This window comes from Myotis daubentonii, chromosome 1 (assembly GCF_963259705.1).
Source record: "Myotis daubentonii chromosome 1, mMyoDau2.1, whole genome shotgun sequence".
Taxonomy (NCBI): Eukaryota; Metazoa; Chordata; class Mammalia; order Chiroptera; family Vespertilionidae; genus Myotis; species Myotis daubentonii.
Window position 1 is genome coordinate 201,595,370 of NC_081840.1, and position 288,358 is coordinate 201,883,727.

The following is a 288,358-nucleotide window of genomic DNA, read 5'->3' on the forward strand; positions in this document are numbered from 1 at the left end:
ATCCTTCCAGATGACCTTCTGGATGAAGCCGGGCTGCGAGGGAAGCCCAGGTCCTGGGAGCTGAAGGGAAGCCCAGGTCCCGGGTGCCAGGGGGAAGCCAGTGCTGGCAGCTAGAGAAAGGAAGGCCTACTCTTGCAAGAATTTCATGCAGCGAGCCTCTAGTCCTATATAATAAAAGACTAATATGCTAAGTGTCCGGTCATCTGGTCGGCCATTCAACCAATCAAAGCATAATACGCTAATGCTATGCTAAGGCTGCTCAACTGCTCACTATGATGTGCACTGACCACCAGGGGGCCAATGCTCCGACCGGTAGGTTGGCTTGCTGCTGGGGTCTGGCCGATCAGGACTGAGTGAGACCGGCTAGACACACCCTGGAACCCTCCTGCAGTCCCTCCCTGGCTGGCCAAACTCCCAACTCCCTCCGTAGCCCTGATTGTGCACTGGTTGGGTCCCTCCTCCTGGACTGTACCCTCTCTCAACCTGAGACCCCTTGGGAGATGTTGGAGAGCCAGTTTTGGCCCGATCCCACAGACCTGGCCAAGGGACCCCACCGGTGCACAAATTCATGCACCAGGCCTATGGTACTTTTATAATACTTCTGTTTTAAAAGTTACAATTTTACCATTAAATATAACTGTCCTTTCTCTCAGAGATTTTGACTTCTCAGTTTTGATAAGAAAAATTTCCCTGCACCATATAGTATATATAATTCACTGGGTTTTCTTGCAAGAGTTTTACTATACTTTACCTTTTATATTTTTTGTGCATATATTTGTACTATATCCCTGGATGCACAATAACATTGGGATTCAACAGGATCCTGATTTGAATATATTAGCTTTAAAGAGGGTTCCAATAACTGGTGGGGAAGTCCCCTGCTCCCTCTCTATTTTTCCAAAATTAGTTACCTTTTCTTTGGTATTTATGTTTCTCTAGAAACTTTGAGATCACTTTATCCAAATGTCAAAAACAAACCAGAAATGTCCACCTTATGAGTGTTAGTAAAATGCACACAATTTGGGGGAATTTAATATTTTTATGGTATTAAGTCTTCTCATCCAAGAATATGATATGTCTTTCCATATCTTCATTTCTCCTTTTATATATTTTAGAAGGACTTAGTTGTTTATTCCCCCTCCCCCTTTTTTGCATTATATTTATTTCTAAGTCTTTCATAGGGGTTTCTTTTTCATTATTTTAAATGAATGTTTTTCATTCCTCCCCCCCCCTTTTTTTTCATTCCTATTCTTATTGGGAGGGTAGAAAAAAAGCTAATGATTTTTTGCTTTTTTTGCATATTTTTTAATCGATTTACTGTACCAACTCTAGGAGATTTTTCTTAAATCTTGGAGATTTTTACTAAATTCCTTTTGGTTTTCTAGATTTACGATCATATCATCTTAAGAAGCAGATCATTTTTCTTCCTCTTTATCAATGTTTTTTCCAGTTTTCAAATTTGTTGCCATAATGTTTCATATTATATCTCTTTTAATACCTTTAGTCATTTTAATGTCTGTTATTTCTGTTTCCTAAACTTTTTATAATTGTTTTCTACTTTTTATAATCAAACATGTTTATCAAATATATAGATTTTTAATGTAATAAGATGTTAAATCTACTTATATATTTTACTACTTGTTTTTCTTTCTACTTTATTAATTTAAGCTTTTAAAATTACCTCTACTAATCACTATTGTTCTTTTTATAATTTTTTAGGTAGTGGATTTAGTTTCTCATCATCTTCTCACAAGGAAGGCATTTTAGCTGTAAAATTTTTCTGACAATTTTCACACTCATAGAATATATTATAAAGTTCTCCTTTCCATAGCCTTCGAGATGGTCAGTAATTTCCCTTTTGATTTCTTTTTGAGCCAAATATTTTCTCTAAGTATTGCTTAATTTTTAACTAGTCACTTTTGAGGTCATCTTTTAATAATTCTTTTTATTTATTAAATTAGGATCTAATCATATAACCTATAAAATCTTACCCTTTGAATTTGCTGAAATTTTCTTTGCAGCCAATAATATGATCAGTCTTCATAAATATTCTGTAGACCCATGAAATATAATAAAAATTCTTTATATTAGGAATGTAGGGTTTTGTTCATTATTGTTTTGGGGAGCAGCATGCCACAAAAGTTAAAAGCAAAGACTTCAGAGGAAACATGTCTGCCTTAAAATCTTAATGTACCATGTGAATATTAAATTATTTAATACTCATAAAGTATTTAAAATAGAAATTAGCATATATGAATGCTATGTAATTAATTGTTATATCAGTTTGAAAGAAATTAGTCACTTCATCTGTCCTTATTCTTTCTACAGACTTGTCCAATATGTTCCAAAGAGATATATTGGATTAATATGTACATTTTTTCGTACTTTTGAGGCTGGCTTGTGGGTTAAAACATTATTCTGGTATGATTTTTAATTAGATTTTAAACTATTAAAGTGACAACATTTGAAATGAAGTACTTCCTTAGCTTTTCTTTTCTTTAGATTTTCAATGCTCATCTTACTTCCTTGAATTTTTCTTATCTTCATTGCTTATTTTTTACACATGACCACACAAAATTAAAAGTTCTCTGCCCTTAATAAACTTGGTCCCAACCTCATTCTTCCTTCACTAACTTGCCTTCTACACCAGGTAGTATATAAATAACCATTCTTGCTATACATGCTAGCTTCCTTCAGAGATGTTCGGGGAAGACAAGGTGGCCTGTGTAATCAGATTGGACTAGAGGCATGCTCCCAAATGGTGTTAAGTGTACTGAGTGCAACAGGCCATTCATTTTTACCATTTCCAGAGCTCTTCATTGTTTTTTGTAGATCCAAGTTTTTGTCTCATATCAGACTCCTTCTGCCTGAAGAAATTCCTTTGAGATTTCTTGTTGTCCAGGTCTGTTGGTCAATAAATGCTCTGAGTCTTTTTTTCTTAACTGAAAAAGTCTTAATTCCCTTTATATTTAAGAGAACTTTTCTCTGGGTTTAGAATTCTGGGTTGGTGGCTTTCCTCCCTTTTGGTGCTTTAAAGACGTGCCTCCATCGTGGTTTGGCTATTATGGTTTCTTGTGAGAATTCTGCTGTCATCTGCTGTTGTTCCTCTGGTCATAATGTGCCTTCTTTCATCTGTCTTCCTTCATAATTTTCTCTTTAGTTTTTGACATTTTAAATATGATGTATCTAAGAGGATATTGTTTTTTGTGGGATGGAGAGGGAGGAATTTATTCTGTCTGGTATTCTGTCAGCAGAAGGTTTGAGAACCATGAATGGATCTGTAGTTAGATGTCTTTTATTAATTTTGGAAAATCATAAAAAGTGTCTATTATGACAGAATGTTCTTTTTTATCCTGTTTAATCATTTTAAACTTAAATTCCATCTTTGCTGATGTTAATATTTTCCTTCAGACATTTTTACTTTTTACATCTGTCTCTTTTCCTTCTTTTATTTCATCACACTGGCATTTAGGTGAATTTTGTGTCTGGAAGTCCCTGCTATTTATATATTCAGCAAATATTGATTGAGCACCTACTCTGTCTGATACTCTGTTTTCAGCATTAGTGTATAAAATAAGATCCTAAACTCAGAAATTCTATAGGAGGAGACAATAAATAATGCACATCACAAGTAAGCAATTAATAGTATGTTAGAAGTGCTAAATGCTGCGGGGGGGGGGGGTTGTATAGTGAGATGTGTAGGATTGGGAGTGCAAGAGGGGGAGGTTGAGATTGTAAATAGGGTAGTCACAATAGGCCCCATTGGGAAGATGACATTTGAATTAAGATTAAAGAAGGGAGGGAGCTGGCCATGTGGACATCTGGAGGAAAAGTATTCCAGGCAAAAGGAACAGCCAATACCAAATCATATGGTGGAGGTATGCCTGGTGTGAGCAAGAAAAAGTAAGGCAGCCAGTGTGGCTGGAGTCTGGTGCTAAGGGGAAAGAAATAGATTAGGACTGAGAATCTTCATGGATTTGGCTACAGGGATGTCATTGTTAAATGAGCTGAGATACGCAGTTTTGACCGAGTGGAAGTGCCATTTTCCTCCCTTGGTATGACGGTGAATATACTTAATTCTCCTTTTTCTCTCTAATTTGTTTATCACTGGTTTGACTTTAGATTTTCCACTTCCTTTTTCCTCATTTTCACCAGTTCGATCATTCCTGAGGCAGGCTATCTTCAGGCTGAATTCCTTGAGTTTTCTGCTGTCCAGCCCTAATCTCATTTCCACCTTTGCCTGGCACACGAAGAGGCAGGTATTTTTAGCTCTTCTTTCCTGCAGGCCTTGGATGAAGAGGAAAGAAGAGAGCCCTGTGCGCTGTTGGCCAATGTGTCAGTCTGAACAGGAAACAGGTGCCGCTGTCCAATCAGGTCATTGGAAAGAGCTTACTAAAGAGGTTTTTCCCAAAAGTGAGCACAGGGATAGTACAATCCTTGGTTCTAGTGAGAGCGTGTGTTTGATGGGATGGATGGAGCCATTATCACGCAGGAGAAGAGAAGCAATGACGAGAACTCTGAAAGAGCATGTGCCCTATGTCAGGAAATTAACCTCTTCATTAATATGGAAGGGAATTTAAATGTGCACAGTAGACCATGTCACTTCCCCTAGAATCCTGTACTTCTCTAGAGCATTGGCTTGTCCAGTTCTGTGCGTGGCTGCCGTTCTTTCCTTGAAAGAAGTGACCTGTGACCGGCCATCCCCACCCAAGGGGCTCAGCTCCATCCCAGACATGAGGAAACACCCTTAATCTTAGAGAATTTACCTTCCAGTTTATTACATAAAAGACAAATTAGTCTGTCTCTGACTTTGGACTGGTGTTTATAATTCACTTTTGGTTGCAAGAAATAAACAAATCCAGCTCTGGCCCGTGTTCTCAGTATCGGAGTGTTGGCCTCACACCGAAGGGTCACAGGTTCAAGTCCCAGTCAAGGGCAGGGTTGCAGGTTTAATCCTGCCCTGGTTGGGGTACATGCAGGAGGCAACCAAACAATGTGTTTCTCTCACATCAGTGTTTCTCTCTCCCTCTCCCTCTCTCTCTCCCTCCCTCCCTCCCTTCATCCTTCTCTCCCTCTCTCCCTTCACTCTGTGTAAAAATCAATGGAGAAAATATCCTCTGGTGAGGATTAACAAAAATAAAGAAACAAACAAACAAATCTAGCTAGCCTAAGAACATCACAGATATATTACAGATATCAGGAATGCCCCCTTGCACACCCTTCGGAGATCTAGTTACACTTGGCCTGAAACCCCATACCCCTGCCCATGGGAATTCAGAGGCCTCAGTGCGACCTCTGGGAGTTCCTGGGTCACTTCCTCTGCTTCTCCTGCCTCCGCACTCCCACATCAGCATGGCCTCTGCCAGTTCCACTTCTTGTTCCCTTGGCTTTTATGCGGAGACATGTCAGCAGTCTTCCCAAACATCCCTTTGACTTCAAGCATTTTGTGAGTGTAAGGACTTTGGCCAAAGGTCACTTTTCATTTGGCCTCAGCTCACTTTTTCTCATTCTTCAGTTTAAGGAGTACGTACTGTGCTCAGGATGAGAGAACAAGTAAGGAGTGCACCAGCGTTAGTTGCTAGTGTGTTTTCAGTGGAGCCAGGGAAAAAGAGTGATATGAATTCTTTTCTAGGATGGGTAAAACAAAACTCAGCAGCTCATCAGCAACTCCAAATGGACAAACCATCAATTTGGTAAACCTCCCTCCATCAAATTCACAGAATAACAAGTGGGTTTTGTCAGCTCCCCTGTTTCTTGCACACCACCAGAGATCCTTAAGAACTGTGAGTATGAATGGTGGCCCTATGTTTCAGTGCAGTGGCCATCAGAAATAAGTTGTTGTCTATTTGTGAAACCATCATCAAAAATTCCAGGCAATATGACAATCTGTGTACTGGGGAGTGATTTTTAAAATATTTAATCATCATTATAGCACAGGCATCAACCAATCAGAATAGACCTGACCAATCAGAACAGATATCAGGAGTAGAGACCTGGTACAGTCCCAGCATGGACACCAGCTGAATAGCTACCCTGCCTATAACCCCATAGCAACTCTGCATTTGTACCCAAATTCGTCTCTTTCCCTTTCCAAACTGTACTTTGTTCACTCGTGCATTCATTCAACAAAGGCGTTATTAAGCTTCTTCAGGGGTTCTCCCAATCCTTCTCATTTCCTTTCCCATTGTCACTCACATAGGTATTTTCTCTGATAAAAGTCCTTGCATGTTTAATCCCATCTCAGCATCTGTTTCTGGTAGGATCCAGACTAACCCCTAGTGATGATGTCAAGATGATAGACAGCACAGCTTGCTTGTTACATTTGGATCCATCCCTGTATCACTACAGAGACTAACTTCATTGCTGTTACTTTGGGCATGTGCATTGACAGACCTTGATTTCTGTTTCTCACTCTGTCCCTCTTTCCATCATGCCAGTGGAATCCTAAGGTTTCCTGATGAGAATCCACTTTTGCTTTTTTCATGAAATCTCACGTAATCATTCCAGGGGTGGACCGTGGTGCTAACAGAAGATAGCCATTTAAGCAGGAATAAAGAGGGCAGGTGGTGTACTAGTATGGGCTCTGTAGAATGAAGAGATTTGTACGAGGGGGTTGAGGAACAGGGGGAAGTAATGGTAATCAGTGTGGAGAGTTTGCTTTGAGAGGACTTGCATTTGGGACTGGCCTGTTGGTTACCCCTGGCACCTGGTTCCTGGTTCCTTTATTCTAAAGAGATGCTACCTTGAGATGGGTTGAGGATAAACCAGGAACCTCACAGATCTTCCAACTTCAAGTTCAAAGGTGTGCGATGAGGAAGGAACATACCTAACACAACTGCTGCCCAAACCCACAGCTACAGGACATTGAAGAGGAAACACGGTGCAGCTGGCTTGCTGCCAACTCACACCACAGTTGTAGCTGCGGGTTTAGGGGTGGGTGGATCCAGGTGCAGCCGAATCACTTAGAAGAACTGGCTTCCTGGGAAGACACTTTAGTGGGAGTGACCAACATGGCAGTGTGAGCATGCCTGTGGCGGGACTTGACAAAGCTGCACTTCCAGTCCACTTCCAGGGGAGACTCAGGGAAAGTGGTAGAGGACCGGAAGGGCAGCCTCTTCTCTGGCCACGTGGACCGTGCCACTTTAGGGGTACAACCTGAACTGGAAGAACCAGCCTGGCCGCCCTGGGCTGATGGCTGGCACTGATATTGACAAAGCCCCATATTAAGACAAGACAAACAGGGAGCCTGGAGATCTGGGGCCTCTGTTCCCAGACCGGTAATAACACTGCTCTTAGCACTTCATAAAGGTTCATTGAATCGAGCTGACTAGATTGAAAATAAAATGCAGGCCTCTTCTCAGACCTGCTCCTATCCTGGGGGCATGAGTTCCTGCTGTCTCACCTGTCCCCAGGGCCCTTGGTTGCACTGAAATCAGCATCTCCAACTCAGGATTAGTCGAGCTACTCAGTGATGGGGACTCCAGGGAAGGCCATGATGATGGCAACCCCTTGGTCTCATAATTCACAAAGGGTAGCAGGGGGGGAAAGTACGTACTACTCTGTGATCCTCTAAACTGTGAACTGGAAGTACAGCTCCCATGCTGAGCTTGGGAGGAGATGGCTGCTCCTGGGGTTGGGGTTACCAGACCTGGACAGGAAGAAGCCCTCCCTCCACATCATCTGACCCATGTCCACTGCTCCACCTCGCTGGCCTCATGACCACCAGGAATTCTACCCTTGTTCACTTCAGGCACTTCATCATGGGTTAGCGGCAGGTGCTCATGCAGAATTCACCTCCAAGAAGGGCTGAAAAGGAAAGCACCCAATCGGATTCATTGTCCAACTTGAAAAGGAGCATCTTCCTCTGCTCATGATGTGAGAAAAATGAAATGAGCTTTCTTTTTAAAAAATACATGTTTTTTTAAATTGATTCCAGAGAGGAAAGGAAAAGGAGAGAGAGAGAGAGAGAGAGAGAGAGAGGAGAGAGAGAGAGAGAGAGAGAGAGAGAGAGAGAGAGAGAGAGAGAGAGAGAGGAGAGAGAGAGAGAGAAACATCAATGATGAGAGAGAATCATTGATTGGTTGCCTCTGGCACATCCCCACTGTGGGGATCGAGCCCGCAACCCAGGTATGTGCCCTGACTCAGAATCCGGGAAATGAACCGTGACCTTCTCTGGCTCACAGGTCGATGCTCAACCACTGAGCCATGCCGGCTGGGCAAATGAACTTCCTTTTGCTGAGACTCAGTTAGCCAGAATCTGACCAAGGGGCCGTCTCCCCATTAATGTGAGTGGTTTTCATGACATTCTTTCTTCAGTTCTCTTTGACTAAGGAGAACTCAAGGACGGCTCCTTGGCAGTATCCCTGTTGTTGAGGGCCTGCCCTTTCTTGGATGGAAGCGCAAGTTCCCCACCTAGAAAGTTGGCTTCTTTTGTGCTTCTCACACCGAGGAGGCCAGTAACATGATCCTCCTCTTCCTTTTGCCTTTTCCACTCTATCCCTTATTGGGACATTTTTTTTAGTCACTTTATGTTATTAGTTATTATAAATTTTCAACTCTCTCAGGAAAAGTTTGAAGAAGTTGGGCTCTTAGGCCTGGACACAATACTCTGCTAAACAGCAAGTATGTGGAGGGTTGTTGTGAGGAAAATGGTAATTCATCCTTATTCACTGAGGACTGGAGACACAAAATATAAAATTAAATGGGATTTAGATCACATACCACTTAAAAAGCTTATGAGGTGTACTGACATTGCCAACTCCAATTTAAAAGAATTTCAATTCATCTAAATACATATGTTACTGTCACCTGAGAGCACAGATGTTTTTCAAGTTGCTCTGTCAAGGTGCCAGCCAGTCCTGGTGTGGGCACAAAACTCTGGAAAGTAGTCTTTCTACCTGCTCAGAGAACCCGCCTCTACAATGTGAAAATTGTAGCACTGTAAGAGACCTCAGGTTCTCTGGGCTGACATGCACATAATCTAGAGCAGGTTAGGTCCTTGTTCCCATGGGCCTCCTTCTCTGCCTGGCCCCCGTGGCTGAGGACCAAGAAGAGGCTGTGACGGCCACTGGGAAGATTATAGGCTCTAAGTCAGGAACTACACTCCGGTGTTGGCTCCATCATTTACGAGCTGGCAAACCTGAGCAAGTACTTTTTTTTCTTTTTGCTTTTTTTCCAGAAAGAGGAATGGAGAGGGAGAGAGAGCTAGAAACATCAATGATGAGAGAGAAGCATTGATTGGCTGCCTCCTGCACACCCCACACTGGGGATGGAGCCTGCAACCTGGGCATGTGCCCTGACTGGAAATAGAACAGTAACCTCCTAATTCATAGGTTGACACTCAACCACTGGGCCATGCCAGCCTAGCAATCAAGTACTTTTTAACAAATTGGAACCTTTAAATGAGAAGGTACAAGCTCACTTCCTTCCTTCATGCAACTGCACTGCATCACTTCTTTTATGGGGATTTCCAGCCTGTGCTTTAATCGTTCGTCTTGACCTCTGCCTCTCTATTGACTATGAATGTCTGAAAACAGATTCTTCTCACCTTTTTCACTGACTAGGATATTAATGGTGCTTAATAAAATTGTAGAATAAGTGAGTGAATGAATGAATGAATGAATGAATGATGGATGTTTAGATAGTAGTATTATTGTGAAAACTGGGCCAGGTCCTGAGGATCTATGAAAAGCCATGTTCCCTGGCTGTCTGCAGAGGAGACAGTCTTTAAAAAAAAAAAAATACAGTCAATAAAGTAACTGCGAAGTACTGCGTGTGGAGAGCACAGGGCAGACACAGATACCTGTTTCAGAAAGTCAGGAAGGTTCTGTGAAGGAGATGGCATTTGAGCTGAGCCCTGAATATGGAGTAGGAGTTTCCAGGCTGCGGTAGTAATACCCGAGTCTCAGGTCTGGCTGTGACCAGCTGGTCATGTTGGACAAGTTACTTTACCTGTCAGTGACTCCGTTTCTCCATTTGTTAAGTAGAGTTTGCTCATGGGGTTTCTGCCAGGATTCTGTATGAGAACATAGACGAAATGCACAATACCAATCCAGGCAAAGGAAAATAATAAGTATTAGGATGGTGTTGCATGGGGAAGAGCCAGAAGGGAGAGGCCCTGATTGTTCTGGGAACCAAAAATAGTCAGGTTCTGGGGGTTACCCAAGGAGGGGTGCCAATAAACTGCACCTCTCTTTCCCACATGGGTTTGAAAGATTTTGAGAAAATTCAAAAGAATAATTCTGAAGGCCAAACTATCACTTTTAAATGGAAATGGCTAAGTTGGAGAACAAGGCCTAAAACAAGGAAAAGCAGAGCTTAAAGGCATAGACTGGGCAAATCTGGGCACAGCAGCTTCTCCCACAGAAGCCTGCCCAGCAAAGATTCAGCCTGGAGCAGCTTAGGGAAAGGCTGGCTCACTCTCAAGGCAGAAAAGGGAGGAGCAACTGTGAGCTTACCCAGTTGTACTTTCCCATTTTTCATCAGGGACTCTAGGGCAGAGTGAGTAAAGGGTGGGGCATGGTCAGACCTTGCTTTGGAAACCACTTTCCTGTGGAAGTGTGGGTGTGGAGAGTTCTCCCCTTTAACACAGCATTACTAGGGCTTGGGGGCTGGGGGTGGTATTGTGTCAATAGAAAGGATAAGGAGATGACCGTGGGGTTGGACAGGCAGGCAGGAGCAACACAAATGAACTGAAGGTGGGATGCCCACTGAGAGGAAAGGAAGAGACACTGGCTGGATTGCCAAGGAGGGTGGCAAGTGCAGCTGGCAATGCCAAGCAGCTCTAGTGACACTGGTTGTTGTGCCTATAGAAAGAGAGAGGGCCGGGCCATGGTTCCGCCAGGTCATTAGGAAGTTGAGGAAGCTGACGAAGAAGCGGGATCTGGGCCAGATAGGCCTGAAGTGACAAAAGCAGAGAATGGCTATTCTTGGGCCATCTCCAGGAGTCCAGGAGCCAGGGCTCACAATCAATTCGGAAAAGAAGGCAAAGTCTGAGTAAGGGAGTGAGAAACTTGAATAGTTGAGAGAATACAGCAGAGAGTAGCATTCTCAGATTCTTTTGAAATGGAAAATTTTGGGATGATAAAAAGATCCAAGAGGTGGCCCTGAGAATGGTCAGCTCAAGAGGAGTAGAGGTAAATGTCCTTGTAGTTGAGGAGGTGAAGGTTGCTGGATGGGTCATCTAGAAGGACATGGAAGCCCTCAAGATGGGGCCAGAGTTAACAAGGAGGATGGTATTAGGTCAATTATAATGGAGATTAGAGATAGAGATAGAGATAGAGATAGAGATAGAGATAGAGATAGAGATAGAGATAGATATATAGGAACCAATAAAGAAACAAAGATATGACAACCTCCAAAATAGCTACAACCATCACCAAAATATTGACTAACCTACCTGGTTTATATAAGAATGGAATTGTAGAAACATAAATATATTTACAGTTGTGGAATATAGACAATGATAGAGACAGCAACAATGAAGCCTTTTTTATTGCTATGATAGATAAGTGTGCTAGCCAAAAATGCATGTAGTAAACCTTCACATACTGTGAGCCATCTCTAATAACTGAGGTACTCCCTCTACCCACAAAAGTACACAAACCAGAGGAATATCTGCTCCTAAATCACATACCCAAAGACTATCCTAGAAGCTCACCTGCAAATCAGGCAACACACAGGCTGTGAGTTTGTGGGGGAAATGCAATCTCTTCCCCATACATAGAACCAGATGGCATCTATCACATCAGCTGATATTTGTGATTATTACTATTTTCCATAATTGCCCTTCAGGGATCTGCTTCTTTGCATCATGTTAAATACTTGTAATTAGCCAATGAAAGATTTGGAGCTAAGCTAGTTTTAAAAATAACAACACTGAGAAACTGAGTCCAATGTAATGGAATGTATACCGTAATTCTATTCTCATAATGCTAAATACTTTCAGCCAAAGATACTTCTAGAGATGCCTTTTATTAAAAGCATATGGCATATGTTCACTTTTGTGGCTTTCAGTCTTCTTAGACAACTCTGCAAATAAGGCATAGGAGGAGAGCGAACAGGGCTTCCAAAAAATGATTCTGACGAATCATGAGGCATGGGCTTAGCAATGTGTTCATTGCCAGGGGGAATCCTTGAGACCGCCAACCTTCATTGCGGTGATTTAGAAGGAAAGAGCTTTGAAAACAGACCTCCTTTCCCCCATTAGATTTCCCTGTCAAGACACATAAAAGAATTCAAACTAATCAAAAAAGTCCAAGTGAGCTAGCTGGGTAACTAGGACAGGCCCAACCTTGAGTTCAGAGAGCTTTCTAATGCATTCCACCTGTCCCTCCAAGAAACAAAGTTTACAGGGTACAGCGACTGCAAAGGAGGCTTACTTCTAAAGAGAAGATGCTTATATGGTAGCCGAAATGGCATATCATGGAATTTTAGCTTGACATTGAGAACTTTGTCACTCTTAATAAATCACCCCATGCCCAAGATACTGAATTTCTTTTCTTCTTACATGTTTTAAAATCTGTTTAATCATCATGAGAGAAGCAGCCAGCAGTACTATAAAGACCTAAGGCAGTCAGTCCTTGAGCCTCCTTATAATCTGGTCCCACCTTACCAACCAAATTTAGCATGCAACGGATCCTTTTCACCCCAGCAGGATGGACACTTTATTGTCTGGTCTCTCCCCTCTCCCCATACCACACAGCTTCCTCCCTTACAAGCAAAGGCTATGATCACCCCTGCCTCCACCTATAGTGCTTCCCTGCCTGGACTGTTTGCCCTTGTCACCACCTCTCCAAATCCCTCCGCGTCCCATTCATATTCCATGCTCTGTGAAGTCTTCTCTAATGGCACCAGCCAATACCAATCTTTTCCTTTCCTGATTATCCCTCCCGCTTCCTGTCAAACTAAGGATAGAAATTGCACTGTGCTTGGACTTACATCTTGAAGTTACCTCTGAGCTCAAGGGCACCATGCCCTTTCAGCAATAACAGTGAGAATGGTAGGGGAGGTGGGAATGGAGTAGTGTGTGTTTAGTATTTGCCAACCACCTTGGCAGTGGTTCATATTGGAACTTAAGGTTACGTTGTCTCATGTCATCCAGTTGTACAGAGTTCCATGTTCTATAAAAGATGTCAGAGAAAATTACAACTGATTATTCTGGAAGGGCCCCTCAGGCTGGCCCTCCCTTCCTGGGTTGGCTTGGTAGGCTTCAAAAAGATGATTTCAAATATGCTTCAGGGGTGATGGATTTCCTGGTGTTTTTTCTCATAAATATATATATATATATATATATATATATGTACCCATATGTCTATATGTTCTATACATATATACTCAATGCATAAACCAGATTACTAATTCAAATGGAGACATTTGGACAAGGAGTAGAGTTCCTTGGAGACATTTCTTCCCAGAAATTACACTCCCCAGGGCCACTTCTTCAAGGCACTTCCTTCTGAACAGAGGATAGGTAAGAAGCTTCAGAGTGTCCAGGAAGTTGCCCAAGGAGCATGACGTCAGAGCCTTCCTTCCCTTTCTTTCCAGAGGCTGAAACTGCTCTGGCCCTGCCACTCGCTGGTTGTGCTGTCACTAAGCACATTGTCAGCCTCTCTGTGCCTTGGTTTCCCCAGCTGTAAATGCAACTAGTAATAATACCTAACCTACAGGGTTGTTGTGAAGAGTGCTTAGAAAAGTCAGAAACACCTGCTAAGCACGTATTCAATGTTGGTTCTTTAGGATTTTTATTTATATCTTTTCACCAATACTTCAGAAATTCCCTTTCCATAAGAATGCAACAGCCCTAAGAGAATAACGAAGCCCTTATTGATTTTTTTTTTTTAAATCGTTGAAGAGTATTCTAAATCCAGGAGTACCAAGACCCATCTCACTTGGGATGGCTGATGTGTGAAAAACTTTTTTTTCTCCTCTTCTTTATACACAGTACCTGGGAGTGGACTCTACTCCTGGTTCAATTCTTGTTCTGAATTTTTATTCATAGACCATATGTGCAGATGTCTGTGTGGATGTGAATATCGGAGGTGAAGCCCCACAGCTCTGAGGCCCTTGGATGAGCATTATGCACTATCACTTCCAACACATTCTTTTCCTCTCCGATCCTCCCCGCTTCCAAAACAAAAAGCCTGTCTGTGATTCTCCTCTCTCAAGCAGGACCCGGGGCCCTTGGGAAGAGGTGAGGCATGACTGACGCACAGGGAAGGCAGGCTGTGGCGCAGGCTGCTGGAGGGTAATCTTCTAGATGATTCATCAGGTTGGCAGACTCCCCGCCCCTCCTCTGGTCCCTGGAAAAACCCTGCCAGAGAAGGAGGAGGCTTTGTTTTGCTGATGTTTCTTAATCCAGTATCAAACTGGAGGAATGGTACCTTTTCCTGAAAGACCTGCGTATAAAAGGTCTTGCTGCCTTCATCTTTGCTGTCATTGTTTCAAAAATAAAGGAGTAGCCCCACCTAACTTTCCACTGGATAAGACATGAATGGGGGATTTTTATTTTAAGCTTCCGACTCTCTGCAAAGCGCACCCAGCTCCCAGGTGGGGAAGGGAGCTTGCGCAGTCTGCAGAGGCTACATGGCTCGGAGAGGAGCCAGCTCTCCTGCAGGTGAGGCACCAGAGCCTGCCCCGCACCCCGCGACCTTGACTAGAATTTCCCTCTTTGCTCCCTGCTTGTTTTACAAGGTATCGAATGACTGCCCGCGTCTAGTCAATGTCAAGGCCAAGGGAACGAATCAAGACCTTTCGTCCTCCCCTCCCCTCCCCGCTCCTCTCCCCCTCCCCCTTCCCATTCACCCTCCCTCCAGCCCGCCTCCAAACCACAACACCGATCAACCAACCCACTGGTCTGAAACCCTCGGAAGTAGTACAATATTAGAAGCTGTGGAAACAACGCATTTCCAGTATCAGTAGGAGAGGGAAAAGGGACAGAAGGAGACAGAATTGGAGGGAAATGGGAATTCAACCTTTTTTTCTTTAAGGGTGGTGGGGTGGCGGGGTGGGGGGGGGGGTGACGTGGGGGCGGGGGGCTGCGCGAGAGAGAAGAATAAATATCTCTGGGCAAGCAGGCCTTCCTTGGGGGAAAGGAGAACCCACCATTTCCCCAGGTAACACATTCCAGAGAGGGAACAAATTGTCCGGAGATGCTGGACGGGGGCCACGGGAATACACAACGTTTAAATCCAACCATGGGAGTTGTTTACAATCCTCTAGAAGATGCCAAAGGGTTTACCAGGCGGGGTAATGGCTCGCAGCTGCGGTGCTGGCTGGGCGGTACCTCCCCGCCTTCCCTGCAGGAGAAGCTGAAGCAACACCGTGACTGGCCCAGGGTCACACTCCAAGCTCCAGACAGAAATAGTTCTTACTCCTCCCTCCTGGCTCGAAGCAGCAGACAACGCTGCCTTATTACTGTGCTATCATTCGAATCTGAATCATGTAAATGGCTCCTAATTGCAGGCCTATAGTGAACTGTAGCCCTGTGACTCTAACTGCCACGGAGCTGAGGTGGGGATGACAGACTCCTGAATATGGAATTAAAATGCAGGAAGGGGTGGGGGCTGGGAGAAGTGTTTGCAAACTCGACTTTGAAACTGCTGACTAGTACCATGTTTAGGCGTTGTTTTTTAATGAATTTCAAATGTCACCTCCAATTTGTTACAATGTTGAAACAGAGAAGCACTTGGGGTTCAAATGAATGCCATTCAAAAGGGCATATGGGGGTGAATCTCAGCTGTTTCCCAAGCACTCCATCTTCACACTCTTCCTTTTTAACGCCCACTAAATTACCGCCTCATTTTGGTGTTTAAACTTCCCCTTTAACTCTTCTGTAGGCAGCTATGGGGGAGGGATTGGTAGGAAGGGGCCAGGGGAGCAACCAGGTGTATAAATTCAGACCTGTCCACGGGGATGGTCACGTGCTGTGCTCAGGAAAGAAAGTACATTCCATGCAGCAAATTGCTCTAACTGATTCATTTGTCCAGGCAGAGACGCCACCTACCTGCTTGCAGGTATTCAGGTAAATGACAGGTGGGCGGGACCTACTGACTGTTTCAATAGCTCAGGTCGCAGCAATGTTTTATCTGTCGAGGCTCCCTGTGATGTCACACATTTCCTGCTCTCCACCGACCAATGCCCTCCTCCGTCCTCTAGGCACCTGTACGCGGAGGCTCAGGCTGGTCACAGCTCGGGCTGGGCTGCCCGGGGAGCTGCTGGATTCACCTGCACAGCATGAGAGCTGCGGGGCGGGCAGACACTTACAAAGGTGAGCTGAAACCCTCCATTTTCCTCTCTCAGCATTCAGACCCCTGGCCCCAAGGCATCTGAATGAGGCATTGGAATGAAAACTACAAGCCTCGGGTGTTTGTCCCAGAGGGAGAAGCCCTTTTGAGAGAGAAGCGCAGAGGGATGCCTTTGCCGTTTTGGTTGCACAGGCAAGTCCTCCCAGACCAGATATTTAATCCCTTTTGCTTCTCTTAATCATTAATCCAGCCTCTGCTTGTCTGGGAAGTTGATCTGATTTTTTTTTTTTTTAACCCTGGAATGGAATAGAGACTTTTGAAACTTAACTCAAAGGTACAGACCAATTCAGCCGGTCTATTGGGGGTGGGGAGGCCAGCGCCAGCTGAATTCAGAATGGCTGTATTTGCTTTATTTTGCCGTGCTTTCTGCATTCATCACACCAGAGGCAATTTCAACCGAAAGCTGCTCAACGTCCTTAATTGCTCCCCCCCTCGCTGAAGTTTTTTTCTCAAACAGGTAAATTCTGTTCCCCACTCAGACGCCCTCTACTCCAGTTGCCCTCCCTCTACAGTACTTCTCTTTTGAAAAGTCTACTGTTTTCTTTGTTCTTTGCTAAACACCCTTTTAAAAACCACTTTGCTATCTGGTTGGAATTGTTTACATTCACCTCTGGACTGGCTGCCCGTTGACCCTTCACTTCGGTTAAAGTAAAGACTATTTCCTCTTTGCTTACAAGAAGGTAACTGCCATTTAATTTTCTGGCACTCGTCCACTTTCTCTTTCTCTCTTTTAGTAGCAAATATACTGGGGAGATTGTTCTGCGGGGACCTGACATTTTTACAAGAAATTTTACCTCTAGGATCCATTTTGGTTTTCCTAGTCCTGAGCACGCAGCCGTTACTACTTCTGTTCTTGACAGTCCACTGGCCACACTCCACAGTGGTTAGAGCAGGAGAGCAACCATCTCCCAACACAGTTCCCTCCAGGGATGAGCTGGGAACTTGGGAGAGAAGTCCACCTGCTAGGGAGGCATTTCATTCATTGGTTGTTTTTCTGAGATTTCAGTTAGCAAATATGTTTGTAAAAGAATAACTGGTGCCCTGACCGGTGTGGCTCAGTGGATAGAGCGTCGGCCTGCCGACTGAAGGGTCCCAGGTTCGATTCCGGTCAAGGGCGTGTACCTTGGTTGCGGGCACATCCCCAGTAGGGGGCGTGCAGGAGGCAGCTGGTCGATGTTTCTCTCTCATCGTTGTTTCTAACTCTCTATCCCTGTCCCTTCCTCTCTGTAAAAAAATCAATAAAATATATTTTTTTTAAAAAAATAACTGGTGAGGAATTATGCTCCTCTTTACTCACCCAGGAACTCAAAGTGCACATCAGTTCTTCAAAAGTATAAATTGAAACAAGATGAGAAGTTTGTTTTGTTTTGTCTCAGTTGCTTCTCGACACTGAGAACCCATCCTGTGCTGGTTGCCAATTTCCCTCTTGCTCCTTGGAGTAAGGGCGTGTATTGTTCTTTCCCACCTTTGTGTCTGTTCTTTCCCCTGAGCCAGTGTGTTGGGTGGTGGCCTCTGCTTGTCCCTCGCTGGTGTTCTCACTTGCTCCAGAGTTTTGACAGTAGAGGAGAGAAAAAAATCTCTTGGGTCCTGAATCTTCTGGATAAAACATGTCTTTAAAGTCACAAACCTCTCCCACAAGATTACCATGGTTCTCGGTTCTATGCACAGTAATTAATTTATGATTGAACAAATCATTCCATCACTACATGTCAGTTTCTACAGCTACTAAAGGAACAGAACTATGACTACCAGGTCCCCAGGTATAAAAAGAAACAATGACAGAGACTAGGGTTAGGCAGGGTCAGGTTACTTAGAATGCAGTAGATCTCTTGGAGAATTGGCACATAAGTATTGCCCAGAGGGGTGGGAAGAGCCACCGTGGTTCCCTGCCTGTAGTGACTCCATCCCTTGGTTCAAGTGGCAATAGGGCCTGACCGAAAAAATGTACAGTCTCTTCCGTTCATATCCTTGAGCAAGTTACTTAACTTCTCTGACCTTCAGTTTCTTCTTCAGTAAAACGGGGATAATAATCCCTGTGATGATAATGTAGTCGTCAGAAGTAAATGAGACAACATGGAGCGCTGAGAGGCAAGGTCTGTGCTAGGTGGGGGCCAGATGAAGGCAGGCCCCTCCTCCTTGAAGGCACCTTCCGGGGTTGTTCGGAGGGGATTGTCTGACCCTATGGAGATAAAAGATCTCTTGTGTTTACAATTGTTAGGAACCCTGATCGTTCTTGTTATGGTTATTAATTGTAAGTAATTAACATCAATGTTAACAGATGAGAAAAAGAAAAACAGGGTTATGGTTATTAATTGTAAGTAATTAACGTCGATGTTAACAGATCAGAGAAAGAAAGCGGGCAGGAGAATGCTTAAACTGTGTCATTAAACAGCCAGGCAGATCGGTCTCTGCCAGCCTCGCAGGCCACTGCTGTCCCCCCACCTTCCCCAGCTCAGGGCTCTCATCCCACGACAGACCTATAAAATGTGGTCTCACACAGGTCTTCAGGGGATGTATCCTCTTGTGTTGGCTGTAGTGGGACTTGCAGGCTGCCCTTTCTGTTTTCAGCTGTGCTATTTCCAGGGCGGATGGGGTGGGTGCTTACTCTCCTCCAGACTTGTAGGCAAACACCCGTTGCTGCAGTCTGGGTGAGCTGCCTGCCGGGTCACTGGGAGAGGAGGCAGCTGGTTTGGAGCCTGCACTGTCCTGTGAAAGGGGAATTTGTGAATTCTTTGGACAGGATTGTCCCCCTCGTGGAATATCCTCTGCCTTTTGATGACCTTGAGTCATTGCATAAAAACAGGTGTGTTCCCAGGTCCCTGGGACCTTCTGTAAGTCTCACCCTATCCTGAAAAGATAAGGCAAGCTTTCATCATTCAAGAGCAAGGGAACAGCCTAGTTGATTGACGACAGGGTTTTATAACCCTGAGCCTCTACTAGCTTGCTTAGGGGACCCTGGAGAAGAACCTCAACCTCCCTGCCCATCAGTTTCCTTGTCTACCTTTTCCTAAAAGAGGGATGCTGAAATGGTATACTTCACAAACCACCACTGTCCTCTCACAGAAGCTACGTGGCTGCACACCTAGGGAGGGGAAGGGTAGTTCAGACTGACAGCTGAGGGGTGGGCAATGCCTCACTAGGGCATAATAATCTTATTTATTCCTTTCTGGGTGGAATAGTGCCACTGCTTTAGAATAGTGGTCTGGTGTCTGGCATCAGTCTGCCTGGGTTCAAAACCCAGCTCTATCACATACTAGCTATGTGACCTGGGATAGGTTATTGACCCCTCTTTATGCCAGCTATAAAACAGTTACTGTGCAGATGAAATGAGCTTAAATATGTGACGTTTTGGAGTAGGACCTGGCATACTGATAGCTATTACTAGTATAAATTTATTGAAAGGAAAGCGTAGTAGGTAGAATCAGACAAATCTGGATTTGAGGCTGGTTCTGCCATGTAAATTACTAAGCTAAATGAGTTTCTTAGTATCTCTTTGTCTCAGGTTCGCCATCTGGAAAATGGAATAGTTACCAAACCCAGTGCTGTTGTGAGGAATAGTTGAAACGATTTTATGTAAATGCCAAGTATATAGTAAGTGCTCAATGCATCTTAACTATTATTATATATTATAGAAAACATTTGTTCTATTGGTCAGAGTTAGGCATCTGAGGTCATGCCTAGTCTGGATATAATAGTGATACAAACGGTAGTACATTGAGGGCCAAAGACTCTGAGCAAAGCAGATTTCCCCAAAGGCCCCCAAAGGCCCAGAAGGAAAACCTGTTAATAAAGATTATCTTGTTTATGCTGGAGTTCCAGGGCAGGGGAGCTGCCAGTGCCATGCCTGGTCTGTGAAGAACTGAGAGCAGGAGGACTCTGCGATATAAACAAACAGTGGATTCTTCTGGGGTAGTGATTCCTGGCTTCCTGGCCCCTTTTTAGATTTGAATTCCTCTCCTAGAGTAGAGAAAATCGGGTCTGCAAAGATCCTGACCGCTTACAAAGCCATTCTGTAAGATGTGGCCAAGAGAGGACTATGAGGGAGGCTCCTCACTGCCATAGTATCACAGACTTCCGGTGGTTACAACTATTCCTGATATTTATGTGCCCGCATCACAGTCTCACTCTCATGTGGGTGGCAAGTTTATTGTCCTCTGACAGTGTGTCCAAAGTATTGAGGGCTTCTGAAAACTATTTGGTAGGAAGACTATGTCACTCTTCTAGGTCAATGGGATTTAACTATTTACTATCCCCAAAGAGTAAGAGTTAACTTGGAAGCCATGCAAGTTTCTAAGAACAAACACTTCACTGAACTGAAATCAGAAACAGCGAATGTTGGCTGCCTCCTGTAAACCTCTTACATTCACCATTTCCTCGTATCTCATTTTGAACCCGTGACTTATTGTTCAGTTACCCAGAGACACAGTTCAGATCAACAATAAGGAAGGATTTTCTAAGAATTAGAGTTGTCCCCAAATCCGTAGGTTGCCTTTGAGGAACTGCGTTCCCTGTCACTGAAGATGAGTGTTTTTGGTATATTTAACGCCTGGTATCTGTTTGCTGAATGAGTGAATGAATGAATGGATTTGTGTTTCTTTAGCAGCACATACACTCATCTGTAAATAAAGATTCTATCACTGATCTCATAGGATCATTTTACAAATTAAATGAGAAAATACATGTAAAATACCTAGCACAGTATCTGGTTCCTAGTGAACTGCTTATTAAATAGTAATGATTATTATTTTATTTTACATTATATTCTAAAAAGAAGGGGGAGAATAGACTCCAGCTTCAAGTAGAGGGTTGACAAGAAATTTGCCGTTTTTATTAGAGTCTCTTTATTCCAATTCTCTTCACCCCTACCCTTCATCCTCTGCTTTTCTAGAAAACCCACGCCCCCTGCTCTAGGGAGTCACCTGTCTTGACACGGTAGATGCCTAGTACTCTTCTACCAGTGGCAAGAATTCTGTCCCAATTAACCAGGGCAATTTTTTGTATATCGCTCATTTGTGACTTGGAATGCATGGACTTAAATTCCATCATTATTTTCCAGTGACTCTTATTTGCTTCTTGTGTTTGATGCATTTGTCACAGGGACACCAAAGAGTCCACCAACAGCAGAGTGGAAGCTCTCCAGGAATTCTCTTTAATGGCCTCTTGGCACCGTGCATGGCAACAGCACATGCATGATGGTGCAGTCCAAAAATGCCATTGCTATCTGTGGAGATGATTTGCATAACTTGCTGATGATGCTGGGTCAGTCACGTGGCCTTTGTTGAATAGAACGCTGCATGTTTAGGCTCCTGCACACTCCCATAATACATGAGTCACTCAGTGTTTTCATAGTCCTCATTAAGTACTATTGTTATGCTTGTAATAGGTCTTCAACAACACACACCCCCTCAGCCATTCTACCTGTGGCCTCTTTTCCGCTTGGGGCCCTTGCAAGTGTGGCTTAACAGTTATCCTTGAAGATATCTGTATTCTAACTTAGTAATGGATTCAAAGGAAATGACTACATTTTATACTAGGCCACAACTGCTATCCCTAAGTATGTAGCAGCCTAAGTAGCTGCCACCCCCAACATCTTCTGGATTCCTGAGCCGTGTGGAGAAGTGCTGGGGTGCCTCACTGGGAATGTTCACCCCACTTCTGGGGGATTCCCCTGGAAATACATAGCCCCTGTATTATTTTCCTAGGGATGCTGCAACAAATTACCATGAGCTCGGTGGCTTAAAACAACACAAATTTATTCTCACGCAGCCCTGGAGGCCAGAAATCAAGGTGTTGGCAGGGCCTTGCTTCCTCTGAAAGCTCCAGAAGAGAATCCTTCCTCGCCTTTTCCAGCTTCTGGTGCCTCCAGGTGCTCCCTCGCTGTGGCTGTATAACTCCAACCTGCCTTCACATCACCTTCTCCTCTCGCCTGTGTCTTTTCTTCTGTCTCTTAGGAAGACACTGGTCATTGGATTTAGGGTAAAACAGATAATCCAGGATGATCTCATCTCAAGATCCTTAATTACCTCTGAAAAGACGATTTTTCTAATAAGGTCACATTCACAGGTTCTGGGTTTTAGGACATGGATATAACTCTGGGGAGGGGGCCATCATTCTACATCCTACATACCTGGACTGACATGCATACGCACAGCCCCCTCCCACTACTTATAGAGAGTCCTTGTTCACTTGGACACTGAAATTTTGGAGAAAATATAGGCAGCCCTTGCTGTAAAAAGGAAGGAACTTCTACCATTTGCAACAGCATGGATGGGCCTAGAGAGCATTATGCTAGGTGAAATAAATCAGTTGGAAAAAGATAAATATCACATGATCTCACTCATTTGTGGCATATAATGAACATAAACTGATGAAGAAAAACAGAGACAGAGATCAAACCTCAAAGGGAAGGCAGGGGAGGGTGGGGGAAAGGGGGAGAGATCAACCAAAGGACTTGTATGCATGCATATAAGCATAACCAGTGGACACAGACACCAGGGGGGTGAGGGCATGAGCGGGGAGCTGGAAGGAGCAATGTGGGGATAAGGACACATATGTAATACCTTAACCAATAAAGAAAATAAAAAATATAGGCAGCCTTTGCCACTACCATTATTTATTTCTATGTTCAAGGCACAGTAGTACTTTATGTTCTAATGACCTACTGAGTATTGTAGTCAACAGTATGAGGCAGGGGTCCTCAAACTTTTTAAACAGGGGGCCAGTTCACTGTCCCTCAGACCATTGGAGGGCCGGACTATAGTTTAAAAAAAAAAAACTATGAACAAATCCCTATGCACACTGCACATATCTTATTTTGAAGTAAAAAAACAAAACGGGAACAAATACAATATTTGTACTTGCATGTGGCCCGCGGGCCGTAGTTTGAGGACCTCTGGTGTGAGGTATCTACAAAAGCAAATCAGTAAAGGCCACCTTAGGTTGCTTTAATAGAGTCCTGGTTAAGAACATGATTAGTGATTATTCCACAGAATCTTAATCCCATTAATCCACCACTAGATAAGTGTTCACTTCCAGGTGCCCTGTTTTAAAAGGACCACTTACTACCACCTGGAATACCCAGGAAGACAGGCAACTGGAACAACCAGAGACAAAAAGAAAAAACGAGAGAAACCACCACCAATGGTGTCCTTAATTTGTGGGAGGGGAGGCTGTCGTGTTTTGAGAAAGCAAATGTGATCTTTGTTACACTGAAAGGCAGGACAAGAGCCAAAGGTCATAGCTGTTGGCAAACTGATGAGCTCCCCATCACTGGAGGTGTTTCAAGCAGAAGCTGCTAGGTCATCCCTCAGGGATGCCACAAAGAGGATTCCTGCACTTGATGAGAATCTAAGATCCTTATCCAATTGAAACTCTTGTGACTTTAAATAAATCATTTTAAAATTTCAATTACAGACTATCATGTGGGAACAACAAACACCACTGTGTGTGTTCCTCTTCCTTGATTGAGAAATTTGCTCAGGCTCTTTCCTCAAACCTGGATTTCTTCCCACGTGTCCAAATCCCATTTATCTTTCTCGATCTTTTCAGAGGACCATCTAGTCCATGAACTTTCCTTGACTGTTCTGGGCCATACTCCACTGCTCTCTCGTCCCTTTCCCTCCAACTTTGTCTTTGGCTCTTATTTTAGAAGACCATACTCATTCCAGACTTACTTTGTATTCTCTTGCAATATTTTAACGTGTGTTTTTTCTATATGTATGCTCTATTTTCCTAATTAGACTTAAATTCATTGAAGATGAATTGAATTCATCACAGAATTTAAGACCAGTGCCGCCATGTAATAGGTGATCAATGGATACCTGTAGAATTGAAACACAGACGAAGACTGTTGACAGTGCAAATATCTTCCTTCATCTTGTTCTTCTCTCCATAAAAGATTATCTGTTTAAAAACAAACAAACACCATAAGCACTTCCTGAGGTCGTTCTTTTAGCTTTGGTGGAAGAACGCCCTGCTTCTCCTCTGACATTAGCCTTCCCAGGTTCCTGTGACAACTGTGTGCTGGGTCAGTGCAAAGGCCTTCATTTCAGTTGTCAGTAGAGGGCCAGCTCTATTTCACCATTCGATAGACCAGGAAATGGGAGGACATCTTTTCTGGGACAGAGTTCTTACAAGCAAACCCAAGTATGAAAGGTGTGCCATCATGCCCAGGGGAAAGTCAATAAAACCTGTCAGGAAAGGCAGAGCTCCTCTCTAACCAGCTGGTGAAGAGCTGCCCTGGCTCCTTCAACTTGCATCTAATTGACCAGCTACTTGGGACTCTTCTCACTAACTACTTCCCTTGTTTTTCCCCACTTTCTGAATATCTATGCTTTCAGTTATTGACTTCAGATGTATTACCTTGTCTTCTTTTAGTTCAGTTCTCCTCTAATTTTCTGGCCATATTTTGACCTCTATAAAGGCTGTTTATATGGGGTTTTTTCTGTCCTTTCTAGTGTTGGCAATGCTATGCAGGCCAGTGTCATTCACAGATTGCATGAATGAATTGCATACTCCCTCTTGGAGACCATAGATTTAGATCTTAATTAGGAGTAGAGCTAACCCTGACCTTTGTAACAGCCCATAAGCACCTGCCCTCCCTCTGCTCCCTCTCCTTTTCCTCTGCAACGTATATGGCAGCACCCCCATGTCACCCTACCCCCCGAACCCCTGCTTCCTACTCAGGCTCTTGGTTCAAGAACATTCTTTATCCCATGTATGACTGTTTTTTAAAAAAATATTTTATTGATTTTTCACAGAGAGGAAGGGAGAGGGATAGAGAGTTAGAAACATCGATGAGAGAGAAACATCGATCAGCTGCCTCCTGCACACCTCCGACTGGGGATGTGCCCGTAACCAAGGTACATGCCCTTGACCGGAATTGAACCCAGGACCTTTCAGTCCACAGGCTGACGCTCTATCCACTGAGCCAAACCGGTTAGGGCTGTATGACTGTTTTTATCCAGATCACTAAAGCCCCTAAGTCCTTCCTATTACAGATGTGTCTCTAAGCTAAGGAATAGTCCATTTGTCCAGCCTCTTATGTACTCACAACTGATACTTATTTTAGAAATTGATTGTACCAAGTTGATATTGACACGTTTATCCATAATCTAAAATGTAATTTATTTTGTTCAATAGAAGGTAGAGTTTGCCCTAATTTTGGCAGTTACTTCCCTCCCCGTAATCCAACTTAGGAGTTCTAGCCAGGGCCAGGGCAGTGGTTAGGCAGCCGTGCCTGCTGGGTACTTACTTTAGAAAGAGGCAAGGCCACCCAGGTAGTGGAACTGGTCCACTCTGTTCCTCCTTGGTGTGCTTCTGGTTTTCAGGATGGTGCTTCTGCCTGTGATTGTGATCTCTGCCCCGAGGGGTGGCCCCGTGACCAGCTTGAAACCAAACTGCAGCTATTCCCCCGCCCCCCCCCCCCCCCATGGCTTCATTCACGTTTTAAAGCATCGTCATCAACAACAAAAAACATCAAGTTCAGTTTCTTGCAGCAAATAGTTCCCTCGGAGATCGTCTGGTGCAGGGGTTCTTAGACTTTCTGTGTTTGAGACACGCTGTAAAACATTAGGTTTGGTTGAAGGGAGTAAAAGATTTCGAACAGCATTAAATAAGCCAGCAAAAGTTGTGAAGCAAACACAAATACTGTATGGTAGAGACCTACCCGCTGCTAAAATGTCACAGTCCACACAGTGTCCTTCCAGAGAGAACGTGCCCATCGCTTGACTGGACTTCTTTATATACTCACAAAACAGAGCTCTTCCAGAATCCAATCATTTGTGAACTTTGGGGGGACCTGTCTTTAGATTACACTTCTCATTTGAGGCAAGTTCTTTCTTTCTTCCTCTTGCCTCATGAATCCTTAAGCAAACCGCCTACTTGGTGTCCCTAATAAATATAATAACCAGCTGGAGCAACAATCAGACAAGACCTTGGTTAAAATTTAGTGACACACCTGTGACAAGGTTGTATCTCTCCGGTTTTGCATTGTGTGGCTGGGAACCAGGTTAGGTTTGAGGGATATATTGAGGCCCAGAGAGGTTTTTGGTAGCAGAGTCGCATTCAAACCACAGTATTGACAACCCCACTCTCTCTACTTGGGTTCCAAAAATAATAGCAGCAGGGTCATGATCAAGGTGAGGCCAATGAGGAACTCACCTTCCTGTGCAAAACTGAACGGCACCAAAAATCTCAGTAATCACAATAAGTAATATTTTAATGATTATTTTAAAAAATCAAAATTAGTGCAAAAAATCCATGATGAACAAAAGATCAAAATGTATTTAAATAAAAGACAGGATCAGTAAGCTAAAGTTATTTAAAAATTATTTAAGATTATCAGTCAGGAGAAATTGTCAAGTATGGTAATGTCCTCAATTCAAAATAAGGTAAGAAAAGAGGTAGTTTTTGAAAATATAGTTGAGATGACTTCCTTTAAAGCCTGGAAAGTGAAACCATTTCTTAAAATTCTGCTTTTGGTGTAAATAAAATATTTAAACTTAAAATGATGTGATTATTTAATATACTTACATTTCACTTTTCCAAATTTTTTCCACTCCCTTAATGATACCATGAAAAAATACACAAAAACCTATGTATCAGGAGACACACTTTTCCTTTTGCCTCAGGCCTCAACATGAATCAGCACAGCCCTAGTGGGGAAAATGTATCTGTTATTTAGAAATGTCTTCAGTGGATTTTTGTGAACATGCTTGTCGTAGGCCAAGTAGGAGTGGTCCAAAGGCATGGCTTTTGCGTAGATGCTTCTCCCTTGGATGAGAGGAGAAGTCCAAGGTGACTAGTCCCCTTGGAACACTTTGCTTCTCAGGCACTTGAGCATCTTCTTGAGGAGGGCAGGGACGGGGGGGGGGGGGGGGGAAGGAGCATCTGGAGCTGCAGGGCTTCCAGTTCATTCCATGGCCCCTTCATCAGCTGCCCTTGGCCTGCCACTAGTTTAACGTTTTCATGTATTTGTGAATTTCAGTGAACATTCATCAGTGTTTGTGCTCTGGGTAGGAGGAAGTATCTCTGACTTGCCATTTGTTTAAATGGTTTCCATTTCTCTTGTGTTATTTATTGTGTTGGTAAATTTGAGGACAACACGATTTATCAAAATAAAGGAGTGCTCACAAACAAATGGAAAGCCCCAGATTCCCCAAATACCATTTGTTCTGGGATCAGGTTGTTCACTAGGGATTCTAACATGGAACTGTTCGGCCAATGAGGATTTTCTTCTGTTCACATAAATCTACCCGAGGCCACTAAATATCGTTGCATTTTCTGAATGGTGTTCATAGCCCTTGGTTTTGCTTGTAAGAGCCCTACTGTTCTACTTCCTTAACCTTGATTTTCCTTTCCTCTCTGCAGCCAAGAATTGCTGATAGCTTTCCCTCAGGGCAGAGTCTTCTGCTCAGTCTGCCACCTCCCCCAAGAAAACAGATACAGTCTTAGGCTCTGGAGTGGTTAGTCCCACTTTACTCTGTCCTGGAGTTTTGGGGTTCATTCTCCCCACACATTGTAGGAGGGACACTGATAGATCAGGGAGCTTGCAGAGGAGAGTGGACGGGCTTCTAGAGGCTTGAAACCTGAAGGAATGCCAGGTGAACCTAAGGCTGCTGAACCTGGGAGAGAACGTGGGGTCTGTCTTCAAATAATTAGGGGGCTTAATGAGCGATGCACATTCTGAATAGCTCCTAGGATAATGCTGGCACCCATGGAGAGGGGTGAGTTCTAGAGAGATAAGATTTTTGCTCAATGTATGGACTCACCCTCCCTAATAGTTAATGCTTTCCAAAGGCAGAATGTTCTGTTTTATAAAGTAATAAAGGCCTATTGCATTTAAGGATCATCTCTCAAGGCCGCCGTTCAACCTGTAGGCCAATGGCTGCAAAGTTCCATCGAGGTTAAAGCAGCAATGCAGGACATGCTGCCCTTTGACTATAAGGATGGATTCTTTTTCCCCCCTTTTTTTTTCAATCACAGTTTACTTTTAATATTATTTTGTATTGCTTTCAGGTATAGAGCATAGTGGTTAGACGAGCACATACTTTACAAACTGACCCTCCGGATGGTGCCAGGACCCTCCTGGCACCACACACAGTTAACCGGAATATTGTTGACTATATTCCCGACGCTGCCCTTTCCATCCCCAGGACTCTATGACAACGACCAGCCTTACTTGTCAGTCCCTTAATCTCTTTCTGCCAGTCCCCCCACGCCCTCCCCTCAGACCATCAGCCTGTTTTCTGTGTTTATGAGTCTGTTTCTTATCGGTTTATTCATTTATTTTGTTCTTTAGATTCCATATGTAAGTAAAATAATATGGTATTTGTCTTTCTCTGTCTGACTTATTTCACTTAGCCTCATACATACTAGGTCCATCCCTACTGTCACAAAGGGTAAGATTTCATTCTTTTTTGTTTCCAAAGTAATATTCCTTTGTATATACATGCCACAGCTTTTTTATCCACTTGTCCATTGATGGGTACTTGGGTTGTTTAGGATGGATTCTTTTTCATAAAATGATATCCCATCAGTATTGTTGGGAAACCATGACTCATGCCGCTATTGAAAGGATGCTGTAGAGTTAAGTCTTATCCTGTTAGTGGAAGGAAATGTGGAATTGTGAGGGCAGCATGCCAAATGGTAAGTTTCTCCATAACCTTCCTAGTGGGTATATGGTTTACTCTGGTGGCTTCATCAGATAGCCATTGTCTGTAATGCTAGGGTGCATTTAAAGGAGAGGGACCATAGCACACAGGGACTCCATTGTTCTGGGAATTCATCTCATGAAAAAGTATTTCTACCTCCAAACAGGCTGTACTCCAAAGGCTATTTTATTTTTCCAACTGATGTTTAAAAATATTTTTTTTATTTATTTCAAAGAGGAAGAGAGAGGGAGAGAAAGATAGAAACATCAATGATGACAGAGAATCACTGATCAGCTGCCCCCTACTGGGGATGGAGCCTACAACCCAGGCATGTGCCCTGATCAGGAATCAAACCCTAACCTCCTGGTTCAACCACTGAGCCACACCTCTCTAAAAACCTCAGGCTTCTTGTCTACCCCAAATCAGAGGTGGAGGAGAAAAAAATGGTTCCTAAGCCACAGTAGGGTTGTACCTCTCCCAACCCCCATATGCACACCCAAGGAGGGAATCCACTTCTGTGCTCTTTCTCCAACTGTAAAAAAAAAATTTTTAAAAAATCCCTAACTGGTTTGGCTCAGTGGATAGAGCATCGGCCTGCGGACTGAAAGGTCCCAGGTTCGATTCCAGTCAAGGGCATGTACCTTGGTTGCGGGCACATCCCCAGTAGAAGGTGTGCACGAGGCAGCTGATCGATGTTTCTCTCTCATCAATGTTTCTAACGCTCTATCCCTCTCCCTTCCTCTCTGTAAAAAAAATAAAAAATAAAATAAAATAAAAATATTTTTAAAAAAGGCCATATCACAGCTTTCTCTCCTTCTGCCAGGGCCAGAAGTGCTGATGGCTGACACATAAAGGAGCCCAAAGCTGACAGGTCCTCTCGTTCATTTTGGGGGAAGGAAATAGTTTACTGTTTAAGCCTTATTGATTTTTGATCATTTCTTCTCAGTCCAGCAGCGAGGCACATCTCTGTCTAAAAGCATGATAGATTATACATGTTTATAACATGTAAACCGGAAATAAGAAATTTCAGGTAAATGTTCTTAATCATATTTTTTTAAAGTCTCACTAGTTCTTTCTTTAGAGCCAAAACTACTTGTTCAGTCAGTTCTCTCATAATCTGTGTTTATTCTTATAGGCTTTATTTAGTCTAAAGCAAAGTTAGAAAATATATACAGCAGTGTTTACATTAATATTATATGAAGAATCTGGTTTATGTACATGCTTAAGTGCCAGGGAATTCAAATTGCTCTCAGAGGGAGAATGAGAGGGAGAGAAAGAGGGAAAGAGAGAGGGAGGGCGGGCAGGGGGGGGGGGAAGGAAGGAAGGAAGGAAGGAAGGAAGGAAGGAAGGAAGGAAGGAAGGAAGGAAGGAAGGAAGGAAGGAAGATTGGAGTTGGATCTAAAACCTTCCATTTTTGCTTGCCCCACACCATTAATTCTATCTTAGGCATTTTAGCCCTCAATAAAGTCAAGTAAACTTTTGATTCAGAGAGCTTGGAGAAACCTACTTGCCATGGGACATAATGAGATGGTAAAACTTCTCATTTCCCATGGCTCTTGTATTTGGTTAGTTATGTTATTGGGATTCTGACTAGCCATAATCAGGAAAGACGCTGGGAGACAAGCCGCAGAATTGATGCAGAAACTGAAGTCAGCCGTCCCTTCTGGGTTTTGTTTCTCTTCCTGTGTGGCTAGCAAGTCACTTACACGTTACACTTCAGTTTCCTTATCTATTAAATGAAAAGCAAACAAAAGACTCTGGGGATTTGTGAGGGTTACATAGCATAACGTGTAAGGCCCCCAGCACAGTGCCTGGCACATGGCCAATGCTCAAAAAACTGCTAGAAAGCAAGAAAAAAAGGATTTTCCCAAAGAGCTAATCACTTAAAACAAAACACCTCCAATTTATCGGCACAGACTCACAGAACTCTACTTCTGGAAGGGACTTTTAGTACCTAGTCTGGTGGCTGTATGTTTGTTTGTTTGTTTGTTTTGAAGCCAGTGTTCTTCAAATAGAATATTATAAGGAAGCTGATGAGTCAAAGCAACAAAGCTGAGCTGAGACTGGGCGCGGTGAGGCGGCCACAGCTCCCTCTCCATCCCTCCTCCACTGGAAGACGCTGATGCGTCTGACACCTCCCAGAGCATAGTGTGAATCCAAAAGCCCGGCCTGCGGCCTGCCCCACCATCTCACCAAAGTGGGAATGGCCCACAGGTGAGGTTGTCTTTTCAGTGGTACAACCAGAGCGACATTCCTCTCGTTTTCTGGTACAGCCCATGAGAGAGAATAGATGGGCCAAAACATGTGAGAGAGTATTTTACCAAATTCTTACAGAGAAACTTTTAAAAGATCTAGAGCAAGCATGTCAAACTCTAGAGCTTTAGTTCAAAATATGTGAACCTTATTTTTTCTGTGGTAGAGGATAATCTTTTGGGTGGCCCGTTTCCATTTTTATGTTTATCTTTCAACTGTTTCTCATGCCATTTAAGTTTTTCCCTGTGTGGTTCTAGAACTTTCTAGCAGCCTTGATGACAAATTGCAGTTGAGTAGATTTCCGTAAAATTTGAGTAGAAACAACTTCATTTTCTCCTGTACCTTAGCCTTCTGTAGTCCTTCTGATGCTAAAGAAAATCCTATGGTTCCTAAATGTTTTCACATTCTGGGGTATTTTACTTCAACCTAACTAGAGTGTTCTTCCTGGCATATTAGCACAGCACAGGAATATAAACATGAAGCTGACCCAATGGAAGTTTGAAGTCAGTGTATTTTCTTTTTGAGATAAGGCGATGTTTGTACAAACAGCCTTGGACTTTATTTGGATAAGAAAAAAGATATAACACAATTTATGACTGCATGCTATTTCCAAATGTGGCTAATTTCCTGTTGGGTTATTCGTGTGTCTTTGCTGTTCTTGTGAAACGCTTTAAGTTTTCATTTACTTTCAGAAAAGAACAAAGTTGAGTTGGGGGACAGTGTGGGTTTGGGATTCCTAATCGTCTTGAGAGCTGACCCAGATTATCTGGCGTATACCTCTGTTTGCACTGCTTACCTGGGCTGCTAACAAGCTGTGCTCATGTCCACTCCCCTGGACTGGAGACTCCATGAGAGCAGGGGCATAGCCTTTAAAGACCTCTGCAAGGTCTCTATACCCAACTCACTCCCTAGATCAGAGCTGGTGCCAGAAATATTATTGATTGCCCTGGCTGGGTAGTTCCCTTGGTTAGAGCATCGTCCTGATAGGCCACGGTTGTAGGTTCCATCCCCTGTCAGGACACATACAAAAATTAACCCATGAATGCATAAATAAGTGGAACAACAAATCAATGCTTCTCTCTCTCTCTCTCTCTCTCTCTCTCTCTCTCTCTCTCTCTCTCTCTCCCCTTCCTCTCTCAATCTCGAAAATCAATAAATAAAAATAAAAAATAAATATTTATTGACTGATTTTCCAAGAGACTTCATAGATTTTAATAGGTACATTGATAAACTCCATTATTTTGGATTCCTATACCAAAGGAAAATACATAACATGATAGTATTCTATTGGTTTGAAATATATATATATATATTTACACACACACACACACACATATGTGTCTGTGTGTGTGTGTGTATGAATAAAAGAGTACTATTAGAACAAAGCCAAAAGATCCCTTGTAGGAGTGATAGATTTCAGTTTCTAGGTCAACTGAGCTAGACTGTAGACAAAATGAATTTGATAGCAATACATACAAGAATCCTAACAAATATTTATTGAGCACTTTCTACATACCATGCAGTAATGCCTCTTCTAGGCATTTCTCAGATAGTACCCAAATGATTTTTACCACACCACCATGAGAAGGTTAAAGGTAAGCATTATTTCCTCTGGAAAGATGGTTAAACTGAGGCATAATGAGGCAAAGTGGTTTCCCCCCGGTCCTGTCACTCAACGCTGGCCTTCTGCATCAGAGACCGGGTCCCTGTCTGCAGGCAGCATTGTCTCATGTCTGTAACACAGGGTCTTCCGTTTGCTGTGAAAACAAAGATGTCCTCTTGCTCTCTTTTAGGTTTGTGGATGGCTCCTAGAAGATCTTGATTGGCTCCCGAGGAAATATCGTTTTGCTGGATTGGTTTCCTGTCATCCTGTCCCCCCAGTCAACCATGAGCCAGTCAGACCCTGCTGATGACCCGGATCCCAGCCCTGAGCCCCTGTGTGTGGTGTGTGGCCAAGCCCACTCCCCCGAGGAAAACCACTTCTACACCTACACAGAAGACGTGGACGACGACCTCATATGCCACATCTGCCTGCAAGCCTTGCTGGACCCTCTGGACACTCCCTGTGGACACACCTACTGCACTGTCTGCCTCACCAACTTCCTGGTGAGTAAGGACTTCTGCCCCCTGGACCGCCAGCCCCTGGTCCTCCAGCACTGCAAGAAGTCCAGCATCCTGGTCCACAAGCTCCTCAACAAGCTCACGGTGACCTGCCCGTTCGCCGAGCACTGCGCCGAGGTGCTGCAGCGCTGTGATCTGGAGCATCACTTCCAAACCAGGTAGGGCCTCTTCCCCGCAGATCCTGAGCAGCCCCACCCTCCAGGGGCAGCTGGGACCCACCTGTTCCTGAGGGCGGGGCTGTCTCCCAGGCCCTGGTGGGTCGCTCTGTGCGAAGCTTTGTTTGTCTTCTTTTTTGCAACCAATGAGAGGACTCATTCAAAATAAGTAACATGTTAGGTGTTACGGTCAGGGTTCAGTGTAAGGAAATGGCACATGGTCGAGTTAGGTATGTGTTTACAGGGCTTTTTTTTTGGTGGTAAAATAGACATAAGATGTAAGTTATCATTTTAATGATTTTTAAGTGTACAGTTCAGTGCATTCACATTGTTGTGCATCATCCCTCACCGCCACCCATCCCCAGAACATTTTTCATCTTCCAGAACTGAAACTTTGTTCCTGTTCAACAAACACCCCCTCTCCCTTCCCTCCAGAATTGGTATCGTGATTCGACTTTCTGTGTCTGTGAACTTGACTATTCTAGGAAACTAGAAAAGAGGGATCATTAGGGGTTTGCCTTCTTGTGGCTGGCTACTTTCATATGCGTGCATTTTGAAATGTGAAAGATACCGGAAAGATCTGGGAGCAGCTTTCTCTGAGGTTCACGGTCCCCAATAAGATTTCCAGGTGGGCATTGCTTGTCTTTCATGTAAGAAAAAAAAAAAGAGTCTCCTAACGTGACCCACAATTATTAGAACTTCCTGTGTACGGGAATTGGCAAAGCCGGCTATTCTTTGAAGAGATATAAGATATTTTTCAACTAAGGATGAAAATGAGAAATTTAGAGAACTTTTGTCCTTTAAGCGAATTGTCCTATGAACTTTTCAGCCAAGGTGCACACACTGGCAGCAGGCCGATGGTGTGGCCGGCCCTGCTGGTGGGCTCTGTCCCCTGCGCCACCTGCCCGCCTCTGATTTTGTCCGCCTGCATTCTCATGATCTGGGCATTCCTCAGGGCGGCCCTGGGTCTTGTTCCACATGAGGTCCTCTCTTAGGACAGTTAAGGTGTTTAGCCAAGTGTAGACAGTAAGCCACAATTCTTTTGTAAGAGGAAATTTGGAAGCCGGTGTTTATCTTGGTTTCTGTCATGACCAGAAAAGCAGGTGCAGATATTTTTTCTAAAGGTCACATTCCTTAGGACATGAATCTGTCTTCGTCTTTGGGGACATGCCGATCCTCTAACATGAGGTTTGCCTCCAAAGCCATGGCCTGGGTGTAATGCTTCCCACATGGTTCCATACCAGTTATGTCAGTGAACTCGTTTTTCTCCCCACGATGGAGAACCAAATGCCTCAAACTCCGGTGCCTGGGTTGCCTCTGACCCTCTGTTATTGTTGGTATTTAAGCTAGGATTCTCCTCTTCTCTGATTGACTGGAAGGAGGTGTGGCTGGAGGAGAAGGAGATAGGGAATCTATCTGTGACCTTTGCTAAAAGTTTTACCCAGGTAGGGGAGGTATTGTCTGGAGGGAAGCAGGCCTGGGGCCAGAGGTGAGGTAGGAGCTGCAGATGCTGGTACAGAACCGGGGCCAACACTGGAGCTGAGAAGGCCCCGGTATTCCTATGTTCCTGGGTTGTTGCAATTTATACATTTGTGTTTGGGTTTCCATTTATTGCTGTAACAATTGATCACAAACTTAATGGCTTTAAAGCACAAAAATGTGTTATCTTACAGTTCTGAGGGTTCTAGGTCCAACCTGGGTCTCAAGGTGTTGAGAGGGCTGGTTTGTTTTGGCTGTTCGGGGAGAATTGCTTGACCTGCCTTTTCCAGGTTCTGGGGGCCATCTTCCTTCCTTGGCTTGTGGCCCCTTTCTCTATCTTCAGGGCCAGCAGCAGAGAATCTCTCTCTCTCTCTCTCTCTCTCCCTCTCTCTTTCTCTCCCTCCCTCCCTCCCTCTTTCTCTCTCTCATCGCATTTCCTTCTGTGACTCTGGCCCTCCTGCCTCCCTCTCATGAGGGCACGCATTACACCCACCTCTCCTCATCTCAAGGGCCTTACCTTGGCCACCCCTGCAAATCCCTTTGCCCCTGTAAGATAGCAGATTCACAGGTTCTGAGGATTAGCAGTTGGACATCTTGGGGTGCTCATTATTCTGCCCACCGCAGGAGTTTTTCAGGAAAAGGGGAAAAAAGAGAGAGAAGGAAATACATGGAGGTGCTCTCTGGAGAGAAAGTGAAAACCCAATAGGTCCCCCACACCCACTCACCTAGAGCTGATTTGGGGCCCAGAATATTCTTTTTAAAAAATCGAGATAAGATGGCACATGGACCTAGGGCAAGGCCAGAGCAGAAGTGGGGCAGGGGAAGGGCTGGGAAGAGGATGTTGAGGACTTGTGGGGTTTCCAGGAGGGAGATGCCACAAGCCCACCTAGCTGTCCCAAGTGAGAATTTCATTCACCGCCCATGCAGGTTGTGTGGCCCACACACCTCAAGGAACCCTGGGATAAAGGCTTGATGAACCCTCAGCTGAGAACGGCATGCACATTGGGAAAACAACAGTGGGGGGGGGGGGGGAATGCAAAACTAATTAAAATCACCTCTAAGAGCTGTGGCCTTGGAGCCCTTCACAGGTGCCCGTCAGCAGCTCTCTGGAGGGAAAACTCCCACGGGAGGAGGCGCGGTGCCTCAGCACGCGCTCTGGATCCTCTCCACACTTCAGCTTCCTAAGTAGGTTGAAACCAACATTTCCCAAAATATGGTGCATGTTAGTCATCAAATGCTTAATATAACACTTCCTCTCCTCCCAGCCCCTGGGCATTTTGTTGGCAAGGATGAAGAATTTGGAGCTAATCCAGAACCTGAGTCCAGAGCCCTCTTGGGCCTTAGGCCTGGGCCTGAGCCAGTAGACCGCCTCTTCCTCCCCTGAGAAGGGACATTAAGATTAAATAGTTATCCTCGGACTGGGAAAACTGAGAGGCAAGTGTTTCCTTACGTTTCTGTGTGAGGCCTCCAGGTTGGTGGCTGCCTGCAGGGGGGTGTTGTCATAGGTTTGTACTAGAAGATTGCTTTGTTTATCAATTTTGCATCTTGGTTTCAGGATTTAGTTGTAATGAGTTTAAAAAATGTTCTTTGGCCTCTGGCACTATAGGAATGTAAACTTTGCAGGCAGAATCTACCTACTATGGAGAACTCAGCATTAATTCTGGTTGAAAACCACTGTGCGACTCAGTGGAGCCCACACACTCCCTCCCAGTGTGTCCAGGAGAGCTCAGTCCTGAGCATCATGGGAAACTCCATACTTAGGTGTATCTACCTGTAAAATGAGAATTGGCTCCTTAATTACAAGATCTGGCAGAAATAACCACATCAGCAATGTTTTCATTCTCTAGAAAGGACCATCAGGTAGAGAGAAATATTTTCCCCGTCAGCCAAGGTCACGGTTTATGGGCTGTCCATAGGATTGTGCTAATAATAGCAGTCCACTTGAGTCAGGGATGCAGGCAGATGGCATCTCATCTGTAAACAAATGCTGCCTGTCCTCCCCAGAATTTGTGTCATTTCTAAACATTGTTATCTAAGCACTCCAGATCCTTCGTTGAATATAAACCCTTAAGGAAAACATTTAGGATGGACTGTGGGTGTGCATGACTGGCTGAGCCAGCAACTCCTTGGACCACTGTTTCTGACTTCAGACTAGAGAGCTCTTCTATGGGAGTGAATCTGGGCGTGTGAACTAATGTTTGAAATCCTCCGGCTAATTCTGTTGGCTTCTGCCCTCTTCGATGCTTGCAGACGCCCTCACATGGATGTTCTGCAAAGAATTACCACGAGGCTGATGGGCTTGTCAAATCAAACGGCAGCCTTCCTGACCAAGGGGCATTGCCAGCAGACATAGCCAGGGCGCCACAGAGGGCCAGTTCAATGCATCCCTCTTGGTCCAGACCATCGGGGGGTGTATGGAGGAGGCAAAGCTTTCATTTCCTTGATTCTGAGTGGGAGTGATCTTAGGCTCAAGACTACATCTTTATTCTGTAATATCATCATCTGCGTCTGTAATATTTATTAAGATCCATAATAGGCCAGGCCCTGAAAGAAGAAAGAAAAATCTATATGAGCCATGATATCTGCCTCTGAGGAAATGACATTTTAAAGGTAAAAGAGAGAAGTTGAACGCACATCCACACTGAATTGTTTCTTAGGACAAGTCACTTTGCCCTTTAGTTTCTCTCTTATGGAAGACTAGAGGCCTGGTGCACAAATTTGTGCATGCGTGGGGTCCCTCGAAGTGGCCTGCGGGGATTGAGCCCCAGCACACGCCCCCAGCCTCACAGCCCTGCAGCCCCACAGCCCCACCTGGCACCACGCCATAGCCTGGTGCTGCCCCCTCACCTGCTCCACCATCCCACCTATAGGGTGATCGGTCAGAGCCGGGGCCTCCTGCCCAGCTCCCTCAGAGCCTGGAAGCCAGGTGGCAGCCCCACCCTCTGCCACCAATGCTGGTCCCCATCTGTATGGCATTCGGGCCCCGCTCACACCTGCCTTGGCCTGGTGCCGCCCACTCACTTGCTCCATCATCCCTCTCTCATTGAGGCCCATCTGGGCCTGCAGCACCTCCACTGTCGCCCACTTCCAGTGCCACGCCACCAACGCCCACCATGTTCGGCGTACATCATAGCAAGCAGTCGAACTCCCAATCTCCCGGTCGAACTCCCAACCAAAAGACATCCCAAGGGGACAATTTGCATATTAGGCTTTTATTAAATAGGATAATAGAAATGAGCGATAATAAAGCTGTCCCTTCTTAAGTATTTACTAGCATGAATAAAGAGATCTTTGTTCACTGTTTTGAATTCAGCCCTGAATGAAAATCCGATACAATTGGCACAGCTAACTGAAGGTTCTCTGGTGTTATTTTGTTGATTGACTTTGCACCCAGTGTCCCGGAAGTTTCTTCTCCAAAGACCTACCCTGGAACCTCTCTTGACCTTTACTTCTATCAGAGGCCCTTTTCTGGAGTGCGTTCAGTCCCACACAAGCTCAGCTAGCTGTGTACAGTGAAGGGAAGATTTTACTGCTGGGCTGAGGTCTGGGGAGTGTTACCCTAGGGGAGGTAGGTAAGTTACAAGTCTGGTTGATCATTACTGCCTGGCTCAACATCTCCCTATAACCTTGACATTTATCCTTCATGTAACTTTTCTGCCCTGAACCCAAAGTTTTCCTGGCCTTACCTAGCTGAGAGCCACTAGTTTGACTTTCCTGGGCATGGAAGAAATGAGGCAATGTTTCTGCATTACCTTTGACAGAACCATTGAATCTCTATCAGACTGTGCTCCAAGCAATTCTTTAAAGAAATAACATTCTCTTGGGTACTCATTCCCAGAAACCTTCCTTACCTTTTTTTCTTTTTTCCTGGTCATTTATTATCCATCTATATAATGCTTAATGCCTGTCATGGCTCTTATAAGTTTGAAGTCCTGTTTTGTTAACTTGTCTCTGATCAAGAAAGCTAGTCCAAAAAATTGACTCTTTGAGCCAAATTCTTTTTGGTTCTACAAATATTTATTATCTACTGCGTTCTAGGTACTATGGTGAAGATATGATGAAGAACATGATCAGTAGAACTCCTTCTTCAAGGAGTACCCTATTTAATGAAGATAAAAGAGACCAAAAAATAGGAGATGGTAGGTGATACCTGAGATGACATTTAAAGGATAAATAGGATGTAGACAGTCAAGGATTAGGGTTAGAACTATTTATTGACAAGTAAGCCACAGAGAAATTCATGACCATTTAAAGGTGGAATTTTTATTCCCAAGGGATTGTATTAGTTAGGATTACATCTGATGGCAGGTAATGAAAATTCAAGTTATATTGGTTTAACTATTAAAAGTTTTCTTTTTCTGACCTAACACAAATTCTGGGGGTAGGAAGTCTATGATGTTGGCATGGTGCCACCAGAAATCTAGTATCCTGCTGCTTTCCAGATTAGCTTTTATTCTTGAGTTTGTTACCTCATGTTCTCAGTATGGCTGCTCAGACTCCAGTATCACATCCAAGTTCCAGGTAGGAAGAACCAGGCAGGAAGAACAAAACAGGAAGGGCAAAATACAATGTGCAGACTGAGACTCCATTCCGTAAAGAGCATTCTTAGATGCTTCACCCAGTAATTCATTTCTGCTTATACCTCATTGGCCAATATTGTATTACATGGCTACCTATCTGTGAGGTTAAGTGCATTGTCACCATGAACAAAACTTGGGTTCTGTTAAAAGGAAGAAGAGATTAGATATTGGATAGGCAAATGGCAGTTTTTGCCACAGTGACGTGAGAGCAACAAAAACCAATATCTTCACTTTTATATTGCATTCATATCCATTAGTGAATTTTATCCTCTTGAAATGCAAAGAATGAAAGGACAGGCATTCTTATTTTTTTCACAGAGACTTTGAGAGGCAACCTGACATGTCCAAGTTGATCAAAAATGCAATCCAGTATCCTCTGAAACCCACATGCTTTCTTATATACAATGCTGCTTATGGGTTCTGAGCTATACAGTAGAGCATGTCTCAGGACACTGTGAAACTCCACAGTCAGGAAAGCACTGTAACATGTCATGTTCCTCATGTACAGGAGGAAAGAAAGGACAGATGAGAATAACAAAGTCTTTTGGAAATAGGTGCTGAGCTGCCAGCTCGGCTCATTCACTATCATTAGTAATTATTATTAACAATCTTTATAACAATAGCTAACACTCATTGAGCCCTTTGTTCTTCATAGGCACTATCTCATTCTACCTTCATAACAATACTATGAGGAAGCCCTATTATTGTTGTCTTTCTTTCACTGAGGAGGAAATGGAGGTTCAGAGAGGTTAAACAACATGTTCAGTGTCACACAGCTAGTATGTTGTGGAGTTCAGGTTCAAACTCAAGCCTGTTTGGCTCCAGCATCTAAATACCAAACCTTACTTCCTTTTTGCTGCTCTTCACCAGCTCTGACTCACTCTTGCATACCAGACTTAAAGGAAATGGAATTCAAATTAGGGCCTCAACAACATTCATTCATGTCATGCTTTATCAAGGCTGCTTACCTTGGATTTAAACTGTAGAAATTAAATCTGCACATTCTAAGAGTCTACTGTATTTGATCTATTTTAGGCCCGCTTCAGGAAAATGCAGATCGCTGATTCCAAATTCCTACTTCCTACACAGTTTATTGCAGTTGGTCTCATCCTGTAGATTTTTCTCTGGTCTTCCCAGCAAGTGTAGTTTGCTGTGATTGCTTGGTTGTTATTAATTAAATTATCTCTTTTAGTCATTTCTATTAAGATTCAGGCCTGGAGTTGGCAAAATGGATGTTGATCTTCTTGAATATGGAGAAGGAGAGGACTCCTGGGGCTTCTGTGGCATTCTGGAGCGTAGGCCGGCTTAGATGTCCTACTGCCGAGTTGATAGGATAGTCTGGAAACACAGATCTGAAAGCTAGAAGAGATGATGTGGACCAAGCAAGTGAGGCATTATTAGTTCCATTTCAAAGCTGAGATGACTGAGGCTCAGGGGCTTAACTGAAGTGCCTGGGCCCTACAGCTAGTGCCAGAGCTTATTTCAGTCACTCAGCAGAGAGGGAGGAACGGAGGGCCGTCTTCCTCACAGAACAGCAGCCTGAACATTGTTTGGACAGAACTTCCTATCTATCAAGGCTCTTTGTTTTCCTCAAAGAGAATAATTTTCAAAAATTAGCAAGGAAGCCACCCCTTCGCTCATGTCTGTCAGGGCAGTCAGGGCAGTAGGCGGTAACACACCTTCAGTGCATGTTCTAAACATACATTTAGAGGCGGAGTCGGTTCGCATATCGTCCTTCTGTGTCGCAGTATCTGCAGGCTGACTGTGAACTCAGATCTCCAGCCTGTGTTCCCAAGCTGCTGGCTCCTCAGTGTCTTCCTCTGCAAGCTGGAGGACAGCCTTGGTTGTCTGCTCATTCACGCCGTGGGCCTGAACATGCCATGCTCCTGCCCTCTCCCAGCACAGTTCAGCTTCCAGCCCATCTGCTCCCGGCCAGTGATGTAAATGTACCAGCTGCTCCTCAAGAGCCAGTCGGCATCCTGCAGGAGGGGCAGGTCCCTTTCCCGGGCATCAGCCTGCTCACTCTCAGCCTAAGCCCTCTCGCCAACCATGGTGGGACCCTCCGTTCTCCTATTTCCCTGTCTGAGAAACACAGGGTGCAATCCTCTTACAGGCCCAGGATTTATTTATCGGCGGGGCTCGATTGAAGGGCTCTAAGACTCCTTATGGTCTACTGATTGTGAGGACATGGCAAGGTTTGTGTAAAGGGGCTGGGCTGGGCCGGGCCCCGGCAGCTGCCAGAGAAGGTGGCCAGGAAGAAAGCAGCACACTGCTCGGAAAATGAAGGCGCTTCTGTTGCTGGTCCTGCCTTGGCTCAGCCCTGCCAACTACATTGACAATGTGGGCAACCTGCACTTCCTGTACTCAGAACTGTGAGTCCCCCGGTAACTGTGCCTGCCCGGGTTGGTGTGTCGGGGATGTTGGGGATGGGACCTGAGTCAGTTCCCGGCTGGTATGTTTGTTTAGAGGAATAAATTCCACATGCGCTGGATGCACTTGGACAAATCGCCCTGCCAGCCGGGTAAAGCAATGCTCAGCTGTCTGTGACTTCACAGAAAAACACGTCTTTTTGATGCGGTGCTTTCCCAACGAGGCATTTCTTTCCTGCTTCTATGCCAACGCTGCTCTCTTTTGTACTCCGCTTTCTCTCAATAGATGTGTCTTCTGTTCCTTCCATAAATAGAACCTAAGAGCAGAGCTTGCACGCACAGATCTGCAGCCTCTCTCGAGCACTTCTCATCCCTTTCTGAGACTGTTGGTCTCCATACCCGAGACACACACAGTGTCAGCACAGGGGAAAGGTAGCCCTATATGTAGAAAATACATATCCATTCTGTTTTTATTTGGGGTAATCTGTAAACATATGGGAAAGCAGAAAGAACTGTGTAGGGAGCACCCATATTCCTCTCACCTAGATTTAATGATTAACATGTTGCCACCTTTACCTCATTTATTTATTCTTTACTGAAGTGGTTTGGAGTACTTTGCAATCATCATAACATTTCACCTCTAAATACTTCACTATGTGTCTCTAAGGAAGGAAGACATTCTTCTATGGCCCATGTCTGTTTTATAAGAGGAAGTGACTCATATACCCAACCTCTACAATGATATTTTTCTGGCTCCTCCTCTTAATAAGCTTGGAAAGAGGGTTGCAGAAGGATGTGAACAGCTTCTAGCAATCATATAAAAAGTGCTGCCGGGTGTGTCTCCGTGTTTGGAGCATTTGCAAAAATGTATTTCTTACTAATCAGACTGGTAAAAATAGGAAGGGTTGGCTTATGTGTAAATTAGAGTCAGTGGGCAAATGAACAGAGGGACTCTGACAAGGGTTCCTAGAGCCCAGACTAGAAAAGCATGGCTGATTATATTGAGATAGAGATGCCTCCATCCCCATGAATCTGTGGTGATCACCAGGCCTCTTTTGTAAGTAGCCAGACTCGCCAATTTGTTTAGCACAGTAGATGCTCAATAAATGCTTGCTAAGTGGAGGAAGGAGCAAATGACCTAGGACCTTGGAGAAAGGCCATCCATTCTGAGGGCTCTACATTTCAGGATTATCTGGTCCTTCCTCATGGGACTGTAACTCCACTCCACCTTAGATAAGAAGGTTCAAAGAGAAAGTACCTGGCGGAAGCCTGAATAGTGAGCACCTCTGGGGAAATAAGGACCTCGTGGAAGCTTTTCTAGAAAAATAGACAATGGCAGAACTAACTGGGACTGTGAAAGTCCCCTTCCTCTCTCTTGCTGAATGCTGAAGTTGGTGTCTCTGACAGCTAGGGCCAAAGCCTCCCCTCCCCCAACCCATTGCCCCTTCCCCACCTACGTCCTTGTTGGCTGCTGTAACAAAATACTCCACAGTTGGTGGCCTGAAACCACAGAAATCTGTTTCCTCACAGTTCAGGAGGCCAGAAGCTTGAAATTAAGATGTCAACAGGGCTCCTATGAAGGCTCCAGGGAGGGTCCCTACCCTGCCTCTTCACTTTCTGGTGGTTCCGGTCGCTCCTCCGTTTGTGGCCACGTAATTCCAATCTCTGCCCCCACATCACCTTCTTCTCCTATGTCTTCATCACCTATGTCTTCTCCAGTTCTGTCTATGTCCTCTCCTCTTCTTCTGAGGACACTTGTCATTGGGTTTAAGGCCCACCTGGATAATCCAGGACGATCTCATCTTGAGCTCTTTAGCTTAATTGTAAGGACCTTTTTCCAAATAAGGTCACATCACAGGTTCCGGGTGGGTAGACCTATCTTTTTCAGTTTTCAGTGGGGGTGACCATGCGACCCACTGCAGGTGCTACTGAGGAGCCTGTCCAATGAGGTCCTTTCAGTTTTATAGCCTCTTCTACAGGTTCGTGGGTCAAAGGCAGCGTTTCTCTTGAATAGTTGAGTGGACGCAAGCAGGCCGTTCTTTCCAAAATGTGAAGAGACCCAGGAAGCACGGTGCCAGGAAATCACCAGGACACTGTTCCCAAACTAATTTGATAGAACTTTCGGGGAGGCTTCTAGTTGCTGGGGATGCTTTATGAGAGAAGCATGTGGTGTTTTTACCTGATGCTACTGGTGACAGTGAACTAACTGGTGATAAGGACGCATTTCAGGTACTGTGGCAAGTGCACAGCAGTAAGAAATTAGGCACAGTACTCACCCGCAAGGAGCTGACAGTCTAATTGAAGAGATAAAATGTACACACACAAGTTATATACACAAAGTCTTTAAAAAGAAGGGTAGGTAATAGGTTGAGAAGAGGTGGAGATGGTCCACTTCAGTGAAATTAGTCATAGAATGCTTCTAGAGAAGTTGGGGGTTTGAGCTGGATCTTGATGTAAATAGGAAGTAGGCAAAATCAGGGATGGAAAGAGAGAGCATTCAGGCGAGGGAAATAGCGCAGGCAAACCTGTGAGGAGGTGGCTGGGGTTGGTACCAACGCTTTGGGAAATGGCAGTGGAGAGCAGTGAGTGGGGCTGCTGGGCCCGTTTGGCAGTCGCGGGAGAAGGCCACTGGGTGGGGGCTGCAGGGACCTGAAATGGAGACACTCTCTCACCATCGTGGGCTGCTGGGATCTCGGAGGCAGGGGACTGGGTGGAGGCTCTGGGAGGCTCTGGGAAGCTTGCCTTTCTCCTGCCACCGTCATCTGAGTGGGATTCTCTTGGTCTGTCCTGCCCCCTCAAGACCCAGCTGAAAATCTGGAGCTAATCCATTTAAGCATGTGGCCATGTGTGTTTGTGTGTGGGAGGGACGGGGGGGTTATTAAACTCAAATGCCTACAGCAAGCATGTCAAACTCAAAGGCTAACATGGGCCAAATAAAGGTTTAAGTTTATGGGGGCCACAAAAAACACACACAAAAGCTTCAATTTTCATAGAAACGTAGGTTTATTTCAATAGAGACATGCTGAATACAAAGGGCTGAAATAAATGAGTAACCATTAACAAAATCATAGAACATTTTAATAAAAATTGATATTTTTTCTTGAACATTAACTCACCAGACACTGAATAACTGCACATTTAATAAGCATAATGCAAATAAACCTATTTTTCTTGTTCTCCAAAAGCAAAACATTTCCTGTTGCACACACCAAACATGTCAGTCCAAGACTAATGACATGGCAATCGGCTGCTAAAATATTTGCTGCTCATATTAGTGGAGAGAAATGGTGCACCTGCGTGTAAGGGAAATGAATGCAACACGATTATAGTAATCAGTCATTAGCAAACATTGTAGTTAGTTATTAATAATTATGTATAACAGGATATTGTAAAAATTAAGTTATGAAATTTTTATTAAAATGTTTCTTACTTACCATTATATTGGCGGGGCCACAAAAATATTCGTAGTGGGCTGCATGCGGCCCTCGGGCCATGAATTTGACATGCTTGCTCTACAGCAGCAGTTCTCAACCTGTGGGTCGAGACCCCTTTGGGGGTCGAACGACCCTTTCACAGGGATCGCCTAAGACCATCGGAAAACACATATATAATTACATATTGTTTTTGTGATTAATCACTATGCTTTAATTATGTTCAATTTGTAACAATGAAAATACATCCTGCATATCAGATATTTACATTATGATTCATACCAGTAGCAACATTACAGTTATGAAGTAGCAACGAAAATGATTTTATGGTTGGGGGTCACCACCACATGAGGAACTGTATTAAAGGGCCGCGGCATCAGGAAGGTTGAGAACCACTGCTCTACAGGAACCAGGCAGGAACTATTAAACATGTGCATCATTTGAGCATAAAACAAAAGGAAGTGGTGGCCTCTCTGGTCAACTGCAGAGGACATAGTTGATACAGGGGTGGGCAAAAACAGTTGATAATAATAAATAATACAATAATTCATAAATAAACAATAATATAAGAATAAGCTGTGTTTTGAGTACTCACAACTGTAATCCTACTTTTGTCCATGCCTGTATATATAGAGTGTCCCAAAAACCTGTATAAACATGTACACACGCTTTAACGGCTGATAGCTGTTAAATGAAAAGGAAATGTATTTTAATAAGCACTGTCTTTATAGTTATATTCAAAATGTATACATTTTGGGGGACATCCTGTTTATAGTGTCTTAAGACATTCAAATTCAATTTAACACAGAATAAAAGAAAAACACCTTGTCCAATCCAACTTTGGCCTTGCGTGTATAACCCCAGGCAGCTCCTTCTCTAAACAGGCCATTGCCACCTGTGGCCATGACCCAGAGAAGAGTGACTTCCACAGGACAAGCCAAAAACCAGAATATTAGGTGTGCAGTCCAACCCACGGGTCAGGGAGCAGGAGTCTGGGGCTGCTCTCGGGAGCTGCAAAGAGCATGCCACGGGATAAAGGGCAGTGCTATCTTCCCTACAAACCCTCAAAGTCTTCCTCAATTTTCTGGACCCCAAAGCAAATTCAGTAAATAGGTTTTCACGCTTATGGGCACCAGCACAGATATCGCCTTCTCATCTTTCTGGGCCTATTTACAGCCGCACATATGATAAAACTTTTGGGTGAAGTCATTTGAGCAGCTTGGGCTCTGAGGAGAACCCAGATAAAAACTGAGGGCCAGGTTTGGTTTTTATTTTTTGAATATATATTTTTATCTCTATATATAAAAGGCTAATGTGCTAAATGTCCAACCGTCTGGGTAATGACATCGCATACCAACACTCAGCTTCCTCTCCCTAGCGACTAGCTTCCTTGCAGTTTCTTCATCCCAGGAACACCCAAGTAGAAACATTCTACACTTTAACCAAATGTCTGTGAAGCGTTTTCCTGTGCCTCATCTCATTTGATCCTCGCTGAAGTACTGGAGTAGGTAGATAGGAGACGCAATGGAATCCTATTTTCTTTTCATTAACCGGAAAACAGAGATTTAGAAAGCTTAGAAACTTGACCCAACTGAAAAGAAGTAAGAAATGGTGGACCTTGAAAATTATTTCAGGTTTTCTTACTGCGAAGAATATAGTCAAACACTGCTGCAGTTAAATATTTTACCCTTTGTTCTCCCTGCGTGATCTACAATAATAATCTGCTTCATGTTGATATTTACTGCTGTGTTGCTGACAATTACCTGAAAGAGAAGTTGGGGTGCTTCACTGGGCTGGAAAAAATTTAGCTAAATCAGAAAGCAGTTCGAATTAAGCAAGTTTGTTCTATATCTATAAAAGGCTAAGTTGACTCGCACATGCGCAATACATATAACACTCTCACTGGTCAATTGCATGCATGTGTTTCCATCTGTCATTGTCGATCTTGAATTTGGTTGACACTTCTATTATAAAGGGCGAATAGTGATATTAAAATATTTTTTCTAATTAATTTCCTTTCAATGTGCACAAATTCATGCACTGGGCCACTAGTGTTATATAGATTGATTTGAATATAGATTTCAGAGAGGAAGGGAAAGGGAGAGAAAATAGAAACATCAATGATGAGAGAGAATCATTGATTGACTGCCTCCTGCACATCCCCTACCAGGGATCAAGCCTGCAACCCAGGCATGTGACCTGGAATCAAACCCTGACCTCCTGGTTTATAAGTCAATGTTCAATCACTGAGCCTCACTGGCCCATCTGTATTTGGTTTTTGACTCGTAGGTGCTTGATCTCTAAATCAAAACAAAACAAAAACTTTGGTGGCGGCATCCATGTCTCAAGTTCCCCAGGTGATCCTTATGGGGCCCATCCCGTTTTCATTCTTAACAAGTGACCCCAGGTGATCCTCATGGGCACTGCAGCTTAAGAACCCTTAGCTGCAGCAGCTCGGCCGCCACTCACCCTGCCGACCCCTGTGGAGCGGCCACGCTCGCTCTCTGCGCCTCCTCTGCTGTGTCATCAGCAGCCTTCCTGCTTGTCTCTCCACCAGGTCAGTCCTTACGGGGAGAGCTTGGGAATGTTACCATCTGTACACCCGGCTCTGCACCGTTCAGATTTAAGTTGAACTGAGTGAAATGAATTTGCCTCATATCCTGGCCAATTCCTAAACGTTGCAAGCTTCAGTCAAGAGCACCCTGGTTGGGATTCTGTGGAAGGGATTGTTATCTTGGGGATAATGTGCAAGCCAGCCTCCTCTCAGGTGCTGGGGGAAAGCGGCACCGTGTTCAAGTACCTGAGATGGTTTCTCTGGCCAATGAGCTCTTTCAATCTTTTGTTTAGTAACAATTCCGGAGAAAACCTTAGAGTTTGGTGGGTGGTAAGCTGCATTTTATGGAACACACTCAACTCTCAAAAGACATAAAGGCTTTTCCTCTTTCCCCCACCTTTGAGGTTGCTAGCTCTGGCACCCTTGGAAATATTTCTTACTTTTGGGTCATATTCTGGTGGATACTGTGTTTATGCCCACAGCAGAAAGTCTGACTGAGTTTTGAGTGGGTGCATAGTAAGTGGGAGCCCTACCTTTCAAAGTAGATACCTGCCCTTTGTTTTAGGGACCCAGTTATCAACAAGACAGCCAGGCAGGGTCGCTGAAGCCAGTGCTGCTGCCATAGCTGTGCGGCTTCTCAGAAAGTCAGGAAATGCTGGCTGTCTTTCTAGCTTACAGGCAAATAGTTTTGGTCAGTAAATGTCATCACCAGGAGCAGTATCCGTGCCAGTATCTGGAGAGAAAAATTACACTAGTTCATCAGGGAAGGTTTATTCCCACTGGAGTTCTGTGCTGGGAAAATGAAGATGAGTGACTCTGATTTTGCAACTTGAATCAGTTAGGCCTGTGGAAGAACAAGGTCTCCTGGAGAAACTGCCGAGAGCACAGGAGATAAGAGGCAACCCTGTGTGCTCCTTCCTGGGTAGTGGCAGGGGGGAGGGGGTGCAGAAGTCAAAGACGCAGCCTTAGGCTCCCGAGTCCAACCACCCACCTCCCTGGCAGGACTCTCTCAGACCAACCTGCACAGCTCCCCTCTGACACACTGCACTGTCATGACACAGCAGGAACATTCACTCTGGGGCCCACAGGCCAGAGAGCGCCTCACCTCACCTCACACCGCAGGGCGTTCCGGACTTCAAGTGAGAGGACTGCTTGCCTTACTTTTATAGCTCACTCTTTAGGCCCTGGTCCAACGGCTCCATTTCCCTCCCCTAGGTCAAGGCCTAGCCTAAGAAACTTGGTTTTCCCCCTGCTGACTTCAGGCAGAGTTGGGCCAGGTGTTGGTCTAAAACAGGGGTCCTCAAACTTTTTAAACAGGGGGCCAGTTCACTGTCCCTCAGACCATTGGAGGGCCGGACTATAGTTTTAAAAAAAACCATGAACAAATTCCTATGCACACTGCACATATCTTATTTTGAAGTAAAAAAACAAAACGGGAACAAATACAATATTTGTATTTGCATGTGGCCCGCGGGCCGTAGTGTGAGGACTCCTGGTCTAGAAACTGCTTAAGCTGGGAAGCGTCGTTTTAAACAGCTTTGTACTAATAAGAGACCCACACAGGCACGTCCAGATTGTTTCCGTTGAATTCTTTCTCACGTGACTGAGGAGGGAGGGGGATGAGTGAGAGGACAGTGGGGCTACCTCCGCATCAGTTTTCTCCTCACTTCATTTTCACTGTGTTAACTACTCCCATTACTTTTGCCGACATAAGAAGTGTCCAACCCTGTAGAGAATTTTTATGAGTTTATTTGAGCCAAGCAGATGACCATTGCCGGGAAGCAACATTCAACAGATTGAGAAAATGCTCTGGAGAATGGCAGTTTTGCAGCATATTTTATAGATTAGAATCAAAAGATGAGACATAGGGAGGGTTACAGGAAATCCATTGGCAGTAGATTAAGATAGAAAGCAAGGAAGGGAAATCTCTGAGATTGGGTAAGAAATAAAATGGAGAAACACATACTTCTTTTACACTAGTGGGTGCATAGAGACGGTCTTCGGGGGACAAGATAACAATGCGGGGTTCTGTGGCTCCTGCTCTGGTGGGTGGGTGTGCCCTAAGGGGTCTGGAAAAGATCACTCTGAGATTCCAAGGGTATGTTATCTTAGATGCAAAAAGACAATAGACTCAATTAAGGCAAAGATTAACCTTTGTTAAGGGAGCCATAGGCCCAGGATGTAACTACCCTCTATGACTCGCTTTTAGTTTAGGAATTATGTTCTGACGGTCCTATGTGGTTACTTTTGGTCTCTGAGTTTGTAAGGCCGGCCATGCAGGCCTCCATTGAGCTTGTCAGGTTTAGTATGTGGCTCCTTCCTTTTTCATCCCTACTTTCCAAGTTTAAACCAACAGGGTTTATGGATTTGCCAGTAAGTGCTTTCTAAGTTGAGTCTCGAAGAATTTGTTTCTTTCTCATCAAAATTAAAAAGAAAAGAAATGTTGCTGATCTCTGGACATTTTTTTAGTCATATGTTTTGAGGACTTGAAGTAGAGTTTGGATTAGGCCCTGGAAGGAAGGAGGTAGAGTTTGCAGAGGAAATGGGGTGAGGTGGTAAAATCATATTCCAAAGGTCCAGTCTCAGGAGCAAAGCCAGGGCCCATTCGGGTTCAGTGATTCTCTTCCCGTCTTTCAAAGGATTGCAGTTCAGCACATGTTTAATCGGGCATTTTCCCTTAAATCGACAAATGTGTGTATTTGGAAGGAAATTGAAGCCGCATGTTCCTGATTCATTTATATTTAACTCATCACAATGTAGCTTTGTAATGATTCTTTGATGTTCAAAGAGCATAGTGGTCCTATTTAATAATCTTATTTTTTTTTCTCCTTTGGAATCAGCAAGTACTCTTTTACCTGACAGTAAAGCAACTTCAGTCCCAGACAGTTTGCTTTCTGGTCTAAAATGCAAAACCCAGGAGTTTCAAGATACCACTCCAGTGCTTGGCAAATTGTGTTGGCCTTTCTTTGGGTCACATGCCAAAAGAAATGTTGGTAGATAAAAGGCAAAATGGGGATTTCTTTAAGATATCACTGATTGCTTCGAGTTTGGTTGATTTATTTTATTTTATCTTTTTATAATGAAAATCTCAATTCAAAAGTAGAAGACTATAATGAATCTCCATGCACCTTATTACCCACCTTTAATAATTAACAATTCATGGATATCTTATTTCATCTATATCTTCCTTGAATTGTTTTGAAGCAAATCTCAAGCATCATATTTCACCTGCCATTGTTTCAGTATTTACCTGTAAAGGATAAAGATGGTTTAAGAAATATAACCAGAACACTAATATCACACCAAACATAAGTAAGCATATTTCCTTATTATCAAATATGAGGTCAGTTCATATTTTCCCTGTTATCTCATAACTTTTCTATTAACAGTTTGAATTGTGAACTAAATAAGGTCTATACCAGTGGTTCTCAACCTTGGCTGCACATTAGAATCACCTGGGAATCTTTTTAAAATCCTAATTTCTGGGCCTCATCCTCCGGAAATTCTGTTTCTTTGTTATGGGGTGAGGCCACAACATTAGTAACAAAGAAACAGAATTTCCGGAGGATGAGGCCCAGAAATCAGGATTTTAAAAAGATTCCAGGTGATTCTAATGTGTAGCCAAGGTTGAGAACCACTGGTCTATATCTTGCTATTGGTTGCCATATCTCTTAAGTCCCCATTCACACTCCATTGATACAAAGACATTCTTGAGGTAAATTTTGAAGAATATAGCTTAGGCAAACTCAAAATGCTGAGCTAGTAGCTGGAAAAGAGAAAAATAAAGCAATTACTTTGACTGACTGTGAGGGCAAGGGAAATGTAAAGGAGGCAAGATTCAAAGCATTCAACCAAGTTTAACCAAGGTGAGTGTGTTTGATGGCCTGGTCACCCAAAAGCTTTAAGAGGGGAACTTTAAGGCAATAAAGGAATATCTTCTCCCCAGGGCAGTAATCTCCCAACTTTTTTGATACAGACCTATATTAATAAAGAAATTTATCCACATGCCTATTATATGTATGGTTATCTATTTATGCATTATACACATGTAGTATGTCCATTATAAAACACAATGTTCTTAAAGGGGAAGAGGAAATTGTACATAAGAGTTTTATTAGAGTCTCCCCACCTTCCTTGTGGGTGTCGTCACTTTGGGGACCAACATGGAGAAACGGGCTCTCAGTACTCATTGGCATTAGAGCACAACCCCTTCAAAGCCAACAGAGGAGACTTCCCACTGCCAGTCCAGGACTGGCCTTGGAAGGAATAGGGCAGGAGATGACCCATTCCTGCAGGCCAATGAAAGCTCTCAGGCTAAAGAACCACACATCTTTTCTCATAGAACCAGACATCTTTTCTCATAGTCATGTTTCCTTTTTTTTTTTTTATCACCACCCCTCCCTTCGTGTGGCCCATGTGGACCCCACTCTCTTCCAGCTTCCTCCACCTTCAACCACACCTGCATTCATAAACACCAAGAGTGGTGCTAGGGAGGGTCCAGGGTTGTGAAACTGGAAGTATTTCAAATTTGAGGAGTCCTTAAAAAAAAAAAAAAAAAAAGACAGTCATAAATTCCTACTTGCTAAGTCCCTGGTCAGGCTCTTGGAAGGGCTCGTGCATGCCTTGAGGTACAGTCATCAGTCTTACGGTAACCCCCTTCCTGTGTGAGCATCTGGTACCACTGTGTGTCTGTGTCCCTTCCTTCCCTTCTCTTCCTTTCCTTCCTTCCCTTCCTTCCACTCTCCCTTCCTCCTTCCACGGAGAGCCAGGTTAGTGACTTACCTGAGCTGAAAATGGTGCAATGAGCAGCTTGGAGTGAAGTCTGAGTCCTTTGTTAGTGGACCGGACCACGCCTCCCACGCAGCTCCACTTCCAGCAGTGGGCACTTCTCTACCACATTCCCCTTCTCTCTCGACTCTCCATCTCCCATTCTTCATTCTTCAGCCACTTCCTTTCGTTCCTTGTTACCGTGACACTGCAGCTCCTATTCCTTTCTCTGCCCTACTCCTTGTCTCCCTTCCCCAACCTGAAGAGGAAGGCTGGGTCTGGCATGGCATTTGGCTAGTGGAGTCTGTGACCCAGAACCATATATTTTAGAGCCAAAGGAGGCCATAGAGATGATCTAGCCCAATCTTTCCATTTTATAGAAGAAGGAACTTAGGCATAGTAATTTACCCAAATGATTACCCTGACCGTAACAAGCTCTGTGACCCTGAATAAGATCATGACATTTTGGGGGGAAACGATGATAATGCATTCATTATTTTAATGTGTCCTCAGGAAATAATAAAACTGGAGTCAGTTGTTAAAATTTTAAACTAACAGCTTTGGGCAAAGCAAGAGCATAGATGGGATACAATAATGCATGTGACCGTGCATGTCACACATTAGGAACTTAATGTCCTCTCAGAGTGTCTGACCATCTGGGCATGCTCAAAGAATGCTATCACGGGACATCCTTGCCCAATTTTGTACGCATGCAACCTGGGGCCATTTGACAGTAATGAAGCTTTACATTTGAATATGTCATTCCAGGGATTTGCATATAATTCTAAGGGTTTCATGTATAAAGGATGGCAGGAGAAAGGCAGGGCAGAGCCCAATCATGAATTAGCTTCTGATTAAAAATCTGGCCTCTGAGGTCCTTTGGGTCTGAGTTCAAATGCTGCTGCATTACTTACCAGCTGTGTAACCTCAGCTAGATTAATTACTTAACTTCAGCTGGGCCTCGAGTTTCTCATCTTAATGATAGGACCTAACTCACAGGGTAAGAATTAAATGTAATGCACATGAAGCACTTCGTGATGCCTGGAGCATGGCGAGAGCACTGTAAACAGATGTGGTGATGACACATGGCCTCATGTGCACTCACAGCAAATGCAGTGAGTCCCCATCCTCTTGATGACAAACCAAGGTTCACTGAGTTTAAGGAAACTCCCTTAATGGTCCAGCCAACCTGGAGCACAGGCATCCTCATTCTAGAACCAGGGCTTTCCCCCCTGCAACTCCCTTTGCTGCCGTGGAGATGGCATTGCTGGGTGGGGGCTGGGGGCTGTCCGGTTGCTCCAGGCCTTTACAGTTCACTAGGGCCAGTTTGGGGACAGAGATGGATTCAGAAAAGTAAATTGCTGTATAGATGAAACTTCTTGGTGAAATATTTGGGTAGTTTCTCTGGCCAGTTAAAATTATGCTGAAGACAGAGCTTTCTAGCATGTACAATTATTTTTTCCACTGAAGTAGGCATAAGGGGACCAACTACAAGTGGTCCCAAAAACGTCTTTCAAGTGGTCAGCCAAAAATGTTCTTGGCCTCATGAGCTAATTGATGATAGATTAAAGAGGATCAAAAGGATCTGTTGTAAAGGCATCTGGAACAACCCTTTCTGCCAAGTTTGCTGCTGTTTTTATAGAACAACACCTGGGCACCATCAAAAAAGAAGCCCCCTGCCACCGCTGCCCGCATGATAGAAACCCTGTGAAGGTTTGAGTATCATCAGGGATGTGTGGGCCATGGAGCATTACATGTCACTGGCTCTGTCACTTACTACTGTGTGTCTCCAGGCAGCTGCCTGCACTTCTCTGAGGTCAGTCTTGTGGGGTTAGGACTAAATGAGGTCATGCATATGCAGCCCCAGTACTGTGCCTGGCACATGGGCATCAGTGACCAACTTTAGCTATTTTAATGTTTTTGTCTTTGCTACTCCACCAGCCAGCTCCCCCTCTCACTTCCTGCGTGTTTTTTTCTCTCTAGGAAAGATAACCGTAAGCATTGGGCAGCAGTGTTGGTGTCTAGTGACTGAAGGCTTCCTCTCTTCCAGCCTCCTTGAGTTCTATCACCCTCATCAGGGAACTATAATTCCTTTAACATCACAAAGGAATAATTTAACACCTGAGAGGTGCTGATTCTCCATTAAAACCCCCAAACATTTAGTCTGCTTTAGAGAGGGTAAGTCCAAATGGCAACTAGACAGGAAGTATGTCTAGGGCTCACCTATAGGACTGGGGAGGATGAAGGAGACTGAGAAAAACAGTGTTCCCTGTAACGGAGGCTTTGTTTCTTCCATTACAAAATAACCAGGCAGCTTAGGTTATTCTGTGGGAAATGTGGTCAATGTGTGTGTGTTTTTTTAAGCTCCCCATTCACTTGCTCAGTATCACTAAGGAAAGCATCGGAATGATTGACTTTTCGCTTTTCAGTTGTTTTCCATGTGCGTACCTTCATCTCCTATTTTCTTGGTGTGGTTAACGGGGTTGGGTGGAGGCATGTGAACCCCAAAGAAGTCCGGTGACTTGGTTCTCCTTCACATTCTTTACTTGTTTCACATTTAACAAAGGCAGGGAATTTCTATTGATAAAAACAGTACTTTACATTATTGGATTGATGCTTTGTCCAATAAAGTAAATTAATGTTCTAACAATATATAGCAAGATATTTCCTACTTCTTAGAAGTTCTTATTCTCTGTTCAGTGTTTTGTCTTATAAGTCTCATTTTCCAAACGAGGCAACCTGCTGACAGATGAATTGTGTTTACACTTGGTGAAAAGGAAGCATATAATTTAATAACAACAAATATTAATCAAGTACCTATGAAATACCAGGCATGGTCTAGAGGCCAAGCATGTCAAACTCGTGGCCCACAGGCCGCATGCCTCGTTTATTTGGCCTGTGTTAGCTTTTGAGTTTGACATGCTTGGTCTAGGCTCTAAGAATTCTGCAATATACTATACTCCAGTAAGAGAGCAATAAGCAAACATGTCAGTCAGAAATAAGTGGTATGAAGTGAAAGTGTTTCCTTATCCTGGTTTATTTTTATAAGAAGGCCCCTCTGAGAAAGTGTCATTGGAGCAGAAACCAAAAGGAAGTGAGGGATGGAGCTGTGAGGGCATTTGAGATTGTGACTTTGGAGTCCAGCTGTTCTGTTTGTAAGCCCTAGACCTGACACTTACTAACTCTGTGTGTCCTTACATGGGGTTGACCTCTCTAGGCCTCAGTGTGGCATCTGTAAAATGGGAATGGTGATCCCACAGCCCAGGATTCCTGTGAGCCGTCAGTGGGGCCCGTGGAAAAGGAGCTGGCACCTGGGCTGGCTGGGTGGATCGGAAATTCTGCTACTTCTGCTTTTACCTTTGCTGGATTATTCCTGAAGGTTTTTACCTGGTTAAACATCACGCTGGGTCACATGCTCTGAATATAATTTTGCATGGAATCTCAAATACAAATGGCCTCCCTCTCCACACCACCCTCATTCTTGCTCAGTGTGAATTCATGTTTCATTTTCTCAACCCTAAATTGTGTGGCTTTCTAAATTTTTCCAGCTTATTCATATCTATGCTTTGGTGGATTCTCTTTAATTGCAGCTGTGTCTAACATAGTTCTTTGTTGTTGTGCCGGGAGCCGGTCCATGCTTGCTGTTTCAAGGGACCTGGCATATATGGCATACGGTTCTTAATATGTTTGCTCACCTTCTTGGCGCTGTGTTTTAACCAAGGTCACCTCTCCGAGAAAGGTTGAATCCCCAGGTAGGGATTTTCCCCTGAAGTTAGGGAGGGAATAAAACCCTTCAACTAAGTGCCAGGCGGGTAATTAATCCCTTTAACTACGAACAATCATGCTTAAACTACATAATCTTTTCTCCCTGGAATGGAGATAAGAAACGCCCTAACCTTTGTAATAGAGATTGATAGGATTGAATCAACTGGTATAAATACAGTTGTAACAAGACAGAAACACTCAGAACTTAGAACAGAATCAAGAAGACAGAACCTACACGGAGCCTAGAGACAGAAGAACTTTGCTGGAGAGAGCATGCCGGAGGATCCTGGAGAGGGACTGGCCTCAGAGCCTAGAGACAGAGCCTAGCGGGAGAACATGGCAAGGGATCCTGGACTGAACCTGACTACAGAGATTGGCAGGAGAACCTGACTGGAACCTGGACACTGAACCTGACTGGAGAGCCTGGACAGAACCTGGCTGGAGAACCTAGCGAGGGAACATGGCTACAGAACCTCGCTGGAAATCCGAAGCAGAACCTCTCTGGAGATCCAGACCAGAACTTGGCTGGAGATCCGGGCTAGAGATCCTGGCTAGGCTGCTGATCAACTGAACACTGTCTCCGTGTCCTTCCTTCTTCGCCGACTCCGTCTACGCCTTTGGGAACCCCTGGACCTGCTGGGGTTGGACCCCGGCATTGTTGTTCTTCTTCTTCTTCTTCCTGAATCGCATCTCCTGTGGCACATCCCAACTGAGCATCATCCATACATTTTTGTGACACCCTGTCCCAGGTGTTGAGTCAGGCTGATGTGATGGTGGAGTGTTTAGACGCGCTCTGAAACACCTCCCACAACTGAGCTTACTACCACACTTGTTTGTGATTTCTGTCCATTTTCAGCCCCCCTTTTGAATCTTGGACTAATCATGAAAATTAGAGGCCTGATGCATGAAAATTTATGCAAGAGTAGGCCTTCCTTCCCCCGGCTGCCGGTATCAGCTTCCCTCCGGCACCCGGGACCCAGGCTTCTCTCCTCCTGCCGCTGGCAGGCACCTAGGACCCGGGCTGCTTCCCTCCGACCCCAGCTTCGCCAGGAAGGACGTCTGTCTAATTAGCATATTACCTTTTTATTATTATAGATAATGTTGATGTTTCATTTGTTTATTTTCTCCTTAGTCTCCATTGTCCTAGGAGCTATATCGATAAAGATATTGCTATAACATATGTCTGCTGTTGTGCTGCCTGTGGATTCTTCTAAGATTTTTATGGTTTCCCATCTTACGTTTAAGTCCTTTATACATTTTGAGTTTATTTTTATGTATGGTGTGAGTTGGTGGTCTAGTTTCATTTTTTTGCATGTATCTGTCCAATTTTCTCAACACCATTTATTGAAGAGACTGTTTTGACTTCATTGTATGCTCTTGCCTTCTTTGTCAAATATTAATTGAGCACAATGGCTTGGGTCAATTTCTGGGTTCTTTGCTCTGTTCCATTGGTCTATATGTCCTTGTGCCAGTACCAGGCAGTTTTGAATACAGTGGCCTTTTAGTATAGCTTGATATCTAGTATTGTGATCCCTCCAACTTTGTTCTTCTTTCTCAAGATTGCTGCAGCTATTCTGGGTCTATCTTTCTGAAGACACTGCATGTTCAGCTCACTGCCCCCCCTCTCTATCCGTTTACATTCTTAACTATAACACGAACTGTATTAAAGTCTTTAAATAATCTCATAAACTCTTCTGTGGTCATTTAAATGCAGGTTGTTCTTTGTTTATTCATCCTAAAGAAACCTGATATTTACTCCACAATTTGTTAAACCAACAATTTCATGTGTCCTACACTAATTTTTCACTACTCTTTTCTTCTGCTTTCTTGCTGCATCACTATCACATGTGGTTGGTCTCTTTCCAATCTCCTGACATCCCCTGTGTGCAAGGTAATTTTTCAGAACTAATTATTCATCTTTACTGCACCAGTGTTCAGTAAGCATATTAGTCAAAATCTTTCACTCCCCGAGGACGTGTGTCATCTGGAACAGCTGATTTATGTGTTTGTCTTTGCCAAGTATTCCTGGACCCCTTTTTTTTTTTTTTGGTCAAACGTATCTGTGTTTCTGATTCTCCAAATTTCACTTATTTGTACTTATAAAGAGATTTTTAAAGGAGTTTAGCATGTCATGCTTTAACATTTTTATTTCAGTGTTTGCCTCTTTTAAAAATTTAGTAGATCTGTGTGTTTTCAAGCTTCTTGGCCGACTTTTTTATGACTCAGGGTGAGCTTACAGATGTTAATGCTGTTGCTAAGTGTAAAGTTCTGATTCAACTCGTGTACCTAGTATTTTTCTCTGTTGAACTTAATTCATACATTCCATCGTCTGGGCAACTTATTGTTCTTGAATCCAGAATTCATACTCAGAACTATTCAGTGATCCTGAGTTTCCGGTACACAACTAAAGAGGTGTCTACTTTTCCTATTTGGTATAAATTATTAGAAACTGGAATTAAAAAAATCACAAATTTTAAATTTCTTTCAGGAAAAACATAGCAATGGAACATGCTGATCAGCTTCTTGAGAACCTCTCTCATCTTCCCAAAATGTAGAACTTTCCACTACGCGAATGGTTTGGCACTAATTATTCACTCTTTTCCTTAGAGAAATCATTGTATTCAACCTAACCTCTTTCTTTAACATGACCTTGCCAAGTCAACATGATTTTAGAGAGCATTTTGCCGAAGTTGATCCAATTGCTATCTGTATCCTGACTCAGTGGAGGCCTCCACCCACCCACTGGAGAATCCTGAAGTCATAGAACACATTTCTGGCATTTATTTTTAGAAAGGAGTCCAGTGCCTTTATTTTACCGTAGACAAATGTTTGACCCCAATAAGCAAGGACACTTACATCTGTAACCACTCCATGCCAATGGCTGCTCCAACAGAAGACTCTGCAGTGCTTTAACCCTTGTTCTTAATAGGCTTTTCAAGCCAGAGTGGCCCTTGGCTCAGAGGCTGGGGTTGGAGTACATTCAAGTGAAGCCCCATTGTCCTTTTGGGCTGTTAGCAGGAAGAGTGCAGTTGCTGTGCCTTTTTAAATTTCATTTATTTAAATGGCATTTGACCCTCATTAGAGTAGCCTGAGAGAAAAAAAACAAACAAACTAGAGCAACCGAAAATACTGCTTCCATGTTTAACCATGTTGCCAAGTCAACCTTTGTCACAGATGCCCCATGGAAGGATCTCGGGTATTAATACTCTCTGCAGCTGGTGGCTAAGTGAGAGGAGCCTCACTGCAGTGGGCTCTTAAGAGCAGCTGCTGTCACTGTCCTCTGAAAGCTTACTTTTACTCTTAAAACGTGTAGTGAGCAACGTCTCTGATGGTGTGGGTTTAGGTAACAGCAGTCCCGGTATTGGGAGGCCTCTGTACACATACACTTTGAAGACATCAGAGCAGAGGTTAAACCAGACAAGTTGGAGCTGAATCATTTTCTGCAAACAAAAGAATGTTTGTAAGAATCATAATGCTTATGCTACAAGGGGAGAAATTTCAAAGTTCTAAAATTTTATAGTACATACTTAAAAATGAGTCACTGGCGCCTAGCCAGTATGGCTCAGTGGTCAAGCAGCAACGTATGATCAGGAGGTCATGGTTCGATTCCCCATCAGGGCACATGCCTAGGTTGCAGGCTCGCTCCCCAGTGGAGGACATGTAGGAGACAACCAATCAGTGGTTCTCTCTCATCATTGATGTTTCTATCTCTCTCTTCCTTTCCCTTCCTCTCTGAAATCAATAAAAATATTTTTTAAATAAATGGATAATTGGAAAAGGAGGACGTAGGGAACATCTGAGCATTGTACCATCCCAGACCTAACTCGGTAAGGAAATACTGTATGCTCTTTGTCGACGGTGAGCAGCATGATTCCCCTTCTGCTTGAGACTCCGTACCCCTCCAGGACCAGAAGAGCAGAAAGCATTGCTGGGAACCTTCTGGGAAATGGACAACAGACATTTCTCTAGTCCCTGGCCTGGGGCACCTGGTACGTCTAGCATCTGGTAGTTCCCCTTGTGGCCCTGTTTGTGGCACAGGGAGCCCTTGACCCGTATGGTTTCCATAGAGAGTGCCTTTGATGTGGTGGGATGGTTACACAGCCAATCTGATTTTAGTGAGGAAATCTACCTTATTTAAAGTTTAAGAAAATACACAACTCAAAGCAGATAGCCCTTGGAACTGACTCCACTTTCAGTGGGACCTGTTTCTGGATCCCCTTCAACCAGTCGAATCCCTGGACGTGGCCAGTTAGGTCTGTGCATGAATGTTAAGCTCTCTTTGGCTTGCTCCCTCTGATTACTTCCAGAAGTTGCAGAACATGTCGTCCCTATTGAGGGTCTTCAGTTACCTTCTCTTTTCTCTCTGCCCCGAAGGGCCCTTGTTCCCATGTGCTGGTGTTTGGCCTTGCCTGGAGCCTGGACACTCGTGGCTGCTGCGCTTTGAATGTTTGTGTGGTGGCCCCGGTGAGCTGCACACCTGCGAGTTTGAAGGCTCTTTCCATCACAGCCTTGGAATCACAGACAAATCAAGCGAGACTCGGGCTACATGGGGAAGAGCTCTCATCCAAACACATACCATAATGCTAGGCTTAAGCCATCTGGCAGAGCAAGCGGATAGACTCTGACTTCTCTATGAATAGTTGGGCCTAATTGCAATTTAGTGGTTTTCCAGAGAGGAACCCAGTCCATTCAGAGAAGCAGCACAGTCTGATTTCATGCCTCACCTCCAGTTACATGTGGCCTCTTCCCTGCATTGCCCCTGGGTTAATAGGAGCCCCCAGTGCAGCCAAACCATAGGAGGAGCTGGTCTAGGTAGCAAAAGACAGTGCTGCGGGGGAGGGTTGGAAGCGGGGTAGGTAAGAGATCAACTGAAACACTTGTATGCATGCATATAAGTATAACCAATGGACACAAGATACTGGGGGAGGGGGAGGGGAGGCCGGGGGAAGGTCAATGGGGGGAAAAAGGAGATATATGTACTACTCTTTGTAATACTGTAAGCAATAAAATAAAATTATTAAAAAAAAAAAAAAGACAGTGCTGCCAGGGGTGTTTTTCTGTCCCTGCTGCTCCTGACTCAGGCTTGAAGAAAGGTCTCATTCACACAGTGGTTTGTGGCCAGGCTAGAGAGAGGGGTGCAGGTAAAACTCAGACCCGTGGTGTCCCACCCGAGGAGCGATCCAGACACCCAACCAGCCAGCCTTGTGTGTTCTGGGTGCCAGACTTGGGGGTGGGTGTTTGCAACTGGTTTTAGTGGGGTTTTTAGTGGGTTTTTTTGAGACACTTATATTTAACCAATAGCTGATTGAAACCAATTGCTATGCAAATTTTTTCACATGCTTTGTGTCCCCTGCAATGTGCCACAGGCAATGTGTAATAGTTCACATTCTGAATGAGAATAATTGGAGAAGCAGTAGTGACAGTAGCCAAGCCCCATCAGGCCTTAGGATAGCCCGTCCTAGCTCACCCTGGTCACTGACTTCCCCACACCATCACCTGAAAAGAAGAAACTGGATGGACCAGGTTGCATATTTTATGAGGAGGGAGGAATGCTGTTTATTTGAAATCTCTTCTCTCTGTTTTCAGTAACAAAGTTGTTCTCTTCCTTGGCTCTGTGAGAGGGTATGGTTTGGCTAGACCCCTCTCAGGTGGGAATAGTGCAAAGGAAAGTACCCAGGGCTGCCCACCTGTGAGGGGCTCCATGATGTTGATGGCAGAGCCTCGTGCTTGGTGCAAAGTTGGCCAAGAATCAATGGAGGGATGGAGGGCGTAAGAGAATACTAAGGAACCTTAACAGTGACCATATCGCAATGTTTTCTAACTGCTCATTCTGTGTGTGTGTGTGTGTGTGTGTGTGTGTGTGTGTTACTATAAAAGGAAAAAAACTAAACTAATCAGTGCTTTGGAAAGAACCAGTATCTGGCTACCTGTTGATAGAAACACCAGTTTCTCTTCCTTCTCCACCCAGGAAGAAGGCTGGACATAAAAAGAACTAGAACTCAGCCCTCAGACAGAAGACTAGTCAGTTAAGAAAGGGTGGACCTCAGGCTATTGTACATAGAAGAATTGAAGGGTGTTTACCATTTCAAAGCATTTACAGGCATTCTCATAATTCCTTTATAATTTGCTGGGTGTTTGATGCCATAAAAAGTGCCAGGTGTTCATGCAAGTTGGCAACCTTGATAAAATTATACAGATGTATCTATTTCATGTGTTTTAAGACCAAAAAAAACACAACAACAACACAGTATTTCCCCCACTACTGCCCTGAAATGCAGAGAAAAAGACCTAGAGGTAAGACTTTTTACCTAATGTCATGCCAGGGTAATGACTGGTATGAGCTATAAATAAAGCAATAACCAAAAAGGTAGGTTTTCCTAAGTAATTAGGAAAATGATCACTGTGAAAGCCATATTAGAGATACATTTTTGTTACCAACAGAGAAAGTAATGATTCTGAAGCTGGAGCAGAAATTTCACATTGGCACTGATATGTATATCATAGGGTAATGAGTGTAGTCTCTACTTACGTTGTTGTTTAGCCAAGTCAGTGCGTCATCAGGTGTAGAATCAAGAAGAGGAAGAAAACCAGCTAATTATAGGAAGACAAAGGAGCGATTTCTCATGAATATTTTGTGCTTCCTCAGGGTAATCAAAGGCTCTCGGGAGGCATTTAGAGCATTCTTTCCAGGAGGCTGTGTCACATTGGTGTGTATAAAATTCTTTGCAAAGAAGTGATGGTGCAAAACAGAAACAGACTCATAGATACAGAGAACAGACTTATGGTTGCCAGATGGGAGGGTTGGAGGACTGGATGACAAAGGTGAAGGGATTAAGAAGTACAAATTGGTAGTCACAAAATAGTCATGGGGGACGTAAGCACAGCATAGGGAATATAGTCAATAATATTGTGGTAACTCTCGCCCTAACCGGTTTGGCTCAGTGGATAGAGCGTCGGCCTGTGGACTCAAGGGTCCCAGGTTCAATTCCGGTCAGGGGCATGTACCTTGGTTGTGGGCACATCCCCAGTAGGAGGTGTGCAGGAGGCAGCTGATCGATGTTTCTCTCTCATCAATGTTTCTAACTCTCTATCCCTCTCCCTTCCTCTCTGTAAAAAATCAATAAAATATATTTTTAAAAAATATTATGGTAACTCTGTATGGTGCTAGGTGGGTGTTAGACCTATCGGGAATATCACGTTGTAAATCATATAAAAGTCTAACCACTATGCTGTCCACCTGAAACTAATATAAAATAATATTTTATGTCAACTGTAAATGACATTTGTTTTAAACATTGAAAGAAAATGTGACATGGGAATAGAAGCACTAGACTAGAAGCATGGTGGCTCTGAGCTCTAATCCAGAGTTGGCTCAGCAGGACTGCTGAACACATTTCTAAAAGGTACATTTATAGAACATTCTGTGTTCTAGGACAGAGGTGGAGGAGAAAGGGGAAACCTTTTAAAACCATGAGTTGTTCGTAGTCTAGGCCACATTCTACCTGGTAACATTTCTAGATACTTTACTATGACTCTTTTTGTGCTTATCTTCATGGTCAGTGTGCCTCAGAGGACTCTTTTGATGGCTGTTCCCTTAGTGAGAATCTCCTCATCTTTGCTGGGTGATGGGTGGCTTCGGTTGCCAGAGGAAATCCTGTAGGTATTTCCCATGACATTGCCATGAGCTTTTGTTGGACTTGAACCTGAGCCTATAGAAGTAGTTCATAGAGCACATCTCATTTATGTAGAAACAGCCTTAGTCATTCACTACCTATTTCTTTGTGGTTAAATAAGAAAAAGCATGCTACTGGGTAAGGTGGAATAACTGATAAAACAATGCGAAGACAATTACAAGGTGTTTTAAAATGCTTAGTAAAAGTAGGTGGAAAGGTTGGGTTAGAGTCAAGTGATTAACCCACAAGGCTTACATTGGTTTATTCCCTAAAAAACCTCTGAGAGGTACTGACCTTCACTAAGTCTAATAGTTTGGTACTTGAGTTTTCCCATCTGTAAAATGAGAGATATGGGGCCTTTGTCTACAGTTATCAGGCATTATACCAAACATAAAAGTAAAGATAATCCCATGTGCACATGAGCTGAGCCAATAGATAAATGAGAAATAATAGAGGAAATGACAGGGTGCAGGGGGGAGGGAGGTGGTGTTAAGAGATGGGAATTGACTGGGTGTATATACAGTGTTAGGAGTGGGGAGCTGATTGAAGTATCTGGGACTGACCATTGAGTTACCCATATTTCCTGGCTCTTCTCATCCCACATCTCATTACAGTCTATATCAAGAGATTGCCTTGTTTTTGTTGTTGTTTGGTGTGTTTTTTATTTGTTTCCATAATAGTAACGTTTTTCTCTAAGAACATTAACATGGTGTCTTAAAGCATACTTGAATAGAATGCTAAAAATGGTCATAAAAATAGTGTTCAGTTTCATGAGTCAATTAATGTTATTGCCCTTGTAGGTAAACAGGGTAAAATAAATTTTGTTATTTTGGGTGAACAGGGAAATAGTTCACTTATGGCCAATATGCAGGTTTTATGTCATGGAAATAATAACATTTCAGGAGAAAGACAATGATTGCAGTAGAATTGGCAAAGAGGCATGCCTTAAGTAACCAAAACAACAAAGCCAGGTCTCAAGTTGTTTATGGGGTCTACATGACCTAATTAAACAGGCTTAGTTTGTAATGGAAACAGCAATATTGGTAGGTCCCATATGACTTTGATTATATCCTTTGTATTCCTTTAAGAAAATTCTAAACCTTTAAATTACGGTGCAAGGGAAAAAATAGTCTACTTCGGTTTCTCTTCTGATTCTTTACCGCCATGAGGATTCATAATTATCCCAAGAAAATGACAGATACCTTCCATCAACTCCATGACTTAATAGAAAAACATTTTCATTCATATCAGGTTTATATTACTGGTTTCTTTCCTTTCACCTACAAGCACAATCATTTCTTTCCATTGTAACTTTTTAAAAGGCCCTTTCTTGGTCATTCTCCTGGCGATCCTTACAGAAATGCAGTGAGTTAGACAGGTCCAGCATCATCATGGGCAAGGACACTGAAGTCCCCAGAGAGCAGCTTGACCAAAGTATATGGCTGCTGAATAGAGAGAGAAAAAGTAGAGCACAAGTCATTTGACTGTCGATATGGTACTGTCTTGAGCACAAGAAGATAGTTAAGATGTTTCTTAATTTTTTCACATCTTTCCCCAAAGACGGATAGATTCTCTTAGCCTCCTGTTGCACACCAAATGACCAAGATACAAGATACAAGTTAATAGAATTAACTTCTGTTCTTTCCATTATCAACTTATAACATTTTAGGTTGAAGATAGGGCCCTACCCAGCAACATAGTGCACTTGAGAGAGGGCTTGCAAACACTCTTACAGAATTAAATCTGTAAAGGTAATGATGGAAAATTGGCAGTGAGGTTGATATTTCGAAGGCACAGCTGCTCAATAAACCCTTGCCTTTCTGCCTCTGGACCTGCACTTACTCATGTCTACAGTCCCATATAAAACCTATTATTAAAGTCTTCCAAGGGTCTGTCTAGAGTAAATTTGTGAAGTAGGCAATTATTGTCCTCATTGATCCTGATTTGGGCATATTCCATGTACTTGCATTCCTGTCTCTATCCACCCTCACTGCCCTGGCAACCTGATGTTGTCAACTGATTGCCAAGGCATGGGCAGGGGCTCAAACCTCAGTGTGCACTGGAATCACCTAGAGAGCTTATTAAAAACAGAGTCAAGACAGTCTCTTCAATAAATGGTGTTGGGAAAATTGGACAGATACATGCAAAAAAATGAAACTAGACCACCAACTTACACCATACACAAAAATAAACTCAAAATGGATAAGGACTTAAACGTAAGACGGGAAACCATAAAAATCTTAGAGGAACCCACAGGCAGCAAAATCTCAGACATATGCCAAAGCAATATCTTCACCGATACAGCTCCTAGGGCAATGGATACTAAAGAGAAAATAAACAAATGGGACTATATCAAAATAAAAAGCTTCTGCACAGCAAAAGAAACCATCAACAAAACAACAAGAAAGCCCACTGCATGGGAGAACATATTAGCCAATGTTATCTCCGATAAGGGTTTAATCTCCAACATTTACAGGGAACTCATACAACTTAACAAAAGGAAGATAAACAATCCAATCAAAAAAATGGACAAAGGACCTAAATACATACTTTTCAAAAGAGGAAGTAAGGAAGGCCAAGAGACATATGAAAACATGCTCAAAGTCACTAATCATTTGAGAGATGCAAATCAAAATGACAGTGAGGTATTATATCACACCTGTCAGAATGGCTCCCATCAATAAATCAACAAATGACAAGTACTAGCAAGGATGCAAAGAAAAAGGAACCCAGTAGAACATGCACTACTAGTGGGAATGCAGATTGGTGTGGCCACTGTGGAAAACAGTATGGAGTTTCCTCAAAAAACTAAAATTGGAACTCCCATTTGACCCAGTGATCCCACTTCTAGGAATATAGCCCAAAAAACTAGAAACACTAATCATATGTTCATAGCAGCACAATTTATCATAGCTAAGATTTGAAAACAACCTAAGTGCCCATCAGCAGATAAGTGGATTAAAAACTGTGGTACATCTACACAATGGAATACTACACTGCTGCAAAAAGGAAGGGACTCCTACCATTTACAACAGCATGGATGGAACTGGAGAGCATTATGCAAAGCGAAATAAGCCAGTCAGAGAAAGGTAAATATCACATGATCTCACTCATTTATGGAATATAATGAACAACATAAAGTGATGAATAAAAACAGACCCAGAGACAGAGAAGCATCGATCAGACGGTCAAACCACAGAGGGAAGGCGGGGCGCGGGGATGGGGGGAGATCAACCAAAGGACTTGTATGCATGCATATAAGCCTAACCAATGGACACAGACACCAGGGAGGTGAGGGCACAAGCCGGGTTAGGGGGTGGGGGTGGGGTAATGGGGGGAATAAGGACACATATGTAATACTTTAATCAATAAAGAAAATAAATAAATAGAAAACGCAGGTACTTGGCACCCCCTCTAACCCATAGATCCGAGTTTCTTAGTGTTAGCACTATTGACAATGGGATCGGTCATTCTTTGGGGGGGGGGGGTGTTCCTGTGCATTGTAGGATTCTGAAGTATTCTTGGCCCCTACCCACTAGATGCCAGTAGCTACCTCCCCAATTGTGACAATCACAAATGTCTTCAGCCATTGTCTAATGTCTCTTGGGGGACAAAATTGCCCCTGGTTGAGAACTGATATCTTAGCTCTAATGAGAGGGTGGGGCCCAGGATTCGGTTTTTAACAAGCATCTCAGGCAAATCTAGTTCCTGTGTGGGCTTTTTCTTCCCTTTCGGCACCTTGTGTCCTTCAGCCCCTGCTTCCAGCGCCCCCTAGAGGCTTACAGAAGTGTTACGGGTAAAGCTCATCTCTCTTCTTCCCAGGCCAGGCCCACTGTGTTGTCCAGAAGGCAATTAACTAAATAAACAAAATCGTGCTCTGTGCTTGTGAGGGCCTCTCTGCACCTAGGGAGCATATGTGCTTAATAGCAGTCCTTTTGGAGGGAATGTTCCTGTTGTTGTTGTATAACCCAGGAGAACAATAAAGAGGCTCCCCCTGATGAGACCCTTAGACCCAAAAGGGAGAAGAGAGCGTCTGTGTAGCAGACTCCTAGAGTGGGGATGTCTGGAGCAGAGAATGCCTGGCAGCCACTTCTGGGCAGCCTGGAGCTTTCCTGAGGGGAGGCCGGCCCTGATCGGCCCGGAAGGGAGGCAGCCTCAGCAGAGACCAATCAGCCCACAGTCCAGCACACACTGGGCACCAGCAAAGCCAAATCAGACGCCTGTTTTCTAGCATGAATGATGTGGATGCTTTCAGGAATTCGTTTAGTCTGTCTCCTGTGGTTGGAACTTCCTCCCTTAACGGTCAAACTAGGGATGTTATTTTCCAACTGGCATGAGCAGAGTTTCCTTTGGGGACTAAGTGCTGTGGAAAGGGGAAAGGCCTTCTGTGGGACTGTAGGGAAAGCAGACATTTTATTTAAAAACGAGACTATTGTGGCCTGGCAGCACCAGGGATCCCTTTGGGTTTTCAGCTTTTGTAGCTGATGCATTATGTCAACAGGTGCCTTCTTGAAGGAGACACTGAATATATTGATGGTAATTGTATCTTCAGTCCATCTCTTTCTCAAGGATGTACACCATTGCACAGTTATATTTAGAGATGATATTGCCTTTATTTTTCATTGGAAGACATGAATAGATGTTTGAGGTGTCAGCTGTGGCTTATACATGTCTATAGCAGCCCCAACAATAAATAGCAAAAAGAGCAACTGAGGCAGAAAGTGGTTTCCAGTCCTCAAAGAAGCCCCACCGAGTCTGTCCCCTAAACATTGGTGAAGAGACAGAAATAAGTGCATTGCCAGGATGTTGCTGAGATAGAACAAAGCACAATAACACCCTCATCTGAAGGACTTGTTCCAAGATCCCTCTTAGAACTCTGAGCATTCATTACGGTCCAACGTCAAGAAAAATGAAGTGCGGAAACTGTGGCTTACCCGCAGCTTGGCTCAAACGTATCACAAATGTGGGGCATTTCAGTCACATGTTAACCCTCGTTCACGGTTTACACAAGGGTTCGGAGTTCATTCACCTCCCTTTACAGTCCCCCCAAGCTTATATGTTTACATGGCGGGAAAGCATCAGAGTAGGCAAACCCAAACAACTAGCTTCAAGCTAAAATAATTTATACTAAAAAACATTTTAAAAACTAAATATTGTCCTAAGCACTGCCTGTTTCTGTGAGCCTCATCCAGGGAGCTGTGGGTGTAGAATGCGAGATGGACCCTTGACTTACGAGCCAGGCCAAGCCACAGAACTTTAAGATTATGAGAGGCATTTGAAATCATCTAATTCAAGCCTCTCACTTTATGAATGAGAAGATGTCCCAAAAACGTAAGTGGTTTGCTTCAAAACACAATGAGTTGGTGTAGAAAAAGGACAGGTGGCATCTCTTAATTTCTGACCCAGTTTTCTGCAATTCTGTTGCCCATAAAGTGTTCTTTCCCTACCTCGTGTCTACAGCACTTCCTTGCTAGAGGAAAGTAGAGAAAGCTCTCAGCCGGTGCCAACTGAGCTCAGCTCACTGGAAGAAAAGCAAGAAGGCTGAAGCAGTGTGCATTAATCTGCTAGGGCTGCCATAACAAAGTACCAAAGGCTGTGCAGCTTCCATAACAGGAACTCACTTCCTCACAGTTCTGGAGGCTGGAGGTCCATGCGTGATCAAGGTGTTGGCAGGGTCAGTTCCCTCTGAGGGCCGCGAGGAAAGATTGTTCCAGGCCTTTCTCCTTGGCTTGTAGATGGCCGTCTCCTTCCTGTGACTTCCCATGATCTTCTCTCTATTTCTCTCTGAGTCCTAATTTTCTCTTTTTATAAGGACTAGCAGTCACAGTGGATTAGGGCCACCCTAGTGACTTAAACTTTACCTCTTTAAAGATCCTATCTCCAAAGAGAGTCATATTCTTAAGTACTGTGGCTAGAATTTTAACATGTGAATGCAGGGGGGCACAATTCAGTCCATACAGTATATGTGCATGCACGCTTTTGTGCAAAAGAAGAGAGAGGGCAACAAAGAGAGAAAGAGGGAGGAAAAATGTGAACCCGAACAAGAGGCCGCTCAGAGGCCTGTCAGGGAAGCATAATCATGTCAGGACCTTGGCAGGAGATTGGTGGAGAAGGACCTTGGCAGGAGATTGGTGGAGAAAGAGAAGGAAAATGAAAGGAAGAGAAGCTGAGTCTTCTATCTGATTGACTACCTGGACCCTTAGGACTTCATATTGTTATCTGGCAGGACCTGGTATATTTGAACTTGATGTTGTCAGTATTCAGCAGAGCAGGCTAGGGAGTAGAGCATCATGGTCCTTGCTTGCTTATTTGGCTTGCAGCTGGACTACCAGGAGCCCAGTATGAGAGAAGGGTTTAAAAGAGCTCTGTACTGTTTGTCCAGTATAGTGGTCATTCTGACATGAAGAATGGTTTGTTGGTTTCCCCACCTAGTGCCAGGGGTTAGTGGGTAATTCAGACATGAGAATTCAGAATCATGGAAATAGTTCAGAAGTAGCTATTGTCTCTCACTTACATAATAACCAGTACTCATGATTTTACATGTACATACATGTAAAGTACATGTAAAATATTTGTAAATCCCCCAAATTGAATTTCTCATATAAACATGGGGCTGGACAATTAAGAATGTGCCCAGTGATTGGGGGTTATTTTGTTATTCATATCACCATTGATTCGGAGAGATTTCTTGTGGAATCTTTAATATATTCTTTGCTAAAAAGTCCCCAAATATGTTGTAATCCTTTTCCTTTAGACAGCTTCCAGACAAATGGCCTGTATTTTTAAGAATGGAATTCCAATAACCAAGTGATTATTTTGATTAAAAAATAATTAGATAGATACTGGCAATTTGCAAAGTCCAATTTGCAAATTACCCCTTCGCCCATTTTATTAAATGATGGGGTGCATGCTATTACTGACCAGGTGGTATTTCCTAAAAATGTGACCCAGCTAACAAAGAACCTTATTATTTTAATCATCAGCCCAGCTTGCCAGTGCCTTCCCCCCAGACACGCCCCCTTTCCTGGCCTTCAGAAAACTGTTCCTGAAAGGGAAGGGCTGTTTCAGCCACGGGATAATCACATTGCCTGCTGTGGTTTTGATCCAAGAATGTTCAGTGACTGGGCCCACCTTGAGGAAGTGCTGAAGGCTTGAGCTATTTCCATTCGCCATCCTAAGTGACCACTCTCTCCCCATGACAGGGTTGGCGAGTGAACTCTTTGTCTGAGGGACCGAAATATTTTTTAGATTTGCTGAGCTGGGGTTGCCGGCAGGCAGCCAAGCATCTTTGTGTGTGGTTAGCTAGATAAGCGAGGTTAGACCGAAAGCATAGATCTGCAAAAATAGAAGTAAGGGGCCGGGGGAGACTTATGCTTGAAACTTCTTGGTTTACCAGCTGTATGACTTTGGCCAAGTGGCTGAGCTTTTAATTAGTTTTTAAATCTGTAATGAGGGGGAATCATAGTTCACATGGAGTAACTTTGGGGGTTCTAAATGAGACTGAGAAGAGTTGGGGTATGTGAGGGCCCTGTGGCTGCAAAGGGCTATAAAATGTAGGTTACTACTATTTGGGCAGTGCACGAGAGTTTTCTAGAAGCTTTCCTCCTGTACACTCTAAGATTCCCTCCACATGAGGCCTTCTTCAAATCAGTGTAAATTAGAAGAAAGCACCCCCTTGGCAAGTGGACAGAGCTGTTTTTTGCAAAGAAAGAACCCCTTTCTCTTAGCAGATGCATCCTCTGCGGGGGCTTGGTTTGGAAAGAGGTGCACTAGCTGTGTGTCAGCCCTCTCAAGCCCTCAGTTGCACACCTTTACGCAGGCCCAAACTGCCCATCTATGTTTATTTCCCCTAAACCTTGCATGTACTCTCTTCAGAAACCCAATGAACTTCCCAGGAATTGGGTTAGTCCTGGAGGTAACATTTACTGGGTAGAAAGATACAGTCTTCACGTCTTATAGACCCATTTTCCTGCCGGGAGCCGGTCCATCCTTGCTGTTTCAAAGGACCTGGCATATATGGCATACGGTTTTTAATATGTTTGCTCACATTCTTGGCGCTGCGTTTTAACCAAGGTCACCTCTCTGAGAAAGGTTGTTTCCCCAGGTAGGGATTTTCCCCTGAAGTTAGGGAGGGAATAAAACCCCTCAACTAAGTGCCAGGCGGGTAATTAATCACTTTAACTACAAACAATCATGCTTAAGCTGCATAATCTTTACTCCCTGGAATGGAGATAAGAAACGCCCTAACCTTTGTAATAGAGATTGATAGGATTGAATCAACTGGTATAAATACAGATGTAACAAGACAGAGAGAGACAGAACTTAGAAGGAGCCAAGAAGACAGAACCTACACAGAACCTACAGACAGAAGAACTTCGCTGGAGAGAACATGGCAAAAGATCCTGGACAGAAACTGGCCTCAGAACCTAGAGACAGAATTTAGAACACAGAACTTAGGAGACAGGACTTAGAAGACAGGACCAAGAGAGCCAGGAGGACAGAACCTACACAGAACCTGCAGACAGAGGAACTTCGCTGGAGAGAACATGGCGGGGGATCCTGGATTGAACCTGACTGCAGAGGTTGGCAAGAGAGCCTGACTGGAGCCTGGCTACTGAACCTGGCTGGAGTACCTGGAGAACCTGGCTGAAGAACCTAGCGAGGGAACATGGCTACAGAACCTCACTGGAGATCCGAAGCAGAACCTCTCCGGAGCTCCTAGACAGAACTTGGCTGGAGAACTGGCTACAGAACCTGGCTGGAGACCCTGACAAGAGAACCCGGCTATGATGATCAACTGAACGCTGTCTCTGTGTCATTCCTTCTTCGCCGACTCCGTCCACACCTTTGGGGACCCCTGGACCCGCTGGGGTAGGACCCCGGCATTTTCCATTTCTTATTCTGCCATTTACTAGTTGTGTTAGATTTGAATGACTTCAAGGAAAGTCATCTTGGCCTTCGGCTGTGGCCTTGGATGGGTGACTTAGCATCTCTGAGTCTGTTTCCTTGACCGTGCAATGGAGAAAAACAACATGTTTGTCCCCACAGTTGGTGGTTACTATTAAGGGTGAAAGACGCCATATATGAAAGGGTAGCATAGGGCTCAATTAATGTTCACTCCCCTAAATGCTACTCCCTCTGCCACCTCCAAACCTGGCTCTTGGGTTGTTCCCAGGACAGGAAACGTCCACTCTCCAGGACTAAACCATCAAGTCACAGTTTCAATGAGATAATGATCATTCTGCTACCAAGGTCCAATGAAAGCCTTGTTGACTGTAATTTTAAAATGGGGTGGTGGGGCGGGAGGGGGGAACACACTTTGATTTAAACCATAGTACTGTTTCTTATCTATCCATATTTTCCCCAAACACATTAATACTATTACCATTAAGAGAGCAGATATAATGAGCCAAATCTCCTGGTTTTTCTGGAAGAACAAAGACCCTTATACAAAACCGTCAGTTTTTATATAATCCAAGTGATGGTCAATTTAAGAATAGGCTGACCATCCAGACTACAATTAAGTTAATAGAAAAAGTTGTCTTCGGAAGATCAGTTCCCATGTCATGATTAACAAAAGCCTCTACTATAATTAACCAAATCCTCGTCACTGCCAGGCAGGCAGGAGGAGGGGAACAGTGGGGAACAGAGCATATTTTGGCAAAGTAAGAGAGCTACTCATTGTTTCAAGTGTCTGAAACTACCTGAATCCAGAGTGATTTCTGCAATGTATCTGGGTCTGTTCTCACTTGAAAAGGCCGAAACTAAACTTTCAAGTTCACCTATGAAGCAGAAAACCTAGGGTTTCCTTCTAGCAGACCACTGTCTGATTTTATGTGAGAGGTGCATATTTATATTTGAAAACTCATTATACAGCTTGAGATAATCATTTTCAAAGTTCAAAATATAACCTTTGTCTATAAAAATCCTTTATGTACTTTTGTCCAGGAACATAAACCCATGCCTAGGTTGGTCTTTCCTTGGAAGATTCCTGTTGTTTAATCTAGTTGGAGGTCTATGCAATTATGCATCTGTATTTATATTATTATAAACAACTAATAATAAAATGCCTAACATATTAACAAAAATTTCGTGTATCTTAGAGTTCAGATCCAAAGGAAGTTAGCACCAGATTCCATCATATAGAGACATGAATTATTGCTGTTTATGATAATGCTCTGCAGCTTTACTTCCTTCTTTCCCAGCATCCATTGCTGGCAGATGGGTAAAAGCTTGGTTTGAACAACTTGGAAGTCCACTTTGCCCTAATAAATCTTGGGACTCTGTTCCTTCCCAGTGGAATAATTGGACAGATTGAAATGTTTGACCCCATTGATTTCAGTGTAGTTCTCTGATGATAGAATTTAGTCATGAACAGGTTGAGTGATAAATTGGATGGTTGGCAAGTGGCCAAAGTTTAGGTTTTGCTTATGTCTTATTTTTCTATTTCCTTTTCTTTGCTCTCCCTTCCCTAGGGATTATAGAATTTCTAAAGAAGTAAACGGGGAAAAAATCAAATAGATTGAAACCCAAAAGGCAATGTCAGCTCACAGGCGACAGAAAGTAGGAGCTAAAGCCATGCTTAGGATTCAGTTGGTAATAACAGTCAAAACTAGACACTGAAGTGTCGAAGGGTCAATAGTAGAGATAGAGCCTTGAACATGTAGGCAAATCCTAAACTCTGTTTACTGAAAATCATTCACTAAGAACATATAGTGGGCAAGTAGTGACTTAAGATATTTACTGGTAGTCACCTCAAGGATGTTAAAGCTTAGTGTGTGTGTGTGTGTGTGTGTGTGTGTGTGTGTGTGTGTGTGTGTGTGTGTGTGTTTGGAGACGTGGGTGTAGAAATAAATGGAGTGTGAGAAAGTAGGGGGTGGTATTAAAGGTATTTTGATTCTTATATGAGGATATTGAACCAGGAATAGAGAGACATTTTTAGATAGTTGGAATCAAGAATCTATTATTGAAATATTCCTGTGGAGAACAGCTACAGTGTTTGGACAGGTTCAAGCCTTGGACTAATGAGAGGGCACAGTCCTCTCATTGCCACATGCAAGTCCCAGCTTGGAGGGAAAAGCCCTCCCAGCACAATTATAGCCAACAGCTATAGTTGTAAGCTTGAACCTATGGTCTGAACACATGGCCCCACGTGTCTGAGTGATGTGGGCTTGATAGAGTTCAGGTGCATGTAATTGAGCAGGACCTAAACCAGCCGTGGGCAAACTACGGCCCGCGGGCCGGATCCGGCCCGTTTGAAATGAATAAAACTAAAAAAAAAAGACTGTACCCTTTTATGTAATGATGTTTACTTTGAATTTATATTAGTTCACACAAACACTCCATCCATGCTTTTGTTCCGGCCCTCCAGTCCAGTTTAAGAACCCATTGTGGCCCTCGAGTCAAAAAGTTTGCCCACCCCGATCTAAACTCATGAGAATGTTGTAAACGTCTTGACCATGCCCTTACTTTGCCTCGTGAAATATATATATATACTAGAGGCCCGGTGCACAAAAATTTGTGCACTCGGGGAGGGGGGGTCCCTCAGCCTGGCCTGTGCCCTCTAGCAGTCTGGGACCCCTCGGGAGATAACGACCTGCTGGCTTAGGCCTGCTCCCGGGTGGCAGAGGGCAGGCCCAATCCCTAGGTGCAGCCCCTGGTCGGGCTCAGAGCAGGGCCGACTGGGGAGTTGGGGCGCTGCCCCCTGTCACACTCAAGGCAGGGTCGATGGGGAGGTTGTGGAGCAACCCCCTGTCACACACAGAGCAGGGCCCATCAGGGTGGTTGGGGCTCTGTACCCTGTCACGCACAGAGCAGGGCCCATCAGGGGGTTGGGGTGCTGCCCTCTATCACCCACAGAGCAGGGCGGATCAGGGGGTTGGGGCGCCGCCACTCTCACACTCAGGGCAGGGCTGATGGGGAGGTTATGGCTCTACCCCGTCACACACAGAGCAGGGCCCGTGGCGGGGGGGGAGCTCCCCCCTATCAGGCACAGAGCAGGGCGGATAGGGAGGTTGTGGCCCCGCCCCCTGTCACACACAGAGCCGCAGGGCGATTAGGGGGTTTGGGTGCTGCCCCCTGTCAGGCTGATTCCAGTGCCGGGAGGCCTCACGGCTCCGCTGATCCCGGTGCTGGTAGGCATATTACCCTTTTACTATATAGGGTAGAGGCCTGGTGCATGGGTGGGTGCCAGCTGGTTTGCCCTGAAGGGTGTTCTGGATCAGGGTGGGGGTCCCCACTGGGGTGCCTGGCCAGTCTGGGTGATGGGCTGAGGGCTGTTTTCAGGCTGGGGGTGACTGAACTCCCAAACGCTCCTTTTTTCCTTTTTTTTTTTTTTTTTTTTTTAATTCTGGGCCAGCTTTACCTTGAGGCTTGGCTCCAGCTCTTAGGCCTCTGGCTGAAAGTAGGTTTCTGGCCTTTGCTTACAATGTTGCAAATCTGCTGGCTGAAGTTGGGCGTATTTGTTACAGAGTTTCTTAAACTGCCAGCTCAGAGGCCTGCAGCGGCAGGCGGGGAACGTTGGTTTCCTCCGTCACTGAGGCAACCAAGCCTTATGTTAGTTTCAAGCTGCCTGGCTGCCGGCTGCCATCTTGGCTGTCAGTTAATTTGCATAACTCGCTGATTAGCCAATGAAAAGGGTATTGGTCGTACGCCAATTACCATGTTTCTCTTTTATTAGATAGGATATATATATATATATATATATATATATACATATATATATATATATATATATATATATATATATATATATATATATATATATATATGGCTAAGTGTTCGACCAGCCATAAAAAAAACCCAGTAGGGTTTTATCATTTTAGGCTTATAGTTAGAGCTGAAAGAGAATTCAATAAATTCTATTTAAAGGTTTTAATCATTTAAGATAATAGGGAAAACTTCAATATGGCTTATTTTAAGCCATAGAAATCCAGCAAAATGGCCTTTCAATTTACCTTTTAAACTACGTTTTCTGATCATATTGGCCATCCTTGGTGAGTGTTTACCTGATTATATATTAAATATACTGTGCAAAAAATAAAACTGTAGGAATTCAACTCTCAGTGTTAGATGAAATACTGATTTGTGTTTTTACATTGTGGTACCCCCCCCCACACACACACACACACGCATGCACATGTGGAAGGTCAGGGTAAGTGGACACTCTTTAGGATGGCAGTGAGACTTAATTCTCTCTTTTCTCAAGTCCAGATGTAACAGCAAAAGAAACCCTATTCTCCATCTTTCCCTGAGGGACCTACACAACTGAGTCCCACTACCCCAGACCTTCAGAGATGGTTCCCAGCATAGCCTTCAGGGAGGGAAATAACTGAATAGCTACCCTGAAAGCAAGGACACCTGGTCACCCAGACCTCAACAACGAGATGCAAGATTTCAAGAATTTGAGCAGTAATGATTGGTCAGTGGGCTGTCAGTTCTAAGCAGACTGGGTAATTCATTCAATTAAAATAATCAGTGAGATGGAAAGGACTGGGGTAGTGCAGTGGTTCTCAACCTTGGCTGCACATTAGAATCACTTGGGAATCTTTTTAAAAACCTGATTTCTGGGCCTCATCCTCCGGAAATTGTTTCTTTGTTACTAATGTTGTGGCCCCACCCCATAACAAAGAAACAGAATTTCCGGAGGATGAGGCCCAGAAATCAGGATTTTAATAAGATTCCCAGGTGATTCTAATGTGCAGCCAAGGTTGAGAACCACTGGGGTAGTGGTTCTTGACCATGGATACACATTAGGATCATCTGGGAGCCTTACAAAAACACAGGTATTACTAGACCCACCCCAGAGATTCTGATCTAATTGGTCTGAAGTACCTGAAAGGCTGAATTTTTTAAATCTTCCCAGGTGATTCTATTGTTTAGCCAAGGTTAAGATGGGAGAACAGGCATGTTGATACAGTGATGACTGAGTTACTTGGCAGTATATTTTAGAAGCTATAAAAATGTGCATGTTACTTGGTCTAGTTATAGAAAAACAACACAAAAAAATAAACATGTATCTGTGTGTCTGTGCATTGAAAAAAGAGATTTGAAGAATATATACTAACAGATTAGCAGGCATTTTCTGTGGGGGTAGAGTTATGAGTTATTTCCTTTTTATTTTTCTGTATTTAAAAAACCATCGGTATCTGTCATGTTCGGAACCATGTATGAAAGGTGGAGAATACAAAAGACACAGTCTCGGGGAGTTTGCACTCTAGTTGAAGAGACCCATCCAATGTCCGTCAGCACTCCGTGCCATTATGTAATGAAACTGAGTCCTGGGTAAAGCAAGCGTGGTTCACACTGTGCTTCTTGTCTTCGGTCTTCTGTGCTGGATTGCTCGCTACAGGAGGGCCAAGTCTTAGAAGCACCTAGCCTTGTGCCTTACATTTGGTAGACTTTACTAGTCATTCAAGTATTTATGGAACAACTGGATGGAAGAGCTCAGAGAAAAGAAAGATTACTATGAACTTCAATAGAGATGAAGAGATCAGAGGCAGGCCTTGGATAAAATGAGCTGGATTTGTTCGAACAGCAGCCACTCCAGGTGAGAGGCCAGCTTGGACGAGAACTGTGGTGGAGGTGGATATGATGAGTTTGTAGATGTGCTCGACTGCAAAATGCCTTGTCTAGTGTAGTGACTAGTTGTTGCCAAGCCAAAGAAATTGAGCAGAGCAATAGCCAAAAGGTAGCCTCACAGAAGAGAGGGAGGAAAAACAGGTTTTGGATTTTTTAAAATATATATATACTTTTATTGATTTCAGAGAGGAAGGGAGAGAGAGATCGAAACATCAATGATGAGAGAATCATTGACCAGCTGCCTCCTGCACACCCCCGACTGGGGATGGAGCCCACAACCCCCTCAGGGATTTGAACTGTGACCTCCACGTTCATCGGTCAACACTCAACCACTGAGCCATGCAGGCTGGGTGAAAGAAGAGGTTTTTAATTATCCAATAAGTGAATAGCAGTCAGCATTTCCTGCAAATAGAGGAATCCACTCCCTCCCCTATTTGCATGACAGAGTTCTGGGGGAATTAAATAGTCAAGAAGGAGTAAGGTTAAATGAGGAAGCTCATTCACAAATAGAAACTGGCTGGGAATTTTGAATTTCTGTTTGTTTCATGCACAAAGACTTGGCAAAAAAAAGAGTCAAGTATCTCCACATGACCCATTCCCAAACTGAGTGAGGGAGAACACACTTTCTCAGTATCCGAGTGTCCAGTAGTGGACCCAGGAGGGCTCCTGATACCCAGCTCAGAAAGGGCCTGGAGAAACCCAAGCATTTCATAGTTCTCTTCAGTGGAGTGGAATGCGCTTTGAGGAATGAAGGAAATGCTTCACAGCACCGTCTGGGAATGATTCCCACTCAAATGCCATACCGCCTTCTCCTGCCCCCCACCCTCCATCGCCACACTGAGCTGGGAGAACCGGGGCAGCCCGTGGGGTGTGCAGACGCCACAAAAACTCAAGGTGCTCAAGTAAGACGCATCCCAGGCGGTGGGAAAGCTAGGCTGCTGCTTTCAAAGCCATTCAGAAAACCTCACTGAGCAGCCAGTTCCGATATTTAGAAACCCTGGCCGCCATGCAGCCCACCCTTTCCCAGTTGTCCTAAAAACATTTCCTAGTCGGTCCTGAAATAGAAAGAACAGTTGATCCATAGCCTGACTTCTCAGAAATGAAAAGCTAGACTTTGGTTATTTCTGAGTGCTTTAAAAAGCAAAGAGGATAATTCTGAATGGAAGCCAAGAATTGCAGGGACCAAATGTTAACCAACAAGAAGATGCTCCCCCTCCTCCAACCACCGCCATTGCCATGACCACCACACCCCCCCTAATTCATGGGTAGCTGAAGAAAAACTCAGATCATCTGTAGTAGGAAGATTGTCTGCTCTTCCTCCCCCGAGTGCCCAGGGAAAAGTCTTCGTGATTCCAAAGATGCTGGAGACTCAGAGTGGGTAAACCATCCTGACGTCTCTGTGAAGAATTGACCTGGCATGTGGACTGGGCCCGAGCCCCCAGCCATCCCTCATGAACTGCTGTCAATTTCACATCTGTTTCGGGGCTGGAATCCTTAGGAGTCACCCCAGGGAGCAGTGCTGGTATTTATCAGGCCCTCCTGCCTATCAGCTGGGCTCTTCCTAGCTAAACAGTGGAGTGGATTCCTCTAGTTCTGGGAGCCCTGGGATTTCATGCAGTTTGGACCTGCAAGGGCTGCTGGGAGAGATGTGCTGATGCAGCAGTTTGGGGTGGCCCACTGGAAGCCCTTCTAAAAAGCTGTCATGTGAGCACACACTGGGTGGACCTGAAACCGCAAACGCCCCCACCCAACTTGCTTCTGTTTCTATTAAATCTTTGGGCAAAACATAGGAAAAGGGGGAAAAAACGTGGCAGAACACCATGGTGAAGCGCATACTATTTAGAGTTGCAACTCTGACCTTAAGCTCAGTCTCTGCCACTTAAGGGGTGACCAGCTCGTCCTGGTTTGACTGGGACTGGCCCCGTTTTGAAACTGAAAAGTTCACATCCCAAGACCCCAGTCAGCCCTAGGCAAACGGGGGTGGCTGGTCACCCTAGATTCTGTGTGCCTCGGGCAAACGAAGCTTTGTATTACATTTCCACATCTGCAAAATGGGGATAATCACACCTACCTCGTTAGGCTCTTGTTAGGACTAAATGAATAAAGTGCTTAGAACCACCGGACCCATGTTAAGAACCACGTGTGTTAGCTATTCATATTATCATAAGATACCTTGACAGTGATACACAGGGTTTAAATCAACAACAAAATCCCAGACAGGTATGATCGACTTCCAGCTCCTTTGCTTTAGTGCAGTGTCACCTTGGACAGATTACTTACTGTCTCTGAGCACCATTTTCCCCATCTGTAAAATGGGGGTAATCTGGCCCAGCTGGGGCAGAGATTAACAGGATAAACCCCACTGCCATGCCTAGTGATAAAGACCAAGCACAGAACAAAGGACAGCCAGGTGGTTTCCCCTATGACTTCTGACTAACAGGAGGGAAGGTGTGCTCCGAGCCAGCCTGGGATGACAGCTAAACCTCTTTTCTCCTGATAAATCCTGCTTTGCCCCAGTTGCTGTGTATTTATACTGAGTATTTGGACGTGAATGCCTGGACTGAAGGGCTCCCTCTAGAGGAGGAATAAATAAATCCCCCAGAGGGGCCCACACACCCAGACAGGATCATTTTAAGCTTCTGCCACCTAGGATGCTTGGGGCCACGCCCATTCTGAGAGAGAATCGGGTTATTTTCAGGGAGGAAGAATGGCCGGAAGATAGCAAGCCCAAGGGCACGTGAGGACCACTGCAGCTGCCTCCCCGCCCACGGACCCACCAAGCAAGCAGCATCACAATGGCCCTGTTGTCAGAGCAGATGCCACGGCACAGGCAGCTGGAAGCTCACAGCTCATGCTGGTCCACTGCAGCCTGAAGATGCCGCCGACTCGATCAGAACAGGCCACACTCGCCAGCCCATGCTGTATGCAGTCCACAGAGCAGCCACTCAACTGGCCGTGAAAAAATATTTATAGTACAGAGAATTTAATTTCTCTTGCTTTTTCTCTGTCTCTCACATTGCAGTCACCTCGGAATCACCAGGCACTAGGGTGCATCGCATCCTAAGGTTCATGCCTCAACTAAAAGTCTATCTGCCTTAGGTTCAAATCCCAGCCCCTCCAATTGCCAGCTGTGTGACCTTGGGAGCGTTACTTAGTCTCTCTGTGCCTTAATTTCTCATTAGCAAAATGGTGATGGGGGTCTTCCTCATTGGGATGATGTGAGGACCTCATGGGTCATAGGGATGAAGCACATAGAATAGTGTCTGGTCGAGGGTAATTGTAAGCTATTAATTAGTGTTGAGAAGGACAAAAGGATGTAGCTACAGATCATCTTACAGGATTACATCTGTAAATAAAAAAATAGAAAAGGAGAGCCATTAACGTTAGGTAAAAGAATAGCCACTGCTGCCCTGCCTTCCCCAGAATGAAAATGGACACTGTGCAGATGGGCCAAACATTTCTCAATCCTGCACAGCACGGTGGATCTGCTCCATGGGAACATGTCGGCAGATTTGGTAAACTGAGTCAAATGTGCTTATTTAGGTTGGCATTGGACCGTTTGTTTCCTGAGCTGATTCTACTTTAAGAGCATCCTGCACCTACCTCTCTCTGCCCCACCCAAGTCAAGAGCCTGGGGTTCTGGCTGCCTAACGCTTGGCCTGCATTTTCATGTCGTTTTCCAGTTTGTTTTGAATTTTCTCTTTCTGGTCTTCATTAGCGAGTGAGGCAGGGGTGGCTGGAATGGCTGGGGACGTTTTCCCCAGCGGTTTGGAAGCAGAAGATGGGAGCTAATGAGAGCAAGGAGTGTGTGGCTGATGGTGATGTAAGAAGTCCTTGGATGCTCCAGGGTGAGGACCTTTAGGGTTCAAGTTCATACTCAAGAGCCTCAGCTGACTCCCAGAAGGGGGGCTTGCCCAAGCTCTGACCTCTTTTACTTACTAACTGATGTTTACTTCACCCATGACTACACAAAAGTGCTAATGATTTTTTTTCACATATGGTTTCTGCTAGCTAAGTGAGCGGCCATGTAATATGACCTCAGGGAATAAGGGTTTAAACTTGGGAAGAAAAAGTAATCCAAATAAGGAATAATGACCTTACCTAATGTTCTTAGACTGAAGAGATATTATTTAAGAAGCTGCAGGTAAAGCAAGTGAAATATAGAAAATAATGATCCAATCAGAACTCGGAAAGTTTCTGAAATGGGTCCCGTGCTCAGGACCAAGCTGTGAAAACCGGAGGAGTGGTATTACTAGATGTTGTGTTGCTGTTACTTGAGTCTTTTCCAAGTAACATGATCAAGACTTAATTAGCAAGGCTGGGTCCCGCTCAAGGGTGGGCTCAGGGAGCTCAAATGGGACTGTTCTGGAAGAGGATGACTGATGCATTTATTTTTATCTTATACACAATAAAGAATTCTAGTGCTTTCATTAAAAGAGTCATGAAATATTAGTGATGCATTTAAAAGATTCACTCTATATTCTTCCAAAAGAAGAATCAAGGATGCCTGCAATGATTAGGACCTATCTGGGCCAGCTAAAGTAAAAGTATAAACAGAAAACATCCAATAAAAGGGCAAGAAAAACATAGAGGCTCCCAGCATCTCCCAGGCTGCTCTGATACACATGGCTAACTCCGCCCATGAGTGCGGTCTGCACAGTGGTGAGCAAGACAAGTATGAACATTTACTCTTACAGAAGCTATATGCTTTGGGGTGGGGGTGTGGGCAGAGACAGTTATTTAAAAGAAAAGCAAATAAACATACAAAGTAACTTCCAAACATTTACATGCTAAGGAAGTGACAGTGTGACTGGTAGGCTGGGAGTGGTGGTCCACTTTAGACTGATGGTCATGGAATCTATGTTAGGAGGTGACTTTGAGCCCTCCATTGTCAACTTCATCCTTCCTGCTCCTGCTGACCCTCTTCTGTGTTGGCATCAGACTTCTCAGTGCCTGCCAAGACCTGCACAGCTAGGGTTCAGGATCTGAAGGAGGGGCCAATGCACAAATGAAAATGCTATACAAGAAATATGAATTTAGAAGACATTGGGAGCCAGGTGGAGCCTCTTTCTTGAAAAGACACACCGACTTCTGGCCTGGTCCACTATTTATTTACTTGAATACACATTTCCCCCTTAGCAATGCATACAGGCAGGGCAAAGGTAAAGTTTGGTAAATTGTATAAAGATTATCAGGTTAGGAAATTGCCTTGAGCCACTGGGCCCCCAGCGGGGCAGTATTATGCTGATTTTCAGCCCTGCTGAATATCAAAGTCCATTGGCCTTCCAATGTTTTCTTTTTGCATTAATATGCAAACTGCAGTTTGCTTTAGCCTCCTGCAAATGCCCACTTGTCTCTGGCCCCCAGGCCATGGCTTAGCCCTACTGAACCCCAGAAGTGGGTAACGGACTAGAAGTCAGGTGTCTCGGGTTTTATCCCCAGGACCTTCTGCTCAACCCTATCTCCCCACCCCTCCCCCACACCCCCCAGCATTTCTCTTTTCTCTTCCTCTTTGGTCTCACTTTAGCTCTGTTCTTTACCTGTCAGTGTCACTTGGGAGAAAGTCTGCACTGAACCCAATATTTCTGGCAACTACCATGCACTTGCATCCTTGGGGCCTTTGAATGTGGCCTTCACAACTAGTCTGATAGGCCAGTGTCACTCATTTTCCTAGATTTAGCTCAGATTTCACCTCTTCTGAGAAGCCTTCCAGGCAGAGTAATGAGGGGCCCCTCCCTCAAGCTCTCCCACACTTGGCTCATACCTCTAACTCTCTCTGATAATGTGGCTTGGTGGTTTTACTATTTTCGCATTAGTCTCCTTAAGTGCAAACACTGTGTAGTATTTTTCTTTGAACTCACAGTGTCTAACATTATGCCTGATATATAATAATTATGCTAGTCACTGCTTATTGAGTTACTACTATATTTCAGATAGTTAGGCACTTTGCATGACTCTTTAAACCCCAGTAAATAAACATTATTTGCCCATCTTACATGTGGGAAATGAGGGTTAGAGGAAGTAAGAAACTTGTTCAGAGTCACATTGCTCAAGGTGGCAGACCTAGGAGTCATCCCAGATGTTTTAAACTTGAAAGTCTGTGCCTTTTCTACTTTTCTGCTTCCTCTTTCTCAGGAGGTCCCCCCTTAAGTGGTTATTGATGGGAATTGTATTTCAAATCACTCTTAAAAAAACTCCGCTGGATCAGCACAAAATAGCAAAAGAATGTATATGGCAATCATTACTCTTAATCTTACCATGTACATAATCGTTTTAAAACACAGATCAAATAAAATCCTATTAAGTTATTAGGGAAGTATGTGACAAACAAGAGACATTGAAAAAAAAAATTCTTCTTTTCCCTCATCTTGAGTTGGGGTGTAGGGAAATGAAAAGGAAAATTCTGAGCTTGCTGAGGGAGAAGCCACACAATAAGCCATAACAATTACACGGTATCAGTAATGTTGGCGGATCCATCAATTCCCAGTTTGTTAATTTGAACAAACAGAACACCAAGAAGGCAGCTGCTGGTTAGTTCAACTTAGTACCTGTTTGCTGAGTGCCTGCCCTAGGGGATCTGTGATATGCAGACCCCGTGATTGCAAGGCTTTGTCCCTTCCCTCCAGTCCTTTATACCCCACAGAGCAAGACAGCTACCCAGTCAGCTGAGGCAGAGCCGCTGTGCCTTGACCATTTGCCAGAAGTGACACCCATGAGCTAGCTCTTTTCCAGGCACCAATGTGAGAAAGCCGCCTTGACTCCAGAGGGGTAAAGGTTCTACACTTTGGATCTATTGCCTTCATTATGGAACTAGATCAGGAAGGCATCTGGAGAAAGAGTATTCTAGACAACAGCAGGATGCAGAGCCCGGAATCAGGCACCTGCTGGGCCAGTGTGAAGACCAGCAGGGGCTGAATGATGAGGGGTGGGGATGAGAGCAGAAGTAACGGGACAGAAAGTACGGGCCCTTGTAAGGATCCTATGGTTTAGTAAGATGGTGGCCTATTGTAAAAGGGTCCTTTGGCTGCTCTGTTGAGAATAGACGGGGAAGGGGAGTGAATATAGGAACAGGAAAACCTCTCAGGAGGCTGTTGCAGTAATCTGGGCATTGATGATGGCAGCTTGGGCCAGGGTGGTGGCAGTGGGAGTGACGAGAAGTAGCTGGATCCTGGAGAGATCTTGCTGGATTATATTTGGGGTGCTGAAAGAAGAAAAGGAAGCAGGGATAACTCTGAGATTTGGGGCCTGCATGACAGAACAGATACAAGGTGCTATTAATAAAATGGAGAAGATGTGGGGTGAGCTGGTTTGGCAGGGAAAGTTAGGGTGTCTGGATGCATGAAGCTCCAGATTGCTGTGAGATATGTAAGTGAAGACATCGGGTGAGCAGTTTGATAATGAGCCTGGAGTGCAGGGGAGGCTCCAGGCCAGAGACCAGGCCATGGCGGGGAGAAAGCATGGAAACCCCCAGCTTGGATTCCAACCCCAGCTCCCCTCTGGGGACCTGGACCAGGCTTTCTTCCCTTCTAGCTTTCATATCCTCATCTGTGAAGTGGAGGGGGTTTAACTAATAGCACAGGCTGGTTAGGAGGGTAAAAAAAGACCACATAAGTACAGCGTGACACACAGCACATAGTAGATCAATAGACATTAGCTGTCCTCTTCCCAACCCCTTCTGGATTGCCAGACTATAGTAATGTAGACATGTATTGCACGCCTGTAGTAAGGTCATGATCTACACAGTTCAAGAAAGTACTGACACATCAGTAAAAAGAAGGTGTTGGAGTGGTCAGGATGGGTTGGGATGGGGAATGGGGAGGGAGACTGGAACAGGGAGATAGGCTAGGTAGGACATATTGCAAAGCCATGGAGGTGTGGTGTCAGGAGGGCAGGGTGGTGGCCCTGGAGCTGGAGTTGGGAGCTGAGCGTGCATGACTGAGGCCCACCTGAGCCTCTGGGGTCGCTAGCATGGTGACAAAGACTTTCTGTGGGTTGGAGCACAATAGTTCCTGAGGCTCCCAGGGTCCTGTCTCCCAGCTGCCTTGCTCAAGAACACAAAGGAGAGCCTGTTGCTCTCTCACAGTGACCATCTCTTCTCCTGCATCCGTCTCCCAGCCTGGCCTCTGGGTACCCACTTTGAGCAAAATCTGAGTCACTCGTTCTGTTCAGCAGAACAGCTGAAGCCATCGGCAGGGAAACTTGCTTCCTCCAGGTCCTCTAATCTTGGTTCTCTGCCTGACAGCGAATACCCGCATTAGGGTTGGATGTCTCCCTCTCCCATTAGATAATAGCTTTGGGCAAGTGATTAGCTCTCCCAGGAGTGAAAGAGAAACAGTTGAGAATTCAATCCTATTCTCTGACTTGGATCAGAAATGGGGCTGGGACAAATAATGAAAGAGAACCCCCTTTCGGGCCATTTCCCCTATGCATGCACGCACACACAAGTGGGGAGGGAGGGTGCGGGTGGGGGGAAGAGCGAGACAATGCTAGTGTTGCTTCCTGGAGGACTGAAAAGAGAGAAATCAGCCTGACTCACCCACATTGGCAGTTTTACTTTATTCCCAGAAGTTGCAATTTGTCATCCCTTGAGATAGATCTGGCCTACAGATGTGTTTTGTTTGGCCAACATGATGTTCTTAAAAATTTTGAACTTGTTGCCAACTTTTAAAATCAAGAGATTTCATGTTAAAAACTGGATTTCAGCTTCCAAATCGCTTGCTTCAGCAACACTGAGCTGATCTTTTTAAATTTTTGTTAATTTTTTAGGGTTTTTTGCATAAATCCTTTACCTTTTTCACCCAGCCCCTCAACCCCCATCCCTTCTGGCAGTTTTCAGTCTGTTCTCTGTAAGTCTGTTTCCATTTTAGTTGTTAGTTTTTATTTTGTTAATTAGATTCCACATATAAGTGAAATTGTGCTGTACTTGTCTTTCTCTGACTGGCTCATTTCACTAAGCATAATGCTCTCCAGGCCCATCCATGCTGTCACAGAGGGTAACATTTCCTTCTTTTTTACAGTAAAGTAGAATTCCAGTGTGTAAATATACCACAGCTTTTTTATTCACTCCTCTATTGCTGGGCACTTGGGCTGCTTCCAAATCTTGGCTATCGTAAATAACACTACAATGAACATAGGGGTGCATGTATTCTTTCAAATTAGTGTTTTGGGTTTCTTTGGATATATCCCCAGATGTAGAATTGCTGGGTCATGAGGCAGTTCCATTTTTCAATTTTTCGAGGTAACACCATACTGCTTTCCACAGTGGTTGTACCAATCTGCAGTGTACTAGGGTTACCTTTTCTTCACATCTCACTAATCATTAATTAATTTATTGATGATAGCCATTCTGACAGGTGTGAGGTGCTATCTCATTGTGGTTTTAATTTTCATCTCTCTGATGATTAGTGACATTAAGCATCTTTTCATATGTCTGTTAGCCATCTGAATGTCCCCTTTGGAGAAGTGTCTATTCCAGGGGTGGGCAAACTTTTTGACTCGAGGGCCACAATGGGTTCTTAAACTGGACCGGAGGGCCGGAACAAAAGCATGGGTGGAGTGTTTGTGTGAACTAATATAAATTCAAAGTAAACATCATTACATAAAAGGGTACGGTCTTTTTTTTTTAGTTTTATTCATTTCAAACGGGCCGGATCTGGCCCGCGGGCCGTAGTTTGCCCACGGCTGGTCTATTCAGATCCTTTGCCTATTTTTTAACTGGGTTGTTTTCTTGGTGTTGAGTTGTATAAGTTCTTTATAAATTTTAGATATTAACCCATTATCAGATGTATCATTGGCAAATATGTTCTCCCATTCAGTGGTTTGTCTTTTCATTTTGTTGATGGTTTCCTTTGCTATGCAAAAAACTCTTTAGATTGATGTGGACCCATTTGTTTATTTTTTCTTTTGTATCCCTTACCCAAGGAGATATATCAAAAAATATTGCTACAAGAAATGACTGAGATTTTGCTGCCTATGTTTTCTTCAAAGTATTTCTATGGTTTCCAGTCTAACATTTAAGTCTCTGATCCACTTTGAGTTTATTTTGGTGTATGGTGTAAGAAGATGGTCTACTTTTCTTTTGTCTCTTTTTCTTTTTTTGTATGTATCTGTCCCATTTTCCCAACACCACTTACTAAATAGACTGTCTTTACCCCATTGTATGTTCTTGCCTTCCTTGTCAAATATTAATTGACCATAAAGGAATGGGTTTATTTCTAGGCTCTCTATCCCATTCCATTCATCTAGATGTCTGTGTTTATGCCAATATGATGCTATTTGATTACTATGGCCTTGTAATATAGTTTGATATCACATAGTGTGATTCCTTCAACTTTGTTCTTCTTTCTCAAGATTGCTGTGGCTATTCGGGGTCTTTTGTGGCTCCACACAAATTTGGGGGATATTTGTTTTAGTTCTGTGAATTATGCCATTGGTCTCTTGATAGGAATGGCATTGAATCTATAGATTGCTTTGGGTAGTATAGACATTTTAATTATGTTAATTCTTCCTACCCATGAACACAGTATATGCTTCTACTTATTTTATCTTCTTTAGTTTCTTTCTTCAGTGTCTTTATAATTTTCTGAGTACAGGTCTTTTATATCTTTGGTTAAGTTCATTCCTAGGTATTTTATTATTTTTGATGCAATTATAAATGCGATTGTTTTCTTAGTTTCCTTTTCTGATAGTCAATCATTGGTGTATAGAAATGCACTGATTTCTGGATATTTATTTTATATCCAGCTACTTTGATGAATGCATTTATCAGTCTAGTCAGGGTTTCCATATTATCTGCAAATAATGACAGTTTTACTTCTTCATTTTCAATTTGGATGTCTTATTTCTTCTCTTGTCTCACTGTTTTGGCTAGGACTTCAGAACTATGTTGAGTGGCGGAAGCAGACATCCCTGTCTTATTCCCAGTCTTAAGGGAAATGCTGTAGTTTATGTTCATTGAGTCTGATGTTGGCTGTAGGTTTGCATATATGACCTTTATTACATTGAAGTATGTTCCCTCTATTCCCACTTTGCTGAGATTTTTAAATCATAAATGGCTGTTGGATTTATTGATGTGATCATGTGATTTTTGTCTTTTATTTTGTTTATGTGGTGTATCACGATCTTTTTTAAATGGAAGTATTATTGACATATAGCATATTAGTTTCGGGTGTACAACATAATGATTCCTTATGTATATATATTGAAAATTATCACAATGAATCTAGTTAACAACATTGTCATACATAATTATAAAATTTTGCAATGAGAACTTTTAAGATTCACTTGGCAACTTTCAAAAATGCAGTACAGCATCATACAGTACTATCAGCTGTAGTCGCCATTTTGTACATTACATGTCCATGCCGTACTTGTTTTACAAATGGAAGTTTGTGCCATTTGGCCCCTTCACCCATTTCACCAGTACCCCTCCCCACCGCTGGTAACCACCAGTCTGTTCTGTTTCTATGAGCTTGGTTTTTATTTGTTTATTTTTTAAGATTTTACATATGAGTTTATATGGTATTTGCCTTTCTCTGTCTGGCTTATTTCACTTAGCATAATGACCTCAAGGTCCATCCATATTGTCATAAATAGCAAAATTTCATTACATTTTTATAATTGAATAATATTCCACTGTGTGTGTGAGTTATCCTATATAATAAAAGGGTAATATGCAAATAGGCCGAATGGCAGAGCAACCAACCAACCAATCAAATCACAATATGCTAATGATATGCTAAGGATGCTCAACCACTCGCTATGATGTGCACTGACCACCAGGGGGCAGATGCTCTGACCGGTAGGTTAGCTTGCTGCTGGGGTCCGGCTGATCAGGACTGAGCAAGATGGGCTGGACATGCCCTGGAGCCCTCCCATGGTCCCTCTCCGGCCCGATTGTGCATTGGTGGGGTCCCTCATTCTGGCCTGTGCCCTTTTACAATCCAGGACCCTTCAGGGGATGTCAGAGAACTAGTTTCAGCCTGATCCTGCAGGCCACTCCCCTTAGGAGGGCGCCAGACGCAGGGCTCATGGCTGGTGAGTGCTGCTGTGGCAGCATAAGCCTCTCCTAATCAGGACTAATTGAGTGCAAGCCCACAGCAGGCACAGTGGGGCCAGGATGAGCTGGAGCAGCAGGTAGGAGCTGCAGGTGGCATTGGACTGCGGGTTTCGGCCCAATTCCTGCAGGCCACCCAGAGGGACCCCACACATGCACGAATTCGTGCACCAGGCCTCTAGTTTGTGTGTGTGCGTGTGTGTGCATCACCTTTATCCATTCATCTATTGATAGACACTTAGGTTGCTCCCATATTTTAGCTACTATAGAAGTGCTACAATGGGAGTGTAGATATCTTTCAAATTAGTGTTTTCTATGTCCTTGGATAAATACCCAAAAGTGGATTGCTGGATCGATCCTATGATAGTTCTATTTTTAATATTTTGAGGAACCTCCATACTGTTTTCCATAATGGTTTCACCATTTTACTTTCCTACCAATAGTGTACAAGGGTTCCCTTTTCTATACTCTTTTTCTGACAGATAATTATTAGTGTATAGAAATGCAACATATTTTTGTATATTGATTTGGTATCCTCCAACTTTACTGAATTTGTTAGTTCTACCAGTTTTTTGGTGGAGGGTTTTCTATATATAATATGTCACCTACAAATCATGACAGTTTTACTTCTTGCTTTCTAATTTAGATGTCCTTTTTTTTGAGTAATTACTCTTGAGCTGGTCTTCTTGAGGCAATGCTCAGCAAAGTCTGTAGGCCGTATAGGCTGCTGCACTTTCGAAACACTGCTCACCGTGGTCCTCCCCTCCCAGACCGACCTCCCCCATTTCCTCACCTGACTAGCATGTGAGTTTGCAAGCCTCGCTTCAAGTAGGACCAGACCGGGCAATTAATGAACTCAACATGAGGAGCAGCCCCAATGTTTACCTAGTTCAGAAGTGAACCAAGAGAGAAAGAATGTAAGGAAAGTTAGATCAAAGGGAGGTTGTAGAGTTTCCCAGACTGTTGTGATGAAGGTATTGAGACTCACTTTCTTGTGGACAGCTTTTATTCTTCCGTCATAGTGGATAGCTCACTCTCAGAAGCTAGCCCTCCCCTGCAAGCCAGCTTGTGTTGCCTGGTGTGCTGCTCTCAGCGGAGGACACCCCATCAGAGCCTCTGTGAATTATGCGTGGGTCCATCCTGCTTCATGTCAACTGCTGTTAATAGCGAAACCATGGGCTCAGGAATTTTTACAAGAAGGGGGTGCATTTTCTCTTCTTGCTCCCCACCCTTGCTAAAAGGACAATATTCCACAGTACACCCGTGTCAGCATTCGTATGTTAAGACTAACTTGCAGCTAGCTCACTTTGATATAGGAGCTCAAGATCCCAACTCCATTATTAACAACAGCAAGAAATAAATAAATGACTTTCAGAGTTGCTGTGCTGAACAGAGAGCATATCAGAAGTGCATGGTTTGTTTGAAAAATGGTTTTCCATGTTCCTTATGTTCATCCTTCAAGTTCATGGCCATCGCCCATCACCACCTGAGAGTACTTAGTGCTCAGGATAACTTAAAGGGAGAATAAATCCTGCTTGCTTTGAACACAACCCAGGGTTCACGGTATGTTCCTGTGCTGGCCAGTGCTAATCAGCTCTTCCTCTGTCCTCCCCTCTTTTGTGCTTGTAAATCAAGCGGCCCCAGTATTAGTCAACACAAAAGAGATAATTACTAAGTACAAGCTGCTACCTTCATAGATCATTCTGTGCCTCAGGTTCAAGCTAAGCCAACAAATTGGAGTAGGCAACACTACACAAGTATGAGTTGCTTTAGCAGAACCTTTTCACGAAGGCTTATGAGCCAGAACGGTAAATTAAGTCTAGATTCTGCACCCTCTCCAGCCATCATAAGGATAGCCGTGATATGAGGCCATGGGGAAGGCTTACATGCCTAGACTCAAATGTGTCTTTGAACTCCAAGGGTGTCAAACAGCAATGGCTTCTTAATGCTATGGCCTTGGAATACTTTTAAAACCTTTAATCTCCTCACAAATGAGGCAGCAGAATAGGATGCCACCATTTTTCCACCGGGATGTGCTATGCCCTCCATCCCCCCAAACCCCTAAAAACCGTGGCTTGTCCCTTTGCCAGCCATTTGTCCAATAGGAAAATTCATTTCCTGCTCTGGCAGGGCACATGGCTAAGGGCAAGAGCATTGCTGCCCAAGAAAAGAGACTCTTCCCAGTCCAACTAAATAGTCTAGGAACTTCCTTCCCATCCATTGCTAACCAAACACTGCTGGCTTGCATGGAAGTGTTCCACCCGCATATTTATGACTTTGGAGTCGCTCAAATGCATGCTGGCTTTTATTTTTTCCATCACACAGTGTTTCTTCCAATTTTTTAGTTTCCCATATCAGCCGCTTTGCTATTTTTAAGCAGAACAATTCCAAGCCAGAGTAGCTCATCAGAACAGTAAAACCTCATCAATTCAAACAGAGAGCCTGAACGCTTTCAGTGGGGGAAAGACTAACATTAGAAGCTGGAGGCCTGTTTCTTCTTCGATAAGAGAAGGATGTGGGGTTATATAATCAAAGTCCCTTTCTACCAGTAGCAAAACCACATTCATCCAATCTAAGATGCCACTGATTATAAGAAACATTATATTTCATGTAGCAACAAGAAAAGAAAATGTAAAGATCTGCCACTGGTTGAATTATCTCAAAACACCTTCAAAGATATCCCTGTGATGTGTGGATTGGTCACATCAGACACTTGAGGCTTTGAAATCCATGGAGATGAATTGGTGACTTCTCCCGCCCTCTAGTTGTGTAGTTTGGCATAAAATAGGCCAATCCTTTTGCATGATCTCAGTAACAAAATGTAACACCACTTTTCATCTCCTTGGGGGGTATCTTTCTAAGCAAATAAAGCATTTGCTTGTCTCCTGGCAAGAAAATGTGGAATTTCTGTCCTCCTTCTAACAAGGAATATTTGCTTTACCAATACCAAATGTACATGCCACTGCTGTTTTTGAGACTTTCTAAATATACTGTTGCTTTTCATTTCAATCCTGAATCATAATGTAACTTCTTCTAAGACATTTAATGACAATTAAACTCAATGTTGTAGTACCGAGAGTGGATGTGACTCAGTAGGGGTGACAAGAGGGACAGCCATGCTGGGGCAGTGGCATCTGCATCCTGGCTTCGGCTTGCAACAGAAGCTGTATGAGCCATCAGCCCCCATGCATCCTCAGAGATGTGAAAGTATGAAAAAAAAATGAGCATCTTAGAATGGATAAATCGTGTAAGCAGCTACAATCTATTGAAAACCATCTATCTGTCTGGTCAGGTACTAAACTCTTGACAAGACTTAATGTCAGCCAGACCTCACAGCAACCCAAGGTGCATGTGCAGATTAGAAAGTTTAACGAGGTTAACAAAATTGCCCCAGATCACACAGCTTGGTAAACTTTAAAGCAGGGGTCCTCAAACTTTTTAAACGGGGGGGGGGGGGGCCAGTTCACTGTCCCTCAGACCGTTGGAGGGCCAAACCATAGTTAAAAAAAAAACTATGAACAAATTCCTATGCACACTGCACATATCTTATTTTGAAGTAAAAAAACAAAACAGGAACAAATACAATATTTGTATTTGTGTGTGGCCCGCGGGCCGTAGTTTGAGGACCCCTGCAAAGCAAGAATTCTGACCGGGACAATAGGCTCTTCTTTTCACCCGCTATGTGGTTCTATGGGCCCTATAAATCCTGTCTGCATGTGGACTGTAGACTGCCATTTGGTTCTGTTTACTTCTAAGCATCTTACATGAGACATCACTCCAAGTAGGCTCTCCGCTGGGTTATTTAAAATAGCTCATTGCTTCTTGCTCTTTGGGCTGAGATTAAGTGTGTAAAATGGCTCAACAGCCCTAGCCGGCTTGGCTCAGCCTGCAAACTGAAGGGTCTTAGGTTCGATTCTAGTCAAGGCCACATGCCTGGGTTGCGGGCTCATTCCCCAGTAGGGGGTGTGCAGGAGGCAGCCAATCAATGATTCTTTCTCATCATTGATGTTTCTATCTCTCTCTCCTTCTCCCTTCCTCTCTGAAATCAATAAAGAAATATATTTAAAATGGCTCAACCATATAAGGTTTTGTGTAATGAGTTGATTTTTAAAAAAAACACTAATTACACGTCCATTATATGCAAATGGCCACTTCTTAAAAGGGCTCACCAATATAATTTCTGCCCTCACAACAACTGTAGAAGCTGGTGTGGCTATCTGTAGCTACGTCCTCACCACCGTGCAATGAGATAGGTCATTCATCACCATTTTCTGACCAAAACCCCACCTGAGAGCTGAAACGACTTGCCCAGTGGCACAGAGAAGTACATTCATAGCAAAATACAGACCTAGATCAACTCAAATCCTGGTCCCCTAGCCCGTGGGCCTGCTCTTTAACATGGATGGTAAATGGGTATAGACCATTTCATTTTATGTCCTTTTTTTTTTTTTTTTTAAGATTATGGATGTTGTTTTACTCTCCCAGTGTTAGAAGACATGACAATGAATGAAATTTCTCAGTGCGTGGGAGCCTCACTGAGACCAGCCCAGATGTAGAGAAGGAAAGCTAGCAAGCCCGCCTCTCAAGAATAGCAATGCGGAGTGAATTCCTGTGGCCTGGTGGTGGTGGCGACTCCGTTTCCATGGACAGTTAAATATGGAATCTGGGAGGAACTTGGTATTTATGTTCAGAGCTCTGGGAGCTAAACCCAAAAGACAGGACTGAGAATGTGACTAAGCACTTTGGTGTCAAAATAAACACCAGCAAGAGGAATTACCATCCAGATAGCTGAAGATCGCCAGCCTCAAGCCCTAGTCTCGAAGACGCCTTGACAATTTTCATACATGTGCATTCCAGAGGCCAGTATAGAAATTGCTTTAAGTAAGAGAATGTGATGAGCATCTTTCAAAATGTATCTCAAATTATCAGTTCATTTTGTTGGCGAGGGTCTGCTGAGTACGGATGTGTGAGAAGGGAGGTAGATCTAGGGGTGAGCAAATCAAGCTCGGAGAGTAGCAAGCGTGCTCCTCTCCAGTAGAGGCTGGTGGGTAAGGAGCAAAGCTGAGCCATTTCTCCTGGTTTTCCTGCAGCTGTAAAGGCGCCTCCCACTATGGCCTGACCAAGGACAGGAAGAGGCGCTCTCAGGATGGCTGTGTGGACGGCTGTGCGAGCCTCGCGGCCACAACACTCTTCCCGGAGGTTTCTGCAGCTGCCACCGTCGCCTTAATGACAGACGAGCCTGGCCTGGACAACCCTGCCTACGTGTCCGCTACAGAGGATGGGCAGCCAGCAGACAGCCCATCGGACTTTGGCCGGAGCAACCGAACGAGGGGTGAGTCAAAGGGGTGGTTGTCCGGGTATGGGCTCCTTCCCTTGAGGTGGCCCTCCGTGGAGTAGTCACTGTGGAAAGTTCTCGAAATGTTTCTTTTCTTTTTTTTTTTTTTAAAGAGAAGTCATTCTGGTAGTTTTGGCAGCAATGCAATGTCCAATTCTCCAAAGTGAAATGGAACCACAAGTCCCTCAGATCATTAAAAATGTGTGTAATCTGAGTTGGTGGAAGGGGTTGAAGCCAGGCCTACTGATTCATCACTCCCGCCTGTCCGTTCCTTCCCATTCATGCTGCTCAAGAAAGGTGCTGGTCTGTTCAGTCCGGTCCAGGAAAAAAGAAAAGCAGATTTTAAACAAGCCGTGCAATTTCATTGTAGAAAAATTTAGAAAACGTTCCTAAGTGAATTCTATCGCCCTGCCACCCAGCAGCGATCACCGTGTGTGTTTTCCTGCGCACGTCTTACTGGACGTGCATAAGGGAGGGTTTCTGTGACCGTGTGGCCACTGTTCCTTCTCTCCTTTCCTCAGCACGGCCCTTCGAGCGCTCCTCTATTAGAAGCAGATCGTTTAAAAAAATAAACCGAGCTTTGAGTGTTCTGCGAAGGACAAAGAGTGGAAGTGCGGAGGCCAATCAAGCCGAGGAGGGCGGAGAAAACTCTGAAAGCACCACTCCCCCTGAAGGTAAATGAACTCCCCGCAGGGTGGGAATGGGCTGGCCTTCCAGAATCATGTCTGCGTGATGACAACCTGACCACCACTCGCTTTCTGTGGCAACTCTCTTCCCAAGGGTATAAAATATTTCTTACCTCGCTTAGCCTGGTTCTCACCTAAGTCACTGCAAGCAGAAATTGTTGTTCTCTTTTTCCATAGGCTGAGGGAAAAGCGCTGAGAACCCTTACGTTCAGGTACTAGCTTAACACATACCAAGAATAATCAGAGTTGGTAAGTGAAAAGCAGTGAGAACGGTGCCTGGCAAAGGCTGTGTAGCTACTGGTGGTCCTTACCACAACTAGGTATGATGATATGGTTCTGAGTGTTTTCCATGCATTCGCTCATGTAATCCACACAACAACCCTAGAAAGTAGCTGTTTGACAGATGAGGAAACTGCGGCATAGGGAAGTTCCTTAGCTTGCCCAAAGTACCTTACCAAATATTGAACTCCGGTAATGTGGCTCTAGAATCCACGCGAAGTTGTTACTGGGTCTTAGATCCTACGTGTTTTCTCAAATATAAATGGAGCTGAGGAAATACTGTCCGTTTCCTTCTTTTCATTTTATTTTTTTTTAAATATATTTTATTGATTTTTTACAGAGAGGAAGGGAGAGAGATAGAGAGTTAGAAACATCGATGAGAGAGAAACATCGATCAGCTGCCTCCTGCACATCCCCCACTGGGTTTGTGCCCACAACCAAGGTACATGCCCTTGACCGGAATCGAACCTGGGACCTTTCAGTCCACAGGCCGACGCTCTATCCACTGAGCCAAACCGGTTTTGGCCCTTCTTTTCATTTTATATTAGAATTTAGAGTAGTAATAATATTAGCTTAAAAATTAGCTTTTTCTGTGTGCCAGGTAGTGTTCTAAGTCATTCCGATATCACAAAACTAGGGGATTATCATGTTCATATTACAGTTGAGGAAACAGGCCCAGAGACATTAAGTTACTAGCCCAAAGTCACCCAGCTAGAAAATGGCACACTTAGGATTTTAAACCAGGTCTCCGGCTTCAGAACTCACTCTCTTAACTACTGGTTAAGTACCCTTCTCTCTGGGGGGTTGGTTGGTAGACCCCAAACCACTGCCTTTAGAGAATTTCTAAGCAGTGTTATAACACCCCTTCTTGCTCACTTATCACCTCTCACCCTGTACGTACATGCTCATTCATATACACATGCATGCACATGCTCACACACACACTGCTTGCATTAACTATCCTGAACTTGCTATCCCAGTCCTGTAAATACTCTTTTGCTCACCTCCATGCTGTTGTCCAGCCTGCACTTCCACTCACCTTCATCTGGCATTCTAATGCCTCCTTCCAGCCTAGGCTTTGCCTCCTCCTGGAAGCCCTCCCTGATTCCCTCAGTCCCCCTTCTTTTGTATTCTTCAAGCACCTGGTTCTCTATTATCACAATGACCACCATTCATTATAACTGTACCTATAAGGGTAAAGGTTCTTCTTCTGAGCTTTTGTACTCTCAAAGCCAAACGCAGGATCTGGTGCATAATGGTGTTTGCTGAACATGTGTGCAATGAATACGTGACATGATTAGAACTTCCTTTATGCCAGTCTTCCTTTCTTAGTAAAGGCTCCTTAATGACACTCTATATAAAGTTTTCTCCTGCATGAATAAGATTTATTTGCATGTTTATTGCAGAAACATTTTTAATAAGAGGTTTCTATGTATAAGGCACTAGCCGAGGCTCTGTAATTTTTTATGAAGCATATAAAATCCAATTCCTGGCTTCAAGAGGTTCGTTCGAGACTAAAAGAAAATAGAATGCCATAGAATGAGGTGCACATGAATGACAATGGCAGCCACAGGGAGAGCAGCGTCAGTTCTGAGCAGGGCAGTGCTGTCCATGGCTAAGGAATGGTTTCAGATCTGGGTGGGCATTGAGATCTTGACTGTGTTGGAAAGTAGTGGGAGATTCATTAGGTCAGATCAGAGAGGGTGCTAGATGCCATTAAGAGTCTGGACTTGTATCCACCTGAAAACTTGGGTGGAATTGTTGAGGATTGGAGCCATGTTTCAAAAAGATGAGGGTGGCAGCCGTGTTCTGTGTGCAGGAGGCCTAGAGTGGGAGAGAATAGATTTCCTGAGAGGCTCTGGGAAGCTGTTGCCCTGGAATAGGGTGAGGTCTGAGGACCCAGTGGGGCTGGTAGTGATACTGATGAACTCCCGTGGTGTGGGTTAGCCATACCTTTATATCCGTAAAGAGACTGTCTCTACTACTTATCGGCTGCATGACCCTGGCCAGGTTACTGAACTTCTCTAAGCTTCGGTGTTTCACCATCTAAAAAAACAGGGATAATAATTTCTACTTCATAAGATTGTTAGAACAAAAAACAAAACAAAACAAAAAACTGTGCATGCCAATCACTGAGCTCAATGCTCAGCCTATATTAAACTCTTAGTCAATAACATTATATTCCTTAGTCCATGAGGGAAGACAGAATATTGAACAAGTTGTTTTGTCCTAGACCCGTGGTCGGCAAACTGTGGCTCGCAAGCCACATGTGGCTCTTTGGCCCCTTGAGTGTGGCTCTTCCTAAGCCTTAGGAGTACCCTAATTAAGTTAATAACAATGTACCTACCTATATAGTTTAAGTTTAAAAAATTTGGCTCTCAAAAGAAATTTCAATCATTGTACTGTTGATATTTGGCTGTTGACTAATGAGTTTGCCGACCACTGTCCTAGACCAACACGAGTTTGGCAGTTTAAAACTTACTTTAACTCTTCAAGGGCACTGGGGTCTCACTGGGGTGGCCCTAATTAGCATCATTTACAAGTGTTATTGGGTGTGTCCTCTTGGATTATCAAATCAACTAGGTTTGGATGTATGGTTTTTGTAAATCTGTTGGGAGAGAGGGGGAGGAGAGGGGAAAAATTGGCAGCTTTGACTCTTTCTAAATCTTTCTTTGCTCGAAATGATTTTTTAAAATTTCCATTCCCTTGTCACCAAACCTGTTCCAACAAATGCTTGCGGTATATCTACTTAATGTAACTGGAGTAGCTTAAACATTAATTGACCTCAGTCACCCTCGTGCTGTTAGCACCAGGAACTGGCAGATTAAGACGGCTGCCCACAGCCTCACAGCAAAGCCAATCACTCACTTGAAATTAAATCCCAGTGGAGGTGAAGGACCCGAATTTACAATGTCTCTGGCTCTCTCTGGCCGCTAAATTGCTTTGTTTCTCATGTTCTACAAAATGTAGAAATAACTTGAATTCTTTCTGTATTGTTCCTAGAGAGTTGAGGGCTCATTAGTGAACTGAGTTCATTAGGAAAAATGGACGAGGGTCATGGGTTTTGATAATAGTCACAAAGAGTGGACTATGCGGAACCAGGCGTGCGGTCTTGATCTTCCCAGATGACTTAATTAAGGGAGAATTGGGGGCAGAGGCAGCTGTCAGCAGCTACAGGAGACAGAAGCTTCTCCACCCTCCTCATCCAAACTCAGCCTCAAGCAACTCGGGAGGCGTGCTTCCTCCTCCCACTCGGTGTAGCCTGGCCGGCACTTAGGGCATCGCCTCTGGTCACTTCTCTCCAAACCCAGGTGGAGAGCAGTGCCGGGGATGCTGCCAGCTTACAGACCTACAGGGAAAGCCCCTGTGGGACTGTCACCGGGCTGGGAACCCCTGGCTCCAGGGACACCTGAGGCAGGTGATGGGAAGGGTGGTCATCAGGAGCCCTGGATTCTAACCTGGCCCCGAGGGCCACCTAACTAAGTGACATAACCTCCAAGTAGTCACATCACTTCCCCCTCTGAGCTCAAATGTCCTCACTTGAAAAATAAAGGCTCGACTTGCTATCCAGCTGCACACCGACTAGACCAGATCTGCGTGTGGGCACAGTGGGGTGGGTGTGGGCGCATGACGTATTTCACGGGAAAGAAGAGTCCTCAGTTAAAAAATCAAGTTTGCAAACACCACCCATGATGATCTCCGAGTCTCCTAGCTCTGAATTAGTGATGGTGGCAGATCGGTGGCCAAACCTCTTAAAGCCACCGACTGAGGCTGCGGCTCTTTTCTTGATCATGAATCAGGCTGTTGGACTTCCTTTATTGACAAGCATGTCTGGTAAAGAGGACCAGTGAGTCCCTAAGCTGGAAAGTGGGGACTTTCAGGAAGAAATCTTCAAAATGATCTGAGAGAGCAGAAGAGCAGATTTATTCTGTTTGTTCCTTGATAAGTAAGTGAGGAAACTGCAGTCCATTCCATAAGGGCGGGTCATTCATTCATTCATTCCTGTTCACCCAAACATTGGCTGCAGTCTCCGGGTGCAGGGATCTGTGCACAGAACTCCGGAGGAGCCAGAAATTGTCCTCGAGTATCTTAGAGTTCAACGGGAGATATAAGAAATTGGCATGAGCCAGGCCAGTGTGGTTCAGTGGTCAGAGCACAGGCCCAGGTTGTGGGCTTGATCCCCAGTAGGGGGCATACAGAAGGCAGCCAATCAATGTTTCTCTCCCATCATTTCTCTCTCTCTCCCTCTCCTTTCCCATCTCTCTCTCTAAAAAAAAAAATCAATAAAACATTTTTTAAAAGAAATGGGCAGGAAAAATAACAGAAGGTTGAATGCTATGAAAAATGAAGAGAGTTTTATGGGAAATGGGATGTTTAGAGAGAACAGGGGATGGGGGATCAGGGCAGAGTTTAATTGGAAAGGATCATTTTATGCAGGCCTTGAAGGAAGACTTGGGTTCAGGCCTAGAATAAAAAACATTCCAGGCAAAGAAACTTATACTGGCACGCAGGAAGGAAAATGGAAAACATGTATGCATAGTTTAGTTTGGCTGAAACCGAAGTTTGGCAAGAAGAAGAGTGGTTGGAAATGTCCATTGGGTGGGCGTCTTAAAGTAAACACTGTCTTTGTCCATTTTAGTCTTTCCAAGGTTGTATCACCTGATTCCAGACGGTGAAATTACCAGCATCAAGATTAATAGAGTGGATCCCAACGAGAGCCTCTCCATTAGGCTTGTGGGAGGCAGTGAAACCCCGCTGGTCCATATCATTATCCAGCACATCTACCGTGATGGGGTGATTGCCAGAGACGGCCGGCTACTGCCAGGAGACATCATACTAAAGGTAGAGACCATGGCTGTGAGGCCATGAAAAGGGCTTAATAAACATCACCTCAGAGCAACTAACTGGGTGGGTGGATGGATGGATGCATGGATGAAATACTAAAATAAATATGGAGCAATTACTTCTCATAGTTACTATGTTGATATGTTCTTAATATGAGATTTACAGTTTAATTGAGATCGTCTTTGTTCCTCTCTGTCTTTCTCATTCTTTCACTCTTCTTTAGGCTCTCTTTATATAAATATTTCTTTCAATCTCTATTATTTTGTCTGGCTTCCCCTCCTTCTTTCTTTACCCTCTAGCTTCTTCCATCCTCTCTCTTCCCTTCCTCTACCTCCCCTCTCTTCCTTCTCCTCTTCCTCTCTCTCTCCTTCTTTCTACCCCTCCCTCCTACTTTATGTAATATAATATAAAATAATACAAAACTGGAGCATATGTCTTCTGAAATTGTTTTTAAAGTTGACTAATGGAACACTTTGTATTTTATCTAATCATTTGCATTCACACACGACTCTAAAGTAAATTTCCTGTTGCTTAATGGCCCTCCATGAAAAAAAAAATGTCACCCCTAAATTATTCCTGCCAACCCACAGACATTCCAGGGAGACAGGTGGTGGGGCAGAAAGCTTTGGGCAGGCCCGTCCTATGAGGCTTGGTTGAGGGGAAGGACATCAGGGAGTAATTTTCAGAAGAAGAGAAAGGATAAAGGAAGAGTTGTTGATCAGACACAAGACGAGCATGTGCCAAAAGGGACAAGGATTTCTCCCTGGTCATATATTTCCTGTCTGATACTCAGATGACAGTTTCATCCTACCCCTTCTAGGTTGCTGAGGGGCCAGCTCCTGACACTTCATGAGCAGTTTCTTTGGCCAGGAGTTCTCACTCTTTGGAATAAGAGAAAATTGAAAGCACTTATCGTAGAAAAAAACTGAAATTCCGATTGGCTTTCAAGGGTGGAGTACAAGGCAGGGCCCATCAACCCCAAGGGACAGTCAGCGTGTGCAATCTGCGATGCTCCGCATGGCGTCCTCCCAGTTCTGGTGGAAACGATGCTGCCTGGGAGGGTTGCATAATAAAACATTTTGATTCTTACACGGCCTTCAACTGGCACTTGCAGGCAGAAGAGCTGCCAGGACTGTTTAGCGGGCAGCCCTGACCTTCTCTTGGCCTGGACCTGATGGGGGAAACCAGACAGAGGATAAGGCAGCCAAGCAGAGCCAGGTCCTGAAGCTCACCTGGGCTTGCACAGAGGTGGCGAGCCTTGTCTGTGCAGGGGGAGCCTCCCTCCATCCCTGGAGACGCAGCAGAGAACTGGCGACTGTCCGCTGCAGGAAGGCCTTTCACAATCTCACTGCGAAGCTCCTCTAGCAGTTGGCTGCAAGCCCCAGGTTTCTTACCAAACCATAGAAATTCAAGAAGATTGTTTCTCTTCTGTGGGGCCTCGCTCCTTAAGCACAGAGCACGGTGCGACTCTCCTCTTGCAGAGCAGCGCCCACCACTAGGGGCTGCGCCTGCTTAGCAGAGTAATCAAAACCAGAAGGCGCCACCAGGCATCCGGGAGGCAGATCTTTAAAGAGGCACAAATGAGAGGGCTGAGCTTGAGGATCTTTAAGTGGCATCATAAAGTGACCCAGCCTTTCAATAAAAGAGCCTAGAAACTTCTATTCACATCAGTTTGTTTGAAACTGCAGAGATTTTTTTTTTCTTTTGTTGAGAACATGGGCAAAAGACCTTGCAGACCTGACTCACTCTCTCTCTCTCTCTCTCTCCTCTCTCTCTCTCTCTCTCTCTCTCTCTCTCTCTCTCTCTCTCTCCTCTCTCTCTCTCTCTCTCTCTCTCTCTCTCTCTCTCTTTCTCTCTTTCTCTCTCTCTCTCTCACACACACACACATGCACTCACATTCACACACTTGTCAATAAACAAGCACATTCATGCACACTCTCGCACACCTCTCTCTCTCTCTCTCTCTCTCTCTCTCTCTCTCTCTCTCTTTCTTTCTCTCTTTCTCTCTCTCTCTCACACACACACACACATGCACTCACATTCACACACTTGCCAATAAACAAGCACATTCATGCACACTCTCGCACACATCTTCTCTCTCTCTCTCTCTCTCTCTCTCTCTCTCTCTCTCTCTCTCACACACACACACACACACACACACACACACACACACACACACACACACAGTAGTGGAGACTGACACTCAGTATGGGTGACCCAGGGAGAAAAATTCATTTGGGGGCTTTGGAAAAGAAAATGTCACCTCAGTTTGAATTGAACAGCAGTTTACTATTATCATTGAGCTCAATGGAATGTTTTCTATTCTCATTTGCCTTTTCCTACTTTTTATTTCTTTTTCCCCTCAACTCCAAACGAAAAAATGAGAGTCTGATTGCATAAACAAATGTGGGGCTTGTGTCAGGGTGAGGGAGCAGAAAGATGGTCTCCACTGAGACCTGTGACGGTGGTGCCGGTGACCTCACGGCAAGTCTTGTGGAGAAATGTGGGAAGATGGGGATATTTGGACAGAGCAGAGCGGCTCCGAGGCCCGGCCCTGGTGGTTCTGTGGGCCTAGGCCTCTTGGGAAGGGGCGTGGCAGGCGGAACTGACAGCTGAGTCCCCTCCCCCAGGTCAACGGGATGGACATCAGCAATGTCCGTCACAACTACGCGCTGCGCCTGCTGCGGCAGCCCTGCCGGGTGCTGTGGCTCACTGTGCTGCGGGAGCAGAAGCTCCGGAGCAGGAACAACGGGCAGGCGCTGGACAGCTGCGGGCCCCGCGATGACAGCTTCCACGTGATTCTCAACAAAAGCAGCCCTGAGGAGCAGCTGGGGATAAAACTGGTGCGCAAGGTGGATGAGCCCGGGGTATTCATTTTCAACGTGTTGGATGGCGGTGTGGCGGACCGAGACGGTCAGCTGGAGGAGAACGACCGCGTGTTAGCCATCAATGGACACGACCTCAGATACGGCAGCCCAGAGAGCGCAGCTCATCTGATCCAGGTGGGTCACAGGTCTTTCCTAGATCCGGGTCAAAAACTCCATCACCCTGACCATCTGTCCTGTTACTACCAATGTGACATACAGTGCCTCCCATTCGAGGAGTCAAGATCGAAGGGCCAGGTAAGAACATTACTCAAGCAAATAATGTGGTTCGGGGTCGTGGACATTCCTTAGGCTTGGCCAGCCAGCCATCAGTCTAACGCAGGTAAACACGTTGGGCTGTGTGCTGTAAGCTCACCCGGTTAAGATCACTCGAGGTCAGCAGGGTTGTGTCATCTCTGTACCCAGTATGTTAGGTGCAGACCCAGGGGTCATTCAGATACATGCTGGACACATTCAAGTCATCGCATTGTACTAACTGCCATAGAAGTGGGGCTGTGCCCCCTCCAGCGATCCTGTGGACAGAGCCACTATAGGATTGGCTAAGGCTAAGCCTCGTCTCTGTGGCTACGTCCTGGCTCCCCTGGAAAGCCCACAGAAACTGAAGTATGAACTTTGGAGGAAGTCCCCTACTAAAAGAGAGAGAGAAATTATTGATCATTCAGGCAAATAAGAGTTCCCAACAGCGCAACATTGGTTCAGAATAATTCACTTTCCAACCAGTGTGATGTCATCAACCCCCAGCATGCATCTTGTTGACTTGAGCTGAATCATCATTAGTTTTTCCAAAGCTCACTGAGCTTCCAGCTTTTTCTTAGAAGAACAGGCTTTGTTCTGGGGTTGTGTGTGTGTTTTTAATTCTAACCCATTCATTCACTTAACTCAGTATGTATTACGTTTCTGCTCCTTGACTAGTCCTGGGTGAGGTGCAGAGAACAGAGAGATGATGACGCTCTGGCTGTCTTCCCAAAGGAGCCCACAGTCCAATAGGGGAGGTGGGCTTTTTCTAAATGACTGCCACATGGTGTGACAGTCCTGGAATGGAGACACTAAGCACTGTGCCGCACAGGTCATCAGCCCCCAGCCAGGACGTAGCCACAGAGACGAGGCTTAGCCTCAGCCAATCCTATAGTGGCTCTGTCCACAGTATCGCTGGAGGGGGCACAGCCCCACTTCTATGGCAGATTTTTGCTTAGATGGGCCTAGGAATTTTTCAGAGGAGGAAGATCTTGAACCCGGGCTTTGAGAAATTAGAAGTTCTCTGGGTGGGCGAGGCAGGGAGACTCGTTCTAAGGAGATACAACACAAAAGAACATGTTGCTAAAGCCTGTAGGGAAGTGGTTAATGCCTGGAGCATGGTGTCCTACGAATATCTGCCATTCCCCAGCCCATCGTGTCAGCTTCCACTTAGCGACTGAAGTGACTTCAACAGTGAGTTCGCATCAGTAGTTGACTGAATCTGATACCTAGATCCATGGAGGGTGACATAGCAGAGCCTGCCCTAAGGACTTGATTATCTACGTCCTAATAAATCTTCCCACCTTCGGGCTCCAGGCAAGGAGTTCCCGATGTTGGCAACACTTTTCAATATCATGCGTGTGTTACCCTGTTCTTTGAGGCGAGCCACACGGTGGAGGAGACTGTCATGTTAAACGTGGACAACCTGAACAGAGGGGACAAGGGGTCTTGCCCTGCTTGCTCCTCCTACCAGAATAGGAAGGACACGTTGTGCCTTGGCTCCTGAACTGTGGCTCTCAGTGATGTCCTAATTCCAAGGTGATTCTCCGCCCCATGGATCTTCCCAACGGGATGTGAGGTTATGCAGGCAGTAAATAAAAGCAGAGTCACAGGAGGCATTTCCCTTCCGGAGTTTATGCCAACTGTTCCCAAGTGCACAGGCCCAGCCTCAACTCCTCTAAAGACCACATCTCATACTCAACTGCCTGCTTGGTTTCTCCATGTGCATGTCTAAAAGGCATTTCAAATTTAATGTCCAAAACTGAACCCTTGGCTTCCTTCCACTCCACCCATTGTCATACCTGCTCTTCCCTTAGTCTTTCCCAGTCTCTAAAAATGGCACCACCATTTACCCAGTTACTTGGGCCAAAAAGAATCTTTATTCCTTTTAATATCCCCCTCCCACAATCCATTTGTCACCACCTTCCTTCAGCCAGGCCATCAGCTTTGGTTTGGCCACTGCAAGAACCTCTTACCTGGTCTCCTTGCTTCCACACTCAGTCCTCTGCCTCTGCTCTTCACACAGCAGTGAGAACAACCACTTTACAAAGTCAAGGCCACCATCTCCCTCTCTTGTGCTCAGCTCTCTGATGCTCCCCAAGACACTTATATTAAAAACTCCAAACCTAACACTGGCCTGTAGAGCCATACATAATCTGTCTGACCTTTACTTATGTCTCCAACTTCACTTCCTAAACAAAGGGAAGAATTTTTAGTATTCTCCCCTTTGCTTACCCAGCTCAGCCATGGGGCCTTCTTGTTACTCCTCAGACATTTCAAGAACTTCTTCACTTCCGGGCTGACGTTCCTGCTGTCCTTCTGGCTGGAAGACTCTTCCAAGTACCTGTAAACTCACTCCCACGCTTTAGGTCTCTTCTCAAACACCACTCTGACAATCCCATTGAAAATAGCACTGACTATTCACAATTCTGTATCCTCTAATCTGCGTTATGTTGTTTTTCTGTCAACTAGTTATTACCTTCCAATTTAGTAGAGAATATTAGAGTATCATATCTCAAGCACTTAGAGAAATGCCTGGCAATAGTAAATAATACATATTTGTTGAATGAATAAATTGAATCAAATTATAAAAATGTAAATAAATATAAAATATAATTTACACATTCTATTTCTAGGGATTTTTTGTCAACCCCATTTACCAAAGAACAAGCACCAAATCTTTGTTCCCCAGATAGAATCTCTATTATTTAAAATATATTTTCATTGATTTTAGAGAGAGTGGAAGGGAGGGGGAGAGAAAAGAGAGAGAGAAACATCCATCAGTTGCCTCCCATATGCACTGGGACCAAACCCACAACGTAGGCATGTGCCCTGAATGGAATCAAACCAGCAACCTTTTGGTGCACGTGACGATGCTCAACCAACTGAACCATGCTGGCCTGGGCTAGAATCTTTGTTTTTGTCCACTTTAATTTGTTCAGTTGTTATTGGCTGAGCACCTCCTGTGTGCCAAGAGGTGGGTGGTACAATGGGGAAGAAGACTGACACAGTTCCTGACCTTGTAGAGCTTGGAATATATTCCTATCTCAGATCTCAAATACAGTCAGGCCATTATTACGTTGAGGATTCCTATCTGTTTGTGAGAAAAAATGCGACAGAAAGTAGACAATGTTTATGAAGACATTAACCAATGAAAAAGAAAGAGTCCTTGTTGTTTTTCTTCATAAAGAAACTGCACTCTAAGCATTATTTTTTTTTCCTCTGTAAAAACTAGACTTTTTGTGTTACACTTGTTAGCGCCCTCTGCAGGTCAACCAGTGCAACTTGCATTCATTCTGGAGAAGGTCTGCCAACTTATACTTAGCAATAAGCAAAACAAAAACTCCCCTACTTGTGTCATTTGGAAAAATTTGGCATCCTACATATGATTACATATGGCAGGCTACTTTTGTAGATTAGTAACAGAAGAGGAAAAACATTTTTTCCCCTGAGAACGTTAATTTATGAAATCTTGCCTAATAGTGGGACTTCCTAAAAGATTCTTCTGCTTACTAAACAAAGTCAATGTGCTTTATAAGCAGGGGAGGAGACTTTTTTTAAAAAACTGGGCAAAGCTAGTTGGAAAAGAAATGGAAAAAATAGAATGTTGGGGAAACCCAGTTAAGCAATCACAAGAGTGGAATTTATTTATGTGATACTTGTAACACACACCAACCTGCGGGCCTTCAACTAAATACCCTTCAAAGGTTAAAACTCAGATTTCCAACCAATCCGTGGCAGCACTGGCCTTGTACCTACCCCATGACTCATATTTGCCTGACAAAGAAGTTCCCAGGCAACACGTCCTCTGGTCATGTTTTCTCCACAGTACCACGCTTCTGCCTCTCTCCACATTATTTCAGGGAAAAGTTATTACAGGGAAACCACAACTGTTTTAAATTTGACCAGCTTTACATATGTGGAGTCCTAACCTCAGCCTACTCAGCAGCAGCCCTGGGTGCCAGGCCCCAGAGTTAGAGACAGAGAGAGTCAGGCTCCTGACGAGGGGAGATCTACGGAGACAGAAGCTTGAACTACGGGCAGTGGACTGATTTAGAACTTAGTATTTTTGTCTGTGTTGACTTAAGATTTTTGAGCACTCTGGCTAGAATAACTCTGTGAAAGAGACAGCTTTGTGGAACTGTCTGGTGTCATAACCTAAAATGAGAGAACAAAGAAATATGGACCAAACATTTGAGAGCCTAAAGGCAAAAAAACATCTGAACATTCAATACCTTGGTGATTCAGCTTTTACATCTATCCAGTGTTCCACATGAGAATGACTTATTCTGAGAGTTGTGCCTATTTTGAGGTGTTCTCATCTATCTGTAATTCTGGATCAGTGGGTTCCTACTTCCTTAGGAGTTCAAATATATGCATTTAATAAATAAAGAAAATAATCATGAATTTCAGATTTTAGTATCCTCCTTGTGCTTTTTTTACCTCAGGCAACTTACAGACTCAATGCAGAAGCTTAAAAAAAATGCAAAGCTAGCTGTAGAGATGGTGATAAGATGGGTTTTCATTAATACTGACATATGTGTGATCCCCCCTCCTTTGCATGAATTACTATTTAAATGAAAAGTTATTTCTTCAAAGAACAACTGGCAACCAGGCTCTTCAAATTTTTAAAAAGAAGGTGTTTGGCCTTTAGACAGAGCCAGAAAGCGAATAACCAACTACACACGTTACCTACTTGGTCTAAATATGCGATTCCAGCTCATGAGTTCCACTACTTAATTGGGAAAAGGCAACACTTTTGTTCCCTGGAGCCAGTGAAATGAGACCTGCTAGATCTGTGTGCTCTTTACAGATGAGCAGAGCAAATATAGCATAAATGCCCATTTAAACAAATGTCCTTAGCATGGCATTGCGGTAAACGTAATGCTCACAGCTTACTGTATAGATTTAAAACATTCTTCTGAACTGAATTCTTTTTTTTTTAAATATTTTATTGATTTTTTACAGAGAGGAAGGGAGAGAGATAGAGAGTTAGAGACATCGATGAGAGAGAAACATCGATCAGCTGCCTCCTGCACATCTCCCACTGGGGATGTGCCCGCAACCCAGGTACATGCCCTTGACCGGAATCGAACCTGGGACCTTTCAGTCCGCAGGCCGATGCTCTATCCACTGAGCCAAACCGGTTTCAGCCTGAACTGAATTCTTAACAGCCCGAATAATTTTTACATAAAGCCCTAAATTTCATACATTCATGACAAAGCGTGACTTGGTAAACTGCACCGCTTAGAATTTTAGGAGTGAGTCTCATCACAGCTACACGTTGCAAATATTACAGGATCTTGAAACTTTACTACTTTTCTCCAACCTACCTCACGTGCATGTTTTTCTAGATACCATTTAAAAAAAAAAAAAAAGTTGCTGTAGGCAAAGGAGTGGGGTCATTCTATTGACTCGGTGATCAGATTCAGGGACTCAAAAATAAATTCTTATTTTGACCTTGTCACTGACATCTGTATGACCCTGTATCTGTCATACCGCCATCATCATTAATTTCTTAGTCCCTAAAAGATATGTGTTGCTTCAAACGTAAGGGTGAATATGGAGCTAGAACAGCCGTGAGCAAACTACGGCCCGTGGGCCGGATCCAGCCCGTTTGAAATGAATAAAACTAAATAATAATAATAAAAAAAGACCGTACCCTTTTATGTAATGATGTTTACTTTGAATTTATATTAGTTCACACAAACACTCCATCCATGCTTTTGTTCCGGCCCTCCGGTCCAGTTTAAGAACCCATTGTGGCCCTCGAGTCAAAAAGTTTGCCCACCCTGAGCTAGAATCTAGTGGGGAAGATATACCAAATTGCTGTGTCAAATCTTATTTTCCATCCTGGTCAGATCCTAAGGTTCCTCGTCACCTTTTCCTCCCAGCCTCCCTTGATTTCCTTTCTCCTTGGCCAGACTTTGGTTGCTCTGAGCTCACTAAAGCAGCTGCGGCCTCTCAGCAGAAGGTATTTTCCAATTCTTTTAAAAATGTACCAGGCACTATGCTAGGTGCTAACATTTCAATGGTGAACAACTTGACACACACCAGATTTGCTTCCATGGAGCTCATAGGGGGAATAGCAGCTTACAGTGCCCCATGAGCTCATCTGAATGTATGTTTCTGGAGCCCCCTAGCTTTTGCTCAGTGAGAGGTACTTTAGTTTCTCAGAAGTTCTCTTGCTCACTGGAGGGAGGGTTAGGATAAGGACTTTGTTTCTGAACCTTGTTGTGTAGGACGTTGCCATATCACTAGGAATAACTGACGGCTTTGGTATTTTTCTAGCATAGCAATCAGCAGCCCTGTTCTGATGCCTCCTGCTGTCTGCGTTGCCATGAAGGGTCTGTGTGCCATGCATGATCTCAGAGCCAGGCTGGAAGGCTGTCATGTGTTCCATAGCCGGGTTCTGGAACCTCACTGGCATTTTTCAATTGATCAGTAATGATGAAGGCAGACATCCATGGAATTCTTGGCTTCAAAAAACATAGAGACAGTCCCCTATGCATGTATGAAATGGCAAAATGGGAACTCCATCAGTGAGGTTCTGGGTGTAACTGGTCCACCAGCAAAAAATAAATAAATAAATAACACACACACACACACACACACACACACACACACACATACACACACACACACACACACATCCTACTCTGTGATGGTTAGACTAAAACTCATTTTCTAGCTCCAGATCTGTTGTGTGTACACAGACACACACACACACACACACTCTCTCTCTCTCTCTTATTAGAATGAGTCCAGAGTTCACGTTTTTGAGATGACTTGAAAATATATTAAATATTGAAGAAACTAGCAATACTTGACCTGGAAAGGAGAAGAGCTAAGCCAGGGCAGTGAGAGTTATCTTCAGAGAGGGTTGTCACATGGAAATTGACTCTGGGTTACCCTGGAGGACGTGGCCAGAACCAATGGGCAAACAAGAGAATGGCAAATGTAAGCTCAGCCTGAGGACAACTTGCTCATTAGTGCATCTAAAAACGGCCTGGCTGCCTTGGGACACAGCGAGTCCACTGTCGTGGGAGGCACTGAAGCATGAGCCGGTGACCGCATGGCAAGGATTTTGCAGGGGAATTGAAGCATGGGCTACAGAGAACAAGCTGGCTTAGACGATGTCTGACATCTCTTCCATGTCTGTGGCTTTCCAACTGTATGGAGCCAGTTCTCATAGTCCCCAGGGCTGTGGGAGCACAGGATGGATGAACAGAGAACAACACATGAGCAGTTGCTGGAAGGGAAGCGGAAGTGGGGCAAACTCCAGAAAGCTTAGAAAGAGCCATCCTCACAAGTACACACTGAAAATCAGTGAAAGCTAGATTGTCTCACTCTGGGTTCCTTGGAAGAGAAACCTGAGGGGTATGTAGATGCAGAATGAGGTTGTTTTTAAAGAAATTGTCATTAAGACATTTGATGTTAATGGATGAAATGCTAAGTGGAGAAAAACTCTGTAAACAGCTTATATTATTATAAATCCAACTATACCTCTTACTCATCTCTGTAACAAGAGAGTCACCCAGTCAAACAGGAATCTCCTGTGAGCCTATACTGGGCTGTCGAGGGTGCTGTGTATATGGTTACCTGCTCTGAGCAGCTAATCCTCCATGCCCAACAGTCAGTTTAGAGTATTCCTCTTTCAGGTGTTTCTATCGAATAAAACCCTGGGGCATTGGGGGTTGGCATTGGAGTGGTGAATGTGGTGACCCTTAACTTGAAACTTCATAAAGCTAATGCAATAAACACAATCAATGAACCCACATAAATTGCATAGCTTACCAAACATTTTAATTAATTTTATATATATATATATCTCAAATGCTATAAACCATTTGGTTTAACTCCAATCCTCCTTTCCTGATGAACAGATGAAGGCTTTGGGTGGGTGAGAAATGTACACCTTGAGTACAAGTGCTGCGTGCTCTCTTGCTCTGCCTTTATTTGTGGCTGACTTTCTCTTTCTCAGTAACCTCATGGACCCATGTAATGCCAGGACGGTAGAAAGACCCCTCTCCTCGAATAATTGGCTCTGTAAAATGCCTCTCCTGGCTCCTTGTGCTGTAGCATCTTTGATTTTCATCGTTCTGTTCTGCGAAGTTTCTGGTCCATGTTGCATCCTGACAATATGAGCAGTTTTTCAGTCATAGTAAATTTTATAGGGGAAGGAGCCATTTCCAGGCTGAATGTGGTAGAACTCCCAGACTCCTTCTAACTACTAGAGATGACATTTTATTATTTTTTACATGGGCTACCTATACATGAGGCTGCTGGACTATGGTTCCCTCCTATGGCCTCTGCTTCCCTCCTATGGCCTCTGCTTACTCCCATCATATAAATATTATTGGCAGTTTTTAGTCAAATTTCAAATGCTTAGAGAAAAGCAGCCATTAAACCTACCAACCAAAAGCAAGCTTTTCCATGAGAAATGATACTCAGTTTTAACCCTCTGGCTTTCTCTAAATGTTAGGATTTTCCTATCTTTTCCCATAGACATAATTGGCTCTGCCTTTGAAACTCTGTGTGTTACCCACATCTCTTTCATGGCACCTGCTTCTGACTGTCCCTGAAGCAGAACAAGGGCCCTGAGGGCAGGAGCATGTCCCCAAGGCTCTTAGCGAAGTGCCTGGCCCAGAGCAGGCGTACGCCAGCTGCGGGGACAGATGGCTGCCAACAGGCTGAGGTGCACAGTGGAGAATGTGGACGTCATCAGAATCCCTTTCCTCTAACCCGAAAGGAGAGAGGGAGTTTAATGCGTGCATCTTTCTTGGAAGAGAAAGGAGCATATGGCGCAGCAATCGGGCTGTGCAACTTGTGACCACTGTGCCCAGAGTTTGTCTAGATCAGTGATGGCGAACCTATGACACGCGTGTCAGAGGTGACACGCGAACTCATTTTTTGGGTTGATTTTTCTTTGTTAAATGGCATTTAAATATATAAAATAAATATCAAAAATATAAATCTTTGTTTTACTATGGTTGCAAATATCAAAAAATTTCTCTATGTGACACGGCACCAGAGTTAAGTTAGGGTTTTTCAAAATGCTGACACCGAGCTCAAAAGGTTCGCCATCACTGGTCTAGAGCAGCGCTGAGGATGCTTAGGGAGAGAGGAGAGGAAACTTCAAGTGAGAGGACCTAGCTCTCGCCTTGCCTCTACTTGAGCCAGCCAGTTGTTAAACAGTCCTTTCATCCAAATGCAACACCCAAGTGATGCGAGAGAGAAGCTGCCCCACCTCCAACCTGTAGCATGTTCTTCCTCCGTTTACTTAAATGGCGGTCTGCTGCGCCCCTCTCCCGGGCACATGTTTGTGTCTGTATGAAATGAACAAGTTGCTGCCATTCTCTCCTTCATTCAGTCCCTGTGTCTCCCGCTCGCCCACCTTCTCACCCTCACTCCACATTCACACCAGATTCATCTCTGTGGAAAGAAAGACAGATGCTAAGGCCTGTTTCTCGACACTGAATCCAGCTGTTCCTGGGAATAGGAGCCAGGACAAACACATGAGCCCATTTTCCACCTTCAACTTCAAAAGCTAGGAAAGAACGTGCATCAGATAGAGCCTTGCTGAGAGCAATTTATAAGGTGGCTGGTGAGAGCCACAGATCCAGCCTTGCAGGGAATTTATTTCCACGTAAATCGATACCAGGGTTACTTATTGGAGTGTTCTTCCTGCCAACAAGTTAATAAAAGTCAGCATTTGAAAATCCAGTGAGAAATTCGTGCTCGCAATGTGAATTAAATAGCTCTTGAAGGCTGCTCCTTGCCATTTTGGATTTTGCCTGGCAAGCTGATTCGATGTGTAAGTCTTGGATTTTCTCAGCTTTGATGAGGTGGTCAGGTCACATTCCTGGTCCAGAGTGAGCGCAGCACAGGGTGATGGCCTAGAGACAAACCTGCTGCCCAGAGCCTTTGAAACATCGGAGTTTCCCTGAAGATAAGCAAATTTGGGCTCAGCCATTGACGTTTTGATTTGAATGTTTGCCACTTCTTATCTCTTAATAATTTTTGCTTCAGAAAGCTCACAAAGATAACCTCATTGAGATAAGTGAGGCTCACAGTATTAAGAAAGAGACAGTGATTACAAAATACTCTTCCAAGAATTGAATTTAGTTCTTCAGGTCAGCTTGCTCATTGTTGTTTCCTGGGCTGGTTATTTTTGTTCTGTTCCGGCACAGGCTTCGGATGTGATGAAAAACACCCGGGGAGTGGAAATAGGTGAAGGAACAGAGAAAGGGCAAGTACCGGGTAGACCCGCAGAAGTGAAAGTGAGCGAAGGACTTGAACTTTCCTTTTGAGTTCTTTTTGATAGGATTTGCTAAATTTATGTGAAATGAATCTATTTGACTGGCCCGCCGTCTACCATGACGTTTACAATAGACACGCTTATGGTGTTTCAGCAGTTGTTCTTAAAAGTTCACCTAAAGTACAGCCAATTGACCCCTAGGTTTTCAGAAAGCCCTGAGGAGCGATGTTTATTAATATAAGGATGCAGAGTTGGGAAGGTTTGGGCTGATCCGTGCTGGACCACAGTGGGGATCTGATGTCATTGGTGGGTTCTTACTGCTTGAGGTTTCACAAACAAGGTCCTAGTTCCTGAGAGTGGGAGTGAGTTATGTTCTGTGGGAAGGACGATGCAGAGAAGAGTCAGGAAGCAAATAGCTCGGTTCCCACTTTCTGAGCTCATTTGAATTCCTATCTGAATGGAATTCAAAATCAGAAATGAAGCAAGACTTTCTGTGGCTCCTTTCGTGGCCTGACTCTCTCGTGGTCTGATGGCCATGCCTGCGATGGAAGAAGGCAAGCAGGCCAATGTCAGGTCTGCTGTGGTTGTGAGTGGTCAGGGGGTGGGACGAAGTTGGGAACCCCTAGAACGTACTCCTCTCTTCTCTACCTTCCTTGTCCCCAAATCTAGTATTTTGAAGGGGACTTTTCTAATCAAATCTAGCCCTGCCTCAGGCACTGTTAGCTTTTACTAGAGTGATGGGTAAGCTCAAATAGCTACTTCACCAGGCCGTCGGGAGGCTCTGTTCATGTATGTTTCACGGGAGGCCCTGTTCATGTATGTTTCACAGGCCCAAGGTCTCGTCTCACTGCCCTGCAGACCTGGAGCCTCAGCAACCAGTTCTCATGCTCTCAGGCACACATGAAACTCCTCGGTGGCAGAAAGCCAGCCTGGGCATTTATGGTGTGGAATGGACCTTAACCAACAAGGAATGTATTTGCTATTTGGTACGCTCTGTCCAAGTATCAGCACACATGGCAGAGAGGACTAGTCGTCAGAATTAATGTAGTCAGATGGAAAGCGAAGGGTTGAGGCAAAGGGCTTTGATCGGGCTGTGTTAGGGCCACTGGGTCACCCCTGTAGTTCTGAAGTGCTCATCGTTCCCAGTACCCAGATGTTTGAAACCGTCAGACGCAGAATTTGTCTTCCTGCGGTGATAACATTCCTGCCAGTAACTCTACTGCTTTTTCTTCACTGCTGACCCTTGGTTTTAGACCTTCAGCCTGGAGTTTGACAGGGCTGCTACTTTACACTGTACACCCTATTCTATTGGAAAGTTTCTCAAACAACATCTCAGGCTGTGAACCGTAGAGCCATTCATTGGATAAGGGGTAAAGGAAATGACTCTTGTGTTCTTGTCAAATTACAAAGTGGGCACTGCCATGAAAAATACTAGAAACCACTTTTTTCCATAGAAAAGGTAAAACTCACACATTTTGGTAACGCTGGTGCCTGGATGCTTGGGAAGGAAGCTCTGAGTGCTAACGCCTGTGTCTTATCACCCAGGCCAGCGAAAGGCGCATCCACCTCGTCGTGTCCCGCCAGACCCGTCAGCAGAGTCCTGACATCTTTCAGGAAGCCGGCTGGAGCAGCAACGGCAGCCGGTCTTCGGGGCCAGGGGCCAGGAGCCACAACCCCAAGGTGAGGCCCAGTAGGGTATGTCCACCGCTTCTGCGGTGAGTTATTTCTCGGGAAGGCTGCACACATTAACATTTCTAAGTGTCATCTCTGGATTTCATCACTTAAACACTGTGTGACTTATCTTGTAACAATAAAAGCCCAGAGTCCCATCTTCAAGGCCTGGTGGGATAGCAGGTGTCTCCCATCCAAGCAGAAGAGAGGAAGATGCAGGCGAGTTTTGAAACCTGATCTTGCAGACCTCATAATTTCTGGTCTAAGCCAAATAGATGTCATGTCATTTCAACTCATTTTGTTTCAGGACTGTTTTTCATTCACTTTGAAATGAAGCAAGAGGTTTGCTTGGCTTCTGGATTTTGAAGTTCCCAGTCTGCCTGAAACGGAGCAACTCCCCTGCTATTTTAGGGTGTGTGTTTTTGCAGAAGGACCCAGAGAAATAATATAAACACTTGAAGTTCGTGTAACACTAGCAAGTGGTGGGGATGGGGCAAACCAGAGAGCGCATGCCCTATCTTGTGGAATTCAAATCCCGAAACATTTTTAAAAGCGGGGGGTAAAGCAGCATGTACCGGCCATGTGCAGCCCCTCTTTAAATGAGGTGACTCAACCCACTTTCTACTTCTGTCTGTGGCCAGTGTTAGAGGCAGCGGCATAACTTCTCCATCTGGTTGGGTGTCTAAGCAACACACACCTTGCTTAGACCAAGTTGAGTCCAATAGCCTCCACTTGGCATCCTATTGTGATGGTGATGAGTTTCTGGCTGCCATTTCTTCTGGGATCTGGTTCCATTAAATTACTTGTAACTAAAAAATCTGATAGAGAGCCCGTTCTTCCTGCATCAGATTAGGGAATGCCTACATACCACATCAGGCTAGATTTCCGTTTGGAATAATTCACAAGTTTGAATTTTTGAGCAATGTTTGTAGAAACTATACTCAAAATTTTGATTTTGGAACATCTCTGCTTTGTATGCTGTTAATTACACAGCCTACAAGGATACTCCCTCCCCCCTTTCTCCAGCCTACCAGCCAGCTATGCCCCATAAATCCATAAATTCCAGGTTTATTTACAATAAGCAATCTCAACAGACCAAGTACCTCCTTGCTAAAACATTTTATGGATAAGCACTCCCTGGTGTCTTTTCACTAGCAAATACCATTAGTGTGTTTAAATAAATTTAATGCTGTTAATGGAAAACTAGTTTATTCTCTTAATTAAAGTTTTAACCTAATTAGCTAATTATAATTGAGTTAGCAAGACCATATTATATTCTAGCTCACTAAACCCCTAAGAATGAAGCTTCCACCAGCCCTGTGGTTTTATAACCCCTTCTACCTAACCATAATGAATCATGGAAAGAGCCAGAAGGGTCTGATCAAATTTTTGCTGAAACCCTCCCTCTCTCATATGTTCAATTCCTGGAAAACATGCATAACAAACTGGCCCAGTAGAAATTGTAATTATTTTCATTTTAATTTATAGTTCTCTCTGCCTTCTGAAATGCTCCCACACACACATTAAAAGTGGCATATTTAAAAATGAAATGAAGACATAGATGTATTTTGTTTAGGAAACAACATGGCTTTTTGAAAGCAGGAAGTGAAATTACTCAAAGAAATACCAAAGAAGACAAACCAAGATTTGTGAGACAGAAAAGTTTTTAGTGAATTCAAAAGTTAAAGAACAATAGGCATCAAGATTAGGAGGGTGGCTGCCTCTGAGAGAGGAAAGGGAATGTGACCCGAGAGAAGTCAGAGAGGCACCTCAGCTGGACATGGGACATGCATGTCTGACACTGGGTTGCAAGGTATCTGGGTAGGTTATGTTCATCTTTATGCGTTTTTTAAATATGTCTAAAATGCTTTTTAAAAACCCAAAGCAAATATTCTATTATGTAATTTTATAGTTGAGTGATCGTACACTGGTGGCCCTGACATGTTTTAATCAGCTTAAACTATTTTATTATGAATCATGTGTTAAACATTAGGGAGCACCTTCAAGTCTCCAAAGTAGGGAAGGGGTGTGGGGAAAAAACAGGGGGAAAAGATCTCTGTTGTATTTAGCTCTCCTCTCTCCAACCAAAGTTAGGCAAGTCCATGTACGGAGGGGTCAGGGAGCACTTGGGCTTTTCCATTCCTAACACAGGTGTGTCTCTCCTGTGGGTAAAGCAAGTATGTGGGAGACACAGGACACAGGGACACATTTCTTATCTGGGGTAGTCCAGTCATGTCTGTTTGCAGAAAGGCCGTTTGGGAAGCACCGAAGAAGTGAAAGGAGGTTCTGATCTCCAGGAATTTGCATGTAAAAACATCAATAAACACACCTCTGCAGCCGGGAGGACTAGCTTTCCGCAACCAAAACATGTGTCATGTGATTTATTTGACACAATTTGATTTGGGTTGAGTTCTGTAGTCAATGAACTAGTTAAACTCCCTCTGGAAAAATTGGGTGATTAGTTCTTTCATGTGTTTTTCTGACAGATGCCTGAACACTGGTAAGTTAATTTAGATTACGGGTTTCAGTATTACCTCTAAAAGCAAAACGGGATAGTGAGGAGCATGGACTTAGAATCAGACAGCCTGGATTGCAGGTCCCAATTTTCCTCCTGACGCCCATTTCACTGACCTGGTTTTTAAAAATGTTAAGTCTTGGTTTGCCTGCCTGGACCTGCCTAAGTAGGAAACAAATATATATTTCCTTCCTTTTCCCAAAGGTGTAGCTGGCCAATCTGTACATTATTCCAGCAATATTTATTCACAACAAATATTAAAGCCTCATGAATTCCTATTAACTGGAGTGGCAGGAGAGAAGCCAATGTAACTTCTGGGATATATTTCATAAGATATGGAATTTTGCTACTTTCAAATGAATTTTATAACACCCTTTTTTAAAAAAAACCAAAAAGTCCTATTTTCCACTTGGTTATATTACTTTTAGCCACAGGTTTGCTGTACATGGGCATTCTTACCCATTTCATAGATGAGGCTAGAAGGAGCTTGAGTGATCACATTATCACAAATCTCCTAAGCTAATTACTGTTAGAAACCCAAATATCAATAAAAGATGTTCAAACTTACTACAAAGAAAGGTAATTAAGTTATTGGAATCTTTGTTTTCACCTGGGAAAATATTGGTAAATATGGATAAAACAGTATCGGCAGAATTGTGAGAAATCAGTATTTTCACAATGTCTTGGCGAGATAATAAATGACAGAAACCATTTCAAAGGTAATTTATCAACGTCTATTGAAATGTAAAATGCCAGGCTCTTTGATTTCTCCATTGTAATACTAGGACATTAGCCTTAAGAAATAGTTACACAAGTGCACAAGATATGTGAGTCTAAGATGTTTGCAGTGTCCCTGTTTAATTCTGCAGAAGACTGCAAACAACCTGTCATCAGTGGGGAATAGAACACATCCACACGAAGTATTAGGCAGCTGTTCAAGAATGAGATAGTGTATGAGATATGTGTGTGTGAGTTATCCTTGTTTTTCAGAATATTCCAGACTGTTTTAGACAGCACCTCGGGAGATTGATCAACTACCCTTACGATACCCGTCCCGCATGTGGAAATAATGAAATGAAGCCCTTTTTTGAGAGCATCAGGAGTAAATGCTTTACGAATGTCCCCAGGAATGAGCTGAAGCAGCAGGGCAGCCAGTGGGAGTCTCTGGGTTTAGAATTCTTGCCACGTTGGGGGCATTTCAGAACTGCCTGCATCTCCAAGTGAGGCTCTTTTGAGGGATGCTCGTGATTAAAGGAAGAGACATCCTGCATCTAATTGCTTTTCAGAAGGGAAAGGTCATGTGCTGAGAATGGATCTTGAAAGCCCCTCTAAGTCTACTCCTTGGCCTTAGCCAGAGTGCTAGGACTATTACTAGTCTTATTTTGAAACTTTTCTCTGAAGAAAGTCTTATTTCAGTTTTATAACCCTCATCTGATAGCCATTATCTTCAAGGTTCTGGGGTTTATATAAACACAATCCAGACCTTACAAGTACTAATTATAATATATACCTTGCCATAATTATTCATAATTTCTGACTTATTATTCTATTACTACCAAAAACAATTTGTGGCAATTTGCAATGTATTCATCCATTTATTCAGCAAACATGTATTTAAAACCATCTTCAATGTGCTAAATGCTATGTTCAATGCTAGGGGTACAGTAACAGGCCATTAGAGCATACAATGAGGCCATTAAAAGAGACATGGCTAACTTAAAACCGCAGGAAATCATAGATAATAAATGCACACAAAAGCCTAGGCTTATCTTGCTTCCTAATGAGGCATTTAAAATTGACCCTGTGCTTGCAGGTAAAATAGTTCTATATGATGTCATCCATCCAGTTTGTAGACATTTGTTTAATTAGAATTCATTTGATTTATTGAATAGATAATATATATCCTATATAATAAAAGGCTAATATGCATATTGACCAAACGGTGGACCGGTTGCTATGATGTGCCCTGACCACTAGGGGGCAGACTCTCAATGCAGGAGCTGCCCCCTGGTGGTCAGTGTGCTCCCACAGGGGAGTATCACTCAGCCAGAAGCCCTGAGCAGGGCTCACAACTGGTGAGCACAGCGGTGGTGGCAGGAGCCTCTCCCGCCTGTGTGGCAGTCGGACATCCCCCAAGGGCTCCCAGACAGGGAGATCCATTTTTCTTCTTTTTTTAAAAAGAGCTAGTACACTTACACTTATTTTGTACCTTGATTTTTTTTTAGATGTGCTTTTAAATGTTCCTTCCGTAGGTACAACTATAGCTATGCTTTGAGCCAGATACTTCTTTGAGGTTTGACCAAGTGTTATATTTATTTGCAGTGCACATGTCCACAGTCTTAGTCCCCTAGCATTCAGCAGTCGCCAACCTTTCGGACCTCATGGACCACCAGTGATCCGCGGACCACCGGTTGGCGACCGCTGCCTAGATCACTGCACCAGCAGGGAGGAGAATACATTTTTGGAAAAGTATACATTGATATGTATTCATTGATAAGCAGTGCCCTTGACCTTCTCTACATTATTGCTTCAAGATAATGCTGCATATAGCTTTGCATGGTTTTCGTCTAGTGCTATTAAATCAAAATAAGTTTTTAATTAATTTGCTTTTCAAAAGTTGACCCACAGTGTATACTATACAATTGCGTATACTATATTTTTATATTATATATATTTTATGTAACAAAATGAAAAAGTACAACTGACTGCATATTATTTAGAAATACTAATGCGTAAAGATGCTAATTGGGAGAGACCTAGATATTGGTGAATTTTTAAGAGTCATATATATGAAATCCATTATATTGAGAATGTCTATAATTGATTACCTGCATAAAGTTAATTGGCACTATTATTTAAAATTTGGTTACTTTTGTAACTGAGGAAAAAATCCTGATATTCATGAATGAAATGGGTGTTATTTCTAAAATGTTGACTCAGCTATCAGGAATGAATCACTTGAAAAATCTGGGGTACAGTTCCTTACATTTTTACTGAAATGTGAACTTCCTCTGAGTCAGCCTATAGAATTTGGGATAATATAACTCTGCCCTAGAGGGTGGGGGGATGGCAAAGCAAGGGTTCTCTCTATGTGTGTCTTTCTCTCTGAGACCAAATACCACTATCATATATTTGTGCCATTTTGAATGTAGGAAATGCAAACCCATGTTTGTTTTTCTGTCTGTGCCTTTAGCACCTCCCTCTTGCAGTCACTTGTCTTGAGAAGGTGGTTAGTGTCCGAAAAGACCCCAGCGAATCCCTCGGGATGACTGTTTCAGGGGGAGCATCACACAGTGAGTGGGATTTGCCTATCTACGTCATCAGTGTTGAACCCGGAGGAGTCATAAGCAGAGATGGAAGAATAAAAACAGGTAAAAAGAAAAGAAATTTAAGGTTCTGGGGCAGCAGTGTTAAGAGGAATTAGCAGCTTGCTAGGTGAGGTAACTGTTTCCAGATTTAACAAGCAAATGTGAGGGTGATCTGGCCGGGACATCTGTTACCCATTGACCATGAATAGTTTGAGTGTAGTTGCCAGACTGGGTTTCAACCCTCCTTAGTTCAGGTGGATTGATGTGGGCGCCACCTTGCTTGCTAGTAAAGCAAGTACTGAAAACTATGCCAAGAATTAATAGGAAAATGCTAGTTACGAGCAAGTTGCCTTGGTTAAATGGCATAATTTTGTTCCATTTATTCTAAGTGATTCTTTGCTGGATTTATCCAATGATGAAACTATTCATGAATTATTCAATTTTATGAGCTGTCTAGGGGAAATAATTGGATAGACTTTGACTGAATATTAAGTGAAAGTACCATGCCATAGGTACTTTTCCACTGGTGAAAAGTGTTTTGTTACTTTAATCTTGTGTGTCCTGGACTTCTGAAATGAAGATGTCAAATGTGTATCCTTAATAATATCATCAATTCACATGAAGGGGTAACTCAGATGGTTGGGCAATTATGTTATTTAAGGATTCAGAGTCAAGAGATAAAATGTAAAGTTTCTGAAGTACAATTGCTCAGTCTGTGGAGCTGGGGTGATGGCATGTTAAGGGATTCAGTCAGCCAACCTAACGACGTTCCTTTGGGGTCAGGAAGGACTCAGGGCCTTTCCCACCTTTCCCCTATTTTTTACTCTTGCTGTGGTTATTCTATATAAAAAAAGGTATTCAAAGGAGGCAGAAAATCAGGAGATAAAAGAACAGAAAATGGAGGCAGGGGAAATATGTATTTTAGTTTCTCTTGCTTTTCTTTTTCATCCAAGCACCTGGATGCAGAATAATGAGGTCAACCAGGAAGTGACTTGAGAGAAAACATGAACAGATTATAGGATATGTATAGAAATGGTCCAGCACATAGTAGGTGCTTATCCAATGCTGGTTCTTAGCACCTGTACAATCAATAGAAACGTTAACTCTTCTTTCCACCTCTTTGAGAACACAGTTCCAGGGCCCATTTTTCTTAACTGCTGTTGACTCCATGCCAGATACTCTCAGGGGTAGTTCCTTATTTATTCATTCAAATCATGTGTAATTAGGTACCTATCATACGCTAGGCTCTGTGCAGGTGCTGAAAGCTTTTGCCAAGTGCTCTCCCTTTGTGCTAAAAACATAAAACAAAAAAGGAGTGAAAATATAGTTTTTCTTTGATTAAATGGTAAATGAGTCTATTCCTCCTCCCTCCCTCCTTTTTTTGGTTTTTTTAATGACAAGAGCCTAACACCAATGGGTATGCTTTAGAAACCTCTAAACACGACTTACCAGCACCTTGGAGAATGCATACAATTCACCATTTGCTATATGAGAATCCAGCCTCATGTCAATGCAAGAGGATGACATGCACCCCACCCTCACTGTTCACCGCATCCATCAGTCAGTCCCTGCCCCTTTGTACTATAAGCAGAAGGTCCTATTGCACTAAGGATGGCTTCTGCTTCTCTGATCACTAGGTGACATTTTGTTGAATGTGAATGGGGTTGAACTAACAGAGGTCAGCCGGAATAAGGCCGTGGCATTATTGAAAAGCACATCCTCCTCAATGGTTCTTAAAGCTTTGGAAGTCAAACAATGTGAGTCCCAGGAAGAAGGAAACAGCCCAGCAGCCCTGGACTTCAACCACAACATGGCCCCGCCCAGTGACTGGTCCCCCTCCTGGGTCATGTGGCTGGAATTACCACGGTGAGTCCCAATGTGACATCCTTGGGGAGGTGTGGGAGGAAACAACTATATATATAAGAATGGTAAAATTATATATATATACCATTCTTTCACTTTCTTGGGCTGACTCACGGCACTAGCATCTTAATGAACCCCTGGCTTGGTTGTGAGGCTATTTGAAATAATTGTAACTGGAAATGCAGGCAGAAACCATAGGGCAGGGACAAAAGCCTGGATGTGGAGACATTTTTAGGCATTCATCATGAGGCGCTCACAGGTCTGCCACGAAGAGTCGTTTCCGTTTTCTTGCAACATGGAGCTCAGCTGATCGGGAGAGGATGTTGACATCCAGGGTGTTCACTCAAGTAGGGGCAGGTTCACCTTTCCCGAATTGCTAGCGGTATAGCACTAGGATCTTGCATGGAGGGTGACTCCCATCCATGGTTTTACCTCTAGCTCAGGTGCCCCCTGGCTAAACCTAAAGCAACACAGAACACTTGGCCTTCACCTATGCTTATGCGTGTGTTGAGAACGCATCTCTCATCTTCTCTCCCTAGTACCTACTCTTGTGAGATCTTGCACATAACTTCAGGAAGCAGCTGGCTTGTCACTTTAATAAGCTGTAACTAGAATCTTACAGTATAGCTATTTGTCTCATAGACACTTCAGGAAAGGATTTGGGGGTAGCCTTGCTAAGTGACTGTAAACAAATTAAATATTCAGAGGGCAGATAAATTGGGTTTTGTTTATCTGCATCACAAACATTAACTCGGGGCCTTCAGAAGATTCTTACGAATTCCAAATGCATGATTTAAATGTTAAATATTGGAGTCACTGCAGGTGATATGCTGGCTAGAATTTAATGAATGAGAGCAGGATGTTTGGTTTTAGTACATTTTTCTTGAGGGTGGAGATAGGTCTTTTTTTTTTTTTTTAAATTTTAAAATGAGGTTTATAAAACATCCCTGACTCAAATACAAACTGTCCTAAATTCATTTCTGAGCCTTCAGAAATTGATAAATTTAAATGAGTACATTTTTAAACAGCTGAACACTGAGCATTGAGGCAGTTTAAAAACCTTAAACATTTAGAACTGAGTCTAGGTCAAAGAGGTTATTACTTCTATTGTTTAAAAAAAATCTTTTTGAAACTGCATTCTAATATAGATCACTTTTTTTTTTATAGATCACTTTTTGTGCTTAAAGCTATTCTGTTAAGTAATCAAGGTTCATGTAAGATGGGACAAATGTGAGAAACTTTTTACTCCAAATACGACCAAGTGAATGGCTTTCTTTTCCCCTTTTACTTGGCCGTGGGTGGGCACCTGGGATTTTGCTCATTTCCTTTAAGAGAAGGGCATTGTGAAAATAGTGCCAGTAGACACCACTGGTTTTCAGCCACCCTGGCAATGCTTATCTTCCTCCATCTCCTTCTCACCAGTAGTAATTTAATAAGCACAGTACAAAATTCAGAGGGCACCAATGGGTATAGTGTGAAAGGTTGAGTCTCCCATCCCAGTCCTCTCAGATCATAATCTCTGTCACCAATTCCTTGTGTATTTGTCCAGGGAGTATGTGTGTCAGGAGATGGCAAACTTTTTCTGAAAAGGGTCAGAGTTTAGGCTTTGTGGGTCATACTGTCTCTGTTGCAACTATTCAGTCCTGTGTTAGCATGAAAGTAGCCATGGACAAAATGTAAATGAATGGGCATGGTTATTTGCAAAAGCAGATATATCTGTACACACACATAGTATTATCATACACACTATTATGTACTGGTTTTTTAAAATCTAATATATCCTAGGTATCATATCAGTAGATATCAAAAATACTACAATAAAAATTCAGACTGTACAGTGACAGCACCTACTATAGGAACTGGTTCCATTAAGGTGCGTTTGTACAACCAGATGGCAGTTTGCCTGGATATACTAGTATTATCGATCACACTCTGACTTCGGAGGCACCGCATCACTGTTAAGTAGCATGGAACTGTGGGGTAGAGAAGTGTGATCTCATTTCTTCCCACCTGTGTGTGGCTTGGTCTTTTCATCTAATGTTCGAAATAACTTCTGTTATTTGGATTCTTCTTCTTAGGGAATCCAGGTATGTATTTGAAGTCTCGTGTTTCATTTTCTCTTGAATTCCTTTCAACTGTTTATTTCCATTGTTTTCTTTGCTTATTTTAATCTGTCCTTCATATCCCTTGTGTTTTTCAATAGTATATCTTTGTTTTTATATTGTTTCACTTCTTCTGTCAGTTTATTCTCTCATATCTTCCTTGATCTCTTATTTATAACTAGAGGCCCGGTGCACAAAAATTTGTGCACTTGGGGGGGAGAGGGGGTCCCTCAGCCCGGCCTGTGCCCTCTTGCAGTCTGGGACCCCTCGGGAGATAACGACCTGCTGGCTTAGGCCTGCTCCCGGGTGGCAGAGGGCAGGCCCAATCCCTAGGTGCAGCCCCTGGTCGGGCTCAGAGCAGGGCCGATTGGGGAGTTGGGGCGTCGTCCCGTCATGCACAGAGCAGGCCGGATCGGGAGGTTGCGATGCCACCCCTAGTCACGCTCAGGGTAGGGCCGATTGGGGGGTTGGGGCACCGCCCCGTCACACTCAAGGCAGGGTCGATCAGGGGGTTGGGGCGCTGCCCCCTATCACGCACAGAGCAGGGCCCATCAGGAGGGTTAGGGCTCCGTACCGTTACACACACAGCAGGGCCGATCAGTGGGTTGAGGAGCTCCCCCCTGTCACGCACAGAGCAGGGCCGATCAGGGAGTTGAGGAGCTCCCCCTTGTCACTCACAGAGCAGGGCTGATAGGGGAGTTGGGGCACCGTCCCGTCACACACAGAGAAGGGCAGATCAGGGGATTGGGGTGCCGCCACTGTCACACTCAGAGCCGCAGGGCGATCAGGGAGTTGGGGAGCTCCCCCGTCATGCACAGAGCAGGGCCGATCAGGGGGTTGAGGAGCTCTCCCCCCACATCACAAACAGAGCAGGGCGGATAGGGAGGTTGTGGCCCCGCCCCCGTCACACATAGAGCTGCAGGGCGATCAGGGGGTTGGGGAGCTCCCCCCATCACACACAGAGCAGGGCCGATCAGGGGGTTGGGGCGCCGTACCCTCTCACACACAGCGCCGCAGGGCGATCAGGGGGTTTGGGCGCCGTACCCTCTCACACACAGCGCCGCAGGGCGATCAGGGGGTTTGGTCACTGCACCCTGTGACGCTGATCCCAGTGCTGGGAGGCCTCGCGGCTCCACTGATCCCGGTGCTGGGAGGCATATTACCCTTTTACTATATAGGATAGAAGCCTGGTGCATGGGTGGGGGCCGGCTGGTTTGCCCTGAAGGGGGTCCTGGATCAGGGTGGGGGTCCTGCTTGGGTGCCTGGCCAGCCTGGATGAGGGGATGATGGCTGTTTGCAGCTGGTCACACCCCCTTTAGGGTGGGGGTCCCCACTGGGTTGCCTGGCCAGCCTGGGTGAGGGGCTGAGGGCTGTTTTCAGACTGGCAGGTGACTGAAGCTCCCAACCTGTCCTTTTTTCCTTTTTTTTTTTTTTTTTTATTCTGGGCCAGCTTTAGCTCTGAGGCTCGGCTCCAGCTATGAGACCTCCACTGCTGAAAGCAGGTTTCTGGCCTTTGTTTACCTTCTGTATTTGAAACAATGTTGCGATCCTGCTGGCTGAAGCCCGGGGTTTTGTTTAGCTTCTATATTTGTTACAATGTTGCTTAGAGTGCAGCTGAGAGGCTGGCAAGGCAGGCGGGGAAGCTTGGCTTCCTCCGTCACTGAAGCAAGCAAGCCTCCCTGTTCTCGTCAGTTGCCTGGCTGCTGGCCGCCATCCTGGCTGGCAGTTAATTTGCATATCACCCTGATTAGCCAATGGGAAGGGTAGCGGTTGTACGCTAATTACCATGTTTCTCTTTTATTAGATAGGATTATTTCAATAGTTTAAATTCACATTAATATGGCTGTTAAAACTTCATTTTTCTACAGCATTTTCTGGTGAGTGGGTTTTGTCTGTTACTGTTATTACTGTTACCTTCCCACTTTTGTACTGTGTCTCCACTGATTCTTTACCCTACCACACTGGCAGGCTACTTCCTGTCCACATGGGTTGTCTGTCTGGGTTATTACCTCACTTATGCCCTTCTTCTCTGCCACACTGGGCCCAGGGAACGCCTGCTAACAGTCAGCCTGCCTACTTCGGTGTTCCCAGTGGATGAATGTTTTGCCTATCAGTGGACCACTCACTATGCCCCCCCCCCCCTGCCCCCCCCTCCGCTCACTAGGGCTCTACCAACTCGGACTGCACTCTCCAGCTATGGGCACTCCCTCTTCTAACATCCTTCTTTGACTCTCACTGCCTTTGGAAGTTCTCTTTCATATATAGTGACTGAGTTTTAAGATGGAATTTGCATTTATACTTTAAGTTTCCTAATTGCTTCTTTAGTAACTTTTTAAAAGCAGAAGGGCTACAACTAAAATAGGAGTAGGCATATCAATTATGTATTTTCACAATCATGCTGCAAAACCTCAGTTAACAAGTAACCATATTTATTTAATATTTAGTTCACAAGTCTGTGGGGGCTCAGCTGATTCAGGCTAGGCTTGATTGATCTTGGCTGGCCATACTTATGTATCTAAGATTTGACTGGTGGTGGCAAAAATCCCACTGTTGCTCTTATGGCTGCGTCCAGAATCAGAATAGGAAGACACCACAGTTATATAACTGGGCACACAAGGGTAGGGTAGCCACTTGGGGACATCAATGCAGTTATTTTATCACAGTAAGGAAGAATGAGGAAATACTGTTTCAAACATTTTGAGTCTGAGATACCAGTGGGACTTCCAAGTTTGATAAACACATCTAGAGCAGTAATTCCCAAAGTTTTTGTCTTAAGACCCCATACAGATTTATAAAGTATTGATGATCCCAAAGAACTTTTGTTTATGTAAGTAATATCTAATGATATTTACCTTATGAATATAAATAATTTTTTACTTATTTAAAATAATACACCCCATTATGTTAACATATATTTTAAAAAGTTATTGAGAAGACTGGCATTGTGTATTTTTTTGCAAACCTCTAACATTTGGCTTAATAGAAGATAAGTGGACTCATATCAAATTCTGCATTCTATCTGCTGCCAGATCACCTGTCATGTGTTCTCTGGAAAAAATGCCACTGTATGCTCATAAGAAAATGAGTGAAAAGGCAAAGATCATACTATTATGACAAAAATATGTTTTACCTCTAGACCCTGAAAGGCACATAATTTGAGAACCACACTTTAGTAATATAGGGGTTCAGTGAAATATTGAGGTCCACTGAAAAGTGGAGTCCCTGAAGAACAGCTAGTGAAAGAACAAAAAATAGTAGCAACCGACTTCACCATATTTATCAACTCCTTTTAACAGTCTGTTACTTGAGGTAACCATAATTTTCTTATTTAGAAAAATTACCAAACTCCTTGCTATTCTTTATACTTTGCAAACTCTTCAATTAAGCCTTGAATGAGTTCAAAATAGGAAAAAAAGCTCATATTCAAAATGAAAATTAGAGTTTAACAAATGTTACTGACCAATGTCATCACTTAAAACATTTCACGAGACTTTTTATTGGTTTTTCAAAAAGCAGTTAATATTTTAAGGTACAGCTTATAAACAAACCAGTATCTTGGGGTTTTTTCTTTTTGGTCAACATGAAAATGTTCATTTTCTTTCAAACCAGTTTCTGGACTCAGGGATTTTTAGAGTCAAATCCAGCTCCTGACATAGACCTTCTATCCTAACTGTAATACAGTTTGCACTTTAGCCTGCACCTATGTTAACAATCATCCAACTACCACAGAATAGTAAAAGAAATCATTGCTTCAATCTATATTTCTAATTTAGCTGAAAAATTCTACTCATTAATAGAAGACCTCTGGTCTTTCCTTCCCTTTTCCCATTCCTTTTATAACTTGCTATTCCATTTACTGCCAGTTTTCTATCCTCCGTTATGAATCATTCTTATAATATTTAAATATACAATTTCCATTCATTTTATGCCTTCTTAAAATGTCTCTAATCTTTATTAAACATGTAGAACTACATACATATAAACTAGTATTTTTCAAAAGTCCAAATTTCAACAAATGCATTAATTAGGGTAAGTTTGAATTTTTTAAATTGAGAATAATCATTTATTCAAAGAATTTTGCCTTGTGGCTCAGTTGGTTGGAGCATTGTCCTGTACACCAGAAGGTGGTGGGGTTAGATTCCCAGTCAGGTACATACCCAGGTTGTGGGTTCAATCCCCAGTGAGGAAGCATGCAGTTGGAAACCGACTGATGTTTCTCCCTCTATCTCTGAGATCAATTAAAAAAAAACTTTTTTTTTTAATCTACAAGTATGCTTGAATTTGGTTCACCAATAAGGATTTATGCATATCCAACTTTTTAATTAAGGCATTAAATCAATTATCTTTCCCAGTACACATATAAACAAAACATAAATAGATGGTGTCATTTTTTAAAGTGTGTTTAACGATGGAAAACAGAAGTTCAATAAGAAAAAGCAAGCTAACAGCACAAAGGTCAATTTTAGAATGAATAGTGCTATTGATTCTAAAAAATAAAGTCAAAAAAGAAAATGGAAGATGAATCACAGTAATTATTAACTGAGTTCAACTTAACTGCTTATATATTAATTACATTCTATTGCAGGTACCTGTACAACTGCAAAGATGTTGTATTACGAAGAAGCACAGCCGGAAGTCTGGGCTTCTGCATTGTAGGAGGTTATGAAGAATACAATGGGAACAAACCTTTTTTTATCAAATCCATTGTTGAAGGAACACCAGCATATAATGATGGAAGAATTAGGTAACAATAACAACTATTTTAACAAAAAATTTATATTCAAATATTTTTTATGTATTTTTATGCATAAAAAAGCATGGCCCTTCTTGAAAAAAAGGCATTTATTTATTATACCTTTCATATTGGTGAGAAATTAAACACATTTATGTAGCATGCAATTTTTAAGAAATCCAAAATGATTAGTTACTTGGTCCCATATAGCAACTTGCTTATGAATCCCTTCTAACGCAAGCTGATTTTAGAGTTTGCAGAAGTGAGGAAGGGAGAAGTAATATAATTAAAATTGACAGATATAGCAAAAATTAGGACCTCCAATTAAACTTGAATTAACTTCAGCTATGGATCAAAATATTAATCATATACCTTGTTTTATTTTTTTAGATGTGGTGACATTCTTCTTGCTGTCAATGGTAGAAGTACTTCAGGAATGATACATGCTTGCTTGGCAAGGATGCTAAAAGAACTTAAAGGGAAAATCACTCTCACTATTGTTTCTTGGCCTGGCACTTTTTTATAGAATTGATGGGTCACAGAAAATCGCAAAGTTGAAACATTATATTTATCTTGTCAATTTTTGTATTTAATGGATACATTATAAAAATGTGAATTTAATATCAGCAAAATTATGATCTAATGAAAGCCAATTACACCTCAGAAAATATAATTCTCAAAACAAACATTACTAATAGTTTTTATTCAGTGTGGAGGATTTTGCATCACTCTACGTTTACGTTTATATTTTTCTATTTAATAAAAAGCTCTTAAACAGTTGAAATGGTTTGTATGCCCTCGAATGACTTCGAACCATAAAATTAAATTAAAAATTTGAGTATTTTAAAAATAACTTACAGCCAAATGATTTTAAAAGTGCATTACTGAAAAATGTTCCTTTCATCAAATAAGAAATAAATATTTTTTAAAATATTATAGTTGTCTTTAAGTTTGTGATACTAAATTCATTTCTATTATGACTATTTACTCAGAATTATAAACTTGTTTTTTTCTTAGATTTAATAGGAAATAACTAAAGCTCTTGTCATTTATTTTTTTTATTCACAATCTAAAAAAATCTGCATGCTGTTCAACCATTGAGCCTTGGGAAAATCAAGAAAAGCCAAACCAGCCTCAGATAGATGGCCATGAGGGAATTCAAAATTGTAATGAGTGTCCAGTGCCTGCTAGAAACTACAATTATGTTACTTCAGAGACCTCCCAAATACCATTAGATTCATTCTTTTACATATAAAAGTTCCCCATTCAATTTCACCATGAACCCAATTTAGAACACTGAAAATCTGCTATCAAAAAGTTGTATCAAAACTGTATGAGTTCTTTAATATGCTAAGCAACAGTGCCACAACAGTATTGATAAAAGACTACTCTCAAGACTCAGGGGTGCCCTTTGATGCCTTTTGCAGAGAAACATCTTGAGAGACTAATATTTGATTAACTCAAGGAAATGTTAGCCAAGGTGGAACCCTGACCTTTATCAGATACTGGTATGTACACAGCTAAACGCAGTTCTTTAAATTCCCTGATGAGTGCTCATTTACATACTTTCTTGGATATAAAATCATTGCAATCTTATTTTTTAAATATTACAAAACAAAGATTTTTAACTTAACATGAAAAATTCGCTTTTATTTTGGGAAAAAAGCTTTTATACTAACAGAAGATTAAAGGTAAATTTCTTAAACATTATCCAGAAAAATAAACAAGATTTGTGGTATCTATTTCTGGGACTAATATACACAAAAGGTTATACCAGGCCTATTCTGCAGGTGCAGCCTCGGTGCTCTCCTGTTCAGGGGCAGGCTCACTGCCAGCTTCTTTTCCTTCTTTGCTTCTTTTTGATTTTTTGTGCTTGTGTCTCCTGTGACTGTCTCCTTCTTCACTTTCATGGCGACGTCTACTATTACTAAAAAAAAAAAAAAGTGTGTTCTTAAAAAAGTTTAAGTATACAAGTGATGACAAAAATCAATCCACTTTGCCTAAATTTTGGGTGTTAAAAGATTTAATCCATTAGCCAGTTTGGGGTGGTTTTTTTTGGCGACTTTTATGCTGAGATTATATTTACACTAGAGGCCTAGTGCACAAATTTTGTGCGGGGGGGGGGGGGGGGGGAGGCGGCGTGGCGCGCACGCCTCAGCCTGGCCTACACCCTCTTGCAATCCGGGAGCCCTCAGGGGAGCAGGCCTAAGCTGTCAGTGGGACATCCTTAATGTTGCCACAAAGGCGGGAGAGGTTCCTGCCACCACCTCTGCGCTCACCAGCTGTGAGCCCAGCTCAGGGCTTCTGGCTGAGCAGCGCTTCCCCTGTGGGAGCAAACTGACCACCAGGTGGAAGCTCCTGAGTTGAGCATCTGCCCCCCTGGTGATCAGTGCACATCATAGTGACTGGTCATTTTGGCGTTGGGCCAATTTGCATATTAGCCTTTTATTATATAGGATTAGAGGCTCATCTTCTCCAATATCATCCCAGATTTCTAGGGCCCATATACTTTATTCTGAAAACCAAATTATAAATGAGAAACTGAAGCACTAAATCAGAAATACTTTCTAGGGTTGGTTTTAGGTAAATAATAGGCATTGAAATTTAACATCTATGTGTGCGTGCTATTGTTGTTTTTGAGACTACAAGGCCCTGAATTTTCTTTGATTAAACTGCTTTAATAATATTTACTATTAAAGACTGGTTCATATGCCAAATTCCCCCCTCCTAACAAGATAATGTAATAAGCTGAATTCTCTCATATTCCATGATAATTTTGGTTTACGTGTGTTAAATACAGTCTTGTCAGATTTAAAAATCTTTGTTGAAGCATAAAAGGAACCAACTATTTCAACAGATTATTCTTAATCTTCCAATTAGGAATACATATGCTCTACTGGCTACTGGGAAATATTTGCTCTTACTTTCTGAAGTCAAATCAATTTCTCAACTTCAAAGTGATTCACTATTTTATTAAAGAACAGACCTTCGAGATGACTTGTGTCTGGTTTCCTCTTTCTCTCTGTGTCGTCTTTCTCTATGTCGTTCTTCTTTCTCTCGACTTGCTCTATGACGCTCGTAGCCTCTTTCTGCATACTCCCTATATCTGTATCGTTCTTCATCACTGAAATTGGAATAGAAACAACTTTTATTAACTGGACTGTTCATACGATTCTAAACTCTAATAAGAGATGTGACCTGAGTGCAAAACAGAAGCCCCCACGTTAGCATCTTACAGAGAATAGATGCAAAATGTTTGAACTGAGAGGGAAATAATGCCATTCCCAAATTAGTACTACATCAAATACAAGAACACAAAATATAAAATTACATATCATGTTAAGGAACCAGTTTTGTTCTGTGCTTTCATAATTGTCATAAGGTAGAAATTTTATAAAACAATGCTGTTTTTCTTCAAAAAATTGGGAGCTATAACTCATTTACATTTTAATGAGTTTTCTTTTCCTCCTCTTAGAATTAAAAGCATGTTTGTCTATTTCAGATCTCAAACCAAAATTCTTTTTTTTAAAAAATATATTTTATTGATTTTTTACAGAGAGGAAGGGAGAGAGATAGAGAGCCAGAAACATCGATGAGAGAGAAACATTGATCAGCTGCCTCCCGCACATCCCCCACTGGGGATGTGTCTGCAACCCAGGTACATGCCCTTGACCGGAATCGAACCTGGGACCCCTCAGTCCGCAGGCCGGCGCTCTATCCACTGAGCCAAACCGGCCCCAGCAAACCAAAATTCTTATATTACTCATAAAATCTTGGGCACACAGGATTCTAAAAGCGTATTTTAAATATTTGGCTCACAATGACTACAGAGTAGAAAGTAGATAAAGGTTCTTCAACCACATAAAGAGTATATTCATCTAATAAAGCGGTATACAAACGAACAGCCCTAGCCAGTGGCTCAGCTGGCTGGAGACTCGTCCCATACAGGCTGAAAGGTCACAGGTTCGATTCCCAGGCAGGGCACCTACCCAGGTTGCGGGCTTGATCCAGTCAGGGTGCATACGGGAAGCAACTTCTACAGTATCCACACAAAATGCACGCAAAAAGCTGCTTGTAAACTTACTTGCATTGTGACATCCCAATTACTTAATACTATGTATGTATGTGGTAAGAAGAGATTCAACATGGTTAACAACTTCAAATGCAAAAACTTAAAGCTGCACCTCCATTTTCTGACTCTTGATAGAATGAACTGGTAAAACTGAGAGTGATGGCTAGTCTTTCTTTACCTCCCTAGCCCAGTCTTCTTTTCATGTCCTTTCACTTACATCCTTCTCTCCTTCTTTCTCCTAATCCTTTAAGTCTTTCTTTCTTGATTTTTTTTCAGCATAGAAGTCAATACTTTCCACAACCTAATATCAGTAAACTCACTTAGAAGCAATAAAAATGTCTTCTAGAGCTCTGTGTGCTGAAGAGCCTTGGTTTCTAGAAATATATACAAATTATTAAATTAATGGTTAAAGCATCAAGGAGGAGAGAAACCAAGATGGCGGCATAGGTAAACACTGGAGTTTGCTGCCTCGAACAACCACTTCAAAAATACAACTAAAAGATAGAACAAACATCATCCAGAAGCACAGGAAGGCTGGCTGAGTGGAAATTCTACAACTAGAAGGAAAGAGAAAAGATACCGAGACTCAGAAGAGGCGCAGTGCGGAACTAAAATACTAAGGTACAGAGGCGCATACGGAGCAGGCTGGCGGCTGAGGGCGCGGTTGTCGTTTTCAATCGGGAGGGAGTCTCAGGCTCTGAGCTCCAGTTCCGGGCGAGTCTCTGGGGACCCAGACTCATACGGGAGAAGCGGGACTGTCTGGCATTGGTCGGAACTCGAGGGCAGCTTTCTCTCTGAGGTTTGCAACAGTTGCTGGGACACTGAGAGGCAGAGACTCTGGGGAAGGGACTGAGAGCAGCCATAACTGCTCGCTCCGCCCACTCTGTTGATCCCGTGGGACCCGCCCCGCCCAAGCCCTGCACGGAGGCTTTTGCTGGATAGCCTAAGGCAGAGGCTAGATTAGCACCTCCCTAGAGATCCAGGAGCCAGTGTACCCAGAGGTCAGAGTGGGACAATCAGGTTTGCAGCTCCGTGGAACCATAAAGGACACACTCAGGGGGCAGACTCAGTGAGCACCAAAGCCCCATTGAAGCAAGTCTTGCCCCAGAGGGGTGGCTCCAGCACAGAAGTTCTCCCACTGCAGACACAGCTGATTCTCACAGCCAATTGGCCTGGAGGTCAATTCCTCCCAGTGATACCTACAACAATCAAGGCTTAACTACAACAAGACTGTGCACAAAGACCACAAGGGGGTGCACCAAGAGTGTCCTCCTCGGGTAATTGGGGACGCTGAACCACTGGGCCCTAGAGGACACTTAGCACAGAAAACCACTGTATCAACACAGGGAAGCATAAAAAATGCGGAGACAAAGAAAAAGGACACAAATGACAGAAATGGAGGAAAGAAAACTACTGGATATAGAGTTCAAAACCACACTTTTAAGGTTTTTCAAGAATTTTCTAGAAACTGCTGATAAACTTAATGAGATCTACAAGAAATCTAATGAGACTCTCAAGGTTGTGATAAAGGACCAAGTAGAAATTAAGCATACACTGACTGAAATAAAGAATATTATACAGACTCCCAACAGCAGACCAGAGGAGCGAAAGAATCAAGTCAACGATTTGAAATACGAAGAAGCAAAAAACACCCAACCGGAAAAGGAAAATGAAAAAAGAATCCAAAAATACGAAGATAGTGTAAGGAGCCTCTGGGACAACTTCAAGCGCACCAACATCCGAATTATAGAGGTGCCAGAAAAAGAGAGAGAGCAAGATATTGAAAATCTATTTGAAGAAATAATGACAGAAAACTTCCCTTACCTGGTGAAAGAAATAGACTTCCAAGTCCAGGAAGCGCAGAGAACCCCAAACAAAAGGAATCCAAAGAGGACCACACCAAGACACATCATAATTAAAATGCCAAGAGCAAAAGACAAAGAGAGAATCTTAAAAGCAGCAAGAGAAAGAAACTCAGTTACCTACAAGGGAATACCCATACGACTGTCAGCTGATTTCTCAACAGAAACTTTGCAGGCCAGAAGGGAGTGGCAAGAAATATTCAAAGTGATGAATGCCAAGAACCTACAACCAAGATTACTTTATCCAGCAAAGCTATCATTCAGAACGGAAGGTCAGATGAAGAGCTTCACAGATAAGAAAAAGCTAAAGGAGTTCATCACCACCAAACCAGTATTATATGAAATGCTGAAAGGTATCCTTTAAGAAGAGGAAGAAGAAAAAGGTAAAGATACAAATTATGAACAACAAATACACATCTATCAACAAGTGAATCTGAAAATGAAGTGAATAATCTGATGAACAGAATGAACTGGTGATTATAATAGAATCAGGGGCAAAGAAAGGGAGTGGACTGTCTATTCTTGGGGGGGGGAAGGGGTGAGGGGGATGCGCGAAGAGACTGGACAAAAATCGTGCACCTATGGATGAGGACAGTGGTTGGGGGAGTGAGGGGGGGTGGTGGGAGCTGGGTGGAGGGGAATTATGGGGGGAAAAAAGAGGAACAAATGTAATAATCTGAACAATAAAGATTTAATTAATCAAAAAAAAATAAAGCATCAAGGAGTTGAGTGATCTGAGTAGGAGCAATAGGAGACAGAATAAGGTGAACATATAAGCCATATAAAAGAACAAATCAGTCTGTGGTTTCTTAGCAAAAGTAATGAGTCTGTAGTGCTGTGCCTAATGCAAGAGATATTGCTGACCAAGTTGTTATTACTTCCATACATTACATTTTTAAACCATTTTTTTTATCTTTATTGTTGAAAGTATTACATATGTCCTTCTTTCCCCCCCATTAACCCTCTCCAGGGCACCCCTGCCCCAAACAAGAAAATATTAATATACATCCTATATAATAAAAGGGTAATATGGAAATAGACCAAACTGCAGAACAACCAACCAACCAATGAAAGCATAATATGTTAATGATATGCTAAGGCTGCTCAAGCACTTGCTATGACATGCACTGAGCACCAGGTGGCAGACAGTCAACTGGTTGACCAGTTGCTATGACGTGCACTGACCACCAGGGGGCAGATGCTCTGACTGGTAGGTTAGCTTGCTGCTGGGGTCTGGCTGATCAGGACTGAGCGAGATGGGCCGGTCACACCCTGGAGCCCTCCTGCGGTCCCTCCCCAGCCCGATCATGCACCTGTGGGGTCCCTGGGCCTGGCCTGTGCCCTCTCGCAATCCAGGACCTCTCGGGGGATGTTGGAGAGCCAGTTTCATCCCGATCCCACAGGCCACTCCCTTTGGGAGGGCGCCAGATGCAGGGCTCATGGCTGGTGAGCAGTGCTGTGGCAGCGTGAGCCTCTCCTGATTGGGACTGATTGGGCATGAGCCCACGGCAGGCACAGTGGGGCGTGGATGAGCAGGAGCGGCAGGTAGGAGCTGCAGATGGCATTGGACTGTGGGTTTCAGCCTGATCCCTGCAGGACACCCGGAGGGACCCCACCCGTGCACAAATTTGTGCACTGGGCCTCTAGTATATATATATATTTGTGTGTACATACACACCTTTTCCCTAACCATAAATATGCACTTTGCATTTGGAAAGTGGAAGCATGTCACCTAAAAGGCAATGTGCCATGATAGACAGTGTAGAGTAGTGGGAGGAGTACAGGCAGAGCAGGCCCAGGATCACATCTTGCTTCTACTACTTACTAAATGTGTGACCTAGGGTAAGTTAACCAACCTCGCTAGGCATCCATCTGTTCTCTCACCTGTAAAATTGTCAACGATCTCTTTCAGGGTTGTTATAAAACTGGCAATAGCATTTGTAAGTGCTTGGTACAAGAGAAGGCCCTCAATAAATGGCAGCTGATATACAGGCTCACCATCTTCAGTAAATTTAATGTTAAATTTTTCAGAAGTAGAACCTTTTTTTTGTAAAGGTGACCGATCCTGTAATAATTAATTTTTCTGAAGCAGAATAATTAGCCCACACCAGGACAAATGAATATGGTAGTAAATATTATCCTCTTTAAAAACGAGGCTGGCCAATGACATATCTGATAAGGGCCTAATCTCCAAAATTTATAGGGAACTCATACAACTTAACAAAAGGAAGATAAACAATCCAATCAAAAAATGGGCAAAGGACCTAAATAGACACCTTTCAAAAGAGGACATTCAGAAAGCCAAGAGACATATGAAAACATGCTCAAAGTCACTAATCATCCGAGAGATGCAAATCAAAACAGCAATGAGGTACCATCTCACACCTGTCAGACTGGCTATCATCAACAGATCAACAAACGACAAGTGCTGGAGAGGATGTGGAGAAAAAGGAACACTTGTGCACTGCTGGTGGGAATGCAGACTGGTGCAGCCACTATGGAAGACAGTATGGAGTTTCCTTAAAAAACTGAAAATGGAACTCCCATTTGACCCTGTGATCCCACTTCTAGGAATATATTCCAGGAAACCAGAAACACCAATCAGAAAGGATATATGCACCCCTATGTTCATAGCAGCACAATTCACCATAGCTAAGATCTGGAAACAGCCTAAGTGCCCATCAGTAGATGAATGGATTAGAAAACTGTGGTACATCTACACGATGGAATACTATGCTGCTGTAAAAAGGAAGGAACTCTTACCATTTGCAACGTCATGGATGGAACTGGAGAGCATTATGCTAAGTGAAATAAGCCAGTCAATAAAGGAAAAATACCACATGATCTCACTCATTCATGGACAATAGAGACCATTATAAACTTTTGAACAATAATAGATACAGAGGCAGAGCTGCCTCAAACAGATTGTCAAACTGCAGCGGGAAGGCCGGGGAGGGTTGGGGGGCAGGAGGTAGTGGGGTAAGAGATCAACTAAAGGACTTGTATGCATGCATATAAGCATAACCAATGGACATAAGACACTGGGTGATAGGGGAGGCTAGGGGACTGTCTAGGGCGGGGGGATAAAATGGATACATATGTAATACCCTTTGTAATACTTTAAGCAATAAAAAAAAAAATAAATAAATAAAAAAATAAATAAATAAAAATAAAAACGAGGCTGTCTTTGTAATGATTCCAACTGGATTTACATTAAAACAGTCAATTATCTCATAATTTGTCATCTGTAACCTTCTTACCCTGGCACCAATTCTTCACAGCTTTTGAGGCCTTTTAAGATACTGAAGGCAGCCATATGATGGGAAACTTTCCACGGATGATAAAAGATTTGGTCTCATACATGAAATATAAAGATCCCTCCTTCTAGCCCCTTCTTTGATAAGCAGCTGCTGCACAAGTTTCTCTGAGTCTGGAAATCATTAGAGTTCATTCAAATACCCTTGAACGAACAGACTTCATTCTAGCCCACAATTAAGTGGCCTCAAGACCAGATGTTGAAACTGGTCTGTAATTTTCAAAACAATGACCCTGTAATTTGTGACACAACACATACTACATGCCATATCGCTAAAATGTCAGTCTTCAAAAAAAAAAAAAAAAAAAAAAAAAAGGTCTTTACTTATACTTCACTTGAATTTTCCAGAGAACACTTTAGTCTTGGGATAATTCAAAACAACACAAAATTCCTCCACCTCTTGCCTTGAACTTTTAGTCAGATTTAGGTAAACACTGACTTCTGATGCTCTACAGCATAGCAACCTGAAAATTAAATGTGGTTTAACCATTAACACTTTAGTTTCAATAAAAATTAAAGCAACACCTGTGTTTAAAATTTAATCAGATAACTTAGCCTCAAATATTCTATAAACTGTATTATTTATGTTTACGCAAAGAGAATTTATGAGCTCTAGGAAAGCCATCAAAGCCATTTCTTTTAGTCTTCTTTCCTATCAAGTTTTGCATTAAGCTCCTTAACTTGTGAGTATGGACATTCTAGAGATAACAGTGCTATCTCAAGTATTTTAACTACATTAGAAACTATTCAACTTTCTGGAAAGTAATGCTCTTGAACTTAACAGAATCATGCTGACCTACATGGCTCAAGTTAACAGTACATGTCCCACCACAGAAACACAAAACATACACTCACACACACACAAATATGTATCATACCTTTACTTATTTAAAATTTTATCAGGTGCCTACAAAACGTAAGTCATATGATTAGGAACTACAGAAAGGAAAAAGATTAATAAATCCTGTCCAGTTTCTTATTGTACACTGCTTTAGGTAAAGTTTCAAACAACTAACCAGTCTTTGTCACCTTGACAATATTATATGGTTAAATCAAAAAGGGCAGTGTATGAATAATTCTGTATCCTCAGCACAAAGCTCTGTGCCTGGTACATAAGAGGGAATCAGAAAATGTCAATTACATAAATGAAAGAATGAATCGCTACTCCCTTCAGCCCCCGCCCCCTAAAAATGGGGAGAAAATCAAGTGCATAGGGAGTAATAAGGAAAATGAGAAAAATTTTAACTACCTAATTTCAAGACTAGAGAGGATTTTAAGTAAGATCTCGATCACATTTTGAGATTATGGCTCTACCATTGTCTTATGTTTCTTTATGCTTCCATTTCCTCACCTGATAAGTAGAAATTTAGACTAGATAAATCCCCAAGGACCTTTTGGATTAAGAAGTATATAATTAGATGACCACACTAACAAAACAAATGCTGCTTGAATCAAGCATATCCATCCTCACACCCTGAACTGATATTCTGCTTCATCTCATCCAGCAAAATCAGAAAATTGTCTATGTATCTTACATTTATCTTATCCCTAAAAATAGTTGGTATAAAAAAGTTATCTTTATTCTACATTGTGATGGTACTTAGACTGACATGTTATAAGATGCCCAAATTAATGATTTGATTGTGATAAACAGCTTCTACCTAAGAGTTTCACCAACAGTTTTTCAAAATTATTCTTTCTCTATTGAAGTCACCTTCCTCTCCTTAAATATGTCCTTTTATTCACTGATATATTGTGTGCCAGACATTACTGTACAAAGTACTGAGGATACAGAAAGGAAAAATGGTGGTCAATGCCCTTAAAGAGACTTACTAAGAAACAAAGTGGCCCTACCCGGTTTGGTTCAGTGGATAGAGCATCGGGATGTGGACCAAAGGGTTCCAGGTTCGATTCCGGTCAAGGGCACGTACCTCAGTTGCAGGTTCCTCCCCGGACTGGGCTTTGGGACAGGGCACATGCAGGAGGCAACCAATGAATGTGTTTCTCTCTCATCGATGTTTCTCTTTGTCTTTCCCTCCCTCTTCCACTCGCCCTAAAAATCAACGGAAAAATATCCTCGGGTGAGGATTTAAAAAAAAAAGAAACAAAGTGTTTAGGGAACATGTGAACAAAATTAATTCCTTCAGGTTCAGAGAAGCTCACAGAGGACCTTGAAGAGTTAATAGAAGTTTGTAAGGCAGAGAGGTAAGGAACAACATGAACAAAGTATAAAACTTTGAGGGATTCCCAGAACAGCAATCAGTGATGCTGTGCACTGGCTTGCGAGAGAACTGGGGCTAAAGTCTAGAAAAGTACATGACTGTGACTGTGGATTATAAGAAGAATTAGGAATTTATTCTTTAGGTCAGCAGTACGTGCCAGCCCCACAGCAGTATATGAATTGTTTCCAATAGCACAGATGTTTTAGGGAGTCAATTTCCAGATCCTCAACATCCGTATTTACTCTTTCCTAAATCTGAACTGCCTAATGTAAAACATCATGCCAGTTCTCCAGCTAACCTCTTCTCTCAAAATCACCCTCCTGCCCTTTACAAAAGAAAGGCATTCCTTTCACCAATTTTACTATGGTACATTGGCTCAGGGTATAAAAAATCTTCATGGCATCAAGCAGATCTAATCCTAATAATAGAGAAACATGGTAATTAGCCGTACGACCGCTACCCTTCCCATCGGCTAATCAGGGTGATATGCAAATTAACTGCCAGCCAAGATGGCGGTTAACCACCAACCAAGATGGCGGTTAATTTGCATATACTGGCTCTGAGCGAAGACTGAAGACAACATGGAAGCCAAGGGCTATAGAAGGGAGCAAAGTAGAGGCCGCGGACACAGTAAAGGAGCCAAGGCTGCAGAGGCAGGAGGCGGGAGGGGAAACCCAGCCACAGCCACTGGGAGTGGGAGGGGAAACCAGGCAGCAGCGGCTGGGGGTGGATTGGGCAAACCCACCCAGATGGAGCGGCTGGGTGCGGGTTGGGAAAACCCAGCAGCAGCGGCTGGGGGTGGATGGAAAAACCCAGCAGCAGCGGCTGGGTGCGGGTTGGGCATACCCACCAAGATGGAGCAGCTGGGGGAGGGTTGGGAAAACCCACCAAGCAGGAGCAGCTGGGAGCAGTTTGGGAAAACCCAGCAGCAGCGGCTGGGTGAGGGTTGGGCAAACCCACCAAGCTGGAGCGGCTGGGTGCGGGTTGGGAAAACCCACCCAGATGGAGCGGCTGGGTGCGGGTTGGGCAAACCCACCTAGATGGAGCGGCTGGGGGCGGGTTGGGAAAACCCACCCAGATGGAGCGGCTGGGTGCGGGTTGGGAAAACCCACCAAGACTGAGCGGCTGGGGGCGGGTGGGGAAAACCCAGCAGCAGCGGCTGGGTGCGGGTTGGGCAAACCCACCCAGATAGTGCGGCTGGGGACGGGTTGGGAAAACCCACCCAGACTGAGCGGCTGGGGGCAGGTTGGGAAAACCCACCAAGCCAGAGCGGCTGGGAGCGAATTGGGCAAACCCAGCAGCAGTGGTTGTGGGCAGGTTGGGCAAACCCACCCAGCTGCAGCGGCTGGGGGCGGATTGGAAAAACCCAGCAGCAGCGGCTGGGGCGGGTTGGGCAAACCCACCCAGATGGAGCGGCTGGGTGCGGGTTGGGAAAACCCACCCAGATGGAGCGGCTGGGTGCGGGTTGGGCAAACCCACCCAGATGGAGCGGCTGGGGGCGGGTTGGGCAAACCCACCCAGATGGAGCGGCTGGGTGCGGGTTGGGAAAACCCACCAAGACTGAGCGGCTGGGGGCGGGTGGGGAAAACCCAGCAGCAGCGGCTGGGTGCAGGTTGGGCAAACCCACCCAGATGGTGCGGCTGGGGGCGGGTTGGGAAAACCCACCCAGACTGAGCGGCTGGGGGCGGGTTGGGAAAACCCACCAAGCCAGAGCGGCTGGGAGCGAATTGGGCAAACCCAGCAGCAGTGGTTGTGGGCAGGTTGGGCAAACCCACCCAGCTGCAGCGGCTGGGGGCGGATTGGAAAAACCCAGCAGCAGTGGTTGTGGGCAGGTTGGGCAAACCCACCCAGCTGCAGCGGCTGGGGGCGGATTGGAAAAACCCAGCAGCAGCGGCTGGGGGCGGGTTGGGAAAACCCACCAAGCTGGAGCGGCTGGGGGTGGGAGTGAAGCCTACCTCAGCAGGTTTTGCTCCCTTCTCTGCTTTGCTCCAGCCATAGTAAGCCCTATTCTTGCAGGAATCTTCCTGCAAGGGGCCTCTAGTTTATAATATTAGTGCCAGTGAGAATTATTTTATTCAAGGAACCATAAAGCATCTATATGAGTTTAGGTTTTCCTATCTTATACACTGTTCATTTAAGAACAAAGTATGGAGAAAGAAATGGGAGTTCTAACTTCATATATATCATAGTGTGGTGGGAGTCATAAGAATTTTCCCTGAACCAGTAAAAACTTAAAAAAAAAAAAAAAAAAAAAAAAAAGAAACCCCTTTTGAGAAAAGCAAAGTGTTGAAAGGCACCATCTTATTGTAAGCTGTGTGGCTAATCTGTTAATTAGACTTGGATATGGAATACAGATCAACTCATTTGACTGAATAGCAAATGAAGCCAGACTTTTTACAACTAGAACTGAATGTGATTTGGCTGTATGACTTGACAATGAGAGCTATCTTTTACCAATTAAGTTATATGGTAGCTATTTTCCATAAATGGAATATAGGAAATTTGCTAGAAATAAATATTTAACACACATAAAGGTGTTTAATTTTTTTAAAGATTGTTTTGGCCAAGATGTAATAATAGCATTTTAATTTTCCCAAACCTCTGAGCATATTAAGATAAATAATTGGTAGTCTTTTGACAAGTCTTGGTAAAACCCTTTTCCAAGAAAATGAGAAAACTGAAACTTTAATTTCTAAATGAATTGGATTGAATTGTGTTGCCCCCTTCCCCCGAAAAATCTGCTCAACTATGTATTTAAAATTTTAAAACGAAAAACCATTTTAGATGGCAAGATATGTGACGGGGTACAAAGTTTTCAAAATTCTTTTAAGAGAGAAGTAAACAAATTTGAAGACTATTGCTTTAGGTAATGAGAATCCCTAAGAATTCAATAGCCTTGATGCTTTTAAAATGGTTATCCTAAATACTCTTCGAGCAATGCTATCCCAACTAAATCGAATTTTCCATCCTATAATCAAATACAAATTCTAAAGTGCACATTAAATATATGTATACAAACTACAGCACACTCAACAAACCTGTTGAAAACACTTGGTGTGGGACTGTGATCCCGCTCCCGCTCCCGCTCTCTGGTGCGCTCTCTCTCTCTGTCTCGATCACGATCTCGGTCTCGGTCCCGGTCTCGGTCCCTGTCTCGATCTCGGTCCTTCTCTCTCCTTGAATAATAGTCCCACTGCTTGCTGGTGTCCACAAGACTAGGCCATGAAGGAGCAGAACCAGGAAGGTGGGGAAAGGCAACTAAAGAAAAAACATACACAAAACAAAACATAAGTTTTGGTACTTAAAAAACAATAGAAAAAACAAGAAGTACTAGAAAATAAAGACAAAATTCCCACCAAAAGTGCTTCATTAGATTATAATGCAAAGTTAATTTATAACCAGAAAAGATAAATGTCATAGTGTGAATACCCACAGATTGGGGGAATATGAAGAAACAAACCTTAAAGACTTAACATAATCATTTTGCAGGGTGAACAGTAACCAGAAATAGATACACCACAAAATTCCCCTTATCAAAAATGTAAACCAGAATAAATTAGGACATCTTCAAAGTATTGAGAGAAAATGATAGTCAACCTAGGAACATGTATTCAACAATTTATATTTTAAAAATAAGAAAAAAGCAAAGACATCCATAAACAAAAAGAACAAATGTTATAATCAACAGAGTTCACCGAAAGATAGATGTACAATGCATTTTAAGAGTAACACAAACACACACACACACACACACGAATGTATAATTTCAAAACAATATAGGGAAAAACAGAATTTTTTAAAACTGCCAATTCAAAAAAGACTTGGATAATATGGGGGTTGGGTAGACAAGTTTATTAGCTCAACAATCAGCACAATATAAAAGGGACTGAATTCATCAGTTACATAACAGAGATTTTTGATTTGTACTTTGAATAATTCCTATTATATTCTGATTATAAGACATAAAAACACAGAATGGTTAATAGCAAAGGATGTAAGAAAAAAATATTAATACCCCTCAATCTACTTATGAGTAGCTATACTAATGACAAAGCAGAAGCATATAGTAAGGACTAGAGGCCTGGTGCACAACATTCATGCACTCGGGGAGGCGGTCCCTCAACCCAACCTGCACCCTCCCAGTCCAGGAGCCGTCAGTCGGACATCCTTGGAGCTGCTGCGGAGGTGGAAGAGGCTCCCGCCACCGCCACTGCACTCACCAGCTCAGGGCTTCTGTGAAAGCGCACTGACAGCCAGGGTCAGCTCCGTCTGCCCCCTGGTGGTCAGTGCACATCATTGCAACCGGTCGTTCCGTCGTTCGGTTAATTTGCCTATTAACCTTTTATTATATAGGACTAGTGGCCCGGTACACGAAATTCGTTCACGGGTTTGGGGGGGGGGGGGTTGTCCCAGTCTGCACCCTCTCCAATCTGGGATCCCTCTAGGGATGTCCTACTGCCGGATCGGGCCCAAACCGGCAGTCGAATATCCCCCTCACAATTCGGGACTGCTGGCTCCTAACTGCTCACCTGTCTACCTGCCTGATCATGCCTAACCACTCTACCTGCAGGCCTTCTTGCCCCCAACTGCCCCCACCCCCCCTGCTGGCTTGCTCACCCCCAACTGCCCCCCACCCCGCCGGCCTAATCGCCAACTACCCTCCTCTCCTGGCCTGATTGCCCCTAACCACCTTTGCCTTGGCCCCGCCACCATGGCTTTGTCCGGAAGGATGTCCAGAACGTCTCCTGGTCTAATTAGCATATTACCCTTTTATTATCATAGATTACCTGGGAAAGAAAGGATAACAAAATGAAGATGAAAATGTAACTCACCAAGAAGACAGAACAAATATAACTTCCAGATATCTAACGTAGCCTTAATATTTGGAGAGTAAGAGATAATAGAAATTCAAGTAGAAATAGAAAAATCCAAAATGATTCAATTATTAATACCTTAAGCAAAAATTGCTATAGATTTGAGCAAAACATTGTTAACAAGGTTGATAATAAACAACAGAATACTCATTCTTCTCAAGCACATATGAAACATTAATAAAAATATACTATGTACTTTCAGAGGATCAGTAAAATAAACAAGTTTTCTGACCACCATGCAATTTAAATTAGTAAAACAAAATTTACGGGAAATTAATCTCCATACATTTCAAATTAAAAACACATTTCTGATAACTAAGGTGTCAAAAAAAAAAATTTAAACATTTAGGAATTGACTTCAGAGATAGATTCCTCTCTCTAAAATCAATTTTAAAAAATGAAAACAGCCGAAACCGGTTTGGCTCAGTGGATAGAGCATCGGCCTGCGGACTGAGGGGTCTCAGGTTCGATTCCGGTCAAGGGCATGTGCCTGGGTTGCGGGCATATCCCCAGTGGGAGATGTGCAGGAGGCGGCTGATCGATGTTTCTCTCCCATCGATGTTTCTGACTCTCTATCTCTCTCCCTTCCTCTCTGTAAAAAATCAATAAAATATATTTTTTAAAAAAAAAGTTTAAAAAATGAAAACAGCCGTAACCGGTTTGGCTCAGTGGATAGAGCATGGGCCTGTGGACTAAAGGGTCCCAGGTTCGATTCCAGTCAAGGGCATGTACCTTGGTTGTGGGCACATCCCAGTAGGAGATGTGCAGGAGACAGCTGAATCAATGTTTCTCTCTCATCGATGTTTCTAACTCTCTATCTCTCTCTCTTCCTCTGTAAAAAAATCAATAAAATATATATTTTTTAAAAAATGACGACAGCCAACAGCCAATACAACAGTAGCTGCCTGGTGTGAGTGAATCAAAAATTTTTAAAAATTAAAAATAGCTCAGCTGGCATGGCTCAGTGATTGAACATCAACCTATGAACTAGGAGGTTAAGGTTCAATTCCCAGTCGGGCACATGCACGGACTGTGGGCTCGGTCCCCAGAGTGGGGAGTGCAAGAGGCAGCCGATCAATGATTTTCTGTCATCATTGATGTTTCTCTCTCTCTCTCCCTCACCATTCCCAAAATCAATAAAAATGTTTGGGGGTTTTTTTTGTGTTTTTTTTTTTTTTTTTAAAAGAGATGCAAACTGTCCTGGAGGGAAATTTAATCTTTAAGAAACTACATTAGAAAAGGTGGTGCATAACCCATGGTCACAGACAATAGTGTGCTAAAGGTAGGCAGGAAACAGGTTGGGCAAAAAAAGGGGAAAATGAGAGACATTTGTATATAGTACTGTCAATAATAAAAGTAAACAAACAAAAAAAGAAAATATGGAAAATTAATGTAAGAACTTAGAAAAGCACAGAATAATCTAACAGAAGGGAGATACTAAAGATAATAGTAGAAATCAAATAAACAGAAAACTACCACACAATTAAAAAAGCAGAAAGTTGGTTTTTGAAGACTAGACAAATAAAAAACGACAATCTCTAACAAGATTACAAAAAAGATGTCACATAAACAATATTAGAACCAAAAAGGGACCACAACTACAGATCTTGCAGAGATTAAACAATAAATAAACTATTATACACTTGATACCAACACATTTATAAACTTAGCTCAGTCTCCTTCTTAAAAATAAATTACCAAAGGAAAGTGACTCAAGAATAAAAAAAAAAACCTTAATCATCCTATAACTATTAAAGATATTAAATCAGTAATTAAAAACCTTCCCACAAAACCTGATTGTTTTACAGCTGAGTTTTTATGAGCTTCCTAGAGGCCTGGTGCACGAAAATTTGTGCACTCGAGGGGGGGGGGGTCCCTCAGCCCGGTCTGCACCCTCTCACAATCAAGGACTCCTCAGGTAGGGTCCCTAGGCCTGGCCTGAGATCAGGGCCTATCAGGGCTTTCCTTCCCCCAGCTGCAGGCAGCTGGCCCCATCCCCGCTGCTAACACTGTCTGGCATCTGTGCAGCACTGCCCTCACCTCCCCTGCCACTGTTGGCCTCCCTCTGCAGGCGACAGGCGTGGGGTGCAATGGCTTGGCTGGCCTGGGCCTCCCTCTACGGGGTGAATGCTGGACGGCCACACACCTGCCAGAGCGTCGCTGCTGGTGGCCTGGGCCTCCCTCTTTCTTTGCTGGGGGGCAGGACCAGCCCTGCAAGGGGCCATCTGCCTACCTGATTGCCCCTAACTGCTGGCCAGCCTGCCGACCTGATTGCCCCTGCCTACCTGATCACCCCTAACCGCTGGTCTGCCTGCCTGCCTGATCACCCCTAACTGCTTGCAGGGGCCATCTTCCTACCTGATTGTCCCTGACTGCTGGCTGGCCTGCCTACCTGATCACCCCTAACCACTCTGGCCTGCCTGCCTGATGCTTGGGGGCGGGGCCAGCCTTGCAAGGGGCCTTGGTGGTTCTAGTCTCTGGTCATTCCGGTCGTTACACTTATGGTGGCTGGCATTTTATTATATAGGATACAGTATAGACCATTCTAATATTACACAAACTTCCAGAGAATAGGCAAAAAAGACCATTCTCTAACTTATCCCATGTGGCTTGTATAACCTCAATACCAAAATCAGTTAAGGATAGTACAAATAAAGGAAAATCACAGACCAATCTTACATATAAACTTAGATGTCAAAATCCTAGACAAATCAGTATTTTTTAAAGTAATTAATCATGACGAAGTTAGATGTCAGCAAATAAATAGTGCCTAATATTAGAAAAATATTATAAATAATAGACTAAAGAACAGTATAATCATCTCAGAAAGCAGCTGATAAAAATCAATATTCATACAGTTCAAAAGCACTTGGAAAATTAGAAGGAATTTTCCTTAATCTGATGTAGGGTTCTATAAAAAACCTAACACTAAAGTAGTAAAAATTATAAAAGTGTAAAAAAAAAAAAAAAAAAAGATGTAAGACAAGAACTCCACTTTCAATACTTCGTTATATGGAGGTCTTAGAACATAAGATAAAGGGGGAGGGGAGCACAGTTATTACCTGCTGATATTATTGTCTGAAGAGACTTGACAAATTATAGTGAGAGTTCAACAGGTAAATGGCTACATGATCAATATATGTATCTTTTTATTTATGTATATATCTGTATTTACATAGAAATATACATAAATAAAACAAAAACCAATTCTATTTCTAAATATAGGCAAACAGAACACACAGTTCAAATGAATATATCATTTACAACAACAAAAGCTTAGGTGCCTATGACTAAATCTAATTGAAGAAATCCAAGTGTATAGAGATAATTATATAACTGAAACACATTAAAAAACATCTCTTTAAATGAAGAGTGAGGCCTTGTTCATAGGTGAAATCATGATGTAAGGCATGAATTCCACACAAACTGATCTAGAGCATCAACTGAATTCCAACACTATGGTATAAGAGCAAGGACTCCAGAGCCAGGCTGCATGGTTTCAAATCGTGACTCTGCCACTTATTGTGGAAAGTGGGAAAATGACTTAATCTGGCTGTTCTTCAACTTCCACCTTCATAAAGTGAAAATAATAACAGTATGCCTACTTTGTAAGGCTGTTAGTATTACATTAGTTAACAGTGTTTGTCATATAATAAGCATAATATATTTGCCAGTTATTAATCAAAATTTCAACAGCTTTTCATGAAACTTGTAAAACTGATTCTAAAATGAAATGCAAGAGCAATGGCTCAAGAATACTTCTGAAGCTAAATAAGCTACATTCTGCTAAATGAGATAGCAGAGCTACTATAAAATTTATATGTAAGATAGTGTAGCATTATTAGCACAAGATAGTAGTTAAATAAACCAAATGAATAGTCTAGAGAGCAAATAAACAGATTCAAGCATACATGGAAACTGGATACATGAATGGAGATGACACTATAGATCCCTCAGGAAGGATAGACTTATTCAACAAATAGCACTCGGACAATTATACCTTTACTCTATAACATAAGCAAAAAATAATTTTCTAGATGGGTTAAGGATGTACACATAAAAAACAAAATTTGAAAACTTTTAAGGGAGCCTTAGCTGGTATTGCTTAGTGGGTAAAGCATCAGCCTGCAAAGAGTCTTGGGTTCAATTCCTGGTCAAGAGCATGGTACCTCAGCTGCAGGTTCAATCCCCAGCCCCAGTCAGGAGCATGTATGGGAGGCAACCAATCAGAGTGTTTCTCTCAAGGTGATGTTTCTCTATCTCCCTCTCCGCCCCACCTCTAAAAAAACACAGGAAAAATATCCCCAGGTAAGGATTAAAAAAAACCAAAAAACTTTGGGGGGAAACTATGCATAGGAAAATATTTTTTTAAATATACTTAAGGTTGAGAAAGTCAAGATCCAAATATAAACCCACAATTAAAATGTATGACTTTACACAGCTGATGGAAGTATATGACAATTTTAATTTATTTGCCATTGGAATGTTCTCTTTTGAGTGGCTTATTATAATTATCTCTACAATACACACTGTTCACACAGTCATAATAATGTAAATAAGGTTATTGTTTGGTTTTTAGAATAAAAACCTTGCCAGGGCACAGATAATTTTGGTTGCAGGACAGAATATAAATATTGTAAGTAGGAGTACAGCTGGCCAAAGTTGGAAAGCAGGGAGGGAGGAAGACGTAAAGGCTTAGAAAGATGAACAGTTGTGATTGATGGTATAAGAAAAAGAGGGTAGGTATACAAATAAAAAAAGGAAGAAAAATAATGTTAAAATTTCCCTGGTGGGGAAAAGGAGATAGTAAGTAAACAAGATACATGTTTATCATAGTAGAAAGATAACACATGGCATCTGAAGTTATATAAATAAGAAATAGGTAATAATATTATGTAGAAATGCCATGCAGACTATAAGAACTAAAAACCATTAAAAGTGCTTATGTTCTTCCATATTCCTTCAAAAAAATTAAACTAGGTCTTATTTTATAAGCACAATCTCCATTCCAAAGCTTTGACAAGATAAAGAAAACTCCTAACTTTCTTGTATTTAATTTTTACAATGTTTATCATTATTATTACTTTAAAAATCCTTTATTTTAAAAAAAAGTCTCAGAGAAGAGCTGGGGGTGGTAAACAGTGGGCAGAAAATGCCTGCTTCGGGGATTAAAATTTTGCATATATTACTTTGAGGAAAAGTAAAATCCTATATAATAAAAGCATAGTATGCAAATTTTCCCCTCGACTGTGATTTCATCTGGAGTTTGACCAGGGGAAGGGAGGGAGGCCCCAGCCAACAGCTGGCAGCTGCTAGGGATCCTATCAAGGATGAATTTCATGCACTGGGCCTCTAATGTTTAATAAGCATTTTTTAAAATGAAATCTTCCATAAAGAAACTATGCATGTAATCTCAAGAATAAAGTCTTCTTTCTGATAGGAGTTACTCCTCATGTTCACTTACATTGCAAAACATACACAAGGAATTTAGTCACAAATAACAAAATGACAAGCACTATAAGAGGTAAAAATTTTAATTAATTTAATCGGTAATGCTTACCAAGTACTTACATATTACAGGTACTGTGCTCAGCACTTTATGTTCAAACTTCATTTTGCAGATGAGGAAAACGATCTATGTTATTTAACTTATCCAAAGTTACTAAGATAAGATGGACTCAGGACTCAAACCTAGGCTAACTGCAGGGCCTATTTTTAAAAATTATGCTAACACTCCCTAACAGTGTAGAAAAGGGAAGGAACTTGGAGCTTGTTGGAGATGGTAGGGATAATCGAATAAAACAGCTAATATTTGAGTGTTTATTAAATGGCAGGACAAAGGTGCTTTAATGTATTCTCAGTGAATTTCATCTTATGGGAAAATTTTGTTCTCCATTTAATGGTTGAATACCTACAAAAGACATATAAACAAAGATTTCAACCCAGTGAGTATGACTTCCTGGGAACTCATTTAAAAAGAAAAAAAAGGTGATATAATCAGTGAAACAAGTCAGTCAACAGAAAGACTACCTTTTTGTTGTTGTTAATCCTCACCAGTAGATATTTTTTTCCATTGATTTTCAGAGAGAGTGGAAGGGCGGGGGAGAGACAGAGATAGAGAAACATCGATTGGTTACCTTCCTCATGCACCCAAACTGGGTCCAGGGATGGAGCCTACAACCCAGGTATGCGTCCTTGACCAGAATGGAACCCAAGACCCTTTGATCTGCAAATCAACACTGTATACACTGAGCCAAACCAGCCAGGGCAACAGAAAGACTACTTTTTGATATGAATGAATGGCATATGTGGCTTTGAACAAGGTGGGTCTGCAGGACAGTACAACCCTCTGATACATATATCTAAAAGGTAACTGTAAGTATATGATACTTATAGCAAACCCATCACCAAGACTTATAAATTCTACTGTATAAGACTTTCAACTATTCAATTTCCTCCATTCCCCAATGGTACTACCTGAAAAAAGGACATCATAATTTCTTCCCAAGGATACAGTTGTATACCACTTAATGACAGAGATACGTTCTACAAAATATATTAGGCAATTTCCTTGTACAAACATCAGAGTGTACTTACACAAATTTAGATGGTACGGCCTACTGTACACCTATGCTATCTGGTATAGCCTACTGATCCTATGCTACAAACCTGTACAGCAAGCATGTCAAACTCGCAGGCCACAGGCCATATGCAGTGCACAACGAATATTTTTGCGACCCAGCCAATATAATGGTATGTAAGAAATATCTTGCCAAAACCGGTTTGGCTCAGTGGATAGAGCGTCGGCCTGCGGACTGAAGGGTCCCAGGTTCGATTCCGGTCAAGGGCATGTATCTGGGTTGCGGGCAAATCCCCAGTAGGAGATGTGCAGGAGGCAGCTGATCGATGTTTCTCTCTCATCGATGTTTCTAACTCTCTATCTCTCTCCCTTCCTCTCTGTAAAAAAATCAATAAAATATATTTAAAGAAAAATACCTTAATAAAAATTTCGTAACTTATTTTTTATAATATACTACTATACATAATCTACACTAATAAAAGAGAAACATGGTAATTAGTGTCACTCCGCTACCCTTCCCATTGGCTAATCAGCGAGATATGCAAATTAACTGACAGCCAAGATGGCGGCCGGCAGCCAGGCAGCTTGAAACTAACATGAGGCTTGCTTGCCTCAGTGACGGAGGAAACCAACGTTCCCCCCCTGCGGCTGCAGGCCTCTGAGCCTGCAGTTTAAGAAACTATGTAACAAATACCACCCTGACTTCAGCCAGTAGGATCGCAACATTGTAAGCAAAGGCCAGAAACCTACTTTCAGCAGCAGAGGCCTAAGAGGTGGAGCCAAGCCTCAAGCTAAAGCTGGCCCAGAATAAAAAAAAAAAAAAAAAAAAGGAAAAAAGGAGCGGTTGGGAGCTTCAGTCACCCCCAGCCTGAAAACAGCCCTCAGCCCCTCACCCAGACTGGCCAGGCACCCCAGTGTGGACCCCCACCCTGAAGGGTGTGTGACCAGCTGCAAACAGCCATCATCCCCTCACCCAGGCTGGCCAGGCACCCCAGTGGGGACCCCCACCCTGATCCGGGACACCCTTCAGGGCAAACCAGCCGGGCCCCACCAGGCCTCTATGCTATATAGTAAAAGGGTAATATGCCTCCCAGCACCGGGATCAGCGGAGCCGCGAGGCCTCCTGGCACCGGGATCAGCATGACAGTGGGCAGCACCCAAACCCCCTGATCGGCCCTGCTCTGTGTGTGACAGGGTGCGGCACCCCAACCCCGCCCCCCCCCCCCCCCCCCCCGCACGGGCCCTGCTCTGTGTGTGACGGGGTAGAGCCATAACCTCCCCATTGGCCCTGCCCTGAGTGTGAGAGTGGTGGCGCCCCAACCCCCTGATCGGCCCTGCTCTGTGGGTGATAGAGGGCGGTGCCCCAACCCTCCCCCCCACCCCCCACGGGTCCTGCTCTGTGTGTGACGGGGTAGAGCCATAACCTCCCCATCAGCCCTGCTGTGTGTGTGACAGTGGTGGCGCCCCAACCCCCTGATCTGCCTGGCTCTGTGGGTGATAGAGGGCGGCGCCCCAACCCCCTGATCGGCCCTCCTCTGTGGGTGATAGAGGGCGGTGCCCCAACACCCCCCCCCCACAGGCCCTGCTCTGTGTGTGAAAGGGTAGAGCCATAACCTCCCCATCAGCCCTGCTCTGTGTGTGACAGTGGTGGCGCCCCAACCCCCTAATCCACCCTGCTCTGTGGGTGATAGAGGGCGGCGCCCCAACCCGCTGATCCGCCCTGCTCTGTGTGTGACAGGGGACGATGCCCCAACTCCCCTATCGGCCCTACTCTGTGAGTGACAGGGGGGAGCTCCCCAACCCCCTGATGGGCCCTGCTCTGTGCATGACAGGGTACGGAGCCCCAACCCCCCTGATGGGCCCTGCTGTGTGCGTGACAGGGGGCAGCGCCCCAACCCCGATTGGCCCTGTTCTGTGCGTGACAGGGGGTGGCGCTGCAACCTCCCAATCCGCCCTGCTCTGTGCATGACAGGGGGCGGCGCCCCAACTCCCCAATCGGCCCTGCTCTGAGCCCGACCAGGGGCTGCACCTAGGGATTGGGCCTGCCCTCTGCCACCCGGGAGCAGGCCTAAGCCAGCAGGTCGTTATCTCCCGAGGGGTCCCAGACTGCAAGAGGGCACAGGCCGGGCTGAGGAACCCCCCCTGCCCCCAGTGCACAAATTTTTGTGCACCAGGCCTCTAGTTATTAATAATGAACTACAATGTTTGCTAATGACTGATTACTATAATCGTGTTGCATTCATTTCCCTTAGACGCAGGCGCACCATTTCTCTCCACTAATACCAACAGCAAATATTTTAGCAGCTGACTGCCACATCATTAGTCTTCTACTGACTTGTTTGGTCTGCACAACAGGAAAGATTTTGCTTTTGGAAAACAAGAAAAATAGGTTTATTTGCGTTACACTTATTAATTTGTGCAATTATTCAGTGTCTATTAAGTTAATGTTCAAGAAAAAATATTAATTTTTATTAAAAAGTTATATTATTTTAACAATTACTCATTTATATTTCAGCCCTTTGCATTCATCATGTCTCTATTGAAATAAACCTAAGTTTCTATGAAAAAGGAAGCTTTTGTTTTCTTGCAGCCTACATAAACTTAAACCTTGTTTATATGGCTCAGGTTAGCCTTTGAGTATCACATGCTTACTGTACAGCATGTTACTGTACAAAACAATACAAGATTACATCAAGCACAAGAGAAAATTAAGCAATTAAGTGATGCAGTAAACATGAGGTGTATGAGGCTGGCATAACATGGCATATTGTATTATAGCAAACTTTTTTTATAAGTAGAAAGAGCACACTGTAAAAATAATAATAAAAAGTATAGTATATTAAATACATTAACTAGTAACATAATGTTTTATCATCAAATATCATGTACTGTACATAACTGTATGTGCTATACTTTTATATGACTGGCAACACAGTAGGTGCACTTACAATAGCATCACCAGAAACATGTAGTGCATTACAACAGCTATGATGTGACTAGGTGATGGGAATTTTTTAGCTCCATTATAATCTTACTAGAGGCCGATGCACAAAATTCATGCAAGGGCCTTGGCTCCGGTCCCTGCCACCTCTGCCGTGACCCCCACCCGCTGCGGCTTATGTCCAGAAGGAAGGACATCTAGAAGGATGTCCGGAAGGACCTCCGGCCTAATTAGCATATTATGCTTTTATTATTATAGACTAGAGGACCAGTGCACAAAATTTGTGCACAGGAGGGGGGGGGTGGTCTCTCAGCCCAGCCTGCACCCTTCCCAATATGGGAACCCTTGGGGGATGTCCAAATGACGGTTTAGGCCTGATCCCGCAACCGGCAGTTGGACAACCTTCTCACAATCTGGGACTGCTGGCTCCTAACCACTCACCTGCCTGATCACCCCTAACTGCCTCTGCCTGTTTGCCTGATCGCCCCTAACCACCTCTGCCTGCCAGCCTGATCACCCCTAACCACCTCTGCCTGTCAGCCTGATCGTCCCCCAACAGCTCTCCTGCCGGCCCGATCGCCTCCCCAAATTGCCCTCCCCTGCCTATCTGTTTCCCCCCAACTGCCCTCCCCTGCCAGCCTGATCATCCCCTAACTGCTTGCTCCCTCATACCAACCTGATCTCACCCCTAACTGCTTGTTCCTCTGCGCCGGCCTGATCTCACCCCTAACTGATTGCTCCTCTGCTGGCCTGATCGCCCCTAACCGCCTTTGCCTCGGCCCCCACCACCATGGCTTTGTCCAGAAGGTCTAATTAGCATATTAACCTTTTCTTAGTATAGATGGGATACAGTCATATATATAGTCTGGTCCATCATTGACAGAAGTGTCCTTATGCAGCACATGACTGTACTTGAACAGCTTCTTGTTCTCCCAATCAAGCAAGCATCTCAGCAATTCTACCACCCATAATTTCCTCATAATAGGTGGCCAAAATGGACCTTTTCCAATGTAAATCTAGCCATTTCACAGCTCACCATAATACTAAACTGCTCCTCACAGCTCTCTGAATCAGGCTGAAACCATGCAGCAGGACTACAAGGCCCTGCATGTTCTTTTCTCATCTTCAGACATTCACCATGCATTCTTTACACTCTAGCCACACCACACTTCTTTCAGTTCATAAAAGAAGCCCACCAGCAAGGCCGGTGTGGCTCAGCAGTTGAGTGTCGACCCATGAACCAGGTCACTGTTTGACTGCTGGTCAGGGTGCATGCCCGGGTTTCGGGCTTGATCCCCAGTGGGGGGTGAAGGAGGTATGCAGGAGGCAGCCGATCAATGGTTTTCTCTCATCATTGATGTTTCTAGCTCGCTCTCCCTCTCCCTTCCACTCTCTGAAATCAATAAAAACATTTTTTAAAAAGCCTACTACATTCTCACCACCACGTCTTTGAACATGCTTTCAATCCAAGTTACATCATCTATAGCTCCAGCCCTCTAGAGTGGGAGACCCCTTGCACTATGTTCCCATGACACCCTCTTCTATCATCTGGTATTTCCTCACTAGCCTATAAATTCGATAAGGGCAAACTACGTCTATGTCTAGTTTACTGCATCTCTAAAACCTAGTACAATGCACAGCACTTTTAAAAGTGGAATCAGCTCTTGGAATGAATGAAGTTGTTAAAAGTGAACATGATTGAGGACCTAGCCAGATAATCTAGAAGAAAAGATGAACCACTGATGGGGAAATATCAGAACAAGGCTTGTGGGATACTACGAGTCAAAAACCAGAAAAATGTTGGACAATGAAGACAGACAATTTGGTAAAAAACCCTAAATCCTTTAAGGAAAAGACATGGTATAAATATCCCAGTTGTGTCATCATTAATTAATTTTAAAAAGTATAGTCAATAAAGAAAGAAAAATTATTCTGTTAAGAAACCATTAAGTATATATAAGACTTACTTACTCCTTTAGTTAATATTTTTTAATTGTCTGTAAAGTATTATTTTAAACCATGGAAGAATGGTTTTATTGCTATAAAAATATTTTAAGTCCTTCACTGATTCAAATTGAATGTGGTAACTATAAACACTTACCATTGCCATAAGGAAAAGCACGTGCAGAACGACTATCATAACCAGAGGAATGTCCACTGTTGAAGAAAAAATGTATTTTCATTTGTTCAAATAAGTTCTAAATTTTAATAGTTTGGTACAAAACATAAAGGCAGAATATGACTTCTTTAACAACAATAAGCATTAATTCTACAATTTAAATTTTAATAGCAAAAACACAGGATTTTTAACCTCCAAATATCTTAAACCTAATACCCAGTTGTAAAGAAAAATATAGCTTACCAGTATAGCATGAATAATCCAATGAATTCATCTTAACTCACAAGATAACAGAAACTTTGAGGCTAACATTATTTAAAATTTAATTAAAATTTAGTCTTAAGCCCTAGCTGGTTTGGCTCAGTGGATAGAGTGTGAGCCTGAGGACTGAAAAGTCTCGAGTTTGATTCCAGTCAAGGGCACATGCCTGGGTTGTGGGCTGGATCCCCAGGGGGCATGCAGAAGGCAGCCAATCAATTATTCTCTCACATCACTGATGTTTCTATTTCTCTCTCCCTCTCCCCTCTCCGAAATCAATAAAAATATATACTCCCTCTGTCCCATAATAATAGTAGCAAGTGAATATTTAAACGGGAATTACTGGCGAATGCAGCTGTAAGTTATGTTGTAGCACAAAATTGCAAAGCCTTCAATCAAAATCAATGTTTCATGACATCTGTCATTTGTTTTGACACATCTTTCAATTTTCAGTTTAATCTAATTATTACAAATTATAACTATTTTTCTAATTTCATCCGCTGATCGAAATCAATTGTTTTATTTCAGTTGAATATCAACCCATTGTAAAAGTAAGATGAAAAAAAAAGAGAGTTTTCAAGCAAAGATCAAGTTGCAATTGTCCAGTTCTTGATGCATCAAAAGAAAAAGGAAAAGTTGCAGAAAGGTGCAATTACATTAGCTGCAAAACAATTTAAGTGCAACAGAATGACCATATCAAGAATTTGGAAACATGAGATCTCTCAAGAGGGAGAACCAAGATGGCGGCATAGGTTAACGCCGGAGTTTGCTGCTTTGAACAACTACTTCAAAAGTAAAACTAAAAGACGGAAGAGACATCACCCAGAACCACAGGAACGCTGGCTGAGTGGAAGTCCTACAACTAGGAGGAAAGAGAAACGCATACGGACACTCAGAGGAGGCGCAGTGCTGAAGTCAAATTCTGAGGTGCGGAGTGCGCGGAGCGGGCTGGCGGCGAAGGGCGCGGTTGGCGTTTTCAATTGGGAGGGAGTCGCAGACTCTGAGCTCCAGATACAGGCGAGTCTTTAGGGACCCAGACTCAAACGGGAGAAGCGGGACTGTCTGGCTTCGGTCAGAGCGAGTGCAGCTTTCTCTCCCAGCTTTGCAGCGGGTGCTGGGACTCAGAGAGGCAGAGCCCCTGGGGACAGGACTGAGAGCTGCCATAACTGCTCTCTCCGGCCTACCCTGCTGATCCTGTGCGACCCGCCCTACCCAAGCCCTGCACAGAGGCATTTACTGGATAGCCTCAGGCAAAGGCTAAATTAGCACCTCCCTAGAGGACAGAAGTTCTCTCACTGCTGACACAGCTGATTCTCATAGCCACTTGGCCTGGAGGTCAAACCCTCCCTGGGATTAGCTACAACAATCAAGGTTTAACTATAAGACTGCGAACAAAGACCACTAGGGGGTGCACCAAGGAAGCATAACAAAATGCGGAGACAAAGAAACAGGACAAAATTGTCAAAGGAAGATATAGAGTTCAGAACCACACTTTTAAGGTCTCTCAAGAACTGTTTAGAAGCCGCCGATAAACTTAATGAGATCTACAAGAAAACTAATGAGACCCTCGATGCTATATTGGGGAACCAACTAGAAATTAAGCATACACGGACTGAAATAACGAATATTATACAGACTCCCGACAGCAGACCAGAGGAGCACAAGAATCAAGTCAATGATTTGAAATGCGAGGAAGCAAAAAACACCCAACGGGAAAAGCAAAATGAAAAAAGAATCCAAAAATGCGAGGATAGTGTAAGGAGCCTCTGGGACAGCTTCAAGCGTAACAACATCAGAATTATAGGGGTGCCAGAAGATGAGAGAGACCAAGATATTGAAAACCTATTTGAAGAAATAATGACAGAAAACTTCCCCCACCTGGTGAAAGAAATGGACTTACAGGTCCAAGAAGCGCGGAGAACCCCAAACAAAAGGAATCCAAAGAGGACCACACCAAGACACATCATAATTAAAATGCCAAGAGCAAAAGACAAAGAGAGAATCTTAAAAGCAGCAAGAGAAAGAAACCCAGTTACCTACAAGGGAATACCCATACGACTGTCAGCTGAGTTCTCAACAGAAACTTTGCAGGCCAGAAGGGAATGGCAAGAAATATTCAAAGTGATGAATGCCAAGAACCTACAACCAAGATTACTTTATCCAGCAAAGCTATCATTCAGAATTGAAGGTCAGATAAAGAGCTTCACAGATAAGGAAAAGCTAAAGGAGTTCATCACCACCAAACCAGGATTATATGAAATGCTGAAAGGTATCCTTTAAGAAGAGGAAGAGGAAGAAAAAGGTAAAGATACAAATTATGAACAACAAATATGCAGCTATCAACAAGTGAATCTAAGAATCAAGTGAATAAATAATCTGATGAACAGAATGAACTGGTGATTATAATAGAATCAGGGACATAGAAAGGGAATGGACTGACTATTCTTGGGGGGGAAAGGGGTGTGGGAGATTCGGGAAGAGACTGGACAAAAATCGTGCACCTATGGATGAGGACAGTGGGTGGGGAGTGAGGGCCGAGGGTGGGGCGGGAACTGGGAGGAGGGGAGTTATGGGGGGGGGGGGAAAGAGGAACAAATGTAATAATCTGAACAATAAAGATTTAATTAAAAAAAGAAAAGAATTTGGAAACATGCTTTCGAAAATAATTGTCAAGGAGAATCTTATGCTAATGTTGACTCTTTGAAAAAACCAAACGGTGGACGTAAATGCAAAGATTATGGAGAAAAACTTGAAAAACTTCGACATATTCCTCTTAGCAGAAGAGGCATCATATTAGCCTTTGATAATATTTCTCCCAAAATACTGGATAATACGTTTTTGTCACTTCAACAAGTTATGCTGGAAGCAATGAAGAACGATGGCTCCAATAATTTTAAGCTCACGCATATAGGGAAAGCAAAGCTTCGCAGCCAAGGATCCTACCTACAAGTTTAAAATGCAGTAACGAAATTATTGAAAAATCCAGAAACTATCTGAACACTCAAAATAAAAACAAGGAGTACTATTTTTAATTTATAGTTTAATTTAATCTAGTTTTTTGATAATAAATGTTGTGTTCTATATTTTCTTTTGCTACAATTATTATGGGACAAATTACATTCATCAACTGGTACTATTATCATGGAACAGAGGGAGTACTTTTTAAAAATTTAGTCTTAAAAAAGTTGGTCTAATTGTTATCAATTAGAAATTCAGCTCCACTGACAGGATCAACAAATAATACTTAACATTTTGACTGAGAAAACAAATATATATTTAAGAAGTACTTACTAATAAAATTAAATCTCTATGTTCTCACAAGTCACACTTCACTGAGTTTTATTATTTTCTTTGAAAATCATATGCATGGTTTTGATGCTATTGATATAATATGGTTCTCACAATTTTTGTCTTCTTATATCATTTAAATCACTTTTTCAGAAATACACTAATTTTGTAGAGTTTATTTGCCAAGTAAGCAGAAATAATTATAGCCACCATTAATGATTTCTATCTATCAAGAATTACGTTGATGCTTTAAATTCACCAGCTGTTTTCATCTTCACAATTCTATCAATCCCACTTGGTAAAAGAAGAAACTAAATCTCAAAGAGTAGTCATAAACTTTGCCTAGCAACACAAAGCTGGGAAATTATGAAGGCAAAATGTGAACCAGCTCCTTTTTATTCCAAAGCCTCTGTTGTTAAACACCATATTGCCATCCACGAGGTAAATATTACTTAGTACAGCATTCTAACTAACAAAAATCATAAATGCAGAGTATAAAAATAAGGCTTTTCCTATGCAGAATAGATCAAATCTTCCATTGTGGAAGCCGAGTTGCAGCAGGGTAGCAAGGAATAAGGCAGCTTTTCTAATTATTATGGTTCCTGATAATAGTTGTCCTTACCTAATCCTAAAACAGACATGCTTTATTCATGATTACCAGTCATCTTTTTGTATTTTCCACAAAATTGACTATACTCAATTTTTAAAAATCAATTTCAGAGTTTCTTTAATCAGTGTGTTATAAATCAAGGGAAGGTATTTCAAAATACTATCATTTAGTTTTCTTTGTGTTTTGTTATTGGTCCAAAGTCTTATATCAAAGTAGCTAACATAGATCTACACTTACTCACTAAAAGGCAGGTACTACTATTTATAAAATTAAATCTTTGAAAATATTACCAAAATATGTATGATTCTTCTGTCAAAAGCCTATCAATGATAAAAATTTTACAGTATACACAATTATTTACCTTTCTATTGTTGGTATAAGAGATGGAGGTGGAGCACCTGGTGGAGGAGGAAAACCTGAAACATTCAATCATAAGAAAAAAAAGTTAAGAGAATATATATTTAATTGCAAGAGAGAAACAAAGTTGCTACATATCACTAAATTTTTCTGGGGACAGAACATGCTTCTCTATGTTATAATGGACAGAAACAAATGGAGCTTAAACTTATAAACAGGTATTAGAGTAATAAAACTTTAAATGAACAGTCTTGTCTAATACATAGAGCACAAATTGGGAGTCAGGACACTCGGTCTTATTTTCAGCACCACACACAGCCCATTTTGTGAGTATGAGAAAGTTAATTTCAATGCCTTACCTTTTCCATATATAAAACAGTAGTGTTGCCACCAGATCTATTATACTTGAAATATTTTAGTAGAAAAGCAAATAACATTTACCTCTTTTTAAAATCTTTTTGAGTTTTAGATGTGTAGAAATTTCCTTAAAATGTATAATATATAAATAAAATCTTACCAGTAAATATAATAACTGCTTAAGGCTGAGAATATCCATCATAAAATATGTTTTAATAGCACAACCCTAAAAACTATTTTACAAAGAAAGGCACATAATTATAGTTTTGCATTAGTCTGGAAAGAAAATAATTTGCACCTTGATACTATGAGGTCTGCATTCTCAATAATTCACAATACCTAAATGTAATACCATGGAATGTGGCTAAATGAGACCTTAAACGGTTAATCTATTCTACACTTTCCAATTCAAATAGGCAAAAAGTATCCCAACAAAGAGTTTAGGATTCTACAACTTATGATACCAATTGCTTCCTAGTTTTAATAACAACTGTCACTACTGGGAAATGCATTAAAGTATATTATTTAAATTTCTCACACTGCAATACATATGCTATCTTGAATGAGGACAAGAAACAATCTATTGTCATATTCTCTAAAACCTTCTACATATTAAAAACATTTCCACTAGACCTCCTTTTTAATATTCTAAGTAAAAATGAATCCCAGTTCTCTTAACCCTTCTCAAAAGTCCAATTAAATCAGTTTTGGCCCTTTTACAAGCTGTTTCAAATTCACCATGCTCATCTTCCCTGTATCCAGTTTTGGGATTTATAAATCCTCTACTGAACATCTTAGAAGTATACAGTTTAGGAATTACCACATTAGTACTCAAGAGTCCACAATCCTGCTTTATACAGTTTTAAAATCACATTTCTTTTTAAACTAAAAAGACACACCAATGATTCCTTTATAACGTTTCCTGGTAAGTCTTTTTCAGCCACATTGATAGACTATCAATGACTATCTCACATCTAAATATGTAAACTCACCTATGCTATCTAAACTCCACTGTTTCTGTTTATCAAGGTCATTTTGATTTTAGACCCACCCTTCCAAGAACTGTCACTTCTCATTCTCTTTATGCTCCGTGGCTTTTAATGCTGAACTAAGTTAACACACTTGCTGCCACATTTGTATCACGCTACCAAAAAACCCTAAATTTTTTTTTTTTTAAATAACACTGGGCCACATATAACTATTGATCATACCATTATAACAATGAACAATTTAACCACTCAGAGAACAACCTTCTGTCCAGTTATCAATCTACCTAATAGTGTGGGTCAGAACATATATTCTCATAATATTGAGTTATGCCAGCAGGGTGAAAAAAAAATCAGAAACCGTAATTAAGTCAAGATAAATGATCTTTCTTGTCTCTTGCACTTTATCATATAAAGAATTCCTTGGTATTTTTAATTTAAAAAAAAATTTTTTTTTCCTATACTCAGTTTTCTTCAACCAATTGACATGGTGAGAATTTTCTCAGAATCTCTATTTCTACAGAGATGGGTAAGACAGGTATAAGAAAACTATCTTAATCAAAACTGGAATGAAGCAAAGGCAGAGCTGAAAATAGGACCTTGAAATCCCAATAGCCTATTCCATATTCTAATCGTATCAACACTGTCCCTCCTGTAACTATAGGCTTGAAATTTCATGTTTATTAACAATGATGGAGAAAACATGGAAAAAGTTTTACCTGGAGGTGGTACAGTTATTGGAATACCTAAAAAACAAGTGATGAAATTTAATATAGTAATTGGATTTTATAATCTGTAATGTATTTATGCCATCACCAAAAAACACCTTTGAAATAAAACCCCTCGCCTCATTATCCTGGCTTATTCACTCAAGAGAAGCATTCTGTTTTCTTGCAGAGGACCAACAATTCGAGTACAACATCTGACTTCCTGATGAAAAACCCAGTCTAACAACTTGATAACAGGTTTCCCCACAAGTTGTAATCACAAAGTTAGACACCAGTTAAAAAAGAGCACACTTGTGCATACACAAATATCCAACTCTATGAAAATAACACTAAGATTGATCATCAACATCTGATCTTGTTATTTTAACATTTTAATAGGGAACTTGATCAATGGGCTCTTTAATGCTATATATACTGCAAGGTAACTCTGAAGTTGATGAGTATTCACTTAGTAAAGCTTTGTGGGACATTCAAGTGATGATCTGTATTGTTTTCACTGTTGTTGAAAGGAGTGGGGAAGGTTATTTCCCTTGATTTGTGGGAGTAGAGAAAGGGGGATAGCCAATTCACATATATATATATATACACACCCACAGAGCATGTTAATGTAGACAATTTACTTCTGCAGGAGTCAGAAAATATTAATTTGAGTGACTCTCATTCATTTGCATACATTACTGTATTAACTTTAAGAAATTTTCAACTATGTACAGACATTCTAAGTCTATCCTAGTCAAATGCGCCCTTAAATTCTAACGTAAAACTTATGCGGCATGCACACTGTAACTACTTTTTGTTTGAAGAAAAATAGCATTGCTAAGTAGGACAATAGAAAAGAATTATTTCATAAAAATTTAATACTATAAGTAACTTCAACAGAGCCAAAACAGTTTACTAAATCCTATCTTAACTGTATCAAAATTAGTCAAAAGAGGGAAAATAATTATTTCATTAACTGAATGCATGGGGAAAAATAATGAAAACAGAATCACTTTCAAATGTTTTCTTGTCAATGAAAAATCTGCTAATAATTTATTTTAAAATTTTCTCTAAGTTTTACCAGAATCGGTTTATATAAAAAGATCTTAAGGCAGCAAGTAGCCTTAAAATGGAGAATGACCACCTGATTTAACCACCATGAAATAAAGGGTATGATAAACTTATAAAACCAACAGGACTGAAAAAGGTATGTAAAGCAGCTATCATCTTTAAAAAATCATTATGCCTCCATAAGTCTACATAAACTGATCTACACTTAATGGAGATTCTCATCCATCCCTATGGTTATCTTGCTGCTTTCTAAATTACTAAGCTAAAAGAACCCAGCAAACAATACAAGCCAGCAGAATCCCAAACACCTAACTGAATGGAAAAAGTAAGAAAGGCAGAGCATATTCAATATTCTTAATATCCACTATTATCTGATTTTTAGAACAGTAGAGGCTTTTGTCTAGCACTACTGAACTTCACTATGTAACCTAATTTTTACATTTAAACACCTGACTATATTCTTGGATGTATAAGACAAAGAACTATATCAAATTCAGCAATCCACTCTGTAATCTTAACAACTTTACCTAAATGAACACATGAGCAGAATGTATCATTTCAGCTAATGCTCACATTCACTACAGCTAACTAAAATGTGAATTCATGCAAAATAACCAAGAAATTACTAATCAGCCCTCTCAAAATTTAGTCCTCAAAGATATTTAAGTTGTCAAACTTTCACAAAACAGTGATAAAAGACATATAATCAAATTGTTAAGTATAGTCTGCTTTTAATTTGAATCTTACTACAATAGTATCATAGCACATACTTTAAAAAAAAAAACCAAAAACAACTGGTAGGAATCAAGAACACACAAAAAAAATCATGCTGTCTATATAGATGCCTTTCCAATCAGTATTTACACCTCAAAAAGTTGGCATGACAGCTAGAAGGGACCTTTTTACGAGGCCTCTACTCTACCTAAGATATTTCAATGCAGCTCTTTATTGGTAAATGTTCACTGAAACATAACTATGAAGTTGAGTAAACACTATACAATCAATTCTTTGACAATTATCAAATGTATTTTCAATGCAACTAATAAAGTTTAAGATGTGATATTATGTTAAGCCAACATAATCCTCATCTACAAATCGCTCTTTAGCATTTGACTTTTGTTAACAAAAGAGAAATAGTGTAAGGAGAGAAAAATTTAATCTCAAAATCCCATGCTCTCCCTCAACACTCCCACCTTACTGACAAACACATGTGCTGCCTAGCCAACAGAATTGAAAAACACAAGACAAGCACTGTGTTTCTTTTCTGTATCCTTTATCTGTAAAATGAGTAGGAGAAAATGTTTATTTTCCTGGAAATAAATGTTTTATAACCGTTTTATAACGGTAATAAAAGATTTCTAGTACTGGCCAAAAGCTTTTAAAAAAGTAGTATCCAAATTCTAAGGACCTGAACAGATTAGTAGTTTTGGAACTTTAGCAACCATAAGAACCTCCTGGAGTTTGTTAAAACAACAGCTTGCCGAATCTCTCCCCAAAATTCAGAAGTCTGGAGTGGAGCCAGAGAATTTGCATTCCTAACAAAGGGGAGATGATGATGTCGCTGACCAAAAACCATACTGTGAGAAACACTGGATTAGATTATAAACTTCTCATTTGCACTACTCAGTACTTCAATATTGAATACAGGCAAAATAAATTCCATTCCAAATTTTTATGAAATGAACAAAGTGTATGACACTTTGAAGTTAAACAGTACAGCTGTATGACAGCCTATACTATCTGCAACCTCAAAAGAAAAAGGAGAGAATTTAATTTTTCTGGTATGTTAACACACACTCTTAAATGTAAAGTGTGCGTGTAGGGGGACCTGAAATCCTACTTGGGTGACTGAAAAACTAAAGCAAAGAAATACAAAGACAGCATACCTGCAAAACATACTAAAATAATTTTTTAAATTCTCACAAAATTAAGAGGCTTCACATTCAACAATAGCAGAAAAAAACTAATAAAAAATATCTATGAACTCATTCTCAATGTTGCTCATGATTATTTTGTACTACAGGCCCGGTGCACAAATTCGTGCATGGGTGGGATCCCTAGGCCGGACTGGAGATCAGGGCCAATCAGGGTCAATCTGATCGGGGACTGCCAGCGAAGGAGGAGGGACAGGGTGAGGGAGGTCAGCTGGCCCTCGGCCTCCCTAGGAAAGGGGCCATGTCCATTGCCACCCACCATCGATTCCCCATCCCAGCTCAGGGCCCAAAGGCCCAGGCAGGGTCAGGAGAGGAGGTGAGGTCGCCAGGCCAGGCGCAGAAGGAATAGTCGCCAGGTGCCACCCATGGAGGTTGGCTATGGGATTGCACTGACCACCAAGGGGCAGCTCCTGCGTTGAGCGTCTGCCCCCTGGTGGTCAGTGCGCATCATAGCAACTGGTCAAATGGTCGTTCCAGTCGTTTGGTCATAATGGTCATTTAGGCTTTTATATATATAGATTTGGTTATAATGGTCTCTTAGGCTATCCTATCTAATAAAAGAGAAAGATGGTAATTAGCATACGACCGCTACCCTTCCCATTGGCTAATCAGGGAGATATGCAAATTAACTGCCAGCCAAGATGGCGGCCGGCAGCCAGGCAGCTTGAAACTAACATGAGGCTTGCTTGCTTCAGTGACGGAGGACTCCAACGTTCCCCGCCTGACTTGCCGGCCTCTCAGCTGCAACTCTAAGCAACTATGTTGCAAATACAGAAGCTAAAAAAACCACAGAAACCTGCTTTACTCAGCCAGGCTTCAGCCAGCCGGACCGCAACATTGTATCAAATACAGACGGTAAACAAAGGCCAGAAACCTGTTTTCAGCAGCCAAGGCCTCAGAGCTAAAGATGGCCCAGAATAAAAAAAAAAAAAGAAAGGAGCGGTTGGGAGCTTCAGTCACCCGTCAGCCTGAAAACCGCCCTCAGCCCCTCAGCCAGACTGGCCAGGCACCCCAGTGGGGACACCCACCCTGAAGGATGTGTGACCAGCTGCAAACAGCCATCATCCCCTCACCCAGGCTGGCCAGGCACCCCAGTAGGGACTCCCACCCTGATCCAGGACACCCTTCAGGGCAAACCAGCCGGCCCCCACCTATGCACCAGGCCTCTATCCTATATAGTAAAAGGGTAATATGCCTCCTGGCACCAGGATCAGCGTGACAGGGGGCAGCGCCCAAACCCTCTGATCGCCCTGCGGCTGTGTGTGTGACAGGGTGCAGCGCCCTAACCCCCTGATCGGCCCTGCTCTCTTTGTGACAGGGTGCAGCGCCCCAACCCCCTGATCGGCCCTGCTCTGTGGGTGATAGAGGGTGGTGCCCCAACCCCCCCCCCCCCCACGGGCCCTGCTCTGTGTGTGACGGGGTAGAGCCATAACCTCCCCATCGGCCCTGCCCTGAGTGTGAGAGTGGCGGTGCCCCAACCCCCTGATCGGCCCTGCTCTGTGGGTGATAGAGGGTGGCGCCCCAACCCCCTGATCTGCCCTGTTCTGTGCGTGACAGGGGGTGGCGCCGCAACTTCCCTATTGACCCTGCTTTGAGTGTGACAGGGGGCGGTGCCCCAACCCCCTAATCGGCCCTACCCTGAGCATGACTAGGGGTGGCATCGCAACCTCCAGATCCGCCCTGCTCTGTGCATGACAGGGGGCGGTGCCCCAACTCCCCCAATTGGCCCTGCTCTGAGCCCAACCAGGGGCTGCACCTAGGGAGTGGGCCTGCCCTCTGCCACCCGGGAGCAGGCCTAAGCCAGCAGGTCGTTATCTCCCGAGGGGTCCCAGACTGCGAGAGGGCACAGGCCGGGTTGAGGGACCCCCTCTCCCCCCCGAGTGCACAAATTTTTGTGCACCGGGCCTCTAGTATATATATATATATATAAAGCTAAGGCAAGAGTTACGGGACATGGCTTCCAATGATCCCTGTGCCTCCTGATATTTATGTTTTTTTATACCTGTGGTGTTTATATCCTCCCCTTGAGTCCTGGTTGGATACAATAACTTTTTTCTAACAAAATACAGCAAAAATAAGGGGATGTCACTTCCATGAATACATTTCAAAAGACAGTGACTTCCATTTTACTGGTATCCTCTAATGACTTCTGGGCATTCATGCTTTGATCAAACAAGCTGCCACATTGGAGAGAAAATAAATCTTTTCAACAAAGAGGTTAGTGAGCTTAGAGATGAATCCTTTCTCAATCAAGCCTATCAATTGACCATCTCAAAGTCTGTAAGAGACCTTGAAGAGAGGACCCAGCTAAGCTGTCCCTGCATTCTTAACACCAAAAAGACTGTTCAATAATAAATATATCGTTATTTTAAGCCACTACGTTCTGGAGTAATTTATTATGCAGCAAAAGCTAACCAATAAATATAATAACTACCTATCATTTCTCTATTAAGCCTAAATTAAAAAAAAACAACAACAACAACAGCATGGCTGAATTATGTGATAGGTTCTCACTGGTAACTTCAAATTTCTAGTTCCTATCTCTCAGATAATTTCCAAATTTCAACAGCACTATTATGTTATGAATAAAAAACCTGATTACTTCCCTTAAGTCTCAAATGATTTCTACTTCAAATTCATCAAGCTCATACATAAATCTCTACATAGAAATTGAGTACAAAGTCAAGATTTATAAAATCATTAAATATCACCTTCCATACATGCTTTTTTCTATGTACCAGTATTCTTAAAATTATATACACACATATATCATCTATCATTTACTCTTTTTAAAACAAGTATAGGATATAGAATACTGTAAAACTATTTTTTAATAATTAAGGTGAAACAATTAATTGTAAGATACAAACAATGGAAATAATTTTAAAGAAAAAAATGTGTTAAAAGGTGCTATGGTTATAAAACTTAAAGTAACAAAGTTACCAGAATACTTTACACCTAAGAGGTAAATAAGGTGATTTATGCTAACTATAAATGAAATGAACTGTTTATTCCTTATTAAGATCTCTTAACCCCCCAGTTTATAAAATAATCTACAGGCTACAAAAAATTAAAATTCTGTTAAACAAAAACATCTCTGATAGAAACGTCAATATTTTTACAAAAAATCTTGTAAAGGAACTGATCTCTATTAGCTCATATATAATCACAAAATGATTGGAAGAATCAAACAAATAAGAGGCAAATATTAAATTAAATTATATAAAATGCAGCATCTATGTTATTAAAATAAAACAATTATAAAGGCAGCATCCATGGACAAAGAAGACATTTTTAGAAGACATCCTAAAAATCACCATTCAGAAGAAGCTTTTAATTCTATTAAACTTACATGTAAGTTAATTTTTAATTGTGCCAGAATATACTATTTATTATAGGTAATTAGCATTAGTCCCTATTTTCAGTATATTAAAAACACAACAGACTGTTAAGTTTCTTTAACATAGAAAAACAACACATAAGAGAAAATGAGTGCAGCTCTCAAAAACTTCAAAGAATTCTTTTTGCAAAGTACTTCTATAAAAGACATTGTTGAAATGCTTACATTTTGGGTAAATAGCATCAATTAATAAGCAGATTTGCTGTGTAAAACCAAAAACCTTCATGGAACTATAACAGCTTAATTAATGTTATATCCATGAAATAGCTTATTAATTAAAGGGACAAAACTGTACTTCCTCAAAGTTGCTAATAATAGTCATCCAATATAGGCCAATCTTCTGGCAAAGCAGCAGTTCTCAAAGCATAACCTGGAGATTCCTGGGAGTCGCTAAGTCCCTTCAAGGAATTTGCAAGGCCAAAACTACTTTCATAAAAATACTAAGATAATATTTGCCATTTTCACCCTCATTCTCTTACAGGTGTACAATGACATTTTCCAGAGGCTATGTGACATGTGAAATCACAATAGATTCAATGCAGGAACAAACAGGAGAATCCAGTTTTCTATTAAGCCACACAGTAAAGAGACTGCAAAAGTATAAAACAATGCCACTATTTGCACTAAATATTTTTTGTTGTTCTGGAAAAATAATTATTTTTCAAGAAAATATATTCTTAATATTAATACATAATAGGTGTATTCTATTTTTAAAAATAAATATTTATTTTTAAAAATAGATATTTCAAGTATAATATTTTAATTCCTGTTAATATCTAATACAAAAAATTAGATGTTAACACAAATAAAAGCTCTTTGGGGTCTGCAGTAATTTTTAAACATGTAAAAGAATCTGTGACCACAAGGAATGAGAGTCACTGTGCTACATACTGCTAACAGAAAAATAATCTATAGACCTGGTAGGCCTTGGTGGAAATGCAGAAGACTCCAGATATAAGCTGCTTTTCTTCCAAACCCCATGTGTCATCACTAACCCCAGATTAAGATATTTAAGGAATAAACAAGATTTTCAAGTTCATATCAATTGAAGTACTAGACAAGTAATAAAAGACACTGAATACTTAATTCCTTTTAAAATGCAGAAGCTTACACATATTGAAATCTAGGTAACTAGCTAAACCTTTTATCTGGCTTTAAGAGCAGGGATGACTTGTCTGGGGTCCAGACTATTGGGCTACATTTCAGTTAAACAAATAGCCTTCTTCGATGTAGAATTGTACTCCTGAGCTAGATTTCAACTGTTCCCAAGACATACAAAACCACAGTCACATGAGCCTTAATAATGACTGATGTAACAAGAAATGAATTATACCATATATGCCTTGTGTCAATAAACTCCATTATTAAAAAATGAAGATAAAAAATGACACTAAAATAAGTTAACATTTAAAGGCCTACATTAAAAGTCTACCATTTAAAAACAAGTAAGCCAAACAAATATTGAATGATTCCACTTATATGAGGTACCTAGAATAGGCAAATTCATAAGAAAGAAAGAAAAAAAAAGAGGCAACCAGGGGCTGGTTGGGGTAAGCAGGAAGGGGTTTTTGTTTAATGAGCACATAGTTTTTGTTATAGATGATGAAAAAGTTTTAAGTGCAGATCCTAGTGATGGTTACACAATGTTGTGAATGTATTTAATGTCACTGAATTATACATTTACAAAATGGTTAAAATCATAAATATTTTGTTATATATATTTTACCACAATCAAAAAAATAAAAATCAACTACTCGGTAACATCAAGCCTTCCAATTTTACAAATTTTCTTGTAATAAACGAGTATTTCAGAACTAGGTTATTCAGTAAACAGACTTCTTAACACAAATCAGACAAATAGGAATACCTCAGTGTACTGGAATTTAAAAAAAAATTCTGACTCCTATTCTTCACAACCTTCCTTACCCACAGATATGTATATATGCATTTACTTCAACATCAAGGAAATACTTAAAAAGAAAGAAAAGGCTTTTAAGACATTTTATTGGGATGAGTACACATAATTCAATAATATAGTCTTCTTGACACAGGTAATGATTCACTTCAACATTGTTAATAAAATAGGCTTTCAAGCTAAATTGCCTAGATTAGAATTCTGGTTCTGCTACTTTTATAGCTATTACTTAAACAACTTGAGCTCCAGAGTTTCCTTATCTATAAAATTAGAATATTTATTTCAGATGCTATCAAGAATAAAATTGAGTTAATACAAGAAGTATGCTCAAAACAATGTTTTCAATAGTAAGCATTCAATAAGTATTACCTATTATTTGTATTATTACTCAACCAATGCATGAAATCACACTAACACAATAGATCTGGTTCACTAGAAAATGAAAATAGATTGTCTGAAAATTAAGGAAGATCTTGAATAATCATTTTGTTTTCAAGCTGTTAGTATGGCAACAAGAAACCAGATTAAATATTTTCCCTTTTAAAAATTCCAAAAGTCTCAACATTAATTTAGGAACACATGTCCCTTAAATGTTTATTCTGCTCTCTAATACAAAGTTTCCTCTACTTTTCATACTAATCTATTGTGGCCAGAAATACTTTGTTCTCTCTGTTTCTAAGGTTTCATGTATGTTTGTAGATGTGTGTTTGAGGAGAAGAGGAGGCAACATACCTCTCCTTTCCTGTTAACTATCTGACAGTGAATGTTCCTTGAATGAGCACTGTCTACCACTCCTCTTCATTGCTAAGGAGTACTATCTACTTATGCTATGAAACAACTATAGAGTTGACTACAAATTTTATCCTCCAAAATAGGGCACTTGTGAGTGAATAATAATCATTCAAGGATAAAAGGTATAAAGTAGGATTATCCTAGGCAAATCTATTTATGAAAGAACTGGTTAACACCCAAAACTATGGGCTGAATATATCATTACTTATTTGTCCCATCATATATAGGACTATAGTTTTAAAAACTTATGCATTTGAAAGCTAACAAAGGCAAAATTAAAATGTTTAAATTCTCAGAATTTTTTTTCCTTTTAGTACTTCTCAGCAAAGCACAAAGAAAACCTAGGGTTTCTACTAGAAAAATAGAGCTTACCTATAAAGGCAGCGGTTCTCAACCTGTGGGTCGCGACCCCTTTGGGGGTCGAACAACCCTTTCACAGGGGTCGCCTAAGACCATCGGAAAACACATATATAATTACATATTGTTTTTGTGATTAATCACTATGCTTTAATTATGTTCACTTTGTAACAATGAAATTGGGGGTCACCACAACATGAGGAATTCTGTTAAAGGGTCGCGGCATTAGGAAGATTGAGAACCACTGTATTAAGGCAATGCTTACAAAGGACTCCTGAGCCACAGAGCTTTCTTTCATTAGCTGCATATGATTATGATTGTTTTTTGTTTTGCTTTGTTTTTAGAGAAACATTGATGACAGAGAAACATTAATTGGCTGTACATCCTCTACTGGGGATCCAGCCCACAACCTGAACATGTGTCCTAACCAGTAATTTAATTGGTTACTTCTTGGTACATGGGGTGATGTTCAACCACTGGGCCATACCTGTCAGGCTAGTTGCATAGGGTTTTTAAGGTTATATAAATAACGGCAAAGTCAATAGAACATACTGTAATCATGTGGTTCTTTGGTAAATGATGTCAAAATGTGTCTTTAATCAAAACCTACATTCAGCTGGTATGTATCTATGCAGCTATAGTGTTATTTAAAGCCAGTGGCCATTCTGATTGGTAAGTGACTATGTGACTGTACCAATTATAAATTTGAAAGTCCCCATGTTACAGTTGCATAAATAGTTTCTAACTCAATTAGCTAATATATTTGGAAAATTTCAAATACACTAAAGACATCTGTGATTAGCACTGTGGGGAAACATACTCTCTTCAACAGCTCACAAAAATGAGAGGTATTTCAGTTAGCCTCCACTTACAAATATTTGGTTTTTTGTATGAATTGGTATCTTCTCCCACATCAATCTAGCAAATATACCACAGTTAGGTATTGCTTAAACCAATATCAGAATTTATCTATATTTGTATTTCTTTAATGTGATAGGACATTATGGAAGTATAATCTAAAAATAAACATCAAAGGACATCTGGACAGGTATTTAAAATATGAAAAGCATGTACTTGAAAATTAACATGAAATACATAGTTTATGTAACAAAAACAATCTATTACAGAATTCCACAGATAATGTGAACATTAAAAGATTTATACTTTAAAAAGATTATATTGCAAAAAATGGGGGTAAGGTATCATTTTGAAAAAGCCTACTTTCAGATAATGCCAGTGCCTATCAGCAATATCTCCCAGAGCTACTAAATATTCTTATACCAATGAGATATTTACTTTTTCATCAATAATACATATCACCACTCTCTCTCACCTTAACAGCTAGTATTGAACTATATAAAATGGGATATACTATTTAGCTAGTAAATAAGAAAATCCTTCTAAAGTTAGTACCTAGTAAAGTTTAAATACAATTATAAAGCAATCTAGCATAAGGACTATTATATATATATATATATATATATATATATATATATATATATATATATATATACACACACACATATATATATTAATCATCTTTTAAAAAGTCTCATTAAATCAAATGTTCAATATTAACTATTTGTACATTTTATCTTTTTCAGAGGACAAAGAAATCATTTATGAATCATTAAGTCATTACCTTTTTATTTAGTTCTCACCATATTAAAGACACAAGAATCGTGGGTCCAATCACAATTTCTGGCTTATGTTTCAGAACAAAAATTCTTGTTGGAACAAGAATTAACTGAACTTTAGAAATAATGTTGCTTGGAGTAGGGACCTCTATCCTTATCCAGTTTTCTCCTTTATTTTAAGAAAACAAGATTTTCTATAGCTAGAGTAATTTTTCATAATTTTTACTCCTTTTGAAGGTAGAGATGACAAGGAAACCAAAAGTGTTTTGGCTTTAGGGCTGATGTGATAACTAACATTTAAAGGCCTAGGATTACCTTATTCTGATCATAACTGGCACCTTAAAACAAAAACAGCTCTCTTGTAAATGTGAAGTGAGTGAGTGGTTGTGGCTCTTAAATATAAACTGACATATACTATAATCTTAACTTGTATTTTACATTCTGATTAGGATCAATAGCTAATATTTACCATTTATTATGGACATTCTCCCTAGGAAAAAACTATTATCTAAATCTATTTTGTTAGTTTCATTGGTTAAGGGGGGTAAATATTAGAAGTTTATTGGGAATAAAATAAAGGCCACTGGATAAAGGCCACTGGCTGAATGGTTAAAAGTATAAAATTTGGGGATTATTTATAATATTTTCTATTGACACTAATCTAGTTTTTAATAAATAATCAAAAGTGACTACAAGCATAATAAAAATTTACATTAATTTTCTGTCTCATTTAAAAGAAGTAAATACCAGGTACCTGGCATCCAGAAGTAGTCTCCTAAAAGGAAACCAGTATAAAGACAATAACCAGACTGAGATTTTCATTTCAAAAATCTCTTCAGGGGATAGAATTTTTTTAACCTATTCTAATTCTAAAAGCATCTTTAAAAAAATTTTAAAAACAAGTTAACATTGTTTATAATTCAATATGGACTTATACATATATAATTAGCAACTTTAGTTTGGGGAATGATATTTTTGGATCATTTTAGCATCTGAACATTCTCAATTTTTGGATACTGTATCTGCTATGCTGAATTAGCAAGACACATATGTATTTGTTTCAGTATAAATCTACTGAAGACAATTTCATAATCTATTACCTTTAATGTAATGCAATCAATGGAGATGTTATCATATATAATAAAATGGTAATATGCTAATTGAATGTGACACTCTCACAAGATGGCAACGCCCAGTTGCCGGGGGGGTCAGGGGGTGGTGGGGGCGTCTGCTGCTGGAGTCCCCCAGTCCCCTCAGCCCCGCCAGCAGTAAATTTTCATGCGACCATTACCTTTTTAAAAAATCCTTACCCAAGGATATGATTATTTCTGTTAGATCATCTGTTCTCGGGGAGCAGGCCTAAGACAGCAAATGGGCAACCCCCAAGGGTCCCAGACTGTGAGAGGGCGCAGGCTGGGCTGTGGGGCCCCTCCCACCCCTGTGTGCATGAATTTTCATGCACCGGGCCTCTAGTTTTCAAATATATACATACTAGAGGCCTGTTGCACGAAAAGATTCATGCAATACGCCTTCCCATCCCCTGGCTGCCAGCACCAGTTTTCCTCCAGCACCCAGGACCCAGGCCTTCCCTTCGGCTGGAGCAGCCTTCAAGCCTTCGCTCTGCCGTTTCACGCCTACGTATTCAAATTAACCCCCATCTTTGTTGGCAGTTAATCTGCATATCTCGCTGATTAGCCCATGGGAGTTGTAGTGAAGGTACAGTCAATTACCATGTTTGCCTATTATTACATAGGATTTTAATTGTTAAATTAAAAAAAAAAAATTCATGGATTATGTACTTGTTATTTTTTTTTCAAAACCAAATGTCTTATGTACTATTTACCTGGTGGTGGAATCAGAGGTGGAGCAGTGCTGACAGTTGGAGGAGGTGGAAGAAATGGAGGAGGTGGAAGATGGGTGGGAGGAGCTCCTGGAGGGAAAAATGGAGGTGGTTTGCTAAAATTGTTGTCTACTTCAGTAGCAGATCTTTCAGAAAGGACCTAAAATTAGAGCATAGTTTATTTTTTTTAAATAAACAAACATTCTTATCTGCAATTAAACTCAAGTTAATTTCATTTAATATAAGAATCAAAGTAAAAAGCTTTATTCATATACACATATTTTGAGGAAGAGAGACTAATTTTCTGTGTAATGTGTGTGTATATACACAGATGTCAGTATACACTCACACACACGTACTTAAAACCCAGGAAAAACAACTGAATCATTACAAAAAGACTTCTGAATATAACATAATTGATAAAATATTCTAAACAAGAAACAATAAAGCACTTTATAAATATAATGTAATAAAGATTATCTTTGTTACCCAACCAAAGTTAAAGTATTCAAATTAAGGGCCTTAGCCAGTTTGGCTCCGTGGATAGAGCATCTGCCTGCGGACTGAAGGGTCCCAGGTTCGATTCTGGCCAAGGGCACATGCCTGGGTTGCAGGCTTGATCCCCAGTAGGGGGGGTGTAGAAGGCAGCCGATCAGTGAATCTCTCTCATCACTGATGTTTCTATCTCTCTATCCCTCTCCCTTCTTTGATTAATAAAGATGTACAAAAAAAAAAAAATTAAGGCAACGTAAAAAGGAAGGAACTCCTACCATTTGCAACAGCATGGATGGAGCTGCAGAGCATTATGCTAAGTGAAATAAGTCAGTCAGAGAAAGACAAATATCACATGCTCTCACAATTGTGGATTATAATGAACAACATAAACCAATGAACAAAAACAGATGTAGAGACAGAGAAGCATTGATGAGATGCTCAAAACTCAGAGGGAAGGTAGGGGAGGGTGGGGGTGAAGGGGAGAGATCAACCAAAGGACTTGTATGCATGCATATAAGCATAAGCGATGGATGTGGACAACAGGGGGTGAGGGTGAGGGCAGGATTGGGGGTGTGAGAGGACACTGGTGGGATAAGGACACATTTGTAATATCTTAATCAATAAAGGGGAAAAAATTATAAATAAAATAAAATAGGCAAAAAAGAAAAAGAAAAAGTAACATGGCATGAAGAATTCAGGGGGTAGGGGGGGAGAATGTGTATGGAAGAGATTAATCAAAGAACTTATATGCATAACCCATGGACACAGACAATATTTCGGTAGGTGGCGAAGGGGGGAAGGACAGAAAGGGGGATGAAATAGGTCAGTGGGGGAGAAAAGGGGACATCTGTAATACTTTCAACAATGAAGATTAAAAAAAAAAAATAAAGACAGTCACATGGCAGCAGAACCAGATATTCATTGTAACAGGTCCTGTCATCACCAGGTTGCAAAGTAAGAGACTGTAAAGTATGCATCAACAAGATGCAAGAGGCAGCCAAATATATAAATAACTTATTGATATGACCCTTTTAACTTTAAGAACAAGGGTTAATACTTGAAAAGTAAAAGTGATAACAAAATAATGATCTTTGTGAACAGGTAAGGGAAAGGAAGCAAATCTACAGGAGATTTGCACCAAGAAATTTGGATTTTTGACAAGCTCCCGAGGAAATTGTAACGCACAAACACGTTTAGGAAACAGCAGAAACAGGCAGCATAATGTTATATATTTAGCTTATTCTTCTAAAATCCTTACTAGCTAAAGCATATCGCTTAAACATATAATCCTTCCTTTCATTAACTTCTTCTCCATTTATGCACAGTAATTTTTGTAAGGCATATACTGATGTTATTTTCTTAATGAAGAGATTTATTTTAGGAAATTATAGCATTTTGATGGTGGGGGAAAGCGAGCACTATCTTCATTTTAGAAATCTATGCCCCTTTAAAGATGCTAAAAAGAACATTTTACATGATTAATTTATGAAAGATAATAAAAATCAAAACACTTGGTACATTTTTAAAGTACACACAAAAAAATAACTAAAACAAATAGAAACAGACTCATAGATAGAGAAGAGACTGACAGCGGTCAGAGGGAGGAGGTTGAAGGGGCTGGGTGAAAAAGGTGAAGGGATTAAGAAAAAAACACCTTATAAACACAGACAACAGTATGGTGATTACCAGAGAGGACGGGGTGGGGAGAGGAAGAAGAGGATAAAGGGGCGACATAAAGGGTGATGAAAGGAGACTTGACATGGGGTGGTGAACATACAATACAATATACAGTGGGGCCTTGACTTACGAGTGTCCCAACTAACGAATTTTTTGAGATACCAGCTGTCTCTCGGACGATTTTTTTGCATTGAGTTGATAGAGTAATTTGAGTTAACAAGCTCCTTAACGAGCTCCTTAACAAGCTCGGTCTCAGAACGAATTCAACCAGTAAGTCAAGGCCCCACTGTACAGGTGATAAATTATAGAATTGTACACCTGAAATCGATACAATTTTATTAACTAATGTCACCCCAATATATTCCATTTAGGAAAAGGAAATAAATAATAAAACAAAAAGTGTGGTCAAGCTAATAGCTGAAAGTTTCAGTTGCTAAAGTTCTAACTTGAATAATCCCAGTTACTCTTCCCCTTTCATTCTTTCATTTGAAAACAAAGGGCTTGGAAACCAAGATGGCAGCATAGGTAAACACTGGAAATTGCTGCCTCCCACAACCACTTCAAAAATACAACTAAAAGACAAAACTGACATCATCCAGAACCACAGGAAGACTGGCTGAGTGGAAATTCTACAACTAGAAGGAAAGAGAAAAGCACACCGAGACTCAGAGGAGGTGCGGAAGTGGAGTGCAGAGGTACGGGGGCACGTGCGGAAAGGGCTGGCAACTGAGGACACGGTTGTCTTTTTCAATCAGGAGGGAGACACAAGCTCCCGACGGCCCTGACTCCAGTTCCAGGCCAGTCTCTGGGGACCCAGACTCATACAAGAAGAAACTGGACTGTCTGGCAGCAGGCAGAACTCGATGGGTGACTTTCTCTCCAAGGTGCTTGCAGCAATTACTGGGACACTGAGACCACTTAGGATAAGACTGAGGATCAGCCATAGCTGTTTGCTCCACCCTGTTGATTCCCTGAGACCCCGTCCCACCCAAGCTCTATCAACAAGTGATTCTAAAAATCAAGTGAATAAATAATCTGATGAACAGAATAAACCGGTGAATAGAATAGAATCAGGGGCATAGAAAGGGAGTGGACTGACAATTCTCGGAGGGAAAGGGGTGCAGGGGTGCAGGAAGAGACTGGACAAAAATCGTACACCTATGGATGAGGACAGTGGGCAGGGGGGGAGGGGGGAGCTAAGGGCAGAGGGTGGGGTGGGAACCGGGTGGAGGGGAGCTATGGGAGGAAAAAAGAGGAACAACTGTAATAATCTGAACTATAACGATTTAATTTTAAAAAAATTTTTTTTCAGGTGCAAAAGACAAAAAAAAAAAAAAAGGATTCATTAGCTCCCTTTCAGTTCGCCAAAAAAAAAATATATATATATGAAAACAAAGGGCTTACAAATTTGTTTTCCCTGAGAAAAACCATATTAAATAAATTATGATATAGCCACATAATAAAGTTATCATGAAGAGATTTTAAGTTATATCTTTAAGAATATAAGAAAATGAAAATGATACTTTCAAAAGAAAAAAAAAGGATACACAAAAATAGTATCTCAAATCTTGCTTTGTGACAAGGGAAGAGATGTACCAGAATGTTAAGATTGATTATTTACATGGTAGAATTATTAGTGATTTTATTTTCTTCTTTAGACTTTCCCCAAATTTTCCTCTTTTGGTCCAATGAAGCCATATACTATGTTTATAACAAATATTTCTTACTAAAATATTTCTTATAAAAAAAACAACCCCAAAGGTTATAAAGAGCAGCTTTTGTAATAAAAGGGTGATTGACTCCATATTTTAAATCTCTTTGTGCACCCAACACATAGCAAAGCACTATGAATATATTTTGAATAAATTAAATTAGAACGTGCATATAATTTTTCAGCTAAAAATATAATAAAGTACTAAACCTGTATGTTGCTGTTTTCATTTGCCCTTCGCCTTCCTTCAACTCGGCTGATGGTTATTGTCTGACCAATAACATCAATTGATCCAGGTAACCTCCTGTAACATAAAAATTCAATCAATTCACTTGCACCTAATTAAATGGTTAAAAATAACCAAATATCAAGTGAGAAATAAATCTAAAACCCTTTGCAATATACTTTAAAATAAAATCAGCTTAAAATACACACTGAAAACACTTCAATGAGTTAGGTTACCCTAATTTGCTTTGTCATAAACACAAAATCTTATTAATAAACTTATGTCAACACATCCAATGATGATGCCAGATTTAAGTATTTTTATAGGTTTTCTTCTAAATGTACTATTTTTTTAATAGTATCCAACTGAATTTATCCTTGTGGAACTGAACCAGGTAGCAAATGCTAAATAAACAAATGGAAATAAAAATTTTGTGCCACTATAATTATAACACATAACACAGTTCTATTACAAAAACTTTTAGAAATTCCCAAAAAGGGCCTAAAAACAAATACTTATTTTGATACACAAAGGATATTTTCCTAAGTGACTTATTCCGAGCATTAGAAAGCACAAAAAGGGAAGCAGTTTTACATTTCTGATAACTTGCATTTAGATAGAAAAACTCATGTCTGCCACACCTCCAATTGTATTTACAATCCATTAAAGTATATGAGTAGATGGAAAATAGTCTACCACAAAATGCTGCAAATTCAACGGGTAAATCTAGTAAGTTAATTTTTTTTAAAAAATGTTAAAAGCCATTTAGTATATTTAAGGACTTCATAGAAGTATATATGCTTCAGATACAGAAGAAACTTGTAGGAATAGGTAATGAAAATTAATACAAATTAGATGAATTTCTCTTCATCTATATTTGTTATAAACAATTCTATCTTTAAAACTTTATAAAAGTAGGCCTTGCTGGTGTGGCTCGGTGGGTAGAACATTGGCCTGCAAACTAAAGGGTTCCGGGATTGGTGCCAGTCAAGGACACATACCTTAGTTGCAGGCTTCAGCCCCCGGCCCTGGGCTGGGTGCATGTGGAGGCAACCAATGCCCAGGCATTGTTATACACAAACTAGTGGCCCGGTGCACAAAATTCATGCATGGGAGGGTGTCCCTCAGCCCGGCCTGCATCCTCTCCAATCTGGGAACCCTCTGGGTCCCACAAGAATCGGGCCTAAACCGGCAGTTGGACATCCCTCTCGCAATCCGGGACCGCTGGCTCCTAACCACTCGCCTGCCTGCCTGCCTGATCGCCCCTAACCACTCTGCTTGCTGGCCTGATCAACACCAATTCTCTTGCCTTCTAGCCTGATCACCACTAATGGCTGCCCCTGCCGGCCTAATCGCCCCCAACTGACCCCCCCCACAGGCCTGATCGCCCACAACTGCCCCTCCTGCCGGCCTAATCTCCCCCAACTGACCCCCCCACCGGCCCGATCGCCCCCAACTGCCCACCCCCGCCAGCCAGCTCTCATCCAACTGCCCCCCCGCCAGCCTGCTTGCCCCCAACTGCTCCCCCCACCGCTGCCCTATTCTCCCCCAACTGCCACCCCCCTCCTCGCCCCCAACTGCCCCCCCCGCCGGCCTGCTCACCCTAACTGGCCCCCCTTATCAGCCTGCTCGCCCCCAACTACCCTCCCCTGCTGGCCTGATCACACCTAACCGCCTATGCCTCGGCCCCACCACCATGGCTTTGTCCGAAAGGATGTCTGGAAGGTCTCCTGGACTAATTAGCATATTACCCTTTTATTAGTATAGAAGATTAATGTACCTTAATCAGAAATGTGAAGGTTACCATTTTGTTTAGAAACATTTTATGAAAGATACATAAGCATGTACTAAAGCAGGGGTCCTCAAACTACGGCCCGCGGGCCACATGCAAATACAAATATTGTATTTGTTCCCATTTTGTTTTTTTACTTCAAAATAAGATATGTGCAGTGTGCATAGGAATTTGTTCATAGTTTTTTTTTAAACTATAGTCCAGCCCTCCAACAGTCTGAGGGACAGTGAACTGACCCCCTGTTTTAAAAGTTTGAGGACCCCTGTACTAAAGAAACAGAGTACATAGTAATACAGATGAGTAATTAATTCAATGTTATTCTGATGCTATTGGAAAAAAGTATTCAACTGTATTATTCCATAAGTTTTTGATGTAGGACTTTTTATTTCAATACATAAAAGATGTAGTAGAGCTTCATAATGAGGATCTTTTATAACTTGGATTTCCACACAGCACAACTTGAACTGAGCTTAAAAATTTGATCAGTAGGGCAGACAGCTAATGTAGCTATCAAGATTATCTTCCTTATACTGAACTCAATCATACAGTACACAAAGCTGAAAGAGACAAACTAATTACATGATATCTAGTTTCATTAATCTACAGTGTAATATAGGCAGTGAATGTTCTCAAGAGGATCTACCTTTCCTTCTGGCACAGGTGAAAGTGAAAACACCACTGAAGCTATAATATAATTAAATTAAAATGTCATCCTACATAATAAAGCCTAATATGCCCATCGACCAAATGGTGAAAACGACTGAACAACCGGTCACTATGTTGCGCACTGACCACCAGGGGGCAGACACTCAACGCAGGAGCTGCCCCCAGCCTGCAGGCCCCAGGCAAGCCAAGGCAGGTACCAACGCCCCCCCACACCCCGATCACCCCGCAGAAGGAGGCGACCATGGCGGGGGCCAGCTGGCGAGCGGGCCTGTGCCGCCCCCCAAGTGCCCCACCCTCCAATCAACCAACCAGTCTCGCCTTCCACAGAGGCAGGTGCCAGCGGTGGCCCCCCCACTGAATCACCCCGCCAGTTGCCCCACAGATCGCCCCTTATCGCCAGCCAGGCCTAGGGACTCTACCCATGCATGAATTTAGTGCATCGGGCCTCTAGTATTTTGATAATTCTGATGTACCAGAAAGGGTATTAGAGCTGCTTACAGGGATAAAACAGAAATTTTAAGTGACAAAAATCAGAGCCAAGGGAAGATAACATGTACAGTATATAAGAAAGATTAAGCAGGGAATCATTTAGGGGTCAGGGATTAATTCACTTTACATTATTTTCAACTAGAGGCCCGGTGCGCAAAAATTTGTGCACTCGGGGGAGAGAGGGGGTCCCTCAGCCCGGCCTGTGCCCTCTCGCAGTCTGGGACCCCTCGGGAGATAACAACCTGCTGGCTTAGGCCTGCTCCCAGGTGGCAGAGGGCAGGCCCAATCCCTAGGTGCAGCCCTGGTCGGGCTCAGAGCAGGGCTGATTGGGGAGTTGGGGCGCCGCCCCGTCATGCACAGAGCAGGGCAGATTGGGAGGTTGTGATGCCTCCCTCAGTCACGCTCAGGGTAGGGCCAATTGGGGGGTTGGGGCACCGTCCCCTGTCACACTCAAGGCAGGGTCGATGGGGAGGTTGCGGCGCCACCCCGTCACGCACAGAGCAGGGCCAATCGGGGGGTTGGGGCACCGCCCTCTATCACCCACAGAACAGGGCCGATCAGGGGGTTGGGGCGCCGCCACTCTCACACTCAGGGCAGGGCCGATGGGGAGGTTATGGCTCTACCCCATCACACACAGAGCAGGGCCCGTGGGGGGGGGGCGGGGGGGGCGGTTGGGGAGCTCCTCCCTATCAGGCACAGAGCAGGGCTGCTCAGGGGGTTTGGCCCCGCACCCTGTCACACACAGAGCCGCAGGGCGATCAGGGGGTTTGGGCGCTGCCCCCTGTCACGCTGATCCCAGTGCCGGGAGGCATATTACCCTTTTACTATATAGGGTAGAGGCTTGGTGCATGGGTGGGGCCAGCTGGTTTGCCCTGAAGGGTGTCCTGGATCAGGGTAGGGGTCCCCACTGGGGTGCCTGGCCAGTCTGGTTGAGGGGCTGAGGGCTGTTTTCAGGCTGGGAGTGACTGAAGTTCCCAACCGCTCCTTTTTTTCTTTTTCTTTTTCTTATTCTGGGCCAGCTTTACCTTGAGGCTTGGCTCCAGCTCTTACGCCTCCACGCGGCTGAAAGTAGGTTTCTGGCCTTTGCATACAATGTTGCGAATCTGCTGGCTGAAGTCCGGAGGTACTTGTTACAATGTTTCTTAAACTGCCCGCTAAGAGGCCTGCAGCTGCAGGTGGGGAACGATGGTTTCCTCCGTCACTGAGGCAACCAAGCCTCAAGTTAGTTTCAAGCTGCCTGGCTGCCGGCTGACATCTTGGCTGACAGTTAATTTTCATATCTCGCTGATTAGCCAATGAAAAGGGTAGCGGTCGTACGCCAATTACCATGTTTCTCTTTTATTAGTGTAGATGGGAAAAAATGATTGTTTTTGAACAAATCACTTCTCAAACAGCATTCCAGAACTAGTTAAGTTCAAGAACCAAGTTTTTACTTTATTTAATTCACAAGTAGGTTGCAAGTAAGGTATGCACCCAATTAGTTTCATTTTTACAGATATGGAAAAAGGCTCTTTTGTGCAGTAAAGTACCAGCACCAGGATTCAGGCTCAGATAAGAACAACTCCAAAACATTTCCCTTCTTCGACAAGAATTATTTTCTACGCTAATTTTCTGGGGCCTGAATTTTTTAAATGTTTACTTTTTAAGCTATATCAAAAACAAACAAAAAACCGTAAAATGTGCTCATTGGGTAATCAAGTGTGCTCATTTTTGTGCAGAGCATGGAATAAAGCTTTATCTACCATATTTATACTTAACTTCATTTTTAAATGTATCATTGATAGGAAATGATATTCTGCAGTGAAATGTTTAAAAATCAAGGCCTTCCTTTGTCTAATCACATAAAATCTTATAAGCTGCACAATATAGTAAAATGCAGAGTGACCAATCAAATGCTATAAAGGTACAGGTGCATCTCTTCGGTGCATTATTTCATCAAGACATAATAGTAACTGGTGTAAGAACAAATGTAAAGGTCTCTCTTAAATATAATGTTCTTTTAACATCTAGTTTTATCACTACAAGTTTTATGTTTGTCTATTATAAGAATGCAAGCACATTTGAGTGGTTCTACATCAAAAAACAATTTAACTATTCCTCTTTCAAGAATTCGATCAGTTAAAAAGCACTGACATTGATAAACATGCTTAACAAAACAATGTTGAATCTGCAACTAATTACCTAAGAGGATCAGAATTTGATATTATAAAATGAAAACAAAACAAAGAAATAAACTGTACATTATGATGTGTAGTAATCATCCATACTGCCAATTTCATACTGTGTTCACTAAAATGGCTTCATTCTTCTTACTAATTGGCTTAAGTCACAAATCTGAATTTATAACACGAAGTTGCACCAATAAAATGCTATTGTTACGTACACATAGTTACCTTGCAAAGCACCAATAAACAAAGTTTGAAAAATACTGTCTTATATGAGAACAAGAACGACATAAGCCCGAGTCACCAAGCACAGTAAACCTGTGATTTTGCAGACCTCAATTTAATGAACTTCGGATTTCACAAAATTTCCAGTCCATATGTTATACGTGAAAATTAACACCCTATTAATTTTAAAATGCTTTTAAGCAAGATTTGCTTATAATTAAATTAACAGGTTATTTTTTTGTTATTAATTCATTATTTTTAACAAATTTTAGCAAATAGGCCATATGTTAGAAAAAACACTGTAGCAATTTTGCTGACATAAATATTACATGTTTACAACCAGTCTACATATTTAAATCCAAGAGTAACCGCTCGGAAACAATGTTGGAGAATGATTAGCACATGATCACACCTTATCTTGGGTGGTAATCGTTCTGTTGTCACGTGGCATGACTTTCTGCAGTAGTTTTGCGCTAAGCCATGCCTCAGCTGTGTGCATTTGTTTACTCACGGTGATTGGTGAAGGCACGCATTTACTAGACCTATTCAGTATAAATTTAAAATTACAGTAATACATACAGAAAACTTTTCTATAAAACTAAACTTTAAATACATACTTAATTTCAATTACACAAACATGTCTACATAAGTAAACAGGTAAACTAATTTGTCCATTTGTTAACATACATGTTTGGAAAACCTACTTTATGACTTCACCTTTAACAACACCCCACTCACCCAAATTAGTCCACTATATCGAGGTTTTACTGTATAGTAACTTATGAAAAGGATATCAACCATTATTTAATTGCTCTTTACAAAGAGACTTAAGCAATACTTCAAAAAATACTCCACATTCATTAAGAGATGGAATCTCATTTTCTACCTTATAAATATGTGTGTGTATATGTTTATACCATTTTAAAAAAGAAAATTACCTTTTATCTAAAGGCTTTATTTTTAATTTTCAATAACATAAAACATGAAAAGTACAGTCTCAAATTTATTACTACCTACATTCCCTGAGACTAATCAGAAAATCAGAATGAATAGTTTTGTTTCCAAAGTATCATTTTTATGGGGGGTGGGAGTTGATTATGTAGTGTTAAGTACTACAATGTATCACTTTCAGATTTGAGACTATTTCCTCTGTAAACTATCTTATTTGAAGAAAAAACTACTGTACCAAAAGCAACTATTCTAAGTAAAAATTTCTAAGTCAAATAATTGATATAAAAGGATTTCCAGATGTTAAAATAATACTAGCAAAAGAAACAAATGTAAAGTTTAAAATTACATTAAAAATAATGGATCATTAAAGTATTTCTATGTCTCTACTTATGAGTCAACTTGCCTGAACTGCAGATATTAAAGCCCGAAAACATAAGACTCTAGCCCTGACTTTTCCTCTTAATTAGCCAGGAATTTGGCTAAATTCCCTAATCTCTCAGATCCCATTTTCCATGTAAACCAGGGACTAGCCAGAAAATAAACTTTCAGGATCAATAAAGCCTTCCAGATAACACAGCCTAGAGCTCTATCATTCTACAAATGTAGAAATAGAGGCCTAGAGATTTTAGAGAACTGTCCTTAATTCACACGTGCACCAAACTAAATCTAATATACAAATGTAGTACTTATGCCATGAAACAGATATAAGTTTAAGAAAATAGTTATTCTTTATATAAAAAAATAGCTGATTCATTACCAATAGTAGCATGATGAAAATGAAAGCTCTTATTGTCTGCCCCTTTTCGGATCAGTAAATTGCTTGTTCACATCATTGAACAGATTAAATATGAATCCAGTGTTTCATTATGTACTATGTGCTATAATAATGTAGTTAGTTATTATATACTAGAGGCCCAGTGCACAAAATTCATGCACGGGGAGTGGGCGGGGGGAGGGGGGGCACGCGCACGGGGTGGTCATTCAATCCTGCATGCACCCTCTAAAAATCCAGGACCGCTGGCTCCTAACCACTTGCCTGCCAGCCTGCTTGATTGCCCCTAAACACTCTGCTTGTCTGCCTCATCGCCCCTAACTGCTCGCCTGCCTGCCTAATCACCCCTAACCACCTCTGCCTGCCTGCCTGATCGCCCCTAAACACTCTGCCTGCCTGATCGCCCCTAACTGCCACTGCCTGCCTACCTGATGGCCCCTAACTGCCTCTGCCTGCCTGCCTCACTGCACCTCACATTACACTTTTATTATTATAGATACGTGCCTTGCTCCAAGTTGTAAGGAAGTGCTTGTAATAGAGATAAAAAAGTTTTAATTTTTACTCTTGATTATGGCAATTAACTAATACAGATGGCCACCAAAAAGGTGACTTACCAAAAGGTGTATAGCAAATGGTGCTGTTAAGTCCTCTTCCGTGGAAATGTGCATGTCGTGCATTGTATCTGCCTGAGTACACGAAAGAGTTAAGCTTCTGTCTGTCTTTGCAATCATATGAGCGAATTGTGTGAGACCCCAGCCCAGTCTGGTTTGGTGCTCACAGAATAATAGAGCTTTTTGTTTTTCTTTGCTCCATTGGTAGAGATTTCCTAGAAATTACAGGATATCTTCCTTTTTTCCCTCAACACTGACTTAAGTCTCTCACCTTTGCTTTCCCTCCATCCCCTACCTGCAACAGTAACTTGCTCCAGGCTCAATTCACTTGAGTGTCTAGGACAGTGGTTCTCAACCTTCCTAATGCCGCAACCCTTTAATACAGTTCCTCATGTTGTGGTGACCCCCAACCATAAAATTATTTTCGTTGCTACTTCATAACTGTAATTTTGCTACTGTTATAAATCGTAATGTAAATATCTGATATTCAGGATGTATTTTCATTGTTACACATTGAACATAATTAAAGCATAATGATTAACCACAAAAACAATATGTAATTATATATGTGTTTTCCGATGGTCTTAGGCGACCACTGTGAAAGGGTCATTCGACCCCCAAAGGGGTTACGACCCACAGGTTGAGAACCGCTTGTTTAGGAGATTGCGAAACATGTCCACCACCAGAACCACGATTCCCAGCATTCCTGGTGCTCCCCACGCTCTCGGCTTCCGCTTCCAGTCCAGGGGCCACCATCAGAACTATGATTCCCAGCATTCCTGGTGCTCCCTGCACTCTCAGCTTCCACTTATGGCCTGAGGTCCCTCGCCTCCGGCCATGCAGCCAGAGCCCCTCCCCTCCTCCATGCGACCAACATCCCTCGCTCCGGCCGGAGGCTGCTCTGGCCAAAAGCCCCTCCCCTCCTGCCACGTGGCCAGGGTGCAGCCGCTGGACTCACGTTACCAGGGCAACACCACCAGCGTCCTGCCCCTGCCACTATGGGTGCCGCCATCTTTGTCACGGAGTGATGGTTAATTTACATATTACTCTTTTATTAGATAGTACTAGTGGCCCTGCGCACAAATCCGTGCACCAGTAGCTCGCGGCCTTCCTCCAGTAGCTCTCTGCTCACTGCCCCGCCTTCCTGTAGTTCCCTCCGCCCCCCCCCATGTACCCCTCATAGCTTGCTGCCCTGCTCTCTCTTGTAGCTCTCTGCCACCCACTTGTAGCTTGCTGCCCCACCCTCCTGCTAATCCATGATCCAGTTGTTAAGTGGTCAGTCATTACACTTCATGGCGTAACCAACATTTGCATATTACATCTTTATTATATAGATAGAAATTATACTATAAGCACTGCTATTAAACTTTGGGGTTCCACAGAAATACTAAAGGTGGAAAGATTCATAGACTATAGACTCCACTCCACACTCATCAGATCTAACTTTTCTTTAAAATAACTCTTGAAATTTCCATTGGTTCTTCAAGCAGAATTTTAGTGTTATAAACTAAGATGAAGGTTCTGTCCAGCTAACTCAGTTGGTTAGACAATCATCCTGATACACTAAGATTGTGGGTTAGACCCCTGTTCAGGGCACATACAAGAAGCATCCAATGAATGCATAAATAAGTGGAACAATGAAGCAATGTTTTGTTTTGTTTTCTCTCTCTCCCTCTAAAAATCAATCAATAAAAAATATATAAAATATAAAACATAAAAACCAAGATAATTACTGTATATATCTGAACAAATGTCAATTGGTACTTTTAAAATAATAGTAATATATACAAGTTTTCATTCTATAACCTGTTAAAGCAACACATGCAATTGACACTATTCTAAGAATATAGATAATACAGAGTGGGACAAAAGTAGGTTTATAGCTGCTTGTATGAAAACAATATAATAATAAATAATAATATAAGAATAAGTTGTGAGTTTTCCACACTCACAACTGTAAACCTTCTACCCTAGCCTGTGTATTTCTATCTGCATAAACTACTATACTTATAGTTTAGATAGCCTTTAAAAGGTTGAAAATTTTTTGACCTTGACACAAATACCCACTTTTGAGAATGTCTAAGCTTATTTTCTCCTAACAAGAAATCCAATCAAAGCAAGTTGACTAGAAATTTCTATTACTCATGAGGAATATATAATAAAGCCCCCCTCCCCACAAAAATAAAATTTTGATGTTTCTTTCCTCTCCCTACTTTTCTTTTACATGCTATAATCAAAGATATCTAATCATAATTTACATTTTTTAAAGTCTGTAAATGAAAATAATTAAAAGCATCTAACATCAAGCTGCCCGGGAAGAAAGCTTAAAATTCTATAACGAGAACATGATACTTTCCATCCCCCAATATACCATCATTGTTTAAGACTTAAAATAGCAAATTAGAAAAGTATTTTAGTCTGTATTTCTAAGCCAAGTTAAGTATAATTGCTCAGACTTATTACTTCTGGCATTGCACTTTCATATTTACTTCTCACTACATCCCTTAGAATAAAAATTATTATTCCCATTTTACAGGCTCAGAGAGTTTACAATACCATCCAAGGCTGTAGACTCTGTAAATATAAGATTCAGAACACAAACCAAAATTTTATGATGGGTGGATCATGAGTGAAAGCATCTACACTAATAAAAGAGAAAAGTGGTAATTGGCGTACGACGATACCCTTTTCATTGGCTAATCAGGGATATATGCAAATTAACTGCCAACTAAGATTGGCAGTTAACTGCCAACTAAGATTGGCAGTTAACTGCCAACAAGATGGCGGTTAATTTGCATATGTAGGCACAATGCAGGGAGGCGAAAGGGAAAGCAGGAAGAAGCCCCCTGCCACTGACAGTGATCGGAAACCCAGGGGCGAGCTAAGAGCTGGGGGGCAGGGCCGCCTTTGCCCTGTCCCCCAGCCATGATCGGAGAATCAGGCGCCTTTGCCGCCCTCGCCAGTGATAGCAGGAAGTAGGGGTGGAGCCAGCGATGGGAGCTGGGCACGGTCGAAGCTGGCAGTCCCGGGAGCTAGGGGTCACTTGCCTGGGCCTAAAGCGGAGCCCACGATCGCGGGGCCGCTGCAGCTGCGGGTCCCCGCTGCCCAGGCCGGACGCCTAGGCCAGAGGCGTTAGGCCTGGGCAGGGGCGGTGCCTGCAACCGCGGGGAGCTGGGGGTCCCCTGCCCAGGCCTGACACCTCTGCCGGAGGCCTAAGGCCTGGTCAAGGGGCCGATCCGGTGATTGGTGATCGGAGGGTGATGAGGGTCAACTCCTCTGGCCGAGGCATCAGGCCTGGGCGGGGGGCTGAGCCGGGGATTGGGGGGATATGATGGTCCGCTTGCCCAGGCCTGAAGCCTGGGTCAGAGGCGTCAGGCTTGGGTGGGGGGTGGAGCAAGCGATCAGAGGGAGATGGGGGTCCCCTGCCCAGGCATGATTCCTGGGCCAGAGGCCTCAGGCCTGGGCAGGGACCAGAGCCAGTGATCGGGGGGAGATGGGGGTCCCCTGTCCAAGCCTGACACCTCTGGCGGAGGCGTCAGGCCTGGGCAAGGGGCCGATCAGGTGATCAGAGGATGATGGGGGGTCTACGCCTCTGGCTGAGGCATCAGGCCTGGGCAAGGGGCAGAGCCAGCAATCGGAGGGGTCTGGGGGTCCCCTGCCCAGGCCTGATGCCTGGGCCAGAGGCATCAGGCCTGGGCTGGGGGCAGAACCAGTGATGGGGGGAAATGAGGGTCCCCTGCCCAGGCCTGACACCTCTGTCAGAGGCGTCAGACCTAGGCAAGGGGCCGATCCTGCGATTGGAGGGTGATGGGGTCAATGCCTGAGGGCTCCCAGTATGTAAGAGGGGGCAGGCTGGGCTGAGGGACACTCCCCCCCAAACACACCCAGTGCACGAATTTCGTGCACCGGGCCCCTAGTAGCAACAATAAGGGAAATAGCATTTCCTAGGATAGTTGGTAGGTCCACTTACTATTAGCATATTTATGCACTGCAGTTGGGATATAAAGGTTGGAAAGAATTAGTGGAGTCCAATTTTATAGCTCCTAAATTCTGACTCAGAAGGTAAATTTCTCCAAAAAACAGTGAAAAGCACCCAGGGATTTTTAAATAGGGTGCATTATGAGAAAGAAGAATTAAACTTGCAGCAAGGGGGAGAAAGACATTTACTGAGGACCCATTAGCACAGTTCCATGTGGGATGAGGGTAGGGAGAGATTAATCCAAGGATTTATATGTATATATGCATAACCCATGGACAGAGACAATAGTGTGATGAAGGCCTAGGTGGAAGGGTGCAGGGGGCAGATGTGGGGAGGAGGGGGGTCAATGAAGGGAAAAAGGGAGACATAGTATTTTCAACAATAAAGATAATTTTTTTTTAAGGCTGGAGAGATGAGAAGCATTACATGAGGTGGTAAGGCCTTATTTATAAAGCAACTTAAGCCCTCAATACTATACTAAAATATCATAACTTATGGAGTAAAAATATGGCACAGTCTAATAGAAATTTATCATCTTACCAATCAGACAAAACAACACTGATGATCTAAACATCAAAGAGTATCCAATGTTTATAAAGAGCCTTACCTTAGATCAGGTGATTCAGCCCTCCCATATCGATCCTGCCACTTCCCAACGCTTGAATTGGCTTTTCTGGAGGCAGAACTTGTCTGAGACTGAGAAGAGGTGCTGTTTCTGGTGAGATAAATTTTCTATGTTTTTTACTTATATATTGTTGCCTCTGACCTCCCCCCTTTCTGTCTCCACCCCTTAACATGATTTTTCTAATATCCTTAATTATGTTCCTAGAGTATCATTCTCTTCAAGTCACACAAAATATTTGCTGGGGTACTAAGGTAACTAACAGTGTTTAAATATAGACATGTCATCAACATTTTGTTAACTCCAGAATATTTTTAGAAATATTTCACATAGATGGTAGCATGTAAAAATGCAGAAAAGAACCAATACATTCTTCAGGTTGTAATATGTAGCTGAGAAATAAATTTCTGAGCTTTTATTAATTAACTAGAGGCCTGATGCATGAAATTCATGCACGGGGGAGGGGAGTGTTCCCCCTCAGCCCGGCCTGCACCCTCTTGCAATCCGGGACCCCTCAGGGGATGTCTGAATGGCGATCCAAGGGATCGGGCCTAAACCGGCAGTTGAACATCCCTCTCGCAATCCTGGACCGCTGGCCCCTAACCACTCTGCCTGCCTGCCTGATCATCCCTAACTGCTTGCCTGCCTACCTGATTGCCCCTAACTGCCTCTACCTCGGCCCCCACCACGCGGCTTCGTCCAGAAGGATGTCTGGAATGACATCCAGAAGGTCATTCGGCTGTCCAATCTAATTAGCATATTACGCTTTTATTAGTGTAGATAACATTAATTAATACAGTTTCACAAAATCTTATTCAAAATTTTGGTATTTCTTTCCCCATATTCTTCCCCTGCTCCTATATTCTTTAATAAGGTATAAGTATTATAATTAGGATAACCAGTTAACAGTAACACTGATATGTTTCATAAAAACCTACACTAGTAAGTATTTCATAAAAATTCAAAGTATTTTAACTCTTTAAAAGATTCTAAAATATACATATATTTATGTATCTGTTTATGTATAAAAACACCAACACAAAGAATAAAACAGAAACTAAATGAAATGAAACTGATTATTGACAAAAGTGAAAGAAATAGAAGAGTGACAAATCTGAGTATACTTTGAATAGCCTTGCTTTGGAACTATGTTAAATGTTTTATGTATGTAAAAAGCAAACATGTCAATAAGCATGAAGAAAAAGAAATGCAAATACTGAATACAAACAGAAGCAATGGATCAAATTATATTTTTAAATGATTAATATAATCACTCTGAAGGAAACTTTTGAACACAGTATTTTGAGTACATAACCTCAATATAAAAAAAAGAATTGCAAAGATATCTTGAACTCTTAGTTTTGTAATGGTAGGTGTTGATGTTGTAATGTATTTTGTACATATTATAAAATGAAGCAAATGGGAAATATTGAAGTTGTTGGAAACTAGGTTTTCACTGCAGGAAAAGAAAAATGCACTAGGAAAAGAAAAGTAGAACCTTGTAGTGTCAAATTTTGAAAAAAACATGATGATTGTATAATTAAAATTTATAAATAGAATATACACATGGCAAATTTCATATTGAAATTGCTTGGGTTTTTTTCTAGCCCTGGGTGCTGAAAAGATCTGGAAATAACAACACCCCAGTGGAATGAGCATAAACAATGGCAAGATGTTGTTTTCTAATGACCATTTCCCACTAAATGGCATCAGAGTGCCTTTAAGAAATGGCTACTTCCAGGGAAGGGGTAGGGAAGGTACAAGATAAGCCTGGAACATCTGGTCATGCCAAAATATAAAAATAAAAAAATTCAAAAAAGAGGTAGGGACATATCAACAGGTAACAGGAGCTAGTTTGAAGAGGCCCCCATGGACCAAATCTGAAACAATTTGAGTATCAATTACAGTATGTATGAATCATATATGTAGTTTACATACCACACATACAAAAAAGCCACATACATGCTCTCTCATGCATAAAATAAAAGTACGTTTGACTGATAAATATAAGTGTGGGAGATAAGAGCTCACTGTTAAAATAGAATGCCAATTAATAAATATAAGAGGAATAACAGAGTTAGATAATCACTATTTTGAGCCATTACATTAATAATTTAGAAAGCAAAAATGATCAATGGATAGTAAAATTCTTGGAAACTTCAAAGAGAAACAGGATTTATTTACGTGATCTCCTCAGATTACTTATTAAATACACAGAGAAAACTAAGGGTGCAGAAATTCAAAGGACACCACCACAAATAAGTTATTAAAGTTATCATCCTATATAATAAAGCGGTAATATGCAAATTAACCCTCACACCCTCACAAGATGGCTGCCTATGACCAGGCCAGCAGGGAGGTTAGTGAGGGACAACAAATGAGTGAACAAGCAGGCTGCGTGGGGCGACCAGGCCAGCAGGGGGGATAGTGAGGGATGACCAAAGGACTGAACAGCAGGCTGCGTGGGGCGACCAGGCCAGCAGGGGGGCCACGAGGGGCAACCAGGCTGGCAGGGGGGGCAGTTGGGGGAAACCAGGCCAGCAAGGGGGGCAGTTGGGGGTGACCAGACCGGCAGAGGGGGGTGGGGAGGACAGTTGGGGGCAATTAGGTTGGCGGGGGGGAGGGAGGGCAATGAGGGGCAACTAGGTTTGCAGGGGGGCAGTTGGGGGTGACCAGGCCAGCAGGAGGGGCAGTTAGAGGCGACCAGGATGGCGCGGGGGCGGGGGGCAGTTAGGAGCGAACAGGCCAGCAGGGAGGGGGCAGTTAGGGCGACCAGGCAGGCAGGCGAGCGAATAGGAGTCAGTGGTCCAGGATTGTGAGAGGGATGTCCGACTGCTGGTTTAGGCCCGATCCCCCAAGGGGTCCCAGATTGGAGAGGGTGCAGGCTGAGCTGGGGGACCTCTCCCTGCCCCCGTGCACGGATTTTGTGCATCAGGCCCCGAGTCACTATTAATGGGACAAAGTGACATCAGGTACCTTCAGGATGATGTGGTGAGGACAAAACATCACATAATATTCCTGCCAAAAACCAAAACCTGAATCTAGTAACAAGGAAACATCAAAACAATTGGAATGCACTCTTCACAATCAATGTTAACAAATACAAAGAATGTCTGAGATGCTGCCCCAGATTAAAGAAGAAAAAAGAGATAAAAAAGCTAGTAAGTGATCCTAGACTAAATCCTAAATCAAAAAGGAAAGAACTTCCATAGAGATAATTACCAAAATTTATGGTTGCATTATGTATTAAATGACATTACTGTCTTCTCCCTACAGTCAATAAAATTTTATTTCTTCAAAGATGTCTAATTTCCCTAAAAATAAAAAATAGAAATAAAAAAACAAATATTTTTATTTAGGGGAATACTTCACAATCGCTGAAAAGTATCCTTTTGAGCAGAAGAATCCAGAAAACAAACTTTCCTAATTAAAAATGGGTACTATTCTTTACATCCAAAAGTAACATGTTAGGTATGTTTCTATAGATTGTGTTGGTAATTATCCATTCTTTTTAGTAAAAGTGTTAATTTTTCTATCATTTCTTCATTTTCTTTATACTGTCCCTTACCCACCACTGTCTCCCATCTCTCCTTAGATCCATGGCCCATCAAGACACCCACTCCCTCAAGTACACTCTCACCTTCCTTGTCCCTGCCTATCCCCTGATATAATCTCAACCTCTGTAAAATCCAACAGTAGCTACTCTTCATGAACACATGAATACCTAACAAGGGCAAAAGAAACACATCAGAGCAAAATGACTTATTTTAAACCCATGGCCATTAACCTCAAGAAAAGCTGGAAATGTTATCTCTTCCCCCCATGTCATCAATTTTTCACTTTACTAACTCATTCCTATCAGCATATATAATGCTGTAATTTCTCCCATCTTGAAATAAAAGTACTCTCTTGACTCCACATTTCCCTATAGATACTGCCTAGAAATCCTACTCCTTTCCCTAGTTTATTCACCTTCAAATGACTACTTCAGACTTCCTCCTCTCTTCTCAAACATTGAAAACCCCTTCTACAAATCCTCATTTTTACCAGATAAGCCTGTAACTCTGCTGCTGACAAAACACTGAAGCAATAACAAGAGAATTTTCCGTTGTTCCCATCACCATTATCTACACAGTGCCGTCATCATATCCTACTATCCCTTCTGTTATTGTAAGTGAATTGTCCATGCTCCTTCTTAAGGATAATCTCTCCACTTGCATACTACATCTCATCCTCTCTGACCTTATGGTCACTGCTCTAACAACTGTCCATTCTCTAGTAACTCATTCTTCTAAGTGTACAAACATGTTGTAATTTCTTTCATTAGAAAAAAAGCTTTCTGCTGACCCCACATTGCCCTCCAGATAATGCCCTCCTCTCAAAAAAAAAAAAAAAAAATCCTTAAAAAATTATCCCTATTTTCTCACTCCAATTCTTCTCTTCCCATTCTCTCTTGAATCCAAAAAAATCTTTTTCTTTTTCTTCCCCAAATCTTCACCTTATACTACTGAAAATGATTCTGGGAAGGATCAGTAATGACCACTACATTTTAAAATCCAAAAGTCATCTCAGTATTCTTCTTCTTAGTCAATAAGTATTATTTGATGTAATCACTCCTCCTACTTTGAAATGGACCCTTTTCAAGATATACACTGGGTTTGCTTCCAACTTCAGCAATCATTCTTCTCTGTTGGTCTCCCTCTTTCTGGCTCATCCTTATTTTTCTGACCTCAGAGTGCCTCAAAGCCCTACCCTCTTACCACTTCTCTATCAATATTTACCTCTTCTGAAATCTGATTCAGTTTCATCTCGTATTATTTAAACACTGCTCACTTCCAAATTTGTATCTCTAGCCAATACCTTTCATCTCTACTCCAGATCCATATTATGTACTTGCTACGTAAATTCTCCACTTACACATCTATTAGGCATCTCAGTTTTACTATGTCCTAAACCAGTGGTCGGCAAACTGCGGCTCGCGAGCCACATGCAGCTCTTTGACCCCTTGAGTGTGGCTCTTCTTAAGCCTTAGGAGTACCCTAATTAAGTTAATAACAATGTACCTACCTATATAGTTTAAGTTTAAAAAATTTGGCTCTCAAAAGAAATTTCAATTGTTGTACTATTGATATTTGGCTCTGTTGACTAATGAGTTTGCTGACCAATGTCCTAAACTGAACTTTCAGTCTTCTCCCTGCAAAATGACCCCTCCTGTAGTCATTTCGATCTCAGTATAAAAGATGTACACAATCTTTTACTGGTATACCTCTAGAAATGTATCCAATATCTGGCTATTTCTCATCATCTGCACCATTATTACATTGGTCCAAGTTCCATTATCCCTTGCCTAGATAATCATTATAACTGTCTAACCAGCCTCCCAGTTTCTGCCCTTAATATATCTGTAGTCTGATCTTAATATAGCAGTTGAGACTTTAAAAACCTAAAGGAGATTATTCCATTCCTCTGCTCAAAATCTGCTGGCAACACCCGATTCATTTCACTTATAGGAAAACCAAAGCCCTTATAATGCTCTACATAATCTAGCCCAAGTTTAAAAAAAGGGGGGGGGGGGGAGGGAGAGGTAGGCAAAGTACAGAAAAACTGCTATTGATTTTTAAATAGTTTAGTTTAATTATAATAATAGCGTATTTACATCCATAGAGTATTTATTTACTATGTATGGATGTACCACTGTTCTAAAACACTTTACAAAAATTAATCCATTTAATATACATAACTATCCTGTAAGAGAAGGAAATGATCAGAAAATGAAAGAACAAGATTAGGAGATCTGCCCAAGGACACACAGCTAGTAAATCAACAAAGCCAGAATTTAAAGTTTGGGCTCTAGAGTCTAAGCTCTTAACATCATCTACACTGTAGAATACCATAAATTCAATGAATGAAAACTGATTTCTTTTAAAATATGAAAAACAAAAGCAAAAGAATACCACATATTAAAAGAATCAATATTTCTCTGGATCATAAGTTCTTAGCCAAACATTTTATGAAACTGCATTTAGTTTAAATAATCATATTTGGAAATGCCTATCACCAGTAATTAAGATGAGAAGAGATAGTCAAATTCCAATGGCTTTGTGACATTTAATTTTAGCTAAAAGTTTCAAGAAACTATTTCAGGGCTAAACTACATAAGGTCTCTTCCTACATTTGTATATTATAAAATATAATCTCACAGCAATTCATAATTGCAGAATAACAAAACAGAGAACTGTATAAAATAAATATAAACAAGTAACACAAAAGGTAAATGATCTGGCTAAGAACTAGTAATACTAGGGTTATTAACTAATTTTCAGGCTCAAAGAAATGACTGATTTAAGTCAAGTTTTTTAATGTATTAAATCTAACACATTAAACTGCTAACATCGAACTTCCTTAGTCTTATCTAATCCTTTACTATTTTCCTGCTAATAGGCTAGCTATTTATCATGTTTAAATTAAAAGGACATCTTCCAGCATATTTACCTCTTACAATTGGTATCTTGAGGAACTTAAAAGTTAGATATTATTACAACAAACCAAGGAAAGAAAAGAACATGTTTTTAATATGAAACATCTCCCAGACTGAAATTTCTAAAATCTGTTACTGAAAATCAGTAAAATGCCTTTAGGAGAATAGATCTGGATTTAAGGTAGTCCAATAATCCTATATAATAAAGTGGTAACATGCAAATTAACTGTCACACCATAACACCGCCACAAGATGGTGGCGTACACAGTGCGAGCGGGGCAGCATGAGGCAGGGCTGGAGCTGCTCCGTCCAGCTTCTGCCAGGGTTTCCACGGCTCTTCACACACATGCCGTGGGGTCCCAGCGGCTGCTTTATGTGACTTCTGCCAGTGTTTCCACAGCCTCGCATGCACACCGCAGGAGTGGGGCCCAGCAGCTGCTGCGCACGGCCTGGAGGCGGGGCATCAGGGCGGCACTCCAGGACTCGGAGCAATCCCATGGCGTTGGGGGGGAGAAGTCCCAATTCTTGTGTAATTTCACACGACTGGAATTCATGCACGGGGGCTTGGGGGTCCCTCAGCCCAGCCTGCACCCTCTCCAATCTGGGAACCTTAGGGGATGTCCAACTGCCAGTTTAGGCCGGGACCGCTGATTCCTAACCACTTGCCTGCCTTCCGGCCGGCCTAACCACCCCTAACTGCCTCTGCCTGCCAGCCTGATCGCACCTAACCACCTCTGCCTGCTGGCCTGATCGCCCCCTAACTGCTCCCCTGCCGGCCTGATTGCCCCTAACCATCTCTGCCTGCCAGCATGATCGCCACCTAACAGCTCCCCTGCCGGCATGATCGTCCCCTAACTGCTCTCCCCTGCCAGCATGATCGCCCCCTAACTGCTCTCCCCTGCTGGCCTGATCGCCCCTAACTACCTCTGCCTCGGCCCCCACCACTGTGGCTTTGTCCGGAAGGATGTCTGGAAGATGTCCAGTCTAATTAGCATATTACCCTTTTATTAGTATAGATAGCATAATACAAGGAGAAGATACCAATGCCTTCAATAAACTGAGTTATAATAATCTCACTAACCTGCTTGGTGGGAGTCCACTCTTGAACAAAGAAGGAGGAGAAGTAAACTCAGCTTTTGTAGATGGAAGTGCTGCTTCCTTTTCTGAATTTCCAGTTCTTCCCTGCTGTACCTTAAAAACAAAAAAAGTTATTAGCTTGTTTAATGAAATGAAATAGTCAAAAATAATACAATGAAGGTGTCCAAATAAATTTGTGACATATGATTTGAAATTAAATAAAAATAATGTTTTATTGCTGAATATTTAATAAAATTTACCTATTTTATAATAATATTAGGTGAAAGACACCAAAGATAGATTATGGGAATAAAGTGTTCCCAACAATTAAAAATTTCACATTAATGCCACTTAAAAGTCCAATAAACTATAGCTCTTTAGGACTTTCATTAATTCCCTTAAATTACCACTTTTAAGTCCATGGTTACCACTCCATATTTCAGAGTTCAAGAAAGGGTCTGAACAATATTTCCCTTCTATATTCACTACCCTTTAGCTAAGAAAACCACCAGTGGCCATTTTAGCCATTCTGATCATTTTTTATTCAGACTGTGATTTGCTATAATACAAATATTAATGATCTACTCCTGCAGTTCTAACCACTCCTCACATTTTCCCACCATTATCAATATCCTGTCAGTTCTATACACTGGCAAGCTGGAAGTTAGTCATCTGTCTCCTTATTATATCTTTTCAATCTACTTATTCCGTAACTTCTCCCAGATTTGTCCATCTTTTCTGTTCCTATCAGATCCTTTGAGTATGAACCAGTTGTTCTCCTTTACAATGGTAAAATGAATCTCCTTTATGCACTGTTTTTATACTCTCCTTCCTATCTTAAAACTGTAATTAATTTATTATATTTAAACAAAATAAGTTCAAGTTGCCCTACACTTGAATAACATCACACCATAATTTGTGCCTATTTGTATTCTAGTGCCCTTGTTCAGACTAAATTTAGCATCTCTCTCCTTTCCCCATGAGGCAAAGGCCAAGAGAATCTCAGAAACCTAGCCTGAGTCAGTCAAACCACTGATTCAAATCCAGAAAACATCTAACTCTCAACTAATCATTGTGAGAAAAAGAAACCTTTACATCTATATTTGAGCCATTACAGTTGGATCTCTTATTAATACTTCTGAACCCAATCCCTAATTGGTGCCCCCATATAATTAGGGTTGTACATTGGCATTTTATTTGAAAAAAAAAAGAGTTCCACTGCTTAAAAGAAAAACATCCATTTAAAAGGCACTGACCCTAATGAGGAATGATGAGGATCAGAAAAAAATGGATTTGATAGATGTTTGACAGGTAAAATTGACAGAATGTAGTGATGGGAACTAAATATGACTCATTCATCAAACATTTACTAAATAACTATTTGTTCCAGAAGCTGAGACCATGTGGAGAAATACAACAAAACTCCAGAATGTGGGAAAAGACAGACATAAAAACAATGAGAGCAATACAATAAATGCTATAAAAAAAACGATGAGATAAAAGATGCTATGAGAACATAGAAAAAGAAGTGCATTACTCTTCCACGGAATATCAGACACATGGTCTCAACTGTTCCCCTGAGCTCCAGTAATTTATATCCAACTTCTTCCATGTCTGATGAATATCTCAAAACCTAACATGGTCAAAACAAAACTACTGATTTCCCACTATCCTCCAATCTGATCCTCTCTAAGTCTTTATCACTCAAGTAAACGGCACCATCATCTACTGAGTTGCTCAAGACAAAAAAACAAAACAAAACAAAAAAAAACTCGCAATTATCCAATACATATGAACATCCAATGTTAACTTTACCTTTATAATATACTAGTAGCCCGGTGCACGAAATTCGTGCACTGGGGTGGAGGTGGGAGGAAGGGCCCCTCAGTCTGGCCTTCACCCTCTCCAATCTGAGACCCCTCAGGGAATGGCCAACTACCTGTTTGTGCCCACACTTTTAACAGATAACAGCTCCACTGTTGTTTCTTATGCTTAAAACCATTGGAATTAGTAGGTATTCAAAGTGTGTATACATTTTGGGGGGACACCCTGTATATCTCTAGTCAGCGGTGAAAGAAACCAACAGCAGATTTGGAACCCCCAGACAGGGAACCTCGCTCACTCCCCACGTTTCCCCACTTCACTTTCCACCTTCGTGGGCAGCAGGAGAATCAACGTTTTCTCTCATTAATTTGGAAAAGCACGTCCTGTCACCCGCTGCCCAGCAGAAGTGCGCTAGGCCCCAAGCAAGCGAGGCTCAGTCAGGGCAGCCTTCGCTCATGGGTACTGGCACCCAAAGTGCACATTCCTCCTCTACAGTCGCCCCGCATATCCCACTGTTTCACTGAGAGGACGGAATTCCTCTCCACCTCTGGGTTCTTGATCTTGAACACTGACTGAAGGCATCTCAGCGAAGGCCGCCCGTGCCCACCAGGTGTGTCTGTCTGCACCTGCTCCTGCCTCAGCACCTGCATTAACCCCCCAGAGGTGATCTCATAGCTGCACTGGCCTCCGTGGGAACAGGGCATCACCACTCCACCCTCTCACTGTCATCTCACAGGCACCCACCCTCAGCACCCAGACACTCTCCAAAGGACATGAGCGCATGAGAGGGGATGTGTGCACATCCTGTGGGGGTGTTAGGCATGCTGGGTTGATGGAAGTGCGGTGGAGAGGCGGGGGGAACTTGTGCACACCTTGGTTTGCAACTGTTGCAGGCGTGGGAGGGTGACAGTGTGCTGGGGGATGTTTGCACGCCAGGGGAGGATGTGCACACCGGAGGCCTCTGGCTTTGCAGATCCACAAACCCCCGTGGTGCAGCCAGGAGGACGTCAGTCTGGCCCGCCATGGTGGCTGTCCCTGCAATCCTGCACCTTCTGGGCCAGGAGGCAGATCTTGCGCAGCCACTCCTGGGAGCTGATGGCCTGCAGGTGCTACTTCAGCTCAGCCTGCAGGATCTGCTTGGCGCGCTCACAGCTGTCACCACCGCCATGTGGGGAGTACAGGCCGCCCTCCGCCGGCCTGCCTCCCCTGTCCAGAGGCTCTCTGCGCTGCTCACCTGCCCAGAGTGACTGGGGCTGGGAGGAAGCCAGGCGTCCTGCCCTGCCCAACCCCAGCTGATCTGCCCCTGTGCGAGCTGCCGCCCCGTCGGGAAGGGTCACGGATCCGCGTCCCGGGACCAGGGACAGCCTCAAGCGCTGCCCCCTGCCTGGCAGGGTCACAGATCCAGGTCCTGGGACAGCTGACAGCCTCCTGCGCTGCCCCACGCCCAGCAGGGTCACGGATCCGGGTCCCAGACCGCGGACAGCCTTGCCCACTGCTGCCCGCCTTCAGTATGCAAATTAGCCGCCATCTTGTTGCTTCAGGGTGGGATTCCCCCACTGGGGTGCCTGGCCAGTCTGGGTGAGGGGCTGAGGGCCGTTTTCAGGCTGGCGGGCGACTGAAGCTCCCAACCTCTTCTTTTTTTCATTCTGGGATTTATTTACCTTCTATGGCTGTCACTGGAACTGAGAGCTGGCTTTAGCTCTGAGGCTCGGCTCCAGCTCTGAGACCTCGGCTGCTGAAAGCAGGGATCTGGGTTTGTTTGGATTCTATAATTGAAACACTGTTGCGGTCCTGCTGGCTGAAAGCAGGTTTCTGGGGATTGTTTCGCTTCTATAATTGCAACACTGTTTCTTAGAGTGGAAGCTCAGAGGCCGGCAGCGGCAGGCAGGGAACCTTGGCTTCCTCCTTCACTGGAGCAAGCAAGCCTCCAGTTCGCTTCAGCTGCCTGGCTGCCGGCTGCCATCTTGGTTGGCAGTTAATTTGCATATCACCCTGATTAGCCAATGGGAAGCGTGTCGGAGGTACGGTTAATTACAATGTCTATTATTAGATAGGATATCAAACTCAAGCATTTATCATTATGTCCACTCCTAAAAGCCAGGTCAAACCCACTGACACATCTCAACCATTCTACTAAATTAACTTGTATTTCTGCTTTGGTCTCACCTGTCTAAATTCCACCCTCTATATACAGTCAAAGCAATCTTATTAAAGTATAAATGAATTCATGTCTCTCCCTGTTCAAAATTTTCTAATAGTTTCCCAATACAAAAAGAGTAAAAGCTAAACTTACTATAATGGCCTGCAAGGATTTACATGGTATGGGTTTGCAAACCTCTCCGACCTTATTTTCCTCTATTCCTCCCCAACTTATCTTTTTTTTTTTTTTTTTAAATATATTTTATTGATTTTTTACAGAGAGGAAGGGAGAGAGATAGAGAGTTAGAAACATCGATGAGAGAGAAACATCGATCAGCTGCCTCCTGCACATCTCCCACTGGGGATATGCCCGCAACCCAGGTACATGCCCTTGACCGGAATCGAACCTGGGACCCTTCAGTCCGCAGGCCGACGCTCTATCCACTGAGCCAAACCGGTTTCGGCCCCAACTTATCTTTATTATGCCTACTCATAATGGCCTTTGCACAATGTATGCAGGAAACGTATTTATACGTTTTACGTATTTATACGTTCTACCAGTGTAGAAGAGCGCGGGACACGTATTAATACGTTTTTTATAGACTAGTGGTAGAATGCGGGTAACATATAAATATGTAAACTAAAGTTATTGTAATTTTACTGAACGTTGCCATTTGCGAAAAAATTAGCAAAAATGGCCCGCACCACCTGTTAGCGTGCTATAAAACCTACCCGCAAACAATGTGTTAAAATTTTTTTTACCTTATTCCTCTTTGTAACAACTTTTGCACTAGATATTCCTTTTACTTGGAATATTCTCTCCCCCGTTTGTCTCATGGATATTTCTAATCATTCAACTATCGTTCAAATGTCTTCTTGTTGTGGCCTTCTCTAATCATTCCTAAATAATCTCTACCCTATTATCATTTTGTATTTTCTTTGGAGAATTTCTCATTAGTATCATTATCTGAAGTTGAATTATTTACTATTGTATGGTTATAGTCTGTTGGCTGACACTTCAACATAGAATCTTTGAAAACATGGACGACATTCACTTCAAATCTATATCCCAAGTACCGAAAAACAGTGCCTGTCATGCAATAAGTGCTTAATATATTATATGTCATTTGACTGACTTTGGGATTCAGCTGAAATGTCAGTTCTCCGAAGTTTTTAATAGGACACAGAGGTTATAACTAAATAATTTTTGGCATTACCTAATTAACACCTAAATTATCCATGAAGTCAGATAAACTCTAAGATACAGAATCTAAGTATGTCTAAAATGTTCACCTCCCCTCAGCACCCAACCTGAGATACTTCCTGGCACAGTCAATGCTCAATTAAAAATTGGGATGGTGGAGGAAGAAGGGTTGGAAAAGCAGAAGAGGAAAGGAAAAATAAAGGAAAAGAGCATAAGTAAAAGAGCAGTAAGAAAATGTAGCAGCAAGACAGATACAATTTTAAACATGTAAAAATTGCTTGTGTTTCTTCAGTTTTCTTTTCTTTTTAATTTCTTCATAGTGTATTCCTTATATTAAACAATTCTGAAAACCACCATTTTGGCAACCTTCCTAATCTACTTCCATTATCATTATCTGCTTGTTTATCTTTAGGATTGCACTCAGGATTATGCTCACTCAAAATTTGTTTAATCAGAACCTACTATTTTTTCACATGATCTAATTTTTTACTAAATGACTGTAAGACACCATGGCTGATTTTCTCAAAACAAATTCATGTCAGAGCTTACATGTACAAACAAAAGTTGACTGAAGTCTGTAACCCTGAGAAGCTGAATATTTACCTAAATTATGCTACCACTGTTCCAAAATTTAAATTATTTTGTGAAATTTCCTTCACCTGCCCTACGTAGCATTTTTTATAAAAGTTTGACATTATAAACAAAACTAGAGGCCCGGTGCACGAAATCCGTACACGGTGGTGGGGGGCCCTCAGCCCAGCCTTCACCCTCTCACAATCCGGGACCCCTTGTGGGATGTCCTAAAGTGGCAGTTGGACATCCCTCTCGCAATGTGGGACCACTGGCCTGCCTGCCTGACCGCCCCTAAGCACCTCTGCCTGCCTGCCTGCCTGATTGCCCCTAACCACCATTGCCTGCCTCATCGCCCCTAACTACCTCTGCCTTGGTCCCCACCACTGCAGCTTTTTCCAGAAGGGTGTCTGGAATGACGCCAGAAGGTGATTCGGCTGTCTGGTCTAATTAGCATATTATGCTTTAATTATTATAGATAGTATCAAAATCCCAAAATAATGCATTACGAAACTAATTAAAGTATTATTTATATAAAAACTTTACTAACTTAGGCAAATATTGACCATATAATGTTAAGGTGAAAAAAAGAAAAGTAGAAAACCACATAGAACAGTGATGGCAAACCTTTTGAGCTCGGCGTGTCAGCATTTTGAAAAACCCTAACTTAACTCTGCTGCCGTGTGACATATAAAAATTTTTTGATATTTGCAACCATAGAAAAAAAAGTATTTATATTTTTGATATTTATTTTATACTAGAGGCCCGGTGCACAAAAATTTGTGCACTCGGGGAGGGAGGGGGGGTCCCTCAGCCCGGCCTGTGCCCTCTCCCAGTCTGGGAACCCTCGGGAGATAACGACCTGCTGGCTTAGGCCTGCTCCCGGGTGGCAGAAGGCAGGCCCAATCCCTAGGTGCAGCCCCTGGTCGGTCGGGCTCAGAGCAGGGCCATTTGGGGAGTTGGGGCACCGCCCCATGTCATGCACAGAGCAGGGAGGATCAGGAGGTTGCGATGCCACCCTCAGTCACGCTCAGGGTAGGGCCTATTGGGGGATTGGGGCACCGCCCCCTGTCACACTCAAGGCAGGGTCGATGGGGAGGTTGCAGTGCAACCCCCTGTCACGCACAGAGCAGGGCCAATCAGGGGGTTGGGGCGCTGGCCCCTGTCACTCACAGAGCAGAGCCCATCAGAGGGGTTGGGGCGCCACCACTCTCACATTCAGGGCAGGGCCGAAGGGGAGGTTATGGCTCTACCCCGTCACACACAGAGCAGGACCCGTTGGGGGGGGGCGGGGGGGGGAGGGGTTGGGGCACCACACCCTGTCACACACAGAGCAGGGCCAATCAGGGGGTTGGGGCACTGCACCCTGTCACACACAGAGCCGCAGAGCGATCAGGGGGTTGGGCAGCTCCCCCCTATCAGGCACAGAGCAGGGCTGATCAGGGGGTTGGGGCGCCTTCCCCTGTCCCAAACAGAGCAGGGCGGATAGGGAGGTTGTGGCCCCGCCCCCTGTCGCACACAGAGCCGCAGGGCAATCAGGGGGTTCAGGGGGTTTGGGCACTGCCCCCTGTCACACTGATGCCGGTGCAGGGAGGCCTCGCGGCTCCGCTGATCCCCGTGCACTGGGTGTGTGTGTGGTGGGGGGGGGAGTGTCCCTCAGCCCAGCCTGCCCCCTCTCACATACTGGGAGCCCTCAGGCATTGACCCCCATCACCCTCCAATCGCAGGATCGGCCCCTTGCCCAGGCCTGATGCCTCTGGCCTAGGCGTTCGGCCCGGGCAGCGGGGACCCGCAGCTGCAGCGGCCCCACGATCGTGGGCTTCGCTTTAGGCCCAGGCAAGGGACCCCTAGCTCCTGGGACTGCCAGCTTCGACCGTGCCCAGCTCCCATCGCTGGCTCCACCCTTACTTCCTGCTATCACTGGCCAGGGCGGAAAAGGCACCTGATTCTCTGATCATGGCTGGGGGGCAGGGCAAAGGCGACCCCAGGGCCACCTTTGCCCTGCCCCCCAGCTCTTAGCTCCCCCCTGGGTTTCCAATCACTGTCAGTGGCAGGGGGCTTCTTCCTGCTTTCCCTTTCGCCTCCCTGCATTGTGCCTACATATGCAAATTAACCGCCATCTTGTTGGCAGTTAACTGCCATCTCAGTTGGCAGTTAATTTGCATATAGCCCTGATTAGCCAATGAAAAGGGTAGCTCGTACGCCAATTACCATTTTTCTCTTTTATTAGTGTTGATACTTAAGTGCCATTTAACAAAGAAAAATCAACCAAAAACATGAGTTCGCATGTCACCTCTGACACGCGTGTCATAGATTCGCCATCACTGACATAGAAGGTTTCAAGATGGCAACAGAGTAGGTGGATCTCACTCACACCTCCACTCAGAACCAAACTGGAAATAAAACTAATCAGGGAAACAATCATCTTGAATTACCAACTAAAGACTATCTGAAGAGGAGACTTACAATGAAAGACTGGCAGAAGAAACCACCAAGAAACTACAACTGTACAGCAGTTTGCATGCTGTGGCTGGGGTTCAGCCTCATAGTCAGGCAGCCTGAGGAAAGATCCCAACAATGAATGGGCCAACAGCAATCAAAACCCAATTACAAAAGGAGGGCCCACATAACACACACAAGGGACATTCCTAGAGCACACAGCTCAGGAGATCAAGGAGACTGCACCAATGGGTCCCAAAGGACACCTACTACGTAAGGCCACATCATGAAGATGGGGAGTCACAGTGGTTCTATCTAGTACATAGGAACAAAACAAAAAAGAGAGTCAAATGGGGAGACAAAGAAACAGGCCCCAACTGAAAGAACAGGAGGAATCTCAAAAAAAAAAAGGTAAATTAAATGGAGCAAGTAATTTATCAGATACAGAGCTTAAAGTAATGGTAATAATGGTTGAGCATCATCCTCTGCCCAAAAAGATTCCCGATCATGGAACATACCTGGATTGCAGGTTGGATCCCTGGTCGGGGTATGTATGGAAGGTAACTGATGTCCTCTCTTTCTCTCCACCCCTCTTCTTCTCTCTAAGCATGTCCTCAGGTGAGGATTTTAAAAAATATGATTAAAAACTGGGCAAAAGAACTAAGTATTTTCCCAAAATGACACCCAAGTGGCCAAAAAAAAAAAAAGGCTACACTGAAAGGAATAAAGTAGGTTGGATGAAGCAGAGGATTGAATCAGCAATTTAGAAGACAAGGTAGAAAACAAACACTCAAAACAGCAGAAAAAAGAAAAATAATTAATCACAATGAGGATAGTTTAAGGGCACTTTAGGACAACATGAAATGTAAAAACATCAGCATCATAAGGGAGCCAGAAAGAGAAGAAAGTGAGCAAGGGATAGAGAACATGTTTGAAGAAATAATGACAATAAACTTCCCTACCTTGGTGAGGCAAAAAGTCACACAAGTTCAAGAAACACACAGAGTCCTAATCAAGATGAACCCAAAGAGACCCACACCAAGACATATCATAATTAAAATGGTAAAGGTTAAAGACAAAGAGAGAATCTTAAAGGCAATAAGAGTGATAGTTAATTATCTACAAGCAAGTTCCCATAAGGCTGGCAGCTGATTTCTCAACAGAAACACATCAGGCCAGATGAGATTAGCATGAAGTATTCAAAGTAATGAAAAAAAAAGGACCTGCATCCAAGACCACTCTATCCAAAAAGCTATCATTTAAAATTTAAAATAAAGAGCTTCCCAGACATAAAAAGACTAATAAATAAGTTTATGACCACCAAACCAGCATTGCAAGAAATGTGAAAGGGTCTGCTTTAAGAAAAAGATAGAGGAACACTGGTATAAAGAAAAAAACGGCAATGCAACATCTGATTAGGGGTTAATTTCTAAAATATTCAAAGAACTTAAAAAACTCAACACCGGGAAGATAAACAATCCAATTAAAAATAGGCAAAGGACCTGAATAGATACTTCTCCATACAGATGGAAATAAGTATATAAAAGAACTGTTCAATGTCACTAATTATCAGAAAAATGCAAATTAAAACCACAATAACCTATCACCTCATACATGTCAAAATGGCTACCATCATAAATCAACAAACAACAAGTGCTGTCAAGAATGGAGAGAAGCCGGGACCGGTTTGGCTCAGTGGATAGAGAGTGGGCCTGCGGACTGAAAGGTGCCAGGTTCGATTCCGGTCAAGGGCATGTACCTTGGTTACAGGCACATCCCCAGTGGGGGGTGTGCAGGAGGCAGCTGATGGATGTTTCTCTCCCATCGATGTTTCTAACTTTCTATCTCTCACCTTTCCTCTCTGTAAAAAATCAATAAAATATATTTAAAAAAAAAAAAAAAGAATGGAGAGAAAAGGGAACCCTCATACATTGTTGGTAGGAAGGCAGATTGGTGCAGCCACTGTAGAAAACAGTATAGAGTTTCCTTAAAAAATTAAAAATGAAACTACCTTTTGACCTAGTGATACCACTTCTGGGAATATATCCTAAGAATACTGAAATACCAGTTAGAAAGAATATATGCATCTCTATGTTCATAGCAGCATTATTTAAAATAGTCAAGTTCTGGAAAGTGCCCAAATGCCCATCAACAGGGGAATGGATTAAAAAAGTTGTGGTAAATTTACACAATGGAATGCTACATGGCTGCAAAAAGAAGGAAGTCTTACCTTTTTCAATGGCACGGATGGACCTGGAGATTATTATACTAAGCAAAATAAGCCAACCGAAAAACAAATACCATCTGTGTATTTGTGGCATCTAATAAACCAAATAAGCTGATGAACAAGATAGAGTCAGAGGCATGGATACATGAAACAGACTGACAGCAATCAGAGGGGAGGGGAGCAGAGGGAACGAGAATGGAGGGGACTGGATAAACGAGGTGAAGAGATTAGCCAAAGAACATATATGCATAGCACAGTGATGGCGAACCTATGACACGTGTGTCAGAGGTGACACGCAAACTCATTTTTTTGGTTGATTTTTCTTTGTTAAATGGCATTTAAATATATAAAATAAATATAAAAATATATAAATCTTTGTTTTACTATAGTTGACAATATCAAAAAATTTCTATATGTGACACGGCACCAGAGTTAAGTTAGGGTTTTTCAAAATGCTGACCCGCCAAGCTCAAAAGGTTCACCATAGCTGGCATAGCACATGCACACAAAGAACAGTATGGCAATAGCCAGGAGGGAAGGGAGGAGCAGAGGTTGGATGAAGATGGGTAATGGGAGGAAAAATGAGAGACACCTATAATAATGTCAAAAAAGGAAGGAAGGAAGGAAAGAAGGGAGGGAAAGGATGGGGAAGGAAGTAACCACATAACTTAATTATCATAATTTTGTTACAACAAAAAGATTGGGAGAGCAACAAAATTTAGGTCTTTGAAAGCAGATGAAAAAATAGTAACTGATTTAGCAGACCAAAGAAAACTGAATCCTAAATCAGTGACAAAGCAATGATAATTTTCATGGCAGGATCCCAAAGGTTCAGGAACTGACAACATTCCAATCACCCAAGTGTAAATCCTCTAATTAGAATACTGGAATTTTTTCTCTGAAAAAAACCAGTTACCACAAAAAAGGAAATAAAAAAAAAAAAGGAAAACAACCTAAAGACATCAAGGGCTCTGAGAAAAGCTTAGCCCTACTGCAGGGGTGGAGAACCTTTTTTCCTGGCAAGGGCCTTTTGGATCTTTATAACATCACTGAGGCCCGGTGCATGAAATTCGTGCACTCGGGGGCAGGGGGTGTCCCTCAGACTGGCCTGAGCCCTCGCACAGTCTGGGAACCCTCGGGAGATGTCCAACTGACGGCTTAGGCCCGCTCCCCATCAGTCAGACATCCTTAGTGCAGCCGCAGAGGAGGGAGAGGCTCCCACCACTGCCACTGCACTTGCTAGGCCGGCTTCTGGCTGAGCGGTACTCCCCCTGTGGGAGCACACTGACCACCAGGGGGCAGTTCCTGTGTTGAGCATCTGCCCCCGGTGGTCAGTGCACATCATAGCAACTAGTCATTCTGCCGTTCGATAGATTTGCATATTATCCTTTTATTATATAGGATTCTCGGGCCATACAAAATTATCAACTAAAAATTAGGCTGCTATATTTGGTTAAACATTTCATTAACTCACCCCTAATGTCTTGACAGGACTAAACCAAATGATTTCTCAGGCCTTATATGCCCTGAGGGCTGGACATTCCCCAACCCTGCCCTACAGTAAGACCTACATTCAGCATGTTATATTCATTTGCACAGAGCTTCCAATCACCTTTTTGGTGGTCAACTCTCTCATGGCTGAATGGCCAAGGCACAATAAACATTTGAGAAAAGTCGAAGTAGAAGCCAAATATAATAAACTTAAAACATCAACTTGAAGCCCTGTCCAGGTGGTCCAGTTAGTTGAGGGTCGTCCAGGTTGCGGGTTTCATTCCCAGTCAGGGCATATACTTAGGTTGCAGATTCCATCCCCTATCAGGATGCATATGGGAGGTAACCAATCAATGTTTCTCAGATCAGTGCTTTTCCCTCTCTTTCCCTTCTCTTTCTAAAATCGATAAAATCATATCCTCGGGTGAGGAATAAAAAAAAAATCCACTTTAAGAAAACAGACTATGCACGGGAAAAAAACCCATCATTAATATTAATATATTGTGAGAGACAAAGGGGGCAAAAATATTGCATCACTGCATGCATGAACAAAAACAGGATGCTAGCCCTGGCTGGCTTGGCTCAGTGGATAGAGCGTCAGCCTGAAGACTGAAGGGTCCCAGGTTCGGTTCCAGCCAAGGGCACATGCCTGGGTTGCGGGCTTGATCCCCAGTAGGGGATGTGCAGGAGGCAGCCGATCAATGATTCTCTCTCATCATTGATGTTTCTATCTCTCTCTCCCTTTCCCTTCCTCTATGAAATCAATAAAGAAATAAATTAAAAAAAAAAAAAAAAAAACAGGATGCTACAGTTAAATATTGAAGACAAATCTTCTTGGCTAACTATAATAATAAAGGCATACTATGCTAATTAGACTGGATGTCCTTCCGGATAAAGTTGCGGTGGGCGGGGCTGAGGCAGACACGGCCACCATGGGGGCCAAGGCCCTTGCCCAAATTTTGTGCATTGAGCCTCTAGTTAACAGTATAACAGCAGAAATGAAAAAAGTACATAATAGGATTGTAAGGTTGAAGATATCTCCCAAAATATGGAAGACAGATATAAGAGGAAAGATACAAAAATGAAAAGACCAACATAAGAGGTCTAATATTTAAACAGGGGGTCCAGAAGGCAGAAGCAAGTAGAAAGAAACTTAAAAAATAATAGAAGAAAATATTCCAGAAGTGAAGGGTATGTGCTTCCAGATTAAGAGGGTATAAATGAATGCCTAGAACAATGGATGATAATAAGCCAAGACACATAGTTATGCAATTTGAGAATACTGGTGACAAACCCCTTAAATACTTTCATAGAGAAAAATTATGTATGTGCACTCATGGACATAAAATATTTTAAGAGAAGGATGTGGTCAATTTTTTCTTACACATACATGTTACCCATACCCACCAGTAACTACTCTCTTGCCCCTTGCTCCAAATTACAAAATTACACAATTGTTTTTGTAACCAATTGAGTGACTATTTTTATACTTATTGAACTTCACCTTCTTTCATTTCACTAAAAAAACCAACACAACAATAAAACCTATTTGTGAAGTATATGAGACTTTAAGAATATCAAATGTGTATCATCACGAAGCACTATAATAAACACATGGAGGGGTTATTTGTACTATTTCTCTCATCTTGTTAGTATGTTTGAAAATTTACTTAATGAAAAGTAAAAAAAATTAAGGAGGCCAACAGGTTGCTTATCTCCAAGGATAAAAAAAATCTTTGCAGCAGATGTAGATATTAAAATAACTTACAATTCCTCAATCTGTTGTTTTGTCTATTCAAAGCAGAATAAGTTCGGATCCTAGTTCATTTCATTCCCACAGTACTATAACAGCTTCCTACCTGGTTTCTGACTCCCTTCTCTCCCCTTATAGTATACAACTTATTCTGGTGCCAGTTTTTTGTTTTGTTTTGTTTTTTTCTATAAACCAGATTTGCCCATGCTATTCTACTCAAGAATTTTCAAATGGCTTCCTATCACTTACACAAATGTCTGGTAGGCTAGTTTAAGATTAAGGTCTTTCTCATCATGGCCAGGCTTCTCTCCTATAGTTTCTCTCATCCACCTCCATTCTCCTTTCATGCGCTATCTGGTTTTGTTCATGTTGCTCTCTCTGAGAACAATGTTCTATATTCCCTTCTCTCCTAATAAAAGCTCTCTCATCTTTCAATTATGACCTCTCTTATCTTGCTTGACTACACAATATAGGATAACTCACACTTCCCCTTTGAACTCCCTACTGTACTTTGTCAAAGCCATCAACTTAACAGTTGTCACAATATATCGTGGCTTCTTCATAGGGACAATTCACTCAGATCATGAGCCCCTTATGTGCATGGCACTCATCATAAGCTCCTTGAACACAGAAACTGTCTTTCTGTAACATCTAACACAGTGCTAGGCACACTGGAAGTGCTCAGATATAACAAGAAAGTTGGCGAAGGTATTTTTCTTCTTTTTCTCACCAATCCTAATAATTCCAGTTCAAATGGTGTATAAATGCGTAAGAGCTTAGACTTTCTTTACGCAACCACAACACAAAATGCAGTCAGAATAGTGTTAACTTACTAAATCACTCTCCTGTTCACAATAGGCTGTAACTCCTCTAACTCATACTCTTTGTTTCTAGGCTTTCTAGAATTCAACCACATTCCACAAAGCCATCTCTCTTCTTTGAATTCTCTGATCCAATAAGATTAATATTTAAATAATTGTCTCATTTACTTCTACTTAATTAAGACACGTTTCTTTGTCCAAGCCATTTCCTCAATTTCCAATATGTTTTCTTCTCCACACTCTCAAGGCTCTGATTATAATGGAATGTATTTCTCTACCATTGAAGCCAACTTTAAACTTAATACACACACACACACACACACACACACACGCACACACGCACACGCACCACACAAAACACACACCAGAAATAGAATGAACCAATGCAATTTCTAATACAAAGTACTTCCTAACTCTCATTTCTCCAATTTCTATAGCATTTTGTCTATAAAATATACATTTTAATGCTACAAAATTTGCCCCCGCATATTTGAAATACCAATTACATCTTAATTTTTTTTTGTACTCTATTGCAGAATAGATGAGAGAGAATCCCACAGAAATCTGAACAAGGATATTTCTTAAATTTAAGGTGACAAACTTTTCTGAAATTCAATGTAAATCAAATTGTAGCCTAAAAATGCCAAACACTCTCACACACCATTATTTGCAGATTTTGAGCATTATCAATAAAATACGTCCTACAAACCACAATATACATAGAGAAAAAAATATGAGCCACACATATTAAAATACATACCCTATTTATTTTTAATAGGTAAGTAATATTTAACATTATTGAGACAGGAAAAGTCCTTAGACCACACCGATCAAATTCATGCTCTTATTCATTCAGAATCTAATAAATCAGAATGAAACAATGACTTTCTCTCATATAACCTAAAGAAACTTCAAAAACAATTTTTCAATAGACAGTATGTATATTAAAAAACTCATTCACAATGGCTACCTTCAATATGAGACCAGTCCCTAGGAGTTTCTTTTTTGTATTTTAGTTATGCAGTTTACTGCAAAAAGACAAAGTATATAGAAGCTGGCAGTTTACAAAGGAAGTTCTCAATTCTGTTAGAAGAAAATACAAAGCACCACTGCAAATGAACTATTTCATCATCAAAACAACTTTTCTATCTATTCATTGTAATCATATATAACCACTAGAGGCCTGATGCACGAAATTCATTCAAGAGTAGGCCTTCCTTCCCCCGGCTGCCAGCACTGCCTTCCCTTTGGCACCTGGCAGGCACCAGGGACCCGGGCTTCCCTCACTGCCCCGGCTTTGTCCAGAAGGACATCCAGTCTAATTAGCATATTACGCTTTTATTATTATAGATCAGTATCTAAATAAGTAGATATCACCAAAAAGAACCTAAAGACCACTTAAAATATGAAAAACAGCATCACACACTTTCAAAATAGTTACAGCAGAACAAGCAGCAAATACCCAGAGTAGAACATATATTACAAGTTAAATTCTGTGCACAGAACTGTGTCCAGCAGAGTAGCTATATTTGTGGCTACAGCACATGCATAAGGCACTATTTCAGTGGACAGAGCTGCAGTCCCAAAAGAGGCACAAAAAGTTCCTGTCCAAAAATTTCCCTAAATATACAAGCCAGTCTAAAAGCCACTCCCAGTCTTAATCCTAGTGTCATTCAATACAAGTATCAAGAATTAAGAATTAAGGTCAAGAAAGCAGTACACAAATAGGTTTTAAGAAGAGTAGGTTGCTATGTATTGCAGTAGTATGAAAATATATTATTCCTTGGATTGGGTCTGTGATTATTATGAAATGAAGAAGTCAGAAGTCAAGACTTGACACGCATGTGGTAATAGTATCAACATGCAAGTCCCTCACTAAACCCTACTCCTCTTTTAAGTATTAATTTAAAAGTCAATGGTTTTATCCTATTTAATCCTATTTTATCTCTTATGAGAGACTCAAAGAATGAGGAAGATTCTTGATCTATCTTAAAGTACACCAATAATTTCAGTGTCAAGCTGATAATAAGCCATCTTCCTTACCATTTTTTAAAATAAAATTAGGTAAAATAGCCCTAGCTGGTTTGGCTCAGTGGACAGAACTTCGGACTGCAAACTGAAGAGTCCCACCAGGTTTAATTCCAGTCAAGGGCACATGCCTGGGTTGTGGGCTCAATCCCCAGTTGGGGGTGTGCAGGAGTCAGCCAATCAATGATTCTCTCTCATCATTGATGTTTCTCTCTCTCTCTCCCTATCCCTTCCTCTCTGAAATCAATAAAAATATTTTTTAAAAATATTAGGTAAAATAAATCCCTAAATCTGATAAAGATTATAGCGTGATCTACAATGAGCTTAACCTGTTGGCGTGAACTATTATCTCCTACAAACATATGACTCAAAATAAAATTACAACATATAGCAAGAATAGTTTTACTTGGCAATTGTTAGTATAATAGGCTATAAATTCACATGCTTACAAAAGTGGAGATAAAACAACAATCAGCAACTTTGTAAGTCACCAGGAAGTTGAAGGTTTGGAAAAAAGGGGCTATTCCACTTTATTATTGTTCTTGAGTAGTGGATGGAAGCAGACTCAAGAACAAAAAAATGAGAGCAACCAAGGATAATTTACTAAAATTCACCTTAAAAAGATTGAATCTGCCATCTTGGATCTCTGCACCTGGTGTAACTTCCATAGTACAGTCTTCGGCCTAAGTTAAATAACATATTCCCCATTAAGATACCACATAATTTTTAATTGATAGGCCATATAAAGACAAACTAGCTGTGGCTAGTCTGAGACTTGAAACGAAGAACATCAGAAAATCATTAACATAAAACTGAAAGGGAAGAAAGGGAAAAAACCCAACATGGTAACAAGAACAGAATTTTTAAACTCATATAGCTTTTAACCACCTTTGCAGAAAAGAGTGACTTATTTAGAAGTAAAATTGGTACAGCAGAAAGTGCTGGGGTATTTTGGAACATTTTATTAATTACCGTAATTTTATTTGTAGTAGAGGTAACTGGTATAACTTCAAGTCCCATTCGTATCCTCTTTTGTTTTTCACAGTAAGCTTTCCAGGTATCTTCATTAAACCCGTAATTAAAATAATCAGAAAGATCAGCACCTAAAGACAAAACACACTTTTAGTATACAAATATTTTAATTCTATTGTTTTGCAGCATATAAAATGTAATAAACTGTAAAATATAAATTTAGAGTTCTATTAGTCTAGTCTTATCACCCTTTCTAATTTTACCAGCTCTCCCAATTACCATAAAGCAACAGAACTATAAGAACTTTTAATCAGAACTATTTCCTTTAGAAATGCATTGTAATAAAACAATATGCAAGTCTACTTTAATATAATGCTAGGCTATCAGCAAGATTTAATAAATCCATTATTATTAATGATTAGTTTCTTACATTAATTCATTATTAAATTCATTATTACTCTCCTGAGCTTAAGACTACAAAAATGACATTAAAACAATAATATTCTAAATTGATACTGAAAAATACTTTCTAATGACTGTTTATTCTACAAATCTTTTGAAACCAATATAATCCATCATTAATCTTACCAGGTTTACGCCATGGCTTATCTTCAAAAGAATCCAAATCTACCTCCGAGAGTGGAACTCCATTAATGCTTCCAGGTGCATCAAGGTCTACTCCTTTGACTTTTGTTCCTGTTTTATAAAATTACAAAATGGTGAAGGAGCTACATTAGCAAGAGGCTGAGAGATACTCTGACACCTTTTTACTGTTGCTAGCACTCAATATGGCTAAGGTTCCAAACAAAACATTAGAGTAATGCTTACCAGAAATAAAAGTTAAGGTCAAACTTTATGGTAGAGCTATAACGTAAATGGATAGAGACTAGCGACTTGTTATTTACAATAAGGGATTCCTGTGCTAACTTCCATGTTTTATATCAGCTTTTGTACAGTCTGTGAGATAAGAAATGCTTTTACCTTTTTAAACGGTTGTATGACAAACAAGTTAAAGAAACAAGCAAAACACCATGGCAGGAATCCTATGTGGCCCATATAGACTAAAATATTTATTATCTGCATCGGCCTGCAGACTGAAAGGTCCCAGGTTGGATTCCGGTCAAGGGCATGTACCTTGGTTGTGGGGACATCCCCAGTGGGGAGTGTGCAGGAGGCAGCTGGTCGATGTTTCTCTCTCATCGATGTTTCTAACTCTCTATCCCTCTCCCTTCCTCTCTGTAAAAACTCAATAAAATATATTTAAAAAATTTTTTTTTTAAAAATAAAATATTTATTATCTACCCCTGTGATATATGGTCAAACTGTTATTTTTAATTGACCTATTACAACCTATCACCTACTCAGATATATGCCTTATTTTTCTATTGATGCAGCTGCAAATAAAAATTTTACCTGTAGTTCCATAAACTCTACCTCCTGTCTTGATGTTAAGATTTACAGGTGCTGTACCATAACTCCTAAAAACAAAATAAAAATTATCCTGAGAAACTTAAACAGAAACAGCAATACATTTAATTATACAATCACATAGTAACTGAATAAACTGACAATGACACAATTTAGAAAATGTTTTAAACTAATTTAAGTCTGTCACTTGCTCAATAAAAGATAAAAATATTGTTTAAAAGTGTGACTTGTTTTCCATCTCAAAAACCCACCTGCCACTAGCTCAATATCCCACTATAGCACACTTCACAGAAAATTTGGCTGGGAAGAAAATAAGAGTTTACATGCTTTGTCTTCATTTCCTCATCTAGTTGATGCAACATACACAGCAATCCTGCAAGAATGAAATTTCTCTACCTTATTCCCAAATACAGTGTCCTCCCTTTAATCCTTCCTGCACTTGATACTGTTGATAAATCCTCTTTCAAACACCCATGGAGTATATCTGTCCATAAAATGAATTTTCATGAAATTCAAAAATAAGTCTAGAATAAAAGCAGAGCAGTGCTTGGTGGTGGTCTGTTGTTAATGACTACAGAAAACAAGAGGGAAGTTTCTAGAATACTAGTGATGTTCCATATCTTAATTTGGATGGTGGTTACATGAATCTATACACACTAAAAAATTACTGAGCTGCATCTTTTTTAATGTAGTATAACATACATGTGATCGAGGGGAAAAATTCAGAGTCACACAGACTCAAGTTCAAATACAAGTTTATTAATTGTACTAGGGGCCCGGTGCACGAAATTCGTGCACTGGGTGTGGGGGCGGGGGGGAGTGTCCCTCAGCCCAGCCTGCCCCCTCTCACATACTGGGAGCCCTCAGGCGTTGACCCCCATCACCGTCCAATCGCAGGATCGGCCCCTTGCCCAGGCCTGACGCATCTGGCTGAGGGGTCCGGCCCGGGCAGCGGGGACCCGCAGCTGCAGCAGCCCCACGATCATGGGCTTCGCTTTAGGCCCAGGCAAGGGACCCCTAGCTCCCGGGACTGCCAGCTTCGACCGTGCCCAGCTCCCATCGCTGGCTCCACCCCTACTTCCTGCTATCACTGGCCAGGGCGGCAAAGGTGCCTGATTCTCCGATCATGGCTGGGGGGCAGGGCAAAGGCGGCCCCAGGGCCACCTTTGCCCTGCCCCCCCCAGCTCTTAGCTCCCCCCTGGGTTTCCAATCACTGTCAGTGGCAGGGGGCTTCTTCCTGCTTTCCCTTTCGCCTCCCTGCATTGTGCCTACATATGCAAATTAACCGCCATCTTGTTGGCAGTTAACTGCCAATCTTAGTTGGCAGTTAATTTGCATATAGCCCTGATTAGCCAATGAAAAGGGTAGCTCGTACGCCAATTACCATTTTTCTCTTTTATTAGTGTTGATAATCTTAGCCAAGTCACTTAACACCCCATAGACCTTGTATACATTTTCTTTAATGAGCTTATAGATACTTCCCTGCTTTTCCATATAATGCATTCTTATGTAAGAGTAGGAAAATCAAATATACTGACCAAAATAGGCTTATACATTATTGGGGAGGTTAGGGAAAAGGGGACAAAAGAGAGTAGGTAAGGAAGAAGGCTCCATTCCCACAAAGCAAATAGGTATTAGTAAGACCTCAAGTTATAGACAATGTTTTCAATGACATAGTCTCACATTATATCCATGTTTTTTAACTTGGTTCTTTACCCTAACAAGTTTAGCTAACTGAACTTTCCTAATAATTTCCACCTTTTGGTCTCCAATGTACTAAATTTGAGACCTAGGTTATTCACTTATATAGTACTGCTACGTACTCAATAAACTGCTCTAGAAACCTGTAAGTCATTGAGTCCTTTTTCTCCCTCTCCATCCACAACTAATTAGTTACCAATTTATTTCTAATTAATACTCAAATATACCTTCTTTTCCCATTCATCCCTATACTACTGCTGTTGGCTTAGTTTGGATTATCTCATGTGGACAATCACTTTGACAACTAATATCTAACTGGTTTATTGCTACTATTTATCTTTACAAATAAGCTGACTTGCCTAAAAAAACCTTCAAAGGTTCCATGATAACATAGCAAAAACAGTCTAACTCCCTTCTCCTTAAATAGTTTCGACCATCCTCTCTCATTTACCTTTATCCTTCAGGCATGTGGTTCCTTAAACCATGCTTGCATTACATCTAAACAGTATCCTCTACCTAAATCATTTTAACTGAAAAATTATCCAAACAAGTTAAAATAGCCCTCTAACATCTTCCAACACCTGTAGGCTTATAGCAACTCTCCTCCCAAAGCTTTCAAATCATTTTGTATATGTTCCTATTCTTGCACTTACACTCGCTAAAAGTATTGCTCTGTCTTCCTCACTAATTCTGGTAAAAAAAGGACTATTATATTATTTTTTACTTAGAGGCCTGATGCATGAAATTCGTGCAAAAATAGGCCTTCCTTCCTCTGGCTGCCAGCAGGCACCCGTGACCCAGGCTTCCCTCCCAGCCCGGCTTTGTCCGGAAGGATGTCCAGTCTAATTAGCATATTACGCTTTTACTATTATAGATAACCCCATCATCAATTAGTACAGTGCTAAACTGTCTTTGAAAAGTGCTTAATGAAAGAATGGATGAATCTCAAAGACATAGCTAAGAAACTACTTCTCTATACAAGATATTGTTCCTAACAGCTTTTCTTCCTACTGTATAGATAAAATGAACTTTGTAACAAAAGTATGTTGTCAAAAAATTCTATTTTGTACTTTCTAAGAGCTAATAATAAACCAATTTAGTATTGTTTCTCAAACATAATTTGTTCTTTAAACATGCTTCTGAAGTGTACACAAAGTAAATAGCCACTAAATTTAATTTTCTCACTGGTTTTCTTTCAGTTTTCAAGGAATATAGCTTGAATTATCAAGGTTAAATAAGTTTTATACCCTTCAGAAAGATCTGTAGCTTACTTTGAAATGCATTAAAAATACATTTTAAAAATAAGATTGAGGGTTCAATACAAGGTCAGGGCGCATAACGGAAGTAACCAATCAACATTTTTTCTCACATCAGTATTTCTCTCTCCCCCTCCTTTCATCTCTCTAAATTCAATAAAAAACAAATCCTCAAATGAGGATTTAAAAAAACACATTAAAAAACAAAACACATTAAATGCATGGGTGGATGTGTGTGTATATATCTATATATCTCCATCTAGCCAGGTGTGTGTGTGTGTGTGTGTGTGTGTGTGTGTATGTATATGTACAGTATATTATAAAGCAAACATAGAAAAATGTAAATTGTATAACCTAGGTAATGGGTAAATAAATGTTCACACCTCAATTCTTTCAACTTTTCTGAATATTTGAAAATTTTCATAATCTAATATTGAGGAAAAAATGTTATCCATATGGGCAAAAAATGGTGGTAAATTTCTTTGTTAAATGGCATCTAAATATATAAAATAAATATCAAAAATATTAATCTTTGTTTTACTATGGTTGCAAATATCAAAAAATTTCTATATGTGACACGGCACCAGAGTTAAGTGTCACTTGTTTTAACATGTAATCTACCAGGTCAATAAAGATTTATTGAATACTTACTAGATGTAAGGCAATATAAGGAATAGAAAAATTCATAAACCAAGATTTCTACTCTTAAGGAATTTAGAGTTCAAACATGTATAAACATAAGTAGAATTTATGAACTGGAAATTGCTGTAAGAAATAAAGTTCAGAGAAAGTACTATGGGAGTCTGTGCATTTAATATCTGCATGTGATTCCTACCAAAAATTGGTCATATTAATAAAAGAAATCACCATTTGCTTTAATTGTTCTATACTTGCAAATACAAATTTTATATAAAAGTATTTGCTAAATACGCCATGAGTGGTATATCATATTAAAGTGTTTCTTTTGCATAATGCAGATGGTAAATGTCTACTAGCCTAGAGGCCTACTAACATATTATAAGCCCAACACTATTTATTTTAAAAGTGGGGATAAAGAGAACTTCAAAAGTTATCTACCTCATCCTAGCCAGTTTGGCTCAGTGGACAGAGCATTGACCTGCGACTGAAGGATCCCAGGTCTGATTCCAGTCAAGGGCACATGCCAGGGTTGTGGGCTTGATCCCGAGTAGGGGGCCTACAGGAGGCAGCCTATCAATGATTCTCTCTCATCCTTGATGTTTCTATCTCTCTCCCCCTCTCCCTTCCTCTCTGAAATCAATAAAAATATATTTTAAAAAATAGTTATCTACCTCTAACATAAATAATTTAGTCTCTTCTCAACCCTGCTCCCAAAAAAGTTGCTAGGGTTTTAAAATTACACAGGCAGTCATTATTATATTGTAAAATTGAGCTCCTGAAATAAAAAACTTTTGAAAACAAAGGCTCTACTGAAGAGATAAAATGCAGGGGTGGGGAAAAAGTAGGTTTACAGTGTGAATATAGCAAACAATTTATTCTTGTATTATTATTTATTACTTATTATATTATCATCAATATCATTATTATTAACCTACTTTTGCCCACCCATCTTCAAATGTACTGATGTGTACTGTATATATATGTATTGGTTGATTCCAGATAAGGCTGCTTAATAAACTATATAGTACAATTAATGAAAAGTTTATTTTATGTGTCCAATGCACAACTACATTACACATTCAAACTAAAAACACATATAACCTTGATTCTTATGCTACCACCAAAACAAAATCACAACCTGTACTTTAATATATTCCCTTCCAATATTTCCGTAAGATTTTATACATACTTAATGAGTCACTCACTTGATTCAGAATTTTACTGAAAAAAGTCTACAGGATAATTGATAATTTAAAAAAAACACTATGAAGATCAAAAAGCAATACTTTTGATACTGTTTTTATTGGACAAAAAAATTAAAACCCTAAACTCAGCTTTGGATAACTAATAAAATCGCAAAACAATACAGATACAAACTTCAATTTAAGGTTTTCTAATTCTACCTAAAGAATTTGTTGTATTCAGTTCATTTATAAAAACTTTAATTTCAGAAATCAAAACTACTGCTGCTCCCATGTAATTTTACCTAATTATCTTTAGAAAAGGAATACTGTCATGGTGAAATTCCTTTTATCATGAGCTGCAATTAAAATATAACATATATTGCCCTAGCAAGTTTGGCTCCATGAGTAGAGTGTCAGCCTTCGGACTGAAGGGTCCCAGGGTCGATTCCAGACAAGGTCACATGCCTGGGTTGCGGGGCTTGATCCCCAGTAGGGGGTGTGCATGAGGCAGCCAATCAATGATTCTCATCACCAGCGTTTCTCTCTCTACCTTTCCCTCTCTGAAATCAGTAAAAATAGATTTTAAATAATAATAACATTAATTTTAGGTGTACAGCCTGATGCAATATGTTTAAATTGCAAAGTTTAGTTAACACACATCACCACACTTAGTTACAAATATTTTTCCTTATGCTGAGAATTTTTAAACTCTATTCTCTTATCAACTCATGGTAAGATGCAAAAATGTAAAAAACAATTAAATCAACCACTGATGGCTTGATATAGGCATACTACCTTTGCTTTAGTCACACAATTGTTACTTAAAAATAACTTACCCATACTGTGGTGCTCCCGTTTTAATGTCTCCTATAGTGACATGAACATCATCCTCGTCATCATCACTGTCGCTATCACTATCATCTTCAGTCTCGGTCACTTTCTATACCAACATAAACAATTATAAAATACATTCAATAATCCATTTCAGTACCTGATATGAATAAATGAAAAAGTAACCGTTTTGCAATTAAGCTATAGATTTACAGAAAAAAGTTACAAGCTCACAGAACTGATCCTTATTTCAACTCATTTACAACTTCAATACTTTACATGATAAAAAGGATAAGAATGCGAAAACCTTTTTTCACCATCATCTTTTTGTAAATAATGTGTTTTTTTTCTATCATTTATAACTGCTCCTCTTGCAAAAAGGATCTAAGGCAATTTACTAATATATAAAGGAGATAAAATTATTAAAAAGTATTTGAGAAATTCTTGGTGAAAAGAATATATAAAGTTAAGAGGAAAACAATTTTAAGAGTCACAGTGTCAAGGTTAATATCCACCAAATAGCCCTGGCCAGTGGTAGAGCATTGGCCAGAGAACCTAAAGGTTGTGCATTTGATTCCCAGTCAAGGGCGCATACCTGGGTAGTAGGGTCCTTACTGGCCTAGTAGGGGGTGTGTGAGAAACAACCAAATGTTTCTCTTCCCACCCACTTGCTCTAAAAAAATCAATGACGGCCCCTGTGAGGTTGAAACGGCCCCTGTGAGGCTGAGACGGCCCCTGGGAAGCCGAGAAAAATACCACATGATCTCACTCATTTATAGATAATAAAGCCCATTATAGATTGATGAACAAAAATAGATACAGAGGCAGAGCAGCATTGAACAGACTGTCAAACTACAGTGGGAAGCCTGGGGAGGGATGGGGGGGGGGGGGAGGGCGGGGGTAAGAGATCACCAAAAGACTTGTATGCATGCATATAAGAATAACCAATGGACACAAGACACTGGGGGGTAGGGGAGGCCAGGGGAATGTCAAGGGGGGTGGGGGAGGAGACATATATAATACTCTTTGTAATACTTTAAGAAATAAAACAAAATTAAAAAAAAAATCAATGGGAAAAATATCCTTGGGTAAGGATTAACAAAAAATTGTAAAAGCCCCAAATAGTTAGGGAGCACCTCACTTATTCCTGGAATTCATTTACACCTACAAGAGGCCCTGCATGCAAATGGTTGAGGGAATATTTTGTTTCTATGAGTAAAAGAAAGGCCATTTACAAGCTTTTGTTTTGGCTCTAAAAGGCTATTTTGTGCTTTGTCACATAATTGTAAATTTTAAAAGTAGAAAAACTAGGCGAAGTAATTTTTGATACAAACTTGTAGAGTAACTAAACTATGGGGGGGGGGGGGAGTAAAACGTTAAAAATAGTCATAGGACCCATAATATGTTCACACACCTCCAAAAAACATCACTTTCACCAGGGACGAGGGCAAATACTGTCACTTATACAAGAAAACTTTTTGCTAAAAAACATGGCAATCAAACTTAGGTTTTAAGACTCAAATGTTCGCTTTGAAAATCAGGGTATGAGCTAATTAGATGATCTATGACCATTCAGTTGCTTGAAATAAACATCAAGCCTATGCACATGCCCTATTTCATCTGAAATCTTCCCACTACTTCTCTTCGTTATGCTTTTGATGGCACCAGATGAGGTAAGTGATGTAAGAGGGGGCCAGATCAAGCAGGATAATGAAAGTCATATTGAATTTTGGCTTTATTCCTAAGTGAAGGCAAAACTATTGATAAAAGATTTTAAACAGAGAAGTAACTAGATTTTCAAATCTTTGTATTACCGGTTTAGGTACTCCATTCTCAGCAGTTTCATCTTCATTTCCAGATGGAGGATTATTGGCACTACAACAACAAAAATAAGTACATATGCCTAGTATTACTTCTGAGAAGTACAGATAAGGTGTCCTAGTATTTTTAAGCTATGCCTGATAGTTTTCTAAAATTGTCTCCACTAGATGGTAAGAAAATGAATAGTAAAAACTACGGACTCTGTATTTCTCATGCCTTCCTCTACATTAGAAATAGAATGGAATTGCCTACAAATTTGTTAATGGTGTCAAATTTGCAATTTAATGGTGGAATATAATTTGAGGGTTTTTTTTTTTACATTTTATAAATATGCGTAACACTTACACTTACCCTAAATCTTTATTGAACATCCTCTGTATGCCGAAACTAATGTAATTGTCAAGGACTATGTAAGTTTCCTATTTTCAGATTTGTAATATGGTCACATTAACTCTTTTGTTATTGAGTTAACATACATGCTTCTTCCTGGCTTTCTGTTTCATCACTTTGGATGTATGTTCCTTGTTGTACAGAAAATAAATTTTAAGATAAAAAAGTTTATCTTCATTTAAGACTGCTTTCCAATTTGATACTAATGATAGCTGCAGACTACTTTTGATGCATTAAAAAACTAATTATACTGACACAATAGTAAGACACTCTTATTCTCTTATATCTTCTTCGCAAGTGTCTCATCACAAACACTTGGCCATTAACAATCAAATACAACTTCTAGTACTATATATAGTGTTAATTGGTTTCTGTATTTTTAATAATTATAATTTTCATAATGGGAATTAACCACTAACCTCATTTATAGATATAAGGAAATGCAAGTACAGAGCAACTAACAATTACTCAGTTCAAAGACCTCATTTGACTTCTGCTATCTTCTAAACTTCATTCTGTGTCAAGCAGTTTCTACATAAATCAATTTAATCTCTCTACCTTGGCATTTTATAATACTATCTCCAAATAAAGTAAAATGAAGAATAAAAACTATCGTTTATCTTACATTTTCACTGTTCTACTGCTTGACTCAAGAAAACAAACGTGCACCTATATTTCTTTGGTACATTTACTCCTGCTTAAATAAGCTTCCAGGTAGCCAGGAAGAAGTTCAACTCGTATATGTCACAAAACAATATGGTTAGCCAAAACATGGATAGATAAAACATGAGAGAATTGGAGATAGTATAATGCAATGGTTAAGAAGAGCAGCGGTTTTAATAATGAACCAGTCACAAAGAAGCTGGGGAAAATTCTAACAAGGACTCAGCTCACTTGGGAAAATGCAATGATGTACCAAGCTAGACACTAGAACTCTGGGTTGTTGCTCTCTTCCCCAATAAACTTTTAAAAGTTTTAATTCTCTATCACCATTAAAATGCTAAAAACACGATAAAATTATAGGCATTTTCTAGAAAAATAAAATCTGAAGGGTAGATCTTTCCCATAAGATTAAATTTAATAGCTCACCAAATAAAGTTTTATTAAGAAATATAAAGACATTTTTGGCAGTGCTCAGGCAAGGCAAAAGGCACCTCTCCAATAAATTTAATCAAGCTGTGTATTGTGGAATTAAAATTAAAGAATGTTCAATCAGAAAATAAGCTTCAAGAATTATAGCCAAAAACTGATATTAAAAATTAGCTCACAAAAAGGTGTATTTAGTTGTGATTCTGGACCTCGTTATCAATTAATTTCTTAACTAACTGAAAAACAGGGTATAAAGAAATATTTAATTACTTTCCAAATTATAAATTACACAAATCCTTAATTTGCGGTTAAGATTAGCATTAGAAACTGGGTTGAATACATACATTTAAAAGCCAGATGATAAAATTTCAAATATAGCAATGAGTGTTTTTTTTTTAATATCTTCCAATATAAGGGATAGTTTTAAGTGAGGAAGAACAGACTAATTTCAGCACCCCCAAAGCTATTTCTATTTATACTCCTCACTTTGTCTCTCCACTCACGTGTATTCAAACTAACAGCTTTGAGATATAATGCATACACCACGCTATCCACTCATTTCAAATGAGCAACTCAATGGTTTTTAGTATGCTTACACAACAGTGCAACAATAACAACTATCTAATCCCAGAACATTTTCATCACGCCCCTCCCCCCAAAAAATCTTGTATATATTAGTCACTCCCATTTTGCCCTGTACTCAATCTGGCCAACACTAATTACTTGGTATCCCTATGAATTTACATATTCTGTCCATTTAATATAAATAAAAGTATACAATATGCAGTCCTTTGTGACTGGCTTCTTTCACTTAGCATGTTTTCAAGATTCACTAACGCTGTAACACACGAATACTTCATTTCCTTTTACTGTCAAATAGTATTCCACTGTATAAATATACCACGTTTATCTATCCATTATTTGATGGACACTGGTTATTTCCATTTTTTGGCTACTATGAATAACGCTATGAATACTCATGTACAGAAGGTGCCCGAATAACATCCCTTCACTGAAGGTCGTTTTGTTGTAACATTGATGAGATGCTTAGGAACATAACTTTGTTTATACCAATTAGCGTATGGCAGAATTGGTCTCGTTAAACGTAGTTTCACTTAAATCTGCAGAACCTATCGACATGATAAGTGAGAATCTATAGTACAAGTTTTCGCGTAGATGTATGTTTTCACCTCTCTTAAGGTACAGAACAAAGATTGGTAATCCTAAATCATATCGTGACTCTGTGTTTAATCTTTTAAAAAACTGCCAGTCTGTTTCCCAAAGTAGCTGCACCATTTTACAATCCCATCAGTGTATGAGGGTTCCAACTTCTCCATATCCTCACCAACACCTGTTGCTGTCTTCATTACAGCCATCCTGGTGGGTGTGAAGTACTATTTCCCCCACTTATTAAAACCAAATATTCTCTAAAAGCCTTTGTTTTTAACCACCCCTTCCCCATTGTAGAACTCTAAGGCCTCTGGTCAGAGTAATGTCAGCATATCCATTAACTTGTATGCATAAGCTGCTTTGAAATTCAGATTTCAGTTTCTGGCTCCCTGGACATGTTCTATAAACAATACTCATACTTTTCTAGTCACCTAAAAAAGGGAACTAATCTTGTGACAAGTTCATTAATTCTACTTTGCATTTAAATACAAAATGCTAAAATTATAACCAAAGTGCATTACACCATCATAAATATTCACTGTAATTTAAGATTATGTATTTAAAAAAATTTTTTTAAAGTTTTTTCTTAATAGTCTTAATGGATATACTGTATACTCCACTTAAGAATAAGAAGTTACTTAACACTGAAAAGTATTTAAACCCTTACTTCAAAATCTTTGTCCCTTCAGCTACTAGCAAATAAACAGGCTGGTATAAATAAGATTAGGTCCTGAAATAGGAATAAACTCCCAAAGATTCGATGTCTTCCAACCTTTAGTCAGAGTGTAATCAAACCCACGATTATAATGAAATAATTTTAACAACTTGTTGATAGAACCAGTGTATCACAGGATCTGTGTTAAGTATCAACAAGAAATCTCACTAACCTGGTATTTTCTTCTTCTGGTCTTTCAACTTCATTTTCATCTACCAAAAAAAAATAAAATACATAAATAAATAAAATTAACACACAAACTACTCTTAAAGAAACTAGTAGTATGAAAATCTGAAGTGATCATCACAAGCACTAACCTAGGTCCTTTGCCAAATCACTGTGCACATGCACGTCCCATGGGCCTATAAGCACATCCAAAGTTAGATCACCTTGTAATAATTTAACAAGATATGTCTTTTTATGAAAAAATCAGACTTTACTCCCATAAAAATAAACTTAAAATGGTATTAAAGACTTCTAGGTCTTCGTAAAAAATAAACCTTACACATTTACATATCAAAGAATATTACTACTGCTAAATCTTGCCACCAAAGACAAATTATTTTATTTTACAAGTTTATCAAAATCCAAGTTTGTCCAAGTCACATCATCATGGTGCCGAAGCCTATACTTTCACTGTATTATTCTAAAGGCAATCAAGGATATACATTGCTGGCAAGGAGCAAATGTTAATTTTCAAATCTAGTATCTGTAACCCACGAGAAGGGACTGCGACTTAATAAAAGTTAAAAACCAAATATCCAAACAAGTCCCCTTCAAAACGGAAATGCAAGATGTATTAAATTTACTTCGTGAGAAATGAATACATGAGATGAGACTGAAAACCATAAGCCGAAGGGGCATGTTGCTGCCATGATGCGGGCTGAAGAGCAGCCTCTTAAAGAAGAAAACTTCACCTTAATGCATCAGGAGACATTCGGGGTTTCCTTTACGGGCCATAATGTACTCCATCTCTTTCTTTCTCTCTGAATTATTTTTAAAGCACGACTTTCAGACAAGGTGCATTCCACACCAACTGACCATCAAGAAACAAGACGTTAGTTTCACAGCATCGACTTTATTGAGCTTCTGCAGAGTAACTGCTGCTTAAAGGGACAGGAAGGGGCTGGAAGAGACGCACCAGCGCTGCTCAGATCGATTTTAAACAGTAAACAATAAAAAGCGCGGAGGCGAGGTACCTCGGCCGCGCTGTCCAGGCCAGGTGGAGGGCGAGGGTCTGGGCCCGGCCCCGCCGCCGCCGCCGCCGCCGCGGGGTGCGAGCGTGTTTGGGGGTGTGGGCTGGGCGAGAGGAGGCCGAGGCGGTGGGGAGCACGCACACCGCGCCCGGCCTGACTTAGGCCGGACCAGGTTCCGGTCCACACGCCCCCGGCGCGGCTGTGGGGGGCCAGAGAGGACGACCGTTTGCGCGCCGGGAGGGGAGGCCCGAGAGAATCCGGGAGAGGGAGCAAGGACAGGAAGTTCCGTACCGCCATAGAGCCACTCTTCCTCCTCATCCCCTCCGGTCCCGCCGCTCAGCTCCGACACTAGACGCTCGACCTCGCCGGCCGACATGGCCGCGCCGAGCACACCTTAAAGGCAGCGGTCAACAGCCCCCTCCAACCCTTCCCCAGCCTCGCTGCCGGAGGACGTGGAAGAGGCGCGAACCCGCCAGCGAGCGAAGGAAGAAAGCGCGAGACTCAAATCCACGGGATGCGGCCGAGGCGCCGGAGGCCGCAAAGGAGACTCGGGCCGGGCCCGCCTGCGCATGCGCAGCAGCAGCAGCCCAGCGGCGCGGCGTCCGTAGGTGGCTTCCGCGGCGGCGGCCCACCTGGGCCGAGTTGCGCGTGCGCACCACTTAGCCCCGCCCCTGTGGACTCCCACTTTGCCTTTTTAACTCTGGTTTCTAACATGGCTTCCTGCGTAGACCAGGATTCCCCCTCCTCCAGCCCTTCCTCTGATAACCCACATTGCTTTGCCTGCGAGTAATCCATTGTCCCATTCTGCCCTTGAGGCTCTCTCTTCTCAACCTTACAATCTGTTTTTTTAATCTTCCCAGAGCCCTTATTTTATTCATATGTTGTAGCAGCCTTTATACAGAATAATTACCTCTCAGCCCTGTTTCTTATTAAATAAGAAATCATAATTCATGTCTAATTTCTTGAAAAATTTTTAACAGCAAACAAAAGCAAAACTAATATATATGTGAATAATGCATTACAGTTGAGGTCGAAAACCCCTCATCCAGTAGTCCTTTCCAAAGGACTTGTTTGCTGTGAATCATCCTGAAATTTTTCACACATTTACTTCAGCTGAATTGTATTGTTTTATTGGGAGAACCCAAGGCTTAAAGGGTACAGCACAGAATGTATCTCTCTGTGAATTGCTTTAAAAAAACAAAACAAAAATAACTCAGCAATGTCTTCAAGATCCTTTCATGTAAGTACATATATATCAAACTATGTCCATTTTTAAGTGTTTCATAATATTCCATTGCATGGCTTTCATAAAGTAAATATGGCTATATCTCTGTTGATGTCATTTGGATTGATTTCAACTTTTCACTTTAACACACAAAAAAACCTACAATGAAGAGCCTTGTCAATGACTTCTTGCAGATTTATACAAGTCTTTCTCCAAGAGAGATCATAAAGTATGTGCAGTTTTTGTTTTAGTAGATAATGTCGAATTTTCAGGCCACTTTTGAGAGCACATCTTTCAAGAAAATGATACATCATTGGTTAAAACTGGTGTTCTACTTCTTAATTGTAACTACCTACTTGCTGACCTCAGGTAATCAACATTTCTATGCTTGTTTTCTCATCTATAAAGTGGGAAAACTGAATTAGATGATCTCTAAATCCCTTTCTGTTCTCAAGTTTTCAAACAATACACTTTTCAACAGAAAGAAATCCATTTTAGTTTTAATAATCAATCAATATGTTTCCATATGCTCGAACCAATAAATACCATTTTCTGTTTATTTAACAGTTACTGAATACCTGCTGTTTAAGAAATTCGAAAATAATGATATAACTAAAACAACCCCCATCCTTAAAGAACTCTCTATTCAGAAAAAGTGGTAAACAATTAGTTCTCCTACATGAGAAAAGGGGTATATGCTATAAAAAAAAAGCACAAAGTGTTTACATCCTAACAATACAACACCATTTTGTTTAATTTAAATAATCCATGCAGTTTTAATCCCCCTTACTTTTGAACTCTCTTTTATCTGCTATTCCCAGTCTCCCTTACCTGTTTAGGATAATCCCTGTATCCTTCTGAAATCTGTTGAGATATAATCAACTTTGTGAAATCTTTCTTAAATTCCACTTTATCTCCTCCCATTTTTAAATTTATTCAATAAATATTTATGTAGGGTCTACCAAGTGCCAGGAACTATTCTTTGCTATGTAGATTCAGCAGTGAGGAAAACAAAGTCCTCCTCTAGTGAGCCTTCATTCTAATGAGGAGACAGCCAATAAACCTAAGTGTACAATATCCTGCCCTTTACTGACAGTAATGGAGTGAAGGTCTTACATTCTGCTTGGCAGTGTCATAAGGCAATCACTTTTAGTTCTATTTATTTATCACTAGTGGCCCAGTGCATGGATTTGTGCACACTGAAAGGAAATTAATAAGAAGAAATATTTTAATATCGCTATTCGCCCCTTCTCTATAATGGAAGTGTCAACCAAATTCAGGAACAATGACAGATAGAAACACACTCAATTGGCACCAACAAGAGTATTATATGTACTGCATATGTGCGAGTCAACGTTTATTTTTATTTTATTTATTTATTTTTTTAAAATATATTTTATTGATTTTTTACAAAGAGGAAGGGAGATAGAGAGGGAAACATCGATCAGCCGCCTCCTGTACATCTCCCACTGGGGATGCGCCTGCAACCCAGGTACATGCCCTTGACCGGAATCGAACCTGGGACCCTTCAGTCCACAGGCCGAGGCTCTATCCACTGAGCCAAACCGGTTTCGGCAACATTTATTTTTAAATTGCCAGTGTGCATTAGATGTACCAGCCAGTTGGTCGGACTGTCTGACAGACAGATGGTCAGTCACTTAGCCTTTTATATATGTTAGATTCCATGAGCATATAATGAACTTTGGTGGTTTCATAGAACAATTGTTTTTTGCTGAAGAGCCTCTTTTTCCTTCCAGCTGTCTGAAATGAACTTGTCTTTCAAGGCATTAGTTAAACTGAAGAATTACTGAATAATAACTGATGCATCAGAATTGCCTTCATGGAGGTAGCATTTGAGCTAAGCTTTGAAAGGAAGATTCCCACAAGCAGGGAAGCCCATAAATCACTAATAGCCAGTCTTAAAAGTCCTCTTCCTGCTTGCTTTCGGGTTGAGTTCCTTGTCTGGATACACTTCCTTAGTTAAAAGTGTCTTTTTCTCCTTACTCATTGAGGGAGACTTCAAAGACAGATAGCTTGAAGATGAATAAAATTGAGACCTTATCAAACTACAATACTCCATATATTCTGATTATATTTGTTTTACCTTTTATTATTTTTTGTGATCTGTTGGTTCTTGGCAAAGCAATAACAACACAGCGTCAGTTTTAATATAGATAGCTCTGAGAATTACTGAAAGGAAATGCTTACTAGATAATTAAAATGATGACAAGAGTACAAGAGTTAAAGATCAAATAAAAGTACTTTGCTCAGTATCTAGTAGATAGCAAGTACTCATAAATGTGTTTTAAATGAATGTCATTTAGGCCCAACTGTGCTATTTCCTGCCAACTTGAAATATGTTGCTTAAATCTCCGTGTTCTTCAGTTTCCTCATCAGTAAATCAATCTATTAAAATAAATTTTACACCCACTTCTTGGGAGGATAACAAAGCTAAAAGGAGGCTTCAAATGTCAAAGCATTTAACAAGTTAGTGGCAAGCAGGTGGTACGTTATTGGTTACTGCCTTTTGTCCTTTGAACAACCTGAATAGCTGCACATGTGCATAGGTTTTCTTTCTCTCTAGATATTCCATGAGCAATTAAGCCCCAATTATCCATCTTCCTCTATATTCTTATGTATTTTAACACTAAATTTTACATTGCCAGTTGTTTTTGGAAAATTAAATCATCTACTACATCTAACTGTTATATAACCTGCACATTCTTTTTTAAAAATATATATATATTTATTGACTTCAGAGAGGAAGGGAGAAGGAGAGAAAGATAGAAACATCAATGATGAGAGAGAATCATTGATTGGCTGCCTCCTTACACTCCATACTGGGGATCGAGCCCTCAACCCAGGCATGTGCCCTTGGCCAGAATAGAATCTGGGACCCTTCAGTCAGCAGGCTGATGCTCTATCCACTGAGCCAAGCTGGTTAGGGCCTGCACATTCTTTAATGTTGAGAACAGTTTGGGTTGTGTGTTTTTCTGTAGTCAGCTGATCCTCTCTTAGAATGTCAACCACATGGAAAGTGCTTAGTAAATTCTTAAATTGATTATTCATATGCAGAACTTAGAAATAAGGTAAAGGGAGATATGCTTGATTTTATGAGGCATGGGAAATAATTGCTGGATATTTTTAGTGAAATACAAGTCACATTTAAATAAGGTAAATATTATTATCTTAAGCATGTCATTTTAGCAGGAATTAATTTACTCTGCCATAACATCTGAGAGCAAGAAAATTGTGACGCATATTATAATATTATAATACAGATGAACCTTGAGGATATTATGCTAAGTGAAATAAGCCAGTCACAGAAAGAAAAATATTGTATGATTCCATTTATGAGGTAAATAAAGTTCACTTCTTAGAACCACAAAATAGGATGATGGTTGCAGGGGCAGGGGCGGGGGACATGGGGAATTGTTGTTTAATGGATAGACTGGAGATTGTTCACAGAGCAATGTGAAAATGCTTAACACTACTGAACTGTACACTTAAAACTGGTTAAGATGGTAAATTTTATGTTACATGTATTTTGTTACAATTAAAACATCAGACAAACAAAAACATGTCCCAACCAAACTCAGTACATTTATTCCCCAAACTGCTTCTCTTTTGATTTTCCAAATCTCAGTGATGACCACTTAAGTGGGCATTAATTGGAATTGTTCCCTCTGCTTCACTCGCTTTGTCAATCCAGTCACCAGGTGCCGGGGTCCAACCCCAGCGGGTCCAGGGGTCCCCAAAGGCGTGGACGGAGTCGGCGAAGAAGGAATGACACGGAGACAGCGTTCAGTTGATCAGCAACCTAGCCAGGATCTCTAGCCCGGATCTCCAGAGAGGTTCTGCTTCGGATCTCCAGCGAGGTTCTGTAGCCATGTTCCCTCGCTAGGTTCTCCAGCCAGGTTCTGTCCAGGCTCTCCAGTCAGGTTCAGTGTCCAGGTTCCAGTCAGGTTCTCCTGCCAATCTCTGTAGTCAGGTTCAGTCCAGGATCCCTTGCCATGTTCTCTCCAGCGAAGTTCTTCTGTCTCCAGGCTCTGTGTAGGTTCTGTCTTCTTGATTCTGTTCTAAGTTCTGAGTCTTTCTGTCTTGTTACAATTGTATTTATACCAGTTGATTCAATCCTATCAATCTCTAATACAAAGGTTAGGGCGTTTCTTATCTCCATTCCAGGGAGAAAAGATTATGTAGTTTAAGCATGATTGTTCGTAGTTAAAGGGATTAATTACCCGCCTGGCACTTACTTGAGGGGTTTTATTCCCTCCCTAACTTCAGGGGAAAATCCCTACCTGGGGATTCAACCTTTCTCGGAGAGGTGACCTTGGTTAAAACACAGCGCCAAGAAGGTGAGCAAACATATTAAGAACCGTATGCCATATATGCCAGGTCCCTTGAAACAGCAAGGATGGACCGGCTCCCGGCAAATTCCCCCTTTTTTATTTTTTAAAAGCAAGCATTAAAAAGAAAAACCTGAAATGCTCTCTTGTATCCATTTTAAGAGTAGGATTGGCGCTTTCCGCTATTACCTGAGTCCTGATCTATCACCCCAGGAAGAGCTTGCCAATCCTGCACTTTCCCGGGGTGGAAAGGCTGCAGTGGGGTTAAGGATAAGGCTCCTTGGGCCTACCTTCTCCCATGCCTCTACATTTACCTTTCCGGCACCTTTCCTTCCTCAGAAAAGCATGGACGTATTTCTTGTATAAAATGTTCCATCTGACTGGGAGTAACCTTAATTCCTCTGCTAGCAAGCATATGTGTTAAAAGATCAATACAGAGTCTTATTTCTTTGGACTCAGTATGGCACATCTTCTTAATCTAAAGATCAATACAGAATCTTCTTTCTTTGGACTCAGTATGGCACATCTTCTCAACCTAAGAATCAATACAGAGTCTTCTTTCTTTGGACTCAGTATGGCACATCTTGTCAATCTAAGTTCTGTACTATCCACCTTCTTACCCTACTTATCCTCTATAGGGGGGGTCTGTAGCACCCTGGTGGAGTCCTATCCGTCCCGAGTGTGGGGTTCTCAATGGGGGGGGGGGGGCTTACCTAAGGGAATCCTGTTCCAAGGGTTCCCAAAGGTGTGGACGGAGTCGGCGAAGACTATCCACCTTCTTCCTACGGTGGAGTCCGATCCATCCTGAGTGCGGGGTGCTTACCTAGGGGTCCCTGTTCGGGCGCCATATGCCGGGGTCCAGCCCCAGCGGGTCCAGGGGTCCCCAAAGGTGTGGACGGAGTCGGCGAAGAAGGAATCACACGGAGACAGTGTTCAGTTGATCAGCAGCCTAGCCTTGATCTCTAGCCAGGATCTCCAGCCAAGTTCTGGTCTGGATCTCCAGAGAGGTTCTGCTTCGGATTTCCAGCGAGGTTCTGTAGCCATGTTCCCTCGCTAGGTTTTCCAGCCAGGTTCTGTCCAGGCTCTCCAATCAGGTTCAGAAGGAATGACACAGGGACTTCTCCAGCCAGGTTTGGTCGCCGTGTTCTAGTCAGGTTCTCTTGCCAATTTCTGTAGTCAGGTTCAGTCCAGGATCTATTGCCATGTTCTCTCCAGCGAAGTTCTTCTGTCTCCAGGCTCCCTGTAGGTTCTGTCTTCTGAATTCTGTCTCATGAGTTCTGTGTTCTGAGTTCTGAGTGTTTCTGTCTTGTTACAACTGTATTTATACCAGTTGATTCAATCCTATCAATCTCTATTACAAAGGTTAGGGCGTTTCTTATCTCCATTCCAGGGAGAAAAGATTATGTAGTTTAAGCATGATTGTTTGTAGTTAAAGGGATTAATTACCCGCCTGGCACTTAGTTGAGGGGTTTTATTCCCTCCCTAACTTCAGGAGAAAATCCCTACCTGGGGATTCAACCTTTCTCGGAGAGGTGACCTTGGTTAAAACACAGCACCAAGAAGGTGAGAAAACATATTAAGAACCATATGCCATATATGCCAGGTCCCTTGAAACAGCAAGGATGGACCGGCTCCCGGCAACCAGGCTTTCTGGCCCTGTCTCCTTAACATTTCTTAGACACCCCTCAATGTCTATCACTGTTACCAGACAAGGACCTGCCCTGAGCAGTCTGCCTTAGGCCTGCCTGGAGCGCTTGGGTTCTTGACTTGGTGTAGGAAAGATTTCACAACAGGAGTCCAGAGGGGTTTGGAGGTATGTTTATTAATGCTGAGGGCAGTGAAACAAAGGAAGAAATTAGGGTGTGAGAAACAACTGGGGAGAGCCCAGGCGGTGCTCTGCTTTGGCTCTCTAGAAATGTTATAGAAAGAAGCAAGCCGCTGAAACCGGTTTGGCTCAGTGGATAGAGCATCGGCCTGCGGACTGAAAGGTCCCAGGTTCGATCCTGGTCAAGGGCATGTACCTGGGTTGCCGGCACATTCCCAGTGGGGACTGTGCAGGAGGCAGCTGATCGATGTTTCTAACTCTCCATCCCTCTCCCTTCCTCTCTGTAAAAAATCAATAAAATATATTTGAAAGAAAGAAAGAAAGAAAGAAAGAAAGAAAGAAAGAAAGAAAGAAAGAAAGAAAGAAAAGAAAGAAAGAAAGAAAAGAAAGAAAGAAAAGAAAGAAAGAAAAGAAAGAAAGAAAAGAAAGAAAGAAAAGAAAGAAAGAAAAGAAAGAAAGAAAAGAAAGAAAGAAAAGAAAGAAAGAAAAGAAAGAAAGAAAAGAAAGAAAGAAAAGAAAGAAAGAAAGAAAGAAAGAAAGAAAGAAAGAAAGAAAGAAAGAAAGAAAGAAAGAAAGAAAGAAAGAAGCGAGTTAATGAGGGGCTGTTACTAGCTCACTGCGAAGTCAGAGAAAGGGGGCCTTGATAGAATCTGGGGTGAGACCGGGTCGAACTGCAGCTGCCCACTGTTCCCCTGGTTGCAGATCTCATGGGGACCCTTAGAAAAAAAAGTTCATGTTTGGGAAGAGGCATGGGTGTACTCTAGAGTGAGCCCACATTGAGTCTTTGTCCTGAGAACTTTTTCTCCTTTTTATTTTCTTCTTCTTCTGCAGGTGAGAATCTTACAGAAGGATTTGAATAGAATATTTATCAGCTTTCTAGATGCACTTTTTATATGTTGATTTCATCAAAATGAGTGTATAGGGGAGCTTTGGATTATTCTTTGGTCTGTTTTACTTTTATCATAGGTCTGTCTGGCTTTAGTGGAGTATTTCTTATTTGTACCCCAACTTCATCTGTCCTTGGGTGTAGCTGGCACAAATGGTATTCACTGGGTCTTTGTTCTCTATTTTCCCAGCCCAGGGTGCTTTAAGCTATGTATTTTCTGGTTATGGAGGAGGGTATAAACCAGTGGTTGGCAAACTGCGGCTCTCGAGCCACATGCGGCTCTTTGGTCCCTTAAGTGTGGCCATGAAGTTTCAATCACACTGTACGTGCATGCCAGCACGTGGTATTTTGTGGAAGAGCCACACTCAAGGGGCCACAGTTTGCCAACCACTGGTATAAACCATTTGCTTTCAAGTGTCCTTGGTTAGGGAAGATAAGGTCTTGCAGTTCACAAGCTGGCTGTAAGTTGCCCAAACTGTTCGGCCTTGTTTAATTTTCTTGTCTCAGTTTCCTCATTCCACGTGCACAGGGATTTTCCTAACTTCTTACTATCCTACTACATCACCTGTACTTATCTACTTTAGCCTGAGCAGTTGCTGTTACTGTTCCTAACTACACTCAGCTCAAAATCTTACTGCATTCAAATAATTGTCCATGTCTTTACTAAATTTTTTTCTGCACTCCAAATGTGAACAAATTATTTCCACTCCTAAAAATATTTTAGTAGTTCCCCCTTGGCTGCTACTATTTAGAATAAAAAATAAGACTCACCCTAATCTAGTTTCTTTTCTAGTTCCTAGCTCCTATTTCTTCTTGAGTGTCTCTTTATACAATACACTCCAGCTGTACTGAACTATTTGTAGTTGCAAAGAACATGTATGGTTTCATGACCAGCTTTGTTCATGCTGCATTTTCTTCCTGGACTGCCAGGAATGCTCCTCTCCACCTGGTGAACACCTGGTTTTCTTTGAAGGCAACTAAAAACTCATTTTCTATATGAAACTTCTGACCACTTCCCTTTTTTACTTCACCCAGTCAGAATTTATTTCCCCCACTTTGTAATTTTTAGGCGTTAAAAAAAAATTCATCACTTTTGCAACATTTTATTGCACTTGCTTGCTTTACATGTATGAGTTCTTTTTTAAAAAAAAAAAATCTTTATTGTTGAAAGTATTACATATGCCCCCCCATTGACCTCATCTAACCATGCCCTCATCCCACTCTCCCACCCCACTCCCCCAACCCCAGGCCTTAGCTACCCTATTGTCTGTGACCATGAGTTATGCATTATGCATACAAGTTTTTTGGTTGATCTCTTCCCACCCACCCATCCTCCTCAGCCTTCCCTCTGAGATTTCCCAATCTGTTCCATGCTTCTGTGTATGAATTCTTTTAATTCAGGTGCTTTTGAAGGCAAGGGTGTCTCTCCTCCTCCCCCATCCCCACCCCCACCCCTACCCCCACCCCAAGGGCAAGAATCTTAGGGGAGGGTTTCAGCAGAATATTCACCAGCTTTCCAGGTGCATTTTTAATGTGCTAATGCATCAAAATGAGGGGATAGCAGAGTTTGGGATCATTCTTTAATCTGCTTTACTTTTATCTTGGGTCTGTCTGGCTTTAATGGGGCTTTTGTTATTTGTTCCCCTAACTTCATTTGTCCTTGGGTTTAGCTGGCACAATTGCCATTAATTGGGTCTCTGTTCTCTACATTGGGGCCTTGACTTACGAGTTTAGTTCGTTCCGTGACGGAGCTCGTAACTCAAATTACTCTTATGTCAAATCAAAAAGTGAACGAGTGAGACATGTGATGCTGGGCTGATGTTGTGGCGTTCACTGTGAAATTCGCTGCGCCAACTAGCGGTGGGGTATATGAAGCTGGCTGGTAACCCGAATTTTAGCTCGCCACTCAAAGCAAAAAATCGGCCGAGAGACGGCTCATATCTCGAAAAACTCGTTAGTCGGGACACTCGTAAGTCAAGGCCCCACTGTATTTCCCAGACCAGGGTGATTTAAGCTATGTATTCTCTGGTTAGGGAGGGGAGGTATAAACCATTTGCTTTCGAGTGTCCATGATTGGGGAAGATTAATTTTTGTGATTCACAAGCTAGCTTTAAGTTGTTCAAATTGTTTATCCTTGTTTAATTTTCTTGTCTCAGTTTCCCTATTCCAGTTGCCCAGGAATTTTCTTAGCTTTTTACTATCCTGTCACAATAAGATCTAGGATAGAAGGCAGAGATGGAGAGGCACTGTGGCTTACTTTTTTTTTATATCCCCAATGTCCAACACAGTGTCTGGAATATTGTACAAGTCTATTAAAAGTTGGTTGGCTATATTATTTATTCTATGGATATGAATTGAACATTATTTTACAAACATTTATTGAACACCTATTATATTGTAGCACAATAGATATGTTAAAGAAAACAAGTATGTTAAAACTCATCCTGAGTCCTAGCCGGTTTTGCTCAGTGGATAGAGCATTGGCCTGCAGACTGAAGAGTCCCGGTTTTGATTCCAGTCCAGGGCACAAGCCCAGGTTGTGGGCTCAATCCCCAGTAAGGGCCATGCAGCAGGCAGCCGCTCAATGATTCTCTCTCATCATTGATGTTTTTTTTTTTTTAAATATATTTTATTGATTTTTTACAGTGAGGAAGGGAGAGAGATAAAGAGTTAGAAACATCGATGAGAGAGAAACATCAATCAGCTGCCTCCTGCACATCTCCTACTGGGGATATGCCCGCAACCCAGGTACATGCCCCTGACCGGAATCAAACCTGGGACCCTTCAGTCCGCAGGCCGACGCTCTATCCACCGAGCCAAACCGGTTTCGGCATCATTGATGTTTTTATCTATCTCTCCCTCTCCCTTCCTCTCTGAAATCAATAAAATATTTTAAAAAAACCTCACCCCATGATATGGCAAGTACTTATCAGAGATATCAACTGTATGTTTTGTATTGGAGGACTGAGAAGGAAGATAGGATGATGATAGTAGTGGTGGTGACTTAGGAATATCCTCATTTGGAAGGTGAGGATACATTGATACTTCCTTAGAAATGAGCACATCTCTTTAAAAGTAAGGATGAGAAGGGGTTGGATTTTCAGATTTTTGAAGCAGACTAAGACTTATTGACAATGCCATGAGGGAGGAGAGATAGAGAAAGTGAAAATGAGACCAGGAGATTGTTTATGAGACCTGTGTGCAACAATGTATGTGACAACATCTATAAATTACAAAACATTAGGTAGTTGTTTTAGCTCAGGATGCTCTCAGTTTATTCATTCATTTATTTTAAAAATATATTTTTATTGATTTCAGGGAGGAAGGAAGAGGAAGAGACAGAAACATCAATGATGAGGGAGAATCAGCTGTCTCCTGCACGCCCCACACTGGGAATCAAGCCCTCAACCCAGGCATGTGCCCTGACAGGTAATCCAACCTGGAACCTCCAGGTTCATAGGTCTCAGCTCTCCCACTGAGCCACTCTAGCAGGGCGTTTGCTTTGAGTTTAGGTGGAGAAAGGGGCTGTACTTTTAAACAGATGTGCTCATCTCTAAGGAAGTATCCAACTTTGGATTCTCAGGGGCCGGGAAAGGTCATCTGAGCAGACAGGGAGAAGAAAAGAACGGAGTTCAGCTATTCCTAGGCAGCTTCCTCCTCTTCCTCAACTTTCCAGGAATCCCGGAGCCCCGCCCACCTCTCCCCGCCCCGCCCACCTCTCCCCGCCCCGCCCACCTCTCCCCGCCCCGCCCACCTCTCCCCGCCCCGCCCACCTCTCCCCAGCCCCGCCCACCTCTTCCCAGCCCGCAGCCTTCTTACAGGAGCGGGCCTCCGGACCTGCCAATCACGCACCGCGACGTCATCACTGTGCGCAGCCTCTTGACGAGTAGGACGCGGCCCCGCGTGTACCGAGTTGACTGTCAAAGTCTCAAAGAGCACAATTCCCGGAAGCTGTGAGTTCTGAGGAAAGTTTTAGTCCCTGAGTGTGCGAATCCCCAACGATGAGCGCCCTGGGCGTACAGTCCTTTACCCAGCAGGCTTGGGAGCAGGTGCTGGCCAAAGCGAAACGGGCCCTGGTCTACCTGGACGCCGCCTGCGCCGAGAGCCTGCACTGGGGTTGCGGACCCACCCGGCTCCTGGAGGCGGTGGGCGGTCCTGCGTGCCACCTGCGGGAGTTCGAGCCCGAAGCAGTGGGCGGCGGAGCTAAACAGCCCAAGGCGGTGTTTGTGCTGAGCGGCCTCCTGAAAGGCCGAACCGTGGAGACTCTACGGAACATCATCTGCCGCAGTCACTTCCAGTATTGTGTGGTGGTCACTGCCGTGGACCACGCTGTGCACCTCACGGCTAATCACGTGCCCGCGGCGGCAGCGGCTGAGCTGGAGGGGCAGCAGCCAGTATTCGAGCAACTGGAGGAGAAGCTGTGCGAGTGGATGGGCAACATGAACTACACCGCCCAGGTGCTGCACATCCCGTTGTTGCTAGCCCCTGCTGCTCCCTGCCTTGCCTTGACTCCGGCCTTTGCTTCCCTTTTCCCACTGCTACCCCAGGATGTGCATCTTCTTAATAGTGCCCGACCCGACAAGAGGAGGCTGGGGAGCCTGGGTGAGGTGGATGCCACCGCCCTGCCCCCTGAGCTGCTATTGCAGATCAGGTGCCTGGTGTCGGGCCTCAGTTCTCTGTGCGAGCATTTAGGAGTGCGGGAGGAATGTTTTGCTGTAGGCGCCTTCAGTCGGATCATAGCTGCAGATCTGGCCAATTATGCTCCTGCCAAGAACAGGAGGAAGACTTCTACGGGCAGGGCCTCCGTGGTCTTTGTGGACAGAACCCTGGATCTCACAGGTAAATGGGATTGTTGTGCAGGTCTTCATAAGCACTCCCCAAGGTTCTGGGACTTTCACTGGTTCAGCATATATTTTATCGACCTCCTACTGTTTGTCAAGTTGAGGATACAAAGATGAACTAGATGGACACAGCCTCTGATCTCACAGAGTTTATAGTCCCTCTAGAGCAGTGGTTCTCAACCTTGGCTGAACATTAGAATCACTTGGGAATCTTTTTAAAATCCTGATTTCTGGGCCTCATCCTCCGGAAATTCTGTTTCTTTGTTACTAGTGATGAGGCCCAGAAATCAGGATTTTAAAAAGATTCCCAGGTGATTCTAATGTGCAGCCAAGGTTGAGAACCACTGCCTTAGAAGCACTCATGCTGGCTCTGTCTTAAGTCACTTTTATAAGTCTGATTGTAAAAGGGGAGATCTGCTATTCCTTGTCAGGTCTGCAAGCCCTTCTTATGATCTTCATCAGTAAAATTTGGCTCTCAAATTTCAATATAGTATCATCCTATGACACCATTTACCTGGCTGACTATATGCTGATTATTTATCCATTCAGTATTTATTGATACCCATCATGTCATTAAAATGTTAATTCAGCTTCTTTTTCCTCCCATTTTGCGAGTTCATATTTTCTGTCTGTTTAAACAGGAGCCGTTGGACATCATGGAGACAACTTGGTAGAGAAGATCATTTCAGTGCTTCCCCAGCTCCCTGGCCACACCAATGATGTGATGGTTAACATGGTAGAACTCACTGCACTGCAGAATGAAGAGGAGAATCAGAATATGGTTGCACCAGGCTGTCTTGCCCAATCCAAGTAGGATAAGTAGATTTTTTCCCCCCTCTCCTCTTACTCTCTTGCCTCTCCTTTCTCTCCTAGAATGTTCTGTAGAAAGAAAAACAATGAAGAGTTAGTATGGTTGAAAAATTCATAGTGGATAGCATTTAAAAAACCCACATTTTTTTCCTAACCAGAATAATCATATCCAATAAACAACAATAAGCCACATGAATTGAGTCTAGGCTTTTTCCATTTCTCTTTCTCAGTTGACTTTTCCACATGATTAAAAAACTGCCCACATAGCTATGAAACAGTGCTATTGTATATATGTAAATAGTGTGTTCTGGGCATTAATGGGAACAGTTTTTATTTCTGTGTATATTTTTCACATGCTTAGAGAAATTAGAGAACAAAGATGGTGTACTTTATGTTATGCAGAGTTTCAAAAATAAAAACATTTTTTCAGAAACAGGACAATGAAAAGATACAATAGTTACCTTTTCTACTTTGTCCTTCATCAACAATTCTATGAGGAAAAAATGCATCAGAAGGGGGGAAGTGTCCGAGTATCTGTTACCCTTATCTTCATGTTTTTATTGATTTTTTACAGAGAGGAAGGAAGAGGGGTAGAGAGTTAGAAACATTGATGAGAGAGAAACATCGATCAGCTGCCTCCTACACACTTCCTACTGGAAATGTGCCGCAACCAAGGTACATGCCCTTGACCGGAATCGAACCTGGGACTTTTTAGTCTGCAGGCCAACGTTCTATCCACTGAGCCAAACCGGTTAAGGCTATGCTTTTAGTTTTTATACAAAACAAAACCTTTCAACACCATAGATTCAAATATCAACCTTAAAGGATACATTTGGAATTTCCTATCATATTTGTAATTAATTTTCAGCTCCTGAAGTTTTCAACTTTTTTGTAGATTAGTAAAATTGGATGATGAGTGTGTACTATCTACTGTGGGAAGAAAACTGAAAGTTCTGTAGCCTATCTTTTGTAAGCTTATACAACAGTAAAACAATGGGCCATGTGCTAACTTCAGCAGCACATACACTTAGCTGTTCAGAGGGCCATTCAAAAGTGAATTACTAAGGACTTGCTGAGCCTCACTCTGGACTAGGGACTATGAAGAACATAAAAGAAAATGAAATAAAATTTTTGACCTCCAAGAACACTTTTTTTGTTGGGGTAGTCATGATTTACATATAGGTACAATTAAAAATAATGTAAATTGAGACTAATAGGGCTGCTATAGATTATGCACTTCCTACAAACAAAGTATAGGGTTAATGTAGATCAATGTGGAAGTTCTGATGCTTGAAATAATGTCTTAAAGGATTTAAAAAGGTGAGAGGGTCAGGGTGAGCATAGGTATGGAAACAAGACAGTCAAGGGGTTGTGAGGAAGAAAGATAACCTCATTGGACCACCATTGTCATCAGCAATATTAACATTTTTTTAGGACTTACTATGTGCCAAGCACACTTCCAGGCATTTTACATTTGGGAAATCATTTAAGTTTTACAGTAACCCAGTTGAGGTAGTTGTTTTTACTCTCCCATTTTAAAGGAAAGGAAACTGAGGCAAAGAGACAGTAAGCAACATCGCTAGCAGGAGGTGAAGATAGAATTTCAGCCCTGAATGTTTGACTTGCAAGCCATTGTTTTAACTTCTATGCAGGGGCCAGAGAAGAGTTGGCTTTTGAATAGATATAAAGAGACAACAAGAGATAAAAAAAAGGTTACTTCATGATTTAATTTGGTAAGGCCTATTTGTTCAATATAATGTTTATACAAACAACACAAATCAATTTTGGCTAATTTCAGCAAAAGGAATTTATTAGAGGAGATTGGATAGGTAATGGAATCAAAGGAAGGACTGTTAATCCAATTTTGGAAAGAACAACCAGTTTCAGGGGTCTAGGGTAAAAACTTGGGAAAAGCCTGTTCAAGGCCTTACCCTAGAGAGACTGAATTTTAACTGTTTTCTATCTGAGTCATTCTCCTGAAGATTCATGTTCCAGGGGAAAGGTAAGATTGGCCCGATTTGGGCCTTGTGCCCACCATTTGCTCAGTGGGGGTTGGGACCAATTCATAGTGACAGAATTGTGACAAGATTGTATGGCTTGCCCTAATTGGTTTGGCTCAGTGGATAGAGCATTGGCCTGCGGACTGAAGGGTCCCAGGTTCGATTCCTGTCAAGGGCATATACCTTGGTTGCGGGCACATCCCCAGTAGGGGGTGTGCAGGAGGCAGCTGATCAATGTTTCTCTCTCATCGATGTTTCTAACTCTCTATCCCTCTCCCTTCCTTTCTGTAAAAAATCAATTAAAAAAAAAAAGATTGTATGGCTTGGTGGAGGGGAAGTTCTTCAAAGGAAAACTGAAACGTTTGACAAAAGAAGGGGAAGGGATGCTGGGCAGCTAAAACCAGTAGATGCCCCTTAATAAAAATACCACTTATAGAGTACTTATTGTGTAACAGGCATTGTTCTGATCACTTTATATATAGTATCTAGAGGCCCAGTGCACAAAATTCATGCACAGGTAGGGACCCTAGGCCTGGCTGGTGATCAAGGCCAATCAGGTTCCCCGCCTCCCCGCCTCCTCCTTCTCTCACTCCCTCAGTGCCCCGCTGCTGCCGCTGGTTGCCTGCTGTGTTCTGCACTGCCCTCTGGTGGTCAGTGCATGTCATAGTGAGTGATCAAATTCCCGTTCTGGTTGAACTCCTGAGGGGACACTTTGCATATTAGCCTTTTATATATATAGGTTTATTTAATTCTCACAACATCCCTAACATAATTACAAAAAGAACATGTGACTTCCCAGAGAAGTTTGCAAAGAGAAGAGTAGAATTCATTGTTAATGAACAGGAAAAGCAAGTAAAATTCTGAGAAGTGTGGTGAAACAACTGTAAGAATCAAGATATGGCTTAGATCTACAAGCAATATTTTGATTATGGTCTATTAAATAATTTTAACTCTTCAGTCCTCCTTCTGCCCCAAGCTTAGTCACAAGCTTAAACTAAACCAGTCTTGAAACCCCATTTCCCTTGCCAGTGATTGCTTTAGAAATGGGGAGGTAACAAGTGAGTCTTCTTGGTCAGATTTCTTTGCTTCTGAAAAGAGACTCAAACAAAAGACACACTTTCCCCTTTCCCTTATCCTCCTCCCTCAATGGCCAGGACCCTGATGTAAATCCTGAATCTGCTAGGCCAACTTGCTCACATCCAGAAGTTGAAACTAACACTTGGAAGGTGGAGGGGCCACAGGAACCACAGAGAAGAGCAGCAATGGGGTTACTGTGTCTGGACCACTATCATCTATGTAATAAAAGCCTAAGAAACCATTACGGTGGAACAACCAGAACGACTGGTTGCTGTGATGCGCACTGACCAATATGGGGCAGATGCTCAATTCAGGAGCTGCTCCCTGGTGGTAAGTGAGCTCCCACAGGGGGAGCGCTGCTCAGTCAGAAGCCCGGCGCATGGCTGGCGAGCACAGAGGCAGTGGCAGGAGCCTCTCCCACCTCCATGGCAGCACTAAGGAGCAGCGAATTGAGCAGTAAGGAGCAGTGAGTAGGTGGGTGGTAAGGAGCGAGGGGTCCTGGACTGCAAGAAGGATGTCCGCCTGCTAGCTTAGGCCCAATCCCCAGGAGCGGGCCTAAGCCGGCAGGCGGACATACCCCAAGGACTCCTGGACTGTGAGAGGGCACAGGCCAGGCTGAGGGAACCCCCCCCCCCCCCCCGGAATGCATGAATTTTGTGCACCGGGCCTCTAGTGTAGTATAGTTACTTATTGTTTAAGCCAAATTGAGTTGCTGTTTTCTATTACTTGTAACCAAAGGCATCCTAACTGACACATTTTCTATACATCATTATTTCATCTATAAAATGAAGGCATTGGCCTAGATGACTTCTAAGGCTCTTGGATTTAAAATAAAAATTCTTCCTAACTGTGCTCCATTTATGACTCAGCTCTGCCTCTGAGCACTTACAGCTAAATTCTTTCATATACATTTCCCCCTCTAGCTCTTCATTTACAGCGGGTGCCTTTTCCTCTCAGATTCTGAGTGAGTATTGTCATGGAATATGTGCTTTAACTGCCACCCAAGTTTGAGAGTGTGTTCATAAACGTCAAAGGTGGTGATGGGTTCTAGAAGGATCTGAATAAAAAAGAAAGCTTTAGTGAGAGCAGGTTGGTGAAATAGACCAGAAGTCAGGTTGCAGAAAATAAAGAGATGGATGGTGAAAAAATTATAAGCAAATAAAGGTCTAAAACAGAGAGCAAACGGATAGTTGCCGGGGCGGGGGGGGGGGGGGGGTTGGTGGTGCACCGGGTGCGCAGTTGGGGCATGGATGAAAAAGATGAAGGGAAATATAGTCAATAATATTGTGATAACTTTGTATGGTGAACAGATGGTGACTAGATTTAGTGTGGTGATCCCATCTTAATATATATAAATGTCAAATCACTGTTGCACACCTCAAACTAATATAATATTGTATGCTAGCTACTCAAATAAATAAAATAATAAGTTAGGAAGAAAGCAATAACTGAGAGAAAATGGTAGTTTTTACGATTTTTATTTTTACAATTGCTTGGAAACTGAGGGGATTGCACTGATTAATTGCTTTGCAAAAGAGAAATTGAAGTAAATTCAGCTTTCCTAGCATATAATGTGCTTCTATCAAAATAACAATCGCTGCTACTGCTTCCAACACCACCCCTGGAAACTTCTCAGTGAAATGAGTGTGAGGATAAAAAGTTAGTACTAAAATGCAAAACAGATGGGTGCTTGGCAATAAATAATGTTCCTGCAATGGAATAATGTTTAAAAAGCAAATCTCTATCTGTGACATCAGCCTTGATAATAAAAATTTATTTCTGCCCTGGCCAGTGTGGCTCAGTTGGTTGGAGTATCATTCCATACACCAGAAGGTGGTGAGTTTGATTCCTGGTCAGGGCACATGCCCAGGTTGTGGCTTCGATCCCCAACTGGGGTGCATGCTGGAGGCAACCGATGATGTTTCTCTCTCACATTGATGTTTGCCTCCCTCTCTCTTCCTCCCTTCCTCTCTCTAAGTTAGATTAAAAATATTATTTTTATTTTTATTTTTTATTATTTTTTTTTAATTTCCAAGGTACTTTATTGTTAAAACAGGTCACAACACTAAGTCTCGGGCTGGTTCTGCCAACACACAAGCTACAAATGTTTGTCTGGCAGCTGAGGGGTGCTCTGCGGTAGCATGTTTGAGAATTGAATAAAAATCCATAGAAAACAAATATTCAAATAGTTTCCATAGGAACACGTAAGTGTGACCCCGTTGCCTAGGCCTTCCACCTTGTTCCATCTGTGCCACCCCCACTTACAAAGACATTCCAAACTAGCAATCATTAAGTTAAGTGGTCCCCCCAAATCCCTTAAGTCAATCTACACTCGCGTAATAGCTACAGGAATGGCGTCTACACATTCACGCGGGCTGATGTGCAGGCTGCTGGGAGGAGCTCCAGGCTGCTGGGAGGAGCTCCATCCCGCTTTCCCAGGCACAGGACACAGGCAGGGCGCCAGCGTCCTCCTCCGCCTCGGGTGGGAAGTCGTGGTTCTGGATTTGCTGCATCAGTTGCCATGTCGGCCTTGATATCACATAGTAGATCGTTGGCCTCTGGAACCCATTGAAAGTAGAAGCAGCAGCCACGGTATAAGCACCCATGTTTTCAAAGAGCATCCAGTCCCCCACGTGCATCTTGGGCAAGCCGCAGCGCTCCACGATGCGATCCAGGCCGTCACAGGTCGGTCCCAGATGCTGGATGAGTAGTACTTCTCATCTGGTTTGGGCCTCTTCTGCAGCGGGGGCTTCACGTGCGCATGATCGTAGAGGATGCAGTTAAATGACCCGTACACTCCGTCGTTCACGTAATACATGAAGGTCTTCTCGCTCGACTCCTCTTCATCATCAGAGCCCGTTTGTTCCTTCAAGACCAGCTTTTTGGCAATGATGTTAACCGCAAGCGTGAATGCTGATGCATCATAGTATCTGCCTGGCTCAGCTATGACTGTCACTCCCTAGTCTGATGGAAAATACTTGTCCAGGGCCGGGTTGATTACACTGGTGATCTCCTTAAATTTAAGCTTTGCATCCTCAGATCCAGGAAAGCCACCACCAATGTCCAGCAGGTACATGTTGAAACCAACCTCAGCCCCCATGTCAAAGACACAGCAGGCATCAGAGATGGCCTGCACAAAGGTCTCAGGGTCAGTACAGCCACTGCCCACGTGAAAGCTGACACCGATGACATCGATGTTCAGCTCCTTGTCCCGCTCCAAAAGAAGCCTGCTGGTCTTGAGTGTGGCACCAAAAAAATATTATTTTTAATATCTTATAGAAGGCTGTTTGTAATTATAGCCATTGAAGGTACTGCCAATGCAAATGAGAAATTGATAACTTAAATGCATTATCACATGGCTTTCCAGTCCCTGTCCATTGGTCACAGAATTATGTGGAATATTTTATTCAAGAAGGAGGCAGAATCTTTTCTGTTCTTATCTTTTCCTTCTGTTTAATAGCTATATATTATTGATTTCAGAGAGGAAGGGAGAGGGAGAGAGAGATAGAAACATCAATGATGAGAGAATCATTGATCGGCTGCTTCCTGCACTCCCCCTACTGGGGATTGAGCCCGTAACCCAGGCATGTGCCCTTGACCGGAATTGAACCTGAGACCCTTCAGTCCGCAGGCCGACACTCTATCCACTGAGCCAAACCAGCTGGGGCTTCCTTCTGTTTTAGTGGGTTTCATTCTCTGCCCCATCTCCATTCTCCGTGAACGATTGCTCTTTCCGTTCCTTAGGTACTCTTAGCCCGATTCTCTGCCTGTATTTACTATGTCTGTTTGGTGTCCCTGGCTCTGGCCTAACACTGCACCCCTGGTGCTACTGGTTCTCTTCTGTGCAGGGCCCACTTCTCCTCCCATAGCCTATAAGACTGTGTGTCAGCAGCTTTCAGATTCCTCTCTGACCTCATCTCTTATTCTCTTCCTTTCTGTCTTCTTTCGAACCTAGTGGCTTTCTTTTCCCCTAAGAGGGCACTCACTGCCTGCCACAGGACACTTACTCCTGCTGTTCCTTCTGCCTAGACCATTCTTTTTTAAAAAAATATATTTTATTGATTTTTTACAAAGAGGAAGGGAGAGGGTTAGAGAGTCAGAAACATCGATGAGAAAGAAACATTGATCGGCTACCTCGTGCACACCCCTTACTGGGGATATGCCTGCAACCAAAGGTACATGCCCTTGACCGGAACCTAACCTGGGACCCTTCAGTCTGCAGGCCGACGCTCTATCCACTGAGCAAACCAGCCAGGGCTTTTTTTTTTTTTACTTTTTAGGTAAAAATTACAAATTAAGTAGAAGAAAGGCCTACCTCTTCTCAGCATACAGCTGCTATATTTAACTCTTTTTGAGGCAGTCTAAAGATCATCTGGTCTCAGTTACAGGGTTAGAAAACAGAATTAATGAGTAATTTGTGGGGGAGAAGTAAAGCAGAGTTCTTTTTTTAAAATGAGGGGATAAGTGTTCACTAGGAGTAGTTAAATAATTCAATATGCCAGAGACATTTAAGTTATGTTTCTTAGTAAAGAATTATGTTTAATAGTCAATTGTGTTCAAAAACATTGAAATGCATATTGAGAAAAGAAGGTTTGAAGGTAGAAATTCTTGTACTATAATTTCTCATGTATTGCAACTCAGTTATGGTGTTAGAGAATGTGCAGGCCACCCCCAGAATCTCTTTCACATTGAAACATTTTAAATGGTTTGTGGTCTGTGTTGTAAGAAGACTGAACTCTGGGTCATTGTGGCTTTGGGATACATAATTTAAATGGAAACTATGGCTCCTTTAAACAAAGCCAAGAGCCCTCTGAAGTTAGCTAAATGGAAAAGAAAAAATGGAAAGACTTATTACACTTGAGTGACAAGTTCCTAATTAGATTGATGTTCATTGCCAAGCAAAAGTCAACAAGTCCAAAAATTTAACTCCTATTGGGTTAATCAACCACAACCTTTATTGGGGTGCTTCTGAGTCTTATGTTATATAGACCAGAGGGTATTGAACAGCACACCAGGATTGTCCCACAGCTCTGACTACAGTTTCTCTCTTCTAACACCTGCTGGTGTTCTTGCCTGAGGGCCCTTTTCTGTCCTTTTACTCTGCCTTCTAATAACAGTGTGGGATAATGACTGGTGGTGAGGTAGCTGGGATCAACAGAGTGCTGGGAGGTGTCCTAGCAGAACTGGAAGGAGTATAAAGGAAGAACTAAGAACAAGGCTATGAATTTAGCATTAAAGGAAGGCATTTTGGGGGCCCAAGGCAGGGGAGGTCTGAAATCCTGGAAGTCTATTTGGGTAAAATGTCATGGGTAGGAATATGAAAGTAAACCCTTTGAGCATGTAAATGTGTGTTGTAATTTATCCAAAATATAGCCCTAGCCAGTTAAGCTCAGTGGATAGAGCCTCGGTCTGCAGACCAAAGGATCTCGGGTTTGATTCTGGTTAAGGACACATACCTCGGTTGCAGGCTTCTCCCCAGCCTGGTCCCTAGTTGGGGCCTGTGCAGGAGGCAACCAATTGATGTGTTTCTCTCAGATCGATATTTCTCTCTGTCTTTTCCTCTATCTAAAAATCAATGAAAAAATATCCTTGGGTGAGGATTAAACAAACAAACAAAAAAAACCCACAACAAAATATATATTTATTGACTGCTCTGTGCCAGACACTTGATGAAGACAAGATCTTTGCTTTCATGAAACTTGTTCTAATGGGGGAGACAGACAAACAGATATATATTATGTCAGCCGGGGATAAGTTCGATGAAGCAGATAAAAATTAAGGGAACCAAGAGTGACTAGGGATTTGGGGTGGTGAAAAAGTATATGGGGGAAGTAGAAAAGGCATTTCTAAGGAGATGTCTTTCAAACAAAGACCTCAGTGAAGCTGAATCAGGGGCTAGAACATTCCAGCCTTGGAAAAGAACTAGTTCAAAGATAACTTGTGGTATAAATTTGAGTTTCCCTAATGGCTAATGATGTTGAACATCTTTTCCTCTACTTGCTTTCCATATGAATAGACTCTTAGATAACTTCACTCTTCTTCACTCTTTTGCCAATTAACTAATTAGATTACTTTTACTATTGAGTTTATATAAGCCTTTGTCAAATATTTTTTCTATTCTGTAGCTTCTCTTTCCACCTTCTTAACAGGATCTTTGTGCAAGGTAAAATTTTTTTAACTTTGATGAAGTTCAGTGTGGGGGGCCCTGTTCAGAGTTAGCCAGATGCTCAAGGCCACTCTGAGGTTTGGAATCTTAATCAGGGTGTCCAAGGACTACACACAGGTGCAAGAGCAAGGCCACAGTAATCTGTATGTACACTGTGCAAGTGTGCCCTTCTATAACCCAAAAGACTGATGTCACCATTTGGAAAGAAGCCTCTTTTGTCTAAGTAGTATGACGTTGTTACTGACCAGTCAGTACGGGACTGCATTCTAGGGAAGATGTATTACTGATCAGCTGGTGCTGCTGCTTAGAGAGGTTATAGCTTTAAGGATGGCTCTAGTATAGCTCCTATGTTGGAGGCTACTATGTAGGAAAGATGTATTGTTACCTAACTGGTGCATGGCTAACCACTGTATGTAATTTGCTTTGAAGAACTGTTTTGTCTAGTGGCTCCTTGTTAGCAATCACTACTTGGCCACTGGCTTCTACAATAAAGACTCTCTTACATACCTACAACTTCTCATGGCCTCTCTGTCACCGAATGCCTGGCATCCCATCCAGTCCCTGGCAGAGGGGCTCAGACCCGATAGTTGGCGTAGTGAGGGGGGATGAAGGACCTGTACTCCAACAGTTGGTGTAGTAGGGCAAGATAAAGGAACTGAATTCCAACAATTGGCCTCATTGGCAGGAAGAACGACCTGTGCTTCCAACAAGGGTATAGCAAGCAGGGTTCAAGGAGGAACTTACTCGGACACTTGGTGCTGTGAGCAGGATTCAGAAGTACGTGTGGGTTTGAGGAGCGAGTGTTCCCACATTCTATTATCAATTTTTCCTTTTATAGATTGTTTAAGATTATTAAGAACTCTGCCTGCCTAACCCTAGATTCTGAAGATTTTTCTATAATTTTCTTTCTAAAAGTTTTATAATTTTATATTTTACATTTAAGTCTATGATTTATTTTTAGTTAATTTCTTTAACATGTTTAAGACATATTGAGATCATTTTGGTTGTTGTTTATGCATGTCCAATTACTCCAGTACCATTTATTTTCCGGTCATTGAACCACTTTAGCACCTTTAACAAAAATCAGTTGCGCATAGCCTGGCTGGTGTGGCTCAGTTGAGCGTTGTTCCATGCATCAAGATGTCACCACTTTGATTCCCGGTCAGGGCACATTGCCTGGGTTGCAGGCTTGATCCCCCAGAAAGGGCATGCAGGAGACAGCCTATTGATGGTTCTCTCTCATCAGTGTTTCTATCTCTCTATCCCTCTCCTATCCTCTCTCTAAGTCAGTAAAAACATATTTTAAAAACACCGGTTGAGCCCAGCCAGAGTGGCTCAGTGATTGGGCGTCGACCTATGAACCAACATGTCCTGGTTCAATTCCCAGTCAGGGCATATGCCCAGGTTGCAGGCTTGATCCCCAGTGTGGGGCATGCAGGAGGCAGTCGATCAATGGTTCTCTCTTATCATTGATGTTTCTCTCTTCCTCTCCCTTCCTCTCTGAAATCAATAAAAATATATATATATTTTTAAAATATATTTTATTGATTTTTTACAGAGAGAAAGGGAGAGAGATAGAGAGTTAGAAACATCGATGAGAGAGAAACATCGATCAGCCGCCTCCTGCACATCTCCTACTGGGGATGTGCGCGCATCCCAGGTACATGCCCTTGACCGGAATCGAACCCGGGACCTTTCAGTCCGCAGGCCGACGCTCTATCCACTAAGCCAAACCGGTTTTGGCGATAAAAATATATTTTAAAAAATCAGTTGAGCATATTTGCTTGGACCTGTTTCTGGGTTCTATATTCTGATCTGCATATTTATCACTATCAATACTACACAATATTAATTTCTATAGCTGTACAAAAAGTCTCAAAGTTAGGTAGACTGATTCCTCCATTTTAACTTCTTTTTCACAATTGTTTTTATATAGTTCCTTTGCCTTTCTATATAAAATTTAGAATAAACTTATCTATTTCTCTAAAAAATATTGCTGTGATTTTTATAGAAATGACATTAACCTTATCAATTAGGGGGGAATTGACATCTTTCCTTTGAGTTTTGCACCCATGTCTTGATGTGCCTCTATTTATTTATTTATATTATCTTTGATCTTTTTTTAAATCAGTGTTTTATACTTTTTAGTATACAGGTCCTGTTTGTTTACATGCTAAGTATTTCATTTTTTTTTGAGTGATTGTAAATGTTACTGTAAATTTATTATCTGTGTCCACATGTTCATTGATAGTATAAAGAAATACAGTTGATTTTTGTCTTGTATACTGCAACCTTGTTGAATTTACTTACTAGTTCTAGGAGTTTATCTGTTAGATTCATTGGAATTTTTGATTAAGACAATTATGTCACCTGCAAATAGAATCTTATTTATTTACTTATGATCCATACGTCTTTTATTTTCTTTTTAGTCTTATTGCCCTGGCTAGAACTTCCAGTATTAGGTTGAATAAGAATGATTAGAACAGATATCCTCACCTTATTCTCAATTTTAGGGAGAAGGCATTCAGTCTTTTACCATTAAGAATATAATGCTAGCTTATATTTATTTATGTTTTTTGGAAGATGCTCTTTATTTATTAAGGAGATGTCCCTCTAGTTCTATTTCTCTGAATAGAGAATTGGTGTTAAATTTTGTTAAAGCATTTTCTGCATCAATTATATGATCATGTGATTTTTGTTTTCTTTAACTTGTTAACATGGTGGATTACACTAATGGGATTTTTTTTAATCCTCACTGGAGGACATTTTTTCCATTGATTCTCAGAAAGAGTGGAAGGAATGGGGGATGGGAGAAGAGAGAGAAAGAGACAGAGAGAGATTGATTGGTTGCCTCCCACCTGACAGGGCCGGGGATCAAGCCCTTGAATGGGAATCAAACCTGTGGCCTTTCAGTATGCAGGCCGACACTCAAACCACTGAGCAAAACCGGCCAGGGCTGCACTGATTGATTTTTAAATATTAAACAAGCCTTGATTCATGAATAAATTCCACTTGGTTATGGAGTATAATTTTTTTTCTGTATTGTTGAATTCTGTTTGCTAATATTTTATGTATTGTGTTCTATTTGCTAATATTTTGTTAAAGATTTTTGCATCCACATTCATGGTAATACTAGCTTCATAAAATGAATTGAGAAGTATTCTCTTATCTTTAATTTTCCAGAAAAGGGTATGTATAAATTGTCTTAATTCTTTTTTTTATTTTTATTTTTTAATTGTATTAATTCTTAAATCTTTGGTAGAATTTTGTAGTGAAACCATCTGGTACTGGAGATTTCTATTTGGAGTGTTTTAAATTATAAATTTAACTTCCTCAATAGTTATAAGACTATTCAAATTATTTCATATGGGTGAATTGTGACAGTGTTTTTTTTGAGCAATTGGTCTTTTTCATCTAAGTTGTCAAATAATGAATGTAGAGTGGTTCCTAGCATTCCCTTATTATCCTTTTCATATATGTAGATTCTGTATTGATATCTTCTGTTTCATTCCTGATTTTGGTATTTTTTATGACCTCTGTTTTTTTTTTCAATCTTGCTAGAAGTTTGTCAACTTATTGATCCCTCCCCCCCACCCCCCCCAGGAAACAGTTTTATGTTTCTGTGATTTTCTGTATTGTTTTTTATTTATAACTAGTGGCCCGGTGGACGGTTTCATGCACATTAATTAGAAGAAATATTTTAATATCGCTATTCGCCCTTTCTCTATAATAGAAATGTCAACAAAAACAACCAAGTTCACAATCGACAATGACAAATCGAAGCACATGTGTGTGATTGGCGTGAGTTAGAACTTTATATGTATTGCGCATGCGTGAGTCAACGTTTATTTTTAAATTGCCAATGCGCGTCATATGTGCCGGCCGGTTGGTTGGTTAGATGGTTGGAAGGACATACGGTCGGTCACTTAGCCTTTTATATATATAGATTTAATTGAATTTTGCTCTCACCTTTATTATTTCCTTCCTTTTGCTTGTTTTGAGTTTATATTGCTCTTTTTTTCTACATTGTTGAGGTAAGAGCTCAGACTGTTGGCTTGACATTTTTTCTTTTTTTAAAATGCTTAATATATGCATTTAGTACTATAAAATTCAGCACTGCTTTATGTATACATTTGATATGTTGTATTTTAAAATATATTCTTATTGATTTCAGAGAGGAAGGGAGAGAAAGAGAGAGATAGAAACATTAATGATGAGAGAGAATCATTGATTGGCTGCCTCCTGCATGCCCCTTACTGGGGATTGAGCCTGCAACTCAGGCATATGCCCTGACCAGGAATTGAACCGTGACCTCTTGGTTCCTGGGTTGACACTCAACTGCTCAGCCATGCCAGCCAGGTGTGTTGTCTTTTTATTTTGATGATTTTTCATTTATTTTATGATCTCCCTTGAGACTTTCTATTTCTTATGGATTATTTAGAGGTGCTTTGTTTAGTTTTCAAGTGTTTGGAGATTTTTCATGTTACATTTCTGTTATTTATTTTTTAGTTTGTTTCAATTGTGGTTGGAAAATACGCTTCATCTGATTTCAATTATTTTAAATTTATTGAGAGTTTTTTATGGCCTAGGATATGGTCTATCTTGATATATATATTCCACAGGCATTTGAAAAGAATGTGTATAATGCTATTGTTGGCTGGAGTGTTCTATAAGTGTTGATTATATCATATCGGTTGATGGCGTTGTTGAGTTCTTATGTATTCTTATTGATTTGGTCTAGTATTTCTATCAAATGTTGGGAGAAGGGTGTGAAGTCTCTAATTATATTTGTGAACTTGTCTATTTTTTTCTTTCAGTTCTATCAGGTTTTACTTCTTATGTTTTTTAGCCCTGTTAAATGCATACACTTTAGGACTGCTATCAAACATCTCCTAGCCCTGGTGTGGATAAGCAAACTGACTCTGGTGACTCTGGGTGAATTAGAATTTCTTTTTATTTCAATCTCCCTACCCCTTGCCCTTTGGCAACAATCAGTTTGTTCTCTATATCTACGGATCTGTTTCTTTTTATTTTGTTGTACTTGACAAAACTGATAGCGAGACTGCATATCTTTTAGGAATGAGAGGATACTTTCTCTTTTTTGCCTTGTTGCATGTGGTGTTAAATGGGAGTGGTGATGATGCCCATCCTTGTCTTAGTACTGATTTTAAAGGGAATATTTCTAATGTTTGCCCATGTAGAATAATGTTCGCTATAGGCTTTTTGTAGATATCTTTATTGGGTTAAGGGAATTTCTCTTCTGTTCCTAATTTACTAAGAATTGTTTTGTTTTGTTTTTGAAATCATGAACAGGTGTTGAAGTCTGTAAAATGCCTTTCCTGAATCTATTAAGAAGATCATATGGTTTCTTTCTTTTCATCTGTTAATGTGGCGAATTGCATTGATAGATACTCAAATACTGAGTCATTCTAGCATACTTGGCATAAACTCAGCTTTGTCATGGTTTGCTGTTCTCTCATAGGTTTTTTCATATCTTGGTGTTTTCTTTCTTTAGTTCGTTCAGGATTGATTTTGGGGAGAATTAGAAGTCACGTACCTTCAGTATTCTGAAAAGATCTGGAAGGGCTTAAACAATACTCTTAACATATATTTTTGATACTGAAGTATTACTATTTCTTACGCTCTCTGAACCTTAGTCTCCTCATCTGAAAATTGGGTTATAACAGTGCCTGCCACTTACAGTTGTAAGAATCAAATGAGGTAAAAATAAGTTAATTGCCTTGCATAGTGCCTTTAGAACACGAAAATTATAAACTAGTCAATCCTAAGCCTGCTTAGCCTGTTTACCCTTCCTTGCCCATTCATTTCCATGAAAACTAAAACCAAGACTCATGCCCATGTTTTCCCCTTGCTTCCTCTGCCTCCTGACCAACCCTGGATCTTCTTCATGTGGCCCTGTGTGGTGTGCCATGCCTCCTATTTTTAGGAGTCTGTGAGTATAAAACATTCTTCCTTTGTGGCAGTCATTTTCAATTGTGTGTGTTACCATGTCTACAAAACAAATTCCGGATATATTTCAAAACAGTGTTGATGACACTTATTAGGATGCAGTGTGCTTCCAGGCCAGGACGTTAAATGTGCATGCTGGTTGTTTGGGGCCTTCCTTACTATGCTGCTCCTTATAGAGAATGTCCCAGACATGAACTTGTTACCCCTTCATGTTGGGTCTTTGAGTTCCTTTCTCCTTTACTGATAGAGTAATTTTGGCTGCAGAAATTTGGAAGGAAACCTGAAGGTTCTTTTTTACTCTGTACCTTAGGTCTAGGGCTTTGAGAAGTCGTTCCCAGATTTTTGGATTTCATGGAGCAGGGAAATTAAACATTGACATAAAGCTCCCTGTATTGTATTGTATTGTATTGTATTGTATTGTATTGTATTGTATTGTATTGTATTGTATTGTATTTTAATTTAGAGAGGGAGGAAGTGGGGGGGACATTGATGTGAGAAAAAGACATCAATCAGTTGCTCCCTTCATGCTCCCCTACTGGAAACCGAACTCACGACCTTCTGATGCACAGGATGACACTCCAACCAACTGAACCACACTGGCCAGGGCAAAGCTCCCTACTTTTTATTATTAGTCAAGTGAGGTCCTCTAGTTTTGCCACACAGCACACTCATAGAAGATTAATTACCTTATAACCTTGAAAACACTTCAAATTGATTAATGTTGCTTTATGAGAAACTACCTCACCCTCATTCTAAGTAAAAATAGTGTGCTTGCTGTGCAAATGCAACTTCAAAATAAATTCTCTTTTTTGCCCCTAAACAGATTATGACCCTTAATCAAATCCCTCTTGATATTATCTATCTATCTATCTATCTATCTATCTATCTATCTATCTATCTATCTAAAATAAGTAATAAGCAAATTAGGCTGGGTTGCTGTAACAGTCATGACCAGCTCAGGAGGAGGGGCCGGGCATGGCCCCGAGCCTGAGAGAACAACACGCAGGCGTGGCCTGGAGCCTGAGAGAACTACTGCAGGAGGTCGGCCTGGCCCCAGCAGCCCTGGAGCAGAGGCAGGGGGTTGTGCCCAAGCTGCGGCTGCCACTGCCTGGCCCCAGCAGCCCTGGAGTGGAAGCAGGGGGTTGTGCCCAAGCTGCGGCTGCCGCTGGGCCCCAGCAGCACCGGAGTGGAGGTAGGGGGGCATGCCCAAGCCGCCGCCTGGCCCTAGCAGCCCCAGATCAGCCCATAGAGGGAGGCCAGACTCTGGCTTACTAAGCCGTCAGTAAGATATCCCCTGAGGGCTCCCAGACTGTGAGAGGGGGCAGGCTGGGCTGAGGGACCCCCCCCCTCACCCAGTGCACAAATTTCGTGCACTGGGCCTCTAGTTGTTATATATTCTCTCTTCAGAGTTGTATTTGCGATAACACTTCACACTGTTTTATATTTCTAAGATGCCAAGGCAGATAGTACAAAATACGTTAACAAAATATATAGGTGTTAATATGGAAAATGATAGGAACATCATAAATTCATATTCTACTTGAACCAAAACCCAACCCAAAACTAGTGAAGAATAAAACAAGACTGTAAATCATTTTAACAAATAAAGTTTTCCCAATTTAGTATATTTGGAACTTCACACATATCCTATCTAATAATAGAGAAACATGGTAATTAGCCATACCTCCGCTACCCTTCCCATTGGCTAATCAGGGCGATATGCAAATTAACTGCCAACCAAGATGGCGGCCGGCAGCCAAGCAGCTTGAAACGAACAGGAGGCTTGCTTGCTTCAGTGATGGAGGAAGCTAACGTTCCCCGCCTGCCTTGCCGGCCTCTGAGCTTGCAGTTTAAGAAACATTGTTACAAATATAGAAGCTAAACAAAACCCCAGAAACCTGCTTTCAGCCAGCCGGGCTTCAGCCAGCAGAACCGCAACATTGTTTCAATTATAGAACAAACGCAGATCCCTGCTTTCAGCCAGCTGGGATCTCAGAGCTGGAGTGAGCAGGACCGCAACAGTGTTACAATTATAGAACCCAAACAAACCAGATACCTGCTTTCAGCAGCTGAGGCCTCAGAGTTGGAGCCAAGCCTCAGAGCTAAAGCTGGCCCAGAATAAAAAAAAAAGAAAAAAAGGACAGGTTGGGAGCTTCAGTCACCCGCCAGCCTGAAAATGGCCCTCAGCCCCTCACCCAGACTGGCCAGGCACCCCAGTGGGGACCCCCACCCTGAAGGGGGTGTGACCAGCTGCAAACAGCCATCATCCTCTCACCCAGGCTGGCCAGGCACCCCAGTGGGGACCCCCACCCTGAAGGGGATGTGACCAGCTGCAAACAGCCATCATCCTCTCATCCAGGCTCACCAGGCACCCCAGTGGGGACCCCCACCCTGATCCAGGATACCCTTCAGGGCAAACCTGCCGGCCCCACCCATGCACCGGGCCTCTATCCTTTTTAGTAAAAGGGTAATATGCCTCCCAGCACCGGGATCAGCGTGACAGGGGGCAGCGCTCAAACCCCCTGATCGCCCAGTGGCTCTGTGTGTGACAGGGGGCGGGGCCACAACCTCCCTATCCGCCCTGCTCTGTTCGTGACAGGGGAAGGAGCCCCAACCCCCTGATCAGCCCTGCTCTGTGCCCGATAAGGGGGAGCTCCCCAACCCTCTGATCGCCCTGCGGCTCTGTGTGTGACAGGGTGCGGCACCCCAACCACCCCTCACGGGCCCTGTTCTGTGTATGACGGGGTAGAGCCATAACCTCCCCATTGGCCCTGCCCTGAGTGTGACAGTGGCGGCGCCCCAACCCCCTGATTGGCCCTGCTCTGTATGTGAAAGGGGGCGGTGCCCCAACTCCCCTATCGGCCCTACTCTGTGAGTGACGGGGGAGCTCCTCAACCCCCTGATCGGCCCTGCACTATGCATGACAGGAGGGAGCTCCCCAAATCCCTCATGGGCCCTGCTCTGTGTGTGACGGGGGAGCTCCTCAACCCCCTGATTGGCCCTGCCCTGTGTGTGACAGGGGGCAGCGTCCCAACCCCCTGATTGGCCCTGCTCTGTGCGTGACAGGGGGTGGCGCCGCAACCTCCCTATCGACCCTGCCTTGAGTGTGACAGGGGGCGGCACCCCAACCCCCCAATTGTCCCTACCCTGAGCGTGAGTAGGGGTGGCATCGCAACCTCCCTATCCACCCTGCTCTGTGCATGATGGGGCGGCGCCCCAACTCCCCAATCGGCCCTGCTTTGAGCCCAATCAGGAGCTGTGGGGCAGGCTCCTAGGGATTGGGCTTGCCCTCTGCCACCCAGGAGCAGGCCTAAGCCAGAAGGTCGTTATCTCCCGAGGGGTCCCAGACTGCGAGAGGGCACAGGCCCTCCCCCCCCTGAGTGCACAAATTTTTGTGCACCGGGCCTCTAGTATGTATATAAATAAAATGGTGTCACCCATGGTGAAGAGATGAATAAGAGTCTAGAACAGCCGTGGGCAAACTACGGCCCGCGGGCCGGATCCGGCCCGTTTGAAATGAATAAAACTATTGAAAAAAAAGACCGTACCCTTTTATGTAATGATGTTTACTTTGAATTTATATTAGTTCACACAAACACTCCATCCATGCTTTTGTTCCGGCCCTCCGGTCCAGTTTAAGAACCCATTGTGGCCCTCAAGTCAAAAAGTTTGCCCACCCTTGGTCTAGAATCACTATAGAATAATAGGTTATGCTGATTTTGAAATGACCCTTCTTCATGGAGTGGAATGACAGAAGGGGTAAAGCGAACAGATGAGTTTGCTTCTAAGAGCCTTTATAGAACTGTCACTAACTCTTTATCTTAGAGTTTCTTGACACATGAACTAATCCTTAACTATCTGTCTTGAATTCAAGCCAAAACACACAGATGTAATCCAGCCTAAAGTAGAGTTTCCCGGTGGAGCAAGTGCTGGCCTTTGGAATGGGTCATGAAAGTAACTTACAGGAACTCTAAAGTATATCTTTCAGAGTTAGAACAATGTGCACAGAGGGGATGTGTGCTTGGTTTTTTAAAGTAACCTAATGGTGTTAGTGATTTAAAATTCTCATATTGAGTTAATCTGTTTTATGCATTAGGGATTCATATGAAAAAGCCTCTCCCGTGCTTTATTGTTTGCCAGGGGGAAATCACTAAAGTTTGTGTTGATTATGGCATTACCATTAATGAGCTGGTAGAAAGTAGGAATAAAAAATGTTTATCTGTACTGTGATGAAGTTTAATTACCCCGAATTATTTTATATAATGATTAAACAGCTTATATATTAGGTTTTGGTCCATTTTAAAAGAGGTTTCATGGGCCACTGGCAGTGCTGAATGAGGGTATCTTGCAGGAAGAAATGATAAACTAGAGTATTCCTTGGAAAGAGATGAAACCTCGATTACATATCAGTTGGAGAGTGTTCTTTTATTACTTTGAACATTATAAAGCTAGTGTGCAATTGTTTATACTGGAATTAAATGGTGTTTTATTGGGGATTTTTATTTAGTTTTATTAACACATGGTTATGATTTCTGCACTGTTAAAGACATTCTAATATATTTATAATCTGGAACCAGTCACAGAGATATATTTTGTAGTAGCTACAGATTGATACAGAAGGATCATGCATTTTGGGGGGGACATTTTTTGTTTTTGAATACAAAACTGAAAATATATAATACACAATATTATTACGCTGATAAATAATTTATAACAAAATTTGTCCCAGTAGAATGAAACAAGTTAAATTTATATAGTGCTTTATTCTTGTTGAACAAATTAATGAAAATCACTTTTCTGTAGTGCAAGAGATATATAATATTGATGAGACTCGAAGGGTAGATACCAGATTTACTCACAGAACAAGTTGCATCAGGGTTCATATTTTTTTCCATTCTACTCCGCTTCCTCCCCAAAATGTACTCCAATGTGATATTTTAGTTTAACATTTTTGAAGTGATCTTATCCTTTCCCACAATGTACTTCAAAGTTATGGGAACATTCTTTTTTCTTTTTATAAAAAATATTTTATTGACTTTTTACAGAGAGGAAGGGAGAGAGATAGAGAGTTAGAAACATCAATGAGAGAGAAACATTGATCAGCTGCCTCCTGCACAGCTCCCACTGGGGGATGTGCCCGCAACCAAGGTACATGCCCTTGACCAGAATCGAACCCGGGACCCTTCTGTCCGCAGGCCGACACTCTATCCACTGAGCCAAACTGGCTAGGGCATGGGAACATTCTTTAACAAATATGACAGTGTATAAAAAAACACTCCTTAAAACAATCAATCTCCTTTCATTCGTTGAAGAGGCTGTTTGCATTGATGTGATTATTTGATGTCCTTAATAGCTCCTGTGCAGTTTTCATTTTCTAGTCATTACTGTAGTATAGTGGCTTTTCCACGAAAACTTCATGGCCTTGAACAGGTATTTAATTTCTCATGGTCACTGTTTTCTTCTCTGTAAGAGAGAAGCACCCTGGATGATTTGTAAGGAAACTTTTATTATAATTTCTCTTACTTTATGATTTCTGTGTGCTGTGTTCAGATAATAAACTCCAGAACATGAATTATATAGGAAAGTGGTTTTATATTTGTTTAATTCACGGCTGTATCCCCAGCCCCAAGAACAGGGCCTGGTGTATAGTGGGCACTCAAATTTGTTGAATAAATAAATAAAAATACAATATAAGGACATTTAATAATAAGAAATGAATGGATTATATTCTCATAGTGTGGTAATATTTAAAAGTTAAATTTTATATGCACACTTTGAAAAGATTATAGTTTTAAAGTACATTTAAAGACTGGCTCTTTATACACATATTTATTCAGCTGTGCAAGTAATAGTAAATCTGCTTCTAACGCTCCCTGGGTAAAATCAGTGGCTCTCCATTGCCCTTTGGGTAAAGACTAAAAATTTTGCCTTGTTTTAAAAAGCCTTCTTAGATCTGCTCTCTGCTTATTTTTTCAGCCTTTGTCTTCTTCAGTTTTTCCTCCTTTCCTGCCTGCTCCCTAATTCCCCTGCCCCTTCATGTTGACACTCTTAACTATAGCCACACTTCAGGTCCTCAATGTTCTCTTACCTTTTGGTCATCCTACATGTTGCTCTTCCTTTCCTCTCCTGCCCTCCCCTCCCCTCTCCCCTCCCCTCCCCTCCCCTCCCCTCCCCTCCCCTCCCCTCCCCTCCCCTCCCCTCCCCTCCCCTCCCCTCTCCCCTCTTCTCCCCTCCCCTCCCCTTTCTTTCTCTCACTTCTACCTTTGTCTTTGTTTCCATAGATAGCACCCTTTATTTCTTAATTCAGTTCATAGTGCATTATATTATAACGAGAGGCCCGGTGCACGACATTTGTGCACTGGAGGGACCCCTTGGGGGCTGTCCAACTGCCAGTTTAGGCCCACTTGGGCATCCCCTGAGGGGTCCTTAGCGCTGCTGCAGGGGCGGGAAAGGCTCCCGCCACCACTGCTGCACTCGCCAGCCATGAGCCCTGCTTCTGGCTGAGTGGTACTCCCCCTGTGGGAGTGCACTGACCACCAGGGGCAGCTCCTGCATTAAGCATCTGCCCCCTGGTGGTCAGTGCACATCATAGTGACCAGTCATTCTGCCATTTGGTCAATTTGCTTACTAGCCTTTTATTATATAGGATTACTAGTTTAGTGTCTGTTCTCTCCAGCTAGACTTTAGAAGCTTGCTGAGAGATCTGTCTCTGACTTGTTCACCCTTATACACTGTTGCAGCAACAGTGCCTGGCACAGCCCAGGGTCATGGTGTATTGGTGGCCTGAGTGCACTGCCACCCATTGGGCCAGAATGCTGACATTATGGTAAAGCCAAAAAGCTTCTGTCTTTAATGCCCTCTGATCATTTCCACTCCCAAGTCAATAAAATAAACTTTATTTAATGATATATAATTTGAATTAGTGACAAATGTTATAAATAAAGTAAAATAAAACAAGTGGAATTTGGATAAGGAGTGGTTAAGGTGGTAAGCCTTGAGCTCTACCTAGTATAGGACTGGCATTTGATAGGGGCTCAGTTAACATTTGTTGAACGAATGAGATCTAATCAGTGAACATCTAGAGGAAGAGGGTTCTAGGCAAAGAGCATAGCAAATACAAAAGCCTTGAGTTGGGAATGCACTTAACCCCATTGAAGAGGTGGAAATCAGGCCGGCGTGGCTGAAGCCTAATAGATGAAGCTGAGATGGTGAGAGATAAAGTTGTAGATATAATATAAAAATAAAGAACTTAGATTTTACTGTGATATTAGTAGGAAGTATGGAATGGTTTTGAACAGGGGAATAATATACTCTGATAGCTTTAGGAAGTCACTAAGCGATCATTAATTCTTGCTTGGGCTATGTGGTAGCCTCTCACTCAGACCTGAGATCCATTCTGTACAGTGATGCCAGAGTGATCTTTTAATGTAAACCTGACTAGGTCAGTCTGTTGCTGAAGACCCTTTAGTTGCCCTTGGAAAAAAGTCTATAATCCCTAATGTGGGTTACCAGGCCTTGCATGATTTGTCGTGAGCTCAGGGCAGGGTTATATTAGATCTTCATATTCCATTCATACTTGTTTTCATTTCCTTGCAAAGGGTTCAAGTTCTCTTCTCATGACATCTACCCATGATGCTACTCCTGCCTAGACTGCTCTTACTCCATTCTTCAACTGGCTACTTCCTACTCACTTTTCAGGACTCACTGTCACATCCTCAGCTTCTCTCTGACCTCCACTCGAACACCCAGACCACGTTAGGTATTTTACGCTCTCAGAGCTCCTATTCTCTGCTTTTGTCACCTCTGCAGGAGCATGCTCAGTTCCAGCTTCCCTGCTAGATTCCTGGCTCCCCAAGGGCAGGTCACTGGAGGTTGCTAGCACCTCACTGAGTGCCCAATACATAGGAAGTGCTCATATTATGAAAGAATGAACAAACCTAGAGAGTAATATGAAGTGAAATAAGCCAGACAGATGAGAAATACAGAATGATTTCATTTATATGTGAAATCTAAAAAACAAAACAAATAATACAAAACAGAAACAGACCCATAGATATAGAGAACAAATGGGTGGTTGCCAGAGGGGAAGAAGGGTGAGGGTAGGAACAAAAATTGAAGGAAAATAAGAGATGCAAATTTCCATTTATAAAGTCAATAGGTCACAGGGCTATAATGTACAGCATAGGGAATATAATCAGTAATATCATAATAGCCTTGTACAATGGCAGATGGTTACTAGAGTTATGGTAATCATTTTTATTACATATATTAATGTCAAATAATTATGTTATACACCTGAAATGAACATAATATATATTAACTATATTTATTGTTTTAATTTATCTTTATTGTTGAAAGTATTACAGATGTCCCCCTTTTTTTCCCATTGATTCCACCCCCCCCTCCCTAGGCCTTTACCACACTATTGTCTGTGTCCATGGGTTATGCATATATGCATATAAGTTCTTTGGTTAAGCTCTCCCCACTGCCTTTCCAGTGCCACGGGTTTACTCTACTGTCCTTTTGTGTTTAGCTGCTTTCTCTCCTATTGAAATGAAGGTTAACAGATAATTTTGTTAAAGATGAGGTAATTGTTTTAAAAAGAAGTCAAGAGGAAAGATGACTGTTGAAACCTCTATGAATAATTTGATTAACAAACCTACATTTAGAGCTCATTAAGCTCACCACTGATGGAAGCCATTATTTCCTGCTGGGAAACACTATGACTCAGACTGCTGTCTGTTTAAAATTAGTTGAAAATGTTTGTTTGTTTTTTATTTTGTTACTAGAGGCCCGATGCACGAAATTCATGCAAGGGCCTTGGCCCCTTCCCCTGCCCGCTGCAGCTTTGTCTGGAAGGAAGGACATCCGGAAGGATGTCCGGTCTAATTAGCATATTACGCTTTTATTATTATAGATCATTGTATTTCTGCTGGAATACTTTGACTGCTCTTAAAAATCCTGTGAGTAAGCTTTACTTCCTGAGCGTGCCTTGAAGAAACCATTTCTCTGAGTTTAGTCACAAGATAATGCTATTCATTCACATTTCACCCTCAGTCTCTTAATTGCATGCCTTTCATTTGATTGAAGTATCATCAGGATTCAACATTCAGCCACATTTTGAAAGTCAATGCTGTCTCATTTATATTTTATTTGGTGACGACTATCCTGTTAATTTCTAGCAGACTGCACTTGACATTTCATGCATGCCAAACCAAAGTAACCCTAAGATTTCATTCATAATTGAGTAATTCTGGTGAATAAAGAGCCAAGAATTAACTGAGAGAACCATATCTTCATATACAGAAGTCCTCTGAGACTTTAAAAAAGTTAATTGTAGCAGGTTATTGTGTTTATATTCTTGGCCTGTAGTCTTCTTCAAACTGGACAATTTGCTATAATAGTTTGATTTTTTTCTTTTAAATATATTTTATTGATTTTTTACAGAGAGGAAGGGAGAGAGATAGAGAGTTAGAAACATCGATGAGAGAGAAACATCGATCAGCTGCCTCCTGCACATCTCCTACTGGGGATATGCTCGCAACCCAGGTACATGCCCTTGACCGGAATCGAACCTGGGACCTTTCAGTCCGCAGGCCAACGCTCTATCCACTGAGCCAAACCGGTTTCGGCAATAGTTTGATTTTTAAGGATACAAGATTGTCAGTTTATCCAAAAAGAACATACATTTAATATGTATTTGACATGTAGTTACTGACCATGTTGAAACTAATTCCATTTCATAGTAACAAAATGGATATTTTCATAGGACAAATATTCTATTCTATTATTTGTTTCAATAGATTCCTTGAAACATACAATATAAAAGTAGAACATTTTTCTCAGTTTTATCAGTGGTAAATCATAAGAGGCTATTTCTCCTTTCCCCCCCAAGAATATAATGAATATTAAATAAGATCTAGATTGGAGCCTTAACCGGTTTGGCTCAGTGGATAGAGTGTCAGCCTGCGGACTCAAGGGTCCCAGGTTCGATTCCGGTCAAGGGCATGTACCTTGGTTGCAGGCACATACCCAGTAGGGAGTGTGCAGGAGGCAGCTGATAGAAGTTTCTGTCTCGTTGATGTTTCTAACTCTCTATCCCTCTCCCTTCCTCTCTGTAAAAAAATCAATAAAATGTATTTAAAAAAAAAAAAAGATCTAGATTGGAAATAATACCTCAGAGCAATTTAGACTTTTTTTTTTTTTTTTGGCCTTTTCAGTTGTTTAAATGATATATGTGCAGAATGATTTAAAATTCAGCAACGTCTTCTTGGAGAGAAACATTTAAAGAAGAGAGTTGAATAAAAAGGGTTGGGGGGCGGGAAGGGGTGGGTGAGAGATCACCCGAAGGACTTGTATGCATGCATATAAGCATAACCAATGGACATAAGACACTGTGGGATAGGGAAGGCCGGGGGAAATGTCAAGGGGGGGAAAAAGAAGGAGACATATGTAATACTCTTTGTAATACTTTAAGCAATAAAAAAAAAGTGATTGGCATTGTATAGCAAAGTGACTGTCAATGGCTTATAGTGACCTACAAGGGGAATAGTGTGATACTGTTTAACACAGAAAGTTCAAAATCCTGAGAGCAAGTGTTACCTGCTTCATGAGTTACTATGGATTTGTTTCACTATTCGCCCTATTACGTTGTCTTATGTGGGGCCCACTTCTGGACTTAAGGGGAAGGTAGTGGATATAATAAGGATTTGAAAAGAAAATCATCATGAAAAGTTGAAAATAATTGACATTCTACATAATTGATGCTCTTTGATGAGTTGCATAATACAAACATGGCGTAGTACAGTAGAAAGGTCATTGGGCTCAGGAGCCAGTTACCTGGATATGAGTTCTGGTTTTGCCATTTACAGGTTGAGTGTACTTAAGTAAAAACAGTTGGCTTCTCTGAGGGTCTTTAAATTGGATCAGGGATAATGGTTTAGTTCATGAAGTTAGGACCAAATGAATTATAAGAAGTTGTATTGTAAATCCTGAAATGCTTCTAAAATAGAATGTAGTGATGGTATTTAAAATTATTTTTAGTATTACATTTTATTTACCTTTCAAAAATCTTAAATTACTCATGTAAAAAAGAGAAACACTGTTTTTGGGTGGACCTGATTGTTAAAAAGATGTTATCCAGCAGTTCATAAACTTAAGAGAAAAGACTAACCCTAAGTAAGACTAAGGTTTACAGTAGAGCAAAAAGGGTTTAGATTAGGTATAAATAGAATCTAATAGCAGTTTGATTTGTTTAAAATAGTAGTGTTTTTCTCAGGCATATTATAAAACTTTCTTTGGATGCCTTCAAAAGTTCAAAATAGGTTTTCATCTGTGTTGGATTAGGTAGTGTCCTGCTGCAGATGTAAGGGTGATTAATTTAATATTACCTCTAATGTTCACATCACCGCAAAAGTTGTGCATCCCCTTTTTAAGTCAGCCTGGAAATATTTATGGAATCGAACTCCTCATAAAGTAACAATTCTAGTTTTAGTTTTTAAAAATATATTTTTATTGATTTCAGAGAGGAAAGGAGAGGAAGAGAGATATAGAAACATCAATGAAGAGAGAGAATCATTGACCTGCTGCCTTCCACATGCCTCCCACTGGGGACCGAGCCCACAACCCAAGCATGTGCCCCAAACGGGAGAACTGTGATCTCCTGCTTCATAAGTCGTCGCTCAACCACTGAGCCACATCAGCTGGGCAAAACTTCTAGTTTTAAAATATCCTGTTGGTTCAGTCTACAGAATTTCAGTGTAATTAAATTAATGGGGCAGGAAGCTGGCCCAGAAGTCATTGCTTAAAAATCTTCATTAAATTGACTTAGTATAGCTGTAAGTCTCTAATCTATATCAAAATTCTTTACATCAACATGCCATTTTAAAGGGATTGCTTAAATTGAAGTTTTCAGTCTTTCAATGGATATCATAATGAATTCTGCATTATGAAAATGAAGCTACTGGCAGTAGTTATCCATATGAGTATACAAGTTGAACTAAATGACTAATGTGCTTCTAAAATAGGTTTCCTCCTATATCTTATGAGGAAATGCTGACTTTTGATTTTTTTAATTTTTAAAAAATACATTTTTATTGATTTCAGAGAGGAAGGGAGAGGGAGTGAGAGAGAGAGAAACATCAATGATGAGAGAGAATCATTGATGGGCTGCCTCCTGCATGCCCCCTCCTGAGGAGCAAGCCTGCAACCCGGGCATGTGCCCTTGACTGGAATCAAACCTGGGACCTTTCAGTCTGCAGGCCAATGCTCTATCCACTGAGCCAAACCAGCTAGGGCTGACCTTTGATATTTTTTATTACTACTACTGCTGCTGCTATGTTTATTGATCACTTAATATGGGCCAGGCATTGTTCTAGGTGCTTTTGGTATATTAGTGCATTCAATTATCATAATAACCCACTGAAACTATTACTATCCCCAGTTAACAGGAAACATGTACAGAGAGGTTAGGTAACTCTCTTAGGGACATAGAGCTAGCAAGTGGCAGAATAGGTTCCAGAACCCATGCTGCTACTAGACTATAGCAATGACTACCACTAGTTGACTACACTGGCCCTATTGTGATAGCCCCTGTGCAGTGCTTATTTCCTCATCAGGAAAATAGAGAGTTTGAACAGTTGGAGAGGAGAAAGAATGATATAAAATATACCATTGTGATTATAGAATGGATTTCAATGAACTTTTCTTGACTTATATATATAATTCAACATCAGGAATTGATTTCATGTGAAACTTCAGTAGTGTGAAATGTCTATTGGATTGACTTTTCTGAGTATATTAGAGAAAGGTAGTGATTAACTCCCATACTCAACTCAGATGCCCATATTGGAGTATGTGTGTAAACCACCAAGCAGCAGTAACAGAGTGATTGGTCAAGACATTGGTGCAGGACACAGTAGAGTTGTCAGTAAGTATGATCTTGACTTCTTCAGTGCTGATTATTTGGAGAACCAGAATTAGTGTATGAATATTAACAGGGTAATTTTTTTTTAAATGTATTTTATTGATTTTTTACAGAGAGGAAAGGAGAGGGATAGAGAGTTAGAAACATCGATGACAGAGAAACATCGATCAGCTGCCTCCTGCACACTCCCCACTGGGGATGTGCCCGCAACCAAGGTACATGCCCCTGACCGGAATTGAACCTGGGACCCTTCAGTCCGCAGGCCGACGCTCTATCCACTGAGCCAAACCGGTTAGGGCAACAGGGTAATTTTAAAGTGAGCATGTGTGATGTGGCGGTTAGTAAGGTGTTTTGTACAGGAATTGGATATTAGAAACTGTCACACATATCTGGCAAATCAGAATTGCTTACGTTAAAAAAGATAATTTTCCAGGAAACATGACTTGGCATCAGTGTGAGAAATCATGGAAACTATGTATTTCTTCTAAAATGTTTTATGAGAAAAGAGCCAGAGAGTACAAGCCCCAAGTGACTTAAATATATGTGAACAAATCAGTGTCGTGTAAAAATTATCCTATTTAATAAAGAGCTAATATGCAAATGGTCTTCACGCCCTCACACCCTTGCACCAGAACTGCTCAGACACAGCTTGTGAGAGAGGAATGGGGACCAGCCAGGCACAAAGGAGCTTGCAAGAGAGGGATGGAGACCAGCTAGGCACAAATGACCTCGCGAGAGAGGAATGGGGACCAGCCAGCCTGCGGCCAGGGAGAGGGACAAGCCGCCCGCCCCGCAGTCCCGGGTGCCTGCGGCTGCAGCCTAGGTGAAACTGCCCATCCACGGTCCCTTGCGGCTGCGGCCAGCCTGGGTGAAGCCAGTTCGAGTCCTGGGTGCCTGTGGCTGGCCAGAGGGTGGGAAGCCTGGGTCCCAGGTGCCTGCAACCAGCCGGAGGAGGGAATCCTGGGTCCTGGGTGGGGGGTGAGGCAGAGGTGGTAGGGGAGCAGTTAGGGTCAATCAGGCTGGTAGGGGAGCAGTTAGGGGCAATCAGGCAAGCAGGCAGAGGTGGTTAGGGGTGATCAGACAGGCAGAGGTGGTTAGGGGTGATCTGGCAGGCAGGCAGGCTAGTGGTTAGGAGCCAGTGGTCCCAGATTGTGAGAGGCAATCGGACATCCCCTGAGGGGTCCCGGATTGGAGAGGGTGCAGGCCTGGCTGAGGGACCCCCCAACACTCTCCCCCCCCCCATGCACGAATTTTGTGCACCAGGCCTCTCGTTCAGTATAATGAAGTGAATTCACCTAATTATATACAAACCCTTGAACACATTGAATTATAAGATAATATCTTTTGTAGCAATAGTAGTAGTAGTAACAACTACATAATTACTCATATTTATTGTGAATCAGGAAAGTGCTTTATGTACATTATCTTATTTAACTCTTACAGCATGTGAGGTGATCACTATTATTACCTCCATCTCACAGATGAGAAAACAGAGGAAAAGAAAGGATTAGTTATGTGCACAAGGTTACATAACTAGCAAGCATCATTCGTTCATTCATTCATTTTTATTAAGTTTACCTACCACAGGCCTGGCACTGTCCTAAGTACTGGGAAATTAGCAATGAGTAAAATAAGATCCTGTTTTCATAAAAGGACCTTACCTTCTATGAGGGAGATGGGCAAAAAATGGAAACATTTAATAAGGTCATATGGTAATAGTATTATGTAGAAGAGTAAAGTCCAGTAAAGGGGGGGGCAGTGCTAGGTTATGGTGCTGGGATGGGCTGTCATTACTCTTTTATATAGGACACTAAGGAGGACTTCTCTGATAAGGTGACATTTCAGCAGGCACCTGAAGAGAGAGAGGGGATATTTGTAGGAAGAGCATTACTGGCAAAGGAGTGCCTAAGCTTGGAGTGCCTGAGGAAGACCAAAGAGGCCATGTAGCTACTGTGGGTGAAGAGTGCATGGTCAGTTTGAACATGGATTTATCTAACCCCAGAGCCCACATTTCAATCACCACACTGATCTGATGGGGCAACCACAGTATTTCCTAACCTACTGTGATCTTGAAGACACTTTGTCTTATACTCATGGAATAGAGGAGGGCAGTAAATATCCACTCTAGAAGTTCTGTGTACAGAGTTAATAGTATGTGAGAAATCCCTCTTTTGCAGAGAGGAGCTTTGGAGAATGAAAGTAGGGAAAGATTGTGTACTATAAATTGGGGAAACTGGGACTTTAACTCCCCTGCTCAGAATTTTGCAGTGGTTCTCCATTGCTTTCAGAGCTTTGGAGAAGTTAAATAACTTTCCCAAAACTCCACAGGAAATAGACCTAGTTTTGAATGATGATAAAGACTGTGTTCACAACTGCTACGCTATGGTACTCTTCTCAGAATGTGAAATCAAGCACATGCTCATTGGCAACCTGTTACCTACAGACTGAAGTTGACAAACCTTGGAAAGTAATGCAGGACCCTATGAGAGTAGCTCCCACCTTCTCTTTTGCCCTTACTTGACATGCCCCTTCCCTGGCACCTTAGCATGGAACAAAACAGTCCTCATTACCTAGGAATCTGCACATTCTGAAACACCCTTCTTCCTCTTGTTTTGTGATAAAGGTTTTATATATTCTTTGTGGACTTTCTTTACCATTCTCCTTCCAAGATTCAGTTATAACTTCATCCCTTGGCTGTTTTTGGAATGTATGTATCTGTGTACTTGCTCATATTTCCAGTAGAAACCAATCTCTGAGCCTCTGCCCTCCCAGCCAGGATTAGAGCCCTCCTCTGTGCTACCAGCTAAATCTGTACAGCATTGATCGTGCCTCTTATCACACTTCTTTTGGGGATAATTTCTTTGTTTGTATCTCTGCCTCTTCTTCCTTTAAGTCATTGAAAGCTTATGCCTTGTATTTATCTATATCTCTACCACGAGAATGGGGCTTGGCTTGGAGTTTACCTGCTTATTTAAATTAAACATAGAATATTGGATGCAGAGTTATAATGACAGTTTTGATTAGATCTAGACAAGTGGCATATGTTGAGCAGTGATGTTAGTTCAGTCAGAAAAAAATAGATAATAAACAACTAACTCTTTAATGAAAGATTAGTACGTGCCAGACATTAAACTCAGCGCTGAAGTACATCATTCCATTATTCCCAATCAAATTTGAACTTAAAATATGTATTATTAGGTATAACTTTAAAGTTAAAATTAATATCTTATTAGATATAACTTTTAAAACCAAACTTTAAAAATCCATTCATTTTCACACTATTAGCTAACTGGATAGTAAGAGATGTTAGTAGAGCTTTAAGTGAAGGAAAAAGTCCTTGGAAAGGGACAGAAGTCATCTTTGTTTCTTTATATTCAGGTTTTGAAACGTTACTACAAATGTGTATACTTGGCTGATGTAGAGGTCTTCCGGGAAGAACACTGTGCTCATTTATAATTTAAACATGGCGTGGTGGGTGAGACAGAGGGCTGTTGGACAAGTGAGCCCAGATGAGACCCTGCACAATGCAGGGCTTTCTGTTATCATGGTTTATGGTGAAGGATGTGCCATCCTTCCAACCTAAGGCCCAAAGTAAATAAGGCCTTGGTTACTTAGCCTAATTCTTGATTTTCATTCACTAGAAAACCTACTCATTAGGAATTCTATCAAGTGGTTTTTTAACAGGAATTCTCATTGCTAATTGCTCTGTGCTTTCCATACATGTATGTTATCTCAAATTGTTATGCTTATAATCACTGATAAATCATTTTTTGAACATGTATTAATTTTGGCTTATATAGCATTTATATATTACTGTAGCAATGTTGAACTTTACTCTGAAATACTTTAAAATGCAAAATCTAAAAAAAGTGTCATATCTAAAAAATATATAGTTTTCCCCCCACTTCTCAAAGCACAATATAGCTTTTATTCCTCTTTTTTTTTAAAAAAAAATGTATTTTATTGATTTTTACAGAGAGGAAGGGAGAGGGATAGAGAGTTAGAAACATCGATGACAGAGAAACATCGACCAGCTGCCTCTTGCACACCCCTACTGGAGATGTGCCCGCAACCAAGGTACATGCCCTTGACCAGAATCGAACCTGGGACCTTTTAGTCCCCAGGCCGATGCTCTATCCACTGAGCCAAACCGGTGAGGGCATCCTCTTTTTTTGGGGGGGGGGGGGCTTGGTTTTGTCTCCGTAATTTCTCAATATTTTGTGCTGTTTAAAATGGATTAGATAGTCTTCATTTAATCCTATGCCTAGAATCTATCAGTAGGAAAGACTACTTTAGGGCTCAAAGAAGATATTTTAGAAATTATTTTGCTTTCAACCTTTTCCATTATTTGTTAGAAATTATTTTAAAGCTCTTTGTGGTTTTATTGCAGTGATACTGCAGCCAAAGCCCTGTGGGAAGCCTTATTGAACACCAAGCACAAAGAGGCAGTGATGGAAGTCCGGAGACATCTAGTGGAAGCAGCAAGCAGAGAAAACCTGCCAATCAAGATGAGTATGGGTAAGTGTATCCACTTCACCCAGATGGACAGTGACTGCCGGCTCTGAGGGAGTTCATATCAGCCCGTTCTAATCGGTGAGCCAACTTAGCCAGCATGGCATGTAGATAAAAGTATTGAAGTATCTGTAAACTGTCAAAAGAGTAGGGAGGGAATATGTATACTACTCTTGGGGCTCAACAATGACCCCTTTTCTTAGACTCAATTTTGGGAATTCTAGGAGAGTCCTTGAATACAAATAATAATTCTTTTCGTTTCTTTAGTTGATCTAGAACTATCAAAATTGGTCTGGACCACCCTTTTTTCATTCTATTTCACCCATACTTTTCCGCCTCCCCCTTTAAAAAATCCTTCCTACCTTAATGTGGATGAAAACTCTTTTAGTGGTTTTGAATTAATGAATGAACTATTGTGCTAGCAAAACAGTTGAGCAGACAGACATGCTTTGGCCTGACCTCTCACCTTTAGAATGATCTGCTAATTGTCTAGTCACATAAATGTTACCCTTTCTTCACCAGGGTATTATACATCTAATTTTTCCTATTTTCATTTTTCACCACATTCAGCTTAGTCTTTAGTCTTAGAAGAATCTGGCTGAATGAAATTTAAATTTTAAATAGCTTTTTTCTTTTAATATATTTTTTATTGATTTTAGAGAGGAAGGGAGAGGGAGAGAGAGAAATAGAAACATCAATGATGAGAAAGAATCATTGATCAGCTGCACGTTCCCTACTGGGGATCGAGCCTGCAACCTAGGCATGTGCCCCTGACCGGAACTGAACCTGGGACCCTTCAGTCCGCAGGCTGATGCTTTGTCCACTGAACCAAACCAGCTAGGGCATAGCTTTTTTTTTAATATGGAACGCTTCACGAATTTGCGTGTCATCCTTGCGCAGGGGCCATGCTAATCTTCTCTGTATCGTTCCAATTTTAGTATATGTGCTGCCGAAGCGAGCACAGCTTTTTTCTTTTGATTAAAAAGTCAGAGAACTAATGTTTTGATTTTAGAAAAGGAATTTGGTGGTTTACTTTTTTTGATTAAATAATTCTATTAGTATGGAATGTAGATAGTGAATCTGGTTAATAGGTATAATTTATTTCTGGAAACTTTATTTCTATATTTTAAAAATGTTTTCTTACTTATAACCTGCTCTTAGATATCTAGTAAATATTAGCACATTTTACTGGATGGAATTTAAGTGTTTTGGTTTTTTTTGCTGAGATTCCTAGCCCAAATTCTTAATTATTTATGAGTTTAAAAATCAAACTATCAAGTTGAAATGGAAGAACAAAATTTTGGAAGTAAAGTGATGTGGATGAACCTAGATTCCTAGAAGGAAATATGTTACAGGGTCATAAAATGAAAGAAAAAAAATCATGACTTTCAGTATGTTAGATGACTGTATATATGAGAACTTTAAGGAACATAAAGATGATAAGAAAAGTGAAAATAACATTTACTGAGTATTTACAATGTGCCAGGTATTCTTCTAATTCTTTACATGTATTTATCTTATTTAATTCTCACAGTAATTCTGGTGAGATAGGTACCATTACTATTCTATTTTCCAGGTAAGGAAACTGGAATAGAGAAAATTTAGGTTGTCTAAAGCCTTACATATGACAAGGAACAGGACTGAAATTTATTATAGATTAATTGCAATGTAGAATATGAATCCATATCATTAAATTCTCTACACTTTGTTATATTAAAATCCATTGGTCTCTCTTACACTTTGAAAGGATTTTACACACACATTATTTTATACCATTTTTCATTGACACTTGGAAAATAATGGTTCTCTAAATTATGCACATTCTCCAGATGTTGACACATATTATACAATATAACAAAACCACATTTGTTATTATCCCCATTGATATCTTTAGAAAATCTTTAAGTATTGGGAATGTAAAGATATGGGGGCAAATACAAGTCTCCCAGAATTATGATTTTCACATGAAAATTTGACTTTAGTCATTGACAATACAGACTGTCAGTTGTTTTCCATGAAGTGATAGATTTATTTCATTCATTTTTTGGGGGGTAAATGTGTGAAGAACCAGTTTTTCAGTTGTCTTCTAATAAAAATTTTGTGCCATAAAACAGTGTGAACAGTTCATAATTCAGTCACACCAGTGCTTTTCCTTAAGGCAGTCATTGTACTTTGGTATGCACCAGAAGTACTTTTCGTATATTTCTCATTTCTTTACACAGAATATTGACACTTGCTTAAGGGGTCAGATTTATTAAAGTTAATAACATTTACAGTTTCATCATAGCCATTCTGAAGTGAAATTGTCTATTTATTTAATTTGGTGCCACTGCCTTGATTGATACCAAGGCACCAGCACTTTGCCCACCATTGTTTTTGTACCATCAGTGCAAATACAGCATAGTAACAAATTCAGGTAACATCTTAGTATTATTATGAAAATAGTTTTGATTTTTCTGATTATCTAAAAGTGCTTCAGGGACCCTGGGTTCTGTGGAACATCTTTGAGAACCATTACTTAAAAGGATGCCATATTCTCTGCAGTGGAACATTGGCAGTTTCCTGGAGATCATTGGACTCATAGTTAGACTAGAGGCCCGGTGCACAAAAATTTGTGCACTCAGGGGTAGGGGGTCCCTCAGCCTGGCTTGTGCTCTCTTGCAGTCTGGGACCCCTCGGGGGTGACCACTTGCTGGCTTAGGCCTGCTCCCTGGGGGATTGGGCCTAAGCTGGCAATCAGACATCCCTCTGGCAGCCCGGCAGCCCTCAGGGGATGCCCACTTGCCAGCAGGGAGCAGACCTAAGCTGCAGTCAAACATCCTTAGCACTGCTAAGGAGGCAGGAGAGGCTCCCACCACCACCGCTGTACTGGCAGCCGTCAGCCTGGCTTGTGGCTAAGCAGAGCTCCCCATCTAATAGCGCCCTGACCACCAGCGGGCAGCTCCTGCATTGAGCGTCTGCCCCCTGGTGGTCAGTGTGTATCATAGTGACCAGTCATTCCCAGTCTTTCTGCTGTTAGGGTCAGTTTGCATATTACCCTTTTACTATATAGGATAGAGGCCTGGTGCACGGGTGGGGGCCGGCTGGTTTGCCCTGAAGGGTGATCCGGATCAGGGTGGGGGTCCTGCTTGGGTGCCTGGCCAGCCTGGATGAGGGGATGATGGCTGTTTCCAGCTGGTCACACCCCCTTCAGGGTTGGGGTCCCCACTGGGGTGCCTGGCTAGTCTGGATGAGGGGCTGAGGGCTGTTTTCAGGCTGGCGGGCGACTGAAGCTCCCAGCCTCTTTTTTTTTTCTTTTTTTTTATTCTGGGATTTATTTACCTTCTATGGCTGTCACTGGAGCTGAGAGCCCGCTCCAGCTTGAGGCTGTGGCTGGCTGAAAGCAGGTATCTGGGTTTGTTTAGCTTCTATAATTGAAACTCTGTTGCCATCGCTGGCGCTTTAAGCTCTGAGCCCGCTGGCGGCTGAAAGCAGGTTTCTGGGTTTGTTTAGCTTCTATAATTGCAACATTGTTGCACCTGGAGCTCAGAGCTGGGCCCCAGCAGGTGGGGAATCTTGGCTTCCTCCATCACTGGAGCAAGCAAGCCTCATCTTCGCTTCAGCTGCCTGGCTGCCAGCTGCCATCTTTGTTGGAAGTTAATTTGCATATCCTGCTGATTAGCCCATGGGAAGCGTAGCGGAGGTATGGTTAATTACCATGTTTGTCTATTATTAGATAGGATGTGAAAATAGAAGAGGGGAAACCTCACAGAAATTTTTTCTAGACATATCCAGATCTAGAGGTAATAGACAATTATTAGATCCTTGTTGGTGATAGGAAACATAAAATATTATCTTGTTTTCAAATGAACAAGTTATTTAAATTTGCTGAATCTGTTTTTCTGTCTGCAAAAATGGGAACCTAGTACCTGTGCAATTCAGTGAGATGGTTACATATATGAAACATAAGTGTTTGTGAAATTTAAAGTGTTCTGTAAAAGGAGTGTATAGCCTAATGAAATTAGTTATTGCCTTCTGGGCAGATAAAACACATTATGAAAATAATGACCCATGGTCATGTAATTGTATATGAAGAGTACACTACCAGATCTAGGGGTGGAATTTCTTTCTCTGTAGGATTTGTTCCCTGATCATCTCAGTGGGAAATATGTGACTAGAGTAATGGTTTCCAGAAGTGAAAGTAGAGGTTTGGGATTTGGTTACCTAGTGGTTATGTTGAAGCTTTAATCTAAAGGAAACATAATTTCTTAAAGGAAATATAATATAAGGAATATAAAAATATTTCTAAAGTAAATATAAGATTGTTCATCCAGAAAGAGAAGGTAGAATGAGTGAGAAGGGGGTTGGAGGCAGAGCCTTAAGGGATACATCCATTTAGGGGTATGAAGAAGAAGAGAATCTAGAGAAAGAGACAGAAAGAGTTTTCATTGAATTAATAAATGATAACATTTAAAAGTGTTAAAGTCACTAAACAAATGATTTCCTTTTATACTTTATTACCTAAAACAGAGTTAGTTGCCTCTGTTTCTCTTGTTCCTCATCTGCAAAATGGGAATCTTAATTTCTAGTGTCCCTTCTTCAAGCATCTACCTGTGGCTCTATATTTTTAACTTAAATTGGTACATCTTCCTTTTCTTCTTTTTCTCTCCTCTTCTTCATCATCCTCTTCCTCTTATTAATCTTTATGTTTTCTCAACATAAGGGATCCTTAACATGAGAATTTAAAAAGCCCAACAGAATGATGTGATTAGAAGGCTGTTGGCTGCAGGGTGGAAGTTTCTTTATCTAGAGGCTCTCCTGAGAATAGACATTTCTTTCCAAGTCAGAGTAGACCCACCAAGGAAATGCTCCTTCCCTGGCAGCCTGGTAGTCTGGCCCCTGGATAACAGGGGTAATCCATCTATCTCTTTCCATGCTCTCTATCTCTTTCCATCTACGTTAATGCAGTGTCTAAGTCACCACAGGAAGGCTCCATTTTCAAAGAAAGCCAAGCCGTAAGTGTTTCTGGTGGTTTTATATTTCACTGTTTTGTATAACTTTCAGGGAGAGCTATTTATTTTCTATTTGTGACCCCTGGTCATGTGGCAATTACACTTTATTCTGTACTATCCTGAAAACATGTCTTGCAATATATTTCTGAACTTTGGACCCATTTGATTGAATTGATTCTTATAAATAAAATGCTCTTTTTATGTTAGTTTCTTATTCTCTCTTGTTAATACTGTAAAGATAAAAATCTTGCTACGAGAAATGTATACTGTTTAAAGGATATCCCAGAAAACCGTCTTCAGTATTTATGGTGTTATAAAAGTGGACATCAATTCCCAGTTGGGCTTTATCCAAGTTTCACTATACAGATGGCTGTATATACTGACCTTCAAACCCTTATGGGAGAAGCTTGGTAATGTCTTCCCTTTTTCCCCTTTAATATCTTGTTTCTGTGTGTATTGGTCATCCTGATCTTGAATTTTTTTTTCTCATGCCTGACTTAAATCTTTCCATCTGCATGTTAACCAGATTTCTTTGCCCTGTGGTCTCAATAGTGGTGGGAAGCAGGCAGTTATTCTTCTTCTGTTGCTTCATCTGTTGAAAAATAATGCTTCATCTATTGTATAAATCAGTAATAGTAATAAACTCAATATTTCTAGAGAAAAATACATGTCTGTTTATTCCATATGAGGCATACATGATTTTCTTCCAGAATCAAGAGAATATTTAAAAAGTAATATCAGCACATGCTTCTAGAAAATTCCAGTTATAACATCTGTAAAATGAAAATTCAAAGTACCTTTCCTCCTCCCCAGCATCTTGCTCTTTAGTACAACCTTTGTTTCTAAATTAGAATCTTGTCTTCCAGGCCTTTCTCTCTGTAATTAGGTAAGAAAGAAGGTAAATACACATGTAAGCAAATAATGAGAAAAAAAAGGGTACATAATAATAGTATGGCAATATAGTTTCTATTACAATTGTTTTCTCTTACTTTTATGAGGGTTTTTGCTACGCAGCATAAAATACCATGAAGAAAACAATCGTACGGTTGTGCCTCATTTTAAACATTACTTGTATAGTCTAAAAATTATGTTAAATTGTTAAATTTAATCAAATTGAAAATGTATGGAGACATTGATACAACTATGGAAAACTGACAGATCAACTAAAGCTAAGTATGCACCCACCACCCAGCAGTTTCACACCTGGGCATTTCTTCAATATAAATGAGTGCTTATGTCTAACAAAAGGCATGTAGTAGAATGTTCATAGTATCATTATTTACAGTGGCCTCCAAGTGTAAAACCCAAGTCTATTAAAGCAGATTGAAGAAACTAGAGCAATAAAATACAGTAAAAAAAGACTGAGATTTTAGATAATGTTAACAAAATAAGCTAGATACAAAAGAGTATATATGTACAATTCCATATACATAGTGTTCAAAAGCAGACAAAGTGATCTGTGGTGATGGAGATAAGAGTAGTAAATGGCAGAAACCAAGATGGCGGCATAGGTTAACACCGGAGATTGCTGCCTCGAACAACCACTTCAAAAAACAACTAAACGACGGAACGGACATCATCCAGAACCACAGGAAGGCTGGCTGAGTGGAAATTCTACAACTAGGAGGAAAGAGAATATCATACCCAGACTCAGAGGAGGCGCAGTGCTGAAGTGAAATACTGAGGTGCAGAGTGCGCGCTGAGCGGGCTCGTGGCGGAGGGCGCGGTTGTTGTTTTCAATCGGGAGGGAGTTTCAGATTCTGAGCTCCAGATCCGGGCGAGTCTCTGGGGACCCAGACTCAAAAGGGAGAAGCGGGACTGTCTGGCTTCGGTCGGAACTCGAAGGCAGCTTTCTCTCCCAGGTTTGCAGCTGTTGCTGGGACTCTGAGAGGCAGAGCCTCTGGGGACGGGACTGAGAACAGCCATAACTGCTCCCTCCACCCGCTCTGTTGATCCCCTGTGACCCGCCCCGCCCAAGCCCTGCGCAGAGCCATTTGCCGGATAGCCTCAGGCAAACGCTAGATTAGCACCGCCCTAGAGATCCAGCACAGAAGCTCTCCCACTGCAGACACAGTGGACTCTCATAGCCAGTTAGCCTGGAGGTCAAATCACCCCCCGGTATTGCCGACAACAATCAAGGCTTAACTACAACAAGACTGCGCACAAAGACCACTAGGGGGTGCACCAAGAAAGCATAACAAAATGCGGAGACAAAAAAACAGGACAAAACTGTCAATGGAGGATATTGAGTTCAGAACCACACTTTTAAGGTCTCTTAAGAACTGTCTAGAAGCCGCTGATAAATGTAGTGAGAGCCTCGAGAAATCTAATGAGACCCTCGATGTTATGATAAAGAACCAACTAGAAATTAAGCATACACGGACTGAAATAACGAATACTATACAGACTCCCAACAGCAGACCAGAGGAGCGCAAGAATCAAGGCAAAGATTTGAAATGCGAAGAAGCAAAAAATACCCAACCGGAAAAGCAAAATGAAAAAAGAATCCGAAAATACGAAGATAGTGTAAGGAGCCTCTGGGACAGCTTCAAGCGTACCAACATCAGAATTATAGGGGTGCCAGAAGATGAGAGAGAGCAAGATATTGAAAACCTATTTGAAGAAATAATGACAGAAAACTTCCCCCACCTGGTGAAAGAAATAGACTTACAGGTCCAGGAAGCGCAGAGAACCCCAAACAAAAGGAATCCAAAGAGGACCACACCAAGACACATCATGATTAAAATGCCAAGAGCAAAAGACAAAGAGAGAATCTTAAAAGCAGCAAGAGAAAGAAACTCAGTTACCTACAAGGGAATACCCATACGACTGTCAGCTGATTTCTCAACAGAAACTTTGCAGGCCAGAAGGGAATGGCAAGAAATATTCAAAGTGATGAATACCAAGAACCTACCACCAAGATTACTTTATCTAGCAAAGCTATCATTCAGAACGGAAGGTCAGATAAAGAGCTTCACAGATAAGGAAAAGCTAAAGGAGTTCATCA

At 42.0% G+C, this 288,358-nt stretch overlaps 3 protein-coding genes, 1 non-coding gene and 1 pseudogene across 23 annotated transcripts in view; 2 read left to right on the forward strand and 3 right to left on the reverse strand.

Annotated features, from left to right (window-relative positions):
* Positions 1-16,114: 16,114 nt before the first annotated feature.
* On the forward strand, positions 16,115-132,388 carry LNX1 (ligand of numb-protein X 1). Of its 4 annotated transcripts, none has more exons than XM_059671110.1 (11): positions 16,116-16,267; positions 33,004-33,489; positions 95,830-96,071; positions 96,596-96,748; positions 101,679-101,881; positions 104,515-104,886; positions 116,810-116,944; positions 122,644-122,821; positions 124,396-124,624; positions 131,309-131,467; positions 131,846-132,388. In XM_059671110.1, the coding sequence occupies exons 2-11, from the start codon at positions 33,098-33,100 to the stop codon at positions 131,979-131,981; spliced, it is 2,199 nt and encodes a 732-aa protein (XP_059527093.1). In that variant the 5' UTR covers positions 16,116-16,267; positions 33,004-33,097; the 3' UTR covers positions 131,982-132,388. The 4 variants fall into 4 exon arrangements, with proteins under 4 accessions (XP_059527114.1, XP_059527093.1, XP_059527103.1 ...); XM_059671120.1 differs by lacking the exon at positions 16,116-16,267 and adding an exon at positions 16,317-16,761; XM_059671131.1 differs by lacking the exon at positions 116,810-116,944 and having other exon boundaries at positions 16,115-16,267.
* FIP1L1 (factor interacting with PAPOLA and CPSF1) lies at positions 130,192-234,354 on the reverse strand. Of its 17 annotated transcripts, XM_059671153.1 has the most exons (19): positions 234,066-234,352; positions 232,896-232,940; positions 232,751-232,790; positions 229,208-229,268; positions 227,399-227,502; positions 221,768-221,832; positions 220,943-221,050; positions 220,355-220,485; positions 219,997-220,065; positions 202,891-203,000; positions 195,317-195,424; positions 183,044-183,137; positions 178,954-179,110; positions 166,017-166,043; positions 163,959-164,013; positions 159,424-159,479; positions 145,966-146,185; positions 134,442-134,579; positions 130,192-133,382 (listed from the first exon to the last, which is right to left on the reverse strand). In XM_059671153.1, the coding sequence occupies exons 1-19, from the start codon at positions 234,148-234,150 to the stop codon at positions 133,235-133,237; spliced, it is 1,821 nt and encodes a 606-aa protein (XP_059527136.1). In that variant the 5' UTR covers positions 234,151-234,352; the 3' UTR covers positions 130,192-133,234. The 17 variants fall into 17 exon arrangements, with proteins under 17 accessions (XP_059527136.1, XP_059527191.1, XP_059527145.1 ...); XM_059671208.1 differs by lacking the exon at positions 195,317-195,424 and having other exon boundaries at positions 234,066-234,354; XM_059671162.1 differs by lacking the exon at positions 166,017-166,043.
* Positions 234,355-245,926: 11,572 nt separating this feature from the next.
* Positions 245,927-288,358, forward strand: part of SCFD2 (sec1 family domain containing 2) — a 329,771-nt gene continuing 287,339 nt past the window's right edge. Inside the window, exons 1-3 of the mRNA XM_059671312.1 lie at positions 245,927-246,898; positions 247,542-247,710; positions 280,239-280,366. Of these exons, the coding sequence (XP_059527295.1) occupies positions 246,061-246,898; positions 247,542-247,710; positions 280,239-280,366 (1,135 nt within the window). The 5' untranslated portion in view covers positions 245,927-246,060. The remainder of the gene's footprint in view (positions 246,899-247,541; positions 247,711-280,238; positions 280,367-288,358) is intronic.
* On the reverse strand, positions 252,858-254,040 carry LOC132212466 (ornithine decarboxylase-like; annotated as a pseudogene).
* Positions 281,216-281,322, reverse strand: LOC132223538 (U6 spliceosomal RNA). The gene has a single exon (XR_009450488.1). It is a non-coding gene; the product is annotated as a U6 spliceosomal RNA (small nuclear RNA).

Coding starts and splice junctions, on each gene's coding strand:
- LNX1 (XM_059671110.1), top strand. CDS start 33,098: ATGAGCCAGTCAGACCCTGCTGATGACCCGGATCCCAGCCCTGAGCCC. Junction 96,072..96,595: donor CCGGAGCAACCGAACGAGGG/GTGAGTCAAAGG, acceptor TCCTTTCCTCAG/CACGGCCCTTCGAGCGCTCC. Junction 131,468..131,845: donor TATAATGATGGAAGAATTAG/GTAACAATAACA, acceptor TTATTTTTTTAG/ATGTGGTGACATTCTTCTTG.
- FIP1L1 (XM_059671153.1), bottom strand. CDS start 234,150: ATGTCGGCCGGCGAGGTCGAGCGTCTAGTGTCGGAGCTGAGCGGCGGG. Junction 220,066..220,354: donor CTACTACAAATAAAATTACG/GTAATTAATAAA, acceptor TATTTAACTTAG/GCCGAAGACTGTACTATGGA. Junction 133,383..134,441: donor AGACACAAGTCATCTCGAAG/GTCTGTTCTTTA, acceptor TTTTTTTTTTAG/TAATAGTAGACGTCGCCATG.